Source organism: Aythya marila (assembly GCF_965140915.1).
Source record: "Aythya marila genome assembly, chromosome: 11".
Classification (NCBI taxonomy): domain Eukaryota; kingdom Metazoa; phylum Chordata; class Aves; order Anseriformes; family Anatidae; genus Aythya; species Aythya marila.
This window is the reverse complement of record NC_139052.1, coordinates 16,016,401-16,304,758: the sequence shown is the minus strand read 5'-3', so window position 1 is coordinate 16,304,758 and position 288,358 is coordinate 16,016,401. Positions and strand designations below refer to the sequence as shown.

The window sequence follows — 288,358 nt, the reverse complement described above, 5'->3', positions numbered from 1 at the left end:
ATAAGCATGATGGGAGGGCTTTGTTTAAGGTAGGGAGGAAGAAGCCAAGCTAGGAATACAGAGCAGTTAGCTGAGCTCTCCAGCCACTGAAAAGCAAGCACAAGACAATACTAGGGCTCTCTCTCCTTATTAAATTTGCATTTGGACTTTCTTGGAAATCTTCCCTGTTCTATCATCTGGTTGGTTTTTGTGGTTTTGTTTTATTTGTTTGTTTGTTTTTCCCTGCTGGTGCCGTTAAATCAATTGGTGTCTTAGAGGCAAATGGAGATGTCCAGTGCAGGATGGTAATGGGGTAGCAAGTACTAAATCATAAATATTATCTTAGCTAAACTTCAGTAATAACATGTCTATACAGTATCTGTGCTGTATAAATCAATCTGTACATAAAGTGTATGCGTTTGGTTCTGGTGTAGACCATTCTCATTTTTTTTCCTTATTTTACAAGGTATCTAGCACAAATGGATGGAAATGCTTATTTTTCACTTCTTTTTGCTCCTTCCCCTCTCTCCCTTGTTCCTTTCCCCTCCCCCCCCCCAAAAAAAAAAAAAAAAAAAAAAAAGAACCCTTTTTCTGCTGTATGTTAACCTCGCCCATGAGATAACCTTGTCAATCTGCAAATGTAAGATTTTTTGTTGCCATCATCTTGAGCTTGAGAATATGATATATTCTCAGCAGCTCAGCAGCATTTCCAGGAGTCCTCCTGGGCAATGCTTTTCCATGCCCAAGGAAGTCTGGCTCTAAACTGTGCTCTTTGGCATCACAATGCAATCAGCAGAAGTCTGCTTGATTCATCCAGCAATTGGTGTCCTTTCAGTCAGGCAGCTTTTCTCCATCCTTTTCCTTTTAATTGCAGTATAAAAAACAGCATTCAGAAGGTAAATATAATGCAGAACCCAAGAGTTCATTATGATCCAAAATAATCCATGATTTATTCAGGCCAGGCCAGACATTACAAAATAACTGGAGACAACTTTGCATCTATGAAAGCCACTTTCTTCCAGCCAAAGACTGGTACTTCAGGACTGAAGTTCTTGTTTCTGCACTAACTTTAGTCCTCTTCCATTTTTATTTTAAATATGCTTCTACAACAGTCCAGATAAGATGCACTACCAACAAATTTTGGGAATCAAGCATTGGCACTGGGGATTACAGGAGGAACAAAAATCATTTTAATGAATTAATTTGTTGAAATAACCACTAGCAAGCTGAAAATTGCTCCAAGTTAAAATCTAAATAAAATCCTAAAATCTGGGGAACTTTGCAAATGCACTGAGCAAAACCAGGGCTCACACTGAAGTTCCCAGAGGACTCTCACTTTTAGAGCTGATTTCACATGTGAGTGGTAAGATGCCAAACAGCCCTTGAAGACGAAGGAATGATCAAACTTTGGAAAACAGCTTGGCTCTCACCTGAATATCAATGACCCTTTGAGCTGATGGGAGACTTTCTCCCTCACACACAATTAGATAGAGATTAGGCTGGGCTGGAAATTCCCAAAGGCAAAATACAATAAAAACATTGTACATGGGGAAGGTTGTAACCCTTTCTTTTGTTGATGAAAGAGTAGCATAGCTCTAAGGATTCATAACATTAAACAGTTGTAGGTATTGTGAGGAGACCACTATTAAATTGAATCAGGCCTACCACTATTTTGTTGTGGGCTTTTATTGCTAGGAGGAACACAGAATGCAGGAAGCATCTTGAGTGTAAAAGCACTTTCTGGGATTATGAAGGACAAGTGGTTCAGTGCAATTTATATGTGCTATAAATGTTGTCAAAAGTCCAGTTGCAGCCTCTGACCAATTACTCTGCATCACACTAACCACTAGATGAGGAGGGTAAAATGCCAGTTGTTGTAAACAAACTCCAGGAGTTCCCGTTATTCCATCTTGGCTTCTCTTAGGGTATGCCACAATTCATTGTGAATAATCTAACTGTAAACAGTTTTGAACTTTTTTTTAGTTTTCTTCTGGAAATGTGCTTGCAATCAAGTTTTACAAGTAAGAATAGTGAGCAGGAGCCAGTTTTAACCACATATATTTAGATGATGTCAAATAACAAGGCAGACGGTTAGAAAACTGAGGGGAATTCTTCAGTGAATTTGTGTAATGAATAATTTTGATATTCTGTGAGGAGAAAAAGAAGGCAAATTCACAGAACTTGCTACAGATTCTTTGCTCAGCTCTGCTAGTAACTAAGCAAAATCAATACAACATGAATGAGGGATCCTGAAATCAGGTAAACAAGACAAAAATAAGCAGGCTTTAGAATGTGCTTCTTACTCCTGTTGAGCAGCATTGGACTTTTTGCTTTTGCAGATCTTGTCAGTATCTCCATTACAGAAAGAGGGAGCAGAAATTGATCTGCAAGAGCTGTCCTCATCACATAGTAGGAATGTAAAGTAAAGGACCTCATGTGCACTCCAGACTTTGATGTCTTCGTGCTCGAGCCCACAGAAAACAGCAGCCAAGCAATTTGACTGTTATATGATAGATAGTCACTCTCAGACAACATCACCATTGAAAAGCAGTCTGGTTGCATTTGCCCCAGTTCTGCCAATCCGACTCAAGACCTGTCTATGAATCTGTTGACCCATTTCTTCCTCGTTCTGGTGCCTGTCCTGCACACCACGTATGCTATAAATCCATCGCGCGGTATGCTGCACTGCTCTTCTGTAACATGAATTTATGCTAATGGCTGTCTGCATATGCTTATATCACATATCTATATTAAACTTAATAGTCTGTTACATTGCTTCTTAACCCTGTGTCCACACATGATTAACTTTTCTGATTTCTTTCAAAACCGTTATTAACACAGTGTAGCATTTCACTCAACATGTCACTAACTTTCCCTGCCTGATGCGGGAGTTGGGGTAATTATGCAGCCCTATAGCTCTTCCAAGTAACACAAAGAGTTATGAGTTTATTCAGAGATTTGAGGATTTGTGTGGATGTGTGTTTGTGTATGCTTGCTTTTGTTTAAAAACAGCAAGAGGTAAGAGACAATGCATCAAAGACAGATTCTTATTTATATGGTTGTTAACTAAGTTCAGTACTTTTGGGCACAGATGTCAAATTCAGAGGAAAGATCATCAGCATGCTTGCATATGTAGAGATATGCATGAAAGCCACTTGAAAGTCAAAGCTTGGATTTAAAGAATAGTTCAGATGTTATGGAACTTGCTTTCAAAACTTTTCTGCAGACCTACAAAGAGTCAAACTTGGAGGACTTCTCTGACAATGCAATGACCACAATTATTTTTATGTATATAATGCACTAATAAAAGATTAATTGCTCTGGTTGAAAATATTCTATGTGCTTTCAGATATATAAAATCATTGGCACAGATGCAGACTTCTCAGCTTTCTGCTTAAGGGAGCACCAGCACATTTTTGTACCTCAGTCATGGCTCTGGCAGTGACTGCTAAAAGCAATGATGTTTGAGCTTGGATGTTCTGCCACATAGCATACTTTCTCAAGTCAGAATTGCATAGCAAATGCTCCAGGATTTCTTTTCATTTTCATGAAACATTTTAAGGTCAAAATGCCACTGTCATGAAGTTGTGCTGGAATCAAAAGAACTTCGGAAAGCTTTACCTCTTGAAACTCCCACAAATATAAAGGTGAGTTTATTTCCCTCCCTTCCCTCCCTTCCTCTTTTTTTTTTTTTTTTTTTTTTTTTTTTTTTTTTTTTTAACTAGTTGGAAGATGGGAGAGCAAAGAGAAAAATCACAGTGCACCAATTGTATGTTGATGGTTGATGGCAGATCATTCTAACCTTATGTACTTGTTACATTAAATAATGGGAGTAACAGGCATAGTCACTCATTTTGTTGAATGAAGGTGATTAATCCTAAGGATGTTGAGAGAGTGGTCTTCAAATCAGCAAGTAAATCAGGAGCAGCAGTCAGGAGTACCTAGTTTTAGACCTGACCCCCCTTGGCTTTCACTTCTTCTTGACCCGAAAACTTCCAGAAAAAGGAGAGTTTTGCATAGGTTTAAATAACAAAGCAAATGCTGAACTATTATAAGATAACAACCACAGGTCATGCTGGTATACAGCTGAATAGATGTATGAGTCAGACACAAATTTAGCACTGGAAATTTTTTTACTCCTATTTTCTTAGTCTGATGGCCTTGTGTTGTTTTTCTTCATTCTCCATACCTTCACCACTTTGAACCTCCAGTGTGCTCGTCATGATATCATGCAAAACAAATGGTCTTTAGAAAATTTTCACACAACATTACATTAACAGGGCCATAAGTTTTTACAGACTTTTTTAATAGCTGCATGCTAATTTCAAAGTGTTTTTCAAATTTCCTGTTTATCCTGTTGTAAAGCCTTTTGACATCATGGTAGAGCAATGCAAAGTAATAATAATAGTAATAATAATAGTAATAATAGTGAATGACAGTGGTGATCATTTTAATGGCACAAAATTAGATTCAATATGTCCCTGTGTATGTTCAGCTCTTGTCTGCTTTGCTCACTGCAGTTAAACCCATTGCCTATGGATGTAAAGGTTGCTCATAATTCACATAAGCAAGGGGTTGTTGACTGGGCTAATGAGAAAAAGCACTTTCAACACCCACTCCCTATGCAGTACAGTGTCATTTTCTTCTGATACTAAGCAGAGCTCATCTCTCAGGTGTCTCTGCTTCACAGTCAACTCTATGAAACTTTCTAAACCTGTGTCTTACCTGTTCTCCTGCCTTTCCACAGAAAAGTAGATCTACCTCCACCTCCAGACACAAAACTGAAATAGGAAGCTATCTCCACTAGTGTTGCCACTACTCCATTGCACATTCAAAGTCCAAGCAGAGTTTAGGAACAGTACAGGAGCATCATCAAGGAATTTCAGTATAAAAATGACATTTCATGGCTTTTTCCAAATTTTAACATGATATAAAGTAGTATCAGAGGTGGACTGATAGGATGTCCTTACTACATGTACAGTTGTCAAAAACTGTCATTGCTGTCTTGTGTAAGGACCCAAATGAACCCATGAAGCAAGATAGTGTTTATTGTTGATGAGTAAGGGGCATAGACATCAGAGTGGATTGTACTTTTTAATTACAAATATACTATGAAGAACTTCCAACCTCAATAGACCACATGTGAAGCAAGAAGAAAGGAAAACTGGAAGAAATGGAAAAGTAAAGCAAATAAACAGTTGCTTCCAAGCTATTTTTGATTTTCCTGTTTACATCAGTTTGTACAAAAGTTTTCTGGACCTTATTAAAGATGGTGGTATTTATTTAGCCCAATTTTGACTAGCTATGTTCAAAAGATAGAGCACAGGAAGGCCCTGAAAAGAAATCTACTTCAATTTTGCTGAACAGTCTTGAGACGCCAGCTGTAATAAGCCTTGCCAAATACAGTTTGCAGGGTATGCTCAAATAAAAATTTCAGATAACATGGGATGTTAGGAAAGACAAGAGTTTCTCAGTTGTTTTGGAGGAAAAAGTACCTGTCCTGTTGCAACATACTGTCTCTTGCTGGGTGGGTTTACATTTTTTTATAGTTACTGAGTAGACAAATACATAATTTACTAGCTTATGTGCAAATGTACTTCTAGCTTCTGCTGGATCAGTTCTGGCTCACAAAATTCTGCTCCAGTACTTGAACTTGCTTTATCCTTTAGTCTCTGGCCAATAATTTTTATTTTTACTGGATGACAGTTCAAGTGATTGGGCTATTTCTCTAACATTATGTATGGCTTAACTGGCAATCACAAAGCTATAAAATCATTGTAATCATGATGTGAAACCACTGGATATGTTGTTTTTAACACCAGTTTGCTAAACAAAGAAGCTTGCCAATGGCATTAGAGATAACCTACATGAAATCACTCAGATCATGAGTCCTGGCCATCCGAAAGCTGGGAACGTATCTGATCTAGCTCAGTATCACTTATAAATATAAAACAAGTGGCGGACAAGACCATATGAGATCTGTAAAATACTGAGCTCTCTCTCATGTAATACCTGTAGCCACCATGAAACAGATTGAACACTAGGGGGGCAAGAGTGAAATACCAGAGTGCTCTTGGGATTGATTGTATCACATAAGTGAGCAGGGAAAAGGAAAAGACTTTTGCTAGTGAAAAAAAAAAAATGACTTGGCAACTCAGGGATGTGTTGTAACAAGAACTTGAATAAAATAAATAGGGAGCATTTTCAGGCTGTGGGGGCTGAATGAACACAATCAATCTTCTTTCAGCTGGAACTGCATCACTCTCACCCACAGCTCCCTCTGCTGAATTAAAATCTCATGGTAACTTAAGTTATAAACAACAGAGCCAAACTTGAACAAGAGACATTCAATGAGGATTCCATGATGTGTATAATTGTATGTGGTATTTCTGAGTGGAAGGTTTTAGGGAGCTATGGCCATGCCCTCACTCCCTCCTATCAGTACTAACCCATATAACGTATAATGCTGATGGCCCAACATGGGCGTGCTCAAGTCAAGCAGTCTCTCCATTCAAACTGGGTCTACTTCCAGGCCCTGGCATGAGAATAGATTAGCCATCAAGCTAATGTTGTTCTGTAATTTTCCATGTCTTCTGCCGGTATGCCTTAATCTTACCTTCCACTTCTTTATCCATCCTCTAATTTCTCCTTTCTTCCAGATTAGTAGTTTTCTTGTCTCCTGCAGGAGTTTTTTGTCTATCCTATGTTAGAGAAACCATGAAAGAATAACTAGATTTTTTATTGAAGTTCCACAGATCCTGTCTTCACTTGTGTTATTACTTCACAGTGATTTTAAAGGTCAAATTTTTGTGCTGGAAGAGACACTTTTCTCTCAAGTTTAGGAGGTAGCCTCTGAGCACAGGAGCTGTGATCAGGACATTAAAGTAGATGTTCTTCATGTCATAGAGAAGAAGTTATACTGCTTTGTTTTAGGGAGTTGCTGTGCCCTGCTTTTCCCATTGATAATGTCACATAGCTCTTTGATTTTTATTTATATATTTATTTATTTATTTATTTTTAATTTTTAATTATTATTGTGGAAACACCTAATATGAGCAAAGTTCCTGTGAGACTCTTGAATAAAAGATTTCATTAAAAACATTTGTCTGGCTGTTTATTATGCTGTTGAAATATACGATGTCATGTGCAGTAGTCAGACCTTCAGCTCTGCTGAATTTTGCTAATTAAATTGCTAAGTGTGTCTTTTATTAGGAAAACCATGAGAAATGCAACAAGGGGAGGGGAGGGAAGTGCCCATCTTGCCCTTTCTCTGCAGAGCAGCATTTGGACCACTCCGACCTCCGGGTCTCAGAGAGCTGTTTTCTATCCCACCTTAGCCAAGGAGAGAAAACCAAGACGGGTAAACAGTCAAAGCCAGGGGCAGCATGTGGCTGGGGGCTCAGCTGGAGATTTTCAGGCAAAACTCTGAAGTTTTAGACACACACTTCACCCTCTCCTCCCCCGGCAGCCCCGCACATCTGACATTTCTGTCAAAAGATACCCTAAGCTGCCCCTCCTCCCTCCCCCTCCTTTCTCATCCCTCTGCCCTTTTTTTTATTTTCCCTCTCTTTCCCCTTATATGTGAATAGTGAGAAAATGACTGGAAACAATGTGCCAGTTCGCAGCACTTTACACTGAGGCCCTTTTCTCTTCGCCCCTGACTCGCGAATGACTGAGAGTTGTTTTATTGTACAAAGATTCTCAGAGAAAAGAACTTTTATTTTACCCAATAACACAAGAATGGGCAACGGGCAAACAGTCAGTGCCTTGTTCCCAGCTGCCACTCAGACCGCGGCGGGGGAATCGCTAATGGGGTCTCTGTGCCGCCCGGCGCTCTGTCTCTCTCTGTCTCGTTTGGCTCGCGCCTCCGTCGGCTGCCTGTGAGCCAGGGTGAAATGCTCCCGAGATAAGCTGCTCCTCTGCCTTTCATAACTCCACCCTTACTTTTTCAAGCACAAATATTCCAAATTTTATTATCAACACTTGGGAGATGGGTATGCAATGGGGGAAGACCACGGGTGCTGTAGCACAACTTGCAATTTGTCCCTTTGCACCTTGCAAAACTGTAATATAAGGAGGAGAAGAAAGAACTGCAAAGCCATGTTAAAAAAATAAAAAATAAAAATCACTTGCACCCATACTTTAGCTGTTGATTCATAGTGATATCTAAATGTCAGCCATTTACAGCTTAATCATGGCTTTATTAACCCATCCTTTTCCTAGCTGAAAGGCAGGCTGAGTAGAAGGAAGGAATAATAAAGACTGGAGGATGGGGAAGCTGAAATGTGAAGAGTGAATTAGACTTGTTTAGAAAATAAAAGACTAGACAAGAAAAGACAAGCTGGGAAAGAAGGGTGTGAAAAAAAAAACTAACAGAAAACATCATGCCATTGGCTGTCCAAGTGTTTCATATTCTCAGCAGCAAAGTATGAAACATAGTTGTTGGAGACATTGAGAATTTGGGAAGAAAAAAAAAAAAAAAAAGCTCCTACTTAATTTTCATCCATAATTCTCAAAGCTCATCTGTCATTTAAAATACTTCTGACTTGTTGTGCACAAAGTCTCCAATCATGGCTAGGGTTTACAAATTCTGATAAAGTTAGGCACTTAAACTGAATAACACCTGACTTTCTTTGAAAATCCCACAGTTTGGGGTCTGTTTTGATTTGTTTTATTTTGCAGGGTATCATTAGATTTGTAATAACAACATCAGGATCCAAAGAATTTTTCATGACAGACTAATGTGCTTTCCTGAGAAGTTCTAGTCTTGTATAACACAATACTTAAAGGTGTGGGACATTTTTTATTACAATACTTTATTTTTACTTATTTGTAAACACTTGCTAAGCTTTCAGAGTATACCTCAGGTTGAAGTATTCATTTTCATTATTTATATTTTTCAGCAAAAAAAGTATTCAGTCATTTGAGACTTTGAAAGAAATTATGTTGCTTGCCCAAGTTAAAGAATGTGCACCATCCATCTCCACCTAGACACAAGAGCAATAATAATAGTAGAAGAGAGTTTATAGAAATTCTGGAAAAATACAACTATATTTAAAATTTCTTAAACTGTTTTTTTTTTTGTTTGTTTGGTTGGTTGATTTGTTTTGTTTTGGTTGGGGGGGGGGCATTGGAGTTTGCATAATTTATTATATATTTTTGTCATTTATCTGAGCTTCCTCCTTTGATAGAAAGGAAACTTGAAGGATTTCTCCAGCAGTTGGATACCCAAACCTGAGCTTCTGAATCCTCTGGGGATCCCTTGGCTTTAAAACAATCCATGTGGAGAAAGAGGAGGAGAATTTCATGGAAATTATGCCAAATATATATATATATATCAATTATTATATCTAATAAATAACTTCAATTTCCTTTATACAATAAGGAAAAGTAATTGATATGAACTTACTGTAGAAAATTTCAAATTGGTATACAAATAGGAATCTTAACAGGGTTAGATCTGCCTGAATCTTTTCTAAATCCTGGAAGAGCTGAGATGTTATTACTAAGAAAATCCAAATGCATTGGAATCAGACTTGCTCTAGGCCAGGTGAGACTCTTTTTCTTTATAGATGCAAGATTGTTTAAATATCTTAATCCCTTTTTGAAATATAAAGTAGGTCTTCTCCAGTTTCACTAAAGCCTCTTATGCTCTGTGCTTCAGAAGGTTTATTTCCATGAGTGTTTTAGGTGCCAAGTATGAAATGTTGCATTTATGTTTCATCCCATTTAATCTCTTCCCGCCCCCCTTACTATGGATAGGAAATACTTATTTTTGAAGTTGGAAATGTATGGGCTGATATCTTTGAATTTTTTTGAAGATTTTATTTAATAGATAACCTGCATCTAACAGTACTGATTCTGCCCTGTTTTTCTTGATTTTGTAGAAAATAATATGAAATACATTCCATATTATTCATGTCAGAGATTTCTGAGGTGGGATTGCTTCTCTCAAAGTAAATTTTCCACAGAATATATTTGGTGGCAGGCTTAGAGCAGTTTCACCACTTCACCATTCTGTAGAGATTTCAGGAAGGTCCTTGAGAGGGACTGGGTAGACTTCAGGTCAAAATATATACAGCTCCATTCCCAAAATTTCTGAGTTGGTTAATCCTGCACAAAAGTTTGGTTGTACACACAGCAAATTGCTGTGGAGAAAGGGTAGTATCATTTTGCCAATTACTGTTGATGTTGGGTCAACTGCATGTGCTCCAGAGCAGGAAAAAGACAAGAGAGTGTTTGGGTTCTAAATGAAGGAGGGCATCTGCTTGTAGCAGCCCAGGAGCACCACTAGGTACAAAATTGGCGCCTTGGTCATAACACAGTGATCAGTGTTTGACCAAAGGCACAGTCAGCCCTTTCAGGCAGAGATTATCTGATTTATTTACATCACTAATTTCAGGGATGCAGATTTGTGGGAGCAAATGTTTTTGATCCTAGTGCAACTGGAAAAATAAGGGGAGTGGAAAGACCTCCATATGTATAGACCTGCTAAAGCCTGTAGAAACCTCACATCTTGATTTAATTTGCTTGTAAATATATTCAGGTAAATGCAGTTCATTGGCTTCATCTATCTTTCCTCTCCTGATCACAGTTGTGATCATCTCCACAGTGAGTGAGGTCTTAGTTAACTGTTGCTGACGTTGTAACTCAGAAAAGCAATTCAGGCTGTGAGAGCAACATTTCAATTATACGAATAATCAAATTCAAAATGTTATTTGAATAATTTGAGTTCTTAAATTAAGCAAGCACTTTTTTTGCAAGTGGTCTATAAATTACATTTTCCGCTACATTGGCAGTAAACGGGTAATTAATATCTCAACTTTTCCTTCTTAATGTTGATTTAAGAAAAATAAAATAAGCTTAGAACATAAATGAGCTTTGCTTTCGTAGCTCAAATATTACTATCCCTGCTCAGCTAGCTGTGTAGCTCTGCTATCCTTCTCTTTCTCAAAGCTGGACAGATATGTCAGTATCCAGCCGTTGTGTTTAACTTAAGTAAAGGAAATTGAGAACTAAAGGAGGTACATCTAAATTGTATTTTTTTTTCTGTTGATTTCAAAGAAAATAGATCATCTTCAAAATGAAGTGTCTTGATTTGTTCCTTCTGAACCAGGCATTTTAATACATTTGTCCAATATCAAAGGAATGTAAATTCGACAGCTTTCCTGATAAGTCAAATGTACCTAAGTCAAATGCTAAAACAATAAAAAATTACAGTGCCAGAAGTGTGGAGAGTGTGTTACACAAACCTCATAGAACTTCTCAGAAAGGTTTTGTGCAAATGGTATTTTTATTTCGATAAACTAAAGGATAGTAATTCAAATGGGTAATGTGGGATGATTTGTTGAATTGTTAGTATTTCTCAGGCAAGGAGAAATTATTAAGTGGACCATAGTATGGCAAAAAAGAGGGGTGTGGTGATTTTTTTTTTCCAGGTAACTAAATACTTACATAATTTAATCAGTTAAACCCTACTGTAGATATTATTGGTAGGCATACATTTAAGAAATACATTTGCTCAGAGTGAAGGTCAAACACTTGCTATTGCCTTTCTAGGGTTAAATGTACTGAAGTTTCACCAGAGTGACAGTGAGCTAGAAAAAAGACAGCAAGAGAACCAGAGAAAAAAAAAAATAAAAAAATAAAAAAAGATTGTATGTTTCAAAACTGCACTTAGAAATGGTAGAAATATGAAGGGAAAATGAAACTATTTCAAAACGATCAATATTTTTCATTTTTATTTAACCAATTGCTTTTTTTTTTTTTTTTTTTTTCAAAAACATATATCAAGCAGCTATTTGAAATAGCTTTGAAACCAGGTATGTTTCCTGTAAACTGTGAGGTGTGCATTGCATAGGAGACTAATGATCACTATTCTTTATCTGTACATTTAATTTGTCCATTCTTTCAACTTGTGGTAAAGTGGATCTTTCCATTTTGCTTACAGGAACTAGTAAAAAAGTATTTGAAATTTACTGAATTCTGAAATTCTTTCCCACTCACACTCTTTATTTCCCCACTCTCAGCCCAGCCCAGAGCTATGAGCTGAGCCAGCCAGGTGATATGGGATTAATGGAATATCAGAGAGGCAATGAAAGTGTGATCTCAGCTGTTTAAGCTGAGCTCAGGTGCTTGGAAGTTAAAGGATGGTAGAGAGCTAGGCCTACAGGACTGAAAAATGGTTTACGATACAAAAAGAATCCCTTCACAAAAATCCTGATGCATATTCAGCAATGTAAAGATTTTAAGTGGCCCAAATAGATGCTTAAAATATGACTTGCAAGACAAACTGTACACTTTCACACAATCATAGCTTATTGAAATGGGTTCAATTGGCTTAAGAGTATCACCCCCTCGCAAAAAAAAAAAAAAAAAAAAAAAAAAAAAAAAAAATCGGCTAAGCTGCCGATTGTTTTAAAAAGACCCTGATTTTTTTATTTATTTATTTTTTTTCCCCTGCTATGGGGCATCTGCGGTCAGAACCAGGAAAGATGTTAGCCACAGTCAAATTTTGATCACTTGCTGGACAAGCCACTCTGTGCTTCCAGCTAACGGTCACCAGCCCTAGGTCTCAGGAATATTCAGGAGTATTTAATTAGATAGTTTTCTACCTGCTTCATAAGCTTAGAGGGTTATTAAGCATGAACATTTTTTGTCATTTGAGGAGATGAATAGATGATCAGAAATAAGAACTCCATCATTTCCTACTGGTCAGAATTGGTAGTTAATTAATTATTCAACAGGCTCTGGTGTTGCTGCCAAATCCATGCTTTCTTCTCAAAGAATAACAGGCAAGCTTGTTAGAGCAGCTTTCTTTGGACTGTCACTTTCGTGTTGATAGGGGGTTTATTGTGATGCTGGCACTTTAATTTTATCTTATTATTTTACTCTCTTCTTTCTGTCATTAAACATGTACAAATTTCCCTGCATATTTGCTCCAGAAAAATAATGTTACTTTTCATATTAATATACATATTAATATTACCTCTGGTATATCATGCCACTCTTTTGCAGACATTATTTGCACGGTTTAATTTCTTTGCAGAATTTTAGAGTTAATCTGTATCTCTCTCCTGATACCGTATGTTGCTGTTTTCCACTTGTATGGAAATGCAGGTAATCTTGCGCCCTCCATGACTCGGGCAAGTGCTTTACAAAAAAGCATCTTTGACAGTTATCTTTATACTTTAACACAACCAAAGAGTTAGTCTCTTAACCACTAGGCCTTGTACTACTTTGGGATTGGACAAAAGGTAGAAGTCTTGTGATAGTAGTATCCATTTATGAGTTTGCATTATCATTTCATAAGGCAAAACAGAAGGTGATATAAGCCCACTGCCATTCCTTGGTTTTTGACGGAACATATTCATCAAAAAAGCATGCAGTCCCCTGAGCTTGCAGCCATATGCTACAGGAAAATGTCACCAGTTAAAGATGTATTCATTTACTGTTTTGAAAACTCTGTTTGATATTCATGCATTCCAAGTGTTTTGACCTAGATTTCTGTAGAGGCATTAGATCCAGTACTGAACAGGAAGCTAGACAGCTGTTGCTTGTGTAGTCAAAGGAAGAATTTAAAGTAAGGGGAAAAAAAAAGAATAAAAAAATGAAAACATTTATTAATGCATGCCAACATTTTGCACAGCCAATATGTTTAATACCAGATTAACTAATATAAGCATATGGAGATGCATTTGTTGCAAAGCTTTAAAGAAAAGAACAAAGAAAAAAGTTGGATATATCTAAAGTTCACATAGAACAGAATTTGCACTTTCTCCTGTAAATGAAAGCCTGGTGAAATGGCAACATACTTTAATTACAAGCTACTTGCTAATGTCACAACATTTAGGTTTTGGGGCTATATTGTAGTACAAACCTCTAAGCACATGCCTTGCTTAATTCAGAAACCTACAGGTAATAAAAATCATTACTGAGTTCTACAGTCTTTGGAGTTTATTACGTCCCAAAGTCTTATGAACGGTTTGTTTGTTGTAATTGTAGATTCCTTTCTAATAAATCCATGTACAGAACAGATACAGTGTAAATATATATAGCTAATTACTAAATGCTGGTAGTTGTTCTACTGCTGTGGCAAAGATGCTGCATTTTATTATTACTGGATTTACATAGATACAGTTCATCTGATGTTCATAGGTCTTTTGGTAGTTGGGTCGCAGCTATAAACAACATTAGAAAACATGTTGGCTTGGTTACGAGAGCACTCATGTAATTCAGCTTCAGACAGCCAAAAGGTAGGTGTCAAAGGTACTTGTCCTGATTGTTCTTCCATAGATCTTAATACTCCTACTGCAGCTGTCTTTCTTGTTCTGGGCTCTCTTGTCCTGGGAAGGAACCTATTTCTTTCCTTTCTCTGTCAAGGAGGTTTGGCTGTTTTGTCCAGAGCAGGTGCCAAACCAGTGATAAATATTACCAACCAACCATTATTATTATTGTTTATTTATTTATTTAATATTAGTGGAAAAATCTTTAACTATTAAGCTTCAAAAGTAATCTGTTATCAAGTTCAACATCTTCTGATAATACATTTTATATCAAGCCAATCCAAAAATAGAAGAAAATGTGTAAATTTCCCTTCCCTGAAAGTGGTTTTCATTTTCACAGTGAAAAATATGAAGATGGATTTTTTCCCAATAGCTCTTTTCCTAAGTGTTTATCAAATAGTTTATGCAAACACATTTCAGCTTATGGTTTATTTATAGACAGTTCAATTTCACTCTCCACAAAGGTGTGGAATTGGTTACCCAAGCCACGTGCTGGTTATTTATTTATTTACTTACTTATTTATGACTGGGTGAATGAAACTTTTTAAACAAGGGAAAAAATGAATGAAGAATTGCAAAGAAATGATGCTGCAGTTTAGAATGAAAAAATCAACAGGACTAAATGTCATAAAACTGAATTCTGCAATATCTTCATGAATAGTTAGGGTTCTCAGGAGTGCCTGTTGACAACTAAAAACCTGCACATTTAGTCACCTGGCTGGAATACACACATGGATGTATGTAGGCATACAGCGTTGAATAATGTCCCATATAAATGTCCAACCCTTCTGTTCAGATGTGCTGAGTATTTTGTGAACATACACCTACACAGAGAGATCTACATAAATAGTATGTGTGTAGTTATCATCACTCTTCCTGAATTGCACTATTTGCACTTGAAATAGATGAGCTTCAGATGTAATGTCAAATCTCAGAAATCTAATGAGGTTTACCTTTCTAATCCGATCTCACTGACGTGGGCTTCTGCCATTAGACATGAGGCTTTGGAGGCAACCCATGCTTGCATTCTCACAGAGTTTGAGGTCAGAAGCAAGTTATGAGGACAAGGACCTTTGGGACTGCATATTCTCAAATATGATCCCACCAGAGTAGCAGAAACACCACTACAAATGTAGAAAATGGAGAAATACTTATGAAGAAAGTTAAGAAGGGACATGGAAAGATCATGACTTCGAGGGGAGGGATTGAACAGTGATGAGAAAATAAGCATGTGATGGTTGGGGTTGTAGAATTTTGCAACCAGAATGAAAACAACAAGTAAGGTCATAAATATTCCTGTTTATGATTTATGAATACAGCTACAAGAATCTTCCTATTTGCTAGAGATTTTTCCTTTTCTTTTCTTTTCTTTTCTTTTCTTTTCTTTTCTTTTCTTTTCTTTTCTTTTCTTTTCTTTTCTTTTCTTTTCTTTTCTTTTCTTTTCTTTTCTTTTCTTTTCTTTTCTTTTCTTTTCTTTTCTTTTCTTTTCTTTTCCTTCCTGTTGAGTAAATGTATCAAGGTGGAACACAGGACTTTTTGTTAAATTTATAATATTTCTGTACATGACTTTTATTTCCATAGAAATATTACATAAATGTGTTTCAAATAATTCTGCTCAGTAGTGATTATTGTTGATGATGAAGTTTGAAATGTTTGATACTTCCTTTTCCCAAACTGATCAACAGAATCAGATGTCTTTCTAAGCTTAGTTGACCTCCTCAGCTTGGTTGGATGCACAAAAGAAATGTTTGGCTAGTCTGACATCTGGTTAACTTTGACATCCCCCCCAACTGTCCATGACTTCATTTATTTCTGGATTATCTGGGCATAGGACCAGGAAGAAGCTTGAGCTGATTTGTCTGAGAATAAGATGTTTCAATCCCTCCACCCTTGCTTTTCTAGTCAGAAGACACTTTGCATCTTAAACTGACATATTTTCAATTTTTATAGTCTACATTTACAAGATCCTTCCATATGGTTAAAGTTAAAATTCACAGAGGCTATAGATAGCTAGGCCACTCTTTTTATTAATCCAAAATGTGCCAGCTGAGTTAGAAAACACTAACTCTGTAGAACAAAATATGAGCTAATAATGGTTTAGTTCTTTACTAATAGCATACCTGACAAAAAATATCTTGTCATCCAACCTGAAACACTTCAGAATTAGCAGCAGCATACTGTACTATAGCCAGTTTGAACAGATGGATTTAGAACCGGAGAGTCAAATATATCCATTTTTGGAATTTGTCTGCCTAATTTACTCATGTTACTGTTACAGAGATACCAAGATAGCTGATGATGATGCTCTGCACTGTATTTACTCGGCTGCATTGCCACACAGAAATGTGATTCATAGACTCCCAGGAATTGCAGATGGAAGAGCCATATTAGATCATTCAATCCATCTCCCTGCTGATGTAGAATTGCTTTCTACAGCTACAGTACATTTTCTAGTGTTTTGTCTGGTCTAGTTGTAAAAGTCCCCTGACATGGGACTTCCACTGCGTCTCTTGGGAAAATACTGCACTGTTCATCTTTCAAAATTGGCACTGTCAGAGGCAGGCTAGAGAACTATCTGGACCATTGACCTATACTCAGTTGGGAATTCCTCCCTTCTTAATCACTAGGTGACCCTACATAGATACTGTGCCATCAAAATAACATGTTGTAAATATTGTAAATATTGCAGATTTACAGTAATGGGGCATTTTTTTCTTCTCATTTGCAAGACACTTTTTGCTTTTTCAAACCAACCAACTTTTCCCTCTAGTACATCTGCTAGTCTCTAACATGGTCTATGTTAGTGTATTTGACACTAAAAAGGCATCCAACCAATCTCAGCTCCTCTTTAGACCCTTGCACTTCTCATGTCAAGTTGAAGTTTCCCATTCTCATGTTTGCGGAGTCCTGGCCCACCATCAGTCACAGTCTTTTTACTCCTACCAATGACATTGTCTTTGTGGAGAATTTTGGTTGCTTGTTTACTGCTACAGTAGCCTGTGTTTTATTCCATAAGAGTAAGAAGAAGGAGCTTTCAATTTTCTGATTGTCCAAAAAATGTTTGACCAATAATGTTGTCAATCAACACCAATAAACAATTTCCAAAAATGTCAGCAAACCAAGAAATGAAAAAATACATAAATTTGTTTGACTAAAGGAAGCACTGCACTTAGAAATCTGACACTGTAACTGTACACTGTACACTGCTAACATTTAAATAATCAAAGGAAATATTTATAGATGGAATTGTTGTAGGCATCTTTTGAACAGAATACTTTGTTTATGTGACCTCTTTTCATATTTAAAAAATGAAATGAAATGAAATGAAATGAAATGAAATGAAATGAAATGAATAAAATAAAATAAAATAAAATAAAATAAAATAAAATAAAATAAAATAAAATAAAATAATAAAAGCGTCAAACTTCAGGCAGACAATTCCAGTTATCTGTACATATCCTGGCTTTTCATTCAGTAGCTTTCCTAAATGGGATGATATGGACTTCCTCACATCCTTCCCATTTACCTACTTCTTTTACCATGACTCTTACCAGACAAGGCAGACCAATGTCAAAAGATTTCACTGGAATTAATCAGAATTTGGTCTGTTGAAAAACAAAACAAAAGCAAACAAAACCCACAGTTTTCTCTTCACTTCAGGAACAATTAGGAAATAGAAAATGGAAAATGAAACCTAGAAAAATGAAGCTCATTACATATTTATACAATTTAAAATGCATGTATATTTTTTGGTTACCTATGTGATTTTTCTTAGGTTCAGAGCCAGAACTGGAAACACCAAACACCAAATGAAAGGCAGTTATGCCAGTAATGCTAGCCCATCTGGAAGCAATAACTACAGTCAATCACAGGGTAAATCCTTATCTGATGAGCTTTCCAGCCCAATTTTTTTAGACATGAGAGGTTCAGATAGTTCAGATAACGTTTGGCAGCTGAATTGGTATTTGTCCCAAGCAAACCTCCAGAGGTTTGCCAGTCACTAGTAATGAAAGTCTTTATAAGGTGATGGTCATTTTGTGGTCAACATGAAATAAATTGATGGTGCCAGCCCAGGTCCTAGGAGACATCTGTCTACATGTGAGTATCATCCCCAGCTTGCAAGACATCTCTGCAAAGGATCTGGTACCTAAAGGTTTTAATGAACCTTCATTCAAAATGGGGTGGCTTTCCCTTTTGTCCAGTGGTAACCCAGCTGTTTTCAAGGGCAGTAGATCTAGCATATTCACAAAATGGAGTAAAAGACTCTTTGAAGAAGACATCAGTAGAGAAAACAAGCTGTTTGGGATGCAACACACACCGTGAGATCCACACCCACACCATCTCTTTCCCATTAGCTTGTTTGCCTGCTATGACAGGTGTTCTCATTAGCCATATGTATAAATATTTGTCTAACTTTTTTTTTTTTTTTATCATTCTGGTACTGTATGTATAAGAAGAAGTGGAGCCAATCTGTGCATGAAAATCAATGTTTGAAGATTTCCTTTTGGCTGCTGGTAGCTGAGGCCTCTTTCAGCAGCCCCTATTGCAGTTGGCTGCTGTCTCAGAGCCACTTTTCCAACTATTAGAAACCAGATTAGGAAAAATAAATAAATAAATATATGGATGAGATATTGACCATCCACATGTCATACATTTTGCCAATAAGTATTAATGACAAAGACACTAAGGAATGTAATCTTCCATCAATGAATCAATACAAATCCCATTAACACTCAATGAGGGGATAAGAAAGCCTTCAAGAGCCTCACACTTGGTCTTTGTATAGGACTCCCTCTAAAGGCTCAGGAAGTACTTTCTCCTTCAGGACCAGCAGTATATTGTACCTTTAATGAAATGAAGAGGTCTCAAGAGTCAAGGAGACTCAGTAGATGAATGTACTTTACAAATTCCAAGTCCAGCCCATGCAAAAATTGAATGCTTATTTGAAGTGTTTCAATTCTGATAGAATCTGGAAACTGAGAAGTCCGTAACATCAGCCATTCTGCAAGGATGTCAGCAAGATCAGTAAAAACAAGAGAAAATTAAACGAAGTGTTTCAAAATTCTTTAAAATTATGGCATAGCAGATTTTAGTCAGCTTTCTCCCTTCTTTCTCACTTCTCTGCTCTTCTTTGTCTCTCCACTTTCAGTGATACTAAGCATGCACCTTTGACCTCTTTCCTTGTAGATCTACAATCATCTGCAATAGTGATTTAACTCACAGTACCTGCACTGTGCAGTTCTGCTTCCACTGAAATTAAAACTGTAGCTAAACTTCATGGGAACTTAGAAGCTGCTTCAGGACATTTTAGCTCACTGAAGATTTAGCCAAGGATAAATTAGCTAAAGAGAACAACGATGTTACTCAGAGCAATTGGTTCAAGTTAACCATTAGACCTACTGGGCAACTTTATCAAGTTCTTGAAATGCTTTTGAATGTAACAATATCATGGAAATAGAAGAAAAATTGCATAAATATATCTAAATCCTCAGGACAAAATCTTCCAACCAAATCAGAGCAAAAGAAAATCAGATTCTGATTGTGTCTTTTGTTTTGGCATTTTTTGCTTTTCTTTTTTGAAGCACCTGGTGGGGAAATGTTCAAAGCCTCTGAGAGCAATTTATGTTGAATATTAATTTGGGGTGAGGGCTTAAAGCCTCTTTGTTCTTCTGGAAGTCTTTGCATAAATCTAGAGCACATTTAGGTGCCACAATATCAGTGAATTCAATAAAACCCTTTCCCTTATGTCTCCTATTTCCTTTTCTCCCTCCACTTTACTTATTCATGTTTCTCTGAAAAACTGGGGGGAAGGGGGAGAAGAAAAAAAATAATTAAAAAAAAAACTGTCTGAAAAAAAACCTGTCTGTAGTTCCTTATTCTCTGTTTTAGCAATTAGAAGTGCAGTCTATGTTACCAGTATCATGGGAAGACAACTGGGCCGTCTGCCTCCTTCCTGGTTTCCTATGAATTGCTCCAGCCTGTAAAGAAAACATTGTGGGACTTTGTTCAGAACAGCAAGAAACTAAATATTTATCTTCCCTCTTATAATTTATGCAGCATGGGATTGATACAGAAAGAACCAAGATTGAAAGGTCAAGTGAGCTTCCAAATAGTGTTTTACAATGATATATCATTGCACTTTTACTCTGGCCTGCTATCTAGAAAATAAAGCAACAGTGTACCTGAAGAAATAATCTTCACAGTGCCACAGCCTGATTTTATTAATAAGCATGATGCTTAATTTGTGTTTCCTTCAGGACCTAGGGGGTTTCTTTATATTCCTATAGCTTTTCCAGTTCAAGGAACCTGAACCGGTGGTAGCACTGTGTCCAGGCTGGTGTTTTAATATTTCAGTAGACTGGGTTTAGCATGAAGATATCTGCAGATGAGGCTTTTTCTGGTGTTGGACCAAGTCAGGACAGCCCAAACTCACATTACGTGTCTCAAGCAGACCAGGGAGTAAATTATCTTGTTGGGAATAACTGGGTTTTGTTTCAACACTGAGCTAGTAAAGCAGTATAAATACATTGTTCTTTCTCATGAGAAACCTTTCAGATGGACAGCTTCCCCTAGCTGTCCATCTCCAACTCCAAGCTGCTGAAGCCACAGTCTTTATGCTTAGGACTAAGGGACCTTTCTAGTTTCAAGGAGTGTAATAATATTTGAACTATTCCCTTTTACATTTGCACAGCCATTATTATGGCCTTCAGGAAAGGCCAATGCAAGCAGGTCTGCTCTACAACAGAAGAGGGATGTATGTCTGTTAAATGCAGCTTTTGCTAGTTTATACATCTGCTCAGTAGAGCTGGTCACTTAACCGCACCCTTCTGAAGCTGGAAAAGATTTGTTCATTAGCCTGCATGATGTGCCAGAACAGCACATCAGTTTCTACTCAGAAGATACTTTAAGTGCTCTGCTAAAGTTGAATGACCCAGGCTACTAGCGGATATGGTAGGTTCTCCACCTCGTGAAGTCTTCAAATCAAGAGTGGATGCCTTTCCAAAAGATATCGTTTAGCTCAGTATGATTTATTAGGCTCACTACAGTGGGAAATGGGTAAAATACTAAGACTGGAATTACAGAGCAGCTAAGCACAGGTGACCTGATGACCCCTTCTGGCTTTAAAAATCTAAGAGCTTAGCCAAAGATCCAAGAAGTGAATACAGCTTTTTTATAGGCATGATGTAAACAAGTTTATGTGAATGTGTGTGAACCAGGATCAGCAAGGTGCTGCTAGGTCAGATTTGTAGCACTTTAGAGCTGTTCTTCACAAATACAGCAACCATAAAAGAATAATTAAAAGCAAAATCATAGGTAGGAGCTAAATAAAGCAGTGGCATTGTTTTCCTTTAAATGTCATCTCCTTTGGTAGAAAAAGAAGAGTGGAAAATTGTAGGTGTCTGGCCAAAAAAAGGGAGGGGACACATGGATCAAAATCTTCTGCTCTGCAGATAAGAGGGGAATGAAAGACTTCCTGACACAGGGAACAGAGGCCCCAGGGGGGCATGGGGGCTGCGGCCAGCTGGGAAATGCCCAGCACTGTATGTAGAAACCCTCACAAACAAACAGCTCCCGTGTGGCACAGCGGCCAGCCCGCGTGGCAGCCGGGGGTGCCGGAGGGGGGCTGACCCCTCTGCAGCCCGTCTGGCCTGGCGGATTTAACGAGTCCAGCAGTCACATCAAAAACACCCTCAGCCCTTAGATGAATGAGCTGTTTGTTTTTCTTCCCGATGGCTTGATAAGAGGTCACAGGATGTGTTCAATTTCTTTTATTTTTTTCTCTCTTTCTTTTTACTTTTTTTTTTTTTTTTTTTTTTTTTTTTTTTTTTAATGAAACAATAGGTTAAGAGAGAAAAGCCCCAGCCCAGTCCCAATAGGTCTCTCGTCCCCCGTGCTGCTTCATTTCCTGCCTTTTTGAAGCAGACATCCCCCTTTTGTTTTCCTCCAGCCCGGCCAGCGCGTGTCGGTGCGGCGGCCACCGAACAAATAGGTTTTGGCCACCGCCACCTCCTCGCCCCCGCCTGCCCGCCCGCCGTCGCTCGCGGCCGGCGGCTTCCTGAGGCCGGGCGGCTGCTGCCGGCCCCAGCCATAGGCCTCGCAGGAAGAGATGGAGGGCCCAGAGCCAGCACTGGCGGAAGCGACGGGAAATCCCTGCAGCTGCCAGATTGCACTGCCGCAGCCGGCGGGACACAGCCTAGGCAATTGGGCGCAAGGCGAGAGAGCTTTCCTGTCGGCCTGGCCGCCGCTGGAAGTTTGTGGCACGCCGGCTCCCACACGCACGCCCGGGGAAGTGCTGGGAGGTGAAGATAAGGCCTCCCGCTGCCACCGCCGTGGTGAAAGTGGGAAACAAAGCCAAGGAGGCCCGGAGGTCTCCTGAACTGGAAGGGGACGCGCACTGTCTCCAGGCCTGGTTTGCGGGAAGGACAAGAGCCGGGCAATATGTCAGAGGGGAGAGAATGAGTGTGGTGGGGAACCCCAGGCTGCTGGGGTTATACAAGGGGAAGAATATTCAGGGCTGGGCTCAGGCCTTGAGATTTTCAGCACCCTTCCCAGTCCATTAGCCTGTCCTAAAATCAGTGTGCAAAGAGGCTGTTTCAGCCACTCATACAAAAAAATCTGAGGCACATATGAAATCCACAGGTTTCTGGCTGTTAGGGCCTTCCTCCAGCCAAGCACCAGGCCTCCTTAAAGGGAAACCAAGCACTCACTCAAGACCAGGCCTCTTCAAGGGGTTATGCCTCTAATGGCCACAAACAAGCTTGAGATTCAAAAAGCAACTGCTGACTTCTTCCCTACCACACATTCTGTGCCCAGCAGGAGTTGAACAGCAATGGGAAAAACAGGTTTCCCTCCAAGCTGTACCACAGGTGTTTGCAGCCATGCTGCAACTCCAGCTTGCAGGAGAATGTGACGTGTAAATCTGCTAGGTAAAGGCCTAACTTTTGGTTTTGGCCTAAAATGATGAACATTTTAAAAAGTTCTAAGCTGTTTAAACTGATTGTTAAGGTGCTCATCCTTGAATCTGGTGACCTCTCATTATAACCCCCTTCATAAAGACAACCTTCTCCTTTGTGCAGAGACTGCAGTGCCCATCCATGAGGCAATGCAGGAGTTAAAAATATATTCATATAGGCAAATCTTAACACTAAAATAAAATTGTCTTGCTGAGGTCGTTGTCTCTGTAGACTGAAGAGAGGGAGGAAGTGCAGGAATGTGTCGCTGATTAAGATACCCCATGCTGGGCAGGTATCAGTTTAAACACTTTAGACTGTTACCTGCTCAGCAGGGGAGACCTGAATCCACATTTGATGATTAGACCATATTTATGTCGCAGCTCAGTAAGTCTCTATCCATTGGCCTGATGAGAATAGGGTGTAAAACACACCAGTATCTTCATATTAACCTGAGGGGTGAAAAAAGGTTTCACAGGTACATTAGATTTCTAAATACATGGGTGTCCAGGGCCCATTTGCCCCAGGCTGTGTTATGGGTATATGACAACCCACCCACTCTGCCCCCTTTCACATTTTGGACGAGTTATGCAGCAAGCTGAGCCACATCAAATTAATATGTGTTCAATGGCACAGGCAGCCAAACTGATAACTTTGTGCCTGAAGAAAATAGTTTTTTTTCTAGTATGTGGAAAAACTCTGCTTATATATACATACACAAATATATACACATATATCTATAAACTCTGTATACACACATATAGTCTTATGTATATTATGTTTTGCAGCTTTCTGTACACGAAAAGCTGTAGCTATGTTATATCATACAGCATTTGAAGGTCTCGAATTCTGATTAGCATTCTTGATGGGCTTTTTCAGCACGGTTTACTCAGGAAACAAGTCTTATGCAATCACAGTCTGTGTATGTGTGTACGCGTCTGTCACCATTAGACATCAGATAATTTACACAGGAGAGAGGCAAAATGAATGTCCCTAGACCAGAAAAAAAGCTTTCTGGAGAAATAGTTTCTGTCAGAATTTTCGCATTATTAGACAGCAGTGAGTCCAACCACAAAACACCTATCCATTAAATTTTTTTATTAGGCTTTGTTAAGTCCTATACTTGTGGAACAACTTAATTAATATTGAAAGAATTATTGCAGATAATAAGTTATAAAGGATGTCACCAAATAATTAAAATGTTACTCATAATTTATTTTAGTCTGCTGCATTTTTCACTGCAAGAAATATATGTATATATATATTTATATTTAAGTGTTTTATTTTTCACTTTACAAAATTCTCCCATTGGCTATATGTATATAGGTTTGCAGCTCTGGGCAGAGCTCAGCTTTCAGGAGATTGCGCTCCCACATGACCAAAACCATCTCACATAACACACAAGCTAATGCTACTTTTTGGAAGTTAAAGCTTACCTTCAAATGTTCGTGAGTGATAAGTAAGAAAGGACTTGAGCTCATATGCTCTGCAAAATGAGAAATCAGGAACCAGGTCTGATTAGTACAACTTCTTCTTATGGTCTTGGGTGTTCCTCCACCTTTAGCCAATGGAGATAAAATTATGAACATAGTATTTAATGTAGGGTTACATAGGGTATAAAGTAGGACAGTACCTTAATTGTTTTTTGTCATTTTGTTTTGTTTTGTTTTGTTTTTTAATACTGTCTTGGCATTGAGCTTCATACACACAACAAAGAGTTGGGTTGTGGTGATGCTTACACAATAAAATCTAACTCAAACAGCTGTGATTGCACCTGGAGAAGTCCCACTTCCTGCCAAAAATCCATCTCTTTGACTGGGAGAGCCACTCTAGTGCCCAGGTAGGCACTGTGTACACTGTGTGTGATATTAGACTGCCTCATTTCTAAGGGTACAGTGGGAGCACAGACCATTTACTGCAGTTCTTTTTCGGGGAGAATAATCCAGTGATATGGAGGATCCAGGAAGGAAAAGGGAACTATGGCTTGAATTGCTGATATTTCTAAAGGAAAAACATCAGTTGCCATAACAGTAAAAATGAAAAATTCAAAGAATTCAAAAAAAAAAAAAATCTGAGAATTTTAATTGTATTAAAATACAGGATTTATTCTTCTTGAAGAAAATGCTCCCCCACATCAACATGTGGATTTTAGTTGCTGAGATTCAGATTTTATTTATTTATTATTATTTTTTTAATGGATTAATTACCATTTCTTGAAGCATCCCTCACTGTTCACAGTCTGCAAACTGACCGCTGCTGTAGAGCCTGTTTCTGAAAAAGAGTACTTGTGCCTTCTGGTCCTTCCTAGAAAATTACAAAAGGTATTAAATACCTCTAGCCCATCTTTCCATCTGTGACTGAATGGAAACGAACAGGCCTGGAGAGATGGAGAATCCCCAGCTGGGAAAAGATGAGAGCACTTGCTTCTGTAATATAAATATGTTGGCAAACAGAGATGCTTTGGGAAGGACAGACCCACAGTCAGTGCTTTGTGTCTCTTTCTTTTCCAGTTCTCCGGAGAGGGAGAGCTGTTTTGTTTTTGATTTTTGTTTTGTTTTTAACCTCCTTATGGCATATTTCCTTTTGTAATATAGCCACCTTGGCACCTTCTTTATACTTTTAAGGCCACTGTCAAATAAAATAACCCTTACTGAAAGCTTATTTCAGCATATATGTATATGTGTGTGTATATATATATGGTGGCTCCATCTACAAAATTTCACATTTACAAGAAAAAAAATCCAATACTGTCTTGAACCCTCAAGATATAAAGCCAGATTTTTATTTTTTTTCCCTTTGTGGTAGCCTACCAAAATGAAAGAATAGAATCACTATTAATAAAATAAAGTCCCCAGAAACTCCTCCTACCAGGCTGGTATTGATCTCTGTTTACCTCGGGGGCTGCAGACTGGCAGGAGAACCTGCCATCTGACCATGGCATGTGCCAAGTCTCGCACACTTCTTGTAACTGAGTCCTTGTGCTGTAATTTACTTTCAATGGAACAGGGATGCATCCAGAAGGATCAGTGAGGTGTAACCCTCAAAGTGTAAAAAAAAACGTTTTGTTCTGAACTAATTATGTTGATTCTTGTGTATGTGCTAGGTTGGAGCTTTCCAAGGAGAAGCAGCCAAGAAGCCTCTACTACCATCTTTGGTCACCATTCAAGCTGTAGGGGATGTCAGTGTTTCTGCCCTCAGGGATATCTAAAACTGGGAACTGGGAACTTCAGGAATTCACAAAACCAAAAACAAACAAACAAACAAACAAACAAACAAACAAAAACAGTAAAGTGGTGTGTGGGGAGAGAAGAAATAGCAGAGGCACTTTACAGCCTTCCTAAGGTCTGGATCCTCCTCAGCATGGTACAGGGTTGGAGAGGGGAAAGGGGCAATATTTCTGCAGAAGCTCTTGATTTACTGAAATAGGTTGAAGAGGTTGAGCCACTTAAAATTGGGTTAGCTTTAGCAACTCTTCTTTTGCTGTGCTTGCTCAGGAAATGTCGGCGGTGGACACCCTTAACCTGTACTACATTTTGAAGAGGCCAGATTCTGCTCTCTGCAGTATTGCTGTAAAGCCCAACTGCATTAATTGCACTGGATTCCCTTGATTCCAATCCTCAGCAATACATGTATTTTCTTCTCTAAAACAGGTAAAAACAGACAAACAAACAAATAAACAACAACAACAACAACAAAACAGTTGAATTAATGATTAATGACTTTGGCTTCTCAGGTATTTTTTTCCCCAGTCAAGTAGAAGGCTGGTTCCTCCCTTTTCATCCAGCTCAGCATACAAAAGTACCTAAGATATCTGGAGAGAATCAGCATCCTCGTGGAAAAGCCCTGATCTATAGCTTTACTTGGCTATAGGACAAGCCATAAAGGAAGAAATTTTATTAGGAAAATGACAATTTACCATCAGAAATGTTTGAACCATACATTTAAATTCTTGAATTTGGGGCAAAACATTATTTGCACATCAGACTCAGCTCTCCTTATCTCCATAGCCTGAAGTATTTCTAGTGTTGCCAGATGTACAGTGCATATCTCATTGCAGTACACAGTGCTCTGAAGTGTGCCAAGTAATAAGCTATAAAGAGAGAAGCAGGACTCAAGCAACACAAGGATGCAAAGCAATATTTTCCCTTGACACCCAAGGTCATGGCATAAAGAAACGTGGAACAAGGGAGCGTCAATTTTCATTGAAGATGCAGGGTACAGTGCTGCTGTACCAAGCTAACAGAAATAAATTAACATGATGGCAAACTTAGAATGTCCTTTTAAAATGTGTTTGTAAGTATGTGAGCATGCATGTGGGGGGATGATGCTGCATTGCTCTGTATATTTTCATGGCTATCAGAAACAGGCATCACAGACTCGGAAATAAATATTTTTTAAAGATAATCTACTGTGTATATACTATAAATACTGAGACACGTTTTTTGCAAGGACCTCTGGGTTAAAGAACTGAGAGGAATAAGTATAGTTTGCTGCCCAGTGAATTACTCATCAATACAGTCTTAGCTCATTACAATTCCTAACCAAAACATATACCCAAGATGACTTTTCAGGATCAGTTATGCTTACATTTTTGCCGCTATAAAGCTGGGATAACTATTTTTGCATTCTTCCATTCTCTTGCCTCCATGGTGAAAACATGTATAGGAAAATAAAAAATAAAAGTTTTTCTTTCTTATTTTCTTAAAAAAAAAAAAAAAAAAAAAAAAGTGTTATACAGTGTATATGAGCAACAGTCACAGAAAAAGAGCTTGGTTTCTTATTACTCTGTACCCAATTTAGAGTCCTGGGAAGTCGATGGGAAATCCTCCATTGACTTTGACGGGGGTTGGATCAGTCCCTTGAATGTTATCAAACCAGCAAGAAGGATTCGTAGCATTCACCATATGGCTCCAACTTACTTTAATTCTTTACCTAACATTTCTGAAATGCAGACTGTAAGGGAGCATTCTTTTATAGTTAGGAAAGTACACGGTGCTTAATTTTAATGGAAAACTCTTTTTTAAACACAGACGGATCCTGCTGTGTTTGACAAATATGTTCCAGAAAGAAGCTCAATCTAGATGTTATGTGTAACTTTATCTTATTCCCTTTTGAGCACTACTGTTCTTGCAAAGTGATCTCTCAACTGCCCAAAGTCATTACACTTTTTCCCTTTCACATTGTACCTCTGTAAATGTCAGGCATAACTACATTTTTATTTGCAGAGATACCACTGCTATGAATGAGTAAAAATTTCCTGCTCCCCCGCCTCCTTCTCTTTACCCTGTGCGCTTTCTGCTAATATGATTTGTTGAACAAATTGTTCCATTAATCTGGGGCTGTTTGACAGAGTGAGAAAATAAGTGCCAAAGTGAGAAGATTCACAAGAATCGGAAATCTCAGTCCCTCTTTCTCAAGGTAAATAGTTATTATATCAGGGTGTCAGACTGGTGAAATGGATGTACTTTCATTCTCAGTTTGTAAATGTCACTTTTCCTCAGCCCATCAGGGTGACAAATGAGGTGTGGGTTACAGTAAGAGTTCATTCCTTGACAAAGTTCTTGCTGGCTTATTTCAACAGGAAGGTAACCTCCCCTTTCTGCCCCCCACCCAAAGGCAGGGGGAGGGGGAAGAATCTTCAGTCAGGAGAGAAACAAGAAACAAGGCAACCTAGGCTTGAACAATGCCCAACTGGTAAATACCAATTTCCATTTGCTGTTAAAACCTGATAGAAGCTTCTTCAAAAAACAAGTCATGATGCACTTTGTTTGCTTTTCTCTTCCTTTCTGGCTTGTTGTTTTTATCTAAGACCCGTATGACATACTTTTACTGGTGCTTATGTCAATATTTATTGAACAAGTGGTCAAGAGAGGCCACTTCTTAAGTCCTGTGCTATCTGGTTGTTAATTACCACACTGCAATGTGTTAATGAAGAAGAACACCCTCTTCTTTTGACGGATAATTGATAAGAGATCAGACGGACTGATGCCTGACAAGGAACATGAAATGGCTTCTTTGATTGCCACACAGATCACTGCACTTAAGGAGTAATGGGACTAGCAAGGAGCTAGTTGCTCCCAGAGAAGATGCTGTCACCTTACTGTAGTAAGGTGAGAGAAAAGGATTTGAAAGCCATTTGAGCAGAAGGCCTTCTTATATTTCCAAGTCTATGAGAACTGTATGGTCTCTCAATAAAATAGCATTTACAGGAGTTCAAGAATTGTCTTCAGCAAAGCTCAACCACTGTCCTCCAGATATAGACTTGTGCTGGTTTTGTTAATGGTCTAGCAACTGCAAAAGGAAGCTGCAGCTCCTTGAATTTGCTATTGTAGTAATTCAAGAAGATATTTGTTTGATGGATTTCACCCTTCTCTTTCTGCTAGTAGAAGCTCTTAGAGATAAGAACAATCTAATGACTAAATTCAGGTTCTCATCTTCAGAATGGTTTGTGAAGCAGGTGTGTATGGTGCTCATAAAAAAAAAAAAAAAAAAAAAAAAAAAAAAAAAAAAAAAAAAAAAAGTTATAATGCAAGCTGATAAAAAAGCCCAAACGTGATTCTGCTAGAAATTCTGGAGAAAAAGAAAGTAGAATATGTGGAATTATTTATATTTATTTATGTTATGTGGGGAGTTTTATTTCTTTATGCTTTTTTTTTTTTTTTTACTTGGTTTTTACTTTCAGAATGAATCAAAATTTTGTACAAAGAGAAAAATTAGGAAAAAAAATCTGAATAGAATTGAACACACAAGCCAAGCACCCAAATTACTAGCTCTGTAAAGGTTCTGATAAGCTTTCTAGATCTGCAAGGCTCTTAATTTTGAATGATTAATGGCTAGGATGGGATCTCCCAAGTAATCAGACCACAAGTTCTGAAAGTTTGGAGTTTTCAGATCCTCATGCAGGCCCTAGGAGCTATCAGGCAAGGGGGATGAACTAAAAAAAAAAAAAAAAAAAAAGAGAGAGAGAGAGAGAGAATGAATACTTGGGGGAGTCCACCTGTATTTTGTTAGAAGCTCATCAAAAGCAATATGTTTTCATGTAACATTTTCATTTTGGTGAGTCAGCAAAAAATTTTCTGATAAAAATGCATTTCATTACAAAATATCAGCCCCATCAATGTATAGTTTGGCACGTCATAAGAAAAGAGAAAGGTTGAGGGTGAATGGTAACAGGGACCTCCAGATCTGGATCTACTGCTTGAATCCAAAAGCCTCATAAATGGCTATCATAGACTCCTGTGTGTGTTCAAACACTCAGAGGGAGGTATTAATTAAATGCATGTTATATGTTTCTTTTCTTGACTGATAAAATGTCAGACTTTGAATTAGCTTGACAATGACAATGCTTATGATTCAGAAATGGGAATTTGCTTTTCATTATTAAGAAAACCACTGTTCTCCAACACTCATTTAAAAGTAGCTGTTTCTACAAACATGTCTGCCACTAAATTCCCATACTAGAATATTTGTGAGAAATTAACATTAAAAAGGAGACTACACATACTCGAAGCAAATCTGTCTAGTTTTCTGTGTGTGTGTGCATTGCCAGTGTATTTATCTCTGTGGAATCCCTGCAGCAGATAATACTCAATTTTGTATGACATCATAGTTATTTCAAACAGATTGCTGTCCCATAAGTATGGGATTTTGCTTTACCTCACAGATCAGGGACTAAAAGGCCCTACTGGAAAAGAAATGTCAAAAGTAATAGTGTAGTGAAGAGGAAAAACAAATGGCTACATATTGTGACTTTCTTAAAAAATAATATATAGAGAGAGAAAAAAAAAATCTCTTTTTCTCATCAAGTTTGCTCACGCACGTAAATTGTTCTTTGAAGACCTATTTTCTCCAGTACTGGCTAAAATAAGCAGAACAGTTACAGTCAACAATATTCTGCCCACTTTGCCAGAGCCTTCATAATTTATGTCTAACCTGGATAGGAAAAGCCCTTATAAATTTCAACAAATGTCTCATTAATTAACACCCCATCTCCCTAAGCCACAGAGCAGCTGGTGAAAAGAATTATGTAGGTTGATTCTGTAGATATAAACTAGGTCAACAAGAGGGATCCATACTCACTATTGCAGGCTGATATTTCTCTGGAGGGTATTAATAGTTTCTGGGGTCTTTCAGCTTAGACTCAAAACTATTCAAAGTCAACAGTATAAAGCTGCTCAGCCTATGCATTTAAATTAAAGAAAAAAAATGTACATATTTTTTCTATGCCGTGCAATGTAGTGGGTCAAATCCTGAAATCCTTTCTTAGGCCTCTGTCCAAGACAATTGGAGTTTTTCTATTGATTTAAGTGAACCTTGTGTTGTGACCTTTTTCTAGTTAGCACTCGATCATGCAAACTCATTTTTTTACTGATTACACTATATATTCATGGAGGGTCTGAAGTCCTTAGTCAGGCAAACTCTTTCTTCCTGCCTGCATGATAAATTATCTACAAAGCATTATTCTCTGCTCATTGCTAAACACTACTCAGCCTATTCAACATGCTAATTTTGGGGTAATTTATTTTTCTATAACTGTGCACAACTGTAACAAAATAAAATTTAAAATATAAGGCAGGACTATGAGGAATTAATATCATGAGTCTATTGAATGCAAATACTTAATGCAAGATGGAAAGCATTTCCCTAACCGTAGGTGTCTTGCATATGAAAACCTTCTCTGAAGACATCTGAGAAGGCAGGCAGGCAATTTCCACCTATTCTTGCAGTTTTAGTATATCCTATGCCACGGTTGGATGCAGGAAAAGGGGAGAATGCCTAAGAAGTGGCGAGCAGTGAAAGGTTAGCCATACAAAATTTAAACAGACTTCTCCATGCTGGCAGACTCATTTCAAGAAGGTGCTGAATTAGGAGTGCACAATGAAAATAAATGAAAGCACAAGGGTAAGCATTTATCAGAAAAGAGGAAGAGCAAGTAGGGAATACAGTAGGATGTGAAAACAGAAAAACAGTCAGGAGTAAAGTCATAAAGCTCCTCAGAGGAGATAATCCTGACTCTAGTGAAGTCAATGGGAGTTTTGCCATTGACTTCAACAGGGTCAGGATTTCACCCAGGGAGTGTTAATGTGATGTGGAAAGAGACAGGACGACAGTGGAGATACTCAGACAGAGAGCAACATGGTCATAGCATATAACATTAGCATATTAATAGGTATAGCTGTTTTATTTTACAGCTCTGTATGAAGCATAGAGACTATAGGAACTTCAAGAATACTAATATGTCCCTCATTATTAACTAATGCACTGGTTGGAATCCTCAAAATAGAGATTTTTTTTTTCCTCCTGTATTTTCCTCTTCAATATCTCATGGGGGAGGCTGAGTCAGATTAATTTCCATATTAAAAAAAAAAAAAAAGTCAGAACAAATAGCATCATGTCCAGTAAGCCTAATGTATTGATTGAATCCAAGCTGGCCACAAAATTTAATTGCAGCTCCCTAATTATTTGAGGTTAGGAAAAGTTGCATTATATTTTCTGAGTTAAGCTAAACAGATCAGGACTTTTTATCTTGAAAAAGAACAACCTAGGAGGGGGAGGAGGAGGTCAGATACAGGTCTTTAACATTTTGGCTCTCCTGGAAATGGCAAACAGATAATGAGTGCTCACTGTCTCTAGTAATCTACGACTTAAAAGTCATCAAATGAAGCTAGCAAGGGGTATGTTCAAAATGAACAAGACTTCTGTTTTTGCAGCACAAAGAAAACTTGTAAAACTGTTTGCCACAGGACATAGGGGTGGTTGCATAGTTTCAAAAACAGTTGATGGAAGAAAAATGCACAGAGAGCTATTAAATGCATAGAGCTCTCCTCTTGTTCAGGAAGTTTCTAAGCCACAGGTCACTGAAAAACGAGAGTGTTTTAGAAAAAAATATAACCTTATATTATTCCTCAGATATCTGCTATTAGCTGAATTCACAGACAGCACACTGAGCACTATGGACCTTGGATCCAACATGGTTCAGCAATTCCCAGTTCCAAGACAATGAATGCTTCCTTTCTATATAAGGCCTACATTTCATCTTCCCAATTTTAGCAACATTTCTGTGAGGAAAATCCTGCAATATATTCCTTTATCAAGGATTCTGGAGGTTTGAGATGAGGGAGTGAAAGTATGTTTCACTTATAGGTAAAAGTTGTATTTGTCTGAATAATTTCATTGGACAGCTCTGCAAAGTTTAGTTGTGCCACTGTTCACTAAAAGGAGATGACTGTGCCAAGAAATCGACAGGTTTGTTGGCTGAGGTTTTGCCTTCTACTGGAAATTCACTTAGGAACTAATCCAAAGCCAACTAAGTCAATGAAAAACTCCCATTAAGTTTAATGGGTTTGGGATCAGGCCCTTAAATCATCTGTAGGCAGCTGAATTTGCCAGTTCTTTAAAGATGCATAAATTTACCTTCTATTCCCCAAAGTACAACTGCATCCCTCCAACACCTGTCTGACAGAACTATTGAATATAATAAGAAAACCTTACAGAATCACAAGTAAGCTGTGAACACCAGACTGCCACCAATCTCTTCCCATGCTGAGATAGTTAGTACCTGGGACTACTAAAAAACCATAATCAGGGACGGTGCTGAGATGTGAAATGCAAGTATTCCATCTGTCTAAACCGAGCAGCTCGCAAAACATTAGCCAACTGCTAAGTTGCTGCTTTTCTACAAACTGAGTCATCGTCATCACACATTCCGCTGGGTTTTAAATGATTGACAGGAAAAAAAGCTAAGAGAAGCAGCTATTTCTTTACATTTAGCTGGTTTGTCAGAGCATTTGAAAACTTCTGGATTAAGGTGAAAATGCTTAAGGATTAAGTGGGGAGTGAAGGAAAAGGGAATGAAAACATTTTAGTGCTGTGAATTTAGAAGTCAAGCAGACATGCTCAGGAGAGCTAGCGAGACCTTTACCAATATGCTGTATCTAATATCAACAATATAATTTAGAGTTTTCCACTTTATGGAGGAGAAAAAGCAATGTTTGAAGGATTCTCTCACCAGTGCTGTATCTCATCAGGACCTTAATACACTCAGCATGTGTTTTGCAAAGAAGATTTTGCAAAAAGCAGTCACCTCTTGCACACAGGCAATAGGTATTAAAAGATATTCATCTTTACAAAGAAGGTCCTGAAATGATGGAAATAAATATAATCTCAAAAACTTTTGTGAGAGTTACCAGAGCTCAATTACACCATATAGGTGTGAAGCATAACAGGAGATGTCTAGGAATGCTCTATCCAAAGGGAAGTACTGGTAATGATAATATTCACATTTAAAAGATTGCTGTGAATTGCTGTGGTGTTGTTCATTACATGAATAACAGACAAAAAGGAGATATCTCTCTGTACTCCTAATTTCTCTGTCCTTTGCAAGGCAAAAGGTGACTTGGTGGGGTCAGAAAATAATGATTTCACTCCTTGGCCTGTTGGACAAGTAATTGTAATGTTTTAATGTTGGACCTGTCTTGTAATGTTTTAAGTACTGTGTTTTCCGTGTGTTTTTTGTTGTTATTGTTGCTTTTTCCAATCTGAAATTTTTGTGTAGGAAAAAAAATAAATAAATCAGAAATTACCTATTTTGCAGAGATAACTAGAAAGTCCTGTCAGGTAGCAGAGGATTAAAATGTCTTCAACAAACTCTGGGAACTAGGTTTGAAAGATTATTGGAAAAATGTAGGAAGTTTTTTGAATACTTGAAGTAAGTTTAAAGACCCTATGGAGGGGAAAGGCAAGTAGGAGGAACAGGGAAATTTCATACTATCACTTGTAGGAAGATGTTTCTTTTGCAGAGATGCCTAGATCTGGGAGAAAAAAAAAAAAAAAAAAAAAAAAAGAGAGAGAGAGAGAGAGAAATAGTGAGTCATCAGTTCTCAGCTCGGTTGTTTTCTTTGGTGTTTGCTATGTTTGCTATTCCAAGTAAGTAGTTGCTGCCCATTCTGGGACTAGAGACATGTTTATAGCCATAGTAGCATCATCATCATAACTGAATAATTTATACTTAAAAAAAATAAATGAAAACTTTATAAAATAGTATACTGCCATTGCTGCACATTGCTGCATATGTTTTCATAAAAGCACAGCAACTCACTTCCTTAAAATCATTCCCTCATTCCCTAGAAAATATCTGTAGAAGAAACCTTCAAAGAAAATGCCAGAGCAACAGACCACAGATTCTGACCTTCAATACAAAATTACTGAGAAATAAATAAATAAATTTCATTAAATTAAAACACATTAAAAATATCTTGAAGTTTAGGGGAAAAACAAACAAACAAATAAACAACAACAACAACAACAACAAACTAAACACTGTAAATAGACAGAGATAATTATCACGTGAAAAAAAGTTATTTTCAGGTGTATCAGTAAAGATCGATTCCAAATATAGGAGCTATGGTTCGAGCATCTCTCTCTCTCATAGCCCTGATTATTTCTGAACTTTATTCTTAGAGTAGTATCTGAAAACACTGGGCAGATAAGGTTTTGGCCAGTGTGGCTGCTGACATTTTACTGCAGTGCAATCCCCACAATTTTAAGAAGCTGCACCGATTTCTCCTTCCTGCTCCTTATGACCTTGCATGGCTTGTGTCCCAGCTGTTCTACAGGTCTGAGCAAAGTTCACGTGCCTCATGAAGTGGAGGAGAGCAATATCATTATGTAATTTACTCTGGTCTGTGAATATGCACTGCTTTAAGGGAGATGAAACCTATCCTGGGAATATCTTGGTGATGGTATCTTCACCTTGTTGTCTATTTTTCACCAGACCTAGCAAGGCCAAATGCCCTGGCCCATGATTTTAATCATTCACATAGTTAAATAAAGCTGATTCATTAATAAGACAATCTGTACCCTTCCAAGCAATGCAAAGTACATGTAAGTTATCATTCTTAAATCTCATTTTAAAATAGGTTTACTTTGTTACGTATGGCATGATTTTTATCAATATTTCTATTCAGCCTGCATTTTGGACCTTAGAAAATCTGCCTAAGTATGATACTTGCTGATTTAACTACCTGGCTGCACTCATCTATTAGCTTCTTAGCCATTTCCACTTATTAGCAGTTAGGATTTTTTTTTCATTTTTTAACCTGCACATTGCAAATGCACTTAATTTTACATGAAAAACTGCATGCGTAATTAGGCATAGCTGCAATGAAACATTCACATTCAAAAATCTCCTGCCCAAACCCACACAGTAAGTCAGCTGCATATTTGATACCAAGGTTTTCTAACAGAAATGATACATGACAGTCCATTCTCCGTTAGTTTTGAATCTCCTCTGTTAAATGCCCTGCTACAGTTAGAAAGTGCACAGTAGGAAATTAAAACATGTTGATAGATTGGAAAGTTATTAAGCTTCCTTACAGTGTTAAACAAGAATTTACAAGAATTCACTCTCCAGATTTATCAGGGATATATTTACAGTACTTGAGTAAGTGTGAATATTACTCACTGGAGATATTTAGTCACATACTGTATCTCTCTGAAGGGAGACCATATTGCATTAAATGTCTCCACCATGTTCTGTAATTTGAAAGATAAATCCTTGAGTGCTGATTAGTCATATATTGATACAGAACATCTATTATTTTGGGTCTATAAGAAGATTTTCATCTCTGTAATATTAATTTCTTGGCTATCATCATGGTTTTTCTTAGCAACCATCTTTCATTGTAATAACTCAGGCCATCCAATATTGTTAATTTTCCTCATGTACAGTGCCAGAAATGACACTGCAGGTGGGGGAGGTAAATCTTACTTAAATTAAATGGTTTGGTGTGGGCTTTAAAGAAGAGCAGACTGCTAAGGTTTTGTGTGAAGTTTTTCCAGTGACACATTTTGTGGTAAGAAAGGGAAAGAAAGACTCGTGGGGGCTCCATTTCCACACGTGAAAAACAGAAGTTGTGATGTATCTTCCCAGTGACATGGTGAGATGTTGTCTTTATTCCCAAATTATTATGTAATATATTAGTTAAAATAGGGCCCAGTAGCTAGCATTAAAAAAAAAAAAAAAGAAAAAAAGAAAAAAAAAAAGATATTTATCAGCTCAACTCTCAAGTATCTGACTCCTCTTGGATATCCATGAATAAAATGGTTAGATCCTCTGTCTTGGGCATCTGTTCTTATAGGTCTAGGTATGAAATGTGGGCAGCTATGGTGTCGAGAATGAAATCTCAATTTAACAAAAGAACAGGTAAAAGAATTTTGATCGTTTTCTAGGTAGTAAGAAATATCAGTTGTATCTGATTCACACAGGCTGTACTTGATGCTCAAAGCCAAAATAAAGTCCTGTAGCTGGAAGTTGAAGGTAAGAGCAATTTCTAAGCATTGATTTTTGACTAAGCATTAGTGTAGCAGTAGATTTTTCTGTCTTTAAATCACAGTTGGGAATGGTATTCTCAAAATACTGTGGTCGAGTAAGAATTAAAGTTCCATGGAAAGTTACTTTTTACAATGCAATAAGCTCACTTAGCGGGAAAGAAATTGACATGTTTGGGGGTTTTCTTTCTTTCTTTTTCTTTTTCTTTTTTTTCCCCCCCCTTTTCCATTATAAAGCAAACAACCACCCATAAAATAGCTCTGCCCACTAACAACAAAAGTCCACCCAGGGACCCTAATTGACTTCTCTCTGATTTAAAGGCTCTGTAAGTGTTTAGGGATGAAGATGATTTATTTTTTTATTTTTTTTCTGGAGAACAGACACAGCAAAAGCATCGACTGCCAAGTGCCCTGGTACTGCCCTCCTAACATCTCTCAACAGTGAGACAGGAGTCAGACCAAGGGAAGACAGTCAGTATCTCATTGCTCTGCCTTTTCAGTCCTCGTCTCTCTGAGGTGGTAGTGATCACTGTGAAGTAGGCAGCTAAATGTATTTTGCGATCAGCTATATTAGAGAAACAGCTCTAACACCAGCAATTAATTTATCCTGTTGGGCCATCAGGGGCTTCAAACAGTTCACGAGCACAGTGAAATAAATGGTAAGACTCCCATTTTCTTCTAGGAACTTTCTAGGGCAGAAATCAGATTTTAAGGGCACAAGAGATCGTACTGTCTGACTTTCTATATAATCCTGGAAAGAGGCCTGTCCCAGGTTGGCCAGCACGTGAATTGAGGCCACAGTTCTTTTCTTTAGCATGTCCTGCAGAAAGGCATTAATTTCTTTGAGCTGAATGCTAAGGAAAAAGAGAAGGGAAGGGAAGGGAAGGGAAGGGAAGGGAAGGGAAGGGAAGGGAAGGGAAGGGAAGGGAAGGGAAGGGAAGGGAAGGGAAGGGAAGGGAAGGGAAGGGAAGGGAAGGGAAGGGAAGGGAAGGGAAGGGAAGGGAAGGGAAGGGAAGGGAAGGGAAGGGAAGGGAAGGGAAGGGAAGGGAAGGGAAGGGAAGGGAAGGGAAGGGAAGGGAAGAATTGGCTACTTCTACTGCATTAAATTCAGCTGGATATGAACCTGCCATAATTTCACACACAAATCCTAGCCTTTTTCCCTTAAACTCACACAAATCCCTGCTCCATTTTAGTTCACAAAATGTTATCACAACTGAGTTGAGCTGGCTGCACACTTATGACCCTCAGAGCACCCAGACCAGTATGAGACAAACCAGCTGTGCCAAATCCTAAACTGAAGCCTTGCCATGGGGTTCATCTGTTTTAGATCAAAGGGTTATAGGGCAGCTCTCATCGGAAAGTGCTGGGAAAAGAGACCTTAAACCTTTTGATTCCCGCAGTCCCTCAACCTCCAGATAAATTAAAATATTTAATCAAAATCTAATGGCAGTGATCTTGTTTGTACAAATGCTTTATTATCCTGCGCATTTTAACCACAATCTGCCTGGTTCCTAATGCGACCTAAAGAACCAGTCGGCATTTATTACAAATGCAAGGCAGTAAGCTTCTGGCTCAGCAATTAATCACTGACATGGAGGAATTTCTTCTCTCCAGGTGGGGAACCCATCCAAAAACTAAGAAAAATAATCGGGCTAATTAATTCTTATCTGCAAAGAGCAATTAGATAAATGACCTAAAAACAGGCCTGTCACCCCTAGTGAGGTTCTCAGCTTCTAAATAGAATAATGTCTCTTTGCCAGGCCATCTCTGCAGTGAAATGGAGATCACAGAGAGGAAGGGGAAAAGACTGCATGTGGGGAGGGAATGGACTGATAGGGGAGTAGGTTAATTAGAGCTGAGACCAGCCATTGATATAAAAAAAAAATTAAACCAAAGCTCTGCACTTGGGTAAATTTGATATGATCCCATCACCTTCACAGCTATGCCTTTGTGTATCTGGAGGTACTAAAGAGAGTGAAGTCGTGTCTCCAAGCTACTTTTGAAGAGGAAAACCACTCACCAGGCTTGTCCACCATTGTGTTGCATTTCACCCTGGTGAGTGGCATCCCTGACACTGCAGCCTATTTATTAACTTTGAACCGCGCAGCTCCAGCGCAGAGAGATGGTGCTGAAGTGAGATGCAGACTACCGTGTTTCAATTAATTTGCTCTGCCGGTCTTTTTTCAGTTTTAGTCAGGGAATGTGCAATGCATAAGGCTTCATGAGTGAGCCAAATTAATCCAAGCAGCACAAGCAAGAAGGTGACAAAAGCATCTGCACATCAGACCTTTGGTCAACTGCGTATCACCAGCAAAAGTCCTGTTGTCCTTTCAGATGTCTCATAGTCCATTAAAAGTCAGAAAAGTGGTAGAAAGAGGGAAGAAAGGCCTTTGGGCCTTTTAATATTCAGAATAACACTGATTTTGCAGCCCCTCTGGGTTAGAAAGCTTCCTTTTGAGAGACACTGAGCAAGAACCTGGAACATCCTTTTTTGTGCATAAGAAGGCATCTTCTGAGAAGATGCTTCTCCCATGCTAGCACATCTTCCTTGCTCAGTGTGCAATCAGGTATCATTTCCCTGATCCTGCCGCTCTGCCTGCTTATATCATGACACCATGCCATTTCTGATGGCGGGAGACAAAGGGAGACACTGAAGTAATTGATTCAAGCTTATCTAAGTATTTACAGAAATAAGCCTAAATGACTAGACATAAAATACTACAGCAGTCAGATTAAGACAATCTACTCCAGTTATAGTTAATCAGGGCTTTAGCCTCCAAGGAGCTGATTTGAGACTAATAAAGTGTTTTCTGTCTCCCAACCCCCATGTCAATCACATTCCTCCTTCCTTGGAGCCATTAGCACAATACCAAATACAAATGTAAATAACAAGTCTTCAGGTAGTTCATAGATTTGCTCTGTTACTGTTTCCAAGATCCAAAGCCTCTTACAGTGAAAAAAATCACTACAAAGATCAGAGCTACAGATGTTTGTAAGAGACCTTTGTCTCTGAAAACTTGTGCAACCGAGGTTCCTATAATTTATATAAAGCAGATGCTTGCTTATATGCTTTACTTAAAGCTGTCATGGTTCCTATGTTGAAGCACTTAACAATAAATTATAAGGACTAATGGATTAGATCAAGATGCATGAAAACGCTGTATTTATTCTTAGGAATAATGTTTCACCTACAAAAAACTGTGAGAGTTTGAAGAAAAAAGATACATATTCCAGATAAGTACTTTGCTGCTTATATTGGCTGAAATGCGGCGGCACAACAAAAGCAACCATCTGTGTTTAAACACAAAGGCAGAGACAAGAAAGTCTGTGTCAGTTTGGATTTGTATTTCTCTGCAATGATGTTAACATGAGTTTTAAGGCAAAACAGAATCTACATGATGCCTAAGGATCCTTTTGTAAGATGGATTCTTGTGTTGAAGATGGACAGCTTAGACCCAGGCTTGAACTTTCACAGGATTGGGAATGTCTGGGGAGAAAACTTTCTTTCTGCTTGCTGCAGAACTAGGCTTCATTGCTGAGCTTTTGTCTACTTGGTAAACCTTACTAGAATTCAACATGTAAGGATGAATAGGTGTGAGGTAGGACTTTTTCCTTTTTCTTGGATATATCAAAATGGAGTACAAGGCTCCAGGCATGGGCTGTTGAGAATGGCAAACTGGAAGATTGCTCATTGCTCTTACAAATACCCTCTCTTCTCTTCTCTTCTCTTCTCTTCTCTTCTCTTCTCTTCTCTTCTCTTCTCTTCTCTTCTCTTCTCTTCTCTTCTCTTCTCTTCTCTTCTCTTCTCTTCTCTTCTCTTCTCTTCTCTTCTCTTCTCTTCTCTTCTCTTCTCTTCTCTTCTCTTCTCTTCTCTTCTCTTCTCTTCTCTTCTCTTCTCTTCTCTTCTCTTCTCTTCTCTCTCTCCTTTTTTTTTTTTTTTTTTTTTTGATAAGGTGCAGGAAAGTTCTCAAGAATTTTACATTGCAATAAGAATGCAGTCCAGAGAAGACTTTCAGAAGAAACTGAAAACAGCAGTGGAAAGTCAAAAATGAACTGTGAAATTTGTGGGCAAGTTAACATTTTCAGATAGTGTTGTTGTTGTTTTTCCAGCGGCACATTCTTTGAAGTTTCCAATGAATGGATTGAAAAACAACAATAAGAAGACAAAAGGAATTTCACTAGTAATGTGACTGAATTTAATAAACAAACAAATCAAAATGGGGAAGTCTTCCCAACTGTACTTTTTTTTTTTTTTTTTTTTCCTGCCAAAGTTCTTTCCTTCTGTTTCTGAGCCTACTCTAACATTCACAAGAAATGCCAAACCCATTCCTAACTTACCTAAAGTACATTGACTGAAAAATATTAGTAATATTCATGCCCATAGTGGATATTTAGAGGTACTAGGAATAGAAAACAATGGGGGCAGCTGGTATGTAAGGGTTAGCCTTCAATCGTCTGCAAGGGTGTAATTTCCTCTAAGTGCAGTATAATGGTTTGAAGTTAAGAGAAATAACTTTTTTTTTTTTTTTTTTTTTTTTTTTCCACTTACATTTAATTTATACAGAAGTAGGTACAGCCTCCTTCAGCACCAGAGCATTGGGGTGTTTTTAATGAATAACTTATAAGGAACAGTCACCTGCTAACAGATCAGCCTCCCTTTTGTGTTTCATTCCAGTTTCATTAGTAAAGAAAAAAGGCCCTTGATTGGATTAATGGAAATAAAACCACAGGGACTAAATTATAAAGTATCCAGTGGTTATTTCTAGTAGCTCTTACTTGCAACTGGGTCCATGTTTTTATCATCTCAGGCTCAAAGCTTTGGTATATAAACATGTCTGTCTTAGACTGGGACATGGAAAAGGTTTTGCTTTAGCAGAAACAGCATTTCATCTTTCTCTCTTCAATGGTTCGGCTGAATAGCCTCTGTTTTTATGGGTATCACCCCTACTGGATCACTGAGCTGCTGTGAGTGCCCTCATCAGAAACTTTTGGGTGGACTTGCTGACGTTGTTTGCTTTTTTCTCCCCACAACTTTCTTCTCTTCATATCCCTTCCCCATGATCACCGTCCAGTGAAGAGTTATTTTTGTTTATGTATTTATTTTTTTAATTGAAACTGCAATATCTGGAGGAGGCTACAGGCAGGACGCGGAGCCATATGCTCTGCCTAACTTATATAAACAGTGTCCTGGGTGACAGCCTTTCCTAGCCCATCTGCAGCTGCCAGGGATCCATTATTTTTTCTGGTCCCTGGAGAGAAAAAGTTCTTGAGCATCATTACTCCTAGGCAAATGTAACTGACTCTACCATGCACCCTAATTTGCTTGCCATAATTATAGGTCGCTCACCCCCCTTTGCTATTTATAAACCCTTTTTATTTATTTTAGTACTTATCAATAATGAATGGAAGCTAGTGAATCATGGGGCTGTAATATTTAAATATTATGAAAATGCTAATAACAAGGTATCATAGGCAGCAGCACCCAGGTCTTATCAGCTGGTCAGATGCTCTATTAAGCAGCCAGTGAGGAGTTCAAGCAAATTGGTTATGTTAATGTCCTGTAGTACTTGGGGAAGATGAGGAGTTAGCAATTAATTTTTTTCTTCTTCTTCCCAGGCTGCAAGCCGACAGGGCAAATTTATATTCCTCCTATTCTATGGGGCCCCAGCTCAGAAGGGGGGCAAGGTGGAAATGCAAGCATCTACCAAGAGCTTTCTGAGATCTAATTGAATGGTGCAACTGCAAAACTGGTGGAACGCCAAAGGGGCGAGCAAGGAATAAGTAAATAAATATATAAATAAGCAAGCAAGCCCCACAACAATAGGAATGCAGCATTCTTCCCCATTCATTCAGCTGACAGTGCTTTTGCAACTTAAACCTGTTTTATTAATTATGTTTGACATTTCCTTAATTAGTTTCATTTACATCCCATCAGCCCCTACCAGACGATTGCCCCATACATCATTTCACCAGAGGACTGAGATGCCTACAGAATTACAAAAACACGTCTCCCCTCCCTTCTCTTCTGCCCCACCCCCAGTCCTCAATAACTCATCATTGTATACTTCATGTATTTTGAGAATGAGTCTTTCCACCTGCGATGTTTCTTTAAAAATATACAGACATTTTGTCATCCTTTTAAAATGATTATGACGTTTCCAAAGGAACATGATGCTGGATTAATTTTTTTATTTTGGTTCCAGGCACAGTTTGCTTTATTTTTAGCTCCTATGTATCTTGACATTGACAAAATATGGACTTTAGTGAAGGATCCATTTATATGGACCCTGTCCTAGCTCCACTGAGCCCTGCTACCCTGCCCCAGTGCTTCCCTCAGATAGCTCTGCATACTCACAGTAGCTTCTTTTAATTTATAGGCACGTTCATGTTGTCCCCATAGTTGCTATGCAGTTTTCTATGTATTGATTAATTTCCACAGAAGCCATATGACAGATTTTTTGACAACTTTAGTAAGAATAAAAAGATTGCTTGGTTGTTTCATACCATTACTCTGACCTACTCTTTTGTTTCTTTGTCCTGCCTCCCCATCCAACCCTTCCGTGAGCTGATGTATGTGCTCTTGCTTTGCACCTGGAGTGGTCAGAGATAGGTCTACCATCAGAAGCCATTTAAAAGTATATAATATATACTTTTAAATCTTTTAAGTCTTTAGCTGTGTCTATTGTGCACTGCTGCAAAAAGTGGAGAAACCAGGAGAGTCAGTACTTCAGGGTAGGGCATCTCAGAGATCTCCAGGCTAACATAGATCTGAGGTGGTAAATCATAGATTATCATGACAGCAACAAGGTGATTAGGGTCTGAAAGCTGCAAAACCACCACAACACGGCACTATGTGAGAAGGACTAAGTCTCCAGCCCTGTGTGCCCAAGCCGAGAGCCACCCAGCAGGAGGCTGGACCCACTGCATGCTTTGGCTGTCAAATGCCTGATGCCAAACCCAGCTCTTCTGTCCTGCACTCCGCACGACAAGACTGACTGTTCCTGACTGGGGTAAAATGACAACCTGTTTTTGCTAATCCCAGAACGTGCTACCAGGAGCTGTCATTTCAGAGTCATCACACTCTCTGTTGATATCAGTGAAGTTAATCATGCAGAAGGAAAAAGCTTATATTAAAACAGATAATTATTCCCCAGCTCCTTAATAACACATGCAAGGGAAAGTGATTCTCATTGTCTTGGCAAACTCTGATATTTCAGCACATTTTCCACTTAGTATTGACGTTCAGGTATCCTTTCTCATTTACGCTTCCTAGGTCAGGGTTGGTTCACTGCGCACTGCACACAAAAACGGAAGGGTTTCTTTCCATGGACTGCTGTCCTTCAGAGATGGAGCCCTCACACATTTTGTAACATAAAAAAAAAAAAAAAAAAAAAGGTACTACGGTAACTTATTAATGGTATGTAACCTGGTTGTCCGTGTTTCTTTGGAAATTCTAACTGAAAAGATAGCTGAGAAGTAGTTGTCTCTACCCAATAATGTACCCATCCTTGTAAGAGCAGTCATGATCTCTGTGTAACAGCATGGGGTAGGGATCTACCAGCTCAAGCCTTCCCAACAAGTACCAGATGGACTTACAATCCCCAATAAAAGAAATATTCATGCAACATATGGAAATATATTAACTAAAAGAAACACACTCAAAGAAATATTGATGTGCTTGCTTTCTCAGTGGGACTTATTTGCTAGGGCAAAGCCAGATTCAGTGTCTCTTAACCACATTTCTCAGCCCTTTTGGCTCTGAGACCAGGTCATACAAAGCCAGGCAGATATTTCTGTGCATGCAACAAGATCCAGATGTTACAAATGCTCCTGGCCCTTTGTCCTTTCCAACCCTCATGTGGCTGGACCTAGCCCAGGTTATAGCCAACTGTCACCTCAGCTTAAATTTGCCCAGAAATTTAAGCCTTTGCTTTAATAAAATTCTCCCAGCCCTTGATCCTCAGAGGAGAGGCAGAGGGTAGAAAATGGAGGAATAACTCTCACAGTTCACCTTAGAGGTTATTGCATCTGCACTTTGGGAACTAGCAGACATCAGGGCTGGAGTTCCACAGTTGGACTAGACATAGAGAAAAAATCTTGCAATTTGTTCTGAAACTAGAGAGATTTCATCCTATTTTGGAAGCTTTCCAGGTAAAAGCCATGTCTGGGACCCTATCCAGATTTTCTGCAAAGCAATGGCTGTTTCATTTCCAGATCATTTCAATCCTCAAGATCAAAGGGAGCCTGATTTTAAAAGCAGGAATTAAGTACTGGCGAAGAAGAAGGCAGTTTTAACTTTGCTGTAATCATGCACATGACTTGCAGAGGAGTTTAGTCAAAAAGTTTGGGGGGTGGTTTTGTTTGGTTGTTTGTCTCTTGCTTCATTCCTTTCCTTGTTCTCTCTTATCTTTGATCCGAGCATTTCCCCAAGACACTGTGAGAACACGGGTGTGAGAGGAATACGAAACAGATTGCAGGGAAAAGGTTGATAAGAAGCATTCAGTAGTTGCTGGTGTTTTTCTTTTTCAAGAATGTGGCTCAGAAGCAGTTCAGAGGAAATTTGGAGAGATGAAGACAGGGGATGAAATACACATCCCTGTGGGATCACAAACAGCCCTGGGTGTTGTTCTGCAGGCTCTTGCTTCACACAGTGGTTCTTTTTGAGCTAGGTTGGCTGCTTTTTAATAATGTCCTCTTCGGTCGTTGATGCTCTTTCATGGCACGTTAACCTCAAAGGGTTTAGATCATTTCCCAGCTTTCCTGTTTGGATTCCACTACACGCATATGAACATAAGTCCCAAACCCTCCAGTTCATTTATGCACATTTAAAAACCACCACTAAAATAGTTCAGGAGATTTAACAGGTGCTTCTGGGGCTTCAGATATATCTGAAATAGCATCAAATGGTCAAAAGAAAAAAAAAAAATCAAAATATTTTTCTGTCACATGCTGTCATACATTGTCAGGGAACCTTGTGCTAAAGCTGCAGTGAAGTTGAATCTGATTAAAAGATCAGCAAACAAGGCAGGTTGAGGGGAATTTGATCTCATCATTGCTATGCCTGGAAATACCTGTCATCTCCCAGGTTGTCCTGCACTGTGACACTCTTTCTTATCCAGTTTGCCCATGGACATTCATGATGACATTCTGTGCAAGCAAAAGGGGGAAGAAACAAAAAAGACCCGATCCATTCCAATTTTATTTTCAAATCCTGTATTATTATTCCTCTGAGATCAAGCCTAAACATAAATACCAATTATCAGAGCTACAGACAAATGAATAATTTGATGTAAAACAATCCTGCTTTATTCAAATGAGAGTAGAGGTGAAATTAGAGCTACACAGGATATTATGTTAAAAAGCACACACACACACACAAAAAGAAAGAAAGCAAAATGTCTAATTTTAACATAGTGTTGTTATCTGTGATTAATGATTTCCGTGGGTGTATAACTCTTATGCAAAAATGCCATGTAATCATGTACATATTTGATTAAATAGCTTAATTTGTGTTCATTTAAAAAAAATAAAATAAAGCCAAATAAGCTAGATAATGAGTGGGCGTGTTGTAGGAAAAGCAGATGGGATTTGAGGCACTAGCTGTGTTCAAAGGAAGCCACCAATTTCACTTCAAGAATATTTGCGTATGAAAGCTGATATTTTCTAGAAACATTCATGAGTAGAACACAGAGGGAAATTTTGCCAAATTTTGCTGTTTTTAATGAAGGCACACGGGGGAAAAAAAAAAAAAGAAAAAAAAAGTTCAGCTGAGCTTGGTTCAACGCGCATTCCTTGGGAAAAGCATATATTTTTTTTTTTTTCTATGTTTACTGGAAATGTTTTCTTTCTCCAAATCAATTATACCTAAAGAATCCTTTTGTTTACATCTGAGCTTCTGACAACCTCCCCTTTCTTTGCCTTCACCTGTGGAATTAAATACTTATTTTTCATCACACAATAAAAAAAGACACCTCTCCAGACTAGAAATAATGGGATTTTTTTTTTTGTGGGTAAAGCTGTGTAAATCAGTGTCAAATGAATGGACAAAGCTTTAATGGGGCTAATAAACACATCCCTCTGTACCAAGCAAAGGGAATTTTTATGAAAATGATCAAATAAAGTAATAAAAAAGAAGGGGCTTCTCCTTTGGGTTTATGAGCCCTCTCGTTACACATCGTGTATGACACACTGACTGGCAGAATATATGATGGACTGTCATACATTGCAGAACAACTTCAATTAGGATGATAAGATGACAAGTTCCCATAGTTCATATCTGGGCTGGTTGTGTTTGTGTTTTTTTAACAGGGCTCTCACTTTGACCTCTTTCTTTCTAATGTTTGATACGAAATTTAAGGGGCCAGCTGAGGTCAGAGGAGACAAAATATGACTTATGTTGGGGGTGGGAGAGGAGAGCCATTTGTTTCTTTGTTTGTTCTTCTATCCATGGGTAGGATCCTGTAATTCAGTATATGACTCATTATTAAAAATAATTAATGCCAACAGTTCAACCCACATGCACAACTCCAGAATAACAAACCAGCAAGTGCAGCCTGCCACTCACAAACAACTGCAAAAATCACACAACCTACAAGCAAATAAGGAGGCACATCAGACAACATGACACACAAGCCAGTATCCACAAGTGTCACCATGAATTGCTTTATACTGCCTAGTCCTCTGTGTAGGATGACAGGGTCAGAAATACCTTTATTTCCACAAGAAAGAAGATGACTTCAGGCCCATGAAGACAAACATGAAGAAGCAGAACACCAACATAGTTTGTGGGTAGTTCTGGGATTGTCCAGCTAAAACGGTGTCTCTGAGTTTTCAGTGGCTGAAAGCTGCAAAGCCTTTGGCTTGAGACGCATAGGAAATTCTGCTTGGAGAAGGAGTTGCATCTCAGATGGATGTCCAGGTAGTACAGCTGGCATTTTGAACCTAACCTAAGTAGTTAGAATTTTAATGATGGTTTTAAAGTTCTGAGAAAATTTAAAAAAAAAAAAAAAAGGTTCTATAAGGCCTTCCTTTACATGTATGTTAGAGTTTTTTAAAGGAATATGTTCCAACAGTTATCAAGAGCAAATGTTGCTCTTGTTGGACCTACATATAAAAATACTGGGTCAGTATCAATCTCAGACTCTCAGACTGCTCCTTCTGTGGCAGCTATAAAATAGACAGAATGAAGATGGAAAGCTATTCATCCTCTACAGGACAAAGTGGGCTCCATGATAGCACTGATTCCCAAGACCATCATCTCCTGACCCCAGGGATAATCTGGCCAGGCAGCATTGCCTCATCTGCACAGAATTTGACCCAAGCATTTTACATTGTGGCATGATTTGAGACAGTCCACCAGCCTGCAAAAGGGAAATGTTTTCTAGTAGAAGATCAAATATTTTCCAGGTGGTCTATTCTGCAGATTCAGCATTATTGCAAAAGATTTGCCTTCGAGTAAAAAAATAAAAAGTAAAAAAAAAAAAAAAAAAAAAAAAAAGAATTGCTTGTATATGGGTCTCAGAAACAAATCAGTAAGTGGAAAGAGCAGAATAATGGAAGCACTTATCACTGAATAAAGATGCAGGTTTGGTTTGCATACATTCAGGTGGGAATGACTCTGACTTTGAAGAATGGCACATGTCATGATATAGCCATACAAAAGAATATAACTCAAACATGACAAAAAATAAAAGCCTTGCTAGGTAGGAACAGAATAGCAAAACTCACTTCACTTCTCCATAGCTCTCATAAGCCACAAATATTGGTATTTACCGGGAAGAATTTCCTTGGCATCTACTTCTTGGGATAAATCGAGGTCTAAATCTAGACTAAAGTGCCTGGAAGGTCCTAGTGAAGGAGAAAAAGAGAAGAATAAAGGGGGAAAATTCAGCTGAGTTTAATCTGAACAGTGTATCCATCACCAAAAATGATACAAATCAGCTATTACTGGATCATGCAAAAGCAACTCCACTACCTGTGATCCTTCCTTTGCTTTCTAAACCTCTTTTCAGCCCAGCCTAATGAATTGTCAGAACTGTCAGACAGCTCCAAGGAATGACAAATGTCTATGATTTGCTGCTGCTGCTGCTACTTTGCTGAAAACACCTGATGTATATAGTCTTGAAATCCTCTGTTTTGTGTTACAGGCAAGGGTAAGCTGAAGGAATTGGTGTATGTGTGGAGTTATTTCTTTCATTTTATGTATATGTAACCTAATTAAAAGGATATAGTAAAAGAAAGTTCAGATTGGATATTAAAGCATTCCCAAACCAAGAAATGACCAAAAGGAGGTAGAAGATATAACCTTAGCTGTGGTCCATTTTGAACATTTTAAAATTCCATATTTAGCTGTATGATTTTATGTTATATATAATAACCGTCTGTTACCCAACATAAACATGCAATGATATATCCCTATATTTGTATGACGTTTTCTTCATCAAGATTATAGATAGTAAAACACAAAGCTTTCTAACTCCACAAAGGTGTTTTTTTGTTTGTTTGTTTTTTGTTTTTTGTTGTTTTTTTTTTTTTTTCAGACAATAAGATCAATCAAATAATTAATTTGACAAATATCAGAGTTTGAGTTATACAGGCTCCAAACATTTATTAACTTGCAGCCAGATTCTGTGAACATTTGTCATTGACTTAAATGGGTCTAAGATTTCACTTCTTGACGAGTGACAGGCCCTGATGGGTATTTAGTCATTTCTGCTATACCAGATTGGCACTGTACTTAATACATTTGCTAATTCTGTCATAGAGCTTACTCTCTATAACATTCCCCTGCACCTTCCCTGAAGAAATTCTTGTGAATCTGTCCTTTGAATAACACACACACAGACAAAAATATAGTTTTGGAAAACAGACAGTGCGATTCTTTTGCTTAATTAGTCACTTGTCCAGCACTGAAATACATTTAGAAAATGTTTTTATTGACTGGAGAACAGTTTTTGCTGCTTTGGTGCTAGTCAGAAGATATTTTCAAGATCAGCTCCCAGGCAGTCAGGTCAGTTGTATGACATTATGAGAGAGAACCTTCATTATGTGAGTATCATATAGATGATAGCCACAAACATAGTGTTATTCTTGAAGGAAATGGACACCGGGAACCTGACCTGAGTAAGATTAGGAGGGTCACAAATTGGGTCCCTCAGCTGAAAGAAGAAGAAATAAGGTCCTGGAAAGCTGATCCAACTGCATCAGTGAAGGAAATATGTGGATCATTCCTCTTACTATCACAAAGTGAGGTCTATTGTCATAGAGCGAGCTATCTGTGGTACTGGTCCAGACTCAAAGGGCTGCTAAAACTAGAATCCTTAATGAGAACTATGAGGACATTTTTTATTTTTTTAAAGCCAAATCATTTCCAGCTGGGGGAGAAAAATGCTGTTTGTTTATCAAAGGACACTCCCATCCACTCTTCTGCAAGCTCTCAGTGATCTCTCCGAATGGTAGAGCCAAGGGCAATGCTTCAAAAATTGGAAACAAGGTTGAACTAGGTCTCAATGTTTTACTAATTTCACTAAAGCTTTGGGTTCTCTGCTAGACAATAGCATCAGCTAAACTTATTTCACAATGAAACAGACCTAGACCAAACAGAAACTACTTGCCTAGTCCTTGCTAGGCTGACTAGAATGGGGTTTTGGAAAAGCAAAAAAAAAAAAAAAAAAAAAAAAAAAAGCTATAAAATTTCAAATTCATTAATTTACTCACATGCTCACATGAAAGGATGAAAGGTAGCAGAACAGAAAGCTCCTATACTGTGCATCTTACTTACAATAAAGCACCATCAAAAATACACTAGCACCATTCCTATGCTTGTCTAGCATGCCTGCAGATGATACTACAATGTCATCTCTCTGGACGTTATAGCAATGAGCTCTTTCCTCCTCAAACCACTCCTGTGAGTCTCCCCATTTTACAGACAAAGAACTGAGGAACAGAGGAAACAGCCTGAGACTTCCAGGGTATTAGTTTGCTGGAACCTATTGAAATCAAGAGAAATCAAGACTTTAAACAAGGGATAAATCCAAAATAATCTGGAGAATTTGATCTAATAGGCTTTGCTCTTGGGGGTCAATTGCAATAAACCAGCAGGTAGAAAACAGGTCCCCAGAATATTAAAGAGGGTAATTAATATTACCCTAATATTGGGGTAATACACCCTCTCCATTATGAACAGACATGTTCTCAGGCCAAAATGCTTGCCTCAGTGAAGACTGGGTTATGGTCACCCCCCAATGTCACAGCAAAAGCACTTTGATGGGACTATCTGAGGATCTTGCAGGGCATCTGCAAGATAACAAAAGAGGTATGGTGCTTGCTCAGCCATGAGAGCTGAGCTCCCACACACAGCCACAACAAAGGGCAGGAGGAAGCTCTGAGATACACTACTGGTCCCACAGATGCACTAAAAGTGAAGATGTGTGTATCAGGACAGGAGGAATAATGAGAAATAAATGCCAAAGGGATTACTGGGCTCCTCTCATAGATTAACTCTGATTTGACAATGGTTGGGGTGTGGGAACTCCTCTATGATTTAAGAATAAGAATTCCTCTCTAAGTGGCCTAAAACTCACTGCTATATCATCACTTGCTGTTGTCAAATAAATAATCATGCGAAATCAGCTGCAGAGAAAAGTCTCCTGTAAAACTGAGTTCATGCATGACATATGATATATCTTTTCAAAGGAACAGATACATCTTTCTTACAGCCAGCATGCAGCTTCCTTCACTGTACCTTCCCTCCCATCCAAATCACCTCAAATAAATGTGAGTTCTGCTGTGTTCACAGTAATTCCTTCATTTTTAAACACATAATGGAAATGTATAACTAGTCCTCATAAAAATTTATATCTCAATTCATCCCTTTAATTTATAACAGCCCCTCCAGGCAGTTATTATTCAAACATTAATAAAATGCCTATGGATCACCAAAAGCATCAATTTTCACATTCACCTCCACTTCTATTTGTACATATATAAAGCCAGATTAGAGTTAATGCCACTTCTGCGTCTAACAACAATTATGTCTTTAATAAGATAGGAACAAATGATATATTATCTTAATCATGTTAGGAATTTGAGTTCTTTTCATGAAACAAAGTTGAATATTTTATGTCTTTTGTGACAATTGTTACTTAACAGCCTATATGTTTGGATATTGCAGTTTATGCAAATGTTCATGTTCTATAAATTTTAGATTTCTCTCCATTTATCATTCTACATGTTCAAATATAGAGACATTATGGTTTAGCATGTGACTCTGCACACAGTCTAAAATATGATTTGGACACCTTTCATTTATTTATATCACAGAGAAAAGGATGGAGGGGGGAGAATAGTTAGTGCAGAGGTTAGATCCTCAACTTTTATAAAGCGATATACTTAGCAAAGCTACATCTCACTACACTGATATAAATCCATCTAAGAATTTGATCTTTCATTTGTTAACAGTTGAATTTTCAAGGATTTAAAAGTGTATAAGGGAAGCCAGGCTTCATTCTGTGTTCTAAAAGCTGTCGCCAGCTCATTGCATGTCACATTGTAAAAACTCTTACTCATGAGAGTAATTATTGCTAATATGGGTTCTCTTGTAGACAGACTAGGAGACTTGCATGCAGAATGGTTTTTCATTTGAAGCACATATAAGAGGAGCAATGATGATTAGGGACATAAAGATATATAGGAAATAATTATTTGTTATTTATTAATATTTATTAATATTTATTATTATTGTTGTTATTGTTATTATTATTATTATTGTTGTTGTTGTTATTATTATTATTATTATTATTATTATTATTATTATTATTATTATTATTATTATTATTATTATTATTTTGAAGCCAGTTGAATTTGGTGAAGAGAGTGAGAAACATAGACGCTAGGACCATATTTTGGTTCTGTGTAGATCACTACCATTGTGTTGACACCCAAGAAACAGCATCAATTTCTGTCATTTAAGAAACTAGCCCTTTGCATGGCCGTCAAAGGAAAACAGCAGTGACAACAACAAAACACTCAAAGCTGAGTCTTAGATTTATTTTTGGACTTTGCTTGTTCTAATTACAAGTGGTGTTCTGGATGGGTGCTAAGCTAAGGAGAAATTACCAGGAATGGAGATGGTTTCATTATAGTTTTCATTATGGTTTCTTTACACAGGTAAACATAGTATATAGGCAAGAATTCAGTTCTACCACCTTCATTATGGAAACTGCATTTGTAGCAGCTTTGCAACCAGGCATTAGCTGCTCAGGAAAGCTGTCTGCCTTAAAGAGTTTGCAGCATTGATCTGGAAGATTTTATTGCAGTGTCTCCAACCCGTGCTCACAGGACTCTCCCCTTCATTCACAAGGTACTCTCTCCAGTTCCCAAGCACTGTAGAAAATGCTGATGAAGATTCAGGGAGGGACCAAAACTAAAGTGAACCCCATTAAGACAGGAGCTGCCTTCCTGTGTGTTTCATTATTAATACTGAGTTCAATTACTCTGATTTCTTCTGTTGATGAATTAGTAGCACCAGAACCAAGTCCCTGGCTGATATCCATTTGTCTTTGCTTATAAGTGCTAATGTGATCCTGTTCCTTTAAAATCAAACTCCTGCTTCAGTCACTTTACATCTTTGCAACACTAACTGTCTTTTCACTAATTGGTTCTGTGTAAATGAAACAAGCTGAAAAACACTGTGGCACCAATAAATATTAATAAGTTATTGTTTGTTTTCTTTACCTTGCTTATGAATTCATACAAAGACAGTGCTAAGACATTAACTCCAGTCTATTAATTGCCACCTGATAATTGCCACCTGATACTTTTCTCCTGGATAATTAGGTACCCATTAGTTCTAATCAAGTAGTTACTTAATTATTGCAGTAATTAGTCTAATGGACTAGCAAATTGAAGCTTTATCACTTTTGGATACTTAATGTTCCTGACAGAGTACTTCACAAGTGTCAGGGTTCCTGATTCAGCAACCTGCCATCTATGAACCCCCTGCTGCCACTTCCACCCCACCCACGCTGCTCCCCAGCCACTTGCTGAAGCAACTCTGATTGTCAAAGCCAGAGGCAACATAAGTTTGAGTCCTTCTTCCATCTCATTCCCCTTTCCACCCCCGTCTATGCCTCCCCTCCTGTGCTCTTACTGCTCGGCTCATTCCACACCAAAAGAACTTTGTTGGGAAATTAAATAACATCTTGGCATGGAGATCACATGCATTAGACTGTATGGCAGCGTGATTCAAAGGAAGGAGCTAATGTTGGCAGGTGTGGGAAGAAAAAAGCAACTGTGAGGGGAGAAATAATAAAGAACGTTCATGAATACTCAAACACAGCCAGGCTTGGAAAGAAAAAGAGAGAGAAGCAAAGACAACTGGTGGTAAATGAAGGCATAGCTCCAAGGTCTGGGACTGGTAATAGGTCTCTCTTTCATCTTTGAATCAGAGATGTGAATCTAACACATTTTTACTGAATAAAAATCCTGGGAAGTCATTTCTGCCCATGGACTCTGTAGCACAGAGTTGGTAGACAAGAAACCACTAGCATTTCTCTGGCCTATATTTTTATGATTAATTTAATACTTAATTCTGAAGGGCTGTCAATCCTACACCTAACACTTCCTTGATATTCAGTTCAGAAAGGGCATGTGAAATGCCATCCTCCCGCTGCTTTCCGTGTACTGGTCCATACGTTGTCTTTGTGGATCATGCTTTCTTTTGGATCCTAGTATGTTTGAGACAGGCACAGGCATTTAGGAGCATCACAGCATTAAATGTGGATTTCTGTCTCCCATTGATCATCTGATCCAGATTCTCCCAAGCCTTTTCATGTCAGATTTGTATCAGAATTGATCATCAAGCCCTTTGGCAAGTGTCATCTGCCCCAGGCGTTGCAATGTGTACCGTATAAAAGCTCGTTGTACTGGGAAAGGGAAAGGGAGGGGGAAGAGAATTGATCCTGCACAGAAATAAAGAGGTTAATTCCATTCAATAATGCTTGACAACTTGCTAATGGTTAAACTACTTCACATATGTGGTAAGATTATGTATTCTGAAATAGATGTATTTGCCTTTCTTGATCGGATATCTGATGTTTCCATTACTGCTAACTCTGTAGCACAGCCTGGGGTTTTGTCCAGAGAAAGGCTCCATAACATGCCATGATTGATTTCTGCTGGAGGGTGCTGGGTTTCCAACCAGCCAGGTACCTGGGTTTGTTTTTATGAATAGGAAGGCACAAGCTGGTGACTGGTTTTTGACCTACTGTGGAACTAAAACAAGGAGAAGTTGTGCACTGGATCAGATTTCTCTTATGCTTCAAAATCTATATAATTTATGTTATCACACAGAGACCAGAGTCCCCTAGTCAGCCATGTAACACATATTCATAAAACAGAACATACTCCTTACTGCAGTATCCTCACAAACGTCAGAATTCGATTTACTTATTGAATTTTTCTCAGTATGTTCATATTATCAGAACTAAGAAGCCAACAGTTTTCTGGTGAAGCATAAATTCTCCTAATTCTTCTTACTTTACAAAAAAATAAGTTCCTTTTTCAGTTACTTTATACTCTTAGCCAAAATACTCAGACCACAATAAAGAGGTCACTTGCTCATGAGATTTCTGCCATAGCTCCATGTGCATTCATCACAACTGTTTGTAAATGCTCATTTACTCTGAAGTTACTCTTTAGGTAACAGACAATAAAACCTTATGCTGTTATTGAGAAATCAAACCACAGAACTGCTTAAACACCTGTGTGAGGCCACTGAGCAATAACAGTCCCATGCACTCAAAGCAAAATTAGGCAAAGTGTACTTGGCCCATTAAGAAAACATATTGCTTGAAATTACAGTGCCTCAGGATGCCTGGATCCTGCTCCTGGTGCTGGCTCCATTGGATAAGGCTGCCAGCCCTACTCAGCATGGGACCTGTATTGACCTGAGTTCAAGTATCTGAAACCACTGTCTCTGTCAAAGGCTCCAAGTGGCAGAAATTTACCATGGATAACCTCATCTGACCTCCCAGAACAGCTTATACTTTTCTGTCCTGCTGTGATGAAACTTGCTCCAAATTTGTACCCAAAATGAGAGTGATGGCAGAGGGGCAACAGGTACTGGGGGGTCTGGGGGGCAGAGGGGACATCCAGGGGTCTCTTGACTGCTGTGCCTCTGCCAGGGCTGTACAGAGACCGGCTGTCTCCAGTGCTATCGATCTAGCACAAGAACTAAATTCATTTTAAGGATGCTGAGAGAGAATGAGAAAACTATACGTGACAGATGTTAGTCACGTTGCTTAATGTACTACTTGAAGGTGTTCAGATGCTCTGGTGATGAGGGTGCTAATAAAACCAATGTAGAATAGAGTGAAACAGGCTAAGAAAGGAATTTTAGCGTTAGAAAACTAAAAAGGCTTTTTAGCTTGAGGGTGGATTAAATGTCATACTATCCACGTCATCAATTTTCCCTCTGGATTTGACTTTGAAATACTTGTGGAGTTCTTCAGAAATGACATAGCAACAAGCAAATTAGAAGACAAACTGAGAATACCTTTTATGTTGGAAATACCAGGAGAAACTGTCCAATGGATATTCAGAGAGAGAGATGTAGAAATCATTAAGGCAAGATTGCTTGGAAAGCTTATGATGGTGTTTCATGCAAAAGAAAAGTGGAAAAAAGAAGCATAAAGAAGCAAAATCCTTAGCACCTTTTCCCTATCTCTCTCTATGCACTTTCTAGCACTTCAGTTCACAGGCTCAGTAGGCAATCAATTTTAGCTTGTAACAATTCAGCAGTTTAAGATCTCCATAATAGTTTGGACCACTGCTGTTCAATGGGCTGCACAGCTTATGGAAAAGCCTGCATGTTGTTCTGGGGAGAGGTAAGCACAAAGGGAAGGAAGAATCAGGGAGGCGAGCTGCTTCCAATTTGTCTATCCAAATCTAAGATGTTTTTATGGGGTGTGGGTTATTATTGGAAAGATCTTAGTCTTCATCTCTTTGAGGAGTTCCTTGAGCAGTTCTTTTATACTTTTCATCATTTTCTTGATGTTGTACACATGGAAAAAATGCCAGCCGAGAGAACACAGGGGATAAGACAGATCAAAGACAATTGTTCAGCCTTCTGCCACTGAGTAAAGAAGGGTTGTTTGCCTGTGTGGGAAACTGAGTAGCTAAAGGGTGACATACAGAATGCAATGTGCATCCTCATGAGCACTTCTGGCAAACATAAAGTGCAAGATACCTTGCACAAAGTTAGAGGAATTTGCCATAAGGGAGGCTGAAATGTTACTGGGGTGTAGCTAATTCACAGCCAGTCTGGTCCTTGCTCCCATCTCCTGACTGCCACAAGGGGCTACATCCTGGGTCCTGCTAACAAGAAGAGCTTGGTACCCAAGAATTTCAAAAGAGCCTGAGATGGAGTCATACTTAGTTTGGAAAGCCACTCCCAGCCATAGTTTCATCCTTCTGACATACCTAGACAGAGAGGTGAGAGTATGAAAGAAATGTTACAAAACTCATGTCCCAGGAGATGCAGCACTGGCTAGAGGGAGGAGAGGTGAATGTCTGGGCCGCCTTCCATTGCTGTATGCCAGCCTCATTAGGCTTCTGTAGCTGGCCTTTGCTAAAAGTTAATGATATGTAAACAGATAAAAATTATCTGGTAAAAAATTATCTGGCTCTACTTTCTCGTTCTGGTATTGGGGAGAATCCAGGTGAAGCAAGCACCAAATGCTGAAGTTCAGTTCACCCTCTTGGACATCTGTCTTCTGTCACCCCAGTGCAGAAAAGCCTGGTAGGTGCCAGTTTGGCCATCTCTCCTATCAATTGCTGCAAGGGATTTGTGGTATCTTCTTTAACAACATGTACATCAACAGCACAACCAGCACAGTTGTCCAAGTCTGCACCAGTGCCCCAGAAACAGCCTGGGGGACTTGGATGTCCTCTCATGTATCATCCTAACACAGCAAGTAATATGCTTCCCTTCTAATACTACTTTCTTGTCCTCATTTTGATGGTCCTAGTATAAGTCCAAGACAATCTCAGGGTAAAAATGAGGAGGGACTGATCATTCTCAATTTGGGCATGTGGATGTTTGAACCCCTGGATTGGAGGATCTTTGTTTTTTGTTGTGATTTTGGTTTTTTGCAGGTTCTTCTCAGCTGCTTGTCAGACTGGGCCATGATGAGACTCAACATCTTGCAGAGACATAAAATGGAAAACAGGCAACTCATCAGAAAAGTAGCAGCTGTTTTACACCATCACAAAACAAAATCATCATACACTAAAAACTAGATTTAGCAGTTTAAAAGAGCTGCTAAAACAAAATTAGCTGGAGACAACAGCGCGGTTTTGTAACTGACAGTGCTTCACTCAAACGCCCTAATTCATGTAAAAACAACTTAGGAAACATTAAACGGCTGATGCTTTTGGAAAGGGGAAGAGCATTCAGACTTTCAATAGCTGCTTAGGAAGAACACGCAGATTTATTACATCATTTTTTTTCTTTTACGAATTTTAAATAAGCATTGTGTCAAAACTGCCACCTCTTAAATAACAATGATGCTACAGTCCTCCTGACAGAGGGAGACACCAGCTTTTATTGGCAAGTCATTTGTATTTATTGTAGGCTGAAAGCCAGTAAAAAGGTTGTACAAAACTTCAATGGGAAATGAGATGGAATAAGAAGGCCTTGAGCAGTTGGGGTCATCAAACACTTCAATAACTCGGTATGGCTGTTCATACAACCATAAGTTCATACACATGGAGAGGATATAAAGACCCAACTGCCTTATGAATGGGCTTTCTGTTGCCTTCTCATATGCATACACGATCTGTGCTAGATACAGGTGGAACACGAGTTTTCCTTTGGCCCAGCTGTATTCCCCACTGAGGATAAAAATTTCCCTGTGATGTAGATACATTCTGCCAATAACCAACACAACTTACAAGGGTTACAAATTTGTCTGGCAAGAGATTTAAGTAAGCCAATTACTACTAGGGTGCATGTGGCTTGACCAGAGGTCTGTCATCTAGGAGCCATAAAAGGGTGATTCTTGATTGCTTGGGACTAAATTTAAGTTGTCCATATGATTACTAAGAGAATAATTTGTTTTATTTATTTATCTATGTTTTATCCCAAATCAGCCTAATTTTAGTCTCTAGTATATTTTGTCTGCCTGTGGAATGGGCACAACTCCACAATCCTTAACAGTCTCTGTGGGTTTTGTAAAGTTAATATCTAGAAATAGCTTGGAAGGTTAGTAGTAACACATACGTGTCAAGAAGGGAATATTGCCACTGACAGTAATAGCAGTTATGATTGTTTAGATGTAATCCACATGCTTTTCAATAGACTCAAGTCTCTGACAGCTCTTTTCCTGACCTGAGTTTCTGGGAGCGCATACAGCACTCCATAAAGCAGCCTTGCTCTGGCAGGGATGCTTCCAGGTCTCTCATGGTGGCAACTCCCTACAGCCTTGGTGTCTTAGGAGAATCTCCCATCACATCCCATCAAACTGCTGCCTGAGAAGCAATTTTGGGCTGGATATTGCATAAAGGAGGGATAAAGTTTAAGCTGAGGTCTGGCTATTTGTTCTGTGCAGACAGGTTGTGGCCCTGAAGAAGTCTTTTTTCTTCAAATAAATTGCAGGGGTGGAAGTATAAAAAATGCCCCATTCTTCGAGGGTATTTTTATTTAGATCCCACTCTTCAAAAGACTACCTATAGATGTAAAAGTCGAGGTGCAATCTGAAGTTTGAAAAGTTACAGACTCATACAGACAGCTTCTGATGGATCTGAATTTTTCAGCTGAAGAACATCACTGCTCTTGACCTGAGACCTAGATTTCACATTTCAGGAATTAAATGAGCATCATTTTCTAAAAGACATTAGACCAAGGCTGGGCTATCCAAAATATGGCTTCAGGATTTAGATGAAGACATTGTCATGTCAAGGAGACTTAAAACCTGACATGTCTTTTTTTCTGTTGAAAAGCCAGCCCTAGTTTGTTATACCACATCGTGGCTTGTTATGTGCAGGAGGCAAAGGAAAAGTGGAAGTTGTTTTGGATTTAACATCTCTTACAGGATTGTTTGCAGTAACAGGGCATAAGGCTCAGTGACCTAGATGATCTGGCCTTGTCTTATATTACTCTCTTCCCAATTTATCCTAAGACTGTGCCAAAAACCTGCCAAAATATAAGGGAAATGTTTGTGACCCCTGCCAAACAGAGAAGCCTCTGGCTCTGAGATACCTCAAATGTTTTGATTAGACTGAAGGAGCTGAGCCTGAAAATAGGGGAGTGCAAAACAAAAGAAAGACTATTTCCTACCTGCTGCTACAAGGATGGGAATTGTGTATGAACGCTTGTCCTGCTCCTTCCATACAGGCATCCTGATTTTCTCAAGAAAGTATTCAGCCTGCTTTAAAAAGATAAAAATATTTTAAAATATAATATAAAATAACATAACAGAATAAAAATATAGTATAAAATAAAATAAAATAAAATAAAATAAAATAAAATAAAATAAAATAAAATAAAATAATAAAATAAAATAAAATAAAATAAAATAAAATAAAATAAAATAAAATAAAATAAAATAAAATAAAATAAAATAAAATAGTAGAAATTGTGATGAGGGCAAGGAGATGAGAGCCTCAACCCACAAATGGGCCATATTCACCTTCCAGAAGATGGATGGCCACTCCAGCCACCCAGATGCACCACTGCTGCAGCTCTGGGGGCATGAACAGAGGACCTTGAGGCAAGCAAGGCGCAAAGTCAGTGGGGAGATTGACTGATCTTGTTTCGGATCAGATGGATGGCTCTAAATGACCTGTAAAGACGTTCTCTGAGCCCTGAGCCACAACATTAAGAGCCAAGACACCACTAGCACTTCTGAAGTAGTTATTAGTGACTGAAGTAGCACTTGTCAACTGCGACTTCAGTTTCAAGTAATAGTTTAACAGCATCAACTTGAAGAAAGGTTATATCTCTGTGTGTCTGGTGTGCTGCTGACACTTAAAGGAAATAATTGGTAGACTTGGAGCAGGGGCAGACACCAGTGATAGAACAGGAGAGGAGGTTGGATACTCGAAGAAAAACTTCAACAATTTTGCATGAAACAAGAGCCAGGAATCCATCCTAGGCTCTGGCATAAAAAGCAGGAGGAAGATGTAACCCAACCTGCAGAAAAAGCTCCACTCCCCAGCCACAAGCTGTGCTGCTGTGCCATTTCAAGGCTCATCTACAGCTGCAGGCTGCAGTCCTGTCCCACCGAGAGGACAAAAACATGTTGCCCCTTGCAGTTCTTGGCTGGCTTTTTGGAAAGCACATGTAATGCAATCTCCAGCTGATTTTTGGCTTCAGGACAGCAAAGCCCAAGAGAAAGTGTATGTGTATATGTGCATGTGTGCTGAGAAAGAGAAGACAGGAAATCATCTTGAATGAAGTGCTCAGGCTCATTTTACCTGTAGCTTGGCTGTGTGACTCTAAAATAAAGGAATTAGCATGCAAATCCAGCAGTCCCTGGGCTGTCATCACCTTCCAATTAGCTGCATTTGATTTTGGTGGGCACTGATGGATTGTGTCAGCAGGTGAGGCAGGATGTCTAAAAGGTGCTCTGGCTGCCACAGGCAGGAGAGGGCTGTGTGTGTGCTTGTTTTTCCCTGGTGCTGGTTGCTGGAATTATGCTGGCCTGCCAAAATAAAAGCACCACTGATGCTCGCTGGCTGGAGGAACTGACTCTGATCGTGGTTATCCTGTGTTCCTGTGGGCAGTGTGACAAAGTCAGAGCAGAGCAACTGAGGCCAAGTGAGCTGGCCCACCAGTTGGCCAGAGAAAAGTCTGGGTGTTTCAGACACCCAGTCTGAAGCAGTTGTTGCTGGTTACTGTCCAATTCTGTTCCACTATGCCCGGTTAAACCATTTTTCTAATGCATGTTATGTATCACCTGTATCACATGAGGTACCCCACAGCACCCTTTAGAGAAGTTATGAAGCTGCTGTGCTTGGTCTTGATGAATTAGGAAATCTTGTCTCATCCCAGGGAATGCACAGACAAAGCTAAAACAAGCAAATTACAGTTGCAGCCATGGAAGAGGAGCTTTGCAAACACACTTCTTGCCCTCAAAAGGAGACAATGTGTATGTTCTGGCCAGACATCCTGAGAGGGTAAAGGGGCTCTGGCTCCTTGGCTGCCCCTAAGACCTGTTCCTGAGGGGGCCAGCAGTGTTTCAGCAGACCAAGCTGTAGTTGTAGGGTTTGTGAGAGTCAGAAGAGTGCCTCTGAAGTGAAGAGTAGCTTGTGTTTAATGAAACAGAAGAACTGTCATGAGAAAAGGGCTGCCAGGGGAATGAAGCCGAGACAGCTCTGACTTGGTCACACCAATAAATTAGGGAAATTACATTTACAGAACAATTTTAAAACACAGGCATGTGATCCAATTTGTCCAGAAAAGGGGATGTTTCCACAGATAATAAGCAAGCAATTCCAATCCTCTGTAAGAGTTTTAGTTGTGTAGAGTCAGAAAAGTCTGCATCTTTTCTGTTTGTTATAAATAAAGCTCAGAATGACATAGATATTCTGCATACAATAAATTAGAGGAATTAGAACAAGTTGAAGAAATTGTTCACGTTAGAAGTTTTGGTAACAGTAAGTGTGGGCTGCAGGTCATGACAGAAATAAGATGAGGCAAGCAGGATTTTGTGGATTGAAAATTAGAAATTCATGGTCAGCTTAAGATGATAGCTCACCATGCATGAGTAAATGTCAAAGGAACTGCTTAAAATTTTACTTTTGGACAAAACAAAACAAATTTGGAGTAGACTTGTGAGTCATTGTCATAGCAATGATGATTGAGTTTGTATATGCAGACAAGGTTGCCCAGAGAAGAGTACGGGAGCAGAAAAGAGACTAAGGATTGTTATCTGTGGCCAACACAAAATTGGAGGGTGGGGATGATGATGAGGGACCTTCAGTCAACAAGAGCAGCATCAATACAGAACTGAGTCACAGATGCCCAGAAGAACAAAATTCAAAAATTAAGCAATGATGTCACAAGTGGCTGATGGTTCAAGAGGCTGAGGGTAGCATTCTGCTGCCAGGTTTTGCCCAATAAGAAATATGGAAAGATTTTTTTGAGAGCTATTTCAGTGGGACGTAATGTTGGGTACACAGGATAGAGGAGGTGGAAAAAGCATATTGAGCAAGCCTAGAGAGGTAAGGGAACAAGGTCTCCAGAGAGGCAACACAGGCAAGGAGAAGTGCTTACAAATTGAAGGAATAAAGCATTGTGTTGTGAGACCTGGTGAAGAGAGAATAGTGAAAGGTTTTGGGAGTATGAGGAAGGAAATGAGAAGGGAAACTAAAGATGAAGAAATAAAATTAGACTTCTGGGTTATAAGGGTAAAAAAAAAAAAAAAAAAAAAAAAGGAAGAAAAATGTTTGTGACTGTAATGGCAGAAGGAGGAAAAAGAGAAAAACAACCTGATTCAATTTTCTCATCAGATAAATCAGCAAGAGACTGTACACTGCTACAAACAAAGACAAAAAGGGGAAAGTTGAGGAAGAAGTCAAAAATGTGGTTGGAAGAAGTCATGAGAGACTGGGACCAGGGCTGGAGGAGGGCAAGAGAGAGGATGTTGCCAGGAAAGAGAAGACAAATGGCTCTGATGTGGATGAGAAAGTGAAGCTGAAGTGGACTGGATAACTGTACTAATGGAGGGCCAGGATGGGATAACCTTGTGGAGGATTCCAGCAGAAGATGAGATCTCAGCTCCATCCTGACCTGCAAAAAGGGCATTGAACTTATCCTAAAAGCAAAGGATGGTGAGGAAAGAATTCAAACTACTGTTAATAACAACATACAGTTTAACTATAGCAATAATAATGGTGGTACTTTGAGCTATACATCATCTGTTTCTGCTGGTTTTGATTACTTTAAAACAGAGCATGCCAAAGAAGCTTAGAAGAGCACTGTCACCTTTGGCACCTGCCCCAAATCAGGCCTGCAATCCTACCCATGTCTCACTCAGATTGAGAGCTTCTGTCCTTGAAATGTTAAACTCATTATCTGGGAGGTGTGGACAGTCTTGTGTCTCACAGCACTAGGAAGAAGAAATTTGACATGAGTATGTCACAGGAGGGGGGGCGGGGGGGGAAACAAAAAAACACTCCTGAGAAATGTTGAAAGCGCGTGTATTTTTGGCAGAGGATACTAGCCAGACTTGTCAGCTGATAGCATCCATAGAGCTGGAAGACTGAAAATGAACCGTATTACAACAAACAGAGATTTCACCACTGAAAGCAGTGCACTGACATTTATATTAGCTCCGTTTGACACAACCTGATGGGCTGGGCTGGAGTGGAGCCCGTGCAATATCCACCCACTTCCTCCTGCCCCAGCCCGCCTCTGCCGTGCACCTTTCTCACTGTCCTGGGGAAGAAGGAGCTCATACCCACTCTGATGCTCTTTGCTGCAGGAAGGGCAATTCCTCAGCCAAATGCTCAAGTAATGACAGAGGCAATACTTTTACCCTGCCCTGACCAGGGAAAGCCTGACAAGCTCCATCTAGAGAAGAAACTTGGTGGGGTCAGGAGAGGTTCCCCTCCTCTAGGTTACTGTGTGCTCTGACACTGAACCAGAGTGACCTCAGTGGAGTTACCCTGATTTACCTGGAGGTAGTAGGGAGCAGGATCCAGTCCAATAAATTGCATCAATTTAATGGGGATCATATATGAGAGAAAGGAAAGTCTGGACCCTCGGTCCCCGGGGCTACTTTGGGGGCTGACTGTCAAGGTGTGTTTTTTATTGTGTGTACCGCTTGTCTGATGATAGGAACTAAATTGAGAAGAGGCTCATTTCTCACAGGCCACTGAGCAACCAGAATGTGCTAACTGTCATACGTAGGAAGCACTCAGGTGTCGGGATTGTCAAGAGAGAAAGTGCAGCGCTTTTTATTAACTGCAAGAGCAATCAGCTCTGTCTGGGTCTGCTCAGTCTTGTGGAAACACATAGTTCACACTGGGCAATGCTCAGAGGTTTAACACAGGTATCAACACTGTGCCTCCAGTAATAACTTCACATTAGAGCTGTTGCATTACGGACTATTGCATAGTCACAATTATACTTGTGCTACCTGGTAGCCTGATCTCTGACTTGAAGGCATTTGCTAAGTCTGAACAGGTCGAATATTCCAAAATTCAGTAGCACATTCGAACAGTATTTTGTCTTGCCCTCAGAGGTTTTGCACGGTTGATGCAAAGGCTGCATAGACCCTTTTTACCTGGCATCTTTTTACCAGAGGGATATCATAGCCAGGCAGCACAGTGCATGGCAGAGAGACCCTAAAAGGAAAGGGGGTGAGGAAGATGCATTAAAGTCATTGATAGTCTCCTCCTGAAGGTAAGATAGCTCCACAAAGTCCTTCTCTGAAAGCTGTAAAAATACCCACAGATTTTGGGGGAATTAAACATGATCTTGAATTGATTTAGATTAACTTACTTTGAATTATATTTGGTTTAAATTCATCAACAATAGAAAAAAAAATAACACTTCTGAAAAATTGGTTCTGGTAGCAACAGTGCCTTTTGCTAGCAATATCAAGGTTGAATGTATCCAGGTGTCGTCTGCATTCTACCACTCGGCAGTACAAGAGACATCCAAACCCCACGACCAAAAGCCATCACAAGTAGTTCCCTGCAGCATGCCTAGGAAAGAGGCCAAACACCCAGAATCACTAAATAGATTCTGCACCACCCAGGGGTTATAAAACATGATATCAAAAGCTCCATCTCTGCCATGGAGTCAGCACCTAGGTGAGCACTGCTGCATCTCAAGAAGTACCAGAAGTGAGGGGTTTTCTAGCCTCTTGTCTCAGCTGGGAGTTTTCTACCTGAAATGAACAGTCTTTTCCCTAGCATAAAATCAGTACACAATTAAACGCATATATGAGAGTAAGGTTTCGATGTTTACTTCACCACTTTACCCAGAGAAAGCCCTGAGAATAGCATTAAAGCAAGAGGCCAGCTGGGCCAACAGAAATGTTCACGGCTGGCTGCAGCACAGTGCTTAGCTGCAAGCATGGAAAATAACCCTCTACATCAGAGAGAGAAAAATGAAATATCTAAGGCACACTAGCCACTGCGGTGGCTGAGTCTCTCCCCTTTTCACATGGTCAGAGATGCTGAACTCCCCTCTCTGATTGCTCTGGAGTGAAGTACTGCCTTGTGGTGCCACAGGAAAAGCAGACCCACAGAGTCCTGCATATGATTCCCCGGCCAGGCAGCACGTATCGAGGACAAGTGAAGTGACACATCCTGTCTTCAGAGAAGGGTCGGTCAGCTGTACAGCGGTTTGTGCCCTTAGCAGGTGCTTCAATGTCAGAGGTATTAAAGCTGGTTATTTTCAGCCCTGTGCTGAGTGCCAAACAGTCTTGTTCCTCCCCTACCCCCATTCTAATTAAATTTATAGGCAGCAACTATCAGCTGGCCTAAGAGTTGAGCTGTCAAGTTAAGAGAAAAACGCCAGCAGCACAAACCCCTCCAGCTGGAAAGACAGAGTTTCTGATGGTGGCTTTACTTTCTGGAAATTATCTTTCCCGTCTCATCTCTCATATGTTTCCCGATATATCTCATCTTTTTCTCTGTCTCTCACATACCCAGGTGCACACACGCGCACAGGCACATGTGAGTTATGTGCTATAGTGCCTTGCTTTGGTGGATTGCCTCTGTCTACATAGAAATATATATAGTATAGCTGAGGGCTCTATCCTTCTGTCAGCTACATCAGTGTAACACAGACTTCACCAGCAGTGAATATGCCTCAAATGATTTGACTCTAGACACAGTCTGTTCTGATTCAGCTGGAGCTAGCAAGAACATCCCTGGAAATCAGGCTTTCTCTGCCCAAAGTTTTGTGTTTCTTGGTACACAGAAATTTAACAGTAATTATTGAGTTAATTGTGGTAGAATCTGTATAATTAGTAAATCTTCATGACAGTCCCCGAAATGAGGTACTTGTAGCTTTAGAAAGGGTAGCTGAGATACAAAAATAATAAGTAAGTTGACTAAGATCTTGGAAAAAATCATTAGTGGAACTAAATTTCAGTCTCAAGAATGTCTGACAGCTGTCTTCCCCAGAGTATCCCATGGAGCAGAGTCCCCAGTAGGCATTTGGGGCTGCCAGGTGTACTGCCTGCCTTCCACCACAACTCTGTGAATTAAACCCTTCTCTAGTTAATTCAGCAAAGACATATTACTGAATCCTCTTCCATTAAATCCTACTAAATTGTGGGGACTCTTGATCTTAAAACTTGGAGCCTTAGAAAATGTAAAAATCCTTCAGCCTTAAGGCATCCATAAACAGACAGAGAAATAATTGTCATGTAATGCCTACTACTGGACCCTGTATCCCATACTATTCAGAACTCAGCAATGACAAGAACTGGCTGGAAAAAACATCATCATCACCATCGTCACAATCCAGTTGAAATGGGCACCTAATTGCCTACATTAGTATTTGCCACAGAAATTGGTTGATAACTTTGCTCTTGGGAGGGAAAACAAGGACTGTACTGGACGTGTGATGGGCTATGAGAAATATGGGCTTTCAGCTTAAGAGCATTTTGCAGCTCCCAAATGATCTTGCTATGACTGCATGGTGCAAAGCTGTACCAGAGCTAGAACCTCATGCACCACCAGAAGACTTGTTTCAGAAGTTCTACAGGCAGGTCCCTGATAAAGTGTAAAAGCTTGGTCACAGCCTCAGGACTGATTCTTCCAGCAAGGCACTAAACTAAGAGGTCTTCACATGGTGAACATCTCCCACAGCTTTTGGCTTTGCATTAGGGGGTTCTTCCAGGCTTCAGTCCCAAATGACCTCTTTAAGACTGTCTGACGCTATGGTGACTCCAGAGACACCTGCACCTGACAGGAAGGGGCAACCCCAGGATCTATAGGATATTCCCTTACCCCTATTGAATTGTCCTTCAGGAATTCACCTTGCCTATCCCTGCCTTAGCCTGGGATATGTGGTAAGATCACAGCCAGCAGTGAAGTAACAGAAATACCTTACAAATATATTTCCTACAGCCCTTTCATTTTAGCCAACCAGATTTGGGCTGTGGTGTGTTTTTGCTTGCTCACCCTTCAGAGAGCATTGACTGGTCTCTGGGTAGCAAAGCAAGAGCGCTCATCCAGGTCATTTCCCTCAGACTGGATCGAAGGAGAACAATTATGATAACACTATCCCTTCCAGAGGCTGCTCACAAAGTCACCAAAGTAGGAGGCTCAGGAGAGGTTTGTAGTGCACTGCTGCACACATTCCAGTTGGCTTTGAAGCAAGTTATACAAACTGGAGGATGTAGTGATTCTGATTTCTGTACCTTAAGGATGAGACATTGAACTGCATAGCCCAAAACCGATTTCCAGAATTTTCATAAGAAAAACTCATTCCACTGTCCCACTACCTCTGTGGTTCTGAAGAGTTTCCCAAAAGCATAAAAAGTCAGATAAGGCTGAGGGGAAGGACATACAGGAACTGAGTGATAAGAAGTTTCTTAGGCAGATGGTGGAATAGGGGATCTGCAAAAGGTGCTGAGTGTCCATATGGGGCTGAGGGAAGATGGGGTCCTTTGGAAATTAGGAGGGGGGGAAATGTCCTGGTTTTGCCATAAAACAAAATAAAGTCAAAGGACCTGCACGGGAGATCCAGTTTTTAGGAATAAAATGGCAAGATGGACGTCGTCAAATCCCAATGGATGTGATCAACAAAATAACAGCTATGTCTCCACCAACTAACAAAAAAGAAACACAGACTTTCCTAGGTGTTGTGGGGTTTTGGAGAATGCACATCCCAAATTACAGTCTGATTGTAAACCCACTCTACCAAGTAACTCGTAAGAAGAATGAGTTTGAATGGGGCCCTGAACAACGACAAGCCTTTGAACAAATCAAGCAGGAAATAGTCCATGCAGTAGCCCTTGGGCCAGTTCGAACAGGACCAGATGTAAAGAATGTGCTCTACACTGCAGCCGGGGAGAACGGCCCCACCTGGAGCCTCTGGCAGAAAGAACCTGGGGAAACTCGAGGTCGGCCTCTGGGGTTTTGGAGTCGGGGATACAGAGGATCTGAGGCCCGCTATACTCCAACTGAAAAGGAGATATTGGCAGCATATGAAGGAGTTCGATCTGCTTCGGAGGTGGTCGGTACTGAAGCGCAGCTCCTCCTAGCACCCCGATTACCGGTACTAGGCTGGATGTTCAAGGGAAGGGTCCCCTCTACGCATCATGCAACTGATGCTACATGGAGCAAGTGGGTTGCACTGATTACTCAGCGGGCTCGAATAGGAAACCCCAGTCGCCCAGGAATATTGGAAGTGATCATGGACTGGCCAGAAGGCAAATACTTTGGGATATCATCAGAGGAGGAGGTGGGTCGTGCTGAAGAAGCCCCACTGTACAACCAGTTGCCAGAGAATGAAAAGAAATATGCCCTGTTCACTGATGGGTCCTGTCGTATTGTGGGGAAGCATCGGAGATGGAAGGCTGCTGTATGGAGTCCTACGCGACGAGTTGCAGAAGCTGCTGAGGGAGAAGGTGAATCGAGTCAGTTTGCAGAAGTGAAAGCCATTCAGCTGGCTTTAGACATTGCTGAACGAGAAAAATGGCCAGTTCTCTATCTCTACACCGATTCATGGATGGTAGCAAATGCCCTGTGGGGATGGTTACAGCAATGGAAGCAAAACAACTGGCAGCGTAGGGGCAAACCTATCTGGGCTGCTGCATTGTGGCAAGATATTGCTGCTCGGGTAGAGAACCTGGCTGTGAAAGTACGCCACGTAGATGCTCATGTGCCCAAGAATCGGGCTACTGAAGAACATCAAAACAACCAGCAGGTGGATCAGGCTGCTAAGATTGAAGTAGCTCAGGTGGACCTGGATTGGCAGCATAAAGGTGAATTATTTATAGCCCGATGGGCCCATGACACCTCAGGCCATCAAGGTAGAGATGCAACATACAGATGGGCTCGTGATCGAGGGGTGGACTTGACCATGGACGCTATAGCACAGGTTATTCATGACTGTGAAACATGTGCTGCAATCAAGCAAGCCAAACGGTCAAAGCCTCTTTGGTATGGAGGACGATGGCTGAAATATAAATATGGAGAGGCCTGGCAGATTGATTACATCACACTCCCTCAAACTCGCAATGGCAAGCGCCACGTACTTACAATGGTGGAAGCAACCACCGGATGGCTGGAAACATATCCTGTGCCTCATGCTACCGCCCGGAACACCATCCTGGGCCTTGAAAAGCAAGTCCTATGGCGACATGGCACCCCAGAAAGAATAGAATCAGACAATGGGACTCACTTCCGAAACAACCTTATAGACACTTGGGCCAAAGAACATGGTATTGAATGGGTGTATCACATCCCCTATCATGCACCAGCCTCCGGGAAAGTTGAACGATACAATGGCCTGTTAAAGACTACCTTGAAAGCAATGGGCGCTGGGACGTTCAAAAACTGGGATACGCATTTGGCAAAGGCCACCTGGTTAGTCAATACTAGGGGATCTACCAACCGAGCTGGACCTGCCCAATCAAACCTGTTACGTACTGTAGATGGGGATAAAGTTCCTGTAGTGCATGTAAAAAATATGCTGGGTAAAACAGTCTGGGCTACTCCTGCCTCAGGAAAAGGCAAACCTATTCGTGGAATTGTTTTCGCTCAGGGACCTGGATATACTTGGTGGGTGATGCAAAAGAACGGAGAGGTCCGGTGTGTACCTCAAGGAGATTTAATACTGGGTGAGAATAGCCCATGAACTGAATTGCACCATGTTAAATAGTATATTATACTGTATGTTATCACTACCATGATTACTATAGGTGACTAATTAGAATGTATGGAAAAGAGTGTAACCTGAGCATGACATAAATGGTATGGAATAAGGGGTGGATAGATGTCCTGGTTTCAGTTAGCACAGAATTAATTTTCTTCCTAGTAGCTGGTGGAATGCTGTGTTTTGGCTTAGAATGAGAAGAGTGCTGATAACACCCCGATGCTTTAATTGTTGCAGAGCAGTGCTTATACTAAGCCAAGGACATCTCAGCCTTTGCTCTGTCCTGCCAACGGGCAGGCTGGGGGGTGCAGTAAGAGCTGGGAGGGGACAGACCCAGGACAGGTGACCCAAACTAGCCAAAGGGGTATTCCATACCATCTGACGTCATGCTAAACAATATATAGGGGTGGCTAGCCGGGGGGGGGGGGCCGGACTGCTCGGGGTTAGGCTGGGCATCGGTCAGCGGGTGGTGAGCAATTGCATTGTGCATCACTTGTTTGTACATACTATTATTACTTTCGTATTATCACCATTGTATCATCATTATTATTATTGTTATTATTATTTTTGTTATTTTTTTTTTTCCTGTCTTATTAAACTGTCTTTATCTCAACTCACGGGCTTCACTTTCCATTTCTCTCCCCCGTCCCAGAGAGGGAGGGGGGAGGGTGAGCGAACGGCTGCGTGGTGTTTAGCTGCCGGTCGGGTTAAACCACGACAGGAAAAAAAAGAAAAAAGAAAAAAAAGAGACTACATGATGGTTGGCATAGGTGAGACAGAGAAACAAGTTCATGTGATACACTGCTAACCTTCTTAAGTAAAATCAAAAGACTGAGGATCAGGGGGCAGTTTAGGTCTCCTCATGAATGGCTAAGATTTAAGATGCTCTAGGAAATAATCTGGACAATTTATCATTGCTTTCCCCCCCACAGAGAGGATAATTAATGCTGTAAAATGGAGTAGGCTCAGTGCACCCCTTTCTGATGTCAGGGGCCCATTTTAAGGTCAATGATTGAAATGCTGTGACGGTGTCAGCTGAGCTTTTGCGTCTGTTGCTAGGATTTTACTCACCAAGGACTCTTAAGGTGATGTATGTTCATTAGTTTACAAGAAGATATAATTACCAATCCAAACTGCACCATGTTTCATTTGCTACTAACCTTCTGATTCACCTAGGTAGGTGGCAATGAGTGCATTTGCTAACTGGTGATTACCAAATTAGTTGCATGATAAACCTTTTTCAACATACCTTTTAGGAAGAAAAAAAATAAAATGAATAATGAGTTGATTTTTTCTTTCAACATGCTATAATTTTTATTCATTTAACTTGAGCCAATTTATTAGGAGAAGGAGAAAGCTTGTATTCCTTTGCACTCCTTTTGCAAAAGAGGCAACCAACAGGAAAAATTCTGAATGTAGTTATGTTTTAAAATCCACATTAATTATAAATACACTTATTCTTTATAAAGGCAGGCTCTGCAGCCTGGTTAGGGGAGGGAATGGGGGGTCATGTATAAATTGTCTCCCAAGGACCCCACTGAAATTTCCATAGCATTCACCATATGACACTGATGTGTGAAAATTGACATGAAGATTTGAAAATTGGGACCGAGGGAGACCAAGCATAAAATAACTTCAATTTTGCGCTCTCTCTGTCTCTCGGAGGAATAGTGCAGTGGACTGACCAACACAACACAAACAAGCGAAGAGGAGAGAAAAAAATATTCAGGGAGAAGGATAGGAGTTATTAAAGAGAAAACACACTCCTCACTCACAGAGAGAAAGGATGATCAATGGATTTAGTCACAGAGAAATTCAAGCAGAAAATTGCTGCTGTTTTTTATCTGAGAGGCAGAAAGTTTAACCAAACCAGAATTCTCTCAACTCACTCCAAGGCAAACAGTGGAGAAAACCACTGTATTTTGAAACAGTAGGAAAGTGTATGTGCATGTGTAAATTTTTTTGTGCAATTTTACAATTTTATGATGCCAAATGAATTGTTAGGTAGAGCCCTTCCCTCCAGAAGTCTGCAATATGGAAGATCTTATAAACTCTTTATACTCTGCCATGAGTTTTGAAACCCTTCCAAAATTAGAAAGCCAACCTCTTGCAGCATGAATAGTTAACAGGCTGTATATAGGGTGGAGTCACTGGACTCAGCTGCTAATAGAGAAATCCCATTCCTTCTTCAGAAAGAGAGTAAACCCATAAAATCAGTGAAAACTGATCAGGAAAAGAACCAAAAAATCAAATTTAAATGTTTCAGGCCTGTCTCCTGTAGCTTAAATTGTAAGGGGTTAAACATCTCACTCTGGACATATTTGTACCATTTTGAGACGCTAGGTATGTTTTCTTAATTCCTTTTCTTTGGGATGATTTGTGGTGCTGAGTGTGTTTTTTTAAAACCAATTTTTAGCATTCTGGAGGCTCTTGCTGGCACTTGTCTGCATACACAAAATCAGCCCAGCCTTAGGACTGGCTGTTAGCGCTTCCAAAAACCAGATCACTATGCAAAGGCAGGAGGTACCAAAGCATCATTGAGCAGTGAAAATAACAACATACTTCTGGAGTTTAACTGCTGTTCTGGGAATAGATATCCATAACTTTCTTAGCACTGAATAGGTGTTCAATAGTTCACATCCTTGGATTATTGGTCAAAATGCCAACCAGGGTTGGAAATTCACTTTAGGGCCTCAGCAGGACCATCCAACCCTCCTGCACGGTCATGCAGACAGACAGATATCCTATCTGTGTGTCCATGGATGTTTCTCAAAATCCAGATCTGTTATAAGCTTGGTTTTAAAATACCATATTCCAATCTGCTCTAGATAGACACTCAACACTCACCATCACCACCAGTGCTGAGTGTCACTCTTGTTGCTAGTGCTGCTATTTCCTTTGGATCACAAGTTGTTTGCTGTTCTCTGTTATCCCAAAGACATCTGCAAGACAATGGGAATATACATCTATACATTTGTTATGGAAGAAAACCTATGAAACCTATGTATATAGATAGAGATGAGTTATAGATACAGACAATGTTTTAGCTTTAAAAGTAACCGTTCTCTAGTTCCCTAAGTCCTAATGTAATTCTCAGTCAGACAGGATGCACTGCACAGTCCTGAACACTATACTGCCCCACCAGACTATTTTTCTTGGGCTTACTTACCTTATTTTATTTAGTTTTGATGCACATAAGATTCCTTGTGTTTGATGATATGATGATCTACAAAACCAATATTCATATGCTGTGGATCTCATGTATTACAAAGTGAAGTATATAATAATGAAAAATAGCCACAGCCATCTTTTCACTCTCCAGGGTATCTCAGCACCCTTATGGATGGCCGCACATACATGTATAGTCAGCACCATAGAAACAAATGGGGGGGAAATGGCAGCACACTCACTGTTCAAAGCTGGAATAGCTTTGGTCTAGAAGCATACTTCATCCATAGCTTCTGTTGAAGACTATATTACAGAAGGTACTGAAGAAAAAAAAAAGTTTTTACATTTTTTTTGAAACAGAGTGCTTACATGTGGAGAGATGGGCCTTGTAGGTACTGAGGAACAGGCAGAAAGGAGAATTCTCTATTTCAAAAGTCTGTAGGAATTGTCATTAAACACCTTAAGGATTTTCAAGAGTGGCCAAAAGAGGATTCTCCATGACTCACAGACTAACACAAGAGCTGCCCATCATTGACTCTTAGTGCTCTACTGAGCATGAAAATAGTGGCATGAAAACAATCTGAAAAGGCGTTGCAGGTAATTTCACAGGGTAACAAGGAATGCCAGGCTCATCCTAATTGCTGGCACTGGGGACATTTAAATTAAGAGCTGGGATCTTTAGGGCAGCGTCTATATTTCACACACTTTTTTTTTTTCTTTTGTAATTTCTGTATTTTATGACAGTCCTTATATAGTAATATAAAATTAGATGTCTTTTTATGTGCCTCCTTTTAGTTTGCAAGTTGCACTCAAAATATGGTTTTGAGCTTCTTTCTACAACTAAAAAATCTAGGGCATTATATAAAAATAAATAAATTCTCCCAATGATGCCTTGATTGTAACAGATGAGGCTTTACAGAATGCCATGAGAAAATTACAAGAATTAACAATAGAACAATAATAATAATAGTAATAATAATACATGAACCAAAAATAAAATGCAAGGCCACAGTACCTAATGACTTCAATGTTTTCTTTTACTATCCTGTTGTAATACACTGGCCATGAGCTGGCATTGCATTGAAATACAGTTTTGTTGTGTGTGTCAAAGAAGCTGTCTTTTATTTATTTACTTAAATCTATTCACACTCCACCTGAACATGACAAAGTTGATGCCATCCTCTTTTTAATAAAGTCACATTGTCAAGTTGCATCTATTTCACAGAACTATGAGATAAGAATTTTGTCCAGTATTTTCATTATTAAATCACTCAAGGAGTCCTTCTAAGAATTAATTTTCTGATGGAAGGATGTCTTCCATCCTCTGTCTTGTTTAAATGTTTGTGTTTCAAATACTGTTTAAAGTACTTGAATTTCTCACCTTTAGATCCTTCTCAGTTTGTGTATGATCTTTATGGTCTTTTTCCTCTAAGAGGCCCACTCATTCCAATAAAAAGGTGATTTTCAAAAGAATTTCTGTTTTTATTTATATATAATCATAGTACAGATTGCATCAAATGCCTTAGAACATACATATAAAACACTCCTGGCTGGTTTCATGCAGCTGGGAGATAGTCGTCTCCCTGTGAAGTTTGCAGATGAAATATTCAAATGAAAAAGAAAGAAAAAAAAAAAAGATATCACCTACCTCAAAAAGGTCTTCAGAAACCTGCTGGGGAAAGTTTGAGGAGCGAAGATAGGAATGATATACCACCATTTTTAAGAAAGGATGGACGAATCACCTCGACTGCTACTACAGAGAAATGTTTTTAAGGTTATTTTCAATTCCAGAGCAATAGTAGTAAATAATTTGCAAGCTCTCCTGAACATTTTAGCTAGAAAAGAGAGATTCTCAGAGGGAAAAAAAAAAAAAAAAAAAAAAAAAAAAAAAAAAAAAAGAGGTATAATAGACCATTGGCTGCTGGATAATTGTTCCAGCCACAGAGGTTGGAACTACATCCAAGCTTTCTCCAAGTCTGACACGGGGCATATATTGAAGTTGGAGACAGTTCAGTGAGAGCTTATTTGGACTATATAGTTCTGTCAAAATGTAAGCACTTTACATACAGCTTCAGAGGTAAAGATGGAAGTATAAAGTTACTACAGTTCTAAAATGTCCACTTTAAGCAGCTTGGAAATACAGTAGCTTGTTTGTGTTTTGCAATTTTTTTTTTCTACAAAATTTTACATATATAGATATACATACATATCTACACATTTTTGTATATACATATATATATGTCTATGCATATATATACATACATGTAGAATTTAGTCTATTAATGTGAAATTATTCTAAAAGTCAAAAGTCAATATAATGCTGACTGAAGGAGATATAATCTTTAACTTCAAATACATCAGAAAGAAAGAATTGCAACCTCATATTCTTTTACGAAGTAGAGATCTGCAGTGGGTTAATCAGACTTTTGCATTTGGAAGCAGAAAGCAAAGGAAGAAAATGTCTGACTAATCTTATAGTAGATGTCATGGCTAAAATCAACAAAATGTATAGAAGAAACAACCCTTCTTGGTTTTTAGGCACCCCATTTTTTACAGACAGACAAAACTTCTTAAGGACATTCTTGCTATCTTAATACCTCAATCTTATTCAGTGTCATTTCTGAATGAAACTATTGTTGAGGCAACAGTGAGTTGCATAGCTCCATCAGCCTTCTTTAATTTGCTTGGAGATTATGGGAAAAACCTCTATAAATCAGTTTTATGACCTCATGAAAAACTTACAGTTGTATGGCATCACTTGCATGAATTATGAGATAGCCACAACAAGGACCAAAGATGTCAAGGACGCCAAAGCGAAGCTTTATGTACCCTGGGACATGGCATTGCATTTCTCAAATCTACAGTTGGCAGAAAGACTGAAGGCAGATATGGAATCTAAACTTCCCTCTGTCTCCTAAATGCAGAGCCGTGATTTGGAAAGGCTGTGAAGACATTGTTAAAATAGTCTTGAAAAGGGTCATTAGTCTGAAGATGTAGCAATTTAATTCTTCATTAGCATTATAAAATAAGCAGTATGTACACAGAAAAAAAAATAATCATATAGTTCTTTAAAAAAGAGTTCAGGACAAATGCGTTTTTTTTTCCCAAAACCAAAAGTTCTATTTTGAAATTTGCATAGTGCCTTTTGCTCAGAGACTTCATGTAGTTGCAGTGGCAGCCACATAATTTTTATTGTCATCACAAAATAGACTTCCTGTTGCTCTTTCCTCAAATTCATTCTCCTTTAACATGACCTCCCAGTGTTTTGCTCTGATGTGTCAAAATCAAAAGTCCCAATCCAAGCATCATTGAACTTTATGACATGTCATGGTACTGTAAGCCTAAAGCAAAGACTGAATTTTGCAATTTAAAGGATAACCTGAGAGACAAACACCTGGAGGTCAGGTTTCTCAGTGTGTTAGATAGTCACATGTATACCAACTGTAAGTTATATAATTTCAACATAGAAACACTTTATAGCAACAAACTAATTTTGTCAGAACTACATTTTCAAGGAAAACTGAAAGAAAGATTCTGACTGTTAGAGAATCCAGGCCAGCTTTTTGAGGGGACACAACAGTATTTGGCTTTGCACTTTAATTTTCTACCATATAGTAGAGAATTAAAAGGAAAAAAAAAAAAAAAGTTCTATTTTGTCAGTGTTTTTATTATTATTATTATTAATAATAATAATAATAATAATATTTATTTATTTATTTATTTATTTATTTTTTATTGACACCAAATAAATCTTAAGATGTTTCCTGGCAAAAGTATTGAATGTTTCCATTGTCACTCCCATTGAAAGCAGAGACAGACTCCCAAGTCTTACTCCCTTTATGCTGATTAAAATGTTTATCCTCCAATGGCAGCAATGCTCTGTTTAGGCAGCCCAAACATAACCCTGCTGTGAGTTCCCAGAACAGAAGAGGCAGAAGTTTCTGGGCTCAGCCTGAGTGAAATTTGGCCAGGCTGATGTCCCCTCACCTCCTTTCTGTCCCCCATAGATCACTATGCTATAGCAAAATGTCCAGCAACTGGGGTCAGATGCAATCTGGTCTCCCCTCTTTGATTTCTACCTTGTCTCCTCTCTCCCCTCACTTCAGATACCCTTGTGACTTATCTTGCACCTTAGTTTTATTCTGGGAGAGGATACAAGGAATCTGGGCTTGGTGTTGTGATTCAAATAAGCCCATATTCTATTTTAATTGCTCTCAGCATCCTCTTTGTAACAGAGAGCTGAGATGATACACTTTCTGCTTTCTCCATTCCCGGGGTCTGCTCAGCTTGCTATTTCCACTAATGCTTTCACCCAGGCCCTGCTCTTTGAGCCAATCCTCTGAGTTTCTTCTCTCTCCTTTTTTTTTTTTTTTTTCTCCTGCCATTATTCCAGGTGGTTACCCATCCCATTTCACTTACTCCAGTGTGTCACCAGGCTGCTGCCAAAAGCTCTTCTGTTTTTTCTCCTGTTGTGTTCACTCTTTCTCTTTTTTAAGTTTTAATCTCAGCCTTAGGTGAGGTGCACTGAACAGACATGATGAAGCTTTCAGGATGTTAGAAAGTAAACTGCTGGAAGAGGTCAGTGAGAGCAGAAACCAATAAAGCACAAGAAGGAAGTTTGATACGTACGAACAAAGCAATTGGTAATGATGTGAAATAGTTGGGTCAAATGAGGGCTGTGCACAAATGAAAAGATTCACCTCCAAACACCTGAAAAGTTTACCTAACCTGCTTTTCCTTGACAGGAGCTAGTCTGTTGCTGTGAACCACTGCTAACAGCTTTACACCCTGCTTTTATTTGCACGTCTCCACACACACATGAGCATCTGGCCATCAGCAGTGGGGTGGATTCTTTTTCAAAAGAAACTCCTTAAATCCTATAAGCTTCCTGCATCCTTTTCTCTTCCATTCATTGCCACTTATTACCTGAAAAGTGTGATTTAAGACCAGGTTTCCAATATCCTCTCTTAGCACCAGTAAAGCCATTGAATTCAAATGGATGGCCTCTGATGTATGGGATTGTTCGGCATAGAGGTGGCCTCGCCGAGCTACTACTTCATCAGGCAGCAATCAGATAGCACAGCTCCCATTAAGGAGGGCAAATTTCCCAATTTGCCAGGCAGGGGATGTTTGCTTACAAAAGGAAGATTCTTTTTTGAGATAGATTTCACTTCTAGATCCCCAGACTTACTCAGGAAAAAAAAAAAAAATATATATATATATATATGTATATATAAACTGTCAACTTGGATTATCCCATTTTCATGCTTAACAAAAATTAAGTTTTTAAAACAAGTGATGAAAACTAATCAGGATAGTGAGATATTTTGATGACCACAGTATATATGAGATTGTTTCCTCTCCTTCCCTCCCTTTCTAAGGTGGTGGCAGCGTAAGATGAGAAATATTTTCTGCCCTTAAACTTGCAAGCTGAGGCTCTGCTCTTGGTACAGCTTTAGGGGATAGAAATGAAATAATATTTTCATGAAATAATATTTTCATGAAATTCTTTAGAAAGTGGAGAACTTTCTGTTGTTTTCTCACTGTCTCTGTGTCGTCACTGGCCTTCTCTAAGGAATCACCCTGACACTTCCACGATGGCAGTGGTAGAGCGACCTGAAGGGAATTAAATTTCTAGTGCCTTGCTCAGCTGGCCTCTGCGACATGACTTTCTTGTTCTCTGGGAAGGCTGCCAGCCTGCCAGCTGCAGCCTGTGCCACCCCTTGGTGGACCTAGAGGGCACTTTCCTAGACCTCAGTGAGGGCAGCATTTATTAAAAGGAGAATTACAATATTAATAGGATAAATTATTATTTTATTTTTGTTTTGCTAATGACAAAGAACTTCATTTCTCCATACTTGGAAGCGGTTATATACCCAACTATGCCAATCTCAATATTATCTCAGATGGGTACTTGCTCCCTGGAGGCCCTTAGGGGAACGACCTTATGTCCCTCTACCTTTGATAAAGCACTGCCTGCATGCATATAAATCAATTAACATCATCAACTTATGCTAATTTTGAATTTAGATGGCAGGCTGGAAATAAACAGAGGTGTTTATGACTGTCTAGAAAAGAAAACACAATGACAAGCTTCCCTCCTCCTCACCGTACGCACAAAACTATACCCACACCATACGCACACACACTGCCAGCCAGCCAGCCCTTGCCCCACAAGAAGCCTTCATTTAGCTGCTTGCACTCTCTCTGTTTTCTAGGGGGATTTTGACAAGCAGAGCAGCCAAAATAACACACTGCAACACATAAACATCCCTTGTCAACCATTTACTCGGCTTTGCTACTCTGCCAGTTGCATTCCTGATTTTGTTGTTTTTTTTCTGGTGTTAGTTTCTTTAATTTAGGATACTCCGAGGATTGGGGGGTTACCAGCCTGGCATGGAAAAGACATTTAGAAGTGGAAAGGATTACTCAAACCATGAAGAGCATTTCCTTTTTCATAGTCTGACTATCTGTAGGAAACAGCACGTCACAGCCTCCCCCACCCCACTGGAAGCACAACTTACCGCAGGAGTGGTCAGGAGCCATGCTGACATCTCAGGTCCCAACAACTGCAGGGAACGTTTCTGTAAACATGTCCAGGGTGAAAACTGAGCCTTAAACCACAGAAGAAGACAAAAGCAGCCCCAGCAGCCTTTGTGATCAGATGTAGGGAAAAATTCTTTCCTGACTTCATTGCTGGTAAGTAGGTGAATGGTTCGTATGCAGCCAAGGCACTGCAAGCAGACACCCAGGGAGCTTTAAGGTCCTACAGGCTCATCAACAGAAGCTCCTTGTGTTTCATCCTGGAGGACTTCCCCTTTCTCAGGCTCTGCATGTGTCTGGGCACAAGCTGGGCAACGTGTTGAGTATGAGGGTGCTGTTCAGAGAACAAGACACTTCAGTATATGACATGTTTAATGGAAGACATGCAGAACTGTGTGCTGAGAATCTATTGTCTGCCACTGACATATCTTCATGATAAACATATTCATGAACTAGGGATAATTTTTATCTCTGATTAAAGCTGTGAGCAGGCACAACTCTTTTCCAGTTGACAGCTCTGGGCAAGGAATGGATATGGCAGAATTGTCTAAAATACAAGTCAAGTTAATTTCTTTGGATCCTGCAATTCTCATCAACATGGGCATTTTCTGACAATCTGATTTACTTACCATCAGTGCCCAGCTATCTATGCCAAGGCAAAGAAAAACAGAGGACATATGCTGAAAAATTTGTAACATGGTCCCCTAATCAAGTGCTGGCTCCATCCTGTATCCTGTTATAAATTGTAATCTACATTGTGTCTACTGTACACATGTCATTATTCTTTCCTCTGATATCTCAAACAGCTCTGCCTGATTGCATTTAAATACTTTTTTAAAGTCATTATTGGTTCTCCTCTTATTTATATGTTGCTGGGCTCAGTGGTTATCTCCTTTTCTTATTAGCAGAGGGACTCAAGGTTACTTTTATTCTTCATATCCAAGGAGCCAATTAACTTCCAGCCTCCCCCAATGCCATCCCAATAAATAGAGGCTGCTGTAGCCATATTTCCTTCCAGAGGGAGACCAGGATGTTCAGCCAATTCTGAATCCACTCATAGTGATACTGCATGGTTGAGATATTCAAAGGACTGACTGCTTGCCTGACTGCTCTGTGAGCTGCCTTCTTTGTCATGTTTCTGTTGTGCTCAGAGTTTTTGTGTATCCCTTCCCAAAGGAAACTCATTCCTGAGCAACACTATGGTGAGAATATCTCTTGTCAGAGGTGGGAGAGATGAAGGGCTTTTATTTACTTATTTGTTTGGGGGCTTGACAATAAAATATATTTTTTTTCTCTTTCTTCCTTCAGCCTCCCTACAAGTCCACAAAATACTTTTAAAATTATTTATCTTCCATTTAAAACTGCTGGGGGCCAGGCCAGTCCCTGTGTTTTCTGGAGCAAGGAATTAAAACACCGTAGCAGCTTTCATGGGAACAGCTGTCCTAAAAAGAGAGCAAGGCACAGGCACACCCAGGGCACAGCCTCTCCATAAATAACGTGGCTCCAGCCCTCTTAAATATCCTCAGTAAGTCTCACTAGGCATTGTGGGGAGCCATTATATTCGCTCAAGACCATGCAGCCCAGCAGCATAAAGCTGCTTCTCTGCTTGGGGGCAGAGGAACAGCGCCAGCACCCGGCACTTGCTGAAGCTGGCAGACTGATGAGGCAGCAGCGTTTATGGTGGTCTCTCCCTTTTATGCATGGCTTTCTCCTGCTTTTGCAAATCCTTTTCCATCCTTCAATGTGGGGGAAGGCGAGACCATGCAGGTGGCCATGTGCCCCAGGACAGGGAGAGTTATGTGACTGAAAGTTGGCGAAGGCCCACCATCGACTTGAGTCCCAGCTGGTGGCACTACATCATCCCTGCAAGGCCCTGCAGGTGCCCCTCAGGAGGGGGAGGGCAGGGATCAAGCAGGAGTCAAGGTCAGGAAGGCAACACAAGGGGATCTGGCTCCTTGTGGAACCAGGGAGGGTGTTGTGAGCTTGGGGCTACCCAGCAATGGCCATGAAACTAGAGAAGGGGGGACAAAAAGAGCCAGTTTCACACAGCAAAGTGCAGTTTGGGTCTGCAAAAGAGGTCTGTGCTGATCTGGAAGGCAAAGAGGGTCACGATGGGTGGCTGTGAGCAACATACAGTGAAGGATGGACTGCCAAATCTTGTCAGCAAGGAGCAAAAGAACACCAAACCTCCATTTGTGAATCTAATAGGCGTGTGACACAAATGTGGTGGTAGTAGTTGAGCCTTCCCATCTGGCACCTCTGATTAATCAAAGGCCTCTAAAGCCAAGGAAACCTCTGAATATATCCATCAACAAGAGCTGAAAGAGGGAGAGAAAGTAAGGCAACCCCAACTGTGTCTACAGAGGCTGTGCTTGATGCTAACAGGTGGTGATGAACATCGCATGATTTAGAGCTCAGAGGGGAATAGGAATCTGAAGGATCAAATATCATTCCAAAACACAGCCAGGCTTTGGGACCTGAACATTTGGGCTCTGAGTCTTCCAGGACAGATATGAACTTGAAAACAGGGAGAGGAAATGTGGAAATAGGCTCCAGCTCAGCATTTCTTGCTTTAAAATTGGGTTGATTTTTAAATGATTATAAAAGAAATGACTAGCTCACCTGATATGCCTACTTCCTCTAGAAAACAGAAAAATATGAAGCAAAGTCTACTTTTGTTCATATCCTAGACAAGTATGCCAACCCCATTTCTTTCTTTCAATAGCATTTTGCATCCCTTACCCATTAAGTTGTGATGACACCTGTACCCATACCCTGTACGAATGCTGATTGGAAGGATGAAGACTGGCAGAAGTACAATCTACAAGTGATTTATGAGCACAATTCAGTAGCTCTTGTCAATATGCTTTATGAACAGCCTGGTTCCTTGAATTGCTGTAGGCATCATTTCTGCAAAGATACATACAGGTCTCAGGTGCTCTGCAGGCAGCAAGAGCTCTGCAAGACACCAAGGAAGTAAAGGAGAAGGGATGGAGTAATCAAATCAGAAACTGTGGAGGAGGGAAAATTCATTATCCCAAAATTGCAGGACTGAAGTTCAGCAATGGAAGAAGCTCACTGGTTTGGAAAAATCTTGCCTGGATTTTGCCACCAGAAAATATTTGAGGACTTCCTTACCATTGTCCCCAATATCCTTAGCAGTTAATAGCACCCTGTTCTTCTCCTCAAGCAGAGACCTAACATAAGAAGAGTTTATTCATCTCACAGTTAATACTAAGAGGTAATATTAACCAGCACAGGCTAGCTTATCAAACCCATGGTAAATAGGATCCGAATTGGTGCTGACAAAGATTGGGTGGGGAGACTGCAGAGAGAGGAGAAGGATTCATTTTCTTTCTCTATTGTGTCAGAATAAACCCTTTGAAAAGAGGACAGTGCAGCTTTAATAATAAATAAAAAATAAAAATAAAAAATAAAAAAAGAAAGAAGGAAAGAAAGAAAAAAAGAAAGAAAGGTGCCTCAGTTGTCTCGGCAGCTGATCAACAAAGGAGCAGTCGTGAGCTGTAACCTCTTGGAGCTGCAGTCTGGAACATGACACATGTCAGCCTATGATAAATGGTGCGGAGTGTGTGCAATTTCAAGCGCAATGCCCTTGAGATGCTCAGGACCCCGATCGCAAATGTTATTGTTAAATTAAACCTTAAAGGAAGGATTGGAAAGGGGAGGGGTGGGTTTGTGCGTGTATGTGTGTATGCGCATGTGTGGGTATTTATTTATATATATATATATATATGGATATATGAAATACACAGAAGAGACAGAAAAAGCAGCAAGATGAAGAAAGAAAAACTTTGTATTCCTTTTAATTGAATTGTGCATCTTCTAGGTCTGGCTGAGCCATGGGAGAACTTCTGGCAGGATTTTTTTCCTACAGCCATTTTATTACCTTTGCTCCATCACAATTTGATAGCTAGAGATCAGCTAACATAGGTGAGTGTGAGAATGAAAAACAAACAAATAAGTAGGTACCTGCCACAGATGTGCAGCTCCTATAGCTCAAGTGTTCTGCATCCAGATAGCTTTTAATCCAAATGAGTGAAGTTTCAGAGAGTTTTGAGGGCTAATTTGGGGAACTGCCGGTCTCTGAAGGTGTGTTTGTTAGTTAAGCTGTTTGATGGCATGTGTTTGTTCTTTCTGAGGCAAACGTTGAAAAGCATCTCTGAGAAATAGGGGTGGTATTCACAGCCTTAACGTACCTTGGGGAGCACAGGGTTAGGTCACTGCAATTCCTGGAGGTAGATTTCATCCCCAGCTTATAGGTACAGCCCCAAAGTTTGGAGGACACTGCTTTTGTGGTGCCAGAATCCTACTTTTCCTGTGGTTTAAACATTGGAGGTGGAACAGAAGCAATTAAGACATTTTTCTTTAGACAAGAAATTGCAATAATACAAGTGGTCAAGGGGTATGGAATAGAGAAGGAAACAGAATGAGTGAGAGAAAAAATAGCCACCCCTGCATCCAATCAACCACCCCGAACAACCTTTTGCCAGGAGAGGTGTTAAGGAGGGCTCACCAAGCCTTAGTCTCTGGGTATTGCTTCATATGGGTGGAGTGGAGAACAAGGACCACATCTTCTGCAATCCCATCTCTGTAGCTTCCAGGTCCCTCCTTGCTCCCTCTGGAGAGACAAGATCCAACTGCTTCCATGCTGGGAATGTTTCTTGTCACCCTGGACCTGGACTTTGACTTGTTCTTCTCTTCCTTTCCTTCCACTACTTATTTTACATCTTCAATCTTTCACATGTGCAGAGGAGTCTCCAGTTTTAACTCATCCAGATCCCTCAGAAGTCCTTTCTTTACCTTCTGCCTTTCCATATTCCCTCCCCCATGGCATCAATGCTAAGTGCAATTACTGTAGGCAGTGCAGGAAACACAGAAGAGAATGGAGCTGTGTAAATGAGGGGGAGGACATGGAGGGGAGAGATATGGGGTGGGAGATGCTGGAAAGTGTTCAAGGGGAAATGCTTGCATGACTCGCATAATTGAAGGGAAGAAAGAAGCAAATGAACAACATAAACCTTCCACTTGAAAAGGAGATGGGAAAAGCCCTTAAATCATAATGAAAAGGAAATTCAAACAAGCAATAAAAGGTAACAAAGGACTACCAACGACTCATTAAGATATATTGTTTGCTCTAATTTCTCCCAAACACAAGATAAACCCATTGGCCGGGAATGACCAGCATAAGTGACTTCCATGACCTATATAAAACACCTAGGACAATGAGAAGGTAGCAGAGACCTGGCCCCATCAGCCATATCCATCTGCTTATTGTCCCTGGTTGCCTCTACAATAACTCCTTGTCTATTAGGGCCTTTAGAGTGACATGACAATATTATAACCAAGGTTCAGATTTGAGAAATATAATGAAGGCAAAAAGCACATTAGATATCAAAGTACTAAGTATTATTATTTTTAGAAGGCATCTTACGAACATCCTACAGCTTGTTTTGCCCTTTTTGGCTACCGTTGCCTAGCGTCCAGGAAAAGTCAAGTCCTTTTTCGGTTCTTTGGAACATTTTCCCCATGTTTCTTGTTATTAAAGAAAATAAACATTAGACAAAAGCAGACTTTATTGTAACTATAAATAATTCAATGCAGATGGATTCATGGAAAATACCAGAAGGCAGATTTTGAGAGAGAAAGAAAGAAGAGTGCTCTAAGGTTAGATGGTGAGGAAAATAGAAAGGGTGAAGAGTCAAGAAACTGCAAGATATCAAAGAGAATAGATACAAACAAGGAGGTAACTAATGAGAAGTAAATGAAAATAAAGGTAACTTGAAAAGGCAATACAGCCTGTATAAAAAGTTCATGGTTTTAGTTACAAATTTAGTTCCTGCCACTGTGGAAAAGAAAACATTTGCTATCTGTCTTGGGAGAGTACCATAGAGATCCATTTAATAATATCCCATACCGATGTGTCACCTACAATTGGCAGTTGCAAATAATGTCAAGATGATTATTAAACAACGGATCCTCCCATCTAATACTTAGATGTGACAACCCAGACTCAGGTGTGTGGCCAAGCTCATCTCAGAGAACAGTCCAGCCACACACAGGAGTGAATTGTTCCATTGTTACTTTTTTCACAGAATTATGTGGGCTCAGAATCCCAAGTGGTTCACATGGATAGGTGATACAGTGACAGATGCCTGGGAAAAAAAGCTCTTTTGGTTGAATAAATCTATTTGATATTCAGTGTTCTGTGTTAGCTTAGAAAAATGCCCTTTGCATTACCTTCACTTGAAGCAACAGACAGCAGTCCTTATTTTTCTAAACTGCAGGAGCCCTTTAAAACAGAGGTGAAATACAGTAGAAATGTACTTTAGTGGGAAGCTTGGAAATCCAAAGTCTACTCTCAACCCTGGTATCAGCTCACAATGCAACATAAATCTGGTTGCACCATACCTCAAGGGGGTGTGGCGGGGAAGATCTAAAAACAATTCAGCAGGGCTTCCAAGTGCTTTCAGACTGTGGAAGGTAATGCCAGGATACAATGCATCTGGCTTCATTCATATACTCTATATCTTTTCATATACTTTTATAGTTCTATAGGTTCCAGAGAAAGAAACCAGGAATAAGACAACTAGATTCGGTCTCCTCTTTTTCAGCATCTGTGTTACGGACTACACCAACTGCTCATGCATTCTGTTTGTCTAATTTGAAGAGTCCAACTGTGAACCTTCCTGAGGAAACAGGGATGCTGCATACTTACAGTTAATATATGCCCATTGTGGCCACTTATTTATAATGTAAATCTTATTGGCCTTTTTTGGTGGGGACAATGGCTAATACTAGGCACATTTCTGGGAGGTGTCCATATAAATGCAGATAGACAAATCAAGGTGAATAAAGTCCACAAGTATTCCTGTACCTGTTGCTTTTGATTTTTTTATTATTTTTTTTTTCTTCACTATTTGGGTGACAGCATGGGGGGAACTTGTTCTTAAAATTTCAGAGATCGGGGAATCCTCTCTAGCAGCAGAGCTTGTGTAAATTCTATCAGTTCTGAGTCACATGTTTGTAACCATAAGACATCTTTAAACTAACCTTAACGTGGAGAAGAAAAAGCTGTCAGCACTGGTATATGAATGAGTATTTGACACAGCTATCTTTGAATGAGTAGTTTTATTTGAAGATAAAAGGAAGTTCACTAAAAGCTATGTTTTCCACTAGTATGAAAGTGAAGATCAAAGATTTTTACAGGCCCAAATCCCCATTCCCCTATATTCTTGTTCTCTACTGCCTGTCCCCTCACTTACAACTCCTAGCATTGTTCCCAGAGTTCCTCAAACCATTTATTTTCTCTCCACTGCTTACCTACCTGAAGCAACATCAATATATAGCCATTGCAAGTCAAAAGGTATATATATACACAAAGGACCTCTGAGAACATGGAGAAGTAAACTGATGTCAGAGAAGAATGAACATAGAGAAAAGCCTACCCTGTAGCTCGGTGGAGCTGGTGAGGAAATGAGTGGTGGGAAGGAAGAAGGGCATTTATAGGAGGAAAGGACTGTTTCAAAACCACTGATTTTGCTGATATTGCACAAGAGAAACTCAATGCCTTCTTTAGGTATTGGTTCTCCAGGGCAAAGGTGAATACCATAGCAGGTGAACAAGTTAGGAACTGAACAGGAATCACTGAAGCCAGCATAATAATAATAATAATAGAAAAAGAAGGCAGGAAGGGAGGGAGGAAGGGGAGAAAGAGAAGGAAGGAAGGAAGGAAGGAAGGAAGGAAGGAAGGAAGGAAGGAAGGAAGGAAGGAAGGAAGGAAGGAAGGAAGGAAGGAAGGAAGGAAGGAAGGAAGGAAGGAAGGAAGGAAGCAGAATACCTTCATGCACCATGTAAAACATACAAGGCTTGTTTGTACAGTCACTGTTTTGAAAAGAATTGCATTTTTGTGATGCATTGTGGCTTTTTTTTTTTTTTTTTTGAAAAACCAAATGACAATGGATACTGAATTGGAAGGCAGAGGAGCTGTAAAACAGGTCTGTGAAGACAGATGAATCTGTCTCTCTTTCTCAAGGCTGCCTTTGGAAAAGGTGCTGCAGTAGCAAGCTATCTTCTTTGAACACAAGGCATATGAAGACAGAGACAGAAAGGTTTCCAGGGAAGAGATCCACCCAGCCAGAGGTGGGAAAAAAGGCTTACTTTGAGACTGTAAACATTTGAAAAACAAAAGTGGAAGCACAGGGAGAAATCATCTTCTTGTCTTTCTCTTGCTTTGCCACACACTGGAGGAATGGCACATTGTTCTTCTGCCGAACAATGCCCCATTCCCACCACGTGCAATTTTCTCTCATTGGGAAAAGAATGTGAGCTTTACTTTGCTTTATTATCAACTCTGTGCATGTGGAGATAACTGCAAAGACTGGTTTGTCCCTGAAAGCAAAAATGAATTTTGATCAAAATTGGATTACGGGGCATTTCATTTCTCCTTAAAAATGGTGGTAAACTGATTTCCCATTTACTCAATATGCAAAAAATTAACAAAATAAAAACTGCCAAGACTAAATAATGGTACTGAAAAGGAAAATAAAGCTCCCCTCAAAATTCCTGAAAAATAATTGGACTGAAACAGCTCTGAGTCAGATTAACTTTAAATCTTCTTAAGAACGATGAAGGTTCTTGCAACCAAAGGCAAGTTAGGCTGATTCTGCATATTTATTTCCCAGTCTGCCTACTTAATGCAATATGTCTTGGTTATTAGGGGCAGATTTTTCTTGCTATATATTAATGACATTGCATTAGGTTTAGAAGTAGAAGTCCACGATCAAGGCAATCACAGAATATTAAGTGTTTAGTCAAGTCCCAGTCAAACTGTGGTGAAATGGGTTAAAGGGAGATGGTCAGAGCTGCCAATCCCAAAATACAACCCAGCCCATGAGCCCATCCTGCAGCCAAAGGAATAGTACTCCTTTTGACTTCAGCAGACACTGTTATGGAAAATATTTCTGTCTGAAACAAAATTGGCCTGTAATCTGGGTAAGCTATTCAGAGCAAACAGTGGCAAATTTAGCCCTTTCTCCTGATTGTAAATTGTCCATGTATGGACTTTGTTTTTTTTTAGTGCCTTTGCATATATTTGCCTGACAAATACTACTAATAAAAATATTGCAGCAGATTGGTGACATTGATTATGTCTTTCACTTTCTGCGATAGATCGTGGTGTATGACTGGTCCTCTAGGTTATGATGCAATTTAGCCATAGAGTCAATATGCTAAAATATCAGTGTAAGATGTACTAAATCAGATCCTTATGAATTTTAAAGACCATGTTTGAAGTTCTTCCTCAATCTGTTTACCAAATCAGTATGGTTGCTCCCAAATTAAAGTGCTGTGCCCTATAAGCAAGAAGATCAGAATTATGAGCCATCATAATCCTACTTGCACCAGTAAATAATAGCTATTTCGGCTGTAAAATGAAAGCAGCTTTGGGGGCTATAGTATTAACACTTCAAAAAGTTCCCTACTGATATCAACTTTCTAGTATTCAAAGTAGTCTAGCACATCAGGCTGTGGGTCCTGAGCTGAGCAAAGTGTCTGGCCTAGATCTACTGAGATACAAAGGAGTTATCCCTTGTATTTTAAAAGATTTGTCTTATATGTGTTTTTGTTGCTCTTGTTTTGGTTTGGTTTGGTTTTGAGGGAATCTTATTGATAATGACAATATAATACCTAAAAGTGGAAAGTCTATGGCTATAGCAAACACTGTAGGGACCCTGTATATTAGGGTTGCATACAGAGGCAAATTCCATCCAAAGGTTTGAGAGTTCAGTCTGAAGGTACAGAAACCTTTTGATAATATTTGCTACCCTGAGCCTATATTTTATACAAAAATTGCAGCTTAGGACTTGAATTCTCCACGAAGCAGTTGAGGTCCACCTGGCTTACAGAGCAATGGAAAACCTCATCTCCCATTCACCTGGATGCCCATTTGTACCCAGACCAGCTCACTCCCCATTCTGCCAGTGCCAAAAGGGCAGACCTCAGGCTGTCCTCACCTCCCAGGACATGACCAGAAAGAGGACCAAAGGCTACACTGCATCCCAGAGTAGATATCCCTGCAAATGACTAAAGAATCCCCATACATTCATTATGTTGTGCATGCACATTCAAGCAAGGGAAAAGCTGTTCTACAATTACAAAGAAACTATGTATTACCTGTGAGATATCTGATTCTCAAGCATGTCAAGGAAAGGAGAGCATTGCACGGGTCACGCTGACTCCTCTTGTCTTGACGTTTGCTTATATTTCTCCCCAGGAAGAAAACTTTTCTTGCTGATGTACCAGTCTCAAGAAAAAAAAAAAAATCCCCTTCTGCCGACATTCCTTTCTGAGTCTGGGAACCTCTATTGTCTTTTCTCTGGTAATAAATGATAATAATTAAAGGCAAATACACAATAATTAGTCACACTAGGTTTATCCATCTGGCATACCTGTATCTCATCACTGTGTCTTTGAAACAGATGACAAGCACCATATTGCACAACATCCTGCTAATGGGCCTGAGCAGGGAAAAAGAAGGTAAAAGGGTTACCACACACCCAAAAAAAAAAAAAAAAAAAAAAAAAAAAAAAAAAAAAGGTAAAAGAAATAAAAAGGTCAGCAACAGGGAATGAGAACATTATATAGCATTAAGAAATTAGCAGTGGCTGACTGTCAAGTTATAAACCACTTACTGGCAGATGTGCTTTCAGGTGGGGGTTAGAAAAACATGGAAATATGTGTTTTTCTGCTTAAACTACCTCCTGCTTAAAATACACCTGACGTACCTAGTGTTAAAACGAGGAACAGTTCCTGGAAGATTTTAGCTGGATATGTAGATGTATAAGGAAAAATGAGCTATTTTAAGATCTTTTCTAGGCTACCTGAAAAGTTTGGGTTTCATTCTGAGAATAACTCATTATGGACTGAGTAACCAGCTAGCTTGATCCCTCTTCACTGCGGGCTCATTGATGCACATCAGGAGTCTCTCCATCCCTATCAGAGCTGCCTGAGAGAAGGCAGAGCAAAATTAATGCAGCAAAGTATTTTCACCAAATATTTACTCCTTTGGAAAAAAAAAAAAAAAAAATCATACAAGGCTGGCATTTGATTTCTGGGAGCTTCTGAGAAGCAGAGATTTACTTGTATAAATAATCACAGAGAGCCAATTTCAGTCACATGTATTTAGATTTCGATTAAACCTCCACAAGTGCTTCAACTCGCTTTCAAACAGGCGGCAGAAACTTTCATGCACTGAGAGCTGATTGTCTGGTGGTAATGATTTTCTGGTCACAGTGCAGCCATGCCCAAGACAACTGATATGGAGTTGGGCCCAGCTATGTTACCTAGCTGCATAAAAACAAAAAAAGCAAATAAAGGCGGTGCCCGGACAAAAGCCTTTAGAGCCTAGATGTAAGACAAGCATTAAATGATTTTGTGCTTCCCTAGATCTAACCTGCCTGAGTCTTGTATAGCTGCAAGCAATAAGTTGGCAGCTTCTAAACCTATAAAAAGTTGAAAATAAAATAAATAAAATTATCTATAATATACCATGAGACAATCAATAAATCAATCAGAAAATAAATAGATAAAAATTAGACCATTGGTAATTTATACCCATTACTCACCAAGACTTAAAAGAAAAATCATACTTTGGAAACATCTAGCTGAACATCAGTCTGCTCTGTTACCTGAGCAGATTTCTATCTGGCAGGGATTTAGGGAACATCTCAATTTGGTCTTTGTAATGAGCATACCTGTTCTGTAGGTGTTACTGAATCCCAAATCATCACAAGTTATAACGTGCCTGATGGGACTCTTGGCAGCTGAAATTTCCTTTGTTGGGCATCCCAGTCTGAGGAAGAGAATAATGTGATGAACATGGCTAGTTTTACCTGTGCTTGCATGTGCTTAAGCATCCAAGGGTTAGTAGAAATGCTAAGGCAAAATTATTTGTTTTCATGTAGTAATTCCAGTGCATTAGGAACTCAGACCTAATTAAGGAAATAAAGGAATTTAAGAAAGCAATGGGAAATGTGGTGTTTTCCCAGCACCTATTGATCTCTATACCTGACCATATTAACTTAAGGAACACATCATGAACTTTGTGGAAGAACAGATTTTTTTTCCTTATACATCTGGAGTTTATCTTGCACAGTTTTTCAGCCCAGAAGCAACTCATTTCAGTCTAGCTAAGCCTACTGGTGTACATCACACACAATATATTGTGATGTTTTTGCATTAGTCTGCAAATAAGTTGCATCTTCCTCAGCTTGGTAAACATGATGAGACTCTGGACTAGGGAGTTTATATAAAAACAGAGAAAAAAAATGGAGTTCGTTATTAATTCTTCCTAGGTAAATTAACTGGAAACAGCTTTTCAAAATACTTCCTGTACATAGTTTCTATACAAAGAGAGCTTCTCTTGTTTGTTTCTCTCTTCCTCTGGACAGTCCCTAGTGATGATTTTCACAGCTCTTATGGAAGCAGCTCATTGTTCTGCAGCGACTTAATTAAACTGTACTTCCATATGAAATTAGGCTATTGTATTTATTTAAACTTTATGGTAACTGCTGTACAAGGGCTGTGGCTGTCTACATCCTACACCATACACCCACGTCTGTCCCCACCCCACCCCACCCCACCGTCACCACTCCCCGAAGGAAATGGGTAGTCATTCTGCCCTGGTTGAACTCCTCATCTACTCAAGTGATGCATTTGAACTTTAACCCATGAACAGCAATATTTGCTTGCCATGCCAGCATCTTTCACAGACAAAAAGTAAGCTGGAGTAGCTCTGGAGAGAGAAATGATTTGCTTGTGATTTTCTTCTCTCAAGCATTAGTTGATACCCTTTTGAATTTTTGCAGAGCTTGCATGGGTTTTCACACTTTGTGTGCCAGTCCCACCATCTTTTCAGGGATAGTTTTCTTCTTGTGATTGAGCACTCCATTGTCATGGGACAGTTTTTTTCTTAAAATTGAAATGTTTCAAAGTTAATTAGCTCCAGCCATATCAATCAGCTGAAACATTAAAGATTAAAGGTATAATTTCAAAGAAAGCACGATTGCCAGGTATCATTCAAACATTAAAATGTTTGAAAAGCTATGAAAGTTGGGGATGGTTGCAATTCATTTTCAGAACATTTCCCCCTTGAGACGCGTCTGGTTTTCAAAGAGTTGTTAGTGAATCCAAAACAACATGAGGTTTCATTGACTCCAATATGCTGAGTAGAGTTGCAGTGAGGAATAAAAATCAAATAAATCTAATTAAAGCATCCAAATGGTCTGATGCCAATGTGATTGGCATTTTTTATTTTGTCCACAGAGAATGAGCTCCCAAAAAGAGTTTTTCCCTCAGCTGCATCAGCAGAAAGGAGATCAGCCCCTCTCCAAGATCATAAGAAAAGTTCAAATTTCACTGAGGAGAGCCCAGGCACATCACAGGAAGAGAAAAGCTGAGGTTTCTAGCCCATTACTATCAGGATGAAATTTTATTTTCTATCATACTCAAACATCTTGTTTAAATTAATGTTGCTGCAACACTCTCATATACAGCATCTTCATATTTAACCTAATTTTTCAGATCGGTTGATTAAAATACAAATGTCCAGCAGATAATAAATCAGTTGTCTAAACACAGATTATAATCCAAGGTCTGTCCACAAATTATCTCGTCTGTTTTCTGCCAGGCCTGTATTTTATGCAATTGATAACCTACAGTTTCTTTCCATCTGAACTGATTATTCTCTTTCACACTGTCCCACAGGGCTGTATGCTGGCCCTCATGTTTGTGAAATGCTGAATTGGCTTCCTCTTCTAAATCAGCATGAGGAGTGAATTATTATTGCAACATCATATCACTATCGCTCAGATTTGCTTTGATTTATCTGCAGGCTGATCCCAATAGCCCAGCTCTGCTTTCCTGCTGGGTGGATGTGTTGATGCAGCTATTGTCCCAAATCTCATGGCAGACAGACCATAGCTGTGCTCTTTCTTTGCAGTTTGCCTGTCTGGATGATGGGCTCCATCCTGACACAGGGGCCACTTCCACCATGCTGGAAGAAGATATGAGAAACCTCTCACTAGTCACAAATGTAATAATTCATCCCCACTGTGAAAGCTTTAGCCTAATTCTTTGGACACAGAGACCAGCTTCAGCTTGAGATTTTATAGTCATTGAAAACTTTTTTAGTGCTAACTCTGATATTCCTCTTCTCTGCATAACTGTCTGATTGCTGTATAAATCTCACTGAAGTCTGACTGACTACCTCTTCCAGCAAAATTAACTTTTCTGACACTTGAATATATGCTTTAGGATTTCTTGCTCTGCTTCTTTTTTTTTTTTTGGTTGTTGTTGCAATCACAACTCAAATATCAGTTGTACAACAAAAGGTTGTTTCAAAACTGAAGAAAACACTGAAGAAGCATCATGTTCAAAAGACAACATCTGGAGATGGAGTTTGAGCACAACCTTTTCCAGGTGCTATGTTTGCAAACCAAAGGGTACATATTCCTGTACCCTGAGAGGGCTTCCCATCTTAGGGAATACAGACTTTAGTAAGTACCTGGAAAAAAATGATAGAAAAATGTGTAGTCTGATCTTCTGTGTATTTTTCCCTGTACTGGGCTCAGTTTCTAGGTAGAAGAAAATTTGGAGGATTGTCCGGGTCACGTTAATTTAACTTGTTTTTGCTCAATGGCTGTAACCTCAGCTGTTTGCAATCTGCTGTTGTACATTCCTCCTTGCACAGGTCTAAGAAATTAGGACATGAGCTCAGCATCTTGAATAAGCTTCCAGTTTTACCTGCAATCCCTCCTGAGCATGTCACCTCAGCCCCCCCACCCCATTTTTGATTGCTTCATTAGTGCAATCCCTTCTCTCCTCAGAGAAGGGCTGTTTTAATGAGCTTATTTTTGGACTCCAAAGGTGCTGCAAGGAGAGGCAGGGATGACAGTTCTCTTTGATGCAAACCTGATAATGTGAAGGCACTTGCTGGCATATTGTACCTACACTAGAGCAGGGAATGCAAGTGAGGTGATATTTGATCTTCCCCAGCTAGCTCTTTATGATGCTCTTTTTTATATGGTTTGTATGTTTAACACCAGGCAGTGCTACACTAAGGCCTGCTCCCAGACTGAGTATGGCAGCATTTTAAACTCTCCTATGTTACCTTTCAACCCCTGAAAAATGCACAAGGCCACACCTTACAGGACCTACAGAGAAGAAACAACGAAAAACAAAACAAAAATCTCAGTGACTATGAGAACAGGCAGAAAACTTCAGCTCCATTATCACTCCCCTTCATCTGCTCAAAACCCCTCGCTGCAGGGGTTGTCATGGTGATGCAGGTTTGACCTCTCACTTTTTACTCTTCCAGGAGCTAAAAAGGTAAAAATGAGCCATTCTGCCTCGAATGAAAATCAACCTCCCTCTGTCAAAAGACGCTGAATTGCTTTTTTCCCCTTTGTCAAACCTGAATGTTTCCATAGGCGACATGGAAATAAATAAATAACCGGTACCAGGCACCAAGGAGTATCAATGGGTTCAGCAGGATGCGGCTATGGTGGGAGGAGGCTCAGGATAGGGCTTGGCAGGAGTGGTCCATGCCCAAGTTTCCCAGAAGTCATGAGGAGCTGCATCCTGTGTGCCTCCTTCATCCCCGGCTGTCTCTGCGGTTAGGTCCTCACTCTGCCGGTTGAGCTTGGGGTTTGTGTTTGTGGCAACTCCAGGGCAGAAAAATCAAACTATTGATTGAACTATGTAGCAGCCTCATAAGGCATTATTAGCAACCTGCTGTAAGTGAGACCAGAAAGGGTAAAATCATTTATTTTTATTAATATTCTTTAGAGTCAGGATTTAGCAAAAACTGCTGTTTGGCCAGGTTGGCAGCAAAGTGATGGCACTGTCTCCTTCTCTCTGGATGAAGCTGGTAATGCACATAGAGTGGTTTGTGTCTGGGTGAGGGGGTGGCCTAATTTACTAGGATAGAGCCCCTGTCTGGACTATGAGCCGAAGTAATCTCCTTCTGTCGATTACTTTTGAATCTAAGTCCTCTGCTTTGATAACCAAATCCTTCCCTGCTTGCTCGCTCCCCTCCTCCAGTCTCTCCTCCCACCACTTTCACACAGTGCCAGAGTAGTGTGACATGTGAAACCAGCAGGACTTCAAATCAAATATTCATGTTAATGATCAGCTGGCCTTGAATGAAACATTTGAAGAACCTCTGATGCAGACGCCTCAACGCTTCATATGGCTCCATCAAACCTCTTCCTGCCAGAGAGGCTCCCCCAGTTCTAGCCTAAGAGAAAGTTACTGAATTTATTTGACAGAAGAGAAAAAAACTAAAGCATATATAAAAATACACACACAGACACACACACACACACACACATATATATATATATATTGTGTGTGTATTTATATATCCTTTATATATATAAAGTGCCAGCCTTAAAATCCTGCTAAACTGCAATTGAAGTCTGGAGTCATCTAAAGTTCAAATGTTTCCCATGTCTTTGGTATCAAAGTTCCTGAGGACCAGTGCTGCTGGAACTTCTACTGCTGTACAAGGGCTTCACGGCACCAGAACACAGGAGCCCAGCTCATCTCCAAGCACAGTTATCCTCAGACCAGAGCTCATCTCTCTGCAGACCCTTCATTCACACCCTTGCTACTACTTCTCTCTTCTTCCAAATGAGCTTTTAGTGAAACAAGTGAAACAGGCACAGCCTAGTAAATCTTCCCCCAACACTGTACACACACACACCAACCCCCAGCTACAGTCTGGTGTCTGGAACATCTCCCCCAAAGGCTTTAGGTGCGAACCCCTGGGATGTGAGGGCACTGCTGCCTCCCATATGCAAGAATGAAAAGGCTGCGCTGAATGTCAAACTGCTCCGAGGCCCAAAATGGACAGTCACTCCTTCACCACTCAGCAATGCTCATGGAGGCACTGAATATTCCTACTCATCCAACATATCTGTTAGTAACTTCTAGTTTTTTGAGAGCTAAGGAATATGTACAACCCCCATCATGACCTACCTTTCTCCTTCGCAGCCTCCCCTCATGTGTGGCCTTCCTCTCCTCCTCACGTAGACCAGCAGCCTGGGAGATCCTTGTGGTAGATCCTGTGCTGCTCCCTCTTGCTCATTTCTGCACATAACTGCACGTTTTCATGCAGAAACTCAAACCTCCTCCAACTCCAGCAGTGACCATTGCTCCAAAAGTCACTGCGACCTCTTAATTCATTCAGCAGAGTCATGTCATGCAGGGACAGAGCAGATTGCTTCTTTCTCTCAGCTAGTAGGCCGCTGATGCCCTGAGTTATGAAGACAGATGGTATTAGTGCCAGTACTTCAAGAATATCTCATGGTAGGGCATTCCACAGGTTAATTATACCTGTTAAGCTTTTTCTTTTACAACATTAGAGCCCAGTGAGTCTGGTTTGCCTCTATAAAAGATGGTTGTCATGTTATGTGCAATCCATTTCTCTAGCACAGACAGGCATTTTCTAAGATTAAGCTTTACAGGAAAAAAAATATATATATATCTCAGACATACCCCTTTGTCTTAATTTCAGCTATACCAGAAGCAAATCCACCTCTATTTAGACTTACTTTGGGGATCGGGGGTGATAGGGATTGAAGCATATAGTGCCCTAATCCCATTGTTTTCATATCGTAATGCTCTGGAAATAAGATAGCTGAGGGATGTTAGGTAGGTGCTAACTTCTGTATATTTATGATCCTAGGTACAGCCCTGAAATGCAAATTAAAAAGAATTTCCCCCCACAATCACTTTCTCTCTCTCTCTCTTATCCTGCATTTTCCGCAGCCTGAAAGATGTAAGTCATTAGATAAATGACTGCCAGTGGAATGCTATAACTGTAACGTAAACTATGAAGACTAAATCCATACGAAAAAAAATAATACATCCCCCAGAGAAAAGTTCTGCTTTTCACATTTAAATGTACTAGTTATCAGCTATTCCTGTTCACAAGGCATTAAAATACATGCTGTTTCCTAAGTCCTGATGCAGCTCTAACTGGACTCAAGCTTGGAGCTAAAATAGCACATATTTTACAAAGTAGTGTAATGTAAAACAGTCGTCTAAACATCTCTCTCCTTACTAGGTCTCTCTAGGGCTTTCTCCACAGAATCCTGCTTCTTCTTTACAGTGTCATCATTTATGTCTTTGTTTATTAGTGGAATGAACTTGTCCGTAATTGTCTTCCCACCAGCCAGCCCCCGTCCCAGCTCCCTACATACTCATCTCGCCGGCTGGGGTCGGCAACAATGGGGAGTGCTCCTGCCAAAGCTGTTTCAACATCAGCCCTTCAGCGTGCTGTGGGGCGAGGAGGTTGCTCCCGGAGCCTTGCCAGGGGCCTCCCAAGCTCAGAGGTCCCTACCAGGGCAGGGCAGAGCCATGGCGGTCGTGTCCAGCTACTCTGCTTCCCAGAAGTGGCACTGTCGAGGGTGAAGGGCACTTGGCAAGGAGGTCACTGTGCAGGCTGGGTGCCCTGCTCTCTCACACACACACAGACCTGACCCAGCTGGAGGGCTGCAGGAGGTGCCCGGTGGGACTCCCAGGACAGACGGATGCCATGTGGCTTTGCAGAACAAACTCCTGCAGGTTTTCTAAGCTGTGTGACTTCTGGAAGCAGCTTTAACACCCCAAACTGCGAGACATCAGGGTGGTTTTCAAGTGCCAGGACTCACCTTCTGATCTCACTGCTCTAACACACTGGTTTAACTCATACATGCCCTAGAAGCACCCTGCAGTCAGTCCGCCCTTCAAAGCAAACAACACTTATTTCCTCCTGCTATTTTTACTTTTAACTCACAGCTTCAGATTTCAAGGCTGCAAGGATGCTTGGGTCTTACTTTGAGTTCTGCCAGAGATTTCCTTTGTGATTTTTAGGTAAACCCCCTTAGGATCTGGCCTTCTGGGGAAATTAGCGACTAATAAACTCTTGCATGAAGTTGCAGAGGATGAGCTGCTCAGCACAACGCCCCATGACTCTGTCCCTGTCCTCCGAGGGGATTCACCGTGTGAATGGCTTGCTGCGGGTTACGAAGTTGCTGCATGTCAGCTGACCCATGGTAGCTGTCTGTCCATGGCAAATGTGAGATAATTTAAAGGAATTTAATCTTTTTTCTTCGCCAGTCCACATGATGAGTTCGTGCAGGGTGGGTAGTACACAGTAAATTCACACCGTAATTTACTGTTTACTAATTTCCCCAAGCTTTTAATTTCACAGTGTCTCAGTTTCCTCATCTGTAAAAGAGAGATAATAAATACTTTCCTTTCTGGCAGGAGTTCTTGAGATCCTTCAGCAGTAAACATAAAAGCAACCATTTTAAAATAGTTACTTACAGAAACTTAATTTTCAGTGTAAGCACTTATTTGTGCCTGATCTTCTACTACAGCAGCATGAGACTAGCGATGGGAAGCAAATAAAATCTGAGAAGTAAATAACCCTGACAATGTGAAAAATAACTAGAATGCTGACCATAATAATATTTATGTGCAACTGCAAACATTTTTAAAGCTTTCTGTTTTTAACCACCTGTGATTCCCTTTAATGTGAATGCACCTAAAATAATGTATTTTCAATAAGGACACACTAGACTGTTTTCTTTTAAAAAGAACACCACATGTAAAGAAGACCTAAACCTTGTATTTCTTGGGAGGATTTTTTTTTTTTTTTTTTTTTTTTTTAAGGAGTGATGCATGATCAGACCCAGAAAACAGTGTGGTTTTTATTTCAGATTTTTCTAGACTGCAATAGCCCAAGGGTCCATGCTATAAACTGGAGGAGTTTGAGGAGCCCAGTTTTTAAGAGCAACATGGTAAGGTTTCTGTTTCTGATTGGAATGTTTGCTTTAAACTTTTCGTTTAGGGGAACATTTCAAAACTGGTCACAGTTTCAACAATGGCTAAATTTACCAATTTACCTTGCAATCCCAGTTCCTGAGATTTATCTTATTCTTTCTGGTACAGCTGAAATATCAAGAAAGGATAATTTGCCTTTAAAAAATGTTCCTTGTGCTGAAATTATGAGTACAGAGTTAAAACTTAAAAACTGTTGAGGTCAGAAAGCAAAAGGAAAATCAGGAACTTTATTCATTAATATCCATATTCTGGAAATTCTGATTAACATATAAAATAGAAACCCTTGAAACTTCTGTATATGGATATGTCTTTTTTTCTTCAACTGCTGAAGAAAACTTTTAGATCTGCTCCTGCTCTACTAACAAAGTGGTTTAAAAAGCAGTTTAAATTGAAAAGCTTTCCATTTCCTCCTTTTTAATTCTTCAGGTATTCCTAAGTGATATTTCATGCAGGCAAAGAACAGTTAATTTCAATCATCGCTTGCTTCCTTTAGAGTTTTACACCGTGGTGCAATTTTGCTTCGTTCTTTACCGTGGAACTCAACTGCCCTCCACTGGATGAGAAAGGCAAAAGCAGGTTTCCTTTTCACTGAATAAATAAATAAATAAATAAATAAATAAATAAATAAATAAATAAATAAAATCACTGGAAAAAAAAATGAAAGTACAAACTTGGGGTGTACTTTGTTCATTTTGTTTGTTCTCCTGCATCTCCCCAGCACAAAGAGTCCCCGGGGTTAGCACGACTGGAGTTAACAATTCTGAGAAAATACAGTTGCCAAGAAAATAATTTTCACTGTGTCCTGGCCAAGTGGCCGTAATGATGACTGTCATTTAACCACAACATTTAAATCTAATATTTCTTCCTAGCACTATGGAGGGAAAGAGGGAGAGAGAACGAAACTATTTTTGGGGGAATGGGTAGTGGTCTCGGTTTAATCCACTTTATTGCAATTTGTGGTCCTGAGAGCATGGGCTCTTGCACTAAAAAGCACACAGGAGTCTCCTTTGACATGCTTATGTGAAGGCTAATGTTCTGAAAAACTCATTGAAGTTTAAATAAATAAAGTAAAATCTCTAAGTGTTGACTGCAATAGCCCTAGCAGCAGCAGAAAACAGGATGGCTCCAGCCAAAGATCTTGTCCAACTGCCCAACATTTCGATGCCTCAGCTGACTTGAATTAGGAGAAAATAACTTGGAAGGTTTTTCAGTCCATCCAGCCCCAAGTTAAGGGAGTCCTCTGAAGCAGCGGCTTACATCGCGTAAGCCCATGCAGGGAGCTCCTGGTTATGCTCTTGGTGGCTTTATTAGAAACACAGCGGTGGATCTGGGCGGTACGAAAACCATCCAGGGAGAGTTACAACACCTGACCTCTTTTTGCAAGGAGCAGAAATATTTGGGTGCAAGGGGGAAAATAAAAATAATAAAAAAAGCAGCTGAGAGTGCTTCACCATTCCTTGTACCTAACGTCACCATGCCCTCTACCCCCAAACACACACACCTCCCATGCACCACATGTTGGAGTGAACTTTTGCTCCTCAGAAAATGGGACAACACATTTTCCCATGCAGGCAGATGAAGTTTCCCTCCAATTCCTGCAGCTTGGAGCTGAAGACTGCCGTGTTCGATAAGGTTTAAGATCTCTGGTGCCTTGAGATTTAGCTTTTTGCTGCTGGTGGGGCCCTTGATGGCTGAGCTGCACAGCACTAGTCTGATTGCTGCTCCTCATCGCACTCAGGGAAAGCAGAGCTGGAAAGTTGAGTAGAAATCTCTTTTACAGCCTTCCCTGCTGACGGAGACTGATTTGTGCTTTCCTAGCTTTCTGCAAACGCCGCAGTCCTTGTGTAGACAAAATCCTACCAAGGTAGAGGTTTAGTTTGCCTGGTGAAGGACTGCAGGATTTGACCTTTGGAAGAGTGTGCTAAGTCCTTGCAGTTTTGATTTTGAGTTTAAGCTTTGGCCTGGAATAACAATGACTGTGAGGGAAGTAATAGGTTATAAGCTGGGTGAAATGATACCTGCTTCTTGCCAGAAAAGCTAACTGGATTCAAGCAACTTCTGTCTTCGTTTTCCTTTAAAGAAATAAATAAAGATATTCAAACTTCCCATATGAACTGCAATAATGAAAATAATGTGCGCATTAATTTGTACGGGGGTCAGTGAGTCTCCCCAGCTCAACGGTTTTCAAACAGAGTGCATAGTAAGCCCATAAAACATTTATTTTTCATAATTTATGAAGCATTACATATTGTGAGTCCACAATGCCAGCTGACGTAATATGCAATAAATTTGAAATAACAAAACATTTCTCATGTATTTTCCTCCTGATGTGACAATGTGGGACATAAATTTAAAAGAAAGTTGCCTTAGAAGACAAAGGCAATGCAAAAGAAAAGAATGCTCTTAAATCAATAAATATTCCTATTCCACCAATCACTTACTGAGCCGTTCCCCTGCTCGTGGCTGCGGCACTCATCTTTTTGAAGCCTCTTGCCACCGCTGCTTCAAAGCTGGAGCAAGAGGCTGCCAGGGCGAGTGGCAGCCCCACTCTGAGCCGAGCACTGTGAGCTGCAGGGCTGGCAGCAGCATTGTAGCATGAGCATGTCCAGGTCCTCCTCTGCTGACCAGAAGCCATCACCCTGCATGTTCTGGGCACAGTTGGAGCAGTCCTGCACTGGGAAAATCTCCTACCGAGGGCTGGCAAGCGAGGGGGGGAAGGAGGGGGGGGGGGGGGGAGAAAACACTAGTGTGTAAAGGTAATTGTCCTCTGAAGCAATTATCATCCCCTTATTCCCAGGGAAAGGAGCAATGAGGGTCTTTGGACTTTTGAGGATAACTTTCTGGTGGTCCTTTGGTATGCATGTAAATATGTAATTGTAGGATTATAATACAGAGCACTGAGTAAAACTCACCTACGGGGCTATGAAAGCCAGCTGATAAATTCTCAGGTTACAGAAGATGTGTTGCAGGCTGAAGGCTGAGACACAGATGTCTGTAAAATTGTTAAACGATGCCCACCAAACAGTGAGGACCTGGTGCTTAGCACTATTTGCTTTTGTTTGGTCTTGTTTTCTTCTTCACAGTACACCAAAACAAGGTCTGCTTGAACAAAAAGCAAGGAAGGGAAAAATTGTAGAAGTTACTTGACCGCAGAACAGGAGAGGAGGGCAGGGAGTAAAGCAGTTCAGGGTCTTTATCTAAGCTCACTACTCTGACTGTCCTTGTAAATAAACACAAAAATATTTATAGGTAACAAAGTGTGTTTTGCAATGAAATAATGACCTTTTAAAAGTAAATAAATAAATAAAATTAGTGTTGGTATTTAAAGGGTTTTATCAAACTTTACACCAGAAGACCAAATGGGAAGGAAAAAAAATAAATTTGTGTGAACAAATCTCATCAAAAGTGACATGAAGTTCAGCATCTCGGAGGCTGGTTCTCCTTGGGCAGACACAGCGCGTTCACTGCAGCCGTGCATGCAGGGACATCTACTGGCAGAACAGCCAGAGCCGGCCCTTTCCTTTTCTGAGTACAAAAACTCCAGCTTTGCATGAAAAATCATCGGTTTTAGTGGCAGCAGCAGATTTTGCCTAATCTGGTAGGCGGAAGACATTCAGGAAAGGGAGCAAATGAGACTGGCTTGTCCCAAGGGTAAAATTAAACTTCAGATCCCAGGGTGAGGTGTCCTTAGCTGAGCAACCCTGACTGCAAAACTATTCCAGGCACACAAGGACTATTAGGACTATTGCAACCCTGCCTGCAAAACTGTTCCAGAAGCACAACGACCATTAGAACTATTGCCTGTGGAGGTGATAGAGAAGGATGCTGGGCACTTTCTGAACCTCCACTTTTCTAACACTTCCTCTACCCCCACTCCTGCTGATTTGGCCCTGTGCACAGAGGGAGCAAGAATAAGGTATGGACCCAGCCCACCACCAAGTTCTCCTGCAGTAGCATGGGGCACAGCAGTGAGATCTCTCTGTTCTTCCTTTCCTCTCCTCCAGCAGCAGATACCTCAGGCAAGCAGCCGAAACATCGTCAAAAGTAAAAGGCTCCTTGCCTCCTCTCTGCCCTTTAATAAAACCACAGGAGACAAGACATATTTAATCCCTACTGGAAAGATATGTACAGTGAACTGATTAGATAGAGCAGGAACCAGGCTGACCCTAACATTTGAAACACTGTCTACCCTTCTCAAGACAGGATGAGGATCATGAGCCAGGCAGGCAGAGAGCGAGAGGCTACTTGGAAGTGTTTATTTTTCTCATCTCCAAATCAAGATGAATTTCTCAACTCCTTGTGAGAGTCCTGGTTCTCTAACTCATAAATGGAAAGAAGTAAGCTTCTTCCCCCTCCTTGTCTTCTCTCTCTACATACTGTTTTCTGCCTTCAGGGTATCTGTTCTATACTTCCAAAAAATCCATCTGGTTATTTTACTGTAACACGCTTACCAGAACTGTAAAATCATAGGAAAAAAAAAAAAAAAATTGAAAAGGACCTCCGGGGGTTTCTAGGCCAACCTCCGCTTGAAGCAGCATTAACATCAACACTAGATCAGGTCGGTGATGGTTTTGTGTAGATGATCCCTGAAAGTCACCAGGGAGAGAAATCCCACCACTTCCCTGAAAGACATGTCCTAGTTCTGTACTGCACTCTGGGTGAAGAAGTTTAGTTCTAGTTTTAAAAACAAACCAGTAATCTCTAGGAGAAACAAACAGTCATTAGGAGTTAAACACAGTACAGCAGTAGACTTGGAGGAATAGTCTAGCAGACCCTTTTTATCTTCCTATACTCCTGCCTAACACTACGTGTTGGACACTAAGGCTCAGCCAGGATGGGCATAGCTCCACAGATTAATCTTCAGTGCATTTTAATGAATAGATCCTCAAAGGCTCCCTCTGTGAGCAGATGCTTTGGTACTTGACTTTCTACTTGAAGCCATGCAAAAAATAAATCAGTACCTTCTTAAAGTCAACTCTGATTTTATGTGACATATATGAGATGAATCCCCTACTAATCTGTCTGTTTCACCAACTAGAGATGTTACTTAAGTTAAAAACAGCTGGTACAGCTGGGGTACAACAAGTTAGACCTGCATCAGAAGAAGCCTTCTACCCTGTGACTAGGAGAACTTTCTGTTTGAATAATGTAGTTTTCCTTTCTGGGAAAATAGAAATAGAACTAAGCAGCAATGCTCAAAGTCCAGTTTGTACCTAGATTTCAAAATTGCCCACTGGATTACTTATACTTGAGCTTCAGTTCAAAATGTGTTTTCCTCCAGAAAGGCCAGAACTGGATTTAATCTGGGCTTCTATTGCATTTCCATCACAGAGCATGGGAGTAAAAAGGCCAAGATGGCACAAGAGATTGGGCAGGAGAGCTGGGAAACAAAGAAACATGGAGAAGTTTTGATGGATACACTGACAACAATATACAGTCCTAAGATTAGACTCGCATAAATACCTTAGATGTGGTATCTCTAAGTCCCACCCCAGTGCCATCTACCCCAACCATACTCACCCTGCCTCTGATTACACAGGGGTTTCAGCAAGTGCATTATTACAGTCTCTTCCCAGAGACCGCTGCTGAAATTCGGACAAGTGATTCTTCAGAAGTAAACCACTCCAAAGTCTTTCACCCAGCTGACGTTATGATGATCAGAAAATGATACATACGTGTATATACCTTATGGTTCTACACTCCATTTAAAATGTTTCACCTGCTTTTCTTTTCTCCTTTTTTTTTTTTTTTTTTTTTTTTTCCCAGTCATTACACAAAGTCTGAAAGATAACAGAGGGAATTCATTTTGTTACTTTAAATACTTATCTCAAGCTCTCAGTTTGACTTTGTCAAATGCATGCAGTGTGCTAGAAAAATGCACAAGGGAAAAAATCCCAAGAATACAGCTAAAAGATTGTAAGGAAAAAAAAAAAAGGCAGAAAACAACAGCAGATCATAGAAGTAGTGGTGTCTGAAAAATGAGAAACAACAAAAAAAGCACAGAGCTATAGCATGGTAGAAGAAAAAATAAATATACCACATAATTTATTGCAGGGAGAGTTCTGAAGAAAATGTCTTGTGAAATAAATATAATGCTCATGAGGACAAGAGATCTCATTCATATCCAATCTGTCTTGTGTAAAGAACTAGGCAATAATGTTCAAGTAAGTGAGTCACTGCGAGATCTCCCAGTTCGGCTGAAGATTGCTCAATAGAAATAATAACAAGCCACAGAAAAAAGACAGTGTAAGTACAGGTGGGAAAGAGATACAAACTCAGAGCAATAAGTACATACAAAATATCGAGACATTGCAGTACAACGTAAAGGCATGATACGTGTTTTACAGTAGTCTTACAGACTACTTTTCCTTCGATGCCTCTTTGTGACAGTGAAGATCTGCTGGAGAGCTCGGGCTCACAGCCTCCCTCTTTTTGTGCTCAGGATGGCACAGACATAGACAAAGCGGGCTAGAGGGTGACTTATTTATGGATCTGGGGTCAGGACTTTCTCTGTGAAAGTTCTTTGACTCTCTAATCCATTCCTCACAGTTAACCACCAAGGCTCAAGTCCCAACAAACACCAGGAGCCACCACCAACCTGTTGGAGGAGCAGGGGATCTGATGCTAATCTGTCTGCAAAGAATGGTGGCTCAGGGCCTAAGGGCTTAGATAAAAATGAATGATACAGATTTACTATGCAGTAGCTACACCTAATAGTTAAATGTGTGCCCACATAGTCCTCCAGAGGCAGGCTGTGGGGTTTGAAACAACATCCAAACAGGGCCAGGAGCACCCAGGAGCAACGGGTTGCAGCCACATCAGCAGAAGTCTCCATCTAGACCAGCGCACCCTTGGGAGACACTCTCTTGGGGGTGCAAGAGCAGCATGGCAAAGCCCCCAAGTTGAGACAGCCCAAGCATGGCGTGCTGGCAGATGGGCCTGGGGTCACTGGCCAGCAACAGTGCTGTCCTGCCCTGCAGGCATGGTAATGCCACCCACTTGCAAATCAGCACAAGCTGCCTGCCTGTGGGGCTGCATTCAGCCTGCCTACACACAGGGGCTCTTGAACAGTGCCTACACAAGGTGTCTGGGCACCTTGTGCAGTCAGAGGAGAAAAACACATCTTCAGCGAGTGATTCATCGCTCTCTAAAATCTGAGCCTAGTGGGAGCATTTCGACATACCCAAGTTCATTTCCTCCCAAAATGCAACAAAACAAGCTTTTATTTATTTTCTTTATTAACTACTTCTCACCAGTCCCTCAAAAATGTTTGAAGGGAAGAAAGAAAAAAAGAGGAGGAATTGCATATCTTTGATGCAAAGCTGCCCTGGCTATGGGCTTTAAGCTTTGGCAGGGGTGAGGTGGGAAAGGAGAGAAGATTAACGGGATGGCAGTAGGATCCGCTGATGATTGCATCTGAACAGAGCTTTTTCCAGCCCAGGATTACAGGTCTAGAGCAGGAATCTCCTTGCAACTGCTGTTTTTAGCTGCTGCAAATGTTTGCACAGCCAGGCTAGGATGTGGTAGGAAGACTGTTTTGTCTGTTCTTGCTTCCTCCTCTTCCTCTATTGCTGGAACTGAGGCAGCACAGAGACAGCAGCAGAAGTAATGCAAAAAACAGCTGCAGAGAGAGGGCAGGGAGTACGCAGAGGATGGGACTGGGTGGACAGGGACAGGGCAATCCTGCAGCTGTCTGACACCTGCAAAGGGTCCTCACCCTTGGCAAAGGGATGAAGAGTGTGTCCCAGCTCAGGCTGCTGCCTGGCCCAGCACACCCAGGAACTCCTGGTAGGAGGCTGAATTGTCAACTTAAAGATTAAGATTTTCTGATAACCAAGAGTGTTTCAAGAAAAAAAAAAAAAAAGTTATCAACTCAAATTTGAAAAACATCCTCTTGTCTGCACAGTTGTCCTTTTTCAATCTAAATTTGGAGTTTTGACTAATTTGATTTTTTTTCGGGGTACGAGGGCGGGAGGGTATTTTTGTAGAAGGTAATGTATATCTGAAGTGATACAGATTGGTGCTAGAGCCAAGACGATGTTATGATGTCAGAACTGTGAGTGGAAAGACTGAGAAATAGAAAACAACAACAACACCTAGGTGACCTGAGCAAGGTTAGAGCATGAGTCAGCCACGGAGGCAGGCAGGGAACCCACTTCTGCTCTCCAAGTCACAACGCCTGTGCCTTGGATTTCACTAGCTGCAAAAATACACCACCAACAAGAATCCTGGAAAATAAATAAATAAATAAAAAGCATTCCCTTATCGTGAACAACATTTGTTGAAGCAGTTCAGGCTGCTACTATGGAAAATTTTGCCATGGACTGTATGTGCAAACAGCACAGTAGATGATAAATAACAGGCAATGGAAACATTGCCTGTAGGTGTGACCGTGTCTGTTTTAATTGAAGGGATGCTCTTCAGTGGGGCTCCCGTGGTCAGCTGAAGGAGTCAGCTTGGGGCTGTGCCTGCTCAGTAGCACAGGCTGCTGTGGCCAGTGTGAGTACAGCAAGTAAATGTGGTGATGGCAATTAAACAGACACACCAATGGCCCTGAAGCACTTGCTAGCAAGGAAACGTGTTTGCAGCTCTGCATCAGCATGCACAAAACTACCGAAGCTTCAGACTTTTCAAATGCAATTAATGTGTCTTTCATTTCATAACTCTGTAAGATCTCCTAGCCTGTTCTTCAGCCATTGCAAATATTCCCCTGGCAGGGGATAAATTACTCTTCTTTGTACACGAATTTTGCCTGGCCTTATTCTTTTACACTTCCAATACTAGGGGACGTATCTTCAATTGGTGTGAATTGGAATATCTCAGCTGAAGTCAATAGAACTATGAAAGCCTACACAATATTCAATAAATTATTTCAAGACATTAAACTTAACAGTCTGACTCTTGAAATCATGGACTTAAATGAGAGAGAATCAAACAAGACCTCACAAATGTTTAAAAGAGATGTTTCTGACTTCTATTTATAACAAAAATCCCAACACCACCTTGCACAAGTGATCTGAATGTGGACTGAAGATTTCAAAAGCATGGGGAGAGGGGGAACAGCAATTTTTAGCATCTCGATTTTTTCAGACTGGCTTCCTGCTGTTTGAACGCTCTGTGATGACAATACAAACAGTAGCTCATTTCTCAATCAAATTCCACCCACATCAGTGTGTCACATTTGTGCATGATGAGCAGGAAAAGGGTGGTGATGGGGCGTTATATACCCAGGGGCATGCATACACACAAGACACAGGTACAGCAAGCCACTTTTCATGCCTTTTTGTCTTCATTCTTGTCCTCAATACAGGTCTGGATCAGCAGGGAAGGAGGTCACCAAGTCCTCTGTGGCAATACCACACCTAAAAAACTTTCTCCACATCCTCCAATCTTCAAAAAAAAAAAAAAAAAAAAAAAAAATCAGAGGCAAAGATTTATACACATCTATATTTGATAATACTGGATGATAAGGCTCTGAAATAAGTCCACTAATGATGATATTTTCATTCTCGGCAGAAGGTGAAGTGAACCAGAGTGCCCTGATGTCCCCCCAGCCACCCAGGGCAACCACTGGAGCTGAGCTTTGAGACCCAGCTCCCCTCATTCAGCCACTGTACTGCAATTTTTCAGGGCATAATTGCCACATCACTAACGATGAGATGATTTTACATGACTGAGAGACTGCTCTAAGTGCCCAGCTTGCAGGTTACATCTCACCTGCAGGAACTTAAAGACTATATGGACATTTGATTTCACGATTCATTTAAAGTGATCCAAAATGCTGCTTTGAAGCTCCCCTTCCCCCTTTGCACCTGATGGCTGCACAGTGAGCAGAATTATCCTCAGCACGTCACAATCCAATGGACAGAGATGGTTTGTAAAAGCTGATAAGCCTTGTTAGGGTTGGCAACTTTGCATGAACTTCAGTGATAAATACTGCATTTGTGAAATGCCAAATACTGCTGGAATGTTGGCGTGAGCACGACAGAGATTACTGCTAATGTGGGAGCGCGTAGGTACACTGTGCAGTAAATTACAGCCGATATGCATCCCCTTGCTGTGAAAAATGTTGGATTTTTGAGCCAGTAGTATTTCCTATGGCACAGTAAACAGGGATCTAATAGAGCTAACAACTTGGATTTAAATTAACGAAGCAAGAATGATGCGATGAGACTCCTGCGTGACTACTGAAGGAAGCGATTGTCAATATTTGTTCATGGCTCTCACTCATGCTTTACCTGTTCTGGTGAGGCTGTGTGTTTATGCACACATCCAGCCAACAGCTAATGACTAGAGAGACTCCTTTTCCCTCAGTTTTAACAAAGAGATGACAACTCCAGTTACTAGCAAACTTTTGAATTCTTTTTCTTTTTTTTTTTTTCCTTAATTGATTAAAAGCAATTTCAAAATGATGTCCTGCATGCAGATGAAAGCAAAAGATGTTCTGAAGTGCTAAACTTCTCTGTTGTGACCTGTGCAATTGAGATCAAGGAGAATTTTGTCTGTAGTAATTAACATGAGACATAACTGTGAATGGGAACTTGCTGGTTTTGGTGACAATGTTGTCTTCTGCTTCAGGGCGAGACGCCCAGGGCCAGGATCCTGGGGAGCCCCCCCTTTGCTTCAGTCTGGCTTTTAACAGGTTGGGAGCTCTCTGTCTCTCACCTGGTAGAGAAGAGAACAGAGGTCAGCCTCACGTAGGAGCACAGCACCTCTGAACACAACTTCCACCATATTGTGAGATATTGGGCTAAGGGAAAACATTGATTGCCCAGAAAAAAAGAATAATACTGGTGGCTAGATTAAAGGTATTTCATGAGCACTGCCTTTCATGCTGACAGCTCTGCTATAATCATTCCCAGCGTACCACTCTGCCTCTGTCAGTATTCATCTGTTGCCAATTGCCTTGTAGTTACTTGGTGAGAGTGTTAGTTGGGGACTCTTCTTTTGTTCCTTGGTTTTACAGCCTTCAAACACAAGGGATCCTGTGACTGGGATCTTGAATGCTTTGAGACACATAATAAATAATTGTTAGCTTTCCAATACCTGAAGTATGCTTTGCAGTATCCTGAAGCTTGCATAGCAAGATTACTGATATTAGTTAATTTGCTATCAAGTGGCTTTCATGCAACAGACCCTGGAGATTTTACTTACTTTCCCTTTTTTTTTTTTTTTTTTTTTTTTTTTTATGGTTTCTGTTTCTTTTTATTATTATTATGTTGTTGTTGTTGTTTAATTACAGAATGGAAATGTACTGGATTTAATCACCAAACTGACCAAGCCATAAAAATGGACTGAACTGGGTTAAGGCCCCTTTACGAGTGTGTAGGAGGGCATGCACTGTGGTCTATACTACACCCATTCTGTGCAAAGCATTTGCATCTTCATTTTGTCTTTGTTCACCAGATTAACATTTTCTACACAAACTACTCTGCATGAATGCAGCCATCTCCACCTTGTTCATATTCCCTTTCTTCTGGCTCGTGCCTGGTGCAAAGTGAGCAGCTCCTGAGATCCTGCCCCTAGCTAACATTAACACAGGCATTGCAGAGTTGTGTAGGATAAGAGAAGTATCCTCCTTGCCCTTCCCCATTTAAAACTTCATCATCACCAAAATAACAATGCAATCAAAAAACACTGAAAGATGCTCTCACTGGTAGCGGACGTGACCTCCAAGCTCAAAAACAAACCACAGCACCCCTTTCTCCTGATACTTCCCTACATCCTCAACCATGGTGCCCATCAAACAATTACTCACAAACCCCATCTGTCAACAATAGGGTCTGCAGTTCAGGGAATCTGCCTGGCCATGGTGTTGGATTACAGAGGCTCTCTGTAAACAGAGGTACTTTGAATGACTCATCTCTTACAAATTGCACAGGGAAAATGAAGGCTACAGGAGTGAGTGACATAATTGTAAGACAACAATTACAAAGGCCCTTCTTTCACTTACCCTGACACTTTCCAATGAAGCTAGAGTTTCACATGCAGTGCCAGGGCTGATCCTTGTACTTTATTTTTTTCTTACTTATTTGATAGGTATCCTTGATGAGAAGCAAATTTGCATCAGGGTGGCTTAATGCCTCACAGTCCTGTATGCTGTGAAGTCCAAACATTCTTCCTCCAGCAGAAGTTGCTGATATTGATACTTAACCTGAAGCATGAATAAATACAAACTCTGTTTTGCTGTTGTGTTTTAACATATTCTCAGTTTAATGCCCTCCGTCCATTTCCTTATCCCACCCTCACCCCCCAAAAAAACAAAATGAATAGTACTTCAAGGCTCACCAGTATGAAGATTTTGGGGAAAATCTTGCCTCTGTCTTGCAGTCTGTCTGGTTATGTCCTCTCAAGGTAGCACTTCTGTATTTCAGTTCTATCCCTGGGAAGCAAAGGTCACGGTTAGACTAAGTGTCCAGATGTCAAAATAAAGGTACCACATTTGTTTAATGGCAGTTGGAGTCCAGAGATGCATTTGGGATTCAATGATGGTTTTGGTTGGTCATACATTCCATCTACTTGTTGTGTTTCCTATCTAAACACTTTAGAGTCTGCCACCATGCAGGGGGCTGATAGCTGTGTGTAACAAATAAGGAAAGAATAGAGAACATAGTGACAAGAAATTGTGTTGGCTTCTTGCATGATGCCCTAACAACTTCTTTTGCTCACATGGAAAAGATATGAGACTTTTGTAAAGTAGAAGTCAGCACCACCAAGGGCTTAATTGTATAATGAAACATTCTCAAAGCCCTCACATTAGCTCATTGATGCTTAGTGGAAAAGGCATTACCTAGCAACAGTCACTAACAAATCACAGGAAAAATAATAGAGATTATATGCTACATCATTCTACAGAGTCAAAACTGGTAGCAAGATGTGCTTGCCCTTTCACTTCGTGTGCAAAAAATCTATTGTTTACAGTTGTGAGGGGGAACGGATGCACTTCAGAGAAAGACAGACCAGCTAATCTTTCATTAAAAAGTGATCTTTAAAAGATGCCCAAAGATAGTGAGGCTTGTTAATCTGGCCAGAGACAGCAGACTGCAGTCCAGGTATAACAGGAGAAAAATGACCTCTTTTCTTTTTTCCTCAGAGAAATTGTTCCTCATGTGTCATCCATTCTCAGATGCTTAATTAGAAGGATGAGCTGCTGGTCTAAGAGCTGGCCAGGAGTTCTGCTTTGAGCTGCCCAACACCCATGTCTTGTGTGTTCTTGGACAGGTTCCATCGGAGAAGTCTGGCAATACCTTGAGCACCAGGGTTTGCTGCATGGTGCCTCTGCATTCATTTCCCCCTTACTTCTGTGCACTACAGTGGCAGAAACTCTTAGAAACTGCAGTGCAAAGGACCACACCAGCACTTAAGACAGTTATTAAAACCAACCCCATATTGAAATGCATCTAGCAAAGAGAGAGATGGGTTTTATTCCGAATTATGCTTTGTTAACAAGTTGTTAGCTAAGTTCTCACTCCAGAATATTTAGAACCAGCTAAATAATATGTGTCAAATCATTGATCTGACAAGTTTCACAACTTTTTTTTTTCCACTTTAAATTTCAAATATCTATTCAAAAAATAGCATGTTTGGTTTTTCGCTCAGCTTTAATTACCAGCGACAGCAGGGGAGGGAGAAAGAACAAAGCTGAACGCATAGATCCCAGAGGGAGTTTGCCATCTCTGACCACTAGGGGAAAAAAAAATGCATACAGCATCTCCCAACTTGGAAACTGAGCCCACTTAGCACGAAGGCCCCAGGAAGAGGCAATGCAGCCTATATGCTCTCCTAGCATCCTAGCATCTCCTAGCTTACTTTGTTGATTGCAGCTGTAGCTGGCTGCTATGGCAGAGAACCTTGCACAGCAGAATTATTAGAGACAGAAGTTCTGCAAGGGTGCGGTGTTGGATCTGTTGTGTATGTTATGGCTGATACTGAGGGGAAACTGCAGCACAGATTTCCACTCTTTATTCAGAAAACAGTTCAGAGATAGGTGCAGGACTGTGATTTTCGGGGGTGAGACTTTTGCATATATACATATATGCATACAGACACACATGCCACACATCTATAGAGATCTGCAATATTAAAAAGTAATTAAAGTTTTTCTGGCTGCCCTGTGCAATACTCAAACAGTAAGCGGTAGCTCAGAGCTGGCACGTGGGAAGCTATTCCCTCTCTTCTCATCTCACTTCTCAGTGGATGCTGTTAAAAGCCACATCCATGACACTGCAACCGAGCCTATGCTCCAGGCATCCTCCTATTTTAGAGAGAGAGCAGCAGGATTCCTGTGCGAAGCTGAGAAATAAAGGTGTATTTCCTAATTCAGGCACCTTAATCAAACATGCTTAATTCAGTTAAAAACCCCACAGTAGGCACAGCCTTTTAGCAAGTTTGGGTACTGTAAGTTTAGATAAGGCATAACTTGCTGTTAGTAAAGACCTGTGCTCTCTGACAATCCTTCCTGCTTTTGGAGCTCTCTGACCAAACAGGGCTTCCGTGACGATGGTGCTGCTCAGTGCACGTGGAAGCAGCACAACTGGATTCCAGCTCCCTAGTAATTATCAGGTATACACGAAAGAGCCAATCAAGCACCCAAAAGGACAGGCTGCCCTCTGCTCCCCCCGGGTGCAGCTGGCTCCTTATTTCAAGTGCAATCTTAAATTACAAGGAAAAGGATTTGCTGCAGAAGCAATGTTGTTTGGTATCAAAAAAGATTCCTCCTTCATTCTGCCCCCTCCCCCTGCCTGCTTTTCATGTTTTATACAAAACTTGCTGCTCTGAACACTCCTGGATTTTCTCCCCTTTTAATAATAAAGAAGTGAATCTGATGTCTCCCACTGATGGCTTCCTAACCTTCAAAAGCATGTGTTTATCATGAGTTTCAGCTATCCAAAATAGTTTTGACCTGAGGTTACAATGCAGGCTCAGACCTCTTCGAAGTAGGTTAAATGGATGATAAGCAAACATTTCATTACAGCCCCTCAGTTGTTGTAAGGATGTGCAAATCCCCAAGAAAGATTTTCAGCATATCCTCTAAAGCCATGCGGTGCTTTGGACTTGGGAGGTTCACTCAATCAGCGCCCTGCTGTCACTTTGCCAGCGATGGAGAGGTGAACAGCCCCATCCTGCTGCCTCACCAGTGGCTCAGAGCCGCCTGCATGCAGCAGCCTGAAGTTTCAAGCCTCCTGCTAGCTCCACCCCAAAATTAGTCTGAACATCACTACGCTGAGCCCATTGATTTATTGCTGGGCTGTGTGTCAGGTGCAAGTGGTCCAAAACAGACTATCACTTCTGCAAGGTGAATAGGCACTGCTGTGAAAGTGACACTCATTTTACGTGTGTCTTATAATAAAATAACAGAGATGATGGTCCTAGTGGCTAAACGCATCCTTATTCCAAATCAACACACACACAAAGCACAACATACATCCCTTCTCTCTCAGCTCAGTGTCTCCTTCATGATTTTATCCAAACAACTTCAAAGACCTACACTCACATGAATCCTGAGCTGTCTGGCCAAGGATCATGCCCCCTTTCTCCCCATTCCCACTTCTCTTCTACATTCACCCCAAAAAAGAACCTGAGTTAATTAATGAATTAATCAATGACAGAGAAAAGTGAAACCTGAGAACCTGCAAGTGCACATCTAAGATGGGCACCTCTGGTGACTGGCTACAGCAGCAAGAGGGGTGGATGAGGGCAGACCTCTGTGTGCTTGCTCCATGCCCTTACCAAGCCATTCCCTTATATTTGGTCAAGCAGGGAGAAAAGAGCTGATCCAATACAACATTAATACAGATGCAGAGGTTCAGCTGTGACTGCATGTGGCCAGCTTGAGGGTCAGGCAGACACTGGGCCAGGTTGTTTCTTCCCTGGGTTGTGTTAAACTTGTTGCCTGAAAATGTTTAAATCTACTCTGGAATAGAGCAACATAATTTTATTTCTTTCCCCAAGGCAGTTGATATTCTAAGGACCCCTACACCTTTAGCTGCCAAGTTCTTTGATCAGCCAACTGACAGCCACTTTAAGACAAGGCTCTGTAAATACATGAAGAATATTGTACTATTGCTAGCAAAGGTTCCCATGTCCCCAGTTCCATCCTAACTTTACCAAGGCTATCAGTAGCTCTGCTCTGCGACAGCATGAATGACACGTTGATACAGCTGTGTCATCTTGCTCAGTTTTATCTGTCCCCACCAATTACCAGCCTCTTTACTTCTTCAGCCCAAATTATCCCTGCTGTAGGGCTGTCCATAGCAGTGCCAGGCACAGCCCTTTATTACTATTGGTACCATTGGGATGAGCATGGATTTACCTATTCTTGCAAAGAAAAATGTGCAGGGATACATCTAATTATGCCTTGCTAAGTACGAAATGTCCTTCTATTTAGCAGATGCTTGGGCCCTACTTTGACCTAACACTGAGTGTTTCAAGTAAACTGCCAGCAGCCCCGTCAAACTGTTGTGGGTAATTTGGAGTATGAAATGTGTTAAATTATTCAAAAAGCTGAATAAGCATAAACAGGCAGTACAACAGGAGAGATATGCATACCCAGCGATGCTGGTGTGACATTTAATACATCATATTAGCACTCCTGTTAGTACAAAGAGCTGGATGCCTAGCACAACAGCCTGCAAATTCACAGGCAGAACACAATGTAACTGCATTTTGCCCCCTATAGCCCTCCTCCAACTGTTTCCCTTTGCAAAGCTAGATACGGCTCGCCTATAACCAAAGGTGAAAGTAGGGAAGCAAAATTTGATTCCTCCCTCAAACAGAAAGTGCAGCAGGTCAGGCTCACCCACCTTTGCTTCACACTGGCATCAATCACTGCACTGATAGCAACTGTCTGATTTAGGGCAAGGGTGTAAATCGAATCAGGATCAGGCTTAAAACTGTATGATAGTGGGAAGCGGACCCCTAGACAGACAAACTCTGCTCAGTAATAGAGCTAACGTGGCAAAGAACACATGCAGGCTCATAACACATGTCTAGCTCAGAAATACATACAAATCCCCGTGTCCTAGTAAAAGCTGACACTAATTCAAGACAAAACCCTACATTTTATCTACTGTGGAAACAGTCCATTATTTCTTATCCTTCAAAACAAAAAGCATTTTCAGGTTACGGAGTATTTCTGAGATCTCGAGGGATTACACTGCAGGGGATGAATGAGATGCTTCTGTAGTCAGGGTTTCGTGATGGTGAGCACCAAGGGGAAGTGATACTCTCTACTTTGAAAGCTTTTCCCCATTCTCAGGGAGAGGAGGAAAAAAAAAAAAAATACAGCACTGTGAGGTTTGGGCCTGGAAACCCAATCTTCATTGCTTGGTTTGTCGATGAAAATAGAAATAAAACCTTAGAAAAAAAAAAAAATCCATAGAGCCAGCTCATAACAAATAAATGGAATGATCTCTCCTGAGAGCAAATGGAAGCCCTAGTGATGGAGTTAAAGCAGCCTGGACAAAGCACTCATGGATGTGAAAATACTGTCAGCAATATGCCTGGATCAGCAAGAGATGGACTAGCTGACCTAAAAGGCCTTTCCATGCCATTTTATTTTTCCCCTCCTATTTTTTTCTTTTTTTTTTTTTTTCCTTCCTTCCTCTCTACAGTAAGGGGGGTATGATTACTTTGTACATGTGGGAAGTCTGTGTGTAAATGGTTCTGAAGTTAGTTCCCTGGCTGCTATCCACCCTTATCATAGTCACCATTTTCTTTTGTCACCATTTTCTTTTTTTTTTTTCATCTGTTTTGGTTTAGTTAAAGTGTTCTTCTTCTAACAATTTTATAAGGCTGGAAGAGACATCAGTACATTTTGCCCACTCCTTTGAAACAAATATATTGCAGTGTGTTTCTTGGCTCTCCTTTTGCTTGGTTCTGAACTCCAAATAGTGATAGCCTTGGATTGCTGAGTCTATCTCCATGACAAATGTTTACTAGCTTTGTTATCACACGTGCTTTGTGAGAATATGAGGACTGAAAACTACAGAGCTCAGTGTTTAAATAGTGAATGGAAACTTGTCAGATAGACACTTGAATTAAAAAAAAAAAAAAAAAAAAAAAGCATTTAAATTTGCAATCAGCCAAATTTTGTTCCTTCTGGAGAGAACTATAGAAAAAAAATAAATACTATCTTGTCAAAAACATAACCTCTGCCTATAAACACAATGGAGAAAGGCAAACATTTTGAGGGGAAAATCTAGATTCAAATTTTAATCTTTAAACAAATTTTATTTCGCAAATATTTTAAGACATGTATTTTCCCATGGAAATAGCCAGCTTGTATCAATTATTTAGGAGGGTTTGTAGGAAGCCAGCTTAAATTCATAACAAGGGTATCAGTTCAAAAAATGTGAATCTAAACATCAAGTCCAGTTAGTCAGGGAACTAAAACAAACCACAAGACCTCTCAATCCAAATTAAACCAGATAAACAGCATCCAAAACCACCTACAGAAATTATGTGGTAATTATTTGAAATTATGAATTTATACAAACAATTGTTTGCCTTCTCATAAATATCTCAAAACCATAAAGGGAAAATAAACCCTTGATTCTCCATTTCTCCTGCTGCTTACAGCAGTCTTTCTGATTTAAGAAGGGTCACTTCTCTGAGCCAGCTTGAGCAGCTAAGCTCATACCCAAACTAGTAATGGAAAATCATTTTGTGAGCCCAGACTAGAGATGGTGAAAGACAAATTCTTCTCCAAATAAATGTAGCACAGAAAACTAGTGAACAGCATCAACTATTTCCCTCTGTGGAGTAGCTCATAAGGTGTTCTACTTATTGATATAGATGCAGTCCTTCTATAGGCAAAGAAGCCAAGGGAAAGCAGCGGAGGCAGTGAGACCACTGAGGACAAGCTGACATAACTTGGAAGCCAAAGTAAACTCAAGGGTTCATCCACTTCCCAGCACCTCAGCAATAAAAATAAATCCCATTAACTTCCATTGCAATTGAATTCTCGCTCAGCTCTGCCACAGTAGCCAACTCCTATTAGAGAAAGGGCACATCAAGTGTTCTCTTGATCTCTGCTCCAGACTTTACATGGCACCAGATGACATGCTCAGGCAGCAAGAGACCCAATAGGTTTGTGAGATCCAGGATTTCACTTCAAAAAATTGGAGAATCTAGCTGGTTCTACACAGCAGCTGAGTCCCTATTCCTTGCTGACTTTATATGCAGCAAATATATTGTATAAAATATGGTGGATTTATTAAAGAAAATGCAGATTATTTACTTTTAAACATTTTCAACTACCAGCTAAATCAGATCAACTCATGAAAGTTAAAAATGACAAACTTGCCAAATTTATTTAATAGAGAAAAAGAACCTCAATAATCACTGCTATGATTTAATGTGGAAGAATTGGCAGGGTGAGGGGGAGATTGTTTCAAAGTGCCTCCATCCCTTCAAGGAATGTGACTGCTCTATTTTATTTTTTAACTGATGATCATTCTCACAAGCCCAGCTATTGTGTAAGTCACCTGGAACTGGTTTCAAATGTTTAACACTATATTGCAGAAACCTTATTACATCTGGCCTCTCTGTAGCTCTTAGTTCTTCCTAATGGGTTCTACTTCAGGACATTGTTTTGTTTCATTTGAAGGGGGATGTATTTCTTGAAGAATTTGTTAATTTTTCCTGAAAAAAAAAAAAAAAAAAAAAAAAAAAAAAAACTATCCAATGCTAAGCCCCCACTATTTCTTTGCCACAGAAATAAAACTGTTTGAGACGTTCTTAACCATAGTACATGAAATTAGAGCAAAGAAAAAGTACCACAACTAAAAAACTGATTAACTCTCTCTTTTCTTCCTGCTTTACTGACATGGCAGATTTTGCAGTTAGTTTATCTGCATCAGAAAAGTTTTGCTCATGGCTTTCTTTAATTTATCAATAGCTGATCTCAGTAACGCCTGTACACACACTTCATCTTGACTACAGGATCCCAAGAAGAGCCAAAGCTCGACAAAAATTATGGAAAGCTTTTGCAACAGCCTTTATTAAGCAACTTTCAAAGAGGTCTAGTTTTGAACTTTTCCTGTATTTAATGAAGACAAATCCAAAGTTGAATTGTCCTAAAGCACTTTCAGTTTTGCTTTCGACTTCTTACGCTCCTTTCTTGTTTCCCATCAGTGAGTGAATACAATAGCAGTAGGAAGCCAAAATACTCAATCATAGTGCCCTTTCAACGGAGTGTAATGATGTTGAAGGCTGCATGCACTATTAGGCAATGCAGGGTAAATAAACCTCTGCATTAATATAATAATCTAGATTTTACAGGTCATTTCTGGGAAAATAGTATGCACATCCCTGCAAGTTTTCCATAGGACCACACAGAATTATCATCATTTGGCAGAACTTTCTCATTTAAGTCCTAGAACTGTCATTGTGAAACAAATCCCACTTTTCTTGTTGACTGAGGTAGCACGGATCTACACTGAAAACTCTCCAGGGACTCTGAAAGGTTTTTGTGCATGTAACAGCACATCTATCTAATCTGCAATGGACTACTCACTTAAGAACACTAACTGATAGAGATAAGCACAGGTTTCCAGTTTCTTACCTGGAGGGCAGTGGTTAGGTGGTTTATAGGCAAGATGACCTCACGCTGCTGCCAACTTCATCCTCTTACTCTGGGTGCTCACATAAATGTCTGAAGTTGTACACATCATATTAGCAGTCACTTGAAATACTGGCCATGCTATCCATTTGCCTCTTTCACAGGAATGTGGTGGAAAACAACGGGAATGTATTCAGTGCTTTCAGCAAGCGCTAAGAAGAATAAGGAAAACAGGGTGAAGCACACACAGTAACTTCTTTAGGAGATTGTATTGCACAGGTCCAGTTTGCTCTTGAGAGAGCAAGAACAGAAAACCTGAGTCCACTGGAATCATTCAGAAAAAGACAAGAGTCCAGCTCAACTAAAGTATTTCCTAATCATTTTAAAGATATTTCATGTAGTCTGTTTAGACGATTTAAGAGTTTGCATCAAAGCAAATAAGCTACCACACCTGATGTGTGGACCCTCCAGATTCTTTACCCTTCCTTTGCCCATCAGTTCTGTCTGGCACAGTAGTGCAGCTGTCTCAGATCACTTACCCACCCAATGGGAAGTTGCTAGACATGAATATGGAAAAAAAAAACCACTACCAGGATAATCAGGGTAAACTGGGACCTCTGAAATTACCAGCTGAGCTGAGCATATTCTGAAGGATCCCGTGTTGCCACCAAGCATGGGGCACAGTGCTTTAATTTTCAGTGTCATTGTTCTTGGTAAGAACCTGGCCTGGGCCACACCAGGTTCAGGTGGCATTTGGGCATCATCAGTCCACAAATGGGTGAACAGGAGGTGACACAGTCTCACAGCTGGGTACAAGGGAAAGATGCTGCATGTGAATTTTATGTTGATTCCAGAAATTTTGATCAATCCCTGCTCCATTAATAAAGGCAACTTTATCTACAATAAAACATACTGCAAAATCAGCTTAGTATACTCAGCCTTTGCTTTGCTGATCAAAAGAAATAAATAAAGCACTTGTGGTTAGTTTGAAAAAGTAACATCAGGAGGGTGAACATGGTACATGCCTGACATTTTTGCCATTACTACTCTATCACATGAAGACTATCCATACTTGTAAAAGAAGGTATTACAAACTATATATCCAAGTTTTCCATGATGCCAGCAATTGTTTTAAGCCTGTTTCTTGTGCCTTTTATCTCTCTTACAAATCTTGAAGGGAATAGGATTCATCAGTACACAAATGGCCTTTATTTCTGGCTGTTAAAAACCTGATGATGAGCAACATTTCCAAGGAAGAAAAAGAAGTCAATTTCCGAAGCATGTGCAGAGTTAATGTCTACAGTAATTGCGACTAAGTACAGTAGAGCAGAGATGTACTGCCAGCTGGAGCCAGGGATTAAAAAGGAAACATCTGTGCTGAGATTATAGGAACAGAGGAAGCTGTGGGAAGGAAGGAAGCAAGAATGCCCATGTAGGTCCACCTACCTCATTTGAACTTCTCCTTTTCCCCATGAATTTTTGTTTTCCTCTAGCAAAATTCTACATATTTACCATCCTGTGTGAAAAAAAAAAAAAAAAAAAAAAAAAAGCCTGTCCTATTTCTCTGCTAATTGACCTTTGCCTTAGACTAACCTCATGACCACACATTAGCAAGATGAATCCTGAGCATTGAAATTTAGGTACATACTCACAACAGAGCAGGCTTTTAGGTAATTTGCTGAGCAAAGATGACTTCAAGTGTAATGACTTGAGGTGAAACTTTTGGCTTCAACCAACTTACACTGAGTCTAACTTTAGACATACAAGAAATTCCCTTAGTGGTACTATATGCAAACTTAAATTTACACATGTTGAATTATTTAGTTAGTCTAGGAGCAAAATAAACAAGATTGCAGACCAATAGCAATATACTGCCCATTTTATCAGAACCTGAAAACATTTTAGATATTGATAACAGGATATATTCTACATTCAGCAAAATGTGCTGAAGATATGTGACCTTCAGATCTTTTTTTCTCCCCCCCAAAAAAATCAGAATCTTGTCCTTTCTTTATGAGCCCTCTTACCAAAGTTCCTACTAAAATAATTGTGCAAGTCCACAGGAGATGCATTCTAATAAAATAATTAAAACTTTATTTTTTATTTTTATTATTTTTTTTATCCCTTCCAGTCTTCCCAAACTGAAGTTTCAGAAGTGCATGTTAGATTTGCAGAAACTGACTGTTGCGCAAGACAGTTCAAAAAGAAATTAAAGATCTCTTTGCATTTGTGTTATTTATATATTTTCTTTTTCCTTTTTCCCTTCTCCTCCCTACTCCACTTGGCTTTGCACTCCTGTTCCTCAGGAGCTTTGGTGAGGTGAAAAGGCAGGGATGAATGCATTGAACATGGGGAGTAGCAGGGAGGAGAGGAGGGGAAAAAAAGCAAGAAGGGAATTACTCTTTTCAAAAATAAATAAATCAATACAAAAAAGCACAGAAGTATTACTTAAAAAAAAAAAAAAGAAAAAAATCCCAGAGCCGGCACACACACTCCATTTCTACTAATCGGATTGTGATGTGTTTGCCTTTAATATGTGCAGCCAGCCCCTATGCCCGGCCTTGTGCACATGTCATGTCCTTTTAACATCAGCAGCCACTGGCCTGATTCTCAGACCCTGATAACATGTTCCCAAGTAGTATCGTGTAACGGGGGAGGAGGGGGAGAAGGTGGGGAGAGGAGCCAAGACTGGCACAAGCTATCAGCGGCTTTGTTGAAATGCTACAGACAATTCTCTTCTAACTGCCAAACCTTTCACTTAATTTCAATTCTTTTTGTTGTTATTGTTGTTGATACATCAAACAGAGGCTACGCTGACCATAAAACAAAAGCATGGATTTGAGGTAGTTCTTTTCCTTAATCCTCTCTGCTCTTTGCTCACTTGTTCATCCTGCTTTCAGCAGATTTCCAATATCATCAGTTTCTCTGAGTGTGTGTAGTTTTCTGCTCCTTTTTGGAAAGGGAAGAGGTGACAGGCTCCAGAACATAAAAAGCTTTAATGGGTTTAGAACAGAGAATTTTGGAAAGTTGTGATGGTATAGATCAAATCCTAAAAAAATGGTAGCAAGGCAAGGAAGCTTGGAATCAGCAGAGGGGACATCTGCTTGCTCCATCCTGTCCCAGGCCAAGTTCCCATTTAATACAAGACTTTTGAACTAAGTCTTTCCACTTATTTATTTTAAGTAATTTTTAAAATAACTTTTTTTTTTTTTTTTTTAAGAATAATTATTTTAATAGTAGTGGCAAGCTAGCTGACGTGGATGAAACCCAAAATATGTTCTACAGACCGTGCTCTTGTAGCATTCATTTGCTTTTTACAGACAAGAAGATACCCAAATACAGTCTATCTCTGAATTGTGACACAATCCTGATCATCCTCCAAGAAGCTCCACAAGGTTTGGGCTCCTTGGATACATGGTATGAAGTAACATGCCACAAAAAGAAATGAAACTTAAAAGAAGGGTGCAGTGGTCTTTAAAAAGTCTTCCTCTTCTCAAAAAATTCCAACCTCACTCTTAAATTACACATGAACAATATTCACCTTATTTTTAAACACGTAGATGCCTCTACGCAGGTTAAATATCAAACTAAAACATATATTGACTTCCTGAGTGGTGTATGAGCATGAGTCAAACAAGACCTGGACACCACAGAACAGATTGCACACTTATTCTGGAGCCACCTCCAGCTGATCATTTTGCCTCTTTTTTTTTCCCCCTCTCCCATTTGATTTGTAGAAAGTGAGCAGAGAAGTTTGATTGGGCTACATCAGCCTGCAAATTACACTGGACTTTGAGGTCTCACTGGTTGAATCTCCAGGGCTTATCTGAACTAAGTGCACATTGGGTTTGCTCAATGGAACTTTCTAAATGTAGTTTCTTACGGTGTTCCTGGTGTGTCCATATCAGTGTGAATAAGAGAAACCTTCTGGTTCAGTGAAGATACAAGTTTCACTGCAAAGTTACTCTGTCAAAATCCACAATGTTTCTGCTTAAAAATGAATGACAGGACTTGCTGGACTTTGACAAGTCAGAACCAATAAACTCACCAATGGTGGCTTTTCTTGAAATCTGTGCTCCTGAATGACGCTCAGAGATCAGTTCTTGAATGTCCTGAAAAACAGTGAATAAAACCACAGTTCCATCCAGAAGAGACCGAAGAGGAGATCAGATTCATGAATCCAAGCTAGAGAAGAGAGCTTATGATTTTCCTCATTTCAGTGATAACAAGCACCAATGCCTATTCCTTTCTCTTGTAGAAACCTTCATGGCACTTTTCTCTAATTCACAGGAGGAGGCACTTATGGAGGTAGCCTACATCTTTTGTTTTGGGTCCCCAAGGAGCCCGGATGACCAGTTAGGTGTCAGGCAGGCACCTACCTTTACCGTTTCTCATTGTGCTCCTGGTTAAAGACAATTTTAAAGACAAAGCAGCAGCTTTAAAGGTGCAAGAGGAAATATTTGACGGCTGGTCCTGCATTTTTGGGGCTGGTGTTGTAGCCTGCATAGCTTTTGTCATTTCATACACCTGAGACAACAGTTTTTAAACTGCTCTGACCATCTCGCAGGCAAAACAAGGTAATCCAATGCATACAACTAACTAGATAAGAGACACCACAGAGAATAGAAGTGCACCAGCATGAACTATTTCACAGACAACCCACAAATGTAAATTTATAAATATCCTTGGGAGTGGAGAAATCGACTAACACATGGGAGCTGAGCACTCAACTTGCTTTCCTCGGGAAAAGTACTAATAGCAATAAAAATATCAAACCACTGAGAACTACTGAAGAAGAAAAAAGAAAAAAAGAAAAAAAAAAAGAAAAAAAAAAAAGAAAAAAAGAAAATCCTTAAAAGAGTAAGGACCCCTTGACTGATGCAACTTGAACCATCAATTAGGTCCACCCTTGACCCACGTGTGATTGGCAGATGTGCACATCCTGAATTCCTAAACCTCTTTTGCAGCCTACTTGTGTGGTGCTCACTGATACCCACAGGTTCTGCTGCTGTGAATTCGCATGGCATTGCCACCAGCCACCAATGCTCCCCAAATCTGTGAGCTGAGTCTCTGCAGCACCACATACCAGGCATAAGAACAGCTACCAGTGTGCTCCTGCCAGCAAAGCCCTGCAATTCCCTTGGCAAGGGAATAGTTTCCCTTTTATCTCTCATTAAAGGGGATCAGGTGTTTGCCCATGAGAAATGCACTCTGAGCTACAAGATTTTTTTTTTTTCTGCTGAAATATGCCCATAAACTAGATATGTGTCTGTTTAAATAAGCATAAAATTATGAGTATCCTGCAGCAAAATGAGACAGCAGCATTCAGGGTAGTGCAGATGAAAAAGCCCATTCTTCTCTCCTTCCCTGACTTTGCTGGTGAACTTTGGGCCTATTGAGACTTTTCAAGGATACACAAGAAGGGGCTCTACAGCTGCCAAAGACTTTTTAGAATAACCTTTTAGATGCATTTAGTCAGAAAGCAGCTGTGTAAGTGATGTGATTTGTATTTACATGCACACATAATGTCCCTAGCTACTGTGTGAAGGCAGAGCATTTCTCCCCAGGTCTGAGAATACGTCCTGCACTTTTCCAGACAACAGAAAGGACTTTGCTATTCTCTGAGACGAGGCTGAAGAGCATCATTATTGCACTGGCTGCAGGATCCTCCTGTTCTCCAGCCTTCTCATTTCAAAGCCTTTCATTTCCCGAGACAGCTGCAAGGTGTCCCTTCAAGGATTTTGCTTTTTTGATTTATGCTGTTATACGCTCGAATCTCAATTGAGATATCCCAGCCTCATTCCATTTCTGACCTTACACCATCAAACCGGACTGACCCTCCATCTCTCAGGCCTGGGCTGGCTTCCAGCCCAGGTTAGAGAAGAGCAGGGGCAGAGCTGCAATGCAACCCATCAGCCGGGTCCTGAGGAGGTGCTTCGCATAAAGCCACCGCAGAGCCCAACCGCTTGCTGCTGGCCACACGAGCTCTCCATCCTCCAAACTTCCGACATTTTGACACACTGCTTGCTTTGCATTCTTTTTGTTCTGAGAAAATCCTGTCCAGACCAAGCCAAACGCCCCAACGGATGGCATGGAAGTGGATGACATGGGATTGAGATCTGCAAACAATACTGAAAATTGCCTTTTAAAATAATAATAATTATTATTTCGGCTATAAGCAAGCTTTTTGGCAACAAATTAGAGTTCCTGAGGGCCAGGCACCTGCTTCTGGTCATTGTTCTGCCTCTACCACACCTGTAAGCACGTGAGCACGCAGTGAGGATATCCAGGTATTTGATCCCCTCCAAATGCAGCCAAGAACACCCAGACAGCAGTGAGACAACGCCCAGAGATTGCCACTTTTGTGCTGATGATTCTGCAAGTGAAACACACCCCAGTGGGATAAATAAATAAATAAACTCTCATTACAGCATCACTTCCTTTTCTTTTCTTTGTTCAAAAAAAAAAAAAAAAAAAAAAAAAAAAAAAAAAAAAAAAAGACCTTTACTGGAATAGCTTCACTGTCACACACTGATTAAAAAAAAAAAAAAAAAAAAAAAAAAAAGACAAGAAAAGAAAAGAAAAAAACTTCCTAACAAAAATCCTTTCACTGTCAGAGAACCCCTGTTCTGCTCTACATATGATGCTTCCATCAAACAGATACCTTTAAAAAATCAGCTGAAAGGAAAAGCAACTCTCATTCAGGAGAAACTGAGGCAATTTGAGACCATACACGCTGCATTAGCTTCCAGCTTTGAAGCCAGTTAAATACACCTCTAAACAGTCCTTAGTACTTGCTTAAATAATAAAGGAGAGAAGGGGGAAAAAAAAAGGTTTTGAAGCTGGAGGTCTATAAAATCTCTATTCCTGTCCTATTCAAGAGCCACCCTTAGCTGCTGATGATGAGAGCAAAATTGGGAGCAAATAATACTACCATCCTCCTTCTTCAGTAATGCCTTTAAAACATATAAGTGCCAGTTGAATTAGCCTATTTATAAGACTTCTTTTTTCCCCTGACTGTAAACTCCTAATGACTCTCCGTTACACAATGCAATTCAATATGACTCAAGCTTCCAGGGGTCTTGATCCCCTCTAGATAGTGTACCACAAAAGTGATTTATAAACTACAGTCTGAGAAAGTCAGAGACTGAAGTGATTTGAGAAAATAGTTCAGGCTTGTAAGTGAATACAAGTGCCATGAATTCCAATGACAGAATACACCCCCAACCCCCAAATCTTTTCCTATATTCTCATTTCATACAGCAGAGGGAAAGGTGGTGTTGAAGGAAAGGGGTGGGGGGCAGAATAAGAAAGCCCAAAGGGAATAAGAAAAATAAGAGCTGTATGGCAAGAGCTAAGTCATACACCAAAGTAAGCCTTTTTGGGTATGAAAAAGTGTAACAGGAGCCTTTGCATGGCAGATCATATCGATCTTATCTGTGAAGCTGAGCGGTTTTGAATGGGGCACTCTGTGGCTGAAGAAGTGCTAGAGAGGAGGTGGCAGGGAAGGAGGTAATAAAAGCAGAGACCACTGATAAGCTGAACTCAGATATCAGGCATATCACTAGAGAAGAAACAAATTTGTCATTCCTCCCCAATAAAAAAATGAGCAGTAAATCTATATATGTGTGTGTGTATATATATATATATATATTTTTTTTTTTTTTTTTGAGAAGGACCCTATGTCTCAAAAAGTTATTTTGGATGGAAATAATCCCAAAGGACAGTTTCTTCTTGCAAGACAGATTTTCCCATCCAAATTTCAGCATGGGTTTGTTATTTTGGAACCTGTTCCCTTCCCCCTCTCCCCTTATCGCCTCTCCCTGTCTTTCACACTGAGGCGCTTGGTCTAAAGACAGCCAGGGAGCTAAATATATATTAATTAGAACTCTTGAGGCTGCCATCAATGAGATACAATTATCCCAAACTGTTGCTATTACAGGCTCTGATAGCTTCATTTAAATTCCTGAATAAAACATGAAATATCTTTAATGAGAAATGAATATAGTTGTCAGGAGGGAGTAGTTGTGATATTGTTACTAGTTGAGATATAGAAGATGAAGACATAATATGAATACCTTCGATTTTATACAAAAATGACGGCTGTTAGGAAAAGACAGATCCCTCTTCAGAGATTTCATTTAGGCTGCATATCAAGAAAACATATAAAACAGCAAGATCTCTCTTGCAAGGAAACTCTGCTGTCCCAGAGGCAGCTGGCAGTCCTTCCTCTGTGCAAAGTGTAGCTGGTACTAGGTGTAGTGGCAGCAAAAAGAAATGCTCTACCATCAAAGTGAGATTAAACAAAGCATGCCATGCTCAGCAAAACACTCCTGTTGTTACCCAGTGGATAGGCAGGGTGCTCAGCATGGAAAACTCTCTCCCACACTCTCTCATGCACTCCCTTCTTTGTCTTTTTTCTCCCTCTTTTTTTTTTTTTTTTTTTTTTTTTTCCTTTCTCATTTTTATTATTTTTAAGACAAATGCCAGTGAGGGAGCAGAGACGTGGTTCTCCCTTTCAAGGCGACTGAAAGACACAAGGCCAGACCAGTGAAGAGCAGTTCTTTAAATCACGCTGTCAGGCAGATGGGAGCTGCAGCACCTCCTAATTCCTCTGCAGTTGCTTGATGGACTGCACCACTCGCACTAAAAATTTACCCTTGAGCTGCAGCAGAGGTCTCCTCACCTGCTGTTTGACTGAATTTACTATGACTCCCCCCTTTCCGTGCAGTTCATTTATTTGTCCCTCCTTTGGTTAAAGTGAGCTCTTGGATTTTCCATCCAGAAGTGTTTCCAAAATAGCTCACAAACAAGGGGCAGCTGTGAGTCCCTGATGGAGCCCCAGGTCCCTGCTCCCATCAGACCGGGCATGCCAAAGCTCTCAGCTCTGGCACCGCCGCTGGAAAGCAGCTCTTTCCAGGGTGGAGCACAGCAGCTATGTAACAGTATGTACCATCACTTGCACTTGAGTTTAGGTCGCAAAGTGGAGATGATTATCATACTAATTGAAAGGGCATGGGAAATATTAAGGAGGCAGAACATAATTATCCAAACTGGAAATTGCCAGGTCATTCCCATTCTTGGAGGATCCTCTAGTGACCACAGAGTATGGTCAGGACCTCAATTTAAAGTCTCAGTACAAGTGGAAGTTTGCATCAAGCATTTTTACATTAAATCAATTAATATGTATGTCCCGAATATTAGTTTTGAGATACTTGGAGTGTAGCAGCTCAGTTTCTTCTACAAGCATTGGCTTGCATTTATTCTCTAGACGCAGAGATAGAAAATTATCTCAGGGATACAATTCAATTTCTCTTAATCAACACCTCTTTGCTTCATCGAGTAAAGCATGTTTAATCCATTTAGAGTTAGTTGTCAAGGAATACACACTCTAATTAATATTTTCCTGAAGATGTTTATACATGACAGTATAATAAATTAAACAAAGAAATAACAAGAGTGAAGAGTTTAAGCATCCCTGCCAGACTGGACCAGAAGAGATACCTCTGTGGATTCAGTTTCTGTTCCACCTGACCATCCAGCAGGATTGTCAGCTTCAAGACAGAACTTATGAGAGGTAAAGGAAATACATACACCTAAACTGTCTCCTATTCTTGGCAGCTCATGGTAAGGACACTACAGTCAGAGCAATGAATTGCCACGTCTCAAAAGTTGCCCTTCAGAGAAGAAGTGAATCAAAACTTACTGGCTGGTATCTAAGATGCAAAAAAAAATGTTGCCTAATGCACCTGAAAGCTTATTCTGTCAAAGAGCCTTTGCTCGCAAGCTGAAATACATGTATTATCCCCCCCAGGATGTGAAAACAGTCACAACTCTCCAAAACCAGTCACAAAAGACCTCAGAAGATGTAGAGATGTGCAGTCACTGGGCCAAGAGAACAATACAACCTCAGCCACAGTGGAACCAGGAGTACAGAAGAATTACTCTTCAAGCAATACCTGAACATCAGCCTAAATATTTATGCCACAATCACATGCCTCGGATTTATATGAATAATAACACTTCCTGGGATCAAAAGCCAGCTTTAAGGTGAAATATCGCAGCTCAAAAGCAAAGAGGTTTTATTAACAAGCAAGTCCTTTTCTTTTAAAGCAATTTTGGGATTCCCTTGAGGTACTCAAAATTGCTGAAGCAAACACTCGCCCCTCACTGCATAAGTCATCTTTGAGGAACAGAATTAAAGACCTCAGAGCCTGACACTGGAAACATCAAGTGCAATTTACTGCCTTTGAATCAGTGTAACCAGAGCAATATCCAATTATACTCATTTTATTTATGTAGTTTATTCCCCACATCCCCCCCAAATTAATTTTATTTTCCTAAAAAAAATATACCGGATTAATAGCTCTAGAAACCAAATCCATCCATCATCAAAAAATATACCACACAAATAGTGACTCCGCAGATTTCTCTCTCTACCACTTGTTTTAATGCGGGACTCAAAGATAGCATGTCAGGAGAGTGATGAGATTCCCCAGAGCCCCCACGCAATATTTTTACCCTTTTCAGAGATGGCGTCTTTGGTGTCAGCTGGCCATGACCAGCAGTGGCAGGGATGCTCTGATGGGAGCAGGCATTTTTCCATGGGCAGTTGACAGAAGTGACTTTTTGACTGGCCCCTTCCAGCTGCTCGAATCTGAAACTGCATTTAAAGGGCAGAAAAGGGAAGAAAAAAAATACAATATTACCCAAAAGATGGATGTTTACTTCAAAATCATGAGTTTTCAGCTTTCACTAGGCTTGACCCAAACTCTTCCTTTTCCCCCTTGTGTCAACTCTTTTCCCAAGGAGGATGCCTCACAGCACTGCTGTGTTCAGACCCTGCTGGGTTTGGGGTATATTCTTGCTGTACCCTGGCAAGGCAGGAAAGTTTTGGGGAGATAGCTGCAACCACAGGCATGAAAAACTGACCCAGCTTCTTTCACTCCCCATGCAACTTTTCCCAAATTCATCCCTAACTCCTGATATGCTGGAATGAGAGGGATTTGGGCAGAGTAACCAACTTGTGCTCAGATAAAACTCTCACATTTTCCTCATTTCAACCAGATGCTGAATTTATTCTCTTTTACACTGCTTTCTTCATTATTTTTTTTTTTTTTTAGAAGGCCCTTCTGACTGAATATACTTGTTTGTTCCTATGTCCTGGGAAACCGAACAAAACACTTTGAATTACTTATTGTTATGGCCTGGGGACAAGATTGCATCTCTAGGTCTATAAATCAGCCACTACATTTGCACCACTAAATAAAAATTATTTTAATAATCAGTGTTGTATTTGCTTCTTTCAGCAGGGTGCCTTGTCATTACTTTAACAATAATAATACCTGCTTTTCATTTGCTAAATGTTATTATGATTATTATTCAGAAGCTTTACTATAATTAACTAACTGAGCCTCACAACACCCCTGTGAATCAGGTAAAGAATTACAACTCCCCTATTTTTCACCTGGAAACACAGTGATGGGAAAGCTAAGTATCATAACACATAGGGGGCTTGGATTAAACCCAAGTGCTTCAAGCTTCAAAATCCTATGAAGAAGCCCCACCTTGAGCTGTCTGCCTCCAACTCAGCACCTAGTGCTGCTGTCAGTTCAAATGCATTGAGATGACATTTTAGAAATTCAAAAATAATAATAGTAATACAAAGAAAGAAAAAAAAAAAAAAAAAGAAGAAAAAGAAGAGAGAAAGAGAGAGAGAGAAATTAGAAGAGAATGAAGAAAAGAGACACAGAAATACTTAATGCCAAGATGCCTTGCTCTCTGCAGTTTAACAACCTCTTTTGGCAGCTCCAACTCCCGACTGGTGTCGGTGCCTGAATCCTGAGCACTCACGTTCAGTGCCTGCATCGTGCACATCTGTATCTATACAGGCGACAGCTTCTGTCTATAATAGCCACCTGTGAGACCAGGGGAGAGGCATTAAAAATTAAAGAACTGCAGAGTAGATTGGAAGCCAATCTTGGGTTTATAGACAGGGAAGTGTTTGACAGGTGGTCTCAGCGAAAGAAGTGGCCTTAGAGACACATTTCTCTTGATTTTATTTTTTAATTAACTTTTATTCTCAATATTACCATGTACTTTCCCCCCCCCCCCCCCCCTTTTACTTTGTTCCTCACTTCCAACCTGGAACTCTGTTTAGCACACCGCTCTCACCACAGTGCTGTTATAGGTACATTTGGTATTACAGTCCAGCAGGTAGACTTCCTTCCATCTCTACCCTGATGCCAACCATCAACCCAACAAGTTTTTTCACAGAGCTTAACATAAACCACAGTCACAGTGTAGAGCTCATCATCGCTTCAGGTGGGTTATCATACACCCTAGGGAAGCATCCAGCAAAGCCTATATTCATGGGGGCCACTCGGTGGCGAGTAGCAGCCCAGGCCCTGGGTCAAGCATATCCTGCTAAGCTCTTCCTCATGTGCCATTCAGGCCCCTTCTGTCTGGGTTTCTTGTACCGGTTTTACACCCCTCTCCTCACATAAAAACAGATGGCCTTGGAGGGATGAGGAGGGTCATCTCCATCACTGTCTAAAGCCTAAGCTTCACCTCCTGCCATAAAAACGCTTCCTCACCTTCCCCTCCTGCTCACCCCTTGCATTCCCACTTTCAAGTTAATTGGAATAACACATCTGCAGCCAAACAACAGAAACCACTGCATCCCCTCCAGGCTCCCCTGCCCTCTTCCCACCCCCCGGCTCTGCTTCATTGACTCCTCCAAACCCACCGCGCTTGGACGGGAGCACTTAACCTTCTGCAGAATATCTTTATGCTCCATTTTCCTTTCCATTAGGAAGGAGATGAAAGCAAGAAGGGGATGCTTTTGTACAGCTGCTGCCAGCAGATGTGCTCTCCCAAGTTTATGTGTGTTTTAAGCATAGACTTGAACACTTCTGTGTGTGAGGGGTTTTGGTGCAGGAGGGACATATGGATGAAGCTTAAGTGATGCTGTGTTTAAGCATGATGCAATGGTTTATATCCAAATTGGAGCGATTCATTCTTGAGCTACCCTCCAGCTTCCACATGAAGACTGTGCTAACCAAACCTGCTGCACCTGTAATATTTTGAGTGCCATTTTCCAATTTCTTTATAGGCATAACAGTCAAAATTCAGCCTGAGTCTACCAGGTCTTCTTCACATGAGGAAAAGATCCATGATTGACTTAAGCTTTTTCATGGTACTCATTGCTTTTCTCACAGTTTGAAATTTATTTCTGTATTTTCCTAAGAAAAATCCCTTTGCAGTAAGGGTGGGGAAAATATATATATATTTATTAAATCCACTTTCTAAATGCATAATAATGAATGCATAAATAATAATAATGAGTAAAAAAAAAAAAAAACTAGAAGTATCTATGTGAAGAGCAGAAGTTCGTGCCCAGGTGACTGATGAGTACCAGGAATTTGTCTGTCTGTGTATATTCCTTCAAGACCAGACTGTGTCCCAGTGACAGTCATTGCCAAAGCAAATCTTGTGAATCTCCAAGTGCACAAAAAATGACTCTAATAAAAGCTTTCTGCATTGTGACCTCCCAGGAGGCTTTTCACCCACCACAGAGACATAGACACATCTGGGGTAGGCAGCAGCTAAGCATAATAGAGAGGGAAATGAAGACTTTTCTGCAGCTGAGCAGCCGGATGTATTTTAGGTAGAAAGATCCTGTTTGGAAGCCATTCAGTCTCGTGATTACTCTTGCTTATATGCTGTGCTTTAAAGTGTGCCTGGTCATGACCTCTGTTTTCCATCTCAGGTCAGAGGAAGGAAAGTGGTGTTGGGACGGGACGGGACAAGCAGGGAGGATGGTGTTGGGGTTCCCAGGGTGCCCCCAGCTCAGCACCTGGCTCTGTGCTGACTTCTTGCACGACTCAAGGCAAGTCACTTAATCTCATTTTCCCATCACAAATACTGAAGGGGCAGGGAGGTGCTCAAGCCACATCAGTGCACGGCAAGGAGGAGTGCACCAGGACAGGAGTGGCAGGACATACCACCAGTTCTTAGCATAGAGAGAAAAGAGAGCTCCAGTCCCAAAAACTGAACCCCAAGCAGCTCAGGGTGATGTTAATGGAGCTGTAGCATATCAAGGCAATCACTCGTCCTTCCTTAGTGCCATCAGGACCACATCAAAGCTGCCTGCATCTTTCTCCCTCTCCCTTCCTTTATTGCACCAGGGGCTCAGAGATGCTGGCTCTGGCTCACCAGTCTCATTATATTAGCTTGATAAACCACCCATTTACCTATAATTCAACAGACTGTAAAAACCCTTGCGGCTATTGCATAATAACAAAAATAAATAATAATACGCCTTAACAAGCATCAGTCGAAATAGCCAGGATCTGATGGACCCGGCGATAAACAGCAGATTTGCTTTCCTGGGAACGCAGACAAACTAATCAGATTTAGTTGGCAGCTACAAAAACAAGGCCAATAGGAGGCTAAGTGCCGGCTCGCACAATCCCCCAGCCCTGCTCATGCAGGGAGGGGGACACAAAGAGAAGAAAGGGCATCCAAACGAGATGGTGTGTACGCATCCCTGTGCTGGATGCATTGCCCTGGCAGGCTGACAGCAGGCTGGCAGCTTTCCATCCCTTGGAAGGGGGCTCCTGGTCTGCGCAGCCCAGACAGCAGTTTAACCCGAGGGTCAGAGGGCAGTCAGGCGTTATCTACCGGCTGGGCGCATTTCCTCTGCATCTGCGACTCCGATATTCCCGAAAAGACACTGACAGGAGGGCGAGAGCTAATGGGAGCTCCTCTGGTATTTAGAAATGTAAAGGCCCGCATTCATTTTTAATGACATTGGGAACTCACTTTAAAAAAATAAAATAAAATAACAGCAACAAAAACAAAAGCAGTCAACAGCAATTTACATAGTGTGAGAGAAAGGAAAACACTTTTAGCCTTCCCTACCTGATTTCTGGGGACTCGCAGCTAGCTGCTGGACAAGGAGAGGATTGTTGTGTGCTTTAACTACAATGCAGTATTCAGTATAACATTCTGACAATGGGCTGGCTTGTACAGTCATGCTTCGGATATACCATATTACATTTTTATTGTACAGGACTAAAATAATTCCTACCTTCAGGTAAAAGCCATCATTAACTCCTTCCCTATTGCTCAGCACAGATGGTGTTTGACAGACCCTTACCAGCTTGCATGAGACATAGGGCTGGCTTTTGAGCTAAGTGCTTATTTGGTGCATCCCTGAGATGCTTTAAAGCCACTTCTGGTTTCCAGCTGTCTTGGAGGTGCCAATGCCGACCAAACTGGAGCATCTCTAAATCCGACTGCATTGACGTTGTCTGCAAAACCAACGGGGGCTTCTGCAACACCCCATGGTCAGGCAGGCAGATGGGGGCCCTGATTACCTCCCATCTGCCAGAAACCAAGGAAGAAAGAGCATAAATGCCACTATGGGGCTCATTCGCTACAAGCAACTCTCTGCTGGTGGGTGAAGCCCCCAGGTGATCATCCTCCTCACCTGCATAGCTGCTCTACATCAAAAAGGGCTACTGAGATGCAATCATTGTTGCAAAACACAGGGCCAAGGTCTGCCATAAGGCAAAAGTAAAGCCAGGTGCAATTACCCTTGTACAGTTGAGCTTCTTTTATTGATTATGCTACAGCATTAATTCTGGGGTAATGCAGCCATGGATGGAGCCAGGATGACTGTCTCCAGCATAGGGCACTCCAACGTTTTTAGGTACTCTGCATTTTATTTTATTTTTTCTTTTGCTACATTTTGTTTATAATGATGAAATCTAACCATTCAGAATCCAGACACTAACTGGTTGGGCACTATTAACAGGCCAAACGGGTTTTCACATGTGCTAAGCTAATACAGACCTCACGAAAAAATAGTAACTAGAGGACACCTCCTAATGACTTTTTGCCAGTTCTTATGAGTCACGTTGGTATTTACTGATTCCTTCCTACCCATATCACAAAACCATCCCTATGATTAACATCTTCACTAGCATCCTCTGTGGAAGGGTTGCCAATACCAACAAAACCTCTGCATTTTAAAGGTGACAGAGATTGATGAAGTCATTTTCCCATGCCCCATGTCATTTCCCTCCCCAGCTACAAGGCAAGTCCTTAGGAGAATATCCTTGTGGGTTTTTGTCTAGACTACCCTCTAATTGACTTGAACGACAGGACTTCCGACATTTCTCCGGGGAGATCATCCCATAGCCTGACAGACCTTGCTGCCAGGAAACATTTCCTGATGTTCCCCCTACAGTGTCCTTGCCCACTGTCATCCCAAAGATGACACTCAGATAATGTCTTCTACCAAGAGAGATGTATATCCCAGGCTTCCCACCGATGACTTTGCACAGAGACAATGTTTTCACCAGTCCTGTTAACTTCCAACTGACAAGTGGTCAACTTTTCTTCTTTCAAAACCCTAGATGAATATAATTATTTTAATTTAACTTCCCTGCCTGCACATTAACTCGATTAGTTTACGGAGCTTACTAGTAAACTTACAGCTTATGGGAAACCATTAAAACCAATGAGTCATGTATTTTTTAATTTATTAAAAGGACAAAAAATACTTATGTTTTATCTTTAATAAAATCAAAATTCAGCATCTAGAAAAATGGCTTTGCCAAATTATTTTTTTTTTCCAAAAGAAATAATTTTACAATCATTTACTGTTAGGGTAATCTCATAGTGAACAACAAGTTAATAAGGTAGTAATAGATATATTAATAATGAGTAAATCAATTGTTATGGGCTGTTCAATAGTGTATTATTAGTCAGGTTTATTCATCTACACCACTAGAATTGATGTGCTTTTAATAATCTATAACATGTTATTTATGACTTGAGTATTCTTCTCTATTAATAATTTACTAATGCTTTATAAACTATTTATAATTGTGTTCTTTATATTAAAAATATGATCTTTGATCTAGAAGTGAATGATAACTTGGGACAGTCCCTACTGGACTAAGCTGATGATGCAGAGGAAACTACAATGGAGCTGCTGAAGCACCATCTGTGCAATCCACAGTTCCCAGCATTTGCTTTGACTGATTTTGTGGCTCTTCAGAAACCTGATAGGCAACATGAATTGATTTTTAATTTTGCACAACTCAGTTGCAAAAGGTTCTTTAGAGAACAACCAATACTCCCATTCAGTGTTTGAAAATATTTTTTTCATCTCTATATTTGAGAACACATTAGGAACACAGGCTAAGAGGGGATCACCTGGCATATTGTTACAGAATTAGTATGACAGAATTGTGACTTCTCTTTATCTTACCAGTCTCATCCAGGCACAGAGACATCCCTGCTTTGAGTACAAGTCATGATGAAAATGACCGGAGAGATGCCAAGAAGAAAAGAAGTAATATTTCATCAACAGTGTAGGGTTCTCTGGCTTCATTGAACTGAAGTTGCCACAGCTGTACTCTTCCCAAGATCCACCAAACCCTGGAAAAGGGAAAGTTACAGTCCTGAACAATTTAATCCATTAAGTGCCACAGAGGGGAAAAAAAAAAAAAAAAAAAAAAAAAAAAGAAACTAGCAATTATTATTTTTTTTTTTTTACCTGAGGAGTGGTGGGAATACATTAGTAGAGGAGATTTTACTAAAAACATAAATAATGGTATCTGTGTTGAAAGGTAAAAACCTGTGCGAGTATTTCATTTAGTTCTGGTACCTGTATTTAATGACAAAGTTACTGTTACAAGTATAAAGAAGGGTACCAATACATTACAGGAATGCAATGGCTCACTTATGAAGAGATTAAGTGAGTTTGTCCTGTTTCACCAGCTGAAGATTAAAAGAGGTTATGATGACTCTTCTTAAATGTATTCAGGAGGGTGGGGCCAGGGGAACGGTGAAGAAAGAGATTATTTATGTTAAAGGACATTCTGGGTTCAGTTTTGGCCTTTCGTTGAGGTATTGCCATCAGCCATTGCTAGGAACAAGATGCAGAAAGATGCACTGACATATTTATAGATCCACATCCCAAGTTTAGATGGAGGCTGGAACTGACGGATGAACGCTTGGGAGCAGAATAAAGTTTGTTGAATATACCTAGATAACATAAACATGCTTTATTTCTTTAGATAACTCAATAGTACAATATATGAGTGATGGTGCAAAATAGAAAATGGAAAGAAAATTCTTCTGGGTATTTGTACTACCTAGATTTGATTTTGAACTCAATCCCCATATGCTTGCAAGATGGTCTGTCTTAGTTTGTGTCTGAATGACCTTTGAAGGCTTGAATATCCTGGACCTTTCTGAATCAAGTTTGGGGCTTCTATTCTCCCTCTCTGGAGGAAAAATTACTTCAGAAAGAGCTGGAACAGAAGAAGGATTTGTTATGGCTTATAGATTGGGTGATTTATCCAGTTCGGAAACAGTGATAAAAACCACTACCTCCTCTTCCCCCAGAATAAAGCTGAATGGTGTAGAAAATTAGTCAACTTTTTTCAATAAAGTTTTTTTCTTAATTACTATTATTGCCAGCTCAGCCCCATCATTCAACTACGCATAGGAGATTAACTTTATTTTTCCCTGCAAAGTACTTTCTAACAATACTTATTAAATTTGCTGGAGGAGTGGCCCAAGTAACTGGAGTGTTCTCCTGTTCTGTCCTCCCACGCACAACTCAATCTTCCTCCACGCTCACACAGGAACAGCATCCTCCTCTTTCATGCATCTGTGCTATAAGTGGAAAGAGGATTTGGCTTAAAGGGACACTGACAACTGGTTTTAAATCTCTAGTTAATTTGTTGTGAAAGTCATTTTTTAACATAATTTGGGTGTTTCTTTCAAGTGATGAGAGAGCAAGGGATCTGTTAAATGAAGGAGAATTAATTATTCCCAGCCATTACTGAAAATACAAACACAACCAGGTTGTGATAGAGCAAATGAAATTGATTTTAAACAAAAGTGAACCTGACCGCTCGCATTTCATCGTTCCCTTTGTGGCGCTGATGGCAGCCCTTCTCCGAGGCGGGCTGCTTTCTCCAGGCTTCACTTCTTGTTCGACAGAATTAAGTATTAATCTGGCCACTCTTAGAGAGAGCTGCAAGATAACCCTATTTGCTCAGACCGTCTCAACTGATTAAGTCTTGTTTCCCAACTGATTGGGAAGATGTATGAGGGTGACAAGCGTTTGTCTTACAGAGATCTTCATGTCTGAAGTCAGTAAATTTTCAGTTCTCTCTTACCCACCCCTGTTTCTCCCTGTAAGTGACACCAACACCAAATCTATGACTTAGAAGCTGAAGAGGAGGTTCCAGTGTTCCTCTTCCAAAAATTCTTTCTGGCTCCTTCCTCTTTCTGTTGCTTGACATCATTCCTTTCCTGCTAAAAGGTGTTAGGATGCAAGCTCTGTTGTGTTTGTTTGTTTGTTTTTAATGAAAAACATACTGTTAGATAAGCTTGCATTGAAAAAATAAATAAATAAACAACAACAACAAAGCAGTAAAGACAGGGTAGGGGGTTGCTAAATGCTGATAAGAGCTGAGATATATTAACCAGCTATAAATGTGCTGCTCTACTCTCTGGCTTTGAAATCCCAGCTAAAAGGCTTCAAACCCTTTCTCTTACGGCCTATAATGTACACAGAGCAGAGCAGAGGAACACAATTAACTCTTCCCTGCCTCTACAGCTGCATTAAAAAGGATTTCCCAAGATGGATTTAGAGTTGCACTATTAACAGAAACCTCTCCTGGTGTGTTTCCAGCTCCAGAGTGTCTTCAGATGACACCAAGACAACGGCCTTGCTCTTGGAGATCAGCTGAGGGCCATGGCCAATGCTGCAAGATGATGAGCTGGGAAGCAGTGGGGCATGAGCCAGCAGTGGAGTGGGACACACAGGGTACAAGCCCCTGGCTCGTTGGCCCTAGCAGCACATTAACCATCTCTCCCCAGCTTCCTCCTGCCTAAAAATAATTGGGAGAAAAGACAGAGCAGTCAAGAAAGATTACCCACAGCCACTGAAATAGCAGTGGAGCAATTTAGAAGAACTCTGGGGATGGTCTAATTAGGCCATTGCACATTAGCTCATGGCACACTGCTGGCATAACACCAAATTTGATGGCCATTGCATCAAAACATCTTAAAGCCATCTTGGAGCCTACCCTCCGGGCAGCATCAAGACCAGGCTTACCCCACAGACAGAAAGGGCAGCAAGGCTGCCCACGTACAACACTACTCACAAGCAGAAACAATCAGCTTTGATGGAGTATTTCATGAAAAGGTTTCCATCAGGCGCCAGCAGCTTTTTAAATATTAACCAGCAAGATCTGCTGGCTGCCACTCTGGGATTACTGTCTCTGACACTGGTGATCCCAGCGTGTCAGCATAATTTAGCAGCCAAATCCTGGCTCCTAGCAAGTGGCTTGCAGATGTGGATTTTAATTAAAAATATTTAATTTTCAGCTCCAAGTTCCATTTGCTCTACCTGGCAGTATGGTCGCTGGTGCTCATCATGCAAACCGCCGCAATGCTACTCTGAGGAAACCTCAAACAGCTTCCTCCGCCTGTGGCAGCTCCACCAAATGGCCCCACAGAGCCCCGTTCTGCATTCAGCCACAACAACTGAAACAGAGTTAAAAATAAATCATCTGTGGCTCAGAACCTACCTGATATCAGAGCAATTCACTCGGAGATTGGAAATATGGAAAGTGCACCTTTCTAGCTCCACCAAGATGCATCCCTTGAGAGTCTGTTTATCGTTATTCACCCACAGGAGACTGACGACTCTAGGTGTTGCTCAAATCTGGGGAAGAAAAGAAAAAAAATAAAAGCCAAGTTTAAATTGGCACCTCAGGGCTGTAAGCACGCACTGTTTGAAAGCTAGCTCCCAAGCCCAGCTGATACTGCACTCCATTTGGTTGGGATGAGAAGTTGTACTCCCAGAGCTCCTCCAGCCTCACGGGCTGGGATTTCACGTGGTCCAGTGGGACCTTACACAGCACTTTCAGTGTCTTGTTTTCCTACCTAAAAAGAGAATACAGCTCTCTAATGAAATCTTGCCATTTCACTTTTTACTCACCATCATTTAAATTACCTTTTTTCAGTATTTATATCATGAGTAGCTTTATATAATAATTTTTCACTGATAGGTTTCTACATCTGCAGACATCTACTTAGTGAATCCCTAATTAAGCATGGCTGGAAATGTGTTTAGTGCAGGTCCTGTTCATAAACAAGGTTCTGCCTTTGTCTTCTGATTGCAGACTGCAAGCAGCATACAGAGCTTTTTTACAGACACTTCTTTTGAATATGGCAGAGAATGTGAGTATTATGGAAGTTGTGTATTTACGTTGATAAATATCTGAAAAAATATGTTGAGATTATCATTTAGGGCCCACATTTTTAGGGAGTAAGTGGGAAGAACATTTTCCTTATGTGAGAGAAAGGAGTAGACATGAAGAAAAGAAGCCAGGAACAAACAGAATTCACTATACTAATATCCAGACCATTCAATATTCAGATGTTGATAATTACTATGAATAGATGCAAATTTTAATTGTTGAAAATACTTCAAAATGTCAGTTGTTTGTTTTTATATATATATATATATATTTATTATTATTATTTTTAAATCCCATTTTATTTCCAACAAGGACATTCATAACTCTTCATTGCTTTTGAGAAGAGAAGTAGTCCTAGATCCTCTAGCAAACTGCTGTTAAAGGGCATGCACAATTCAGTGCCAGCGAAAAGCTATCCACACAGAAATACTTTGTAAACTATTTGGGGGAAGGACAGTACATTGTTGTATAGTACCTGATGCAATGGAGGCATGACATATGACCCTTATCACAAACGGAAAAATAAACATCAAGAAGACAGATTGAAGAACACATCAGAAACAGTAAAAATAACGTTAGAAATAATCATTGCTAACATTTAGCCTGGAGTGCTTTTTGCTTTGTTATTTTATATTGACAATCCCACCTAGAAATGGGTCTCAGACTTTTTGACTTGTTGACAACCCATTTTGCTCTGCAGACCCCAGTGTATCCATTGTCACCCACGGGAGGGCCCCAGGCCCTCTGCTACACCGCGTCTTTGGGGACGGATCAAATGGCTCCTAGACGAGAACAGAACCAGACATTTTCCAACCAAATACATCTCAGGTCACTGAGCAATGGTCTGGTGGCTCTGCCTCTCCTGCAAATGCCCAATCTAAGGCATTTCAATAAATAGCTTTGCCTGAGGAACCTTCCTCCTCCAGGGTTTTCATGCTGCTGGCAAGAGGAAATGCATGCCCCTGCCTCAGCCAGTACCACGCATGGTCCAGCAAGCTGACCGAAGTCACTGACAGGGACTGGATGTGTTGATGATGTCCCTAACTTCAAATTAGGGTGCTGGAGATGTGCACATAGGCTGTGCTCCACCAGCACTGCTAGTGAGGAAGGTGGTGATGGCAGAGGCCTAGCTAACTAAGGGATAGAAACCCCTCCTTCTAATTGCCACGGCTCCATGTTCTCTGCTGCAAAGACAGCCAGGTACTGCCATAGGTGATTGCCACAGCAAGGACATTTGGGGAATCTCTCAAGATCACCTGGTGCATGCTGGCATAGGGTCCAGAGCACAGCTGCATTATCACGCCCTGCCTTGCTCTCACATGGAAGTATAGGGAAATCTCATGTATTTGTTCACACTCCATGAAGATAAGCTGTGTTAGCTGTACAGGGGGACAAATCTCTTCTGCAACTAAATCAACATGAACACATGTTGAGGAGCTCCTAGATCTCCTCAGGAAAGAACAGCCAGGTTTTACAGGCCTCTAAACCCTCACCTCAGGCCACCTCATCTGACATACTGGACAGTGGAAATTATGCCATTCTCAAGGTCTACACTACAGGATCCCAAATAGAAGCTCTAAGAACCACTGATGAGTTTTCTTTATGTGTGTCCTGGAAAATCCACCAATAGTGGCTGGTGGATTGAAATTGGTTATAGCATTGCCTTTCCCCTTCATAGCCCCACCACAGTTATTGATTTCAGCATCTCTTCTTCCTCCCTGTCCATGGCATGAGTAGCAGACAACCTAAACAGAAAGCTCGGAAAAAGGGCAGCTCCAAATCTTTGTCCAAAGCCAGGCAGTTTCTTCTTCCCAGTCAGAAATGGCACAACTTTAATATGGTAATGATGTTCCACATTAACTTGTTCTCCAAACAAGGACCAGTTTGTTGTCAGACAGAAATGGAAAAGGGTCAACCTTTTCTGCCCCTTCTACTTACAACAATTCCTCCTTTCAAGGGGGGAACAGCTTGAAAGTTCCAGTTATCTAAGTCTGTTTTCCACAAAGAGTGACACCTCCAAAACCAGACTCCTCCTCTCCCTTTTATAGGCTATGAACAAGTCCTTGGTGTTTTGGCCAGGCCACTTCTCCAATGCAGCTTCTGTCATTAGAAGGGAAAAAAGAAAAGGGGGAAAAAATAATTTAAAAAGTAATTTTAAAAAAGCTCTGCCTTTTTGGAAAGTTCCACAAATATTTTATGCCCCCTTTCTTTTTTTTCCTTGCTTTCCCCCCCCCTTCTTACATTCGCACAAGCAAAACAACAAGAGGGTCCTCTGATGAATGTGGCAGATCGCCATGGTTACGGTTCAGAGATGCAGCAAAAAGCAATTATGGTGGGACATAGTGGAGGAAAAAAAAAAAAAAAGAGAGAAATGCACCTCTTTGTCAGAATTTCAGAACAGCTGTAATAACACTTCTGCACCCCAACCAGCGCAAAGTAACTGAAATATTGTGGCATGTTAAATGCCAACGCATTAAATACCGGGATTTCAATGTCACATTATTTAAAAAGACAGGAAGCATTAATTTCCAGCTGCACTTTCAGCTTGTTAAGTCATCTAGGGGGAATAGGGAAAAAGGAGCAAGTCCATGGCACAGGGGCTCACATTTTGAGGTGTGAAATAAAACACTGTTCAGCGAGGCAGTGGAATGCACTTGTAACAGATTTAATCTGACAGCTGCTGCGGTTTCCTATTTAAGGTTTTGTGTGATTTATTTTTCCCCTTGGTGTTGGAGCTCCTGAAAGAGACGGCGATGCTCTCCTGACCTTTCCCAGTCTGACGATCTCAAAGCACTTTACCCCTGCATGTTCATTCCCACAGCCTCCGATGGGTGAGGTAGGTGGGTCGTCACTGTTCTCACGCAGTAGGTGAGACTTGCTCAGGTCTGATCTTCCTAACCCAAGGGTCACAGACGGGATGTCTTTGACCTTGGTTTAGGCCTCTGCGAGGACTGAGAGAAGCAGGAAATTCTCATTTTACAAGTTGTTATTCTAAGATCATATTTAAAATAAAATCTGCATATTGCAGTCTGGGATTATCTGTGAAGTGCGTGTGTGCCCATAACACATTTATACCTCTGTGGCTAGCAAAAAAAAAAAAGAAAAAAATTTGGTTCTACTCTTTCTTATTTGTATTTACTCTTGAGGATTTCTACAGATCTATTTTTAGTGACAAGAGCAGCATAAAGCATTTCCCTTCCTTCTCATACCTGTTGCATATTGCAGCCCCCAACTGTGTTCTTCTCTTCCAGGCTATGAATCAAACCGGGAATGAGACCTTGCTGAATTTTAACCCAGGGAAAGAGGTGGGAGGTGTGAAATGATTGAAATGGATCTCTGATTCTGTTCACTAAGTAGTTCTGCAAAACGTAGTGCCAAAGGATGCAGAAACCCTGAAAGGTCCATGGCACATCTTGATCACAACAGAAAAGAAAGATGGGTGGAGTAACGCAAAGATGAGGAGACAAAACAGCCCAAATGGGATAAAGATTACCCACTTCAGAGATTCTTTACCTCTTTTCTGAGTGCTCCCCTCCAGTTACGTTCCCTGGCTCTTCACAGAGGAGACCATTCAAGATAACACACCTCAGCACCAACCTGGCTCCATCTGGTCACGAGAGTAAGCTCCATCCATCACTGACTCACTTGATAGACTAAGGGAAGGACTAGGTTCCCCAATCACAGCAGTGGCCCACTGTTTCTCTCTTCTTTTATCTTCTATTACGCCCAGCAAAAACAAAGCTCCAGAGTCCTTCCTCAAGCAAAAGAAATCCGAGAAAACCTGTATATGAAAAGATGATGCTAATTTTAAAGGAAAAATGATATATTGCCAAGTTCTTGTGGTTACATATTTCAAGATTTTTTTATTTTTTTAATATTTTTTTTTAGCACTGGTTTCTAAAAGCAAGAAACAGTACAAGCATCTCAGCAAGAGAACAGTGGAGAAATCATGAAAAATAGAAAGAAGGGACTGCTGCAAGTTCAGCAGTGAGAAGGAGCCTAAAAAAAAGCCTCAAAGAGCTTTAAATTTTTTTTGCTTTCTTAAAGCAATCCATGATTTAAACAAGCCTGTTGTGACTTCTGAGTACATGAGACACAACATTTTAGATGAGGTACTTGAAGAAGGACAAAATAGTGGGATTTTAGAAAAAAATGTCATAGTAACAAAGCTCTGTGTACTAGAACTGTGATCTAACATTGCAGGTTGTACTTTTATTGACAGAAACAGCAGAAGTCTCAAGATCTAAACCAAGCTTCTCTGAAATGAAGTCTTGTCCAAATCCAATAGATGGATGCACAGGGAAGTTGTGGTATTGCAGAGTAGTCCCCTACTAGCACACCTTCAAGGTTTGTACTCTATCAACAATGGAAAAGTAAATTAGAAATTAAACAATAAAATTTACCTGCAGATTTACATTGTTATAGAAAAGATGAAAAGTCAGCCTCAGTTTCCCCCTAGGCAGCAGAATGAGGTTGGGTTAAAACACCTGAAAAAGTTTTCCTTTATGGCTGCATATCAAAAATTGAAAGATCAGCAAAATGTCATTCCCTAATGTTTTCCAATACCATTAAATTCTTGCCTGAAGCCACAGATTCTGATAAACTCCTAGAGGAAATATCAGCACCTCATATCCCAGGGAGGTGGTACTATTTCCTTTAACCTTTCTCTTAATATTTTATACCTTTGGAGATTTGGTTTCCACACCATTTCTCCCCTTTCTTCTGAGCAGTTCTCAATCGAAGATACCTAGCCTGATCATCAGTGGGGCAGGCTGGATGACTTTCTCTCCCAGAAAGAGGCTTCACTGAAAACATGGTACTTTGTCAGCAAACACTGGAGTCCAAGTCAGCTGCCAAGGTATCAGGCAAAAAGGGTGGCACAGTAGGTAGAAGAAACTGCTCCTCGGTGAGGCTCCAGCTGGGTGAAAGCACAGGTTATTTGCAAAACAGGATAAATACCAGAGAAAATGCTGAAGGTATAAACTGTTTTAAAGGTTTTAAAATCCAGCCCTTCTCCTGACTCAAGACACCACAAATAAGTAACTTAGGAATCTGTGGTTTTGAACATGGTTGTGCTTCAGCACAGACCCTGAACCAGCCATGCTGGGCTCCAAAGTGAAAGTACAATTAAACTGAATTAACTCCCAGTTGCATCAGGGTCCCAGCTAGGTGCTGACCTACCCCAAATCCCATGTAAATCAACAGGATCTGGAAGCACTCAGAGCCATTTCTGATCAAATGCTTGGTGTCCAAGTGTGTAACTCCCTAGAGAAGGGTCTGGAGATGGAAAGCAGATCAGAACAACCAAAAGTGCCACAAGCCTCTGCAGCCGCGGATACCATTGTCAAGGCATCCTTTGTGCTACAGGCACATGGCATTTATATGAGGGAGAGATAAAAGAAGGAATTTAAAACAAAGGTTTCATTGCAGATTTCTGGTTTCTCACTGCTTTATTATTTGCTCTTTGCACATGTCAGATAAGTAGACTTGCGAATAGCCTTAATTAGAAATGCAGATTACACAGGGCTAGAACACACTGGACACTGTTTCTCTCCATCAGTCCTGCTGGGAATACACACAGCTGATTTGCTAAGAAACAAAATGAAAGTCAAAGTTAGCTTCATTTTTAGGCTATACAGAGCATGCAGTTGCTGTGTCCAGTTCATAAATCCAGCAGCTGTGAATAATTCCTCATTCTTAAAAAACTCCATGGAAGAAAAGAACTGCTGCATTTCCAGCAGAAAGGCCTGCTAAGAGAGACATGCAGCTTCTGGTAGTTGTTTTATCTGCTGAAATAAGAAAAGCTCAGATACAATTGGTGATAAATTGCAACCAGAACACCAATGTGCCATCTCAGAGTGGACAACAGGCTTGAAAACATGAATGCCTTAACAAAGAGGCTGTAGAAATGGCGTATCTAAAACCAAAGGTTGCTTGGAATGACTGGCTGTAGATGCTGATTTGGGGGTATTTCTCTATTTGATATTTATTAATTGTTGTATTCAAAGAAACATATCCTTAAAGGCAAAAACAAATAGCAAACACCCAGTTCCAAATAAGCCATTAAGCATTTCAAACTGAATAGAATTGTATATGTGCATCCAAAAAGACTGCAAAGGTGGTTGTGAAAATCAAGCCCATTTTCAGAGGCTGATGTTTATACTGGAATCCTCCTCTTTGCTGGTGGTATTTTAGGGGTCCATAAGTGGAAAGGAAAGATCAGCAATCTGCTCAGAAGGATGATTACAGCACTGGACTGAATGTCTACAGCTCAATTCCCAGACACTGGCTACTTGGATAAACTCACGATACCAGGTTTCATCTAATTTGCGCTTGGGTCTATATAATTTTGCAATCATAAATCAGAGAACTCTTAAATTGTTAGATATAGAGGACTAAATTTCAGACCTAAACCTAGTCAACCCCAGTTTGCAAGCACTTCAACTTATACAACCTCTGTAAGCAGACCTGGCAAGTGCAGAGAAGATAAGAAGGGCTTTAGTGAATTATTTTAGAAAAAGCCAAAGTACTAACTTTTCAAAGTAGAAAGGAGAGCTGCTCAAGAGAGCTCAGTGGGTCATAACACTCTTCATGCTCCAAAATATATCTCTTTTACAAGGTTTGGAAGGAGATTTCTGGCTTTGACACTTTCCTCATTTATTTACTTACTACATTTTTGTCCAGGAAAGTCTGTTGAGAGGATGCATATGCTAGAAATGGGCATGAAAAGGAAACGGAGCAGGAGAAGAGAATGCAATGAGCACTGTAGATGCACAGACATGTTATTGAAATTCTGACCTTTCTGACAGCTCCTGGCTTCCCGTCGGCATTGTGTCAGGACCATGACTATCACGTTTCAGGCTGTGCATTGCCTGCAGCAGACTGTAGCAATTTCTTTATAATCATTGGACTTTTTTTTTTTTTTTTTTTTTACATTGCATCATGATGACACCTTGACAGTGACTTTTCAGGGAATTGCAGGCAGAGAATGAGAACTTAAACTGGGTGAACTGGGATCACCTCAGTTTGGGTTAAGTGTAACCGGGTTTATTTGCAACAGCTATGGTTAAGTCCAAAATCCACTAACTATTGAACTGTTCCTCTCTGCTAATGCAAAAATTAAAGGGTTAAACTATGCTTCCCTTTAGGTCAATGATAAAACTCTCTTTGGCAGCAGTGGGAGTAAAATGCCATTAAACATTTCTAATAGGGCTTCTAAGAAAAGGTTTGGGTGGGAAGGATAATTGTTAAGATTTTTTTTTTTTCTGTGATAACTTTGGTTCCCTTATTATCAGAACTATTGCCTTGTTACAAAATATTTTCCCAAGGCTTGTAATGAAACATAGCTGGAAATTTAAATAAAATGTACAAAATGTGATTAGAAGTTTAAACTGTTTGCCACTTTCTATTTTGGAAATGGAAAAAGTCTTGGAGTTTCAGAGCAACATTTACATTTCTATTTGTGGCACAGTACTTACTATCAGGTTATGAACTGATTTACTTCTCAGACATAACTGACTGGACATCTGCAAAGCTAACAGTAAAAGAAAAAAAAGAAAAAAAAGAAAAAAAAAAGGAGTTTTAAATAGGAGTTTTAAATAATGTTTTACAGATATTTAAATACAATTATGTTGCTTCACTGGATGCTTATTTTATTTATTTATTTATTTATTTATTTTTGGTAGGTCTAATGTTACAGAGAATTAATTTTATATGAAGTTTATGTGAAGTAAGGAAATTTATTGGAACAGACAATAAGTGAGCATAAGTGCAGACATAAGTGAACCTCAGCATCAGAAGCATGACTTCAAAAACATCCTTACCAAGCTCAAGAAGCTGAAAATTTCCTTAGGTGAGTCCACTGGAGATGATGTGATGTGCAGGTGGAACCAGCTATGACCTTCTGCAGAAGGTCATCATCTTGGAGCCCAGTGCCACAACCTTCGTGCAGGCTGCTAGAGGTCGCTGTGTGGCATCATGAAGCATTTTCAAATGTTCAACAATTTTTCCAAGCTTTATGAACAGAAAACGTAAAAGAGAAACTAAACTATATATCATTAGAACTAACCATTTCTATGGACCATGCGAGCAAATCTTCAGCATTCTGTCTCTCTTGACAGTAACACAACCTCTCCCCAAGCTGATGCTCAGCAATTCTATTGTCCTTCCATCTGTGAGCATCCAGTCCCCTCTCCTTTCATGGACCTGTTCATATCTCTGGGGTCTATCTCCGCTGCCATCCTCTGCTCACAATGTGACCTTGCAGATGAGCACCTAACTACCATGTGTGTTACTACTAATACCTAACTCCTGGATGTTTACTAGTTCTTTAAATGTCACATCATTTTAGACATCTAACTGTCTCTAACACATATTTTCTTCTATTCTGCGATTTTGGTGGTTCAATAGTTCAGGAGAAAACTTGCAGTAAATCTGAAGTTTTATTATTAACTTAATGATCTAAGTAAATATTTCTTTTGAGCTAGACAAACAAACATTTTTCCCCAGGTCTCATCTGCAAAGCAGGAAAGAGTGAGTTTATAATAATGAAACATTTCTATTTAAGTGGTGTTTTTGTCACTTCTCCAAAACTCCAACCCCTAATACAAGGCACATGGCTATGGACTGCCAAAGGTATTAAAATTTTACTTCTGAAAGATGCCATTAAACTTCAAAGCCACTCAAACAGGCAAGCTTTCTCTATTTTTCAGTTTAATCTTTTGACTCTAGAATTAAGAACCCAAACTTACATAGATTTGGTCCCTAAACATTAGGACCCCAACAGGTGTCCAGTTCTCTTTCTAGAAAGGTGGCCTCACTTGAGTGAGTGTGTGTTGAAGCATAATTCCAAGTTCATAATTCAAATATCCATGGACTAGCGCTTTGCTGTAAACTGTAGAGGCAAATGAACTTGAAAGTTTCATGTTCCTTTATGTTCCCCACCGTCACCACCACCCCCTCCCCCCCAAAAAAGGATAATTAATTAATTAATTAATTAAAATATTAATAATATCAGGCTCTGGTGTGGATCAGAAAATATCATTCTAACCCTATCACACAAGGCCAGGTATGAATGTATCATGGACTTAGCACAAGAAGCACTGGGTGACGACCTGCCTAGGTAGGAAGCTTGAATATTTCCCACTTGCAAAACTAGGGCAGAAAAATGGTTTGGATCTATTTTGGCAGCACCTCAGGACTCTGCCTTCCCAAAGTTTTCTGTCGCCAGCTCTGCACCTTCACAGAGGTTTTCACCTGCTTGGAAAGGAGAGGTAAAGCAAAGACCTCGATGCCGGGGGGTCCAGCAAACTGGTGACCATTTCAATGCAATCAGCTGCAGTTTGGTGGCAGTGCGTGTGGGGGGGAAACCATTGCAGCCCTCCCAAACCAAGTCACCTCCTTTCTCAAGTCCGAACCCTTTGATGCCCCAGCTCCAAAGGACAGAAGCTCTTTTCTCAGCAGTATCACTTGAGACAAAGTTTTGTCCCATGAGCTCAGTCGCAGGATTTCCAGATGTAGACTCCCACTAGGGGCTCAGCTGCTCTTTGCACCAGTGTTTTACCTTATGGAGGGTGGAAAACTTGCTAGTGGAGAGTTTGTTTTGGACCCACAATACAGGGCCAGTGGCGATCAGCACCCACCAGAAGATCGTTGTTCCAACAATGGAAAACAGAAGGGGGGAAGAGACGGACTCAGAGCACAGAAGCCAAAACACACATTGCAGGCATTTCTGCTACAGAGGGAAATGCAGAGTAAGCCAAGTCAACAGTCTGCAAGTCCAAAAACTCACACTTGGGCAAGCAGCAGCCTTCAACAGCCCCCAACAGAGCAAATACTTGCTTCCCTGGCAAAGCAACCAGGTCAGGGAAATCTTGAGGATTTTAACAAGTTGCTCCAAATAACCCTGAATATTATCTCATTCTCCGGTGTGCTCTATTCCTACAGCGTATTCCTAGAGGATTAAAGCAGAACAGGTGTTTTGTTGTTTTGTTTTGTATTTTATTTTTTTCCTTTTTAGTCTTCTAGGCAAAAAGCATGAACTGGGGTGGGCAGACAGAAACCCCTTCTCAAACACCGAGGACAGGTTTGTACATGTGCTTTAGTGTAGCATACCCTGCATTTTATACCACGCCCCCTTCTTTGCTTTTGTGATCACTCCACTTTCTTCACTGCCTTTGTCCCCCATGCTCTCCCCAAGCCCAATGCGATATCCCAGCTTCAGACAAATCTGAGCTAAAGCATTCAAGCACACCATTTTGGATGCAAACCTGAGCTGGGGAATTTTGCACATCCTCCATGCATTCAGCTTGTACAAACAGCGGTAGATATTTCTGTCCCTCCTACCCAAGCGCACACACGCCCCTGCTGCTCCCAATCCTACAGGCATTCCCCAAAAGCTATCTAAAGATTATTGTAAATGCAACACTGCATTATGCCTCCTAAAAAATAAAAATAAAATAAAATAGTCAAACCCTGGCGTATCTCCAGAGAGGAAAGCGTCAGATCTCAGCTAGTAAATAAGATGTTACTGTGAAGCTTGTAAAGCCAACGTTATTTCTCCTTTGTAAAGGTTCTACCTGCATAACATGAAAGGGGCTCAGTGACAGACACATTAAAACACCATTAAACTGTGAAATAGAACACAGTGTGAAAATAGATTTAACCTTCACAGCATATTGATCTCTACCCCGCACCGTGCCTAAGTTCTTGGACAACTGTTTTATAATAGGTTTTACTTATTTTCCTGTTGCTATTCTGACTTCCTCAGAGGAGGGTGTTATTTCTAAAAGCTCCTGACAGCTAAGGGAAAAGTGGGCTTGTTTCTTAGTCATCGCTCAGCGCTCGAGCGGCGCTGCTGCCAGCTGCTCCATAAACAGAAATCAGTTTTGTGCGAGTGAAGGATGGGTCTGGGCAGCAGTGATTGTGGTGGGATGGGAGGAGGAGGAAGGGGAAGCGGAAAGGGAAGAGGAGACAGGCTGTTTGCAAGGACTCTGCTGAACAAAACCACGCAGGATGCAGACAACCAGGCTGAACCCAAAATGCCTTTTGAAAGGGACAGCGCCAAGATTTATTTAAGCGTGCAGGGACACGGACAGTGTTTGGGCAGATAGGTAAAATAATTGTGTGCACATCTGCATATTCAGACAGGAAATCCTTCTGGTGAGGTGACAGCAAAGGATCACACTGCTGCCAGCCAGCTCTGATACTTTCACTGCGAGACCATGACTCCTTGCAGCCGTGACTTATGCCACGGGACCTCTGAACCCCCGTAACCTCTTCCCTGACCGCTCATCCATCTTCCAAAGCCTTATGCTAAGAGTTCAAACCCTTCCAAACAGCCAGGTATTTTTCTTTTTTTTACATCACTTCAACAACAACCACCACCAAAAAAAAAAAGTTCCACCTACCTCCACACTGGGATTTCCTTTCTGACCACCCCAAAATAAACCCAGGCAGAACACAGGACAGATAAGGTCCAGCCACGTCCTGTAGCCATGAAATAAGATTTTGCAACACCCGTGGATGAACGAGATAAATTTTGGGGGATGGGTGGGGTTCTTTTTACAGAAACCTCCCTGATACCTTGCCCACTACAGTCTTCTGGTAGATCCTGGGCTGGTTGGAGGCCTGTAGACATACATGAAGGGGAGGCTAAGCCTTTCCTTCAGATATTGCCTTATGCATTGCATGGAAACTAAACCTCTACACCTAATTCCTAGAAGGAATTAAATTCCTAGAAGGAATTTAACTTTTCCCTGAGCCTTATAGAGAGGAAAAACTCTCTCCTCAGCAGAGCTGAAGAATGTTTCCATTTTTAATGATGTTGGATGAGAAGAAGATGGCATTGGCAAGGATGACAATCTCCACATTCCCTATACCTCATTCATGGGCAGCACCACTCTGCTTTTAGAAACTTCTGTCTCACTATACAACATCCTACACAGATGGTCCACAGTCTCCATTCACACACCCAGTCAATACTACATAATTTCAAACCTGTACTTCTAGTTTAGCTTGCTACCAGACAAACACTATAATTCATTCTACATCGTTTATCTTCTTTTTAAGAACCCTATAAAATAATCCATTACAACCCATCAGGACTTTTACCTGCTCTTACCTCTACAGAAAATGATGGGACTCAAGGGGCTTCCTTGGGGTCGGTACACACCACTTTCAGCAGAAATTCAGCATGGAGCTTGCTGCTAATCCTGGACTTCCCTGTGGATAGGAGAGGTCAGCAGGCATAGACAAGCAGCAGAAGGTCCTCGAGCTGCATCAATACCCCATGGAAGATGATGAAACCAGTTTGGCACATAAGCAGGAGAAAATTTAAAGACAAGGCTAAGGAAAGCAGATAGATGAGGATAGGAAAGCAGGAACCAAAGTAATCCAGTGTACTTGGCTGTTACTATTTTAGATGATGTACACGGTTTAGGCAACAAAACTAGATTTTTTAATATTTGCTTTGCAGGCAAACCATGCACAAGGAGCAGGTATTTTAAGTTGTAAAGGGTAGACAGAACACATTACATTCCAAAAGACATCAATCTTCCAAGGTAAAGCTGGTTTCAAATTTGGGGCTCTCTCCATTTCCCAGACACTAAGGATATAAGAATAACACAAATTTACAGAACTTCCCAATTCTAATACAATTTTGAAGAAAATTACAGCATTGCCATCCTTAAGTCAGTACATTTCCAGCACCCTGGAAATCCACAGACTCAAATCTGATCTTTCTCCACAATTTTCACTGGGCTACCCCTTGACACATACACAGAAGAAAAAAAAAAATCAGAATTCATTTTTCTTCCAAAATCAGCTCCCAAATGTCTCAGCACAGTTATTTATCTATCTACACCAAATATATTTCTGTACAAACTCCTAAAAGACATTAAAAGAGCTAGTTCTACCCCAGAAAACAAGCTCCAGAACCATCTGAAAATGGGAGATCTCTGTGCTAGTCCTTTTTCTGCCAGCCGTGCTCTGTGACCTTGTGCAAATACTTCCTCAATAAACTGCCCAAGTCACTCTGCTTGTCCCCTTGTCTTGTCTGATCAAAATGCCAAATCTTCAGGAGAGGGCCTGAAGGTTGCAGATTGCATTTGGTTAAAGCCCACCACTTAATGAACCCATTTAATTGTAATCTCAGGTGCAAAGCATGAGATGCAAATATCACATTCAGAAATGTATTTTGAAGCAATAGTCACATATGACTATGGAAAGATGATGATAATAGTGAGTGCTTACAGCAAATGGTATTGCCCCAATTGATATCATATCACATATTCAAAAGGTCTGAACAGAAGCATCTGGGCATCATGGTGGAGTTAAAAACAAGCCCATCGAAAATGGATAAACAATTAAAAATGTATTGAAAGAAGAAAGAAAAAGAGAAATCATTCCTAATTAATTCCAGTGCCCTGTACAACCCCAGACTATTTGTAATCCTACAGGGAACATCTTTATTGATCTGGGGGACGCTGCAGCAGACTTCTGATGCTTATCTCAGCATAAAAATAGGCTCTTGTGATGAGCAGTGATTTAATTACATGACAATCACCGCTAACAATGCATGGCGAATACCAAAAATATGCAGAGCAAGAGTGGCAGTGATAAATGCAAGGGAATGGCATTGACTTTCAGTAAAGTCGTCTAATGCCAGAGACAGAGGGAGACTTTTTTCCCCCTCCTCTTCTTCTAAGGTAGTGGCTGCTGTGCTCTGCAGAGCCCACCACAGGCAGACAGAAGGTGGAGGGAGAAATCAGCCAGCCATGATTAAACTAAAATTTAGCACACAAGTCCATGAAACTAAGTACTTTTTTTTTTTTTTTTTTTTTTTTTTTTTTTCCTCCTCTGTAGGAACATATGTTCCTTCCACTGCTCAACTCCACCTGGAAATGAAGACAAGATATTTTACTCTACTTTGGGAGGTGGCCGTACTGAGCAAGTCAGCATTAAATGGTTTTGCTGTGCACAGACTTAGGCCTCAGAAGCAGTTGCCCTACAAGACAGGGAACAAAGGTCAGATCCCATCTTCCACATACAAATGCTAGAATAGAGGCAGCAGGAAGGGTTTGCTCAAAAAATAAAACTAATGCATTTTGCTTTGCTTCTTTTCAGGTGATCTCCTTAAAGAAGTATCCACGGCAGAAATAAAGGGGTAGCATCACTAAGACAAAACCCTTTTTATTCACTTGCTGCTGCTGAGAATGCAACTGTAGTACTTACCAGTTAACGTTGAAGTCACCATAGCAATACTGGGGAGCAGACTTTGGACTGAACATGTTTTGATCCAGCATTATTTTATCTTCATAACCCTTTTGGACTGAAGGGATATCTAGGCCAACAGTGCATTTTAAAGTATAAGTCCCAAATCTTTAGGTTTTATAATCTCCACTTCATACATGACTGTTAAACATTATTTAAAATTCTTCTCGGTGATAGAAGCAACTTACCACAAATGCAGAGATCAAGAGCAGAATATTTTTTTTTTTGTCTGCTAGAAATCTGATCACAACAATGTGGTGTAGATGAGAAATCCCTAACTAAGGTGTCACCAGCGCACAGGTAACCCACTCATTCCCATCCATCTACCCATTATTTCACTGAAGCCCACTACTTCACTGAAGACCTATCTTTTCCATGGGCTGAAGGCCACTTTGTAAACATGCCAGCTGAGCAGAGGGCTTCAGATAGTCATTCCAGCAGTCAGTGATCAGTGATGTGAAGGACACCATCTAATCTGAACATGTTCCACCCTGGAAGACCCAGAACCAGATGCATGTACACGTAATCTAGGAGTTTCCTACCTCTTTGTATAAAGACATCCTCGAGATCTTAGAAGGCTTGTTGTGCTAGGAAATCAGCTTAAATGAAGTTTAAACCAGCATATCTTCCAGCTTTTACTTTTTTTCATCTATAAGAGGCATATCATCTTGTTCAGCCAAGAGGGAAATTGCAGGTGTTCAATCCAACACACAGGAACTGATTGGCAACGTTCCTCCACGTAAAATTTAACAAGAATCACCAGCCCTCAGGTTAGAGCCACGCTGAGAACTTGAACTTGTGCCCGCCCAGGTGCTGCTGCTGTTGCAGACACCGAGACCTGAACACCACCTCCTGCTTCCCTGTGCTCAATTTCATGATTCATGTCAGAAGAGCACATTATTTATTCAAACAAAATAACCTTCTACAGTCTTCTGAAATGCTGCTCTGTTTTAAGTCAAAGAAATACAGAGAAAAGTAGATTAAAAACTGTATAAACTTGAGAGGCAAGGTATTTTCACTCCATCATTGTTTCTACATGCTTGTGAATATTCACACTAAGCTAAACATCTTATCTTTGCATATACTTTCAAAGTATGTAATTGATGTTGCTGCTGATGGTCTTCCCCACTGATAATTGCCTGGCAGACATTTTGTCCAGAAATGCTGGAATTTCACCTGGCTTAACTTACCCCAGGTTTGAGAATGATTAAAACACTCAGTCTGCAGTACAGCAGATTAACAATCATTTGCAGTATCTCAGCTTCCTTCTGAGTTGGTAACTTTAAGGATGCTAAACAGCAGATATTCTTATCATGTCCCTGTGTGATTTGAAGGGATAGAGGCACCAGGGCACTGACACATGTAGCTTTACAGATAAAACACAAGTACAGTATTAAGTCAGAAGAGGATTCACTTCTAACACATGCCATGGTCTCTAAAGTCAAAGCTAACATTTCCCAAGTAGCCTATCAGTTTAGTTTAAAGGACAGAGAATCTAAAGGTTAAGGTTTGATTAGTGTGTATTTTGTCACTTTTTTCTTAACATGTCAGAACTACCAAATTCCTTCCTGGTGTGAACCTACTGGTCTGACGGGAAAATAACTCCTGTTCTACTTGCGGCAACGCCTGCAGGATCAGCCCCTCCAATAAATAAATAAATAAATAAAAATGTAGCCCTATGTAGAGTACAGGAAATTAAATGGCAACTCTCTGTTTTCTGGTGGGACAACCTAGTTCTGGGAAGCAGAAAAGGTGCTTGTGACATTTCCATCGACTTTGCTTTATTCAGTTGTTGCTTGCTTTCCATGATGTGTGTTTCAGTGACTGGGTTTTCCTGACTGATCCATAAGGGAGCTGGGTCCTCATTCCTGTTCATGATTAGTCAAGGAACCAACCTTCAGCAACAGCTTATGTTTGAGCAAACATGAGTACATATCGCATCTTCACATATATGTTAAATCCAGTTATTTACACATTATATGGGTAGTAGACACATTTAGTCATATTCTATCAACGAATTTCTGTGATTCCATAATCTACAGTCAGCCAAGAGACCCACAAATTTTCTAAATGCCTTCTGGTCTTAGAGACATTAGAATGCAAATGTACATATTGTTGCACAGAAATGACTACCTCATATAAAAAAAAATGTTCATAACTTCCATGCTATACACTGAACAGATTAACAATGTAAAAAATAGCAATTTCCATGCGTAAACGGACACATAGACATGTATCAGTTGATATTCTTGCTTCGAGAATCAAATGAAAATTCTGAATAAAGAGCTTGATTACTGGGGTGTACAGCAAATCCATATAACCCTCCTTTCCCTTACGCAGGGGCTAGGAAATCCTGCCAAAGAGTTTAAAGCAGGTGGACTACTACCCCTTTACCTCATTCTCCTACAGCCACACAGCCTCCATTTCAAGTGACCTCCAGTGTTAGCTCTAACACTGCACTGTCAAGTGATGTACTTGCTTACCTAGTCAAATACTTATTATAGCGCAGTAAGCATTTTGTAAGGAATGGGAAACATATATCCTAATCCAGATAAATTAAAAGCATCAGCTTAACCTCAAATGTTTATTGCATTTCAAACAGCATTTATCAAAACAAAGAGCTCATTACAACATACGTAACTACTGGACCATCCAAAACCCTTCATTTGGTGTGTCTCCAGCATAAGAATTCATACAAATTATTCTGAAACGCACATATCTACATTAAAAAACAACAACAACAAAAAAAAGGACTTCACCCTGTCTTCTGAACAGAAATCAGTTCAATGTGGAAAAATCTATAGAAAAAAATAACACTTAAAATATCAGTCTTAACTTCTGAATAAATAAACAACATTTCTGCAGTTGAATGTTTTCACTCAAATCAATGATCAGATCTCACATGCCTGCTTAAATATGTCTGACTTCGGTACTTACAAAATAACAAAGATTACAGGATGATAAGCTGGATGATAGTCTAAAGCGAGACAATGAGGCATTGTTTATACAGAAGACTGAGAAACTGGTTTAGCCAAAAGGATCCGTGGACATCTATTGTATGTACAAGAAGGAGATTTACTGGAGATTTTATAATTTCTACAAGGCTCTTTCCAACTGACTTCATTAACTTGAAGTAAATCAAATCATGCAGAGATCTGGCTCAGCCGGAGAGACATGCCGGGAAAGAAATAAAATGAAGAAGAACAGATGCAAGATAAGCTTTTGAATCTTTGGCATTTTTCATAAACATTTTCAAGGTTTTAAAATCTGTATATTCACCCAGTTTTCCCCACACATTCAACTATAAATACATTATACATGTACGCTTCTTTATATACAACTATGTACATGCATGGGTACACAAGCACACGCGCACACAAAGAGGCGTTTTTGTAGCATTTTAAATTGGGATACTCTTTTCCCTATCTTTTCACATGCAGCTGCACACAGCTTTACATGATCAAAACATGTTCTTTATCAAAGGGAGGCACCGATCTCTTCTCCTTGAGAGCCAATGATAGGACAAGCAGGAACGGCAAAAATCTGCACCAGGGATAGTTCAGATTGGATATTAGAAAAATTTTCTTTACCATGAGATTAGTCAAACACTGGAACAGGCTTCCTAGAGAAGCGTTTGATGTCCCATGCCTGTCAGTGCTCAGGAAGCATTTGGATAATGCCCTCAGTAACATGTTTTAACTTTTGGTTGGCCCTGAAGTGGTCACACAGTTAGACTTGATGACCTTTGAAGGCCCCTTCCAACTGAACTATTCTATTCTAAATCAAGTCTATGAAAATATGCCCCTCCTAATTCAAAGACACAGAGGGACATGTTACTTTGTAAAATAAACTTTTTTAAAACTCACTGAATCTGGTTAATAATCCAGTGGAAGATAATCTGGTGTTAGTTCTCCCCCAGATTCATGCAACAGGCCCACAAGATTGCATTATTGAACAGCATGACTCCATTTGGATCACCAATCCATAAACAAGGCTTTACACGTTTTACCTTTAATTAATAAGACTTCCAAAGTCTTACTTTGTTAAAATGTAACCTGTCTCCCAGGATTCCCTATTTCTTTGTACTATGAACCATGCCAGTGGATGCTGGTGTAAACACCTGCCAGGGAACCAAGCTCCAGCTCTCGTGCTACCAATGACTCGTGGAGGCAAGTCAATCCCACCATGTCCTACAGCATCTGAAAGACCAAGGGCTACATTCTCAATAAAACTGAGCAGGTTTACACATCATTCTGCATCAGTGTCCTCAGTCAAACAATATGAATAATGCTGATTGTGTCATTTCTATAAAGCAAAAACACAAGAGCTAAAAGATCAGTAAGCAATAAATCATTCTCCCTGGAAGAGAAAACTCTGTCCTTTTTCCTGTCTCTTCATTGTTCATTTCCCATAGAGTTTCACTTTCTGATCCATTTCTTGTGAATTACCAGGAAGGACTCCAACGAGAATCAGTGGTGGAACAAAGCCTGCCCACTATTGCACAACCACGTCTTCGGGCACCATGCACTTTTTCTGCACAAGCACTTGTTTCTTTAAGGCTATAAAAGTGTTTTTCTCTTGTATCTGTAGTGTTGACCCCTCTGGATTTAGACAGAAAAACAAGAGCTACGCTGAAAATACCTGATGAGATGGAATTATAAAAGGCAAGTCAACAGAGTCTTTTCAGGTCAGTGAGTTAGGATTTTCTGAGGTCTTTTAATCCTTTCACAGCAGAAGGTTACCATGCATCCATTGCCAGCAATGGATCTCCGATGAATCCAGTGTCCAAACAGTTAAGCTTAGGGTCGACTTCTCTTCTTGGAGGAAAAAAAAATAGAAAAGGAAAAAAAAAAAAGGAAAATCCCACAAGTGCCGAATGAAATATTGAGATACTACTGGAGCTCTTCACTCTTTCTGCTAATTATGATAAAAAACTTTTAAAAAATGTACACTGCTTGAACAGAAGATGGGTATCAAAGACTTGTTAATTCAGAGCTTAAACCTTTCTAGGCACAGTGATTTAACTCAGAAAAGAATAGCTTTCATATCTTAATGTAAATCTGTTGGATATGTTAAAAACTGGTTCAGAGCATCTCCTCACATCAGCTCAGCTGATCTGCAACACTAAGCAGAATTATTTCTTTCTACATAAAACAGGGAGTGCTACCACATCCAGCTTTGCCTCTGCAATCAAAGACACACACAAAAAAAAAAAAGGGAACGCAGTGGCAATATTCCCTCCCATACTCTTCCCCATCCTATGAACTAATTCATATGTTCCATCCTGTACTTTTGGGGCTACATCTCAGTGCCTAAAAGGCAGCCCATAAAGACAACTCAAGATAGGTGTTTATCAAAAACCATGTCTTCCATGAAAAAAAAGTCTGTGCAGTGATTATAGTGTTGTTCCGAACCAAGAGGAGGAGAAGGGGGGAAGCGCGTGAGCACATGTGGGGGGTACGGAGGGAGATGCTGCATTCCAAAATCTCACTGCATCCTATAGCGCACTTCGTTTCTTCCTAATGGGACTGGAGCTGCTGTATGGTTTCAATTCAGCATGCTGCACCTGTAAAAACAAATAGACATGACGTTTGCAGTTAGGTAACTTTAGCTCACTACAGTGTGTGTTAATGGCTCCCCAAGGACAAACCAAGGGAAACTAAGGAAGGTTCAAAAGTAATGAATCATTTTCTAAACACAGGAACATGGGGGATTAATTGCAGGAAGGATTTGAGAAGTCATGCATCATTTCTTGAAACGAAAATATTAAAAGCAGATTTTTCTAATGAGATACATGGGGTTCTACCTGATTTCAGCAACATAGGATCGATCTTTGGGTTTGTTTTGGTTTGGGAGTTGTTTTTCTTCTTCTGAAATTAACCTATAAGTTTAATAAACTTCTCTCAGGAGTTACAACTCAAGTGGATCCCAATATGCAGTAAAATGACAATCGTCAAAATGTACACAGGCCTTGGGATGCTGGAATATTTAATCATTTCAAAAAGGAAAATATTTTCTCAAAGTAACCTGGACAAAGCTGCCTCCAGCTTTCAAAACAATTTCATTTACAATGTAATACTTAAAACATGTGTGATAAACTGATGAGGATCAGGTAATCCCAACAGCAAATTGTCTGTTGTGTTACAGAAAAGTATTCCCACTGGAACCACAGGAACGTTTTGCTGAACATGCCATCTTTTCCACTCCTCCTCTGTCTTTTGTCCAGCACATGTGGGTTGTAAATGGCTAACATACAGAGGTATTTTCCAACTCGTTGCAGTACCACAGTGAAATGATGATGCATCAACAGCACACAGGAGGAAACAGACAGAAGGGATTTGGAGCTGCCATGGATGACTTTTCGCTGGAGGAGTGCGTGGCTGTCACACAGGCTCACTATTTTTAGCACTAGTGGAAAACTCCTCAGAGAAGGTCTGTCCCATTGTAGGAACTTTTATCAGTCCTCCCTCATAGCAAGTGATTATCATTTTCTTCAGAGAGCTCAAAGGTTTCCAAAATGATAGAAACCACTCAAGGAAATGTTATAAATGTAAATGTTAAATAAAGCATAAATAGAAAAGCAGCTTATCTTTAAACATAAACATTAAAAGGGCATATGCAAACCATCACTGTAAATCCAGTGCACTCTACAAGAGCAATGACCAAAAAAAAAAAAAATACACTCAAGCTTAATGTCTCTGTGATTATTCCTGTTTAGCTTTTTTCCTCCCACCAGTCTACAGAGAGATTTCTCTCAAGTTATTAGTGCTGCCATCAACCAATCTGGTGGCCTCTTGAGATAAATGTCACCACAAACCTTTCCAACCCTGTTTCTACCAGATGCCTCAACACTGCATGGAGGCAATTATTTTTCAGTCTCCAGCAGAGTAAAATCACTACAGGCGAGATTGTGATCCCCTTATTCACAGTAAGCAGCACCTCACTGTGAAAGTACCACAATTCACAGAGAAAGGTACAATGTCAGTGGGATCCAGGGCATCAGGATCATGGCCTGAGGACACAGATTCCAGTTGATTAAAACAAAAGAAAGAATTCTTTATGTCATGTGCTTCATTACCCAGCAAGACTATTTTCCTTCCTCCAAGAGAAATGAACAGATCTTGACATTCTAAAGGACTTATTGTTCAAATAATTTCCAGGAAGATAGGCAAGATTACTGAAGACAGTGTTGTTGTTTCAAAGAAATATGAAAAGAGACAACTGAAAATGAGGGAGGACAGATTCTGGCTAGATTAAAAGTTATAATTCCATAATGGTAGAAGATTGATCTCATCAACCACAGAGTATTTTAAACACATCTCAAGGCTTTCTCTAATGAAAAAGATGAGCTGAGCATTGTCCAAGGACAGCCTGGAGTTCAAGGTGGGTGGGGAGGAAGAATTCTGAGGGACGGCTGATGTGAAAAAGCGTAGCAAGCACAAAGTCATGGAAATAATGCTCCCCACACTCCATTTTGAGGAAAGGAAGAATTCAGCAAAGCCTTTTGGATGGTTATCTCTATCAAAGAGACTATTTTTCTCTTCCCTCCGTACAAATATCGGAGCAAAAAGGTGACGGAAACCATAGTTCAGTAACCACGCTGGGTGATTTTTCAGATCATTTTTAAGTAGGTCTTTTCAGGATAATTTTTCTGCAATCATGCTTCTGACAAAGGATTTTGGCTCCCCTCTCTTTTAACATCCCTCTCACCCCCCACCCTTTGTGGATTTTCCCAATTCCTTATCTCACTTATTCAAAAGTGCAGTGGCATTGTATTCCCCAAGCAGAGCACCCAGCCGCTCTCAGTACTGCTTGCTGCCTCTGTTGGTGCTGGCCATTCATTACGTACCTTTTGAACATCAGATGGTACCCTGGAGAGGAAATCTAGTAGCTCATTATTATCGATGGCATAGGGATTTCTAAGCTTCTTAGTAAATTTATTTATGCCTAGAAAAAGAAAAAAGCAAACAAAATAATGCAACTCCATTCTATTCCTTCCCTTCTAAACTGTTCAGGCAAGGTGAAAAAGGAAAGAAAAATTCACAAGTAAAAATTAGTGTGAAAACAGTGCCTCAGACTTCAAGTCATGCACACGTTGCCTGTCATGTGGAATCATTCACAAATGCTTTCTGGAGAAAATAAGGGGCATTATTTAAAAATACATTTCTCTATTTTGGAGGTGATCCATTGTCAATACTGGAGAAAAAAAATAAAAAAGATTGTAGCATGCATTTATTCCAGAGGATAACATGGGGAGAGTACACCAATTTGCAACTGAGACTACTGTTAAATCTGTTGTCCTACATGAGCAAAGACATTCCCTTCTGCTGATACCCAGGGAGCTAGAAGGCTCTGAAAAGAATTGGACAGGATAAGTTTTCTTTTCTTCTACTTCTAAAAATAAAAGTTTCCTTTGTCACCATGTCTCAGAGCTTATCCTCTCTTTTCAGAACCAAATTTGACAAGCTGACCATATTCTGATGCTGTGTCAAACTGTGAAAACTTATCACGAGATTTATTTCATTTTAATCTTAAGGTGAATAATTTGGCTTTTTAACTGCAGCAACAGCACTCCCAGTGTTCTCCATGGGGTTGGATATACTTCAGCTGTCAGAGGAGATCACCAGTCTGTAAAGAAGATCCACAGGAGTGTAATGTTCATTTTATTGTGGAGCTCATAAGGTTTTCCCTCTCCTCTCTATGAGGAAAGGGAGGGATGAGCTGCCTCCAGCCAGCATCACCTCCATTGCATGGACCAGGATGAAAAAATGATAAACCTGATCACCCTTCCCAGCACTCCCCCTGCACCAGTGCACACTTTTAACACCCTGCTGCCACCACTTCCCCACTGAGAGACTGCAGCTAGTAACGTGGCTACCTAAAGTTGCAGTAGAAGAACAAAGTATCATGAAGCAGAATAAAACAACTAGCCCACTTTAAAGAAAGAACACACACACGCAAAAAAAACCATACATCTGTTGCCTCTGAAAATCACAATAGAGCACTCAATCCTATCACACTCCTATCCAAAATCCCACACTAGTTTCCTTGAAAGTAGTTTAAAACGTGATGGCTGCTCCAGCCTTCTCCTCTCTCTGACATGTACCTGCTTCACATTTGAGATTCAGCTTTTAAGCCATATGCTTGTAGCAAAATGCCAACACAATTTTCTGTGTACCTGATTTTTAAAAAACAGAAAATACCATAAGGTCTTTTGAGGCCTTGCCACAGGGTAGTTGTTTAACACGTATCATATTTGAAGGCCCTGTCAGTCTAGATGATGTTGAACGGATGTAGAGTTCTCATGTACTCACCATGTCCTCCATACCAGAACAAATATATTTTGCTACTGAACTTTTTTACTCCCAGCAATTTTTCTCCTTTCCTTTTGCTCTTTTTGTTTGATTTAATCCTTCACTTAATCCCCTGCTCTCCCCCGCTCCAGTAGCTTTTCACACTGGCACCTTCTCATTCCCTTTTTCTGCATCCAGGAGAACCAAGACAGCAGCACATGGCTGAGTCCAGGAAGGTGATGGGAGCTCCCTACAGCCCAGCACTGTGCCAGGGCAGAGCTCCATGGTTCAGTGAGGATTACCTGCACTGTTTCTGCTGTTTGACCTCAAGTCTGAGATAAAACATATCACCATAAATGAGACAGAAGGCCATTTGGAGATAAGGAAGGATTTCAGCAGCTGAAATACCATCTTCTTTTGTGAAAGACCACCTTACCCTTCTTCAGAATGCTGCTAGGCATTTTTTCATATTTGAAAGCTCCTCTTTTACATCATCCCCAGAAGGTGATGAATTTTCGTACAATTCCTTTCTGTCCCCTGCTCCAGATTGATGTTCAGTGCCTCCTGCTGGACCACGGGCACACTGCTCCTCCTGACTGAAGGGGAATTAAGAACCAAAAGGCTGCATGATCAAGCCTCCATGGTGAAGCTCTTTAAATACTCCTTGCCCACTCCCTACCATTTCCTGTCTGTGTGCTCCAGCACCAGGAAGCTAATTACTTCCCTGCATAATAATAATAGCTATATTGCAAATAGCTTATCTACACTAACATGTCTCTTGTGGTGCTGCTGGAAAATTATAAAGAACCCTAAGAAAAGCTTAAAGCTTGCTTGATGTCATTCTGTAGATATATACTGCATTTATTGCATGCATGAGACACAGTGGAGTACTTACCCCAGATTAAAATAATGTACCTCAGTGGTATAAAGTACAAAATAACCGTTGCTGCTGCAAGGACCAAGCAGGCCAGAACAGAGAGGAAAGGCACCGTCCAGTTGAACGTGCTGTAAAGAACAACAATAATCTTACTCAATGTTTCTGCTCTGTACTCTGCTACCCAACAATAATTTAATGATTGCATTTCAGTGCTCAGCGTATTCAAATACACTGTACATTGCAGACCCTTCGGAAGGCAGATAAGCTGAGTCCTGCATCTGGGTGCTGTAATAGATTAAAGGTGGTATCTGAGAGGCAGGTATCATGATAAGGAGAGAGGATAGTCTCTGGAGGGCTCAGTGAAGTTGTTAGCCATGTAGCGAGTTGTTTTTCATTTCTTCTTATACACGTTGCACTTGGTTACACATCTCTGCTCACCGGTCAGCTCTCCATTATTCATGAGCAGATTATCTGATTTGGAGACAAAGCCATGCCACAGGTGCAAGTCATCTGAGCTGGCTCTGCTGGGCACAGTGGTGATGACATGAGATGTATGTCGATGCACAACTTGAGTGTAGCAGGTAGTCAGAATCAACCTCACTAATAATTTGAATGGTTTAATTACAACTGACAGTAAACCTTAAAAGAGCGGAGACATTTCTTTGCATAGCATTAGGAAATAATGTTCTATATAAATATATCTTAATAGTTATACATTTGCTTCCATTTCCTCACATCTTCATCAATTCCTTACTACACTGTCCGAAGGAGGCTGTCTTAGATTGGTGGTAGTGTGTTAGCATCAGTCTAAGCCTTTACACACCACCATTTCTCCCAACGGGAGCACTTTCCAAAGGCTCAGCCACCATGATCATTCAGACTTCTGAAGCACAAAACAAGATTTCTTTTCACCCAGACCATTCATATATAAGCCCAGAAGGTACTTTGTCAACTTGTTCCCTTGCAATATGCATCTCCATGGTACCACCAAACATTGAGATACCTGGACTACATGAATGCCAATTAGTTTGTAGGTGGATTTACAGATCTGGGCATCTGTTTCACGCAATCTGCCTGCTAACTTCACATCATGATGACGGGGAGTAGGAAGAAGAGAGAATGAATGTGGACCACTCATCAGGCTATAAAATAATATGAACTTCCCTTGACAGATAAAATTAATAGGACGGGAAAAAGAATTACTTTTAAGCTTCAATAGATGTATTAAATATTAAGTAAAGATAGGTGGGAGAGGACCCATCATTATCAATCAACGTAGCTTAAGTTAAAAAAAAAAAAAAAAAAGAAAAAGCAAAACAGCTCAATTCAGTTAAACTATTAAAACTCCCTATGATTGCATAACTAGAGTGACAGACGGAAACTGTAGCACAATTCAGTCTGTCACTTACAGAAAACTTTGGTGGCAATTTTTTAATGGTACATTACTGTTGAGTTACAATGGAATTCTTCTGAAATTACATCGGGCCTCCACATTAATACCCAATGTGTTCTCTAAGACCATTGTTACCAAAATGAATACAAGAATTAATAGTGCTTAAACACTCTGAGTCTTCCTGCCATGCAGCTGGATAGAACAGTGCCCTGTTCATAGACTGGAATACATCTCTGGGCCACTTCCACCCCAGCTGGGGTGCACGGAGTGGAATCACACCACATGGGTTTGCTGTATTTTTAGTCTGAACCCAGCTCCTCATTAAAGTGTCGTTCAATCACAAACCATCACTTTGTGTTCAAAACAGAAAACAATGTGGGTCAATTAAGTGCCAATAAAGATTGGGTTATAAAAGTTTGTGTGTGTTTGCATGCAGAGGTTTTTTTCTTTCTTTCTTTCTTTTTTTCTTTTTTGGCTCTTCACCCTCTTTCCCTTGCAGGGTCAGGAATACCCTATGTGCCTTCCATGGTGACAAGACCCAGAAAACTGCCTTTGGGCTTCCTCATGGCATCAGCAGGAAGTAGGGAGCAGACAAAGTGGTAGAAAAGAATATCGATGTACTAGAAAAGGAAATCAGTGACTAGTAACCTCTGTAACCAGGGCTGGGATGGCGTGGGAAAGGCAATGCCAAACATCAATGCCTACCTACTTTCTTTGGGGGAAATGCAAAGAAAAGCCTGATACTTTTGAGCCCACACCTTCAAGAAGTATTCTCCTAGCATGACTCTGAACCTTATCACAGATAGACAAGATCAAACATCTGGGCAAACGGGTGAAGGTGAGAGCTACACCAGCACAGCACATGGTTTCTTCTCTTTATGTTTTGGAAATGTTTTTGGAGTAAAAGACACCCTAAGAAGAAGAAATGATAGTACTGGCCAGGTTCTCCTGCTCTACCTTGGTCATTTTTGGATCAAGAAATTCACCCCACCTTAACTGTCCTCACTCTTCTTCATTGCAAATCATAGTTAAGCAAGAAAAATCCATCACTTACTTTTTAATCCTCTCTCCAAATGATGCAATTTCTTCTAGGATGCTTTGAACAGCTATGATGACCTTTTGGACCATTTGGATTCTTTCAATTAATCCTTTTTTTTCAGATTCCTTTTTAAAAAGGAAAAAAAAAAATTACTCAGTATATGCTAATTTGCTAACATGATCACAGACATGTGGGGAAAGTAAGAGATTCCCAGTATCATCGATGTATCCATGAACCCGATCGTGAAGGAGAGAAAACCTACCCTGGATTTGTTACATACAAAGAACATAGAGGCATACAGTTCCTCAGTACATGTGCTGAGGTTTCTTCATCTTCTAATACAAATCAAGAGCAAGATTTCAAACCAGGCTTTCAAAGAAGAACCCAGTTGCACATCAAACCAGAAGAGGTGCTGAGCACCCCTGAGTCCAGCCGACCTCAAGGGGGAGTGCTGGGTGCTGACTGGGTGCTTAGTGCTCCTTGAGAAAAAGGATATTCTTATGCAGAACTTTTGAATATCACTTTTCTGAGCTTTGTAGACTCCCAACAGCCATGCTGTTTTCTGTATATAAATTAACAGAAAGATACTGATACAACTTTTTTTTTTTTTTTTTTTTTTTTTGAACATTCTGTATACACAGACATTCTTTTACTGGAAAAAGAAAAGAATCAAAGGGAAAAAATGACATTTTCCTTTTACAGCAACCATCTCACAACTTCATTTCTTACTGCTTATTTTAGGCAACAACATTACAGGACATTACTACACATGTGCAGAAATAAAAAGGAAGCACAGAATGAATTAAAAATCAAAATGACTTAAATCAGCCTTGGAAATCAGTATACAATTATCAGCATTCAGCATTTCTTTGCCAGCAATCTAACACACATACAGGCATGCAAATTGGTGTGGTTGCAGATATTCTAGCAAGAAATCAGCAAAACATTCACTTATTACAAAATGCAGAGCCCTGGACACTGATTTTACATCACTTTTAGACTCTACAAAACCAGCTCAATTTAGAAGAAAAGAAAAAAAGAGAGAGAAAGAAAATTTAAGTTGTGTTTTAACCCCTCAGTGTCCAGGGAGGGGAGATGCTGGTACAATGCAAGTCACACCCATGTTCTCCATGGTCCCCATTGGGCAGGGCAGAGGAAGGGATGGGTGAGAGTAAAAAGGACCAGAGATGTTCAGATCAACACTGGCTGAAATTTTGCCTTTGCATTGTGAGCCCATGATATTTTGCTGTGCAGGAGAGAGGATCAGAGGCTAGTTACAGTTGCAACAGGCCACAGAGGTGAAGCCTCATAGCTACAGACTTTTTTGCATTACCATGCTGTGAGAGGGTCTACATGCATCTGAGACAGGGCACGGCACTATATCTATGTGTGCTAAAATAACATATGAACCATCCTTGGATGCTAAGAGCCAGACATGACAGCATGGCCCCTGTAACCCTTAAAAGCAAAGGTTTGAATTACTTACTGCACATTTATCTTCACAGTAATTTTTGAGCTTAAAAAGCCAGCCAAAACCACCATGGAGTTATCAAGCTCCAGACATTTGAATATTTGCCTTTAGGTTGTGAGTGCGTGCACAATGAATAGAAGCAAGATTTTTAAATAATCACACATTCGGGTGTGAAAATGAGTATTTTTACATTAATAAAACAACCAACAAAAATGAAACCCTTCGGGTGTGAAATAACCCCAGAACAAAATAAATAAATAAATAGTTAGTTTACGTGAAAATAGCACCAAAAAGTCATTTTCACACAACTCCAGTTATAACCTTGTTAGGCTTAAATGTAAATGACACATTAGGATTATTTTTAACTATTCCTTCACTAGAATAGTGCAACAGTCGCTTAGTCATAGTTGGCTTTTATGCAGCAAACTTGCAAGTAGAAGTTTAGAACAGTTCATGGAGAAGCAGCCAGTGGGAATTTCATTCTATCCAAATTCAGACAGAGGGGTAAAGGAACTGTTTCAGACAGTGATATTCCAGGGCAAGCCTACTCTTGCTACCCAGAGCTACAAGGAAGATTATCTAACAACTCTATCTGCATCATGCTGACTTCATTTACACGTCTTTGACTGAGCTTGGAAACATAGTGATAATGCACTTTAATCAATACAACATAACTTCTGCTGCAGCCACCAAGCTGACTAAAAAAAAAAAACAGAAACCACCATTTCACAGGATACAACGACAATTGTATGCATATCTTTACCTAGCATGCACAATAAAATCACTTTTTTTTTTCTTCAAATTATAATAGAAAATATGCCTAACCAAGGAAAAGGCAGTCTAGGACTAGACAGTCTTATAACTGAAATCAGTAATTGGGCAATAAAATGGGCTACCACTGCCCATGCACTAAGCATAGCACTGTCTGTGCAAAATGATTTCAAAATTAGTCAATGTCTTTTCTTTGTTATTTTTGTTTTGTTCTGGAAGCCTGAAGTCTAAACACATCCACATGATGATTAGGTCACCAGTCAAGCAGTAGAGAAGCAGAGAAATGAAGTACGATTAATGGGATTTTCCAAATTATTTAGGTTTTTGGGTTTTTGAGTGCCGCAGATGCTTTCTGAAGTCAGTACCTCACACAACACTGTCAGAAGCAGTAAGAGTGTTCGTAGTCCACAAAAAAGTCATTGCTCCATTTATTACCAAATGGGCAATGCCACGCAGAAGTCTATTTTTGAGCATTACCATACTTGTGGAAGATGTAAAAAATAATCGTAAATTCATCTTCCACTAAAAACACTTTTCCTATCTGTGCAAGGTCCCCCTCAACCCAGACAATTTTTCTCCTTCCTCCTGAGAAATCATTCTTTCCTGATTTCATTTGGACTCAAAATATTATGCTGCTTAAAAACAGGTTTTGGATACCCATGGTTCAAAACCACAGCTCAGTATATTTTCCTTGAATTAAAAATAAAATATCCTGCCTGTTTCTGGCATTTTTTTCTACAGCCAGTCATGAAACTTCCTTTCCTTCAAGGCCTTTTTCTTCTTTATTTCTTAGCTGATTACAGCACTGTGGGTGGACCAAAACTAGCCTGGAGCCTCTGGGAAAGAATTAACTCCATCAAAATGAACTTACAACTGAGAATTAATTATATAATCAGTGTGCTACTTCAAATCTTCCTTGCATATCCTGATTTAAGAAACCTTCATTTCTACATTAATTGCCTGAACAAAAACACAAAAGGGGTCTTACAAAAGATTAAGCTTGTCAGGAGAAGAAGGAAAAAAAAAAAAAAAAAGCCAAAAAGCAGCAAATTCAGAAATTAAGTCTTTTGTGTCCACTTAATGCACATCAGCTTGAACTTTTACATGAAGACACAAAATTGCTCTGCAAAAACTGCTTCTAGATTTTTCTTTCTGAAATACGTAACAGTTAACAAACAGAACATGTAAATGCACACAAAGAGTTACTACAGTTCTGTGATATCTTTTCCCTTTCCAACAATGTTGTCCTGCTCCCAGATGTTCAGGGACAGTTGCAAAGAAAACTCTCACATGAGTGCAAAATTGATGCACATTCAGTGATGGAGACTTTGAAAGTGTGTGATACGTGGCCAGGAGAGGACACCTCCAGCAATTCATGACTGGTGAGCTACAGACTACAAGACCTACAGAGGAAGAGACTGTATTTTAGTAAATTACCAATTATTTGCTCTGCCCTGCAACAGAGACCAAATAATGCTAGTTATTGAATCTACTCTGGGGTGAAGTATTCAGTACTGAATTAAAAACATGGATGGTGGAGCTCTACTACTTCTTGTGAACATTTGTTTCCAGGATTAATAGCTGTCATCTATACAAAAGCTAAAAGCTGTTCCCTTTTTTTTTTTTTTTTTTAATTCATCCTCCAGATTTTCATTTTTTTATTCTGGATATATCCAGAACAGTAAGCAACAAATGCAAGAGAAAAAAAAATAAAATTGTCCTAAGTGCATTTTTGATGTATACTGCAAATATCATATGCACATAACTAACATTTCAGGTTTGAAGTTACGAAGTTACTTAAAACTTCTAAATACTTCACTTGGATTTCATATAAAACACTCTCACAAAAAGAAATCTAGCATGCAATTTTCAAACAAGTGGTATTCATCAGCAAATTTTTGGCATGCCAAGGGAAACTCAATATATAAAGTTGAAAAACACTGGGGGCAAGGACAAGGAATAAGGGGAGGAGAAAGAACAAACAAGGATACAGGGATTATTGTAAAAGGAGGAAGAAGGACACAGGCAAACAAATCAGGATTGAAAATTTAGAATATTTTCAGGAATAGGAAGAATTACTCCGCCTAGCTTGGGCTGGCCTAGCTTTCAGGATTAGCTCTTTTACAGTAGCTATTCCACTATGTTACCACTGCTAAAAGCACATTAGGGCAATGTTTTGCCAGGATTTATCCCTTGTACTGGATATGAACTCCTCAGTGTGTTACCAAGGAACAAGACTGACAGAAAGGGGAAAAGAAAAAAACTCAGGCGTGCATGCTTTTTTGCTCCACTATTCCTCTGGGTTTTGAAAACCATGCTGTAGTTATTTAGAGAAAAAGAGACCTAACTGAAATTGGATTTCACTTGCAACTTGCTCTGTGCTCGACTGCAGAACTCCAAACTTGCCACTGTCTGGCAAAACCCATGCCAAACATCTTAAGGCCAAAATACTTGTAGATGAAGAACTTCTGAAACCAGAAAGATTTTATTGGCTATAAACAGCAGACCACTGTCCTCTATTGTCTGCAGGGAACCGTTCACTAACAGCTTCAGTCTAGCAGCAGAATGAAGCTCTTGTGGGAGGTGGCAGCCATGGAGTGACAGACAGTCTCTTGGTAGCTAAAATGAATTCCAGGCAGAGCTTTGAAAATAGACACCACAGCAACCTTGAACTGGATCCTGCCTTCGGTGGGAGCCAAGGGTGGCTGAAACAATCCCAGCAATCTGCCTTGCTGAGTCACTGTCTTGCCCTGTGTTGTGATGTCTGCTGCGTGTCAAGGAGGGCTTCTCGGCTCCTACAGGGGGAACGGGCACACAGAGAGGATGGCTGCCAAACTCTGAGCGATTGCCTCGTGCAGTCCCAAAACTGTGCATCACAGGATCGTTTTGTTTATTAACACCATACTGCAAATGTGCCTGCCTGGCTGTGGAAATTTAGCGAATCTGAGTGTACTTGAAATAATTACCAAATAGAGGAAATGCAACACATACAGGTCAATTTATGCTCTCAGTTAAAAAGGTGTGAAATCTGGAATAATTCCACCAGAGCTAATAGAATTACTTCAGACTGATATGAAGGAGAGCACCATCAGCCTTAAAAGAACATATTCCAAATGCAGGGCACATCATCCTACAGCTAAGTCTGGGGGGCCACTGGCAAAACAGCCAAAGACAACCATCTCATGCCTTATTAACAAATGCTCATGGAAAACATAGCGCCACACTTCCTTTGCTCACGTTAAACAAATTTCATATATGTGCAAAGGACCAGAGAGTCTCCTAAGCCAAACAGAGTTTAAGATTCTGTGGAGAGGCTTAAATCATGGCTCTGTTGCTTTCCCACAAGACAGACGTGAAATACAGAGGGTTTAAGATGCATTTTCTGTACTCGTACACATTTGCATAGAGATATAAACCCAGAGTCTGGCGATACAAGTCTTAAAGCAATATCAACAGTCACAACAGAATAAAACACCATTTATGTGCACAATGACTAAAGAAAAAAGTCATCATTCACCGTTTATCTAAAAAAAAAAAAAAAAAAAAAAAAAAAAAAAAGGAAGAGGAAAAGAGAGGAAAAGAAAACAACTTTAAGGAAAATTTTTAAAAAAGTGCTTTCTCCTGGAAATACATGAGACATAAGAACAATCGCACAGTGGTTAGACTTAAACTACTGGATAATCGTCTATAATCTAGGTAATGATCTTTAGCAATTTGGGGTACAAGAGGAAGATAGACCTATTCATACATCTGCCAATTCAAAAGAAATTTTAAAAACATTTTAAATAGTCAGAATTTTTAAGGGACAAGAACTCCCTAAAGCTTATGAGCTCAGCCCAGAAGCCTGATTGGTGCTATTTAATATTCCTCCAGAGATTTAGAGAAGTTAGAGTGTTAGTTTATCTACCTGCAGGGAAAGCAGAAGAATTTTAGACTGCCTAGGGCTGCTAAAGTTTATATTTGAGGAGAGCTATGCAACAGTGCCTAGGATATATGGAAATCTCCCTGGCCCCCTCCCTGCCTTGAATTTCTCTATCTTATCACTCCTATACCTATGGATGGTTTGACTGCTGGTGGGCCATGATGATGAGACAAGGATGTGCCAAGGTATAGGGTGCCTACAGATCACAAAAAACGCCACAATGTAAAAGAGAAATAACAGACCCTATTTCTCCCAGTTTCTGGTACAAAGGAGACTTTGCAAAGATGAAAGCATAACCAGAGCAATCCCTGCACTCTGGCGTAACCAGAAGTTGATTAGGTTAATAAGAAGCTTGGAGAAAGCTCACAGAAGCCATAATTGTGTCTTAAGTGATATCTGGGAACTTTAGCTGATATAGCTGCAAGACAGGACAATTGTGTGTGCTTAGAAGTGCGTCCTCCAGCGTACCTCATGCAAGCAGCAGAATCTGTCCCATAGCATTTATTATAGCTGATGGAGAAGCCTAACTTATTCATGGTCTGTACGATGACTTGTTAGGAAACAGTAAGAGAAGAACCACAAAGAGTCCACTGAACAGAAATCAGCAACTTAAGAGAGTCCACACCTACACAAAAACACACCTTGTTTTGTTTTTTAATGATGCCATCTTGGCCACAATTTTGTGAAGAAGGTGGGTCAGCCTTGTTAGTCTGAATGTAACCTTTGTATTATGGGGTATTTTCAAGCCTTTACCATCATTTTTCTTCAGTAATCTCAATGGGAGATGTTGAAATATTATATTGCAATTGTGGTATTGAAGAGAAAAGAAAAAAAAACTAATGAAATTATTTATACTTTCAGGGAAGAAAACAATGAGATGATATTGTCTTGTATGACCTTTCCTAAGTATGGGGATATAGCATCTTACACAATAGACTCTTGGTTCATGTTTCAATTACTGACCTTTACTGTGGAGAAAATTAATGCAATTTTCATCGTAATCCACCCATACAAATAGGATCCATACGGAAGGTTTCCACATGCTGAATCTAACACAAATGGAAAATGTCAGCTGTTTGCTACTGGATGAATTTGATTTTAATTTGTTCAGCTGGAGTCTTTTTGAACTGTGCTGATAAAAGTTTGTAAATTTTTGTACCTATTTTTGACAGAGAATTTCGTGTATTAAAAATACTGAGTTTTTCTTCTTTGGGGATCCCACACGCCAAAAAAATAGCCATGAGGTACTAAAAATTTCTTGTAAGTTGCCAGCTGACTTGGTTTGAAGTCACAGTGTCATCTAATCCTTCCCTATTACACCCCATTATACAAGCATGGCTCTTTTGGCTCATCACTGGATGGAGACCCTCCAAAACAAAACAGGAAGTGCTGTTGATTTATTTTTGTCTCTGATTTTCTTTTAAGTCAGTTACCAAATCTGGAAATAGTAGTAACTGTTCCACCACACTATCACCTCCTATTTCAGAGGAAATGCAAACTTTTATCAACAACTTAAGATCACAAGAAGACTCCAAAACTCCTTCCAGTCCGGTGCTATGCTACACTCATTCAACAAGGTGACCACCTGCTCTTGAAACTTTACAGTTGTTGTCAAAAAAAGAAACAACAACAATCAAAAAAAAGTAACATAAAGTAAATAAAGTAAAATAAATAGAAATGCTCTACAAACAGATGACTCACGATTTAAGCTGCAAGCAACTATACCTTTCTACTGGCGGGCAAAAGATATTTCAGTGATGTAATTTTAAAACAATCCTTATTCAGACAGTCTGACAGACCCCAGAGCTGACAGGACACAGCCTGAACTCTACATCCAAGATGGCACAAATCCGAGAAGGCATTCATCTATCCAGCAGCTTATGCCAAAGGGACACATCTCTCTTATCTTTTACAGTCCTCCATGATGGTATTCAGAAAGGACAGAGAGGGAACGAATGGAGGAGTAGGCAATTAAGCCTTGTCATTTAAGACAGATAGTTTAGGTGGAGGGAGTTAATCTGCTCTTGGGTTTTTTGAACTAAGCATCTGTGTATTTATAATTTGTAAACAGTTCGTCTCTTAGAGGGTGTGTTACAATTCCCAGAAGCATGGTCTGTTATGTCTAACTTGCAGCAGAACCCAGAAAGGCTATGTGTGCGACTATTTTCGTACAACACGATGATAGGAAACAGAAACAGTGACCTTGTATACTACAACCCAACTAACAGATTTCAACTTTAGGAGTTCTTGTATTAGGGAGGAAAAAAATACACAGACTTCTTTTTAAAGTATAGTTGTCTGTTTAAACGTTGTCATTGCAATGAGATAATGTCATAAAATTACATTTTTCTTACACTCCCTAGTGAGCATTGGCCACCCTCAGACTTGGAAAAGTCACTTAGAGTAACCTAACGTACTTAAAGATGCAAGTCAGAGTGCACACAGGGTCTAGCAGTGGTGCAAAGGGAACGTACCCAAGACAGCATGAAGACATTAAGGCAGTGCTACAAAGCGTATGACATGGGATACACATAATGGCTGGCAATTCTCTAATAATTCTATGTCTGAATCTCATAGACACATAACACTAGTACACAACAAATACAAGTTATGAATTATCATTGCTGTCATATTGGGATATAAAGCATTATCTTGATCAGAAAGCCTGATGGAGGTGTCCACTGTGAGTTGCTTTAATTAATTCTTTCAGCTCTCTATTTCTAAGGGCCTTTACTGCATGAAAGGGGCAATGTTGATTACAGCAAAAACGGCTGAGCCAAACCATCGACAGTTCAACATTGACTCTCAGGATTTTTCCCAGACTACAACACTTGGTCAAAATAAACTAAAAAAAAGAAAACGATAGTGGAGTTGTTTAGCAGGGGGCAAAAATGCAAAGTGATTAGATCCATACTTAAGTGTCCCAAATGAATTTATAGAGAGAACCAAAGTCACAAAAGTAATAGCCAGGGTAAATCTGACCTAGAATATTTTGGTTTACATCAATTAGTCTGTTGCACATCACAGGCAGAGGACTGTGTATGTTTTTAATACATTTTTACATGTTTTTCCACCTCAGCACTTGAAAGTAAAAATACTGGAAAACTAAAAAAGAAAAAATGTAAATAGGATTGGTTCCAGAGGATAAAGATTCACATTTAAGCATCACACAGAAAATACAGGCTCAATATATACTGGCATCTAACACTGAGTACCCACAAAATAGAAATTATCAAGTTTTAGAGGGATAACATTCCTTTGAAAATAATTCAACTTTCATTTATCAACTTCTGCTTAATTTCAGATATTGATCCATTTAGTTGACCAATTTTACAATGCAAAGAAATAAATATAAATAAGAGCATTTAAATCATTATTGTGCATTGCCAGAAACCTGTAATTTAACTGGCTTGTCTAAACTTCAGTTTATAACTTTGATGGGTTTCTGGTTGTTCATCAAAATATAACAACCGCAGAAGAGCAGGTTAAATTCAAATAACTATTTCCATCAATTAGTCTGCTGAGCTTCAATTCAAGCGTCTTTGACTGAGAGTTAAGGTGCACTTGCTAACTGTGGTATTGATTTCCTTCTCAACAATCAACAATTTCACTTTAACACTCTTAAAACAGAATATTCAAGAAGATTTTATTAACTTAGTATGCAATTTGAAAGTTTCACATTGCCTTGTGAACATTTTCTTCCTAACAGCTAATGTTTCTTTGCATGCTGTTGCTCGTTAAATAATTCCTCACCTTTTAGCTCTGAAGTATTTATAGATTATCAGATCCTCCTTCACTTACTTATGTTTTTTCAAGCTGTATACATTAAATTCTCTTAATCTTTCTTCATATGTCATGCCCTCTAATCCTTTTATCATTTGTCACTGTGGTTTGATAAGGTTGAAAAAAATCCAATGAATTTTTCATAGTGAGAAGAATGAGTAAGTATGCTCTAATAAAACGAGGAACAGGCCTTGCCAATTCCTATTCTTTCTACATTTCAGCCAACAAACTAAAACCATTTTTTCCCAGGCTTTAACAGAAATATTGAGAAAACTCTAAGCTGTCCTCCAGAAATCACAGCAATTCTGGCCTACAAGAATGGAAATACTAAATAATTTGCAGTAAGCCATCAGTGCAGACTGCATATCAAACACTCACAATGGAAGCGATGAGGGATTTTATGTACTTACCTTGTCCACCCATAAGCATACAGACACATACGTGAACATGTGTTTTATGATTTCAAGCACACAGCAGATTCAAATGCTCAGACTAAAATGAAGTTCACAGGTCTCATACAGCTAATGCCATTATTGAATGTTATACAAACCAACCAACCTTCTCAATCTTTAAAGTTTGCTCAGCAGCAAACTGGAAACAATTATTTTCCCAGTTAATACAGACAATGAATGGAGATCTCACAGAGATAGGGCGATGGGTTTGTGCTCTCCCACTTTCCTTCTGATTCTAGCTAACATACCATCATAAAATATGCTTACCTTATCATCCTCATCGTCATCTTCATCCAAGCCCATAAGATCCTGCAAAAGCAGATGCCCACATTAGAAAACATTACACTTAATTCTCAGTGGCAGGCAACATTCAAAAAGCTTATGATACTCCCACAACGTTTCATTACACAGTTTTCTCTCACTTCTATTACAAGTCATTAACAAACCCACCACTTTCACCTTTCAGAAATAATGTTTTGTATTCAAGGACTTTTTTTGTGATGGCTTGAACAAAGCATGCAATGCCCTATACAAATTTTAAGTCTACATAAAGCATTAGTGGTTGTGTCCAGTAGTTTGAAGGCAACAGGCTTTCAAATTCATTGCCAACTTTAACTATCTGTAAACAGCTTTGTTCTTAGTCTGACAAATGAACCAGTCGGCATGTCAAGGCTGAGGACTCTATACTCAACTTGTTCCATCCTCACTGCTACAATGACTGCTCCCTCTCTTTAGGGCCATTACTGAAGCATTAGATGGTAGAAAATACATTAGTATAAACATAATCAATCTCATGAATCACATTCAGATTTCTATGCCACATTATTTTCTCCCTTTAACTTCTGTGCTGACAGGTAGAGGAGAAAACAAAAGACTTGGCTATGGCTTGAAATTAGGAGCACTTGGCTTTCAATTCAGGTATTTTATAAGCTGAGCCTCCAGGTTTTTCTTAGTTATTTAATAGGTGTATTTGAATCAGTGTATTACAAGTTTAAATACAGATAACTATAAAAGAATGTGAAGAATCAGAATAAAAGATGTTTGGGATTTGGTTTTTATTCTTTTCCAGAAAAAGAGTTTCATCTAGTACACACAAGATACCAAGAACTCAGATATCCAGACTTACTCCTTGGCTCTCTCCAATACCCAGAGTAGTTGAATTAACAGTGATCATGGTTTACATTTCTATAGAAGCTCCCATCTGTAAATCATAAAGCATTTTTACCAATATTCATGACTTTAGCCTCCTGGCAATTGGATCATGCCTACAAGGTTAATACTGTTATCCCCGTTTTATAGCACAGAAATCAGGGAGAGAATATGATGTCCTCTTTTCCAAAAACTCTTGTTTTCTTTCTTCTATATACATAAAATGTGCATGCTGGCAAACAGAAAACAAAAGTAGTGCCAAGATCTGAAGAAGCAAAAAATAAATAAATGAATGTGCAAAAAAACATTGGTATTTTGAAGAAAACCTTTTGTCATCTGCAGGACAGATGTGACTAGAAGTAGCACCTGATTGTCTATTTTTGACCTACAGATGGTTAGAATCACAGGCACACATAAAAAAGAAATCAGGTAATATTAAAGGCACTTTGACTACTTGTTCCATATGATCCCAATCCTACAAAGCACTTAGGCAGATGTGTAATTTTGCTTATGCAAAATACACCCCTGAATTCCACAGTATCTCATTCCTTGCAGGATGTGTGTGACAGAAAAAGGGCAATCCTTTTGCTGGACCTTTCTTCAGTACTGCTACAATTAACTTGCATTTTCAGACACAAGCTTTTTGTAGCATCTATCCCAATGATATGCTCCTCAATCTTGCTGACTTATGTGAGACAACTCATTTGAATATGCAACAAATTCACCATAGGAAGAATAGTAGGTGCTGAGAGGTAGTGTTCATGTATTTTTTCCTGGGTAACCTAGCATTATTTTATATTGCCTTTTGTATAAAAAATAAAATAAAATAAAATAAAATAAAATAAAATAAAATAAAATAAAATAAAATAAAATAAAATAAAATAAAATAAAATAAAATAAAATAAAATAAAATAAAATAAAATAAAATAAAATAAAATAAAATAAAATAAAATAAAAGTTTGGCTGGGATTCTCCCACATGGGAAGTTCTCATTTTCTTGATGAAATAAAGTAGTCACTGGAGACACACAATATCTTTCTATGTTATTCTGGACTTAGATGGAATTGAAGAAAAGCACTTCTTTTACCATTTATCTTCAAATCAAGTCTACATCCTGGTCCCTATATGGAACACACTAGCCCTGTGTTCCAACAATCTTTCCATATGGGGACTGATCAAAACTGAACTAGAAGCAACTTTTGTTGCTAATACAATAGCAATTGACCTTTTTTAATCCTAGGATAGTATTTGTCTATTTAAAATCCGTGAAATCGATTTGTGTAAAGGTAGGCTTCAGGGGTACAAATGTCAATCATATTTTTATCAGAAATTAGAATATTTAGTTCAGCTTATATTTTGTTCTTGTACTTGTTACACATTCTAAAATGGAACATTATGGAAATCCCTGAATTTAATTTATCCTCTCCTTTAACTATAATTACTTTTGTTATGTAAAGACAGTGGGCAACAACAGTCTCATATCTCAACAGCTGTAATTTGCAGCATGTAAATATATGTGTGTTATAATCTTTTTTCTTTTTTTTTTTTTTCTTTTTTTTTTTTTCTCCTAGGTCAAGTTAAAGAACTGAAGGTTAACTTAAAAAAAAAAAAAAAAAAAGGAAAAAGAAAACATCATTTAAAATTGGGGGACAGGTAGGAGGAGTAAGTTTTTCTTCTTGAAGTCTCAGATAATCCAACAAGGTTTAAAAAACAACTAACTTCACTTTCAGCCTGTATTGACTTTCCTCTTCTGTGAATCATGAATCATCAGAGTGATGCAAAGTGTAAGAGCAGTGGGGGCATGGATCTGGGGGTCTTGTCATTTTGTAAGTCTTTCTTAATTCAACTTAGTTACAAAATCACTGCAAACATTTTTAAGTGAAATCCCCCTCCTCCTACACACTCTTGTCTTCTTCCCCCTACTACACTGAATGGTTTATTGCCTGAATTGAATCAGAAAAAATGAGAGGGTGGAGGTTTCTTTTCAGTAACTTTGAAATAAAAATGTTTAGCTACACAACTAGCTTGATACCATTAAAATGTATGACAACTTGCTCAAGGGCAAATTCAAGCGGGGTCTGCCAGAAACGTTACTGCAATTTTACTTGCCTGGGCATCTTGGGTGTTGTTGACCTTCCCTGTTTTGACGAGGGAGAAGTTGTATGCAAAGAGCACAAGCAGAGCCAGGGGCACCATGTACAGTTCCACGCTCCACACGGTGACCACAAATACCTGGGAGAAATAAAGCAATAGAAGGGAGCATACAAGTATGTAAGTAGAAAGACGTACAAGAAGGCCTTTCAGTCATTATCCTGATGTGCATTCATCCTTGAATCTCTCTTAACCTCATTCATATTCTCATTTTGGCAAAGAAAATCTGCTTGCAAAGTGTACTCTCTTTCTATTCTGTTTGAATCCATTAGGCTGCTATTTGTTAGCTTCTCCCTCCCTGTTTTTGGTGAAGGCCATAACGTAAGTTTGGTCCAAAGGCATTATTCACTCCTTCCTGGGACTTCCTCAAGCCTGAACGGTCTTTGTCATTAATGCTAGAGCATAATAGACCTGCTGCACTTCATCAAACCCTAATTGCCAGCCCGTCTTTCACAGGCTAGAGGAGTTTCTTCTTGTGTAACAGGAGCCATCCACCTCTCTAGTTGCTCAATGAGGGATGCTTAGCAAATTCATTTTCACAATTAATCCACCTGTGTTCTTGGCATAGCAACACAGAGGAAAGACCATCACATTCCAGGAGGCAAGGCTCTAGGTTGCATGTGATGCATTATTTTGGGAAGGGATCCAGCAATCCTATTCTCCATTCCCATACATTTGCCATTTTCCAGTAAAGCATATTTTGATTTCAGTGGTTTCATGGGGTCTCATTACCTAGAAAGGGTATGAGTTTGTATCTTCAGAGTGGTATCTGACAAAATCCACTGATTGCAATAGCAGAAACAAAATTTTGAAGTTCTGTTCCGCAATTTGGATCAGCAAAACATGTAACCAATATGATGGGTAATTGAAAAAGCACTTAGTATTTTTCAAAAATATGATATCAAGCCAAACTGCAATCCCATCTTACAAGTACCATTGATACCTGAATAGACTCCAAACTTGGAGTGGTTGGAAAAACAAAGTTAATAAACTATATCCAGAACAGCCATAAAATGCATGTTGTGATCCCATTTCCTTTTCTACTCTCACATAGTGTTTTCAGAAGAGCGACCTAATGCCTGTAGTAACTTTAAGCTATTTTAAACAATCTCCTTTAAAAACTAGACACAAATACACTTATCATATTTTTCTTTCCCCAAAGGAATACCTAAAATTATCAGAAAAAAAAAAATAGAATAATACAGGTGAGTGAAAATGAGTCAGATCCTTCAGTTAATGCATCTCGAACTGCAATGAGAGGAAAACTCTGTGTGATTAGAAAGTTAAATCTCTATTTCCGTTAATCCTTGGTCTGTCAGACACTATATATGAAGGCAAGTCTGGCTTTTTTAGAATGGGATATTTATGGCAACATATATTGTGTTATGGACCAAAAAGTCTAGCCACAGTGTACCAAAACACTACTTCCCACTGCATTCAGTGGGGTTAGAATTCATACACCTAAAAAACAACAGCTGTTGTAACTTTTAAACAAAAAGGCTTGCCTGACATCAGACAATTGGCCAGTTAATATCTACCAGGGCCAAACATAAACCAAGAAACAATGACTGTATATGTAGCCCTGCCCAAATAACAGTAGCATTTTCTAGAGCAAACCTGATTTTATGTTAGCTGTTGCTATGCAAGGAATTAGACTGTCATCCTGTTCAAGGCATTTGTAGGCCAGTAAAACAATCTTTGAGATATATGCGTTCATAAAATGGGCTGACATCCAAAAAACATATCCCCATACTATTGATTTGCAGCTTAGGAACTTAGAAGAGGATTAGATTTGATTTCTTTTTGATCATGCTTTTCAACATACTAAAATATTAGAAGTGATAATGATTCCAACAGTCAAATTTCATACATAAGCAAGGCAACCAAAACACAAGAACGCTGGCAAGAAGGCATGATACTTGATCTCTCTTACAGGAGGCTTCAAAAATTGTGGTATCTCAAGCTAAAAAGAAAAAGTTCCATAAATAAAAAGTTTTAACCCAAACAAATTCTTCTGAAGCTATTCCAACTCTCCTGAATGAATGAATCTTTGTTTGCTTTGTAAGACAAAGTGAAGGTGATACCAGCTGCCATCCCACCTCAAGCATTATTCTAAAGAATGAGGATATGTTATTGCAAATATCTATACATACAACAATCTTGGGTATATATATTAATAGATAAAAATAGATGCATACACAGATACACACCTGATTCTTATGCAAACTCCTTTATATAAATTCACATTGCTAGGTATGAATTCAAAAAATCGATTTCAGCCTGTTGGAGAAGGTTGCATGTACATAATGTCCCTGGGTTATATGTGAACTCAGTCTCATCTTAACGCAGCAAAAAGACTCAACTGGCAGTCAGCTATGCAAAGTCCTACAGAAGTCAATGAAGCTCTTGAAGAACCTCTCTTCATTCATTCAGTTGCAGGACTTGAACCAATTTTAGTGCATCTGTCATCATCCTATATGAACATCGCTCCGCTCAGTTGCAAGTATAATACAACCTTGTAATCACAGGTCATTTAGGCAAGATACAAAATCAAGACCTTGGTGATTTTAGATCCAACAGTATATTTTGTGTATTATTAAGTTTCAGACCTTAAATAAAACTTAAAATCTAATTACAAAATCCCAGTGTAGTCTCAACTGATAGCTGAGGCATCCTGTCGCTTCCTTTCTAATGCTGACTGGTTAATCAGCTGCTGAGTTATAGCTCAGACAGCGACACTTTGATAGAGCTCCCACATCTACTTAAGAAGAGTTGCTTTACTGCTACCATCGCAGCAGAGGAGCTTTCATTACTGTGACACAACACAGATACAAGACAAATTGATTTAGCTATTCAGAAATTATTTAGCCTCCGAGGTATGGTAAACGATTGCTGTGAACATACAGTACATCATAAAAGTTCAGAGGGTGTTTATAAACTGAATAGAAATATTTCTGCATTCTAACAGTCTTTTCACTAGTTCTGCAGCATCAGCCATCAAAGCAGTTCCCATATAAGCCCATGACCTATTTTTTTCAGCTCTCATGCAGCACCCGGGCACCAACAACAAAACCAAAAAGCCTGTGGTATAGACACCTACTCCCCAAATGGGCTTTCTGTTATGCATGTTTTTATTTTCTCCCCAGTGATACCTTATGTTTGGGAGAAGCTCCCGCATTATCCTCCTCAAATTATTTTCTAATGACATCTTTTATCAAAACTTGAGAATGGCTCCACTGCTAACATATAATAACTACTACAAGCTTCAGTATATTCCCAATTTCTTGTAGTCACTAGTCTGTCTTTTGCCTAATACAGAGGCTGGTAAAGGAAATCACTAACAGGTTCAGATCACTTGCTCATGATCACAGTAGCCAGGGACAGAATCCAAGAGCACCCCAATTTCAAATGATCTGTTTTTTAACAAACCATACTTTATTTTTTCATGTTTCACTTCATCATTAGACCAAATTCTGTCAGACATAATCCATTACATCATTGACACCTTTTCTGCTGGGCTTCATACTGTGCATGAGAAAAGTTAAAAGGACAGTAACCAGTTTCTAAAATAAAAGTCAAGCAAGCGAAAACTAGCTTTCTGCATTACATCTCTTAATGCAATTTGAGAGTATAAAAGCCCATTATAGAACTGAGCAATTTAATTCACAGCATTACAAAACAATGATCAAAATAGAAGCAGAAATGGGATAGACATATCTGGAGGAAGAAAAAGAACTATTGAAACTAATATTTAGACTATAGTTCTACCTAGAAGAGAACAGCAACAGAACAGCCTTGGAGAAAGGACCACTTGATTTCAGCTGATTAATGTGTTGCTATTTCAAAGGGCCTAATAACTACAAGTTAAAGCTCTGGAGGTTTGGAAGCCGTTTCATCTGAAAATCATTGAAGAGGGGTCCAACTGTTCCTGTCAAGAAGCATGGAGTTTGAACAACCATGAGAGTGGCCCTTTTGACAGCAGTACAAAAGATGAGAGAAGGCAGTCTCAACTGAAAGTAAAAACAAACCCTTAGAAACACGTTTCAAATCTGTTTTTTCTGCCCCTCTGGTTCTAATTTAGGATCTGACTATTAAGAACAGATTTTAGACGGGTGTCCACTAAAGTATGCCCATAAAACATTTGTCACCAGCAAACCCACAGTCATGGGATAGAACAGTTTTAAGATGTTTAGAAGCCTAGCATTAGATGGGACTTTCTGGGCAATTTTTCTGCACAGTAATTTTCCCAAATGACTTAGAATTTAAAAAAAAAAAAAAAAAAAAAAAAAAAAGCTTTCATTGGCCTGGTAAGTCTTTCTAGAGAAGTAAAAGATGCTATGTGCTATGTTGTATAACAGAATAACTCTTGGAAAACAACAGTGATGGGGAAGAGAGGGATACATTCCATCAGATGGAAAAAATAAAAGTGAAAGGAGATTAAATGCATGCATGATGGAACCTATGGTAAAAGGTTATTTTCTCAGCCAACATAGGCTCCAATGCTAATGAAATGCCTCATCAGTGGAGCTGTGAAAAATATTATTTGAAACTTCAGGTTTCAAAACCACACACAATTTGACCGAAGTCTAAATGACTAACAGCTTTGTCAAAAGTTTCCTTGCAATTTATAAACACGGTCTACACAACTCATGAAGTCAGGAGAAAAAAACAAGCTAATACTACTCAAAGTTATCTGTTTTGAACTAACCCAAAACACTGATTTTGATTTGATGTTCCCCTCCATTTGCAGGGGAGAGGAACTGCATGTTTCTAACTTATTTTGAGGTTATGTAGTCTCAAGTTACCATGTATGCAAAAATTGACTGTTTAAAAAGAAGAGAAGTTTCTGCAGCTCGGTATTCAGGAACAAACTCTCTAGCATTTTTTTTTTTATTCTTTTTGAAGCCTTCTGTCCTTCTGCCCCAAACAAAATACAGGACATTAGCCAATAGTGTAAGACACTGGCTCTCCAAAAGGGCATTTAAATCCCTTGGAGGCAATAAGCTTGTTGACAACAAATTATTTTTGACAGATATTTATTCCTGTCCTTAGAAAGGGAGAGTAAAAGAGTCAGAGGAATAGTGGACACACCCACTTAAAACAGGAAACTCATGCATGTGTATGTACCTGCTTACACAGAAGCATCGCCTTCAGATAACAGGCAATATAGATGCACTAACATGGTGCTGCGATCAGGCTAACAGAAACCAGAGTATATCATGTGGGCCCATGTGAACACAGTAGCAGTCTTTGCAGTTCTGGGATGGCTTGTGTATTTGATGAGGAAGATATATTTAAAATAAATAAATAAATAAATAAATAAAGCCTGCAACAGAGGCTGCAAACAATTAGTTTAAAATAGCTCCACTACAAGGCAGAGCAAATAAAAGTTGAGACAGTTATAAAGAATGCATTTTCCAGTAATGTCCCCCTTCCAAATAATTTCTTCTTATAGTAGACCTTCTTCCAAAGAGATGCACTCCAGCATTCCTCCTTCCCATATCCATGGAATGCTTCATCACTGTGCCATGCTCAGCTGAGAGCTACCTAAACTCCAGGCACCAAGCTGGAGCTCGAGGAGGGGTCAGCGATGAGCAAAGTCACTCCCTCATTGCAATGCAGTAACAAAGAATGTGGCAGGAAGAGAAATTATACTTAAACAGACCAGCACTGTCAGAAGAAACCTCTGGATTCAGTCTGCTTTGTGCATCCAGGAAGAGAACACAGAACATCTCAAGAACGGTATGGTGTGTATGTTGTATTGAGTGGGGATGACCAAAATTAAAAATGACCTGAGGGAATGGAAGGTCTTAAATATTTATGCCATGCTATGAATTATCCCTGCATTTTTCCATACATACCATCTGTGTACAACCTGCTAATTTCATGGATATAAGACAGGAAAAAGTTTAGCTCTTCCACATAAGTGTTCTGTTGCAAGGGCAAACACTACTGGAATTTAAAAAGAAAGAGGAAAAAAAAAATCCACCTAAACACTCCAAATCCAAAACAGAACACCAAGCTGTGCCTCAGTATAGCTCAGTCTGGGCATTAGATGTACGTCACGGAATAGAACTGAGGATTAGGAGTAAGGGGGTTGCTTACATAGCACAATTTGCTACCATGTGGATCTCACTCTATTTTGCATATTTGTTACCTTAGGTAACAAAAACTGCATGGTCACGTTTGCCCATCTCAGTAGTCTGTGTAAATCAAGCCAAGCAAGACAGCTACAAAGGCTTGTCCTGCTGCCACAGCCACACATCCCAGCTCTACTTGTCCCAGCTGCAGCATTCTGAGAAAGTGGCAGTGGATGAGGTTATCAGGGGAGAGAAACAGGAGGTGTCTGATCTGTGCTTGACAATTTATGTTGCATGTGGTGGTGCAAGAAAGAAAATGAGCAATGACTTCGAAGTAAGGAGGCAGGATTGGAACTACACTCACCAGGGTCACAATTTTAATGGCAGTTTGAACATTAAAAAAAATAATACTCCTTACTCATAACAAAATAAGACATGAAAATCAACAAACCAGCAAAAAAAAATCCCTTAAGAACACACAAGAAATCTCATACTGTTTAAGTCAGTATGTGTTAGGGCCATTTTTATCACTGTCTGGTTTAGACTCTTCAGGGGGATCTCATTTTTTTTTGCTGCTGCAAGGAAGTAGAAACTCATTTGTGTTTTAAATGAAAGCCGTGATTCATGTGCAATCACAGGACTCTAAGAAATGGAGCTCTAAGAAAAGCATGTTATTCTGCAAAAAGTCGCAGTGAAATCAGAAGAGTTGACAATATTACGATCTGTTCTCCACCATCCTCTTGGGACGCTGCTTTTGGCAACTCAATCAAGGAAGGCTGTGGTGCTACATTTAAGGGTACCTGACTGCAAACACTTACAGAACGTCCACACTTGGATACTGGATAACATTACAGAACAAGAACTAAACAAGAAACAAAAACCCTATCCCCCCCACCAAAAAAAAAAAAAAAAAAAAAGGGGTTTCCTTTATTTTGATTATTTTCATTACATTAATGAGATTACCCAGCCCAGGAAATTAAAAACAAGATCCTTAGAGATTTTTCTTTAATGAGGGGTCAGGGAAGAGCTGCCTGGTTCAAGTTTATTTCAATGAATGCATCACACCTCTTAAGTTTATATGTAAATTAAAATTTATATATTGCATTGCAGATATTTGAAGACTACCTGTCAAATGTTACCACAAACAATATTCAACACAAAAAGTTTTATCTGGAATAGGGTATCAACTTTTTCCTTTAGGACATACACATTTAAACCCCAAAGCAGAGCAGCCCACCACAAGTCTATTAGGATGCCTCCATACAGTTTTCTTGTGGCTGCACTTCCTCTTTTATCCCTAACCTCAAAATAAGTTAATCAAAACAAAAGCAACTACAACACCAGTAGTTTTGGGGTTCTATATTTATATATGCACAACGGTTTTACAATAAAAGACTTCACATCTTTTCAGACTGCAGACACTGAAGAAATAGCTGTTTGCTAGCATGCTGACTGGTCTAATTTTTCCCTTATGTTTTTATCTAATGTATTTTACATTTCCTGAGCCAAGTAAAATACAGTTAAAGACCCTCAAGCAATAAAGCTTAAAAATTAAGGGAAGAAAAATTGCAACAGTTTTCTATCTTTCGGGGTAATCCACTGGGAGTGGATCAGGGGAATAAATCTGCATGTTATTTCTAAAGGGGTAACTATGACAGACAAAGGCAATGGAGGAAGATCTTACAACAAAGGGGAGGAAGGCATTCCAAACAAAAATATGTTGCTTTATATTGTAGCTAAATTAAATGGTCATTTTTATCGCTAATATTTTGGTTATGTTTATCAGTAGGGTCATAGTTTCAGAATTGCTCTCATACAGAAGTTATGATCTATTTTTAGGGAAGACAGGCACTATGCAAGTTAAAAGCCTGATCCTATAGTAAATAATTCTTCCAGTAAGTGTCAGAAAAAATATCTGTGCTATTTAAAAGGAGGAAAAAATGTAGGTTAATTTTATTTATTCTGGATAAGGTGAACACCTTAAAAGGGTCATGAAAAAAATTATCATTAGCTAAGCTGATAAATGTCCACTTAGTTTGGAGACATATTTGTTAACATTGTGAGAAACACTAGCAGTAAGGGTCAGATGATGACGTAACTATACAGTAAATGGAAAGAGTATTTGGTGGAAGTGTTCTTTAACTTTGGACAATCAACATTGGGTTACAATTGGTAGCAAATGGGACATTTAAGCAATATGCTTAAATTACTTTAATGACTTTCCTCCTTCATGTTCATAGATATGAACGAGTAAAGCAAAAAAGACTCTTAATAAAGCAAGCATATTTAATTAGACTTAATTCAGAATACAGTGGCAGGAGAATCACACATTTGTTCCCTGGCAATCTCCAGATATGGCACGGAAAAAAAAAAAAATTAGGTTGCAGTATACCCACATATAGAGGTACTTGTACTCAGAAATGTTTCATAACTGTCTGGCATGTGTTTCTCCAAAGCCTCCAGTCTTAGCAATGCTTCCAGACTAAAACAGAGCAGAAGGAGCAAAGCATTGGTTTGGGTTTCTTTGTTGTGTTTTTTACTTGTTTGTTTTTGTTTGGTTTTGGGGGGTGTTAAGTAGTTACCAAAAATATTCAAAAAAAATTAAAAATCCCACTAAGCCCATAGTAGAAAAACAGAAATCTAAAAACATCTATGAAGCAATGCAGCAAGATGGCATCCTTTCAGGCAAAGGATTTCAGACAATTCTCGTGTGCATACAGGGTTCCCCACCACAGCTTCCATCAGCCACCCTGTGCCAGAGCCCAGAAGTACCCTTCATCTACCCAAAACCAATTCTCCACAATCAAAAGTAGAGCAAAAATCATAATCGAATCCCAGTCTTCCCCATATCTCACAAGCGCACAATGAATGCTCAGAACAGTCAGAGTGATTCAATGCACTTAAATAATTTTAGCAGGTTCATAATCCGCTGAGAGACAAAATTGTTGCATTACAGAACAAATGCATGAAGATGACTGCTATACTCACTGTACTGTATCCTAAATATGTTGCTATTGTAAGTTAGCAACAACTGCAAAGATCCAAAAAAAATATCCTAAGTATTGACAACATCACCATGTAATAGAGATTTTCCACTAACAGACCTATAGCATCTTGCTTTCCAAAACACAGAACAATAAAGGAAAAAAAAAAGTTGCAAGACTCTTGCAATTTCAGGCAGCTGTTCAGGTAAAACTAAAGCCAGAAGATTGTTTATTTTAATAAAGCTATTATATGTGCAGCTTCAAATTAGGAATGGCAGGAGACCAGGGGATGCCTAAACCATCACCACCTGTTTGCCCTGAAAATCAATTAAAGTCACACTATCACAGCAATCCCTTCTTAGCTAATAAAAGTTATACAGCTTCAACGTGTGACTTTAGGTGCTTTGTGGGAATGTGCCTGAAATCTAAAGCCTTAGTCTTGTGTTACTTTGATAGTAAACACAGCTATGAACTAACCACTGTAAAACCTGCCTTTTTGGGGTTAGAGAAGGTGTTAAGGGAAAAGAGATTCTGAACTGTTGTTTTGATGCAGTGGATTGAACTAATATTCAGTAAATTCTAACAATCCAGCCAAGAACATTATATAGAGTTTTAAATAAGAGAAAACTCAAGTCCTTTATGACACATGCCTGTTCAACATATTCTGTGCTACAGAACAGATCCAACTTTACAAGTTGCAAGCAAGGGCAGTAGAGACATCCCAAGTGTTTTAGTAATTAAACGAATATGCATAATGAACCATATGCCCAAAGGGCCTGTTCTTCTTGTGGGCCAGATTTTTGTTTGAATTTTTAATTTTTATATACAGATGAAACATTTCATGTAATATAGCAACAGTGCAAAGGAACATGCTATGCAGAAAAGGAAGGAGGAACTACCCATGTGAGAACGATCAGAATACACTTGATGAATTCTGCTCCTCAATTTCCGATTCAGAGCCAAGAGGGCTTTTTTTTAAAAAAAAAAATAAAATCATTTTCTCCTTTGAACAGCTGTATTAGTCATCTGCTCAGAGTCTAGAAAAGATGCATTAAAAATATATATTTATATAGGTCATATTTATACATTTTTGTGTGTGAAATGGATTATATATATCAACATATTTAGATGCTACAAAACTAGAAAACCACTGACACTGTCAAATTCTAAAGCCTCCAATCCACCAAAAAGAAAGAGAAGAAAAAAAAAAAAAAAGAAAAAAAAAACACCCTACTGGGTGGTTTTCTGTTTGGCAGGTCCTGTGGTGTTATGTGAGCTGCGGTAAAATGGGACGCACTCACATCTGTCTGTGAAACAGGAATGGACATTTTTTAAAAGATGGGTCAAATTCCCCTCTTGTTACAACAGTGTTACCCTACTGTGAACATCAGGATACCATGGCCCTGCTGCAGAAATATTAAATGCTCCAAGTTCTCTCAGTGTTGAACCATGTTTCTCCTTCCCTAGTAACATTCACCCTTTTCCATCCCTAACTCATAAAGTGGTTCTCTAAGCAAGAGAACATAAACCACTGCAATAGATCAGTCCTTTAACCAGCAACAAAACTACCTGGTGCTTCCAGCTAATTTTCAAATAACTAGATTGCAGAATAATAAGAACTATAAACTGCCTCTTTTAAGTAGCTTTGATCCATCGGACAAATTTATATTCTGCTTTGTAAAACAAGTATTGGGGTCTTGTCACTGTGGACATGCTGGTTAAGGGGCAGAAAAGCTTTTCTGCAGGAGCTTTACTGCTTTATTTGTTATTTATTTATTTTATATGTGACTTGGGCTCTACAGACCAAGGGAAATCAGAACCCTTCTTAGATTTTGTTTGGGAAAGGAAAAGTTTTGGATAAATAGCAATGAGTGTCTCACAGTAGCTCAGATTATAGCGCTGTACATCATATAAACAAGCAGCGTTACAGTGGCAGTTCCATGCGCCGGCTTGGTGCCATAGAGATAGAGTGAGGAAGCATCGACCATGCTGTAAGAAATACAGCTGGCCTGATCTGCTTTGGAATTAAAAGAGTGGATTTTCAACAAACTCAGCAAGTTAAACTTTTCATGGGACTTAGGAAGTTCCCACCACCAAATGAAAAAGTATGCCTGTAAAATCAATCCCGACCCTAATGTTAAAAGTATTCAAAAGCTGAAATAACAAAGTTGTAAATAATTGCATTTGTAGGTCTCAGTCCTAATTCAGGGTTTAAGCTTTTGATACTGCTTGGTTTATGTGATCTAGTGGTCTCCGTGGAAAGACAGATAAACTTCAACGGCTGTCAGAAGACAAAAATTGACATGGAGCATCACCTTTCCCGACTGTTTAAATCCTTTAAGGAAGTGTTGGAGCAATTAGAGAGGGAGTCTAATCTTTGCAGAGTGCATTAACACTCTCCGACCTCCCAGACAATAGATCAGACCTCAGACACATAATGCTTCCCTAAGGCTTTTTAACCAGAGCATTTGATCTCATAGTCACTCCGTATGTGCTACTATAGGTATCGGTGTATAAGACAGTGTGCGTTAGGCACTAACAGACCACTAACCGTACCAGTATTCACACAAATTTTAAAATAGCAGGAAAGCCATTGCAGTGCATGCTGTTACAGAGCTATGACTTCCCAGGAAAAGAAAAAAAAATGGGAAAAAAAAAAAAAAAAAACAGAGTAGCTCTGCAAAATATCTTCATTTTTAATAATCTCATATTTCCTTTCTGTCAACACTGTTTACTTCCCAGTTTTGGAATATAAATCTATTTTTAAAAGGCATAGATTAGTTTGTTATTCATAGAAACATTATCTGATAATAATTTCAAAATACTTTATTTCTTAACCCCTATGGAGGGACGTGAGGGAAAGGGAATTAGGAAGACAGGTCTAGTTTATTAAGGAAATTGAAATACATCATTGCAAATAATTTTCCCAAATGTGCACAAGAAAGTATCTGGGGGAGTTTTCTTAACTACTAGAATAAGTCACCATCTAATTCCTGATGGACATGTTCTCTGAAAAAAAAATGCTAATATTACTGTATCAATTATATATTTCTCATTTAATATTCTAAACATTGTAAGAAAAGTTGCTCAGTGTATTTTTTTAATGGAATTAGACTTCCTTGCCATTATGTTCTGACAGAGGCCATGTCTAAACACTCACATGGACAATTCATAATGGGATTTTAAGACCAGCTAGCTGGATTCCCACCCACTGCTAAATAATGAGCACTGCAGTCTCACTAAGCATTTCCCCCCAGCCCCACGTGATGTATTTGGGGTACAATGCTAGCTAACAACACTTTATATGAATCTACTAATATTTTGCTGCAGGATTTTGTTTTACTTTTCTAGAAATACAAAAAGTGGCTTTTGTGAAGTACTTGCTTTGCAAATATTTGTTGCTGCTCTTTAAATGTGTATCTCAAATTTGTCAAACCAAGTGCATCAAAAATGACAAAAAGGTCACATATACCTAGTATATTTAAAAACAAACGAGCCTTCAAAGTCAAAGTGTAATGCACTTATTTCTAATCTGAACAAACAATAGACTGCATCTAATGAAAGTTGACAATTGGCTCTGATACAAAGCTGTGCAGCTCCTCTATTCCATTAAAAGATGAAAGCTGAAGGAAAGTACAGAAGACAGCAACTTCTCTCAAAAAGCAAGTAGAAAGTTCTGAATCTCAACTAGCAGAGCACATGAAGGCTGCTTTGTTATTTTTATATATGTATTTTTTGTGGACACTTCTGCTCACATATCACACTCATCTCTCATTAAACGTGCTAGCTTTCCATGGGTAAAGTTAAGGCTCAAATAAATCAACAAATTAGACAAGTACAAAACACTACATGTCTTACATATTTATTAACACTTCTCAATATCACAGTGCTGGCTTTTAAACAAAAAAGCACCTGAAACCAAGCTAAACTTGAATAAAATGTAGGTTGACAATTAAGACTAATATATTTAATTTTAATGAAGCAGTGGAGAAAGAGATCAAATCTCAGGGATGCTACTGGTGCCAGTGTAATCCTTTACTGTGGCAGCAGTCAAATTTATTAACAATCAATAGAACAGACTTTTAAAATCAGATTTCTGGGATTTTTCAGTTAGACTAGTGCTCCAGCTTTATTCCCCAGTGAACGCTAAAAAATAGAATTATTCTGTTGTGGGGTACTTTTATTACTACTGCTATCCTTAAACAACCTTATATCCAACACCCGAGAACTTCCCAGATGCTTAAGACTAACCTCTGAGTCAAATCAATTATTAGTTGCTAGTGCAGGAAAGTAAAACAAAGAACAGGCTTCTTTAAAAAAAAAATAAAAATAAAAAATAAAAATAAGTCTTTGCTCTGTAGTTTCTATACTAATCCTCTTTTATTTCAGATCTTGCAAAGGATCCAACTCTTTCTCATTTAAAAGAAAAAAAAAAAAAAAAGAGTAGTAGAATGCTTTAAGAGAAACCCCTCAAGGTGCATCTGTCTCCATCATAAAAGCCAAAATGTTGTGTTACCTTCAAATATGAAATTTCTTCCAGTTGTCAACATTTCTGCAACTAGTGTTAGATTAGCGCTGAGAGAACTGGTGAATTAAATTAAAAATAAAATAGTTCAAGCAAGAAAAAGAAAACCTGCCAGAAAAATCTGACAAAAGCATGAAAGTCAGAGCTGGCTCATTCATGAGAGGCCATCGCCACCTACAGGATTTTTCTTCCTCTTCTGAAAACCTGCTAGTCGTATTCAAGCAGGATTTACTCCACAGAGGATAGAAATTTTTAACCAATGTTAAATAGTATAGGTTTCCTGAAATAAATGGACTTGCAGTGACTTAAACCACCTACAGATATGTCTCTACTTATTCCATCACTTCAAAAGAATAAGAATTGCCTATTTCCAGAGAATGCACTGTTTTAAGTTAACATCTTATAAATAAAGGATTTGTCTTTTTTTGAAGAAAAAGATGAAGAAAAAACACAAAATATTGATAGGGTTGCTCCACTGATAACAGAGGAGATAATTGTCAATGCCTAAAATCTTTCTGTAAAACTAAGTGTTTTAAAATACTTTCTAAGAGATGCCAGCTTAAAGTAATGTGAATGAAACAAAACCAAGCAGATCTGGACCGAAGGAAAATCAGTACACCTAGGTTCTTGGAGGGGGCGGCACATTAAGAAAGAAAAAGAATTTTTACATCTAATGAAGATTTCACTTCCTAATAGGACGTCCTACTTTTTTTTTTTTTTCTCCTATAATTTTCTGACAAGAAACAAGAACAATACATGCTTGGACTGAACTGGATACTTTTTCCTTGTGCAGTTTTCATAGTGCACATCCCTACCAAACTCCGGGAATTTTACACAAAACCATCTGAAATTCTGTTATCTCCAGTAGCAGTGAGCAAGTAGTTTCTCTGTCTCTCTCAGTCCTGTTTAATGTGACTCTTGCACAGATATAGTCCTCAGTAAACTTGAAATACTAATCTCACTTTCATTTAAATAAAGTGAGCTTTCAGGAAAGGCAACAGATAAATTGGGAAAATAAGTGATGGGATCCTGATATGCAATATCATCTCTTTAGGACCAAATAAATTGGCAAATGATAACAAATTCCTGTTGTTTGTTAACCTATTAATTACTTGATAGGAATTAAAATTTACTGCTTTCTCACAAATTTGGAAGTTCCTCTAAAGAATCTAAAACAGGAAAAAAATAAAAAAAAAAAGCCAATTTTTAGGCATTGTGTATTTTAGACTTTGGCAGCTCTTTTGCAGCAAATTCTTAACATTGGGTGGGAGATTTGTAAGACAGCAATAAGAATCAGGACAAAAAAAAAAAAAAAAAAAAAAAACTTTGGACATGAAAGTTTTGCAAATCTATTGGGAATAACAGAGCCCATGACACCTTTGTGGATAGCAAATCTGATCTTTATAAAATAGTGTTTTTGTTTTTGTTTTAAAGACAAAAAAAAAAAAAAAAAAAAAAAGAGTAAAGACTAGACTCCTAAGCAGGAGAACACAACGTATCTGCTGATGTGAAGTTGAAAACAGGAGTTCAGCAATGCTGAATATACAAATAAAACTAATAACAAGCAAGAGTAAAATTTTACCCTGCCAGACAAAGCAAAATAAATACAAGACATACAAAAATACATACTAAATGTACAAAACAATATAAGAGCAACAAAAATCTAACAAAACTTCAAAAGACACAAAAAAAAACTTTAAAAGACACAAGACGTTATATATTAAAAAAGAAAGGGCTTCATAAATCAAACAGCTAAAGTACAATACAATATAGCAAACTCCAGCCAGACCACAAAGAGGGTTCTCTCTTCATAAACATCAGATCAGGCTGCTAAAATTATTACCAAAGCTCTCTTGTAACTGTCACCTGTGGTGGGTATAATTACAGGCTACTGCTGCAAGCACGCCCACGTCATATGGCAATAAAAGGACCTACAGCTTGCCAAGACCAGGCAGACAATGGAGAACATACACCACCTGACGAGAGCCCAAAAAGATCAGCCAGGGAGACTAATAAAAATGACAGCTTAGAAACAAATGACAAAGCTTCAGCCACAAAAAAGGCAATATCAAATTAGCTGGAAACGCAAGCGCTGAGCAGAGTTCTCCAACAGGTCACAACTCGAGCAGAAAGCCAGTCAGAATTGTTTTCAGATGCATTTAGTTCAGGTTTTAGCTATAAAGGGCCATTTTGCCTTTCTTTTTTTTTTTTTTTTTTCTTAAACAAAAATGTTTGCTCATTTGGGGTTGGCTTTGTGAGCTGCCATTAGCCAAACAGATTAAAACTATATATGTATATACACACTTTTATATAGATACACTATATATATGTTTGTATATATATATACACTTCTAATCCAGGTCTAGACAGATAGCTAGATATTTATATGTTAATACAGGCACCTTCTATGTGCCTCTTAAGGATATATCTGTACACCCCATAACAAAGCTGAATTTCTTACTCATTACCTTAATTCTTTATTGGATGCCTTCAAACAGTCTGCATTCCTGCTGACCAACCATACAAATGCTCTTCTTCTGGCAGAATTGGGCTTTTACCTGAACACTCTGTAACGTCTAGCACATGCAACTGACATATGCAAAGGCTTTATTCATCAAGTAAAAACAATGCAATGCAATTACAAAAAGAGTGAGAGACAGGGGCTTGGGGGTCTCATTACCCGGGCTGAGTGAATTGCTCCTATGTGATGCATGCTCAGCACAGAAGGCATTGCTATCGAAGCTCCTCAACCCCAAAAGCAAGGGACTCACTTTACAGCATGCCTTGTTAAGCAGGCCCAGAGGAAAAAAACTATTATTCCTCAGATGCAAAACTGTTGTTGTTTTTGTTTTGTTCTGGAATGTTTCACTGGTAAAAAGCAAATCCTTGAACTCTGAGCTAGAAACATAAGACCACCTAGTCTTTTTAGAGTGAAAAAAAGGATCGGGGTATCAGTCGCTGCTATGCTCTATCTCACTCTGGCTCCAATGCTTCAAACTTTGTTTTTTTCAGCCTTGTTTATAGTGTTGTCAAGCTTCTAAGTGGTTATTTCCCTATTAACTTTGTCCTTGTTTGTTCTTGCATTTTTTAAAGAGCTGGAAATAACATGTGTTTACTTTGCTGTGTGTCTCTCAGCATCATCAATATTACTGTTGCTATTCCAGGAATTTTAACTGCTGCAGCAAAGCAAAGCCCAGAGTCTCAAGCTTAAATCATATTCCCCTCAACCACAAAAGAATAATACTGGAAATGTAAAATTGCTGGGAGAAGGGCAAAACCATCTCCTTTAGTTGCCCAGAGAAGCCTGTTTCTCATCCAAGCAGTTACTTGCATGTGTCAGGTAACGTGCTCAGAACGGCTTTGCATGCACAATGTTGAATTTTCACAGGCAGTGGCATGAGCAACGTGGAGGAAGCAGGATGTAAACGTTTCCTCTGTCATTAGAAAAATGCTTTTACAGGGATATAATAGCTTGAAATAAAAACATACCTCTGATCCAGCCTTTTCACGGGAGTTCAAGACAATAATTTTTAAAGATGTGACTTTGCCAGGGATTTACAGAGGCAAAGAGCAGAGGAAATGTTAGGGACACTGAAGAACTAGTTACTAGACCAAATTCTCAAAACACTGCCTCTGACTGCTCTTCCAGTGCTAGCTCTAGTCTTAAATATGATTTTTTTATTATTATTTTTTCATCAGAGTGCTATTTCTCAGCTTTCCTATTTAAAAAGGGACGGCATTCATCTCTTTTCCAATTGCTTCTTTAAAACTGCAGCAAAGCATAAGCTACAAATGGGCTGAGAAAAGCCCTCAGCAAAAGCTCTACAGTAAAGCGGAAGTGAGGACCATCTCTTTTGCATTAATACTTTTTTTTCTTTTTTTTTTTTTTTAAGCTTTTTCTTTTTCCAAGTTCCCTATTCAGTGTTTGAAGAATACTCATTCTTCTCTCTTTAGGATTACATCTATTCATTTTATTTAGCTTTTTAATGTGGAGGCATTTTAATCTACCATTACTTTAATGCTGTTCCCAACTAGTTTGGGAACAATGATTTATATTTCATCTTCAGCTATGAGGATAAAAAAAGGAGAAATAAAGACTATACCCTTCTCATCAGTTACACATGTAGTAATGGTGGGGTGGATTGTGCTTTGTATCAGAGAACTGCTTGTTCAAAATTCACAGGGCAAATAAGAAGAAATACAGGAGCTCATGTGAGAGAGCATCTTCCTCCCTCTCCCTGTAGGAGAAATGTTACCATCTACTGGTAATTCAGAAGTAAAGTTTCACTGAAACTTATCTTCTATCCTTCTGTTTGGTTGGCCAGAGGTCCAAGAGATGATTGGCGACTTGGTATCTATCCTAAATTGTTCAGATTTCATTGTTTTCATTTCTCCATAGATTTCACATGTTCCCTGTAAAACTTTTGCCCCAAACACTTCCTTTTATTGATCTAAAACTCCCTTCCCACTAAAAAATAAATAAATAAATAAATAAATAAAAGATTAAATAAATAAAATACCACTGTGTTTCAAAACAACACGAGTTAAACTGGATGTTTTACCAGCATTTTTTTTGTCATGGCCAGTGTTGAATTACATTCAGTACAAACAGGGCTGGAACATTTTGCTTTGCTTAGAAAAGTCTAGGCAAAACATGAAGAAGATGCTTGTCCACATGCAGAATGAAAGACTTTTTCCATGTTAAGGCCAGAAGGCTTAGATTTTGAGTTAAACATCTTTCCAGGGCGGGGGGACGACACGACGACATTTCCCTCTTACTGATGTGTAATTAGTGATTTTAGAGGACATTGTCAACAAGGTAATGGCCTTTTGTCTTTAAATCGTCAGTATAAATATAGCCCAGCTCAACAGGGATTAAAAATTATTCACGTCTAGTGAAATAGTTGGTGTCTCCTCTATGAGATGAGTTCAGCTGGGCTCAGATCCAGCTCTCATATCACAAGCTTAAGTGGCTGCATATTAAATCCTGTAATAAGGAGAGATGCCCAGAAGTTCATGGGCTGCACAGTTCATGGGCTCAACTCTCTCTCCCTGCTGTCCTAGATTAGGACTGAAGCAAACCGGCAAAGGGCAGCTTCACCCAGTTCACCCCATGACTCCTCACAACTTCCAGTTCCCATGTTCCAAGAGCCCAGCAACAAAAAAAGTGGGCGTTCTCCAGCTCTTTCAGGATTTACAAAAAGCTTTGGAACTCTGAACCAGAGAAGGGTGCCAAAATCCCACCTCTGCAGCAAGGAGCTCAAAAGCTTAAGTTTGGGTTTGCTGCTGTATCCACAACTCCCAGCAGCTCTGCTGAGTATCCAGAAACCCCAGGGCTTTTCTGCTTTTCCATCAGCTGGCTTTTTGAGAAGCCCAAGCAGCTCCAAAATAATCCCACACTTATCATTTTCCCTGCTGCCCAGTATTCAATAACTACAGGCATTTTGATCAGAAACTCCACATTTTGACTACATTAAGTTGCATCATCATGTCTTCCTCCTGGTACTAATCCATCTTAAAAGAATTATCAGCCCCCCTGCAATGTCACTGCAAAATAAAATAAATACTGCCCGTGCTGCGTTCGTTGTCTGGCTGCCAGCTAGGGCAGAGCCTGAAAAACTGCTCCCACCTGTACCCACCCTGGCAGCAGCCTTGCTTTGCAGAGACCTGAACCTGATGCAGGGGGACACGCTGCCAGTAAAAATGAGGGATGCTGGCATGGGTTTGTGTGCAGGGACCCTGAAGCACACCAGCAGCGAGAGCTGCCAGTCACGCTGGAGGTGCGATGGTGGCTGGTTTCCCATCATTTGCCTGATCCTGTCAATGTCTTGTGGCTATCATGCAAACTTTACAAAAAAAAATACGATAGTAAGAATTCCAGTCGATATATCCTTTTAATTTGCACCAGATTATAGATTTTTTTTAATGCAATTACTGTAATTTCATTAAATGACATAATTACCATTAATGCAGAGGAAAACTGTCAATAGAAGGTGTAATTATGTTGTATAAAATCACAAGCACAATGTGCAATGATGCATAATTCCTCATGAAAATCATTCTGTGACTAAAATTAACTTTTAAAATATTTTTAAAATACATATTGTGCAGTAGGAACGATTCAGTTCTTATTATGGATTTAAATTCCACAACTGATTTGGTGAGAGAGGGAGCAGGGGGGGCAGGGAGAGCATGCATGTGGAAGGGAGAAGTAGAAATTCAGCTTAAAAGCACACTAGAAAGGTAATACAAGTTTTCATATGCACGAGGGGGAAAAACAAACAGCTTATTATCAGATACACAAGACAACTTGTAAGCAAACGTTCCCTTAGGCACATTTCACCACGCAGCTTTCTGGACACCATTAACATAACATGGAAGCAATGTCTCAATGAAGAAAGGTGTGACAAAAGGAAGGAGTGATGAGGATGAGGCTAAAACCACAATATTTGCTCTGGAAACTGGGAGCAAATTGTCCAGGGTAGAATATGGAAATTGTCAGGCACACAAGAACATCTATAAAGAGATATATTACAGGATGCTTTTGAGGATGTTCAAAATAAAGCCCTTTTCAAGGGGTATGTTCATAGACTAGAAGGAGAAGAGTACATGGACAAAGACTTAAGATCTCTCCCAGTATAACACTATAAGCAACAATTCCCACACATGCTAATATTCTCAGGTACACACAATGTCTATCAGTGTATTGTGGTTGTTTTTTTTCTATTATTATTATTTTTTTTTTGTACCAGAGCAACAATAAAGTCTACAAGAAAAATAATCCAGGAAGCCTACATGTGACTTTCCTGACCCACCACGTTTATCCTAGCACTTGTGTAACACAACTCACACTAATCCCTTTGTGCACAGGGCAAGCCTCACTGAAAGTGAATTTTAGCTTTTCTCCTCACATCACTCAACCCTATTTCCAACACCTAAAACCTCTAAACCTGAAAATGCCAATGAAAAGTATGATTTCATTTCTATACCAGAGCAAAAAAACAACACATACTCAAGCTCTTTGACTGCCTGCTCTCACAAACTAAAAAAAGCTTGGGATGATGCATCTTGTAAGAAAAACATGGTGACAGCATTTTTCTCATTCACTTGTGTCCTGCCTGCACTGTCCTGTTTCCTCTGTCCTTTTTCTCTTGTGCACCCAGAAGTAGCAGCAAATGTCCTTGTCACACTTGCAAGCTGTCAGCATTAATGGGGAGGGAGGTACACTGTAATAAAGACTAAAACAGGAAGGTGTAAGAGTCTGCGTCCTTGCCTATTGCAATGCTCTGATGATCTCTTAAAAATATTTTCTTCCATCTGGTGGTGTTTTTAGTTTGATAGCTTAAGAAAATAAGGTTCACATGCGTGAGGAGCTTTGTGCATTTTCCCTGCCTCTAGTTTTGAATGTCAGATACAAGTGGGATGTTAGCAAGGACAAATATCAGACAGGTTAAGCTTTTTCAAAGCCAGGTACTGAAGGCATATAGATGTTATTTTCTGGGGAAAGATGATTTTAAAACAATACTATTTTAATACACCTTTTATTTAAACTGTTAAGAGTGGAGTACAAGTGCAGGGCAGGGCAGTACAGATGCTGCACCTATCACGCTGTGTACATATTTTCACAATTATGAACACACATACTGGAAATAGTGAGAGATAGAGAATTAGCACTTCATTATAAATGCCTGAGTGGAATTATTTCCATGTGGAAAAAATCAAATACACTTCACTTTTGGTTCGTAGAAGAAATCTGCTCTTACTATTCTTAGTCATGTATTTTTATTCCTGTCCCACTACTGACTTTCTGTAGCAAACCGGGAGCATTATGTTACCCAGTAAAAATGTTAACATCTGTAATTTGTAACCTTCCGTTTTTTTGTTCATCTTAGTTTTCACCTGGAAACAATTCCTTTTTCTAGGGACTCACTTGCCCACCTTTTCTTTTTTTTTATGCCTCTCTACCACTTACAAACTTTTCCCAAGTTTAGAAAACTGAACTTCAGAGCTATAACTTCACAAGTATTTTGTTTCCTAATTGAGCAAATCTCTTAAGCACGTGCTTAGATTCCTGCTTAATGGTGATGGCAGGATGTTGGCGCTGGGATTTTACTTCCCTGCCTCTTTCCAGCACAGTGTGCACAACCATACAATTCCCTTGTGCACAACCATACAGCTCCCTTGAACAGCCCCATACCTGCTTTAGTGATGTACCAGGGACTCCACTCTCCTACATGCCATACAAAGAGGATTTGAGAGCTGCCAATATTGCAAACAAATATGCATGCATAGCAACTCCATCTGTTTCAAGAAAAACACCATCTTAAAGGCCTAAAGGGCAAGGTGAAGTTGATTTAGGTTTTTTTCCTCTTAGCACTTTCAGTATGCATCCTACAGTGTATCAGTTAGCATCTTTAGCGTGCATCCTACAGCATATCAGTTAGCATCTCTGTTCTTCAGTAGAGAAAACACTTCAAGGTACTAGTCAGCAGCTCTTGAACCATTAATGCTAGATATGATCTAAATAAGCTTTGAACAAAAGCAGGAAAAAAAATACACAGAAAAGACGCTCTCATCCTACCTACTCTTACGTGCACATCATCCCTCTAATCTGCAGGGTGAAAGACAGCTTCTCCATCTTTGCTCTGATTTTCTTTCAATCACTTTACTTATCTGTAGCAAATACACTGTGAAGTGTTTTCCTCAAAAGAGCCTTTAAGTGACTTATAATTCACAGACAGTAAAAGGAGGAGAAATCTTGAAGATGTGGCTGCTATTTTGCTTAATCAACACTAAAAAACAAAACAAAACAAACAAACCAAAAAACACCTTTCTTTTTGCATGCTGGACCACCACAAAATGATTTTGCAACCTTTAATGGCATGCCAAACATTTCAAGCATGAAGAAAATGTCACACTGCGGAATAAAAACCAGGCAAAACCTTTTTGTGCTTGAGTGGATTATGAGAAAACTGCAAATGGGGTATTTACTATCAAGAGGAAAAAGGAGAAGACTGAAAAGTGGGACAGACAGGTGAAGAACTTGGGTTTTTGTTTGCAGAGGGGAGATCACGCTGACCAGGCTTTCCTTTTTTTTTTTTTTCTTTCTTTTTTTTTTTTTTTCTCTTTAAAAGCAATGTATTGTGATGGTCAGGGGAATAAATTTGTAACTGGTGACGTCAGGAGTGCTTCTTCTGTGCCACAAGGACATGTAGCGTACTCTGGGGTGGCAGCATGCAAAGCAGACACTGATAACCTGTAGCTAAATACCTCCCCATTGCAAGGGAAGATGGATGGGAAAGCAACCATCAGCTCGGTGCATCATGCAAATCAAAGATATCTCCCTGCAGTTGGTATCCACCCTCTTTGCTACAACCTCCCTCCTTTCCTAACATCCAATTTCCAAGCTCTAAAAAGGTCCAGAATAGTCACATGGTCAAACCTTCACAGGGTGGTGTCACCAAGCACACTGACTCAGGTGTCCTGAGCACAGGTCAGCAAAAGCCTCTGAACCAAGCCAAAAAAAAAAAAAAAGACCATTTCTGAAGGTCTAATTTCCATGTCCAGCAGGCCAAACACTGGCCTGGCTGCCGTTGAAATCTGTACACCCTGCAGCAGTGTAGCTACAAAATACCAATAACAGTAAACGATAAATGGCTTTACGCTGGTGGAAAGGAAGGCACGGTAACACTCGATATCTTATATCACTTAGCCTCATGCAATAAAAGAAGAAATCCACTTACCACAAATGCTATCATGCTCTTTACTGTGGACTCCCAGAGAAAGCAGCTCTGAAGGAATTGTATTGTATTCCATATTGCCATAGTGATTTTTTTCACACGATCAACATTTCTTGATAAGATCTGATAAATATTGAGTGGGAGGAGGGGAGGAGAAGAGGTGTTTAATCAAACACTCTAATATCCTACAATTGCTTCAGAAACAGGGATAATTTAAGCTACAAATGCATGCCAGGGCACATATTACAAATAAAGCTTCTATTTCAGAGACACTCTCCAGCTCCTGTCTGCTTTCTGATTACACCCATACCTTCCAGATTTTCCTTATCCCTCAGGAAAAAAAAAAAAAAAAAAACACTCTTGATGCCAAAACTAAATAGAACAGTAACAGAAACCTATCTTTGCTCCCTTTCAATTTTCATAGTATAACAGTGTCTGAGGAGAAGGGCTCAAAATAATTTAATCCAAACACAGAACCTCTTCGCTATGTGTTTTGGATTAGTCCATAGAAATAAATGAGAATTTTAGCCTTATTATCGATCACCTTTATTTTAAAAAGGATAATAGCTATCATTCTAGAATCCTATGGATATTTTAACTAGCTAATTTAGACCTAAATTCTCGTTCCCAAAGAAAGGAATACAGCTTATGTTTTACTTTAGGTGCTGTGAACTGTGCAACATCTACAACAATCATTTTCCCTATTCTGAAGCACAAAGCAAAACTACTGATGCAAACTAGATCAGAAAGCAATTCTGCGTTAACACAAACAAGCCTTTAAACATACGCAGAAATACACAGAATTTACATGTGTTGTGTTTTATGCTTAAATAGGTTTTGTTCTTGCAACCATACTACAGCAACTCAAAACTTTCCAAAACAAACAAGAGCTTAGCCCAGAGACAATCTTTACCTTCTTAGAAAATTTGCAGTTCTCTTCAGTGAAACGCTTTTCTCGGGGCTTGAATGTTCTAATACTTGCTTTTACCTTAAAAAAAAAATAAAAAATAAAATAAAATAAAATAAATCATGCTTTTTAATTCATTATTTCAGGATCTTTCTCTTTTCATCCCGTGCATGATTTATGAGGAGCTGCCAGGTATACACAGTGATACCCTCTGCAACTCTGGCACATATCTGTTGACCTGAAGAGCAGTGACAACACAAACAGTACCCCCAAACCTGTGATTCCGCTTGATCCAGGGGCCTACTCCATCATGCACATGCAATCCTTAACCCACGGGAGTCTGCAAGAGTTAAACTGGGCAAGGCTGAACTCACTTAAGGGACATTCAGAAGCGCAGTGAAAGAAACCAAGGGGACATCTTACAGAAGAATTGAAATATTGAAATATTTTAAATCCTACACATTCACTGTAGGTGTAAGAACCTTGAACTTCTTCTGTTCTTGAACTTGGCAGCAGCCCTGCTCCCCAGATTTTGGTTGACCAACCTCACCGCACCACAGGGCCAGCAAAAGCAGAGCTGCAGTACAGCCCACAATGGCCTTAATAAATAGGATTCTATTCAGTAAAGGCTGGAGGGCAAAAGCAATTGAGACTGACTCAGCCACCTAAAAAACTAAGTGCAGCATGTATATGCCTCATTAATTTTCCTGTCAACACCCTGGGAAGAGAACATTGTGGGTCAGCTTTTTGGGGAGGAAGTAGGTGTTAAAAGTAACGTATAATAATCTAAACATTAAGCCCTTTTTTGGCTGCTGCAAATGAAGCCCTGGTGCACAGTAATTGACACCTCCTTCCTAAGACGCCTGTGGTCACTCTAAGTCCTAACATGCCTCTGAATTGTCCCATCCACCTAGATGGGCTGTCACAGTATGATGTGCCAATACCTCCTCACCCATGGTATGAAACAGGCCTCCGTGACCCCAATGCAGTTAGGACGGAAATTTTCTTGCTTGGCTACTGGTTTTAAAGGATCAATTACCCCCCTCCCATACATTTCCCCCCCATTCCTTACACAAATGATAAGCAAAGAGAAAATATTTTAACTTACAGGATTAAATAGGACATCCAGCTCCAAGTAAATTACTCCTTTTGAAGCACGTTCCAAGTCTTTATTCTTCAGCGTGTAACAACTTTGTTTACCGTTTCTGATCTATAGTTTGGGGGGAGAAAAAGCATCAATATTTTCCCAGCTGTAATTCACAATTTTAAAAGACACTACTAAAAAAAAAAAAAAAAAGAAAAACACTCAGGCGCAAAAATCCTCCCCAAACCCTGATAATATACTCAGAGTCTGAAATACAAAATGACCATTGGATTAGAGACCTATAAAATTGCAGATTAAATCTCTTATGGTCCAACTTTAATTTACAGACCTTATACTTTATAGTAGAGCAGTGCACGCAATAACCAGTTTGAAAATTCTGCCCTGGAAGCCAGTGAGTTGATGGGAAGTAATCAGCCTCCGTTATTACAGGTTGAAAATGGAATTTTTCTTCCAAAGTTCAGAAAGAGACACAACAACTTGCCTACCTACTGCACGCTCCAGTACATGAACCCACTTCTTAATGCTTAGTTTATTGCAAGGTTGTCAAATGATTACCCAGGAAACGAATATAATCCAAAGAAATTAATCAGCTTAAGTGGAGTGAATGTTTATGTAACAAATGTTCAAAATTAACAAATTCATGTAAAAGACTTCTCCCCCCACCCCACTCCTGAATTTCAATACAATTTCTATGCTCTAATCTGCCGGTTGGCCCTATCACATTAAATGTCTATAAAAACAACACCACCACCAAAAAAACTCCCTAACCATTTTGTAAACTATTTGGCTCAAATCAAAAGCATTCTCTCTTCAAAAAGTGATGGCAGAAATGTATTTATTATACACAGTAGGATATGTATTGATTAAACATTTGGCTTTTTAGGAAGCAGACCAGTTAATTCTAAACAGCAGTAACATAAAAAACTGCAGCTTACCAAAAAGCTACATTCAGGGACTGTAATGATCAAAGATTAAAGATAACGGAGGAAATTTGGGGGCATGAAATTGCAACCATATTTAAAACGGCTATTGCTGCTCTGGCATTTAGAAGAGGTACTCATATAAACCATGGCAGAAATGAGTAAGGGGAAAAAAAAAAAAAAAGCTATAATGGGAACCAAGTGATTTCACATGACAAGGGAAAGGTCACTTTCCTTCCCTATGTTGCTCCACCCTTTCTGTACCAATTAGCTAGTCAAAGCATAGATGGCTTTCCTGGCTAACAGTTGAAAGGGAAGAGGGCTCTCATAAAGACCAAGTTTGCATCCTCAGAGGTGTCCAAACAGGAACTCCAGCTTTTACTGTGTTCTCATCCAAATCTTTGCTTAACTGGATGCTGGGAGTTACCCAGCCATTTGCGAGGTCTATTTAATAATAACAATAATAACAGGTATTGTATTAAACTGATCGTGAATCTCCTCTGCTTTCACTGCAAGAGAACACAAAGGGTTGGAGGCAAAGGATGCTGCCAAGAAAGTAGCAGGCAAAAAATTATTCAGATGACCTGCAGTCTCAAAGCAGAAAATCTGCTGAAGTGCCTAGCCCCATTTTTAGGATAGACTGACATCAGAAGGTTCTCGGACTACCACATAAAATAGTCCGCCTGCCAGAAAGGATTCTAGTTTTCTACTTCTTCAACAATTCCCCCTACCATCCATCATCCATCCCCCTACCAAATCCATCCCTACCCCAAGCAAGTGCAAAAATAGTTTTAAAAGAAAAAAAAAAATTGTTTCTAAATTGAAGACTTCATTTAATTTTCCAAACTGAAAATTGCTGTGAGTTGTACCCAGCCGTGTTTCTGCAGAGATGCAAGAGTCCAGGCACATATCATAACATCATAATTCTGGATTCTCCACACTTACAAATTTGGTGACTGAATTTCTGTGTCTTTTGGTTACAAACATTTCTCACAAGCTTTCATCCTTTTGATGAACTCCTTTCATACTTTGGTGGTAAGAACATGTTTTAATTTGAATATATTTTTTACCTACATCTTTCAAGAGCACAGCCAACCAGGAAAGACATCTCAGAAATGCTGTCACTACTGAGAAGGTCTAACAACACGGCATTCGGCATTCAAAAAAAATGTTTCTCAATTTGGATATTTTTAATTTGCCCAACTGGACCTGAATCAAACATTTTGGGCGTGTCTATAGATGTGTACATACAGTAACTTTCAAATCAGCAACAAAATTTCCATTTCCAAATTTCCATTTGAAAATAGACGTTTGCTTGGATTTTTTTTTTTTAAATGGTGTCGTTATTGTTGCTGCTATTTTTAAATTGGACAGGGCAGAAAATATAGCAGTGCAGATCCACTTTTGCAGTCAGCTCCATTTGGCATCCTTATTTCAAAATGTTTGACTTGTCTAGTAAAAGATGTGCAATTATAACTCAGTCTGAGACTAAACATTCATACAGATCTAGCTTTTGACCTTCAGGATTAAAAAAAAAAAAAAAAAAAAAAAAAAAGGCACGAGAAAACATTTCTTTGTTTCTTTCTCATGGCATTTCTCCACTGCATTTTCATTTGGACAAAAAGAAAAGACCTTGAAAAAATGAAACAAAAGTCTCTCTCAGAGTTTTGGCAACATGCTAAACCAGTGTGGTTCAGCAAGGTGTAGGGCAATACTAACATCCACGACTGCATGGAAATTAGATCGGTGGCATGTCTCAACTGTGCCCAGAAGAAAATATCCAAAATAGCTTTTCATATACTACATTTTCATTGTATTCTGTTCTTAGTCCAGAGTTCAGATTCTGTTCAACATTTTCCTCTATCTCAAAAGAGAGACAGTCATACTGATTTCATTTTGGATCCATTTCTTTCTCCTCTCTGGGTACTTTTCCCCTGTCTCTGCTATTTGCAAAGACTGCTTAAATGTTCTCTCCAACTGTAGAAAAGGTGAGCAAATGTTGCAGCTTGGGCTAGGGTCCTAGAACGAACCTAAATTCAGAAAGATCAAGTTTCTTCTATCACCCAAACATCTTTCACTATGTAACTGATCTCACTCAAACTTCACCCAACGAATAGTCCTGATAGTTGTGTCTAAAATAAGTTACCTTTTTACTGTTAATATTTACCTATACTTATCTAAAAAGATAAACTATGGAATGCAAGAGAATATTAAAAGTGAAAATACCTACAGTTTAGATCCTTGAAGAAACATTATCAATATAATTCCTTTATTAATGATTATATATACAAATTCAAGGAATACTGATGACTGCATTCTATGAAAGCTTATTAATAGCACACAACATACAGGGACTCAATCAACAACCAAGACTGTCCATAACCACTTGACTAACATGAGGACACCAGCACCCACCCCACATGCTTCATTGTGCAAGGTTGCTATCAGAAAAAGTCACAATTTTTATCGCATGGGAATTTTTGATGTTTGGGGCATTTTCATATTAAGAAGCAACTCAGAAAGACAAAATATCAATCTTTTAACAAAGCAATTCACACTTCCTTCGGTACCACAGTCTATACAGGACCATGTGAAGGAAATCATCAGCTGGAAGCTAAATTCTTTGTGCACTTCAGACGGAGGCAACCTCTGGCAGTGCTTCAACTTGTCTTGCCTTCCTTCCAGCTGGAAGGAAATGTTCAGGTGCATGGGACTGCAGCACAGTCAAGGCCCAAAGTGCACCGGGTTCCTTTCAAGTGAATGAATATATTTGCTAAACTCTTCCCACAGATGTCTCCAGTAAAACAAATGTGACTAAACACAGTATTGATGTAGCCAGCCAATGCTAAATCTATTAAGCAACAACCTTCTGACCGCTTGGGAATTTTAATGAAATAGCGAAAGCTGAGATTGATATGACACAAAACACTGAGAAGACAGGACCCTTACGCAGCAAAGGGTGTTTTTTCATTGCTCTTGTCTCAAAGAAATATGGTTTAGTGGCTTTTTTTTTTCACATTGATTTTAAGAAAACTTCACTCTGTATCCAGCTTTGATGCAGATTCAGTGTCATATATTGATGACCTGACAGAACAATGCTGGGTTAAACCTCTGTACATCAACACCCGTGACGTGCGGAAAGGGTAATGGCTACTCTCCAAGGGTAATTCATCTGAAGCATTTGGGACCCCTGATATTCCTGCTTGAGCTCATTGCTGATGCACAATGTCATACCATTCACCCTGAATAACATAAAGCTGTCTTGTAATAGACACACACCTACTCTTATCAAAGGACATATTTCCCCAAGAAAAGATGAAAGCAAAGCACATATTTGATCCACCTGGACAAGAAGAAAGAGTTTTTTGTTTCTCTTCAGGCTTGTAATGTATGTTGATTAGATTTTTATATGAAAAATCTATTCATTCATCCCAAACTCTTTGCCCTAAACACTTCACTTTTAATAACCTTCTGTAGGATCCAAAGTAAAATGGAAATGTGGAATCTTGGCATAGGGTTGATGTCCAAAGACTAAATGTGTACAGAGCTGATTATTTGAAAGCAGACAGTCACGGGCTTTCAGGCAGCGTGAAGAGATGTTGAAAGCCCCAGGAGCACAAGCCACTGAGGCCAGGATCTCAAGTGGTACTCAAAAAAAGACATTCCCCTGTCAATACAATTTTCAATGAGAAGTGCATGGTCAAAGCAGAATATTTCATTCCAGAAACATGGTGTCCTTTTCTCTGGAAGAGGTGTTTTTTTTGTTGTTTGTTTGTTTGTTTGTTTACCAGCATTCTAAAATTTCTGGTTCATGAGAGGGGTAAAAATCAGAACAGACAACCCCCTCCATAACTACCTGTGTGATAGAAGTGCAGCATTTTCACTGTTCTCTCAAACTCTAAAGCTTTCTCCTGCAAAAGGCTGTACACTTATGGTCAAGTGCTAAGTAATCACAACTGGCAGGTGCCTGTTCTCTGAGTCCAGGCCATGTTTTAGATAATTTAGCTTGCAAAAGTCATGCTAGTTGTTTTCACTGTATCATTGGTTGCCAACCTTGCTTGGCACTTGAAAACATTTCAGAGACCTCTTCCTGTTTGCTGAAAAAAAGGGTTATGGCTGAAGTCTAATCTGAGCTGATAATTCAGCAGATAAAAACATTCCAGTCTGCAATACAACTCTTCACTCAAAGGTCTACATAAAGATATTTGATACACCCTGCTTTCAAAATTATTGAAGCACATAAGCTTCCATGCCTCCACTAACTTGCAGCCTTCTAGGAGATAGGTGTCTCCTGAAGTAAAACAAAAAAGATGGAGCCTTAAAAAGGGAAAACATGGTTGCTTTCAATAAAATCTAGAGCACAAATGAACACAGAGATGGAAAGGACTTATTTGATAATTAGTTCAAGTCCCCTAAAACCTACAAGATCTCTAAACCTACCAAACCCCTTTCCTGAAGCAATGAAGTTTTTGCCTTTCTTCCCCATTTCCCAGTATCATCCTCAGTTTCTAACACAGAGGGCTGATCAGTTCAGTGGTGTATGTAGTCTTCCCTCTCGTCACCCATTTTCTGAGAAAGCAACCTCTCTTGCCCAAAACTTAGGCAAGCCTGACTCTACAGGTGTCCTTTGGCAAGACAGTGCTGCACTTTGTTGAAATGAGGTCTCTTATACATGCTTTAGAGGAGTATAGTAGTTTGACAAAGAAAGGCAGAAGAAAAAAATGCAACAGGTTGATTAACATGGAAAAGTAAGATGCAGTCCCTGGATTTGTAATTCATCTTCCTGAAATAGCAAAAGGCAAATCACTACTTCACTCTCTCTGTCCCCCACCTACCTGCAAATAGAGAAAATTCCAAATTCTGGGTAATGCTATCAAAATCAATGTGTCTGCAGCATATATTAATAGAGCTGTATGAGAAGCAAAGCAAATCATGCAGTCATCCAATATTGTTTCATCATGCCAGTTAAAAGAATATTAAGTTTTATTCATCACCTGACACTTTAAAGTTTTTCTTGTGTTGCCTAGTCTTTTTACATTTATTACTTGTTGCATGCCATAAACCTAGATCACAGTCAAGGGTGAATAGAAAGATGAACCTAATGTCACCATCCAAGATTTTTTGTGCATTAATATTATCTATGTCTTAATGTTAATGTAATGATGAAGGTGTGTGCATGTTTGCAAAATGCCAGTGCAAGACTTCTGGACACATTTAAAGCAAAGTTCTCCATCAAATTAAACTCTTCATATCCCTTCAACATATAATCTACTCGAGGCTATTTTTTATTAAGAAAATGTAGTCATCCATGAACAATTCCTGAAGTAAACTTGCTTCATGTGCCGACAGCTTACAACTCAAACTGATGCATTTTTTAGCTATATCAGGAGGGTGGGGGAAAATGAACTTCTATTTTCAAAAGAGAATTTAGCCAAATATTTCACCTGACTACCAAAGAGGAATTAAACCAGTATGATTTGTGAGGCTTCTTTGAGTCTTTAACTATTGTTCTCTTTCAGTATATTTATCTAAATGGTTCAAAAGGATACATTCAAATTTATAGTGAAAATCACAACATACATTGAAATACCCATTTCAAGAAAAAGAGCTGAGAAAATTGCAATTCTCTGTTTGAGCAGAGTAAGTTAATAGGTGCAAAATGTTTTTAATCAGAAGCAGAGATATTTACACTAGATTTGACTGAAATAGAAGGCAGAGAAGTTTGGATGGGAAGGAAGAAAATCAGTTGGCAAGGGAAAGCATAAACAATTTTTTTTTTTTTTTTTTGTCTCAAACTTTGGACAAAAAACCTATGCTGAATAGAGTTTGGACGTTACCACACACATGCACTCCCCTCCTCTGCCTTGTTACATGCTTCCTAAGGGATACTTGACAAATGCCTATAAAATCAACAGAAAATCCAAATCTAACATCTTCTCACTGTGAGCCCACACAGCCTGCTGCCGATCATGCAGACCATTTGGCAAGCACTGGATCTGCAGGAGAGCAGCTGCTCCAGCCACTCTCTTCCAGTAACATCAGAGATATGAGGACTTTGGGAAAAATTAACAAAGTGATCAAAAATGGAATAAAAGATGTTAAGAGTTTTCCTCCCTGTAAACATCAAATCATCCTTCATGCCAAACTGACTTTAATATTGTTCTAAAACTGGAGATATTGACAACTGAAGCCACTAAAATAGATAAACAGTCTAAAATATCCCCAGCCTCAAAAAAAAAAAAAAAAAAAAAAAAAAAAAACTTGCAGTACAAGGCACGGAGAGGAGTACTGCAGAGCACATGGCAGCTTAAACGCAGGTATGTTCATATCAAATGCACACGTGTACCACACTGAACTGCCTTCTCCCCCATTGGAGACTCAGGCTGTTTTATAAAGTCCTAAAACAGAGGTTTTATTTTATTTTTAATTATTATTATTATTATATTTAAATTTACAGTGACTCCAGTCAGGCCACCATGCAGGTGTACTGGTGGGGTTAGAAGCTCTGCCTGGGACTGCTTTTCAAGTGTGGCACTGAGGCAACAAAATCTCAGTATTTATCCCACAGCCTCTCCTGCAGTTTACACATATCTTATCCCCAAATCCCAGGGTGCCCACATTCTGGACTCCAGAATTGCTCGGAAAGAGCACATGGTGGATGAAAATAAACACACTTTCCTGAGGAGACTCAGAAGCCACACTGCTTTTAACTTGCATGCACAAGATATATACATATTTAAACAAAATAATAACAAAACTGGAGCACATTACCTTATTTCTTTACCACTATAAAGCATTCTTTAATGTGGTATCATATTCTCTAAAACAGTTTAAGAGCTTTCTGGGCAGTTCATTATTTGTTTGGAAACATCAAATATTTGTAGTTCAACTTCCCCTCTCTGATCTTGATTGGCCTTACCTAAGCTGTGCCCATTTATTTCTCAGCTGACCCTGAGGGGCTTATATGGTCCACTTTGATTTAATGGGACTTTGCTTTCTCTCTAGCAATCTCCCATTTCTCCAGACACTGCAAGGATGGACCCCCACTAACCTGTTACCACAATACAGCCTTTGCTGCAGCCGCCCACCTTTAAGACTCAAAAACTCTTGTCTTAAATATGAGATGTATACCAGCCTTTCTGCAGAGGTGAATATGCTTTCACAGGGATGCTTCTAAACAATACTGCAATTTTGTGCTCTATAATTTCAATCAGGATTCACCGGCAGCCTATTCAAGAGAGCTATTACCCACAGCATCACACTGTGCATTACCAAAAGGTTCACACTACTACATGCATCACTCACATCATGTTATACATTGCAAGCGTGAATGTTCGTACAGGGCTCGACACAGTACTCGCTGCATAAATACCTGTCACACCGTCTCCTCCCCATTGCGAACCGTCTACAAAACGCTGATTCCTCAAAACTCAAGGGAAACCCCATGCTTGAAGTTAAACATGTGCTTACACAACAACTGGAATGATATGAACACAAGGGTCCCGTGAGGCCTTTCACCCCACCTAATTGATTTAACAAAAGCCAGAGTCTAGAAAGTTATTCCCAAACTTTACTGCAAAATTTACCAGAATCTTCTGTGATACTGCAAATACACACACAGACTTGTTTACATCCTCTTGATCTGGTTTACTTACTCTATTATTACCAGCCTTGTTCCAAATTAAATCAGTCTTACCGAACACAAAGCTGCTTTTCCCCATTTTTCTATTAATGTCTTTTAATGACCCTTTCATGTTCCCTTCTCTTTAGCTTGGCCTTTTTTGGCCATTTCTGAAAAAGCTTTAACTCTCCTTAATCTCCAGAGCAACCACTTTCCCCTGAGCTTGCTTTGTTTCCAGTTTTGATTTTATACTCCCATGGTAGCGTTCACTCTTCACATATTTGTTTACAGAACAAAAGCCACCAGTCTTTAAAAGCACTGTGGAGTAGAAAACACCCCTTTTAGGTAATTTTATTCAGCTGTGCCAATAACAACAGCTATCTCTAGTCAATCCTACTGTGATGTGCAATTACTTTCTTGGAGCAAAAAGAAGCAAGACAGAACAAAGGCATGCATAAAACGTTACCTTCGGAAGATGATGTGGAAACATACAGAACAACTCAATTATGTTTTCAGACCTATACAGCATATAGCACTGATGAAGTACAGACACTTCAGCAATTTTCTTTCCAATCAACCGAATTTCTACTAAAATGGGTTGGCAATGATTGTTACGTTAGGAAGGACTATAAACACTGCCAACTAAGGCACATATAGATCACAAAACCTGTTTATCCCCAAATCTGTGTTGCTTTGTACAGAGGGGAAAAGAAATGCAAGTTGCTCCCAACATTTGAGAGATATACATGGCAAAAGTAACTTACAGACAGCAAAGGGATGGCAACTTTTCCAAGAAAATCAGGGGGTTTATCTCCATCTTCATCAAATACTGTCACTTCCAGAACATCATGAATATCTTTAATAGGGCTGTAATGAAAAGCACAGATGAAAAATGATATTCGATATACATGCACAGTCTTCCCCACAAAGATCTGAGAACACTGTTTTACTAATTAAGTTTGTATTACCTTGGAGTATAAAACTAGCATTTAATTAAATTCCAAAAAATTGAATCAAATGATGGGTATTCCCCAAGCTTTCCCCTTGTGTTGTAGTCACATAACTAGGTGAAGAAAATAACAACTACCAGTGACATTTTCTGTGCACTGATGTAGATTTTAAGAGTGTAGAACTCCACTCTCAAACAGAAAAAACTGGTCACAAAGATATTCAGGGCTGAATTCAAAACTAGGCTTCAGGACAGTAAGTATACAAGAAAAATAATTCATGAAACAAACCTTATATAATTTCATTTGACTTGGGCTATTATTTTCCTCTTAACATACTAGCAAAACCAATTACTTTAAAAAAAAAAAATCTAACAACCCTAATTAAAGGCCAAACGTACAATATTTGTGTTCCATTCAGTGCAAACGCTTGACCAATGTGGCGGCAGGCACTCAATCCTGACCATTTATCAGATTGTTAATAAATCAGAGCCTCATTTGAGAAAAGTTATATGCATGTCTGAAAAATCCTGGGTAACCAGAGATGACTTATGAGATGCATTCATTATCTCTTTTCCTTTTCCCATGTGCTAGAATTAAAGAAAAAGGCACTTGGTATATAGTGCGTCTGTTATTTAACGGAGTGCAACCACTCTATCCAGAAGGCTATTTCAGAGCAGTTTTGCTCCTGGGCCCTCCGCTTGTGACACCATGTTGTGGGTTATCGTGAAGCACAGTTAGGACCTAAAAGCCACCTGGTTGTCCCTCTGGCTAGCAGCCACAGCATGGTCTTCAATGTGACCCGCTGGTGGCAGCCAAACTACCATGATATGTGCTATTTATGAGACACTGTCATTAAATTACATCAAAAACCCCTTGCTTCAGCAACTGTCCATATTCTTCTACAAGCCATTACAATTTTCCACACAATATAGCTACCAGTGATATAAAATATTTCTTAAGATGTGCCATACAGGTAAGTGTGTTGCAGAAAATCTGAATACAGTGGGAAGGGCTCTCTGGTAGTACTGAATGCTCAAGCTGAAATGGATTCAGAACAATCCACTCTGCTCCAAAAGAAATCTAGATCATCAACAGCTTTTAAGGTGTTTGATCTCAATTAAAGAAAAGCCAAAAATCTGAAGAGAGTTCTGAGCGCCTGACTGGCTCTGTGGATTTAGTGCTTAGAGTAGCTGTGCAACAGCAGTAAGAAAGTTAGTGAAAGTCCACAGCTGACATTTCTGGGACCCTCAGGAAATACAGAAACAAATTGTTTCTTAAAAAAATTATTTTGGATTCTTAATAGGTTTATTTTGTTGGCTGAACATCCAAAAAGACTCATCTGTTGGCACAACCTCAGAATAAACAATGATGAGTGGAAGCTTCTTGAGAACAGACAGAGAAAGAAAAGGACTCCAAGAGACATGCATTCAGCTGCATGCATGAATTAAACAGAAATCCAGCAAAGTACTTCTATCAAAGGGATCAGATATTTTTTATTGCGTTCACATTCAGCTAAGTGTTTTGGAATGTTGTTTTTGCAAGAAGTCTGTGATTCTCAAACTGTTCTTCCAACAGACAGGTGTAAATGTCATAAATGCTCAACTGCTAGCCCTCACATTTGCCTTCTTTTCCACAGACTACTATAATCTTGGAGACATTTATCCCACTCAGTTATTCACAAAAATCTTTGTCAGCATAAGAGAAGACAAATTTCACTGCCAATAACTGTCACTTTTTGTTACTAATGAAGTCACCCTAAAAATGCACCCTTTAATTATCTTTAAAATCTAAGCTTCTTATTTGGGTTAAGCAATCTTTGACTAGTTTAAATTCATAAGATATAACAGGAACAACGTGAGCTCTAATTTTCTGCTTGCTTACAAATTAAATGAGGTATTTTACCATGGTTCAATGAAACATTTTATTTTAAATTATGGAAAATGTAGGCGTGAGTATCTGGTCTCCACTTTCTGTTATATTATCTCTTAGATCCAGATATGACTCCATTATGTCTAGTCATGATTCTTCCTATAAATATCACAGTAATTCTTCTTTTAATGACTTCTATTAATAAACTCCATGCAAGAACTAGTAAAAGGCAAATGCTTTAATTGAGTTATATTTGATATTTCTCCAACATCCTCTTCTGACTATGAAAAAATGACATATCTTAAACTTGACCTTTGTATTTTTCCAAAGTCAATAGCTTTTGTAGATAAACTGCTAACTGTTTGGCATTTCAGCATGTTTTCAAAAGCAATCTACTTACAATGTGAAAACTTTGTTCCACTCTGGGTTGAGGTTCTTGTAAACAGTGTGCGTTTGAAGACTGTCATTTCCCAGCTCCAATACGCAGAAAGGATCACTTTTACCTAAGGAAAGATCACAGTGAAATTAATAAATAAATAAATAAATAAATAAAAAGTGGACCAGTTACTATAGTTAGCATGCATACTCTTTCTTTGCAGTACAGCTGTGGAAGTGACTGACCAAATACGAGTAAGACCCATTACTACAATTGGAAACTGTCTCCCACTGTTGGAATGACTTGCTAAACAATATCACCAATGCATCTTCAGTCCTGGAAACAGTAACATTTACCTTATAATTCATTCAGGTAACTTCACTCGAATACTTGAAATATGAAGCTTACAGTGAATAATCTCTAAATCTTTATAGCAAGAAAAATCTGCTCTAGTTGACAACTACTCAGACAACATTATGAAAGCAGCACTGTCATCCTCACCCAGGTAAGTGCCAGGGCTTCAGTTACAGTTGTTTAATCCTCTGCTTAGAGTTTGCGGCCTTCTCCCATTGAACAGAGGATTAAGTACCCACACCATGAAAAAAGAAGCACAGCATTGTGTCTGTATCAGCAGCATTTCTCAAATCAGTTCAACATGAGCAAATTCTTGAAGCTATGCATACCCTACACAGCATCACAGCTTAAATAAAACCCATCTACTGAAGAACCAACTGGAGAATTCAGGTGTGAACCAGGTAAAGAACTTAAAAAAAATAAAATAAAATAAAATAAAATAAAATAAAAACAAACTAGTTCTCAAAAGGAGAATGCTAGCGTGGATGGAACCTGTTGTGATGAAGACATGTTTGCTAATGTGTTTTTTTTTTTTTTTTTTTTTTGATAACTCGTTACATGAATTTGTAGCTTTCACAACTTAACACAGCTCAGTAGTTTCCAGCATGAACAGAGTTCCTTTTATCAGTGTGTCTGGCTCAATATCTGACTTAATCTCAACTTCAGTGTTCATGCATAACTCAGACACAGACACTCCAGCCTAACTTTCATGTGTGCAACTAAGTATGTCAGCAATGCAGGGATTTCGACAGCAGACAAAAAACAATATTTAAGCAAAAGCTTTCGTTTTCTTCATCTTTACTTTTGGTATTATTAATGCAGACATTTTAAGGTTCTTACAATAATAAGAAGTTTATAGAATAAAATGGAATCTTTTCAGTATGTAAACAGTGGATATTAACTAGTCAATATTGGTAAACTTTAAAAACCATGTATATTAGTAGAATCTATTTGTCTTCTCCCTTTCAGCTTACGTGCCCATTCCCCAATAAGCAGCCCTTCAGAGAAACTGCTTGAAATGCAAACTGGTATATGCCAAAAACAATCCCACTGTATAATTTGGTATTCTGAATGCTATTTTTTGGTCAGTGAGCAAATGCAGTGTTTGAGAAGAACTCTCATGCGTACACAGCAAACATCCAACAAAGCAGAAAAAGTCATTTTCATGTCAACAAAACTATTATCTAGGAATATAAAAGTATGGAAGGCTCAGCCTGGGCTAGCTGTTGCTGAAGAGCTTCTACATATCTGCTATATCTCTGCATGGAATATCACCTAAAATTTACATCAAATGTTAAAGTATGGATTTTCAGAATCACTGTTCAGAATCAAAGCAGAAACTATGATTTTTTTCTGATAACTATTATAACAGTAGGATAAGAACTTGCAATTAAAATCTGTAGTGCCAATATGTATTAACTGACAACAGAAACCCTAATCGCACCAAAGTCTGATATTTATTATGGGAGTAAATAACAAGCTATAAGGTGGAATAGCACTTCTCGTGAGATGACTGGTCTGCAGTTTACGTACCCTAGACCTGTGACCACTGTGGGACAGGACAAGGAGGGAACTCCACCTGCTCAAATGGCTCCCGTATTAACCCTTGGAAATCTTCACACCCCTTGTCATCTCCACAATTATTCCTTTATCAGATTTTTAGCTGGACTTTGAATTTACTTTTATCAATAACAATAAATCTGAGCAGTCTCCCTGGCAATGCAGGAAATATGGCACTGCTCTAGGAGGGCTCTATTATGGAAACCCATAATTGCTGCACTAATCATTTATGAATGGCTCAGAACAGATAATTAATCTTTATGTCTCTCATTTCACGATCAGAAATTATGCTATTTTTACCTAAAATGGCTGCATCCTTTTGCAATTTGGTGGGTCTATTACAGCATAATACTAGGATATTTTCAGCACTGCCATTGAAAAACAATTTGTCATTTGCTTCATGAATCAGGCTCAAAGCCTGGGTTATTTTGAATATAATGACAGACTGAGTAACCTTTTACTTAAGCAGAATTTCATTCTCTGCTATGCACAAGGAATGTATGTCACATACTCCATATGAAAAGTCTTCAAATTGCAGAATCAGGAACCTGTGTATGTCTTCCAATGTTCATTATCCACCCACATGCTCCTGTTGAAGTACTGAGGGAAAGGGGGCCAAATCCATCAACTGCATTGACTGCAACTGCATTAGCATCAGTCAAGTTTTCCAAACTCCCAGGCTCTGTTCTTTCCCTCAACGCTGTCTGGATTGAAAATGCACCTACTTCTAGATGTCCCTAGCCTTGTCATTTGACAAAAGTTCTGCTTTGCTGTGATACAACATCTGCACAAGCCACCTTTACTTATTGGCAGGATTTTTTTTGTTTTCAAATCAAGTTCTTCAGTTTTTAAAAATACTAGTATCTGCAGTAGCCTTTTCTTCATATACAGGGCTAAGCAGTGAATTGAAACTGAAATAGTATCATGGTTAATAGTATCTTTGCTCCTTATTCTAGGAGCAATGCTCTCCTATGTTACACGGTCTGCATGAATACCAGAGCATTTTCTCTCTAGCATCTTCCCTGCCTTTTTCAACAAGTTATCTTAAAAAAATAAATAAATAAATAAATAAATAAAATAAAATAAAATAAAAAAGACTATGTCAGCAAATACACAACACACAATGTTGTGTCTGTGAATTATACGCTGCTGCAAAATACAGAGGGGAATTAAAAGGTCTCCAGAATCCTGGAGAAGATGATAAAAATAATAATATCAGGCAGTTACTGCAGAGAAATAACAATTCTCTATCTCTTCCCCAGAGAAACAATATAAAATTGTATTTTTAAATGGTGTTAGTGTCCATTGCTGTCAGAACTAGACACAATGTGAGGTAAAGCACAGTGGAAGTTCTACCGTTTTCACGGAGTAAAAGCTGTGAAGATCATTCCAAACTGAAGCTTCAAACAAGCTCTAGGAGAAACCATCACGCTCTTCCCCATTAATAGGGATCTCTCTCTATTCCCCCCAGCCCCCCAGGTGACAGCCTGCAGTGCTACCCAAACCCACACAGTCAGCATTGCGTCAGATGCCCCCAAAATCCTTCCTCTTATTCACAAACTCACAAGACACCCAACAAAACGTAAGGATGGTCCCGTGCAGGCATCATCACTTTACATAGTCACTTAGTTTACATATTGTCATTTGAAAATACAGAAGTGACCAATGCAACATTGGCATTTCCCATAGCACAGTTATCACGGATAAAACCACAGAAAAGTTCATGCTCACGCAAGCACTTTTTCTAGAGCTGGACTTGACAACCTGTATCAAGCTTTCCTTTTCCTGCTGCAAAGACTAAATGTGTTTTTGTTTCATTTGACACCATATTATTCCTACTGCAGCATACACAAGCTGGTGACATGCTGTGCCCACCAGCCACCGAGTCTCCTTGAACAAACAGTAGAAAACAGATGGCAGTATTCGATATACACCTCCTTAGGTGTAAATACAGGCAGCCTGAAACTTGCTGAGCTTCTGCAATGAGGCTTATAGGAAGTAAATCAAACCTCACAGCATCTACAGAGGAACATTTACTTCTGTTCCAACTATCTCATTTTGTATTTCAGAAAGTAGGCACACAGATGAGCCACTGTGTAATACAAATTTGATCAAGACATCCTAAGTTACTGGCCATGTCAATCAGATCCAAAGGGGAACCAGAATGCCAACCAGTGGACATTTCCCACATATTTGGGGAGTTAAAGTCAAAACCACTTGGTATCCCAGTTTTTTGGGGTTTCACACTGCAGAGAAGTGATCAGAAAATTTACTTTTCTACATTCAACTTACAGTACTGCACGAAGTGTAAATAACACTTAGGACACATTATTGCATCATATGCTGAAAAACAGAAATGGAATACCTGCAAAATCTGCTGCCAACAGGTCAACTGCCTTTAACACTTTAACTTGTAAGAAGCCAACGTCCTTTATGTCCCGAAAGGAGTTCTTTATACACTGTTAAGAGGAAAGAATTTAGTTTAGGATGTGTATTTTTAACTCAGTAAGAAACAAATTGAAGAACTACTGAGAAACTTATATTTTTGTATTTATTGATATTTCTACATCATTTCTCACTGCAGAGCAACCATGTGTATCATGACAACCTAAGATAGCATCTCCTAAGGATATTCATAGTTCACTTAAATTACACATTAATTTTATAATGGAGATGGGAATGAGCCCTGCTTATTTATGGAAGTTTTATGGAATTGGATTTGATGATCCTTATGGGTCCCTTCTAACTCAGGAAATTCTATGATTACATGATTCTATTATCTGTCCATTAAAAAAAAAAAATAGACATAGATCTGAAGAACTAGTAGAGGTTGAGAAGGTAGCACGCTCAATCAGGAGTTCTCAAAAGTATTATCAACTTGTTTAAATTCATCATGCTCTTCTCTCTTCATGATATTCAGTCTCTCATTCCCCATGATAATCTCTTAATACAATTAAAGTTTTTACAATTCAAGTTTTCAAAGGAAAGCTTTAGTTTAAAACTCAACAAATACAAGCAGCCAAATTGCTCGTCTATCTGCCCTGCCAATCTCCTTGTCATTCTAAACATAACTACTCCATGTAACAGTTTTCTCTGGTAGGAGACATTATTATGACTGGACAATTTTTTCCCCCCTCTCTTTTTTTGGCTGCAGTTTTAACTACTTTCAAGTATAAAGGGAAAAAAAAAAAAAAAAAAAAAAAGACAAAAAAATGGAAACTCACGTAACGCTGTGAAATCTGTTTTCTTTCACTGGGGTCTTCCAAAGGGCAGACACAGAGATCAGAGATGGACACTCCCGTGCATGGGGCAACAGCAATCAGCATTAGCAGGGACCCCGGATGTTTTTCCAGAGGCAGCTCTAAGCAATTGGTCTGCTTTATTGGCAGGGCAGTAATATCAACTTTGCACCTAGAACAACATTCCCAAAGGTTAATGAGTAAGAAAAGATAGGAAAAAATAAATTTAAATTAAAGATATAAAAAACATTTGATATTGATTTCAGTAGCAAGCAGGCATTAAAATCTTTGTGGTGCTAAGCAGCATTTTAAATATTGATGTGTGTATATAAAATTTGAATTGCTTGTTCAAGATCAAGAGAACGCAAGAAAAATAAAACTCAAAATTAGACATGGGAAACAAATCAGCCAGTTTTCATTGCATTTACTGTCAGTTGTGCTTTCTGGTTCATCTGGTGGTAAACCTGAGGTAAAAGGTTTGGGCTGCAAGCTGTACAGTAGGAAAACTTAACTCTGGCCTGCCTCACTTCCCCTCTAAAATACCCTAGTGCTTTGTGATGAATTCAAAATGCAATTTTATTTCACCTGGGGGAAAAGAAAAGGGGCAAACACAAAATTTAAAACATTAGCCTAAAATAGATTAGTTTCTTTAAAGTCACATACTCCATTTTATGCTACATTATACTGTATGCCCCAATCTCTTTTACAAGCCTTACTAGAGCTACGTATTCAGTGTACTGTTATATTTCCCAAAGGGAAGGATGGTCTTAAAAGTCTTCCCCCACCCCTAGCACACAGCATGCATCATTAGCCTGATACTAAAAACAAACAAAAAAACATTTATGAAGAGACAATAATAAAAGATAAGGATGGGCTAAAGATGGGCTAAAGGAGACATCAGCAGACAACCAGTTATACGTGAAGAGAGCAGTTAAATGCCACAAAGTCTAATCACTTTGCTCGGCTAAATGCCTTCTATTTAGAAGTCCAGTAAATGGAGTGGAACTTTTTTGAACCTCTGTGGGGCTTGGCTTTTAAGAACGAGCTGAACAAAAGTTACAGATGAAAAGAAAAAAAAAAAGAAGGAAGGAGAAGCTTTGTTGCCACAGTGCAAACGGAGTCACATTTCTCAAAGGGACAGCAAGCAGATGATGGAGAGAGAGAGTTTTCGCTCCGCTTAATGCCTGCCGACAAGTTTTTATTTAAACTAAACTTGTTAAGGTGTTGTCTTAATAGGCTAAAATTCCACAGGGTTCCCCCAGGTGGGTTTCTTCTGGGTAAATGGTGCATGTAGTGTTCCTGATTGATCCCATTCCAGTAGTAGAGCTGGAGCAGTTTATACCCATCTGCTATAAATTGCATGCTTTCCGCTTCTTAACAGCCTATTTTCTGTGAATGCTAAGGGGGGTGAAAAAAAAAAAAAATCCCCAAACATTTCAGCCTTAAAACCCAACAAGCTATGTTATGAAGCAAAAGTCATTGCTCTGATGAGTTTGTAAGTCATCCAGGAGCTCTGTGTATTAAAACCCAGTTCTTTGTGTAAGACACACAGACACAGACACAGACACAGACACAGACACAGAATTTCTAGGTTGGAAGAGACCTCAAGGTCATCGAGTCCAACCTTCAACCTAACGCTAACAGCCCTCCACTAAACCATATCCCTAAGCTCTACATCTAAACGTCTTTTGAAGACTTCCAGGGATGGTGACTCCACCACTTCCCTGGGCAGCCTGTTCCAGTGCCTCACAACCCTTTCAGTGAAGAAGTTCTTCCTAACATCTAGCCTAAAACTCCCCTGGCTCAACTTAAACCCATTCCCCCTCGTCCTGTCACCAGGCACGTGGGAGAACAGGCCAACCCCCACCTCGCTACAGCCTCCCTTGAGGTACCTAAAAAGAGCGATAAGGTCGCCCCTGAGCCTCCTCTTCTCCAGGCTGAACAAGCCCAGCTCCCTCAGCCGCTCCTCGTAGGACTTGTTCTCCAGGCCCCTCACCAGCTTCGTCGCCCTTCTCTGGACCCGCTCAAGCACCTCCATGTCCTTCTTGTAGCGAGGGGCCCAAAACTGAACACAGTACTCGAGGTGCGGCCTCACCAGAGCTGAGTACAGGGGGACGATCACCTCCCTAGCCCTGCTGGTCACGCTGTTCCTGATACAAGCCAGGATGCCGTTGGCCTTCTTGGCCACCTGAGCACACTGCTGGCTCATATTCAGCCGACTGTCCACCATCACTCCCAGGTCCTTCTCTGCCTGGCAGCTTTCCAACCATTCCTCTCCCAGCCTGTAGCTCTGCTTGGGGTTATTGCGCCCCAGGTGCAGGACCCGGCACTTGGCCTTGTTGAACTTCATGCAGTTGACCTCAGCCCATCGGTGCAGCCTATCCAGATCCTCCTGCAGAGCTTTCCTACCCTCAAGCAGATCGACACACGCACCTAACTTGGTGTCATCTGCAAACTTACTGAGGGTGCACTCGATGCCCTCGTCCAGATCATCGATGAAGATATTAAAGAGGACCGGCCCCAGCACCGAGCCCTGGGGGACGCCACTAGTGACTGGCCTCCAACTGGACTTGGCTCCATTCACCACGACTCTTTGGGCCCGGCTATCCAGCCAGTTTCTAACCCAACGAAGCGTGCGCCAGTCCAAGCCAAGAGCAGCCAGTTTCTTGAGGAGAATGCTGTGGGAGACGGTGTCAAAAGCCTTGCTGAAGTCAAGGTAGACCACATCCACAGCCTTTCCCTCGTCCACCCAGCGCGTCACTCTGTCATAGAAGGAGATCAGGTTCGTCAGGCATGACCTGCCTTTCATAAAGCCATGCTGACTGGGCCTGATCGCCTGCTTCCCCTTCAAGTGCTGCATGATGACTCTCAGGAGGATCTGCTCCATGAGCTTCCCTGGCACTGAGGTCAAACTGACAGGCCTGTAGTTTCCCGGGTCTGCCCTCCGGCCCTTCTTGTAGATGGGCGTCACGTTTGCTAGCCGCCAGTCGATTGGGACCTCCCCCGATAGCCAGGACTGTTGATAAATGATGGACAGTGGCTTGGCCAGCTCCTCTGCGAGTTCCCTCAGTACCCTTGGGTGGATCCCATCCGGCCCCATCGACTTGTGCACATCTAAGTGCCGTAGCAGGTCACCAACCAGTTCTTCATGGATAATGAGGGCCACTTCCTGCTCCCCATCCCCTTCCACCAGCTCAGGGTACTGAGTATCCAGAGAACAACCGGTATTGCCGCTAAAGACTGAGGCAAAGAAGGCATTGAGCACCTCCGCCTTTTCCTCATCTCTTGTAACTAAGTTTCCCCCCGCATCCAGTAAAGGATGGAGATTCTCCTTAGTCCTCCTTTTTGTGTTGATGTATTTATAGAAACGTTTTTTGTTATCTTTAACGGCAGTAGCCAGATTGAGCTCCAGATGAGCTTTGGCCTTCCTAATTTTGTCCCTGCACAGCCTCGCTACTTCTTTAAAGTCCTCCTTAGTGGCCTGCCCACTTTTCCAAAGCTTATAAACCCTCTTTTTCCTCCTAAGATCAAGCCACAATTCTCTGTTGAGCCAGGCCGGTCTTCTTCCCCGCCAGCTCGTCTTTGGGCACGTGGGAACAGACCGTTCCTGCGCCATTAAGACTTCCCTCTTGAAGAGCGCCCAGCCTTCCTGGACCCCTCTGCCCTTCAGAACCGCCTCCCAAGGGACTCCACCAACCAGTGTCCTGAGCAGTTCAAAGTCAGCCCTCCGAAAGTCCAATACAGCGGTTTTACTGGTCCCCTTCCTGGCCTCGCCAAGAATAGTGAACTCCACCATTGCGTGGTCACTCTGCCCGAGACAGCTCCCGATGATCACGTCCTCCACCAGTCCTTCTCTGTTTGTGAAGAGAAGGTCTAGCGGGGCACCTCCCCTGGTAGGCTCACTAACCAGCTGCGTCAGGAAGCTATCTTCCACGCTCTCCAGAAACCTCCTAGACTGCTTTCTCAGGGCTGTGTTGTGCTTCCAGGATATGTCAGGGAAGTTGAAGTCCCCCACGAGTACAAGAGCTGATGATTTTGCAACCTCTGTCAGCTGCCTGTAGAATTCCTCATCCATCTCCTCATCCTGGTTCGGCGGTCTATAGCAGACCCCGACCAGGACACTAGCCTTATTGTCCCTGCCGATCCTAACCCAAAGGGACTCGACCTTGTCATTCCCAACCTCGAGTTCTACAACCTCGAAAGACTCTCTAATATAGAGAGCCACACCACCACCCCTTCTATGCTGCCTGTCCCTTCTATAGAGCTTATAGCCAGGCATTGCAGCACTCCAGTCATGAGACTGGTCCCACCACGTCTCCGTGATGGCAACCAAGTCGTAGCCTGCCTGCCGCACGATGGCTTCCAGCTCCTCCTGTTTGTTACCCATGCTGCGTGCATTGGTGTAGATGCACTTCAGCTGGGCCATTGCCTTATCCTCCGGCCTTGCCATTGTTCCCCCTGGCACAGCCCCAACAATCCTAGCCTCAGCCCCATCCCCCTTCCTACCTAGTTTAAAGCCCTCTCAATGAGCCCTGCCAGCTCCTGGCCCAGGATCCTTTTTCCCCTAAAAGATAGGGACCCGTCTGCGGCCATCAGGCCAGGTGCTGAGTAAAGTGCCCCATGATCAAAAAACCCAAAATTTCTGCGTTGGCACCAGCCCCGGAGCCACGTGTTTAACAGGTGGGCTTTCCGTGTCCTCTCTGAACCCCTCCCTGCCACCATAGGGATGGACGAAAACACCACCTGCACTCCCGCTCCATCCACTAACCGACCCATTCCCCTAAAGTCCCTTTTGATAGCCTTGAGGCTTCTCTCTTCGATGTTATCACTGCCCGCCTGGACTATCAAAAGGGGGTAATAATCAGAGGGGCGTACCAGGTTAGGAAGCTTCCTGGCAACGTCCCTGACCCTGGCCCCAGGGAGACAGCAGACTTCCCTACGGGTAGGGTCAGGCCGACAAATAGGGCCCTCTGTTCCCCTAAGAATCGAGTCAAAGCTGCTTCTGACCAGAATCGAGTCAAAGCTGCTTCTGACCAGAATCAACAGGGATGGCTTTGCCTAAAATATGCTCTTCTCTCTTCACTGTGCTGAGCGCACAACAGGTTGGAAGTTTACCCTTATTAACTGCTTTCAAGTGCTTTGAAAGAGAAACAAACCAGGGAGAGTACCAACACTGCTCAGCACGTAGGCTGCCTCTCAACACGGTTTCCAAGAATGAGAGGTTGCATTTAAAGCTCATTGCTATGCCTAGACACTTCAGAAAGATATGACAAGAAAAGAACCATCAGAAAGGAAAACAACAAACAAAAAAAGGCAAGCATTTAAGAAAGACCTTATCACTTTCACAACGCAGGTCAGCATCACCTTGGCTGCATTAACACAGTTGCTCCTCTGACTGCAGCAGTTTTACTGATACTTGAAGTATCAGTGTAAAAGGGGGAATGCATCATTATCTCATTTTTTTTATTTTTATTTTTACAGATGAAGACACAGAATCAAGGAGAGGGGAAAACTCAGGGTCACCCAGCTGGTCTGTGGTTCAGCTGGCAACACTGGCCACATCTCCCACATCGGCATTTCATACGCCACCCACTCAACAAAGCGTAGAACTGGGAAAAGCTGCATTTGCTTTTTATGTTAAGAACTTTCCACGGGGGAAAGAGAGAGGAAAAGACAGCTCTTTTAAACAACTGTGCATTTCTCACCATAAGATAACCTCAGAAATTTCCCGTATCTCAAAGGCAAAGTTAAATATGATTCTAGTTTGTTTTGGCAAATTGGAATTGTTTCACTTATTCAAAGAATTTCATTAGCCAAAGGTCAAAGAAAAGATTGAATATAAGGGTGTGGAGGTAGGAGGGATGCACATGTGGAGGGGAAAGCAGCAGGAGATGGAGTATAAGCATTTCTTCCTCAAATCATGTCTGATTTCCGTGCAAACTAACTTCCTTAAAACATCTGTGTTCACTCAAGGTATGTCTCCGTATTTTCTTTTGAGGAACTGAAAAGAAAATCCACATTTGCACTTGCAAATGGCTTAAGAAAAAAGAATCTGTTTCATGTAGGTTAAACAAGGTAATTGATCACACTGTAAAGGATGCATCTTGGTTAAACAATTAGATATTCAATTTGCTATATAAATTCATCACTTTACACACAAGCACTTCTACACTACTAAACAGAGTCTAATGATTTCAAAACTATTTCCCTCATCCTCCTGAAAGAGAAACTCTTCCTTTCCCTTTTTCTCAGCTTTATATCTGAAAGACTATGTTTCAGATAACTTTTTCCACAGGAAAACGGCAAGAAATTATGATGACGGGCACAGAATAAAACTAATGGAGACTATCCTTATTTTTTGCTCAGAAGCAGCCTGATCTAAATCCAAGGGGCCAAACTATCAGATTATTTGCACCTGAGGTGATGCAAATGATCTCCTGAGTTAAATTCTGAACATAGCAATCCCATCGCAGAATAGGACGGCTCTGCTTGCTGACAACTTTCCCTGAATTACATATTAGATTCAATAATCTTTCAGACACAGCCATATGCATGATCTACAGGGGATACAGGTCTGTAAGCTAAGAGCACATTGTGAAAACAAATGTACCACCTTTCTTACCACGATTAATTAAATGCTTTCCTCCCTTTTCTTGATCAATATAGAGGTCTAAGCCTCTATATTGACCTCTAGTCCTGTAGAGGATTACACCACCACTTTAGTTTTCATTTATGATTGTTCTTTAGACTTTCTGACTTACAGCCTTCATCTTTACTGAGAAACCCATTCTCCCCCCACCCACCCCTTTCCCCCTTTTTGGAATCAATTTTGAAGAGATGCAAATTTTACTTCAGAACAGTATGTACTAAGTTCAGAGTGAGCTGTTTAACTTTATCAAGGAAGGAAATGTTAAAATTTCACTAAAAGGTGCTGGGCTTAGCCACTTATCAGTAGTCATGGAGTTACATTTTATTACCCAATCCATAGTTCATCAAATTATCATGAGCACATGTCTTTAAATATATATATGATATCGTATACAAGTATATATCATAACACCTACACAAAACATTACCTTTTTTTTTCCCTCCCGAATTCTTGGAGCCCTTCACGAAAGAGGTCAGCATTACTACCACAATAGACAGTAACTTGTGTCCAAGATTAATATTTGGAAGGGGGATTTCAAATGCCACAGGTGTCAGAAAGGCAATTAATATGGTCCCATTCTGACTGATTCTAGACATAAATTTGGTGAAATTTAAATGAAAGGTTTGCACCCAGCCACCAAAGATTTTACTGCTTAATGCCAACTGCATGGCCTTTAGAACAGATTTTTTCCAGGTCACAAAAACACCCTTTACCAGAGGCATACCTCAAAGATATCAGACACGCTCCCACCTCATATCTCATCGTCTTAAGGCTTGTGATTTTTGTAAAAGCTCTTTCTTGATGTAAATTTGTGGAGAAAAGAACCACATTCTGTAGTATAATTTTTTTCAAAACATATTTCTTAATGCAGAAACACTCCCTAACAACTTGGCATAAACAATTTAACTCAGCCTCAACAAATTCTGCACACGTTAACACCTTTGTTTATTAATATACATTAACATCATCTCCTGTTTATAGCTTGCCTCTTATCCCAAAGGACACAAAAAACATTCCGCAACTGTTACTAGCAGTTCTGTGCAGACTAAATAGAGGGATTATTTCATCCAGCACCAAAATACAGCCACCCCTCAGTGTCAGACTGGCAGCTGAACCACTCAGTGCTGCAGTATATTAAGTAAGGAAGAAAAATTGGATCCCGTTGGAAATATAGGGACAAAGTAGGTAGGCTGAATGTAATAATTTAGATTGCATTGCGCACTGACAATGAGGGTTCATTTCATGATCGGAGAAGGGTGACATGAAATCGCACTGAATGCTTTCTCACTAATTCAGAAGTAGACAAATGCCCCAGGTGTTAGTCTTTAGTATCAAAGGTCCAATACATTTCTTATTCTATATATTCCATAGGCTTCAGGTCTTATTTCAAGAACAATATTTTACCTTAAAAACAAATTATGCCTGGGAAAAAAAAGACATGTTCCAAAGGGTTTAAAGCATCCATCCTACACGAAATCCCAGGTCTAATGGAACTAACAGGAGTCTTTATTCCACAGAAGTTCCGCAACACGGATCATCAGAAATGACTCCACCTTGTGAATCTCTTCATTTTAATATTAAAATATATATGCTTTTTTATTATTTTATTTTTATTTAAAGAAGGTTTAACCAACAATGTCCTGCCTACACAACCCTGGGAGAGCATAATGAATTTTACTCTATCCATAAGTTAACCACAGAATTATTAGTTAACACACAGCAAATTTTGCCTTTTCCTTAAAAATATGTGAATATTATTTTGGGACATACTGTTGTATGTAATGACTGAATATAGCACACAGCCATTTTACTAAATCTTTCTCATAGGGAAGTTGTGCAATCCAGAAATTTCAAGACTCAACTTGGAAGTCATGGAGACAAACACGGCACCTCAATTCTGTTTTTCCTACAGAATCATTTTCCAGACTACTGCATCTGAACCACTCATAAAAACATCATTTATTGGGTATCAAAAGTTTCTGCATTGTGCAAACATGGCTGGTTATGATGCATTTCTTACTTGTATTTGCAATTGCTCTTTAAAATCTAGTAAACTTTTTTCCTGATGTGATGCTACAGTGAAGTCTACTGTGCTTAAGGCAGCAACAGCAATATTTTCTCTTTGCTGACAGTAAAAATAACTTAAAGATAGATCTAATACACGGAGGGTTTCCCATTGCTGAAACCTTTAATAACACCACTGTTCATAGAATAAGCAGTTTGCTGATCATTTTTTGCCACCCTGAACATCACCTGCCTGAAACTAGTAGGAAAAAAAGAGGAAAAAAAATAAGGAAATTCCTCCACTGTCAGGGAGACAAAACTGAGGCAAGCCACAAATGTTGCTATGTTTCTTAACTCCAAACAGAAAATATCAGAAGTAATACAAGTAACTGTGAGAATGGAAGGAACAGATTCATCTCCAGCCACTTCTCCATGTGATGAACAACAGCATTCAGCCAGAAAGCATTTCCTGCTCTGCAAAACCACAAACATTTGTAGAGCCAAAGGGCATTGTTCTTTTCAGTGAATAGTTTCAAACTATTTGAATACTTAAAGCAAGAGAGTGTTCTTATTAGTTGCTTCTATTTGGTCAGCAAGTTGTGAAATACTCGCCAGGTGAGAATGCAAACAACTGCAGACAACATCCGTGCTGCTAAGAATTTAGAGGTTGGGGCAGTGATCCTGCAAGTGCATAAAGCACAAACAGACCCAAGCAGGGCTCTGGTAAATTAAATGGCTCTCAGTGCTGTAGTATGTAGCCAGCAGCATAGTTTGGGGAGATTGGTCTAGATGCCTACATTGCAAGCCAAAAGAAGGGAGGACAGCAATAGGAGGAAAGATAGAGTTACTCTAGAAAACCAAGACTGTATTTCTACTGTACAAATAGGATGTAGTCAGAGTGGACAAGAATAATCAGGATTTAACAGTAGGAACCATATTCTATTCCCATTAAAAAATTAAAATTAAAGGTTTAACTATAAGCTGCTGATGTGACATAATATATAGAATTTGAAATTACAAGGTGATAATTCAGTGGGACAAAATCAGGTATAAATTATGAGAGAGAGATCATCTGTGAGGTCACCCCTGAGAACGATGCTTTAAAACAGCAGGAGCTTGTGCAACAGTGCAAGGCACCAGCCCCACACAGAGGTCACATTTTGTGGTTCGGGCAAGAGATTACCCAAACAAAGCAGACTTAAGTAATAGGACCCATATGCAAACAAGGCTACACCACCAAGGTGCAAACAGAGAAAAGGCACACCAGCTCAACTCAACAGGAGCACAAAGGTCCCTAAGCTGGAACCAACCTGAAGCAGCAAAGCAGCCCTGCAGAGAGCAACAGTGGCTGGAACAATATCAGACATGTACAGATGAACACTGCCTCCTCGATGCCACCAGCTCTCCCAGAAACAGCTGCCACTGTGCTCCCACAGTATTTTGGAGTTTACAGTCTGCATGTGCAAAGTCAGCTTGGGTGTGTATGCATTCAGGTCATGGCTAATCAGTTAGCCAGTAGCAGGTTTTAATAAACATACCTTTACAGACGAATACACACATGACCAGAATAAAGAGAGAAAAATAAAATATTATGCTGGTAATGAAAATAAACTGTTCAATTTAAAATAATAAAAATCACATTGCCTTTTACATTTAACCCTCCCTCAGAGAATAAAAAAAAAAAAAAAAAAAAGAAAAACAACTTACGTTCCCAAAAGCTCCTCATGCTTTTTGTTATCCTTTCTCCAGACCTCAATGTCCAACATATCCTTCCTGTCAGAGAAGTAGTGAAAATCAAACTGTTCCCTCCACTGAGGATTTGCACTCTTACACAGTGTCTAGAAAACATGCAGTTATAATATTTACTTTTCTTAAATGGTACTTTTTTCCACAGTAAAGCACATATCAATTCTTCTACAACAACAAGGCCAGATATTAGGGCATCAAATACTAAAAAGGCCATTCAAACCAAAGCTCCATAGCCCACCACACAAAGCCTCGTATTTCCTACAAGCTCTTTCCCCTCCTCCAATAATGATAAATATTCAAATGTGATCTCAGTGAATGGCTGGAGAAATGCTGAAATGCAAGATGGATCCACCAGTTCCACTTTCAGTGGACCACAGTCATCATTCGATATCACTCATATTGGAAGAAATCAAGAATAAACCTTTTGAAGACTATCATCTTAAAACTGGTTTAAATGAATTCAAGAAATCAAACAAGTATTTTTCCTGTTTGGTGTTAAGATATAGGCAAAGTAGCAACAGCCATGAAAAATTTTAACATCCAGTGAATTCAGTATCTGTAAATTGTCCTTCTGAGTTCAGTGAGACCTTTCACGTGTTCAGGTTACTCTGAGAACACAAGTATTTACCAGACTAGGACTTAAATCACTTGCAATCACTTGTATCACAGTCGCCATGATCAGCAAGGCCACTAAGGGAATGTGCAACAGGATTAACTGGACCATGACAGATTCACCCCACCTTGTCTGCTTTTCTTGACCATGAGATTGTACTTCATAAATTAAACTCCAGGAAGGAACGTGAAGTACTGCCAATTAGAAATCTTACTACAGTGTTAAAGCTGCAGTCCCCAACTTTTTTTGGACTCCAGACAAAAATGCTAAGCAACTAGATCACTGCAGGCAACATTGTCCTGGACTCCCCCTCTTAAACTATTTAATTTTTTGTGACTGCAAACATTGCAGAGTCTTGCAAATTCATGACACGGCCTATGGACCATAAGGAGAAACATAAAAAGGAATCTTTACTGGAGTAACATATATTTATTCTAAAATAACTAACCCATTTGTTATTTTTGAAAGTTGCTTTTCTGAATAAAAAACATTATATCATGACCTTGGTTTGAGGTCTTTTGTGGGGGACAGAGTACAGGTTTCAGATGAGTCTACATCTGAATGTTATGTTCTGTGAACTTGCTCTGGACGTTTTGTACGGGAGGGGTTTTGTTTGTTTCCTCCTCCTCCCTCCACACTTCTAGTTCATGACACGCAGAGCTTTTGCATTCTCAACAGAATATTTTTTATTATTATTTTTTTAAACTACAGCTTCTCTCCTTCTCTCCTTATTAGACTTCAGAGATGAAATGCAGAGCTTTGGAAACACCACGCAATGAGCTTCCTTCTCCCTTCTCCCTCCCCCCTCCTCCCCCCCCCCCCCCCCCCTTTTTTTAAAAAAGGTAACATTTTTCAAGAAAAACACAGGTCTGCTTTCCCAGCATACCTAACATTGCAAACCTGACTTCTGTATTGGCAGAGAACAAAAAACACGTGTGATGTATGTTGCCTTGTTTCATTTCATATTAACATCAAACATCCATCAATACGAGTATGTTAAATGCACAAAAACAGATACACACACAATTCCCAACTTCCTATTTCTATATTGCCATGTATAACATTAGTAAAATATTAGTGTCCCTGGCATGGTCTCCTGGTTTTGATCTCACAAAAAAGATTCAAGAATAGTTCCAAACTTAAGGAAATCCTTAGTACTTACCTTACTCTTATATCTTTGATCTCCCAGTTTCAGGAGAATAAAAACCTCTGCCAAGCCCCCACCGGGGATGTTCTTCCCTTCCAAGAGTGTGATGGTGACCAGCCCATTCCACAACTGGTTCTTCCGCAAAGAGTCGGAGAGTCGCATACTCCTCATGAAACTCGACTGAAAAGCAAATCAGGGACACAAAACATTTACATACAAACCCAATTTTTATGCACACATAAATAGTGTGATGTGAAAAAGTGATATGAAATCATCAGAACTGAGAGAGGTATAACCATTCCCTAGTAGTAAGGAACTGAGGGCACAAAAATGCTAAGAATTTTCTGCCCGTTCCACACTATACTTGGCCCTGTGAACAGGCTGCATTCAGCATCAGAGCCATATCAGCACATTGGCTTAAACCAGCAGAGAAGTCAACCTCACCTGAGCTGTCTGAACTTCGATGAGAGCAGAGCTTGAGCATTTTGAGCAAACTCTTACCTTGGCTCAGGGCAAGACACAGGAGAGTGCTAGGGAGGAGAGGGAAGAAACAAAAGGGGGAAGAGGGGAGAAACAAAAGTAAACTTAAACGTCTCCAGCTACATCCACAAAACTTGGGCCTGTCCTTTCCTGTAAGACAGCCCAGATGTACAAAAGTCTACAGCCAGGTGAAAAACTGAAGTCACGTCTTCCACCACTCAACTGTCTGTCCTCTGCATTAGCTCTTTCCCTGCAGACCTCTGGAGCTGCCACTTCCAGAAACTGAGCTCACGAATCAAAAGTCCTGATGCTTGCTGAAAAAACTGACACGACTGGGATCTTTATCAGGAGTTATGGTTAACTGGTAGCCACATTTGTTACCTTCATGATTTCCTCCAACATAGGATGGCTGTGCTAACAGTTTGCTAACTGGCAATATTTTATTGGACAGAGGATGATTAAATAGGCCTTTATTTGGGGGGAGTAAGAGCTGGAAACATTAAAACTCAAGGCTATACTTTTCTTCTTGCAGTAAAAGCCCTGCCATATTTTACTCTTGTGAAGCAACTTTTAACTCGCCACACTTCAGAGCTTCAATCATGTCATATACAGGTGGGAGAAAGACGGAGGAGAAGATTTCACAAGTCACTTTAAAACAGGACGTGTTAGCTTTAAAAGCAAGTAAGAAATGTTGTTGCTAAATAAAATGATTGCAAAAGCACCTGATGTCTGAAGATTACTTTTTATGGATCAATTACCCAGCAACAAAATTCTTAAATCATGGGTGGTGAACTCACAAATTTTTTACTCGCTTTTTACTGGTTAAAATACCCAACTCTTTGAATCCCACAAGCATATTAATATACTTCTATTTAAACACCCCGTTTGGCTTTCCTGGCACACTGGAGAAAAATTCCTACCTTTAAAAAGAAAATGAGATTTTGATTCATAAATCCAGCTGCAATGTAATTTTTTTTTTTTTTAAAGTTCGTCTTTTAGGCCAAAAAGCTAAAGCATGACTGTTCCCATGGACATACTTCAAAGTCCCGGCAGATATATTCCTCCCTAAACACTGCAACTATTTCAAAATCCTTTTTATAAAAAAGGGAGTAATGTCCACATGGGATCAAAGGGCATTCTGCAGTCTGGCAATCGCCTTAGAAAAATGGCAGTGCTTCCATGAAATATGCCCTAAAATAATTTTGCAGCTTGGTATGTCCTAATTTCGAATTGGATGTTTATCTTGGAAAGGCTTCTATCTAACTTGTCCATAAAACAGCTCCACTTAGCTCTATGAGCCCTGTGAAAATGGAATCCAAAGCTGGCTATTAAAGGGGCCTGGAGATTGCTTCCATATGGCATAACAGCATGGGAGTGGAGGGCTAAGGCCTACAGCAGGCGCTGCTTGGCTTGAGCTCCCGATCTATCCATGGACACTCGTTGCATTACACCGTAACATCTGGATTATTGCTTGTAATGTCCCTGGGAAATATCCACTTCCCATCAAAGCCTTTATCTATCTCAGTTGTACTTTGAACATTTTAGTATTTAACATAGTCATGTTTGATGTGATGTACTTGCTGCTTTAGGACCAAGGATTTTCCCTCCCCCCACCCTTCCTCAGAGGAGGAAGAGGTATTTGATGTTAGTTCACAAAAAAAAAAAAAAAAAAAACAGACAAAGTTTATAATCTGTGTTACAATTTCTTTTAAAAACAAAACATCCAGTTCTCTTCAAAGCTTCCAGGCTGAACACAAAAGAGAGTTCTTATCACTCGGTTTTCAAATCAAGTTTGGATTCCTTTCATTTCATACCCAGTCCAGTATTGTAAGGAGTCACGCAGTGGTGGTGGGGTCTTCCTATACAAATTTTGTCCGATACATAACCCTACCCTATTAGCCAAAAACTTGACAGTTCAAAGGAGTGTTGAGAGGTACCCAAACCATTCCCGGGAAACATCAGCACCTGCAGCTCGGTATTACTAGAGCACATTGCAATGCATCAACTCTGACCTCCCAAAACAGGTGGCCCGAAGCAAACAGCTTTGTGCACACACACACACACCTCTTCTGGATGGCTGCACATCTGCAAAAGCACTCTGTGCTGGGGTGCTGAGTCCATCTCAGAAGAGGAGCGTGTTGGCCTCCAGCTATGTTAACAGGACCTGGCTTCTCCATGGATAATATCTAGCATCGCTTTAGAGCATCACAACGGGTAAAGGAGCCAAAATGTTTTCAACTGGTTTAGGGCATGGTGCTGATCTATACCACCTCCACACAGGCTCGATGATGCAGCCTGCTCCCAACCTTCCCCAGCCCAGCTCTCCCACCTCCTCAACCCTCTCTCTAAATGGAGCAGCATGAAGCCCCAGGAAAGCTGTTTCACTTGAGTCCCCGCAAGACAGCCGATCAGATTAAGAATGCTTTGGATTTCCTTAATGTGCCCGGGTCATTCATGCTCAGCAGGTCTGACACATCTCCTGTGCCTCGTATTGTCTACGTGCACACCAAAGACCTGATCTGTGTGTGCTCTGCAGCCACCTCCCCAGCATTCCCACATATTTTGCAGGCTATTCTTTTGACCACCCTGATGGAAACCCCAGCCAAACAGGCACTGTCTCAGTTTCCACTCAGTTTCTGGAAGGAAATATGTCTGGGGAAACCCAGATATGTGGTAGGCCCATGGACCTGGGCCCTCAATGAGTCAACTTTAGTGTTGCCTGGGGAAGGTTTTACTACAGAAAATGCCTCCCAGGTGAAAAGAAATTAATAGCACATTATTTATTTCAGAAGTCTCAACTCCTCTCTGATATCCTGCACCTACTTATTTCAAACAGATTTACACAGAGTTAATTGATTAAACTTCACTGCCTCCCTCTGAGTTTGCAAAACTATTAGAGAGCAGAGCACACAGTAGTGCAGTCATTAGTCTGACAAAGTCAGTCCGTGGTAAAACAAGCACTAAAAAAATTCCTCCAGCCATCACTATACTAACCTGCCTTCACACCAGAAAAGTCAAAACCCCTCTCTATGCCAGAGAGAAAAAGAAGATGTTACCACTTAATTAGCAATAATTTTAAACGATTTTTATCTATTCAGCTCTTCCCTTCCCCTGTTACCACCCAAGCTACAGACTGCTCTGTGCTTGGGTACTTCAGCTCCTCCCGTCTCCGAACCCTAGCTCTTTCCAGCTGTGCTCCCAAACTAGATGCCAGGTCCCTCAGGCCTTTCTTGCTGTATTTTTCTGCAAACCCTCTGCAGTCAGCCAGCTCACACTCTGGCTGCATCCCAGATAAAGGTGCCTTGCAGAGGTACAGAAAAGTTGGCTGAAGCTCGGATCAGGCTATAGGGCTGGAAATTAGGAAACACATGCTTCATGATGGAAGTTGGCATATGTCCTGAGCACAAGACATTGGACAAGTTTACTTATTCCCCACCACCATCCATCACTTCTGAAATTAAGCTTCTGGCCCTGAGACCAGAATTTGAGGGGTTGTTTCCAGACAGAGCTCTGACTTCAGGGCTCTGTGTGCACTGAAGAATTTTCACACATGCATCTGGTGTGGGTGTTACTCTGCAAATAACCAGCAATACCATAAAGGTCATCCTTATGAGCAGTTCAATGCTGTAAAATGGATAACAACTTGAACAAAAAGCATCCCTCGCACAAGCCAGACAGAAAGAAAATAGTGAGCACAAGAATATACAGAAAGCTTTATTCTGAAAAACAACTAAATGCTTTGAAAGTTTAAGAGATCATGTTTACTGCAGATTTAGGGATAGCAAAACATCAGGTAAGTAGTGAAATATCTTTTCTGAAGCAAAAGAATAGTGCTTTCATGAAGCAGGACCCTGTCACAAGAGGAATAGAAGTTTTTTTTTTGTTTTGTTTCCTCTCCATAATACTTAGAAAGGACATTTCCCTGGAAAATAGCACACATCTCTGAAGTGAAAAGAAAAAAAAAAAAAATCAGTGCTGACAATATAATTTTCAGAATCTAGTTTCTGGTTTCAGAAATGAATATAAAAGCTTCTCACATGAATTTTCCATTTTCCACTACTTTCTGGTTTTGGTTTAAAGAAGAAAGCTGGACAAAAATGAGCAGGTGGGCCATATTCCACCTTCACAGAGACAAATACAAGAGATGAGCAAGAACGTTTGAGCTTTGGAGGAGAAAGAACCAGCTCATTGACCCAGCTTCACAAAATCCTTTAGGAGCTCAAGTCTCCCTGATAGCACCATTTGGATATAATCTCCCTCTGTAGGCACCCTGTGAATGCCCTCTGGTGCATCAGTACTGCTTTCAAATCTGTCTCTTTTCCTGATGCACACATACATGCCCCAAGTTCAAACTTGTTTTTGAAGCAATAAAGAGATGCAGAAAAATTGTACATTTAAATGACACAGTGAGGTGGCCAAGTGTGAAGTGAGCCCATCTCTCACATCTTTCATTTAAAAGGATGAGACAGGACATCAGAAAGCCTGCTGCAATCCCTGTGAAGAGGTCAAACACAGAAACTGGGCCACGTAATTTGCCATTTGAGAAAACAACAACACGCAAATATGAAGACTCTTTGGACCTCTCCTCATTAGGCAGGGAAACCATTTTGCAGAGGCAGTCTCCCCCTGGGAAAGAGGAGAGGGCAGCGAGAAAGGCAAGTGAACCAACACGAGATTGCCGCCACGATGCGTGACCCCGTGGCAACTGAGTCCCTACGCTCCGCGAAACGCTCCGAGCACACTGCTGCCCACAGGGTATTGTGGGAGAAAGCCAAATACAATGAGGCAGGCAAAAACGAAACAGAACAGCCCACGCAGAAAAAGGAGAGCGAGGGATTTTCCCCTGTGAGGAGATGCCAAGGAGCACTTGGGTCTGGTCAGCCTTTCAGCCAATTTATTCAATCAGCTTAGGCTATCAAGGTGGCAATTGTGTCGCTTTTGTTTCAGGACTGAACTGCTACAGGTCAATCCACCCCAAGCAAACCTGCTTATTTGCTTCATAGATGTTCAACACTTAAAGGTTACTCAGCTGTACAAATGCTGGAAATAGCATGACGGGCACTCACGGCGAGATTCAAGCCACCCGGGACAAACAAGGCTACTGAGCATCAGGACACTGGGTTCCAGCAGATATAGTTACCAACTCCTTCTGTGCCCCAGATAGCTCCAGAAAAAAATATTTAAAAAAAAAAAAAAATAGAAAAGAGGGTAGAGCTTGCAAATACACAGATATCAGCTCACATATTAATACTACTTAACAGTATCCCCCTCCCTTTTCTCATGGAGAGCGGCATTACAAAGAAGAAAGCTGTGCTCTTGGAGACAGCTCCTGCAGAGGACAATGCTGCTCTCAGCTCCCATGAAAAATGAGGGCTCTGGATGTGCTGCCCATGTCTTGGGATACAGCCCAAATGTGAGATGATTCCCTTCTAGCAGCAGCGAAAGATATATACTGTGTAATCAACAGATAGCTAAATCATCCCGTTTAACAGCTCAAACCAAAATGATTTAAAAGACAATATTCGGCGGCTGAAATTCTTCCTGCATAATATTTGTAACGACTGAGACAGCCATAGTTAGACTGGATATCTCGTACTGCTGCTATTCTCATTGTTGTCTTAAACAAAGCTTTTCCTTCAAAAAGCAAAGGAGCTTGGAGAAAACACGTGAAAAGTACATGGTATCCACCACAGGCCATGTGAATCCCTTCAGCAATCTGACATATGGTTGCATCGGGCATTAATAGCAGCAGAGGTACTAACCATTTGGGGAGAATTTCAGAATCCAGAAAGAATCCTGTGACTAACATGACAGGACTCATTTAGGATACTGATATTCCAAATCTGTCAACCTCAGATAACATGGTCAAATTAGAGTGTAACAGATTTCTTTTACATAGGTAAGAAAGAAAAAAAAAAATGTAAAAAACAAGTTTATTTTGTCCATCCTTAGAGTAAGTCATTTCCCCTATATTTTTATTTTTTTTTTAGAAAAAAAAAAAAAAAAAAAGCTAAATATTATAATATAGGTCAGCTAGAGTTCAGTGGAAAAAGAAAAATATCAGGAAAACCATTCCTAATAGAATATTTTTATTTATTTAAACCCAAAGAGAGGAAATTTAGATCTGTCTCAGTTTAGCTGCTCAAATGGAAAGTATATGGCCTTTTTTTCCTGCAACAACCAACCACTGTCAGCTCAGGAGCCAAAAAGGGTATGAGTTTGTGCATCTATTACAAAGCTCTTCCCATTTCCCCTGCCTCCCTTATTCCTATATCTTTATCTCGTCCAGCAACATTGTTTTCTACCCCATCATACTCTCTGGCCATTCTTCCATAACCTCTTGTGCCTTCCCTAGACACCTATATTCCCCATGCACACAATTTTTCTTTCTAGCCTTTATGTTCTGCCACAAACTGCTAGTACTGCTTCCACAGACCAGAGTTTCCTAACTAAAGATGGTTATTGATGTACAGTACTAGTGTTTTAGTGCAGTAGCAGAATCAATAAACTAGGAAATACTGCTTTGTCAGATTTTTCCGGCGCATGCTGGGAAATACTTTTACTGCCTTTGGATGGTCACAGTGCTTTTCTTTAGAGATCACACTGGAGCATGAACTGTGTCTTCCCTGGGAAGAACTGAAGCTCTCCTACCCTCTAGTGACTGTAACAGAATAGAGCACAGGGTTGCAGCTCTGTTTGTCTTTTTTTTTTTTTTTCCCCTCCTCTTTTAAACAATACTTTAATTTCTCCTAATTCAGTACCGTGCCTTAGCATCTCAATTTTATTTAAAGATGCGAAGGCACAAACCAGAGTCTTGAGAACTGAGAGACCTGCCAATATGGCTTATAGCTAAAGGTCTAAAAACTGCATATATAAAAATTTATTTAAAATGTAATGAGATATAGTGTACAGCTGAAAAAAAAAAAAAAAAAAATCAAATGACAGCAACTAAGACAGAAGTTTGGCTATTCTGGACAAAAAGGACCAGAGTTTAAAAACCTGGCTCCCTTTTCTGGAACCCAAAGCCAACCAGCATCAAGAGACAGCTGTGTGTGCTTGCGTGAGAAAGAGGGGGATCAAGCTACACTGATTGAGTGAGGGCATAGTAATTTCCAGAGCTTTAGTTAAAAACTAAAGCACTGAGCTCTTCAATTATTCCATCACTTTCTGTCATACTGCATTCAGGGATGTCTGGCGGCTCTTTGCAAGCGCAGCGGTAAGGGTCTGTGTTATCTCCCTGGAACCAGGGCTCGCCAAGCAGCCAGCCAGCTCCAAGAGCTGTTCTTTGCACTTCTTCTATTTACAAAAATATACTTGCTGGCACAATACCTGCGAGGGTTGGCTCCTCTACTTACCACACCAGAGTTATGAGGAATAAAACAAGAGGACGTTAATTATTCAATTTATTTACGCACAAACCAATAGTTATATAGGGAAAATATCAAGATGCATATGTGTTCTCATAAGAGCCAAATTTTGCTTTTCAGAAAGTTAGACTGTATGGCTCTCAAGCTGGGTACTAGGCCTTGCAGTTTCTATATCATTGTTATTTACTCAATAGCAAATTAAAGCTTTACAGAACAAATAAAAAGCCACAGTCTGTTTCCCGAACAAGATTAAAAACTAATGCAAAAATGGGACAATGCAATGATATAAAAGTAATGGCAGTCTGCAGGGCTACTACGGAAGACCAAGGAAAGCAAATTCTGTAGATATGTAGCAACACAAATCCTTGAAATCATGTTACATTGCTCATAATGAAAACTGCCTACTTGTTCTCCATCCCAAAAACAAAAGGGATTTCAAAACCCACAGGAACAACTAGAAAAAATGCTGTCTCACAAATTTCTCCAGTGGCAAGAGACAGCCTAAACAATTCAGCTAAGAATCAGAAGACCCATTGTCAACACCAATATCTACCTATCCATAAATCAATTTACAGTTTTTGTTATTGCTGAATTTATACGGACGTTTTCTTAGTACAGACTGTGTCTTTCTACAACTCTTTACTGAATGAGGTCTCACTCTTGATCACTGATAGATGCTACCATAGGACATGGTAAGAAAGCAGTGGCAATTTCTCAACACATTCAAAAATCAAAAATCTAAAGATAATCACAACTCCTGCACTTAGGTAGAATCTACACTTCAAATTTTTTATACTTTTGCAGCTTTTTTCAGAGGAGGGCACAAAGACTTGGGAGTGGACTTTTTGAAGAGAAAAAATTATGAATTACCTTGGACGAAGATCGTTTCTTCCGATTTGACCATCTCTGTTCAGGAGTCCCCACCATTGTAACATAGAGAACCCACGAAGGGGAAAGCAGAGGAGGAATAAAATGGGGAAAGTTATTTAGCAAAATAATTCAAACATTAGCTTATAAAATGAGTTAGAAAAGCTTAGAAGGGAGTTGGATCTACTACTGCATTCATTTAACTCCCTCCCTCATGGCACATGACACAAAAAAAAAAAAAAAAAAAAAAAAAAAAAAAGAATAATCAGAGGGACCCAGAACCATTAGGAAGAAACATGGATTATAGTTCTGGTGCCATCTGGTTCTACAGTAAGCTAGTTTAAAAAAATCATCTTGCTGTTAAGTGCTAATGTGGACAGATTCATTTCACTATTCTGATTCCACTGGAAATGGCTGAGCAATTTGCATTTAAAATACAAGGGCTTAAAACATCATCTTTAAAAAAATTACAGTGTGCACCAACTCTTCTATCAACTGCATTCTGAATGTTAAGCAAGCACCCAAGAGTACCAAAAGCCACTACTTTAAACCCATTTATTTTCTGTCTCATTGGTTAAGTCCACTTTAGCCCATGCCTTCCTAAAAATCCCAGAAGAATTCCTGAGGTTCTTTTGGCTAACATAAAGATACCATCTTTGTTTCACCCCTTCCAGCAATCTGATAGCATTTGCCAACAGCATTGTCCTGTAAAAGTTAGCTGGTGAATTCATATCCAAGATTGAAGCCATCTCATAACATAGTGATATAACTATAACAACTGTGTTTTGATGTCTTTAAGTTTTTTAATAATCACAGACTAAGGTAGAAGTAACTTTACAATTATCTTTAAATTAATGCAGTGGATAATTTTACAGTTTTCAGAAAAGACAATTTGAAAAATAAATACTGAACAGCAGACATCCCATGTTAACTTTACCACCTTTAAACATTTACATTTCTAGAAATAAACCTATTCAGACAAATTCCATACCTATAATTCAATAATGTGTTGTAAACAGCAACTTTCACAGTAGACTATACAGAAGACTGCAGAAAGATTTTCTCTTTACATATTTATGTCACATATTTAAAATTGGTCTGGCTTGAAAAACAGATCTTAGAAAATGCCTACTCTTGGCTTTTCCCCATGCCTTGCAAAGCTGCTGCATGGACAGTAGCAGGATGGGCTGACCAGGCTTGCTCCACACTGTTTAGAACAGTGGTAGCAATCTTAGAAAATTATAACAAAAACAAATAAAAACAAAACTAACAAAAACAACACATGCACAACTTAATTTAAAAACTATCAGCCTTGTGTTGTTCAGAGTCTCCAACCAACTGTTGTTTGTTTGTTTGGTTTTTTTTGGTGTTTCTAGCATCACCAAAAGTTGCACCGTATTTCTGCATCAGGAGTGAAGTTCAGCTGAACTCAGTAGCAAAATTCGGGTTTTTACAAGAAATCTCTTCCTCAGCCAGTGTGCTTCTCTGCAGGACTGTTAGAGTTTAAATCTTAACATTAAATCAGTGTTTTAAGATTTCACAAAAATGTATGTTTCATCAGCATGATAAGAAAAAAATTAAGAATCACATTCAAATTATTGGGTTCTTTGTAGGTTATAAAATCTAAGTGTCTGGGTGAAAATCAGAAAACAGTATGCCCTGAAATGGCAATTAAAGCAGGTACAGTTCACACATTCACTTTAGCAACTTGCCTATTGCAGTCAAAGTTAACATGTACACGATACATGGAAAGCATTGCCACAGAGCACTTTGCAACTACAAGACAAAAGCATTCAGCTACAGATGTCTAAGCACCTTTTACCCAGTTAAATATGTGTTTTTAAGAAAAAAAAAAAAAAAAAAAAAAAAAAAAAAAAAAAAAAAAAGCTATGATCTGTCTCGATTTCAGTATAGAGTCTCTGAAGATGAAAATAAAGGTGGCATTTCCCAGTAAATCAGATTATTCCAGCTCTTTTTTTTTTTCACCTCAACACATTTCAGCTATAAATTTGATTTCCTAAGCCACTTACATTATTTCTCTTGAAGTCTCCTTGCTTTACTGCTAGACTCAAGTTTAATACAATCACTCCCATGTCATCTTCTAAACTGTTGGGATCTTCCAATTTTAAAACCTGTTCAGTAGTTCTAAAAAAAAAAAAGAGAGAGAAAAAGCATTTGTTGACTTCAGTTAACTCGAGTTCATTACTAAAGGTCACACTGAGCTGTGCAAATTTCAGCCTCTTGTCTGAAATTCCCAACACTGAGTTTAAATATTAAAGGGAGAAGTCTGGAGGGTTTCCCCCTTAGTTCTGATAAAATACACAACCTTTTAAATAACACAGCCTATCATGTTATTATGTTATTATCTGCATTTCTCCAGATGTGGATACATGCTGAATTAAGTTACTGCTTCCTCTACTTCACGGGGAAAAAGAATGACAGGGAAACTCATCCAAGTGAATTTTCTAGCTGGGATTTGACTCACAAGATCTGTATTCTGCTTTACTGCCACATGAATTTCGTCTCCCTCCGTGACTCAGTTACCTCACTGAAAAGAGGCTGGTATTTACCTGGTGGCACTGTCTCACAGACAAATTCATTAATGTTTCTGGAAACTCGGATACAACAGCCGTGGGAGCTATAATATATCCGCACAGGGAGAACTCATTTTCCCCCACCAAAAAAGTCACACAGTGAGTGAGTATAAAAGAGAGAAATAAAACTTGAATTCCTGGCTTCCAGCTCCACATTCAGACCAAGCAGCAGTAGACAAAAGGCGAAGGGTTTGCCTCTGCACTAAATCAGGGCCAGATGCCGCTGCAGCAGGGATGGATGGAGGGGGGGGGGGGGTGTTGGAAATGGGGGAGCTCACAGGCAGCAAGGCAAAGCATTCCCCTGTTGAATTATCTGCAGAAAAAACACACCCCACCCTACCTGGGGCTAATAGGGGGTCTCAACTTTCTTCTCCCCTTCTTCTGCCATAAATCCACCTCTGTAGATAATTCTAGTGCAGCTTTCCATAAACAATACTGTATATACAAACACTTGTCCTTATTACTAGATACGAAAAGAAAAGTGTGCCTTCTTCTGAGCTGGGCTCCATCCAGTTTGGGTTGGATTCCGTACATAATGCCGGATAAAAGCATGCCTATGTGGGATTTATCTGAAGCTATTTCTCATGTTTTAAATGTGCTCCCCACCCTTCAGTCAGAATAAGTTTTCATGAATAGATGAATTCCAAGCTATAGCAAAAGCATTTCGTTTCTTTGTTATGCTTCTCAATTAAGCTGCAATAACATTTAACTAAATAAACATATTACCTATTGAGTTCAAGTTCAGTGAGTGCTACGAATGCCGAACCCATGAAGTCAGAAGATGTTAAGTCTCGATCATACACCTGGTGGCAAAATAAAATATTTATAATTTTCACATCATAAGCCAGTTTTAGCCTGGATGATAAAAGAACAGATATTTTAAGGCCTTTATGATCAAAGCTTAAATATAATTCAGGGATAATTTTCCATCTCCCTGCTTTAATTTGTATTTTTAACTAAATATTTAAACAGTGTTTTGAAAGTGTCTTCTTAATATTATGTAAACAGAGACGTGTGCTGCTACAGATTGTGCCTGTTCCTTTATGCTCTCTGCAACAGAATGATGAAATGCTGCACAAAATCAGGTACTTCTTGCTACAGATGTTTTAGCAATTAGTGCTCACAACTGGTAGCTTGCAGTTCTGGTAACTGTAACGTTACTCATAATGAGAAAAGGCTTTGCTACTTGTCACGGCTGCATCCCAGGTAATAATTCTGTTCAACCCTGCCAAATTACACTCCTAAAACGTGCTTATGAAACCACTATTGATTTCACTAAGCTCGCACAAGCACAGTAAGTTAGAGCAGAATTTAGCTCTATAGTCTTAAACATATCCAGGCAAGGAATTTTATTTCAACTTGGGTTTTCATAGAATGAAAGCAAAACATGCAAGTAAAATCTGGAAAAGACATATGTGCATTTTAATTTGAAATTGCTCAAACTCTTCAACTGGATCGTGTTTTATGTTATCCTACTACAGTGAATAAAAAATCATTATGGTTTTAAAGTAGAAAACAATTGCTTAAAAGAGTACTTACCTATCTTTCAAAAATTTAAAACCCAAACTTACCTTGATCCAGAGTTTTTGATCAAGGGTCTGTACAGGCAGCACTACAGTCTCATCCCAAACTGGGTTTAGGTTCTTGTAGACTACCTTACTTTTGTATAGAGTTTTCCCATTTAATTTAAATTTCACATATGGGTCACTTGTACCTGTGATAATTAATAAGAAATAGATTAGCACTGCCCCCATGTAAACCCATAATCGTAAAATATAATTTAATAAAACCATAAACAACAATAAATTACAGTGAGTTTTTAATATACATGTGTATGCATAATTACATATATAAAAATTTCTAGTTCATACGGAAACCAATTGAACATAACCAAAAGGCTGTTTGAGAGGGGGTAACAAAATCTTCAGTTTACTCGATCTATGCCGTGTTACTCTTAAAGAATGTTAATTATTCTTTAGTAACTTAGTTAACATTTTAATTTGGGTACAAAGCAAACAAGGATGAAGAAATATTTACAGGGCAACTAGCAGAAGAGTGAAAGAGAAAATGTGATCCTGTGACTACAAACATATGAATAGACCAACACTAAAAAGCATTGTAACTTTGGATAGGAGCTCCAAGGAAATCAGCAACAATAGCTAAAATGCTCATCAGGATTTCATCACTGGTGTCATTTGCCAATTTACTTAAATCTGAATTGGAAGTTTCACTGAAAAAATACTGGCATTGTTCGGTAAAACCATACACAGAACAGACTCTGTAAAGAAAACAAATAACATTCAGGTAACATTTAAAAATCCAAACAACACATTTTGCCATGGCAATAGCATTCAATATTTTTATGGAACAGATGCCCACAGACAGACCATGGGGCTCAAGCCACTCTGCAGCAATAGACAGACTTGCAGCTGTCAAAGGAAAACAGAAGAGGGAATCAACTTTTTATTATTATTATTATTATACCAATGGCATCTGCACTAACACCAATCACTGCATAAGACTCCAAAAAAAAAAAAAAAAAAAAAAAAAAAGGAATGAGGTACACAAAGCATTTCACTAGATAGTTGGTTTAGACTTCACAGAAGTCTCAGACTGCCACTAACTGAAAAAGTAAAATTGAGGTCTAGCAGCACATACAATTAACTGATCCCAGGTGCTTCTTATCTGTCACATTCAGTATTGCCGGTACTGTAACTTACATTCAAAATTCTACTTCCCTGTTAACAGTTCAATTTCATTAGAAGAATCACAGCTAACCCAACAGATATATCCAGACCAGGCACTGCATGCTTCCAACATGGCCATCACTGCAAGTAGCACATTTTAAGGTGCTTATGGCAGAAGAAAAACTCCTCCACCAGACTTCACAAGTTCAGAAATAAACTGATTGTGTCCCCCCACAGGTACCCATGGAGCTACTGGTGACAAATGGGCAGCAGTTCGGAATGACCCAGTGCAAGACTAATACTCAGTCTTGTCGGTAATTTGGTGAAACAGTGAAAACACAAAAACTCCACATTCAAATATTCAAGGCTCTGATCAGTGCTATGTAAAGAAAAACTTGAGAAAAAATAGCTATGTGTTAGCATCTATTTGGAATTGAACAGTACTGTGAAGAATTATGTGCCTGGGACATATGGAGTTATTTTTAAGAACTGCAGAAAGTTTTATTCTACTTTCTTTTCAGAAGTGTTTCATTCACAGAAGGAAAATATTGATTGGATTTCAATTACTAACTACATCTGATCCTTTTTTAAATAGTTATTGCCAAAATCAACCTCTTTATTAATGTGAAAAATGCTGCAAACTTTAAAGAAATTTCTTTCCTGTCTTCTCTTAAAGATGAAAACAATAAATCCAAGGAAGTCATAGATCGGTTTCTTAATGGTTTTTTAATGGGTTAGGACTAGACCTTTCAGTAGAATACTTATCTAAACTATGATTACGCTTTTGCATAAAACACACCACTTGAAAACAGCACATTTTACACAATGAATGGGAACAGAAAGGTAAGACATATCCCCACGATAGGGGCAGTAGCCCTCAGATGATGCAGAAGCTGAGAAATGACAGCATTGAGATCTTTGATGTTCTCCCAGCTCCAAAGATCCCAGCTCCCTTCTCCTTTAAAAAGGGAAGAGGACTGACTATTATTTACAGGACAAGCAGGAGCAAACTGAATGTTCAGAAATAACACCAGCAATAATAATGTCCAGAATCTATTCTGTGCATTAAATGGTAACCCGCCCAGATATGGAAAGCAGGTGTAGGAACTAAAAAATGAAGATGGTGCTGGAGGCAGGCAGTCTGTGGCCATAACAGACTGTGTTTTGGCACAGAAAACCCATAAGCAAGGACAAAACCTGAAAAGATAGAGAGAGAAAGAAAACAACCAACAAGTTCACTATTTGCAAGTACAAAACTCTGAGCCCTTTCTCTGAGGATGGGAAGCAAGAGGACCATATCTGAGTAAGCATCCCAATCGCATTATTGCCCTGAAAGCTATCCAGGTTGTTAATAAAGGGAAAAATAAGAAGAGGGGGAAAGGCTCCCTAGCACTGTTTGTGTGAATCAGGCTTTAGCAATTTTCCTTTTTCTTTTTTTTATAAATACATACAGATATATATATATATATATATATATATATATATATATATATAAAGCAAAAGAATATATATATCTATATAACAGTGGGGAAAAAGCTATAATAAAAAGAGGCCTTTAATTAAATAAGATTGCCACTGTGGGATCAGGCCTTCATGCTTGTCAGCTTACTCTCAAAATAAACATCTCAAAGCCAGACCTCAGTGGTGTCACTTACTCGGGCAAGGCACGCCGGGTAATCCCTCGCGATCTTGACAGCTACATAATGTTCAAACTCCTTCACGGGTGAACGGCGGCACTCGCGCGAAAGAAAATATTAATGCCGGGAATTAATAGAAAAAGGGATGATGGTTTACAAAAGCCAAACAAGGAAGAAGTGTCAAGTTAGTACCACGTTAATTGTTAGGGAAAATAATTGCGAGCGGGCGCGGGTTGCGGCGGTGCTCGGCTGTCGGGCTGTCAGAGGGGTAACATCTCAACTAGGCAGGCAGGGGAACGGGGCCGGCGGCATGGGAGTGCAGCTCCGACATCCTACAAATGATGGGCTGACACCTCCGCACTGGCAGACAGATGGACTTTAACCTCTGAGGCAGCAGCTGGGAGCAAACCAGGGCTCAGCAGCGTTTGCTCAGGTGGACCCGGGTGGCAAGGAGAGAAAAAGCGAGCTGGGCAATGGGGCTGGATAGAGAAGGGACACAGCACTGAAGCCCCTTTTCAGGCTTTCAAGGTTTCTCCCACACTGCATTGACAAAGTTCCTGTACCTCCTGGTGTCGCTGCACCCATCTCTTAGATGCCCCAGATTGCTTTCAGGTGATCAGAGTAGGTTAAAAGGAGACAGGGAATGAGAAATAAGGCAGGTGGACCAGCCCCACCTGGCAGGATGAACAGCACAGATGGCAAATTATTATTAACAGTATTTGAGTTCAAGGCTTGAAGCTATTAGATGGTTTAAATACTATTTATTAGAGACAATCTACAGTGTAACCAAAACAGAATAGCTTTTCCAAAGTGACTAGAGATTTTAGATATTAATTAGTCTGAAAAAGGACGTGTTTCATTTTCTTTTAGACACTGCAGGTGCTTGAGAATTTTCTGAAGCCAGACCATTAGGAAAAATTTCAGCAGCACCCTCCTAGCAAAAGCAACCAAGTCAACAACTTGTAAGCACTCGCACCCAGGGGTGCGCTGCAATGCAGGTTCTGAACCTGCCCATCTCAACCACCTCAGCTGCAGTCACAAGTCAGGGGGGTAACATGAGAACAATCCTGCTTGGAAGCAGTTGACAATTTAGACCCAGACAAACATTCTTCTGGTGCATAAAGCAAGGTGAGATGTTTTGAGGTGAACTCAAATATTATGCAACAACAAGAAGGTTGTTAAACAGTTAACTATATATGCATGTGTTAGATGATCTGCTTTTTAATCTAAAATCCAGTAAGAGTAAAAAAAAAAATCCTTTCATCAGCTGAATCAGTTTTCTCATTGGAGAATTGGAGAAACATGCATCTCAACAGTGATACTCCCCTGAATTAATTTCCATAATATCTATTTTGCCTCTTTTTTTTCTTCCACTAACACTTACAAGCTATGAGTGCAGGCAGACCAAGCCTCAGCTAAAATCTGAGCAAGCTTCAGTGACCAAAAGTTGCTGAGACACAGCATCAGGACAGGGCTTAGCAGCCCAAGAAACTGTTAATGGTGTTTTTAAATGGATACTGCTGCCCTCTAGCAGCAACCAAGAGATGTACCACATCAGCAGTGTTTAATAATACTGCACACTTGCTTCATAATTACAAGAAAAACACCAGACCCGATATGATTTCAAACCACACTCCATTTTATAGGAGTAAACTTACTGGAAATACAGCATATGAAACAAGTCCTGTTACATAAATAAAAAAATTACCACCTAGTCGCCTTAAAATCCTGAAAGCTCAAAGCAAGGGCAGTATGAAACATAACCTAGACCATCTTAAGTTTCAGTTAAAATCCTGTATTTGAATCTGAAAAAGGAAATGAAGGATTTATTTTATATGCACATAAAGAATGTATTTCTTAAAATCTTCCTAGAAATAGAATTACTGGAGTTATTTACAACAAGAAGTAAAAGACATTTTATAATGGAACACACACTTTTCTTCTTAAGTGGAAAACCACTATCCTTGCAAAGATCAAGGCTTAAAGAGGAAACCAGAAAAAAAGTAATCTGATGGCAGGAAATCCAGGTAATTTTGGAAAGTTTTGTGCACAGCAAGATTACGCAACCAGATGGAAATGAAACATTTCTTGGAAACAAGCATCACCAATAGGCTCCTAGGGAAAATAAACCAAAAAAACTTGACCGAAGACATATGAGGAACACACGCAAACCCTCAGCTGAGGAGAAAAAAATAAGAAAAAGTGCCAGACATTTCAGAAATGGTGACTGAAATTAAACCAACAAAACAAACAAGATCCTAACAAAACGACATTTGGGACACAATGACAGCAAGAATAGATAGCTTATGACAAAGGGTAGATCAAACATGGAGCACAGGAGGGTGCAAGGACACAGCAGAAGCCACTTTTACATTACTAGTGAGCACCAAGGGCCTTTGGCATAAGTAGTTGCATCTTCTTGTATTTGTATTCTATGGCTTTATAAAAGCTCCTTGTAGGAGCCCCAAGACCCAGCGTGAGCTGTCAGGGAAGGCAGCTGCCCCTGAGAGTCAGCTTTCATGACAGAGATATTGTCATGACACAGAGATTGAACCATTTAAGAAATCTGTTATCTAAATTAGATACCTACCAAATAAAAGACCTGGTCTCTGGGCTTTACCTATTCTTTACCAGTGCTACCATCCTTATGTTTCTTAATCTAACGTTTATGTTACCAAAGGTGAGGGGCACATTTTGGAATCATTGCTTTTGTTCTAACTTGACCCATTTTCTTGAGGTTCCCCCATCTTTGCGCTTTCCTTTCCCAAGGGCAGTTGAGGAGGGAGGCTTGCAAGGACTGCCATGCAGAGGCAAAGTTTCAGCCACCCGCTGTATTCAAAGAAACTGAATTTGGAGCAGAGCAACAACTGCAGCACAAGCTGTTGTACACAGAGCTATACAGAATCCAGAAAACATCAAAATAAGTACCCAAAACCATCCAAATTCTTCGCATTTGTAAATTAGTCATGATTATGCCTTTCAAAAAGAAGTGTGAAAAGTTGCCTAATACATCTGAATAATTAATAAATCTGAAGAGCTAATGATCTAATTGCAGATACCCTGAAAACAGAGAAAGTCTAAATTAATCAGCATGTTTGCAGGGAGCGATTCAGCCTAATTGCTCTGAGCATTTGCTTTCCAAACAATGGATTTATTCTGTGTAAGCTGACAAATGCCCAGCCCAGTGCAAACCCATCCTCGCCTCCGGCACTTTGCTACCACTGTGGACCAAGGCAGGAGACAGTCCAGAGATACAGAGGGTGCAGGTCTACAGCAGGATGTTGGTGCTTGCTGTTCTGTCCCCTTTCTTTCCATTTAATTTGCCCTAGGGAGACTGCATTTTTGCATAGTTCCCAGTGGTGGTAAATGCTGCCCATGTAGCAGAGCAGCACAGCCTCTGCTGGCTCGGGGAGTCTTACAGAACCCACTGACTATCAAGTGGTTGGTGTTAGAAGTGAGAGCAGCTGCTGACATGCTCTGACTGGGGGTGATGGGATACACCCAGCCAGGAGACAGCTCCTTCTGAGCTCCTGCAACTCACCCTGCTCCTCACATGCATGTTTTCCATGTTCTGCTGCCTGGATCATGAGAGAAAGAAAAAAGAGCAAAACCCAAGTGCAGCAGCAGGAGGTGACAAGGGAATCCTTGTCGATAGGAAGAAATAGAAAAGAACAGAGACAGGGTACAAAGAACTTGTAAAAAAAGAAAAAAGAAAAAAATCTAGGAAACGCAAGTGTATGAATACATATATATATCTCAGGTTGGAGCAATACAGCCAAAGAAAAAAAAAATAAGAACCACAAACACTCACAAGCTGACATCACATCCAAGAAATCTATTTCTCATAACCACAGTGGCTAACAGAGCAAAACATGCACTCAATACTTCAGAGGAGCAGGATTTAGAAACATGAGGAGCTTCTCACCCTTAAAGGCCCCCAGAACAGTTTGTTTTCTTATACCAGCAGTATAGCTGGGTTTGCCAACTGAAGGAAGGTAACACCTCTGTGCGACTGTGGCATCACACTCCTGCTTAGTGTCACTGTCACTGTTCTGGAAAGGTGATTCTTACAGGCAGCAGCAGGCACAGTCAGAGCATCTTGTGGCCATAAGGGACCAGGACATTTCAGGTTTCATTAGACTGACTCATACAAACTGACATCACTGTGTCCAAGGAAAGTGAACCAGCAAGTAGAATTGTGCTCCATCCACTCCCAGTTCAAAGCACGTAGAGCTGGAAGTTGTGAGCTTCATTAAAAAGACTCAAAAATGGCAGGAAACCACAAAGGGCATAACAAAATGGCATCACTTAAAACTGGTGACTATGAATGTTTCACATTTCCTTGAGGCCAAATAAGATACACAATTTTTCTCTCTCCTGCAGAACTACCAGTGTTCCACAGATGGACGGTTCACTAAAAAACATTTCTGCTTTCTATCCACGGTATTAAAACTGCAGAGGTCAGAAACTCCTCAACAACCATGTTGTTCCGTGTTATCTAATAACAGTAATACTATACAAAGTATACAGAAAGCTAAATGTTGGGTTTGGGTTGGTACACACAGACAGAACCACAACCTTCAGTGTTTTGTTCATCAGTTATAAATATGGGAGGACCCACACACCACCTAACATTAGGCACCCAATGTACATGCAAGCGATGTGACTGCCACTTGCTAATTGTCTGCTTTGGCAGTTTTAATGTATGAACTGTATCCCAAAAAGCACCAGAAAGAAGCAAATAAACCAGACTCCAAGCAAGCTTGAGTCCAATGACCCATGGGTAACACCTCTGCCACCCTGCATCCCCAAGAGGGGGCACAGCAATGTTGACCTGGAGAGGGATTTTTTTTTTTTTTTGGAGCCTCTCCCATGTCAGTAGAACAGAGATGCTGTTCTACAGCACTACGCTTCCTTGGCTTGGGTACAGACAGACAGACAAAAAAAAAATAATAAAAAAAAAATAGAAAAGACAAAAGGTGAAGAAAAAAAAAGTAGTAAAAATTAGGTTAACAGATAATAAAGGTAAAGAGTAAGAATAATATGGTAAAGCAAAGGAGAAATTTGAACTATACCAAAAAGAACACGTCCCAGAAAGAGCAGTACATAGTGGGTGAAAATTCAGAAGAATATCTGGAAGGCTTGGGAAAAGTGAAGTCACCTGCTAAGTCTTACAGTCAGTCTGGGGTTATCAGAACTATTCATCTTTACAGAGAAATGTAATTAAAGCCTGTTTAATAACTTAAGTGTATAACGAGTAAATTTAGCCATGTGGATTTGCTGATTAGAACCAAGACGACTTTCCAGCAACTATACTGGTGGCCGAAATATTTCCCCTCTGTTAAACACCACAGATTGATAGATACATACACGCACGTACGTATATAAACACAAATGCACAATGCAACTGAAGCTGGAAATTGCCACCAGAGGGCAGCAAGGACCCGCTGTGCTGGGCTTTTCTTCCCTTAGAGCTCTCCAGCATTCCCCAACAGCCCTCAGCCAGGGAGATTGAAAGGAACTGGCAGTAAATTAAAATTAAGGGGAAAAGTGCATGCATGAGAAATGGGTAGGGCACCACGTAAGTGGTTTTTTTTGTTTTGTTTTGTTTTGGTTTTGTTTTTTTTTGTTTTGTTTTGTTTTTTTTTGAGTAAATACAGAGCTTCCCCAGAATGCAAACTGATGGTTCTGATGACTTCTTTGAGACATCTTTTTTTGGAGAAAATGCTGTTAATCATTAATAAATATTAAAATTTAGGAAATTTAGAAAACTTATGGTAAATCTGATTTAAACCAGCAATACTGGTATACACTCTTCACTCAGGCTCTGTGGTTTAAATGTGATCTTTTTGTTATTTAGGGTGTAACATACTCCACAGAGACAGAAGATTTGAAGTTAGCATCCATCACTGACCAGACAAGCAGTTACCACCAGTATGACCACCGTATGTGGATAAAAACAGCACAGTGCTACTGTACTCCTACATATGAATGTTGAGACTCTACTGCCACTGCGACCTACCTAAGCATCTTTGCAGCTACTCACACGAGGCTAACCAGTGGATGCTTACCCCTCCAATATGCACAATAAAACACAGGACCAGGAACTCGACATTTACCCCCTGCGTAGTTCCAGAGCAGCTCATTACACAAAATAAATAAATAAATAAATAAATAAATAAATAGATAAATAAATAGATAAATAAATAGATAAATAAATAGATAAATAAATAGATAAATAAATAGATAAATAAATGGGGAAGAGGGTTTGAAGCCCACTCCCAGCTGTGTCAGACAGCATTGCCTGGTTAGCTCTGGGGGTTTCCTGTTCCCAGAACATGAATGAGCACGACTTGGCCTCTGGCCCTAGCCACAGCCAGACTCCTAGGATACACTGGCTGCAGCCAATATGTTCCTGTATTCAAATTATTTGGAGTAGGCTAGTACACTCCAGAGCAGCGGCTGTATCTGGTGTCACAGCGGGTGAGAGGAGGGAAGTTGCATTTGCCTGACCCACAAGCTTTCTGTGAGGTTCTCATACTGACTTTGCTCATCTCTCCAACTTCCCACTTCTAAAAGCACGATGCAAAAACCACAGTGGCTGCAGTTCAGGCTTATGTGTCTCACAAAGACCTTATGTAACCAGCAGGACAAAGACCTATAAGGATGCCATCAGGGCATCACCACTATGCTTTTCTGAAGGTACTACCACCACAACACAACTGTGCCTGAAGAATTATCATTAAAAAACTATTTTCCCACTTCACCACAAAGTCTTTGAAAAAAAGCAGGAATTTTATTGAATGATTTACCACCTCATATACTCAGTCTTCTAAATGAACAGTCATTTGCCACAGAAAGTGACAGACCCATCAAACTGATTTTTTCCCCTTATGCTGTTTCACTTTGTTGCACAATGCTTCATTAAGACAAGCATTTGCTTTCTTATGCAAGAAAACACAGCCTAGAGCAAACTATGTGTTCTGTCCTCTATAGAAATACTGCTCTGCTGGAATCACTCATTTATAACATCTCTTCCATGGAAGCAGCTGGATATGTCCTGGCTTGTGCAGCTTGCTAGGATATCTGATGAACTGCTACGCTGTCAGGAAGTACATGCTTCTGTTTAAAGAGTGATGATCTTAATCTAAGTATTCATTCACTACTTCCAAAAGCTAGGAAGAAAAAGCAGCATATGCTTGGCCAAGAGTTACTGTTTGGTGAAGACATGAAAAACCAACATGGAAAAAGTTAACTGAGATAATAAAAGATGGAAATCCCCAAAACAAGCACCGCATGTGAAGGCTTATAAATCCATACAGGTCCTTCCAGATGCAAACCTTGAATGCAAGGCTAATTCAAGCTGATTTTCTTTAAACTGTAGTTATTTTTCAGTATGGCTTTATTCTCTTATTCTCTTCTTTTTTTGATACACTTTTTTTTCCTTTTGAATTCTGTCCTCTTAAGTTTTATTAAGTTGTGTTTGAAATTCATGAAAGGGGCCTTGACTTACACCCACTCTTCCCACAGTTTCCCTTTTATTAAATTTTTTTACCGATAACCTAAAGCTCTCCTAGAACAGCTATTTTATTTATCACATTTCAAATTATTCCTTTTTTTAAAAAAAAAAAAATAGATTAGAATCTCTGAAGATTAATGACTGCAGTTCTTGAATAGATACAGATGCTAAGTACAATAAGGGAGGGGTTTTGCAGCTGTGCAATCAGGAAGGAGCAGCAAACACAGGGCAGCTCCCTCCCCTGTGTATCTAAGGTGGATAAACCCAGGTGTTGATTGCTCTGACCTGGACACAAGTCAATGACTTATTGCATCAGAGATAAGAAAAGATGTTGATGGCACAACAGTGAAAGCAGAGTCCTGCAACCCAAAGGGAAGCAGCTGAAAGGTGTGGCTCACCACAACGATCTCTGATAACCAGGTTCCGGCCTTCTTTCAGGTGAATGGTCAGGAGGTAAGCAAAGGGGCTAGGCAAGTCATTCAAACAATCACTTCCTTCTTCTACAGCCTAAGGAGAACAAAGAAATCAGTCACCACTACATGCCTCCCCAAGCAGACACGTGAACAGAGCAGGTGTTTTCTTGGTACTGCAGAGGTGAAGTTCACAGGCCTTTTTTCTTTGGGCAATCTTTTACAGTGCACTTGTCAGAAAAAAGAAAAGAAGATGTCTGAGACTGCTTCCTTACATAAATAACTAATCATCATTGTCAGATAAACTCACAAAACCAAGGGTAACAAAAGGAGGGCTACAACTGATAATCAGTTATAATAGTAAAGGTCATAAATGCACAGACAGGCTTTCTAAATCCTAGCATTTCTTTTTTTTTTTCTTTTTTTTCTAGCTGCTTATTCCTTGTGCATTCACATTTATCTGCTGAAATCATGAAAAATACAAATTTCATAAAATTACTGAGTGGAATATTTCTTTATACAGGTTTAGAAGACATGAAAGCAGCATTAGACAAAGCATTCTTGTTCAGAGTTTCTGCCAGGGTTACCTCCCACATCACCACCATCCAGATGGCATATTTGGTGAGGGCAAAGGTAATGAAGTTTGGCTAGAATAAGCAAATACACTTTACATGAGGATTGCATGTCAATAACTGCCAATGCCTTTTTGCACTGTTGTAAAACTGGATTGTTGTCATGTTAGTTAAACCCTACATTCATAGTAAGGTAGTTGCAGTCTCTATTTTAATTCAATTTATTCCTGAGATACTGAGTATTTGTGCTGATGTTTTCATCAGTTAGCACTGCCAACAGAAATTATAGAATACTTTACAAAAGCAGGACATGCCAATCTATTTAAAATATTCAAACCTGCCTTGCATGACCGCCAAAAAAATGCCCCAAAAATACCATGCCGGAAAAACCTATAGGAAGCTTCACATGCTTTTTTTTTTTTTTTTTTTTTTTTTAAACCTGTAAGGAGCAAATCAGCAAAGAACCCAAACCTAAAATTAATTGTGCTTCCCCTAAACAGTCTGACAAAGATTCAAAATACTTTAAAGTAATAGGACGTACCATCTGATCATCGAAAAATTGAGACGATATGGAAGAGTCTAAATCTATTCCTCCACAAGAGTCCTATCAAAAAAATAGAAAGAGTTAGACAATAGTAATAAAAGTAACATAGTAATAGGTAATAGTAATAATATAGTAATAGGTAACAGTAACATAGTAATACACGGTGCCTTCATTGCTGAAGGTCCTTTCCAAAACTTCCCTGATGCCCAATGGTTATTCCATCTGGTGACTTATCAGTTGCAATGCTGACCCTTACTCCTGGGCAGAATTACAGTTGTTGAATCTCCAAGTTTCCTCGCTACAATTAAAATAAATAAATAAATAAATAAAAATCCAGAAGTGGTGGCAGCAGCAGCAACAACCTGAGTTTGGAGAGTGGGTGGCACTCTCACATTACTGCAATTTCTCCTTCGTTGCCCGAAAGTTAAGGCCCAAGAAAAGGTTGTTGTTTTTTGTTTTTTGTTTTGTTTTGTTTTGCAAAACCTTGTTTTGTGTTTTAATTCAGATCTCTTAAACTTTCAGTGGGGAGAGAAGGTTTCATGCTAATATTTTAGTGTAAGTTATGCTCCAGTAACTCATACAAACGTACACACAATGTGTGTAATTCCATGGGGCACATTTGCAAAGTTCAGAGGGAAAAAAAAAAAAAAAAATTAGAACCAAATGTCAAAGGGAAAAAGGAGGGAAAAAAAGGATAGTGGACATTTACTTCCCTACATTCTGTAGTAACTGGAAAGACCAAAAATTGTTATCAAGTCTCTAGCACATCAGAGGAAGTCAAACATTTCTTCCTAAAGACTAACTCATTCAAAAACTTGAGGCTATAGTGACGCAGTGTCTAGACTGTCTGGACACACAGAAGGGATTCATTCAGTGGCCAGGACACTGCTGCTGACGCTATTTTGACTGCCAGGACAGTCTATGATGATCACTTACACTGAAGAGGACCTATGTGCACATGCAACTCTTTGGTCTAATGCAGGACAATCACAGCCTATTCAAATACCAAGATTTATTCTAATAACAACCTCACTCTACAGAAATGCACACAAGGTGAAATTTGATCCCCATGTGAAAATGTTATTTCGTGCAGTGTGGTAACATCCAAATCTCTTAGATGAGAGCTGCATTGTGTTGAGCACCATACAAACAACAACAAAAAAATAAATAAATAAAAAGAAGCAGTTCCTGCATCACAGATCATAAATCTTAGAGATATTGATATGCTGAAATAAATATAAATAAGCTTCTGTGTAATTATTCTTCCCCTCCTCTTCCCATATACATATATTACATATCAGGAAATACAGTAATCCAGCACTGCAAGTAAAATTTTACTTGCATGACAGACAAAATTTAACATTATGGTTCCCACAGTAATCGTAACTTGGCCACCTTGCAAAAACACATTAAAAGTAGAAATATTATTATCATAAAGAGCAGCAGAAGAGTTTCCTTGCACAACAGAACTGAGTTATAGCTGCTAGGGGAACCCTAACTTTGAATTTCCTGACTAGCATGCATAAAATCTCACTTGTGTGCATTAAACCTAGCATTTCTACAGTAGTCTCTGGCTTCACAGGAATGTCTTTCAGGCACCGTTATTGGCACTGATAATAGTTTCTCTTGTTCTGCATGGCAAAACATGGAATCAAAGAACTGTATTGAAAAGCACAATTAGAATAATAAGAAGTACTAAACTACCCTAATATCTTTTACAATAAAAAATCCATCCTCAAAGTTATGCATTCGTATTTGTTGTTTGTTCTTTCTTTACTTGTATTATATGGATAGAAATTGAATAAAAATAGCTTGTTTTTCATGTTATCTCCATATAAAGTGAAGCACTATTACTCTATGTAGCTGATTGCAATGAGATCATTGAATATACATAAAAGTCTAGCCAAAAATACTGTCCTGAAATCTTGATTTTATCTAACTACAGTAATATTTCTGAACTTAATACAAGCAAACAGCACCACATTCATCAACAGGGTCATAGCTGCAAATCTGTGTGCAAAAAAATAAAACGTTAGCATATGCATGAATATATACAAATGAATAAAACTTTCCTCCTGGCAGGGTTTACAACCTCTACCTCCTCTTCTTATTTGTTCAAGGCCAAGAATGATTCAAAATACAAGTGCACTGAGTATATCATCAACCAGATGGGCCTTTGGGTTGCTACTGACTCACAGCAAGGTGTTAGATGAAGAAATGGTGTTAGTGCACTTCAGTAATGACGCGTGACCACGGACAAAAAGCAACAGCAAAAAGTGACATCAACAGTGTCCTTTGCAATCTGAACAAATCAGGCAGGGGTTCAACACAACTTCAGTTACTCCTCTGCTCTTTCAATCTGCATACCGCGACTACAGAGGACAAATAAAGTTAATCTTTTGGCAAATGGAAATGCAATGTGAGCAGTGAGAACTTCTACTGAAGATGGAATGCTCCCAGCACCAACGGCTCTGTGTTGAGCATTCAGAACGGTGTAAAAACCACAACCCCACACTGAGCTTAGGTATGAGGCTCAGAAAGTATCTCATGGTACTGGGTGACCAAAGAAAACCAGGAAATGAGTAGGTGGCATGTGACAGGCAATTCAGGGGGAAAAAAGCTCAGCCTACATCTTTTCTTTTTTTAGTTTATTTTGTTCCATGGATCTGCCTGCCTTCCTTCTGATTTACCTCACTAATCAGTGAATGATGTTCACAAAAGAATGATGCAAGTAATTGTCATGCTGTGCTCTCTGCAACAACCCCACCTAGTATTAGAACACCAATAACATGCACAACAAGCTGTCCCCATCAGAGGGGCTCAGACTAAAGATTTCATGGCTGTTCAATGAAGAATAAGAACCAAACTTTGAAAATAATTGAGTTTAATATTCCTTATCTATTTCTACTTTCATTTGCTTCATTCTGCTACAAGATATTTAGAAAAATCTTTCTGCATTTAAAAGTTATTGGAGGCAGATTACAGGAATGGAGGTAAGATCTTCACACAGAGATAGGGTTTGGCATGAAAGTAAATATTAAATGATTTAGATGCACAAACACATTTTGGGAATGATATAAATGCTACAGAGAATAAGACAGACAGATTGCTATGCGTCTGGAGGAAACTTGAAATTAATCTATTCCATCATTATACAGTTACCACTTTCTGCTGAAGTGCTTAGCTTGCCCAAAGTCAAGCAGAATTTGGGATTAATTTTGGTGCTGCTGCAAATACAGTTGCTAAATTTTAGGTTGGAATTTGTTGGTCTACAACAGCAGAAAAGAACTGCTGATATCATTAAAAAAACCTGGAAGCAAGCTCCTAAAATAATGATTATCCAACCTACTTTATGCTGATTAACCTGAGTTGATATAAATTTTAAGCTAACATGTTTAAAATTTAGCAACAGAAGTGATGTTCACTAGCTAACACTGTGATCTGTTGCTTCACAGGGGAGATAACATTGCTTTGATAAGAATGCACAGAGATAGAGAACAAGTTTTATATCATAAAAGACCATTTTTCTTATAGTAGCACTGATCATAATTTTGTTAAAGATGTTAATTCACCTGTGAAAGCCACTTCCAAAGGAGAGCTTTAAACCTAAGCGTCTGTTTTCCATTTTTACATCTTGGATGACTCAGAAAATCAGCTGCCATACCTGCAACACTTAATTTATGGGAAAACAACCTCAAAACTTAGCTCAAAACCTAACTTTCCTAGTGAAAACTCAACTCAGAAGGAAACAGATTTCCACAAACAAAAAAAATTTTGCCTACAATGTTTCAGACAGCCACAACCTTCACCTGTTTGTCTTATAAAGCTACCATGTGACTCCATAGATTTGCCACTTTGCTCTGGCCAGGCAGGATTTACTGTTTCATGTCAAATTCAAAGCATGTTGGACTTGGATCCTCCTGTTCTTGGGACATTATGTCCAGCCACAGAAGCACTGACCACAAAAGTGGTAAGAAAGGAAAGAAGGGGAACAAGATGGGGAATTCAGACCAAGTATTTTGATTTTACACCTCCTCTAATTAATCACAAACCAAACCCAAAGGACAGCCCTGAGCATGTTCCACACACCCACTGCATTCCACCACACATTCATTTTGACTAATTCCAGGTGTTGGCAGAGTTCGCTTCACCCTTCATCTTTCACCTCTTGCCTTCAGCTGGACCTTGAGTGGGCAGTAAGTTGGTTTTGCTACAGCAGTCCTAGTAAGTTATATTAATTAAAAAGAATTCTACAAGTGCATCAGACAGCAGTATGTTTCAGAGCTCAGAAAGCTACAGCTACTTTTGACCTAAGTAAGCAATTCCAACGTCTCTGAACAATCTGAAGTATCATAGATTTGCCAAAAAAAAAAAAAAAAAATCGAAGCGTGGTTAATTTTGCAGCTCCACAATGACAGAAAGGATATCTGAATTTGGCCTCAAAAATATATATAACACATTGGGTTTATGCTATTTTTTAACCCTTATACCTCGCAAGTGGTCCCTCTTCTCCACCCCTTCATAACCCAGTCTGGCTCAAGAGGGCCACTCAGCTTGGCCATCACCCAAGCCCCTCACCTCCATCATCTCATCTGCCAGGTCATTGCTCAGTCGGGCTCTCTGCAGCAGCTCAAGAAGGTCATCACTGGACGGCCGTTTCCCCTCAGGTGTGGGGCCTTCTGCCACACGTGCAACCGAGCAGGCCACATCCCCCTCCGTGCGTGCAGTCGACTGCCTTGGCCATGGCCAGTCCCCTCCTGCTGGCCTCACCGATGCGTTTCTGCTTTTCAGAGACACCACAGGCCTGGGGAGGTTGCTGGGGGAGTCTCCTGACAGGACCTGAGTGCTCGAATACGTCGTTTCTTCTTCTGTGATAGTCTCCACCTCCAGCATGTCAGGCACTGACACACTGAGGCGTCGGTCCAGCGAGCGGACCTTGCTCACCACCATCTTGCTGGATCTCTTCTTCGTCTTCCTTGTGCTTAAGTTTTGCAGGAACGGCCTCGTTCTCTGCTTCAGGGATCCCCAGACGGATGGCTTATCCAAGTCCATTGCTGCACACGGGACCTCAGCAATGCCTCTGGTACAAAACAGCATCAGCGATTCCTGGGGTGACTAAAAGGAATGTAGGAAGAAAGCAAGTCAGTCAGGAAAACTAACAACTGCTGAAGGTTATGATTCACATTGCCTCATCTTAAAACTTTCAGTCATTTTTCTCAACAGTAAAAGCAAAGCATTAGTAAGTGCTTCCCAATACAATCTGGTAGGTAGGTTTGATTGTTTACAAGGAAAACAGCCAGAACAAGTATTTAATCCTACACTAAAATGCAATGTCTGTCCACTGCTTTATGATTGCTATGAGAACATTTTATATCACTTCTGCCAAGTCCCGGTTTGAAAAAAAAAAAAAAAAAAAAAAAAAATTATCTCGTTTGAAACTGCTTCTGAAAAAAACTTACTGACGGAATTTAAATCATAATTCTAGCACACAAAAAAAATGCTGGCAAAGCTGTCACTGTGATTTCTGATGATGATTTTTCAGTCTACGTACATTTTCTTTGTTCTTTCTTAGACTGTGAGGATTTTTCCATAACTTACCAGAGGACAAGCACACAAAAATCAGCTCCACAAACTAAATGAAGAAGGCAGAAGAGATCACCTATAGCATTAGAAATCCCAACTAAGACACCCCAAAATACACCCTCATGTTACCCACTATCAGCAGTAGTCACCTCTGAAGAATTAATTTACCTCATAAAGAAGGCAGTTCAGAGAAAATGAGGACAAAAATGACATAAGAAATCACAGATTTTGAAAACCTGGCTGGTGGAGTTTTGTCTTTAAATTGATTCATGCTGAACACTTCTACAATAGTGAAGGGCACGAAGAAAAGTTCCAAAATCACCTACTGAATCTGCATTGTAAGACAATGGTTGAATGGACGCATCTGTGCACAGGAATATCCTCACAGACTGTGTTTTTTGGAGTTAGCATCTGAGCAACCATCCTTATTCTGTAAAGCAAAGACAGTCAAACCATCATCCACAGTTGTTAAGAAAAAAAAAAAAAAAATGAAACTTGCAGATTTACTCTTACTGTCAACAAAGACACAGAGCTTATAGCACATACCTATATCATTAGCAATGGATACCTGTTAAATTCTATATTTCTGCTTCCAAAAATCAGAGCGCATTTAAATGCACACAGTTGACCAAATCACTTAGCTGACCAAAAATAACTCATCCCATTATTACCCTATATTGATGGAAAATACCAGAGTAGACAATAGAAATACAACTGATGCATAAACCCAGATAGAGAAATCACTGTCTGCTCTCCAAGACATCTACTCTTATATTTCATTAGTTTGAATGAGGTTGCCCAGGCAGTTTCTTAACAACTTATTTAAATTTATGACTATCCCCACCACATTTGCAGTGTTCAGGCATCTACAAAAGTCTTTAACTGTATTACTGCATAACTAAAGCTACACAATCCCTCCTACCCTCATTTATATTGCAATATAAATGCTTGCTATCATAATAGTTACAGTCAATTCGAAAAATAATAAGCAATTTTGGCACTACATGCATTCAACAAAGCAATATCAAATTTTGCCCACATAGGAATGTGTGCTAGTATAGACACATCAGCTAAACACAGGATTTTCACCCCTAGCTCCTATAGACAGACCTAATATCAAAGTGCACTTGGACAACTAGAATTATTTTTTCTTCACATCACGAAGAAGCAAAAACGTTTCTGAACCAAATGTACCAGGGAGAGAAGAAATAAATGCAAACCTGAACACATTTGACCAGATATACAGGGATGCCCATGGTGAAGAAGCACCTGATGCCCTGTGCGAGCCGTGCTCACCTTGGCTGATAGCCTTGACCTAGGCTCTTCGTTCTTTAAATAAAAATTTGACAAGGAAGCTGCAGGCCTTCTTGGTAGCATTGTACCTCAAGAGAAATTACTAGGGTAAACACAGTTGCACAAAACGTTATGAAATACCACTGTTGGCATTCGTTGAAACAACTGTCTCCTGCCAGTGGCCTCCACTCCGCCTGCCCAGAAGGCTTCCAAAGCAAAGCCATCATGGATAAAGGCAGGAACCAGCTCACAACATTCGCCTCCCAAGGCTCTTACTGCTTCCCATTCCTTTCCTGTTATTCTCCACCCCTCTCGTTTTGATGGCCCACTGCTGTCGTTCTTACTTTGTTTGCTTTGAGATTTTGTTTCCTAGCAGCAGGCTAGTTCCTGTAGGTTTTGTAGTTACATTCCTCCAGTTGTTTTTTCATAGAAATGCCCATTCAGCAAGGATGGTCTGAAGGCCATGGGGTATTTCTGAGCCCCACTGGCACTTGACTCATCACGAGCAGGTTTCCTCAAGCCAGACAGAATCACAGTGGAGGAAAAAAAAAAAAACAAAACAAACAAACAAACCCAAAAAAAAAAAAAAAAAAAAAAAAAAAAAAAAAAAAAAAAAAACAGGGGAAAGGTTTCTGGGTTTTGGTTGGTCAGGACAGCAGGGATAGCTCGAGCAGCTCAGCAGCTCCTATGCTGGGTTAACAGTGGCAATATTTGCTGTGTGAAGGAGCACAAGGCTGCTTGAACTGAGGCCAGAGGAGAAGCTGTTCAACCCAGCCCTGGATTGCCGAAGGGTTTGGCCATACTCCACCTCCGAACCTATACACCCACACGCCTGCTGCAACTGTAACTTTCATTTTATAAATATTGTAAAGACAAGCAAATTAATCCAAACGACTGTTGTAATACACAAAAATACATACATTACTGCAAGTGTTGTGATTTTATACAAAAAGGGTAAATACAGTCTGAAGGGCAAATGCACTTTGACATCTGCCAGCCAGCCTGGCACTTTTTTCACTTCCCCAGTTTACAAAGAAAAACAACACAAAACCACCCCCGTGAGCAGAAATTTATGCCCTGGAGACATCAGTGGAAGACGAGGGATGGGGACCACCACCCTGGTGCAGTGCTGGAGACAGGTGTGCCAGGCTTTTGGGGGTACACCCACCCCAAAAATAAACATTCACATGTTCAGATGTTTCCCTGAATGAGCACACAAGCTCTTGTGAACATTAAATCACACCACTAATTAAGCCAGTCTGTTCTTTCTTACTCCATGAGTTTTCCTCCACTTTCCTTTTCCATACTGAGCAGCATCAACAGAGGCACATCATTTTAAAGAGAGAGAAATTCCCTGTTTCTTGTAAAAAACATGTTCTTTGTGTCAACATGTTGCTCACATACTCCTTATCCGCCACAGGCCAGCACCTTTTCCTTTTCCTTCCACTGTCTCAGAAGTTTAGTGCCAAGCCTATCACCTGAGATTCCCCGAGCAGACATGGTGAAAGGCGTACTTTGCCAAATTGCTGGTCTGAGCGTGGCCTCTTTATTCTTTCCTTGCATCAATGGCACATTGTCCTATAGAGCTGCAAACAATATCCTGAGAAACATTTCCTGTTATCAATTTTAACTTGGTTGTTTTTAATTGAATGGCTCCTTGTTACATAATAAGATATAAATTAAAAAAAAATAATAATCAGTCTATCTTCTTCAGCTTACTCTGTAATATGCTGCTAAAGCTCAGAGCAATCCCTATAGCTTAATCTCTTCCTTCAGAGAGACACTTTTGGATTGCACCTGTCATTTTTATTACAGCCTGTTCTTTTGCTGTGTCTCCTCTTTTGGGGGCAGTAGGAGCAAGAAAGAAAAGATTCATGACAGCAAAACTGGTCACAGCTCACCATCTGACTGATGTTACTAATTTCTAGTATTTTATTCTCCCTTAAGTATCTTCTAACTACAGTCTTCAGGATTACTTTTTTTTTTTTTTTTTTTTTTTTTTTTAATAACGTTTTGGTCTCTCTCACTGTAACACACTCTACTTACTCCCTTAAGTGGTTATAATATTCAGAGTTATATGATTTTTTAGGTGTTCTAACAGGTGGCTGTGAGAGATTTCAGAAGTCATTGAAAGCCTAGAGAAATCATCCTGCAATTTCACTTCACATACTGTTTTGTCAGGAAGCCAGAAGAAACACAAGTGAGAAATACTACATGACAAAAAAATACTATAAAAGTGAACAATATCCCAAATAAGTGGGGAAACAAAACCAAATTGATTTAAATATTGGAAATTACAGAACGTGTTTGTCTTTCTTCACTTTAAGTAATCATTCTCTGCACACCCAAAGTGCTTAATGCTCACTGAAGCAGCCCTGAAATGCTCCCCGCTAAAGCCTTTCAGAGGCGTCCTCACAGCCAGCAAAAAGATAAAAACACAATTGAGCACACCGCCGCCACTATTACAACCTTCATAAATCCGGTAATCACTGTGCTCAATTTACTTCTCCAGTTAAAGTGTGAATGTTGGGTCAGTCAGCGTGCCAACAATGTTCATAATCTGTAATTCAGTCAGTATGCTCTCAGCTCCAACCAAATGCTGGCCAACATTTCAACCCAGTGTAGCTGGAAAGGGTAACGTGTTAGAGGATGTTAGGAAGATATTCTTCAGTTGCATGCATCTTAACATAGGTTCCCGCTGGACAACAAACTAACAGAACTCCCTTGCTATAAAACCTCCATTGATTCTGGCTGTTCTGGTGTAAAATACTCCCCCTAATCTCTGCCTGCACAGCAGGCACTGGCATAAAACCTACATTACACAACTTTCAAGCAAAGCTAATTACACTTTTCCTACAAATCCCAGCCATCTGCACTAGCAGCCACAAATTAAACCATTCCTCCCTGGGAGAAATAAGGAAAATATAAGGAAAAAAAAAAAAACTCTCTGCCGGTTAAACAACTGTATGTGCAGGCTGGTTACTTCTGTAGCATTGTATAAAGTGTCCCAGGTTTTTCCTCAGCACTGCATATGGAACTTCAGTCGAGTGTGAAGCTTTACAACTGAGAGCAGAATTACTTCAGAAAAATAAACCTATGCTTCCTTCTTTGCAGTAGCTTATTTCAGTCATTTATCTGGCAATGCAATACTTAGTCATAAGCATCATCAACCACAGAGATAAGAAAATATCTATACATCTCCACAAAGCCCAGCTTTGCTCAGAGCTACCAGTTTCTCCTGGAATACTCTAAATGCAGCACGAGTTAAACTCGTATACAATACTTAAAACATTAAAAAGAAAACTGCATACTTCACCATGGGCAGGATGTCCCTTAGGTCATCAACCCCTTCAACCACTTCCTTGGCAGGTAAAACAAGTCCGAAACAAAAGGCTGACCTGTGGCTGCTCCTCTGACCGTGATCACACAAGCTACCGAGGGCCACTGAATTAGAGAGCTACATCATGACACAGAACAAGTGAGACAGACTTTTCTTCCTGCATCTCTGTCCGACAGCACAGGGTAAATACCTGAGCTAAAATTTGCCACAGCACCAGAAAAAGTCTAATCTCAGTCTGACTCTGCACAGGCTAATTACCCCGGGGAAATCAGTGTTAGAATTATTTTTAGTACTAACAAGCATCAAAGGGAGCACACTGCTGAAGTGTAGCTAACGTCTTCATTGCACAGGCGGCTTGCTGCAAAAGCAGGGTCATGCCTTGGCCAGTTTCCAAATCTCACCATTGCAGCTGGGCTTAAGCTTCCCTTGCTGGGCTTCAAATAATGTGAGTCCATTGAGGCAGATTCTGCTCTTCTATTTCTACAGATTCCTTTGCAAAGCATACTGCAAGGGTAAATTTTAAAAATAAAAATGTGACTTGATGCTGTCAAACAAGTTAGTGCAAGTGTTTCATAAAAGACAATTTTGCATGCTTCAATGCTTGAATAGAACTAAGAAGTCCAAAAGAAACCTAACTTATTTTCTTGATGTAAGCTGGAAGAAATCTACAGTCTTTGCTGTAGAAAGGCATCAATAATATTAAAGGTAAATGTGAATCTTACAAAAAGCTTGTTTATCCCATGCAGATAATAGAAACATCTTGAATAATGCTCTTCTTAGCTATGTTTATTGTTGTACCTAAATCCTCCACAGGTCCCTGGGTTTTCCAGCTGTGGGCGTTTGGATTCCATGCTTGCCTTTTCATTTTTTAATTGGTTCAAACACGATGACCTCCACCTTTCACAAAAACAAGAAATGGGCACACATCTTCCTCCACTTTTCACACAAGAGAGGAACATGAGGATGCTCCAACTCCTCAGAGACTCTTTTGCACAATCTAAAGAGCTTTCTTCTCAACATTTATCAGCAGACAGTAACTACAAGAAGTAACAGAACTACCAGCTGCTACAAGCATATTAAAATAGCATCTGATAGTGAAAGTTACTGAAAAAAAAAAAAAAACCTGCACCTGACTCCAGCTTGTAAAAGTATTGCTTTCGGTTTGTTTCTGTGTATTCTAAAACAGAAGAAAAAATGAGTATTCATGGAGGAAATGAAGGAGGAAGTGTTTGGGTGCATTTTTCTAAAAATATTTCGCAAGGTCCCTCCAACTCCTTCAGCTTCCTTCAAAATATTGTCACTTGTAATTGTACCCATGCAAGCCAGAGGCCCCTCTCAATCTAACTCATAGGATTGTAACGAGCTGGTATAATTGCATATATTCTTTACAGTGCCATCACCTGACAAGTACCAGACCTTCCCACTCACATGAAGATCTGTCTCCTGCAGCCCTGTATCTCAGTAGGGGATACGCACATCAAACCAGACTCCAAGATCCTGGAGCAACAGATGCTGCCGTCGGAAGGCATTGTGCCACGTGCAGAGACCAAGCCAGCAGGCAGGTTGTTTCTTTGCCATTGGATATATTTTCTAACTTGCCTCATTGCTCCCAACCATACCAGGTGATCCCTGGAAAGGTGGTACCTGGAGCAGAGCACCTCAAAGAGCAGGGGAAGAGGGAAAGCTGATGAGTAGAAAGGTGAAAGAGTGATGGGGGATGTCAGTCGTTATTGACTAAAAGTGAGATAAGTGGCCTTATAAAATAAAGAAAAAAATAATTTGTTTATTGGGGCTTAAGTGAGGAGCAACTCAAGATGAGGAACGAGGCAGGGAGCCACATGCTGGAGTCAGTGCCTGTCTGGAGGAGTTCCTGCAGGAATCCAGCCCTGCGGCCTCCTCACAGCTCACTCTCTCCTTTGAGCCTTCATTCACCTCTCTCATAACAAAAGGTATATTTTTATAACAAGAGGTGCACAGAAATAGATCATGCCTCTTCATAACTTTCAGGGAAAACAAACCTAGGAAGGAAACTGGAGACTCATTTCCACTGGAGGCCAAGTGAGCCAGTGCCTTTTACTAGCACTGAAGTCACATTAAAAAAAAAAAAAAAAAAAAAAAAGGTTTTGTTTATATGCAAATTACTTGTGCATGTTCCTGCATTGCTCCCTAAATAAATACCGTAATTGCCAAATTACTCATCAAAACTCAGTGGCCATAGAGGAAAAAGCTCTGCATGATTCTTTAAGGACTATTTGCCAGAGAGGCATAAAGTGAACACTTCAATCAGAAAAAACGTCCTGATGCTAACTGGAACTGAGCAGGACAAAAGGCAGCAGTAAGGCAGCTGTTACAGTATGCCACCTTCTGTACCACAACGTGTCCCTCTTCCCAGCAGCAACACGGCACGTGCCAGGGCCAGAGCTCACGGTGAATGCCAGGTACACAGGACAGGTCACGTTACTCTGGATCTGTACTGACCTGTATGATTAAATGTCCTTTCACATTTAACATCTCTGCATGGCTTGGGTATATCTGTAGATAAAAATTACAGAGTGTTTTTACAGTTTCTTAATTCACAAAGGCAGGAAGCCAAAGGCAACTCAAGAAAATAGAGGTTTACGTGTCATAGTGCCGCTGAATGAGGAAATTCATCACTAAAAGTCCTCAATTTCCGTGAAAACCTCCAGCCTCCTTACAGCGAATCATTGCATTTAAGTATCTGAAGCTGTTCATTGCCATTGGGAAAGCTGAGAGATTGGAAAAGCCCCACAGAACAAAAAAAATCCTAGGAAGCCTTTGGTGAAACCAAATGTTTGAGCATTTCAGTGCCATCTCTCATGCTGTCATGCAACCCAAAGCGCATCTTGTGACTAGCTGACAGCACACAGATGTGTGATGGCTGACACCATGACCACAAGTGAAACAGAGAGCCTGAGAGAAGCACAACGATGTCCAAATGAAGAATAAAATAAATCTTCAGCATTCAACAAAGCAGTCATCAGATCCTCCACTCAGAGGGCGCTTATTCATAGCCACAATAAGTAAGCTTCTGACCTACAGATTATAAATTTCATAAAAAAGTATTTATGTGAAGGAAAAGAACAAAAATAAAAAAACACCTCTCATGGACATATTTTTCTAGGGCAGGATTACCGGAAGACACAATGTTTCCCAAATACCCAAGAAATCAACTATGACTGTGCAGAACACACTTATGCCCATGCTTATGCCCATGTTACAGTCATCGTAATTTAAGCATATAACCAATACGTGAACATTTTAGTAGGCTTCATAGTTTGTCTCAGATATCCTAAAATTTAATTAAAAAAGAGATAAGAAATTAAGGAAAATACCAAGGCAAGTGCAGAAAGTTACTAGGGAACAACTACTGAAAATAAAAATCTTTGAAATCTTTGCTTTTGCATTCATTGGGTACATGGCAGTAAGGATCAGTAATGCTAGGTAGAAAAATGGCTATTTTAGGAGAAGTTTTTAACAATCAGCAATAAGATATGCTTTTAAAAATTACAGTAATTTAGAGGACACTAAAACATATGTTATATTGCTAACTTTATGAAGATAAGCAGCAAAATATCTACTCTGGTTACAAACAACATAGAAAAGAGATGCAAATAAACTAATCACTAATGCCAAGAAAATTTCTCTTGCTTACACCAACCTGGCTTCTGGGTAAGAAGCAAGGCTGTTGTATGATGGAAAAGCGAGCACGTGCATCAGTATACCTTTAGCCTGAGCTAAAGGAGCTCAATGCTACTTATTCATAGAAGTCACTCTGGAGAATGGATTTCATCCCAGACAGACAATAACTCAGTACTTTAAACACAAAGGAGCCAAAGCATGCAACTAAAAATACATGTACAAAGTCACATTGTTCCCCCTAAAGTCAGTAAAATGACAGTACACAAATGTCAGCATAAACCCAATGACCCCTTTAAACATTTTTTTTTTAAATTATACCAACTAAACGTATGCCAGCACAGGTCTCTCTAAACGCATTTCTCACAGAAGTGAAACAGCTTTGAGGTTTATCTTTCCATACACCATTTGAGTTTACAGCCTCCTGGCACAAGAAACGTAACTTGTCTCTGGGTTCTGTTACAGCCTGATTTTCCCATTAAGAAGATCAGATAAAGTTGGTAAATTTAACTCATATTTGTTCGCAAATTACACACTGACACTTCTCAAGTCTTCACAGTGGGACTTCACTTTCCTAAAGCTGAAGCCTGTAAATGCTAACATCATTCAAAAAAAAAAAAAAAAACACACTGTAATTCCAGTGACTATTAGAAGTTTGAATAAAAAGGTCAAAATCAAAATAGAAGAGTTTGCTGCTATTCCATGCAAGGATGAAGCAACCCATTCAGGACTTTAGCTGCAGAAGTTCAGAAAGCCTTGACACTACAGTACAGCCATTTAAAATTTTAATTTTTCAGCTCTTCTGAGGTATTTGGCTCATATGACAAACCCTCTCTGGAGCTTTGATTTTGCACATCTTTTCCATCACTGCAGATACAGGCAGCTTTTCTGTAGGAATTAGGCTCACTGACATTGTACCAGCATTCTTGTCATTCGATCTGATGTCACGGGCAACTTTCTTCAGTGTTTTCTGGTTTAAACTCAGAATTTAGCAAAATATTCAGTCCTCTCTGGGGAGCCAGTAAGGGCTTCTCTGATTTTACACTGCATGCCTTGCTGGTGTCTGCCAGAGAACCAGCTGCTAGGGCCATCCCAAAATTAAGGCTAAGGTAGGTATCACACAGAAGCATTCAATATCCCAATGCCTACCTCACTTCAGCATCCTCAGTGCAACGCAGTCCTCATTTATACCTCCCTTAAATGCTTTTTGGGATAGAAGGACAAAGGAAACACCCCATGCTTTGAGGAATGCTGATATGGACCAGTGATTCATGGCAAAACTGAAGAGCATCTTTAAAAGCATTATTCATTCTCACCGTACACCATCAAGGGAAAGGGTGCTTACCTCTTCTGTTGGCACAAGACACCTAAACATCAACATAAAAAAAAATATTTAAAATGCTATTATTCAAGAGATGGTCTATTCAGAGCCAGAGTTTGCAGGATTTTATTCCATTTCGATTAAACAAGACTGACTAAAGAACACAAATCCTAGATCCAAACAGAGAGCACCTGGCAGCCACATGCTGTATCCACATGGTGGGCCCATGAAGACGTTCCAAATCGAACTACTCTATCATGAAAAAACACAAACACATTACACAGCCCTTAAAAACATCTCAGCCTCCATTCATCTGGGATAAGTTTGTCATGGACAGGAAGGTGATGTTTAAATTTTGCTAAGCTTTAAATGTCTTCCCTTCAGCCTACCTGCAGCACCTTTCTCATGCTGCCCAACTGCTCATTTGTAAACTGTGTCACCACTGTGGGGCTTTCTTAACTCTCCTGTCATGTATACATGGCTCCAGGCAGGACGTTTTTGTGCAGATCAAACTGACCAGTCCACTTGTCATCACCACGTCCCCTTCAGATATTCTCAAACTAAATTTTAAATGCATAAATTATGATAACTTTGCCTATAATTAACAAACAAAAAGCAGAGTTGATGAATCGTCGTTTAGTTCTGGTGAATACTAACTAAAAGACATTTTAGTTTGGCTATTATAATCATACAATTTCCTGTATTTGCTCATGGAGTAAAACAAATTAGAGCTCATAAACAAAACTTTTGCAACAGCTGTGAGAAAAAAAAAAAAAAAACTTCCAAAATGTAGTAATGCTTTTAATGGATTTAAGAGCTATTCAGATTCCCTTTACATGCATGTAGCAGATACAGCCAAGAGTCACTAATCTGACATTTGACAAGCGTCCTGAAATGGGAACTGCCCACAGTTAGCTAAATAGATTAGGAGGTTTCTGGTTCAAATTTTGCACCTAAGTAGATGAAAGCTCAATCTTCCTCAACTTTCATTACATTATTATCAAAGGCTAGATAGATTTTTTTGCTAGATGTTACTACAATGCATCATTTGGTAGGCGTTAGAAACCCGAATCTTTCCTGAAGTTGAAGAAAGGCTCCAATTCAAAACTCGTATGTTCGCCTACTACATCATTTAAGATGTAATGAGCTTTACATCTTAAATGATAGCTTTACAAAGTTGAACATAATGCTGCCACTTATACACAAAAAATAATCACACTCCAACCATGGAGATACTATCACAATTTCTTGATTGAATTATCAAATTTGAGTGTGGAGATTGTTCTAACAGAAGTACAATAAATGCAAAGCAGCAAGATTTCTAAGAAATCCACTAGAATATATAACAAACCAAATATTTGTATTTTTTAAAAAGACAAAACAAAACCCTACATTTAATTGTTTCCAAGTACAATAAACCTGGAACAAAGCCTGCTATTGAATGAACATTAATGATTTGTCATTTGCTTCTGCAGATGTTTCCCATGAGGGAAGAGGCCAGAAAACATTCTACTTGAAACCCAGGAAAGCAGAGTTACGTTGCTTCATTCATTTGAATATTTTAATTTGAAATTGTCAAAAACACCAGGTTCAATAGGATTTTACATTGAAGGGAATGTGTAAGCAATACAATTTCAAAGGCCAGAGCATGATAAACCCTTCCCATTTAAAAACAAACGATCCAGGTTTATAAAAAAAATTTCACAGCCATGATATGAGCTCAGAGCATCTGCTTCTGTCCTCGTTGACAGCTCCTGATCATCACCACCTCCACATCAATGACATTAGAGACAAATGCCTGCTTAAACAAGTTAGTATGGCCATCATATTTTCATTTGTCTCTATTAAGAGATTACCAAACAACCCAGATTATATATCATATCCCAGCCAAAATTTACTTCTAGATTAGCTCTAATCTGTTAGAGAGCAAAGAGGAAAGCATTTACTAGTAAATACTGGAGGGAACACAGAGATGCTTCTGTGTCTTAATTTACGGTGTTATATGGAGATAGAGCTCTTATTTCCAAATTAGATTTTATCTCTGATTTTAATGCAGCAAAGCTATACAATTCCAAGTATTTCCAAAAATAATGAATTCTGTACTAACCTAAAGTTTCCACTGAAGCATAATTTACTTTGCAAACGACAAATGGAGTTCGTAGGAGTGGGCAACAGGAAGAATAGTCAAGGGTACAAGTACTTCCCAGAAAGGAAGGATATAAATAAGATATTCCTTTTTTTTTTTTTTTTTTTTTTTTTTTTTTTTTTTTTTCCCCTGGTCCAGAAGGCAAACAAAGCAACAATAAAAGATTTCTAAATGTATTTTACTGGTATTTACTGGTTACTATTTTACTGGTATTTTAGCAACTTGTTCTTGTGGGAAAGTGAAAACAAACTAACAAAGGGGCATCTGTGTAAATACAAAGGAAACAACCACTCACCACAGGAGGCAGAAAAGTCACCCTCCGTGTCAATTAACTCCAATTCTCACCGTTCTCTAACCAAGAAGAAAGCCTTCAAGCTAACTAGTTTTAGTTAAGGACCATCAGAAAGTATTACCAAAGGGCAGCTCTGTAATACAAAAGGTGTTCACACCATGCATCCCACCTACCCATGTGAGGTTCTCTCTGGCGACAGGGAGGCTGGAAACGTGCATGACCAAGCTGGAAATGTTCCAGCACGAATTCCACATGCAGCCTTGAAGACTCCCAGCTCAAGGGTCTGTTTTCCTTAGGCAGACAGCAGCTGAAGTCAATGGGAAAGCACAGGCACAACTTGTCACTATGACAAGCCCTGATGCTGGGCTTAGGGGAGGTGGCATAAGATTCAGAAAGAAAGGCAAAAAAAATAAGTAAATATAAAAGCCTACAGGTCAACATACTGAATATGTGAAGATTAAAAAAAAATAGCCTCTTTCAAGGAAAAAGAAAATTAGTATGCATTTAAGGGAAACATATCAAAAACAAAATCACAACATTCTTCTGATTTTCACAAGATAATCCAATTGTTTCTTGAGTGATAAAACAATGGAGATTTGCAGCTACCATATAGCCTTTCAAAACATCAAATCAATTCACATTCTCAACAGAATGTTATGAACAACCAATTGATCAAAATGTAAAGAAACAGCATTAAGCACAGTACTGTAGTTTTTTCCCTAAGCTTGAAAATTGAAGTTATATCTGACATTCACTTGCCTGGAAATGTTCTGGACATAGTGGTGACCTGAGAATAACCTATCCAAATTTTTATCCTGTATAGCACGCAAGTCGACTGCATTGCTCCAGATATCGATTTAAACCAATAAGCTGCCTCTAATTCTGACCAAAAGCAGATGCTCAGTGAAAAGAATATAAGGTCAGCAAATTATACAGTGATTCTGCCTGCAAAATAATCTCCTGATTTCCAGGAATCTGTGGTTTAGGGGCTGCTTCAGCCAGAAATCATACCTGCATCTTTGTGATTAATAGTTCTAGCACACTTTTTTCTCTCTATGAATTTGCTTTAAAACTTTTAAAAATCATTTAGAAGTTAAGCAACAGGAATGCCCTACAGCGATAGGTTCCATATATAAATTATGCTTGTACAAACCAGCATCTCCTTTTATTGAAAAGGAACTCAAAAGAAATCACTGAATTTTGCTCATCAGTCTCACTTAAGATCTTGGGTTATGTGAAATTATATGCAATCATTCTCTATTTATCCCATATCACTCAGATTTTGTCCACTTCTACCATATCCTCCCCAAACAGTCCTCTTAATTGAAAAGCACAGATCATCACGGTGGCTAGTTAATGATATGCCATCAGGACAGCTTAACTAGCGTGCACAGTAGGCATACAAAGTATGATTCTTTTCTTTTTTTTTTCTTTTTTTTTTTTTTTTTTGAGGTAATTGATTTGTCTGAATTTACAATGTAGTTCAAGACAATCAAAGCCCCAAAACATTCTAGGAATGTTTCCAGAAAAGTTAATTATTTAACACCTTCTTTTCCACAACCTTTCATTAGGTCTAATCAAACAAGTAATTTTTAAGTTGGAAAAAAAAATAAAAAAAATTCAAGTGTTTTAAACTTGATTGGTTGTGTGAGATCGTGTTGTAAGGACTGCAGTTTTGATAAACAGTAACAAAACTGGTAATTCCCAAATACTTTTAAAAATTAGACTAGGAACTAGGAACAACATCAATGCTGAGTGGCTACATGATGAGTCAGAGCAAATAAAAGTACACACATGCAGGTATTTTCCCCAGCACTGAGAGTTGAGCTTTAATGCACACCGTGACAGTTGGGTATGCTTTGTGAAGTGGTGTCCTCAGCACTTTTGGGGCAGGACAGACAGACTTGAGCCTTCATAGGGCCTTACCACTTGCATGCTACACAAGATCCAGGGAAGATGGAGCGCATCTAACAAAGCATCCATTAACAAGGTTTCTTTATTATTGCTGCCTAAATTAGACCAAAACTGCCCACGCAGCAATCACTCCACTCCGTGGCAATGCTGGTAAACCTGTAGTTACACCCAACCTAATTTCCTCAAGTGAGAAGTTGCCAAGCATTTAATAAGGCGATCAACCATTTGACCAAACACAAGAGACTCAGCCCAGTTTCTCTTAGCATTTTGCATGTGATCCTGCAGTCTTCGTTCAGAAGTATCATTTATATGGAACATCAAAACAAAATCTAGATTGCGACATGAATTGTCCAAAACCACAAATATCCTCTCAGCTTCTAACATTTGATTTTTATAGCATCAACAGGCATGCTCAGGTGCAGCTGTTACACTGGTACTCAATTTGAAACCAGTGTTCAAGGCATTTGTGCTTCTGACAGCCTCATAATCCTGCAAAGAACAATTTCATTTTGAAAAACAGTCCCCCGGGACCCAGGGAACATTTAACTGCTTAACTCAGGTAGGAATAGATTTGGGAAAAGCATTCCTGTCACTCAAAAGCGGACTTCTATCACAAGTATGCTGTCTAATAAATACAGCTGGAAGCAAAATGGGAATGTGGGAAGGATGCCAACATAAATCCTCTGAATCTGAGGAAATCAGTAGCAATTTTCCTCTCAAGGATGGAACCAGCGCAGAGGAAATGCAGGGCATATTTGGAGCGCTTCAGCCTCCTCTCCCAAGGTGAAGCCGCTTTCTTGCCCATGACAGCAGGCCCTACCCCAGCAGCACAGAGCTGAGACCCCATATTTCCAAAAACATCCCAAAAAAACAAAATTCAAAGCCCTCCCTCTGACTAAAATTAGTTCAGAGTATAGGGGCAAATAACCAACACTGATAAAACCTGAGGTTCTCCAGTCACAACAGCAGCTCGAGTTGCTACATACATCCTGTGTTACATTTCACCACAGCTAGCAAATGCCTCAAAACAACACTCAGCTATCAAGAAGAAATTATCTTTAGAGATGAGAGGGTGGGCAAATCGCTTTTATTTAGACTAAACCAGCCAAAGCAGAAGTACATTACTGCTTGGAAATCTTCAGGAGGGAACCAAGAGATCCCAGGACAAGGCTCATTCCCCAGACATGCTCAGGCCCAAAGCAGCTTCACCAGAGTCCCCAAGCCCTGGTGAGCTTCAGCATCCAAAATGCAGCCTCCTCAGGAGCATTTCTGGCCTGAGCAGGTATTTTGAACAACTATCGGTTCAAGTAAAAGGCATTTCATCAGCACAGCTGGAAACCAGCTGCTTACATTACTAAATGCAAAAGCCCTTGTAAAAAAAAAAAAAAAAAAAGCTTGCAGCGAAGTTGATCTAGTTGTGAAAGCAATTAACTCACACAACACAACAAGCATCACTTCTAGCCCTCAGAGACAATGTTGTGCTTTAGCCAAAGGGGACAATTGCAGGAAAACACATTATTTAGATGCCCACATTGTATTCAAGTGCCCACCTCCACTGGCTGTGACAGTACGTGGGTGCCCCTGTAGATGTCTTGTATCATAATGAATACCTTAAATGCACACAAATTCAAACAGTTTGATAGCTTCTCTAAAGTAATCAAAGTTAAGCATACTTTTGACACTACTATTACTATTAATGATGAAGTGTGCCAAAAAACATTTTAAGAAACAAAATTAAAAATTTCCCTTCCGCATCATATTCTTTAAATTCTTCTTCCCACAGTTATTGCAAAGTGGAACTACACATGTCAATTCCACCCTCAGACTCCATCATATGAAAGCTTATTTGCCTGATAAGCTATTTTACGATTGGTATTGAACAACAGCAAGAAATGAAACAAATAGGATTATTACTCAAACACTCCCATTCATCCTGACAGCTAAATCTACCCACTCAATAGCATCATTCTGAGAATGAGCCAAAATCACCGCAACATATTCACAAATTTTACAACTTAATAACCAAAAAAATAATGCAAAAATATCCAGGTGATAATTTCTATTTTCTTAAAGCCACATTGCAGTAATTCAGCTTCCAGCACACTTTGAGTAACTCTCATATCATTAAGTCCACCAACTAGCCAGCTCCTTACTAGTTGCCATAGCTGTGCAAACATCACTGAAAATTTTTTTTTTCTCATTACAAGCACATGAACAGGTTGCTGAAGTTTTAAAAACAAACAAATGCAATAGCTTACTTCCTAAAACTCCCTTAAAAGTGCTTTTAAAACAACTTTGCTATGTCGACATACTTCTGTATTTTTTCCTTTTTGTTTTCAGTTGTCATGTTTGTTTGTTTGTTTAATTAAGTAGCTTATATCTTTAACTAACGTCAATAGTCAACTCCATTCCAATAAACACATATACACAGGCATGAATCAGTTCACTGAAAAGGGACTGGGAAAGAGGAATTTTGATTTCTTCAACATAACTTTCTCACAGGAAAAAAAAACACTCACACAAGTCTGAACCTTTAAGTCCGAGTATCATGCACAGCAGCGCTTACAGCCACGCATTGCAAAGCAAAAGCAGCGAGCAGAGTTAATCCCGAGCCTCCCAGTACAAACTTACTTCTCTTGGATACCCAGGGCAATAAGAACAACGCCTGAAAACAACGTGGCCGCCACAATGAAATAAATAACTAAATAGCAAAACCACATAAACCCCGAACTCCTACGAGCAGTTTAATTTTTTTTTTTTTTTCCTTTCAAAGAGAAGTCGCTCCGTATTTAAACCAAGGCGAGAAGAAGGTGCAAAGAACCAAAGCGGCCGGGCACAAGCAGCATCTTGCAGCCTTCCTAAAGCCAAGGAAGGGGCTCGGGGGGACACCGGGGGAACCGGGCTACCTGCCGCCGGGTTACCTGCCAGCCGGGCACGGCCATCTCTCTCCGCTCCGTCCCCCCGCGGCGGCACGTGTCGCTGTCCCCGTCCCTGTCGCCTCCCTGCCGCGCTGCCCCCGCCCCGGTGCCGGTCCCTCCGCCCCGCCGGGCGGTGCCACCACCGCCTCCGCCGCGGCCCCGGGGGGGCCCTGCCCGGAACGCGCTGGGTTTACCGCAAGCGCCCCCTTCGCAGCATCCCCGTGCCGGCCCGCAGCTCCTTCCCCTGAGCATCCTCCTCCACCCCCAGAGCTCTTCCCGCCAGCCCCACGGCAGCATCCCCCCCTCCAGCACGTTCCCCCTAAAGCATCCTTCTCGACCCCAGCGTGGATCCCGCCAGGAGCATCCCCTCCCAGACCTCCATCCTTCCCATCATCAGGCTGTGGAGCATCGTTTCCAGATGCCACCAGTCACCCACACTGTTTCCCCCACGGGGAACGGCCTTTGTCCCAAAGGCCGAGAAACAGAGGGGAAGGGGGTGGGTGAGTGCAGGGGGCTGGTAACAGCCACCCTGGGTAAGGGTGGAGCTGGAAAGGAAATTGCGTGCATGACTACAGGCAAGGGGAAAAGAAAACCAACAGCAGCACTGCCACGTAACACATTTTCTTGGCTTCATCTTCAGGTGCCTAAGGAGGGAGCCAAGTCTCACAGCTGTGTGCTTTAGGCAAGGCAATCAAGGCAGGGATAGGTACAGTGACCTGCTCACCTGGCATGCCCACAGCTGAGGCAAGAGCCCCTGTGGATTTCCCCATGAGTATGGCACAGCATGGAAAGGCAAATGCTACCTTGCCACCTCTGAAACATCAGTTTGTTTGTGAGGGCAGTTTGTGGATCTCACCCTCCACCACAACCCCTTCTGAAAGACTGCATGCAAGTCAAGCGTCACCACTCTTGTCTGTGGTGCTTAACCTCCATTGACTGGGGTATCGCTAAGTGACTTGAAAAGCAATAAGGGAAAAAAAAAAAAGAAAAAAATATATATATATAAAAAAAGAAAGCTTTGTAATGGAATTTACTTCCCCTATCTTCTGCTCAACTGGAATTACACATTATCTGAGAGCATAGCTGACATACTGACATATCATCGAGTGAAAACCGGTGATGCAATCAAGTTATACTATTGTGAAATAGACATAGTCATACACACGTGGTAAGGGTTTGGTGTAGTGCAAAGAATTATCCCACTAACCACTGAAGGAAAACATGGGGAAGACATTGTGAATACCATTACCCTGATCCTTGCAACCAAATCTAGAGGGGAGGAATTCACATTCACCAGTCCCCCCAATCTAAAAGGTGAGGAGCAGGGAGTTACACAACAGTAGGACAGTTGCTCACCATGCAAGATATTTATAGGACTAGGACAAAAGTCAGTATTGATAAAGCTTCATTTTTGCCCTGTGACAGTCTTTGTATTTGAGTGGCCAAATCCTCATGTTCCAGCACTACTTCAATGAGAATATCTGTTACTACCATTGTCTTTATCTAAAGTATGCAGCTATTCCTAGAGTGTACATGGTCTTCCAAAGCTTTGCTAAATGCTGAGTAGGCCAGTTTTACTGACTGTGCAATTGAAAATAAAGGTGAAGTTGGCTGAGAATAAAGAAAAAAAAAAACACCTAAGCTGAAAACAGAAGAATTGTCATTAATATTTGTTATCCTTTCATCTAAATCAAAAAAGCATCAGATTCAGATAAGCGAGTGAGTTTTGGAACAAGAACAATATAGTCTTTTTAAAATACTTTTGTCAATTCAATAATCCCACAAAATGCTTATCATAAAAATAATTCCATGAATGTTTTGTCATATACTATAGCCAAGACAGCAGAACTGTAAATGTGCCCAAGGGCAATCTAATAGAAAACACTGCTGATGTTTTGAGTAGCCAAGAAAAAAACTAGTTTGCCGAAATAAAATGCAAGCATTCATTAGATGAAACAGGAGGAAAACATACAAGAATTAAGCTCTTGTGTCCATCAAAATGAGAAAAGATCACCATGGATTAGTGATAAAAAAAAAAATAATAATAAAAAAATCAACTGTTACAGGACCATCCAGATACAGACTCTTATAATGATTAGATGATAAATTCTTCTTGTACATCAAATAACTTATAACCACTACATCTATCTTGGAACACACAGCTATGGGGGCTGTTCACAGTATGTAATCTCATCAGGATCATCACTACTTATGTTTGTTTTGTTGTTGTTTTCTTCCCTGACAGTGCATATGCAACACTTAGAAAAAACAGTACATGTTCATTGTGCGCCTTGTTGGAAGAATAGAATGATGGAAGTGGAGTAAAAAATTATTAATCACATGATGACAAAAAAAAATCATCCCACAGAAGTAATAGTTTTGCTTGTTTACTGAAGACATCTCACTGAAAAACATCGAGCACGAAGCCTTATCTGCTTTCTAGTTCCTGTAAATGCTAGTGGACCTGGTGACTCATTATTCCTCTTTGGCCCCTATAGACACTTTCCATCTTTGAACTCTTCATATTTCTCTTTCCTCTATTTGATATGGTCATAGTAATGAAATTTCCTAGAACACCCTGTTATTACAAATAGGCAAGAAACCTCTACCCTGAGAACTTATCCTGTCTCTTATACTTGTAACTATATGTCTATTTATTAGCATTCATTTTTAACAAAAGCTAGTGCTTATTAAAAAAAAAAAAAAAAAAAAAAAAGTAGTTTTAACAACTCCTGTAACATAGTTTCACAGGACACATCTCACCATTTTTAAGGTATCGACATGGAGTTGAAGTGCAAGTGGAAGGGAATTGACATGAGAAATCATCCCAGATTTGTGAGCCACTGCAACGACTGCAGTGGGATGTTATCTGATGCTGGTCATTACAGCACACTGAATGCCAAGGCTCTTTGCAGGGTACTGGAAATGTCAAGGCTTTGGCTGTTTCACTGCTAACCAAGAAAGGAAAGAGAGGGTGACGCTGGGAAATAGATTTCCATTGTTGGTGGGCTGGGTGGAAGGGAGGATGGGACTTGATACTTTGGAATTATCACCAAAGACTAGTGAAGCAGGTGAAATATCAAGATAAAACATAAGGGAAGCCAACCTGAGGATCTCTTATGAATGTATCCAATGGCCTTTGAAGCCATCAAGAGCTAAGATGTCAGTTATTATAAAATTAACTCAGTTTGGTTTGGACTTTGAGAAACACTAGCTAAATCCCACTGTAAAAAATCCCACATTACAGATGAAAGCACAGCTAAAAATATAGCCAACAATCATTTCAATTGGGGAAAAAAAAATGAAAGCGTGCATATCTAAACAAGATTTTTCATTACCTTTACAGGCAGCTATATAGAATACTTGC

The 288,358-nt window shown here is 39.7% G+C and overlaps 1 protein-coding gene across 4 annotated transcripts; it reads right to left on the bottom strand.

Moving 5' to 3' along the window:
• Positions 1-159,542: 159,542 nt before the first annotated feature.
• Positions 159,543-285,049, bottom strand: MCTP2 (multiple C2 and transmembrane domain containing 2). 4 transcript variants are annotated; one of them, XM_082768989.1, is made up of 24 exons: positions 284,995-285,040; positions 268,433-268,540; positions 267,106-267,642; positions 262,525-262,587; positions 261,400-261,508; positions 250,730-250,872; positions 249,885-249,961; positions 248,595-248,709; positions 246,568-246,603; positions 237,866-238,030; positions 236,049-236,179; positions 225,674-225,860; positions 224,815-224,908; positions 220,560-220,662; positions 218,105-218,207; positions 208,803-208,904; positions 207,701-207,775; positions 206,791-206,910; positions 183,417-183,539; positions 180,426-180,467; positions 169,775-169,884; positions 167,346-167,455; positions 165,007-165,104; positions 159,543-162,723 (listed from the first exon to the last, which is right to left on the bottom strand). In XM_082768989.1, the coding sequence occupies exons 3-24, from the start codon at positions 267,622-267,624 to the stop codon at positions 162,655-162,657; spliced, it is 2,694 nt and encodes an 897-aa protein (XP_082625115.1). In that variant the 5' UTR covers positions 267,625-267,642; positions 268,433-268,540; positions 284,995-285,040; the 3' UTR covers positions 159,543-162,654. The 4 variants fall into 4 exon arrangements, with proteins under 4 accessions (XP_082625115.1, XP_082625114.1, XP_082625113.1 ...); XM_082768988.1 differs by having other exon boundaries at positions 268,437-268,540; positions 284,995-285,034; XM_082768987.1 differs by lacking the exon at positions 268,433-268,540 and having other exon boundaries at positions 284,995-285,049.
• Positions 285,050-288,358: the final 3,309 nt, after the last annotated feature.

Excerpts from the sequence above, each read along its gene's own strand:
- MCTP2 (XM_082768987.1), bottom strand. The coding sequence starts at position 285,015 with ATGGCCGTGCCCGGCTGGCAG. Across the intron at positions 262,588-267,105 it reads TGGCAGATGAGATGATGGAG|GACTCTTGTGGAGGAATAGA; the intron begins GTGAGGGGCTTG and ends TTTTTTTGATAG. Across the intron at positions 169,885-180,425 it reads ATGACGATGAGGATGATAAG|GAATCTGAAAAAAAAGGATT; the intron begins GTAAGCATATTT and ends CTTTTTAAAAAG.